The sequence below is a fragment of the Phoca vitulina genome, unplaced genomic scaffold, assembly GCF_004348235.1.
Source record: "Phoca vitulina isolate PV1807 unplaced genomic scaffold, GSC_HSeal_1.0 scaffold4, whole genome shotgun sequence".
Classification (NCBI taxonomy): domain Eukaryota; kingdom Metazoa; phylum Chordata; class Mammalia; order Carnivora; family Phocidae; genus Phoca; species Phoca vitulina.
In genome coordinates, this window is record NW_022589707.1 from 34,297,229 (window position 1) to 34,585,586 (window position 288,358).

A 288,358-nucleotide genomic window follows, 5' to 3' on the forward strand; every position below is an offset into this window, starting at 1 on the left:
ATTAAGTCGTTACTGCCCACTGCCCCTCTCTCTATGCCCTGGTAACCATTAATCTTTCTTGTCCCTATGGGTTTGTCTATTCTGGATATATCTTAACAAAGGTATCACACAATATGTGGCCTTTTGGGTCTGGCTTCTTTCACTTAGTGTAATGTTTTTGAGGTTATCCAAATTGTAGCAGGTATCAGGCTGCGTCCTTTTTTTTTTTTTTTTTTGAGATATAATTGATACATAACATTATAATAGTTTCAGATGTAGGATATACTCATTCAATATATGTGTATTTTGCAAAATGATCCCTATGATTTCTGGGTAACATCCATTATCACACATAGTTACCAAGTCTTTTTCTTGTGATTAGAACTTTTAAGATCTACTTTCTTAGCAATTCCAAACATACAATATATATATGTATGTATCAAGTATTATTAACTATGCTTACCATGCCTACATTCCTTTTTTATGGCTGAATAATATTCCAGTGTATGGATGTACCCTATTTGCTTATCCATTCATCCACTGATGGCCCATATATTATTAAGTCATTTAATCTTCTTTACAATCCTATGAGGACTTTTTTCCTGTTGTTTTTTAATTGAAGTATGGTTGACACAATGTTACATTAATTTCAGGTGTACAACTAGTGATTCACTAAGTCTATGCTTTATGCTCTATAAGGACTTTTTTGTTTTTTACAGAACAGGAAATTGAGGCACAGAGAGCTGAAGTGACGTATCCAGAGTCATACATGTAGGGCAAAGTGGTAGAAGGATTGGAACCCAAACAATTCAGCTCCCTTCAGTGCTGTGCTTCCCCACAGAAAAGCTGTCTCTGTTTGGCGTTAGAAAGTGAGACTCTAAAGACACATGTAGGAAGCTTAAAGAGAAAAAAAATGAATGAAACTATTGTAAATGTTGGTTATTTGTCCACAAGGATGCGCACTGGGTAATTATTTATATTAGTGAAAAAGTGAAGACCACCCTCATATCCTCTTATAAAGGGCTGATTAAATTATACATATAGTTTATATACACAATCATACTGTAATAATTGCTAAGGTATATTGAGTTCTTACCATGTGTCACTCTTCATTTTAAGGGCTTTACTTGTATTAACTCGTTTAATCCATGTGATGGATTACAGTGTGACCCTTAAAATAAAATTGCATAGGAATATTTATGACTTGAGAAAATGTTCATGATCTATTGTTGAATAAAGAAAGCATATTATAAAATTCTGTTTAAAAACTGTATGTTTGGGACGCCTGGGTGGCTCAGTCTGTTAAGTGTCTGCCTTTGGCTCAGGTCATGATCCCAGGGTCCTGGGATTGAACCCCACATCTGGCTCCCTGCTCAGCGGGAAGCCTGCTTCTCCCTCTCCCACTCCCCCTGCTTGTGCGCGCTCTCTCTCTCTCTGACAAATAAATAAATAAAAATCTTTAAAATAAAAAAAACTATATGTTTATTGCATCTTTATTCGTAGTTGCTCAAACTTGGAAGCAACCAAGATTCAGGAGGATAAATAGATAAATAAACTAAAACATCAAGATAATGGACTATATTCAGTGCCAACAAGTCATGAGCTATCAAGTCATGAAAAGACATGGAAGAATTTAAATGCATGTTACTAAGTGAAAGAAGCCAATCTGAAAAGACTGCATACTGTGTGATTCCAACTCTATGACCTTCTGGGAAAGGCAAAACTATGAAAACAGTAAAAAGAGCAGTGATTGCCAGGATTTGGGGGGTTGGGGAAGGAAGAAATAGGCAGAGCCCAGAGGATTTTTAGGGCAGTGAAAATACTCTAAATGGTCTCATAATGATGGCTACATGTTACTCTACATTTGTCCAAACTCACAGAAGGAATAACACCAACAGGGAACTGTAATGTGAGCTATGGACTTTGGGTGATAATGATGTGTCAGTTGTAACAAATGTCCCCCTCTCAGGAGGCTGTGCATGTGTGGGGACGGGGGTAGGGGGTATAGGGGAAATCTGGACCTTCCCCTCAATTTTGCTGTTAACCTCAAACTACTCAAAAAATGTGGTCTTAATAATAATAGAAAAAACCTATACAGATGTAAAAAGACCGTAATTAGTTCTAAAAAATGGAATTACTGTTTTTATTTTCTTCTTTGTAATTTGAGGACTATTCCACAATAATAATCATTGATTTATAAAATGGTTTTAGAGGTGCCTGTGTGGCTCAGTCGGTTAAGTGTCTGCTTTCAGTTCAGGTCATGACCCCAGGGTCCTGGGATAGAGCCCCTCATTGGCCTCCTTGCTCAGCGGGAAGTCTGCTTCTCCCTCTCCCTCTGCCCCTCTGCCCACTTGTGTTCCCTCTCTCTCTCTCTCAAGTAAATAAATATAATCTTTAAAAAAAAATAGCTGTTTTAAAAACAAATACATAGGGGTGCCTGGGGGGCTCAGTCAGTTAAGTGTCTGCCTTCGGCTCAGGTCATGATCCCAGGGTCCTGGGATCGAGCCCCGTATTGGGCTCCTTGCTCAGCGGGGAGCCTGCTTCTCCTCCCTCTGCCTCTCCCCCTGCTTATGCCTCTCTCTCTTTCTAAAATAAATTTTTTAAAAATTAAAAAGAAGAAGGGGAGGCTGAAGTTACTTAAAAAATAAATAAATAAAATAAACAAATGCATGCATAGTCAAGGCGTTAGACCACGTGTGAGGGCCTGATGCCCAGAGCAGCCCTCCACAAGAGGCGGGGTCACTGACTAACTAATGGGAGAGGGAGCCCAGATGGCACCACAGACAGGAAGTCAATGACCCCTGGGGCTGACCACAGGAACCTTAATCTGAATTCAGATCCATCTGGAATTCAGAAGTTCATTTGTTCTCTAGAGTACACTTCTGAATTCATCGGTACCCAGCAGAGGCCCTGATGGAAAAGTCACCCTGTGGATGGAATAGCAGTTATGTGTGCTACGTGTGAATATATAAAACAGTCTGGTGAAAAAGCATCGGCCAATGAGCCAGGATTAAAGAAGAGATTTAAAGTTAAATTTAAGGGCGCCTGGGTGGCTCAGTCGTTAGGCGTCTGCCTTCGGCTCAGGTCATGATCCCAGGATCCTGGGATCGAGTCCCCACATCCGGCTCCTTGCTCGGCGGGAAGCCTGCTTCTCCCTCTCCCACTCCCCCTGCTTGTGTTCCCTCTCTTGCTGTGTCTCTGTCAAATAAATAAATAAAATCTTTTATTTATTTTTTTTTTTAAAGATTTTATTTATTTATTTGAGAGAGAGAGAATGAGAGACAGAGAGCACGAGAGGGAAGAGGGCAGAGGGAGAAGCAGACCCCCTGCTGAGCAGGGAGCCCGATGTGGGACTCGATCCCGGGACTACAGGATCATGACCTGAGCCGAAGGCAGTCGCTTAACCAACTGAGCCACCCAGGCGCCCAATAAATAAAATCTTTTAAAAAAAAATAAAATAAAGTTAAATTTAAGGAGATATGAGCAATTATGTTCCTTTTCCTAAAATACAAACAAATACACAAAACCCACTCAGGTCCTATGGGGGGTCCCAGCAAGTCTCCCCATAGTAAAGGTATGCCCTTTGACCCCTGTTATTTGGAACTAGAACTACATCCAGGAGGAACCCTGTGTTCCAGAGCGGATATGCTGATAAGCTGGGGAACAGTGATTACTTACAGGTTTGAATGGCTTATCTGTCCCCCCCTCCCCCTGCCCTGCCACTCGGGACCATCAAACACAATATCTGATCTACTTCTTCCTTACAAAACACTCTCAGGCCATGAATTTGTTGTGTTGGACGCGCAGGCAGGCCCAGCCCCATGCTTCACCTCTTCCCTACATTTCTGTACAAATAGATTTGGTTCATTGTTTACTTAGACCTAGCAACTGCCAGTCAACCTCTAGGGGAGACATCAGGTGGCCCGGGAGGGGAACGAATGTTCGGGGAACCCTCAGGCCAGGTCCTTTGTCTAATGTCACCTGTCCCCAGGCCTGGGTTCCCAGTCCACTCTCCGTGCCCTGTGGCCGCTCAGGGTTGGCAGAGTGGAAGTGTGCCCCAAGCTATGGCTCCCCCTGGAGGAGCCACACTGAAGAAGTCACTAGAAATAGGTTTCTTTACATACGTACTGACCCCTGCAAGCCTCTTCCTAGAGGACGTGGCATTCTTCTTGGAGATGACATTTATGACAGAATATATGACTACACCTTTTTTGCCTTGTTTTCATACATGGGAGTTGACTAAATTCAAGAATCAACCCCTTTTCACGCGTGCTATGAATACAGACGAGTGACTTTAATCTACACGTGCATCTCTTGCTTCTTAGAGCAATTCATGCCTTACATATGCGGGAATTGAACCATATTTTTAAATGCACCTATTAGAAATTCTGTGGTGAACTATTCTTTTTTTTTTTTTTAAAGATTTTATTTATTTATTTGAGAGAGAGAGAGAGTGAGAGAGAGAGTGCAAGAGGGGGTAGGGTTAGAGGGAGAAGCAGACTCCCCGCCGAGCAGGGAGCCCGATGTGGGACTCGATCCCGGGACTCTGGGATCATGACCTGAGCTGAAGGCAGACGCTTAACCAACTGAGCCACCCAGGCGCCCAGGTGAACTATTCTTTTAAGTAAAGACTCTTTAATCAGTCCCTAAGATTTTTTCGGTAACAACTTTAATGAGATATAATTCACACACCTTGCCACTCACCCATTTAAAATGTATAATACAGTGGTTCGTATTATCTTCAGAGTTGGGCTACCATCACTACAATTCATTTTAGAACATTTTCATCACTTCAAAAAGAAACCTGTACACTTTGGGGTGCCTGGGTGGCTCAGTTGTTAAGCGTCTGCCTTCAGCTCAGGTCATGATCCCGGGGTCCTGGGATCGAGCCCCGCATCGGGCTCCCTGCTCAGCGGGAAGCCTGCTTCTCCCTCTCACACTCCCCCTGCTTGTGTTCCCTCTCTCGCTGTCTCTCTCTGTCAAATAAATAAATAAAATCTTAAAAAAAAAAAAAAAAGAAACCTGTACACTTTAGTTATCATCCCCACCCCCATCCGTCACCCCATTCCCCATTCACCTCCCAGTCCTGGGCAACCCCAACCCCCCACCTATCTACTTTCTGTCTCTATAGATTCGCCTCTTCTGGGCACTTCATGTGAATAGAATCATACAATATGTGGTCTCTTGTGACTGGCTTCATTTAGCATAATGTTTTCAAGGTTCATCCCTGAGATAGCACCTTATCAGTACTCCATTCCTTTTTTATGTCAAGTAATATTTCATTGTATGGATATAGCACAATTTGTTATCTGCCAGTTGGTGGACATTTGGCTATTATGAATAATGCTGCTATGAACATTCATGGTCAGGTTTTTGTGTCACATATGTTTTCAGTTCTTTCAGGGATATACCTGGGAATGGGTTCACTGGCTCAAATGGTAATTCTATGTTGAACTTTTGGAGGGACCGCCAGACTGTTTTTCAAGTGAATGCACCATTTTCCATTCCCATGGCAGTGTGTGAGGCTTTTACCTTTTCCATCTCCTCACCAACACTTGTTATTATCTGATTTTTAATAATAGCCATCCTACTGGGTGTGAATTGGTATCTGGTTGTGGTTTTGATTTGCATTCCCCTGATGGCTTGTGATGTTGAACATCTTTTCCTGTGACTTCGTATATCTTCTTTGGACAAGGGTCTATTAAGATACTTTGCCTGTTTTTTAAATTGCGTTGTCTTTTTATTATTAAGTTGTAAGAGTTCTTTATATATTCTAGGTACAAGTCCCTCACCAGATACATGATTTGCCAATATTTCCTCCCATTCTATGGGTTGTCTTTTTTCTCTCTGGATAGTGTCCTTTGAGGCAGAAAAGTTTTAAATTTTGACAGTCTAATTTATTTATTTTTTGTTATTGTTGCTCATGCTTTGGCATCATATCTAAGAAATCACTGCCAAATAAAAGGTCATGGAGATTTATCCCTATGTTTTCTTCTAAGGGTTTTCTAGTTCTAGCTCTCAAATTTAGGTGCTTAATCCATTTTGTGTTAGAGGTTCAAGCTCTTCCTTTTGTGTGTGGATATCCTTGCTGCAGCACCATTGTTTGAGAAGACTATCCCTTCCCCTGTGAATTGCTTTATCACTCTTGAAATTCAATTGACTGTAAATGTGAGGGTTTATTTCTGGATTCTCAGTTCTACCTCAGTGATCTATCAGGCCATCCTCATGCCCCTACCACTCTGCCCCCCCACCCCTGCCCCACACACCACCGCTTCTCTCTCTCTCTCTCCTTTTTTGTTACCACCTTCCTTTATTTCTGCGGGACACTTGCTGCGGGAGGATCCTCCTGGCTGAATCTCAAGGAGTTTAGAAAGCTTCTTCTTGCACTTGCTCAGTAACGTCACCAGCAACACCTCTTTCAGGTTCTATGCGGCGATGCCTCCCACTTGGAGTTCGAGTTGCTGAGATCGACAGGGGAGACCTTCAGAGGGGACAAGAACAGAGGAGCCCTCCGCCTAAGGAAGCCTGCAGGGTCCTGGGGCCCAAGCTTCCCGATGCCCTTCTCCCCAGGGTAGAAATGGGGGTCGCAGGGGCCGCCTCGTTTTCTTGGGCTTTTTCAGATTCCAAATATCCCTAAATGTCTAGTTTTCCCGGAACTCTTTAACCTGTAGGCCAGGGTCCAGAGACTGTGCTTGGGGCATGACTGTAGGACCTGCTGTGAGAAGGGGGAAGGCACGGCCCTCATGTGCAGCTTGGCCTGGAACCACCGGGCCCCCAGCCCCTGAACCCCGACCCTGAGCCCTGACTGCGACCTTGCCCCCCCACCCCCAGTAGGAATGAGCCAAGGCTTGTGGAGCCAAGCCTTTCCTGCTGTCCCGGGATCTGCTGAGCTCCGGGAATTGCAAAGTCTGTGATCCTGGGGCCATTTCTTCTGGCTCACAAGGTCTGAAAAGCAGACCAATTAGCTATAGGATGGAAACCAGCCAAAGAGTAATTTCCAGTAGATTCGGGTGTGGCCTGTTTGTGCTTCTGCTCTTCTCTCATCAGCTGGTGTCGTGGGGAAGAGGCACTGGTAAGGGTTATCAGAATGGATGTAATATGAACCTTTCCCCAAGTCCATAATGATGCTTCAAAAGTAGGATTTTTCATGGGTGCAAAATATTAAATTATCTGCCTATATCATAATTGACTTAGTCATTTCTTCCAAAAAGATTGGGATCTCTTTGGAGGACAGAGCACTAAGTTTCTAATGTATCTCTTTGGATAAAGATATGTGTCACCAGCATCAGTGACCAGGACGACAGTCACCCCCATCTTCCCAAGAAGGACAATCCACAGAAATCCCGTCACTGAAGGGTCAGCAGCCGGGACATGGCCCCAGGGGGCAGCCTGGCCCTCAGTTCTGGTTCTTCTGGAAAATCCACAAAGCCTGATGGTGAAGGAGAATTCTGGCAGCACAGAGAAAGAGAGTTTTTCCAGTGGGATGTATTAGGATCCAACACTTTAAGTAGAACAATTTACTTTCAATGTCATTCCTGAAAGAAATCAAAGAAGAAATCCCCATCAGACACAAGCCATTTGTGCTTATCGGAACCCGAGAAATTGCCAGGGGAGCACATATGAATCCTCCCAAGTGCCAGGGTCCGAACGAGTCAACACTGGACACTCAAAATGAACAGAAGGGCAGACAGCCTGGAAAGCTCTCTATGCATCCAGCCAATTCCTTGGAGCCTCATGCATGGCCTGAAGATTTGATGGCATCTGTGACGGAGCCTTCATGGTTAATGCCCAGCATTTTTCCTGCCTCTCACCTCTTTGAGCAGCCTCTGCAGAGAGCTGCTCTGGTCATCCTTCCGGCCTCAGGACCCAGGCATCCCTGCCAGGCCAGGCGGCCCTCTCCTGACACTCTCTTTACCCATGGACTCCCTCTGTCCCCACACCCATCTCCTTCACCAGTGTGAGACCACATCCTTGAATGGGTGAGTGTCCTTATAAATATGTATCGTGGGTTCACATGTATTTTCATTAATATGAATGGTATTGGGTTCTTCTTCTTCCTTGCTACCCCTCAGTCCTGTGTTGTTGCTGGGTGGGTATGGTTTGTTGATCCTCAGGCCTCTATCAGTTTATGTCAAGAGAACCCAAACCACCAGGTGAAAAAAACACCTGGGCAGTTTTGTCTGGCACTGGTTTGCTGAGATCCCAAGCACATGTTACCCACGATATCTTTGTGTCTCATTCACAAGGAATTATTCACCTCAAGATGCAAATAATGTTAGATGTTTCCCCTCTGATTTATTAGGAACCACCCACTAAGACCGGGAGGTGTTTAACATCTGACTCCCGTCCTTTTAGGACTCCTCCTTTGGATCCCACAACATCTGGGGGTGGGGGTCCCATCGCCCTGCAAAGGTCCTCCAGGTGTGCAGGTCACGGTGGTTCCCCCCACCTGGACAATGCTGTGGTCTCACCCCACAGCACACATTCACTGGCCTCCTCCCTCTGTCTGGCAGGGCCCTGCCGAGGAGGATGCCGTCACCCTCCCCACTGGGCCTGCCCAGGGCTCTCCACGCAGGATCCCTGCAGCCCTCTCCCCTCCCACAGGTGAGCTCATAGATTGTTCTTCCCAGTCCCCGGGGGCTAAATGGCAGCCTCAGCCTACTGTACCCTTTCCAAGCCTCCAAAACGCAACACGTTCATTCTGCTTCTTTGTGCCATGACAGGGCATCAGCCTTAAAACTACAAAGTTTTTCCAGATGTAAAGGAGGTCAAGATCCTAAGAATAGTAAAGTTGGTTCTCTTCCTGGAAGGAGAAAAATACCTTTCATTGTCTCCTCACCAGCCATGGGCCCACTCTGCCCCCACCCCTCAAGGACGAACAGAATTACTTAAATAGAACACCCACAAAACTAAACAACCCAAATTTCTCAATCTTTCAGCTAGCAGCCCGCCACACTGATATCTATTGAGCACTTACGGTGCCCTAGATGCTTAGCCAGGCACTTGATAGGAGCATTTGATCTCCACAAGGATGCTGCAAGGGACGGCCAGGAGTCTCCATTCTCCACAGAAGGTATGCAGGACTGCAGAAGGGAACTTGCTCAGGGCCGAGCAGCGGAGCCAGAACCGGCCCCCGCCTGATGCACGGGGTTGACATCGGTGTAAATACTCTGGGCTGAATGGACTTTTATAACCTGATGCCTTTTGGAAAACTGCATCCCATCTGCAAAGCCTTCCTCTCGTTAAAGCTAAGGACGACTCTGTATGCAAGCTAGGCCTTGCTGGATTCTTCTAGCACCTTCTGCCTGCCCCTCCTAAGGGATGCGTTCCAAACCTGGCTCTGCCAAAACTCCAGAAATTCATCCTGTCGTGTCTTGTGCGGCGCTGGCCTCACTGCTTTCCTGGGGATGAACAGGGCTGTGCTCTTTCACAAAAGGCTGACGAAAGTTCAGCCACAAGAAAATCCGTCTCCTACTTCTTCTTCCTTTCCTTTCAGGGGGTCCTTTCTCTTTAGTGATAGAACCAGTAGTGACGCGAAGTGTATCACAAACTGCCCCCTTACACACATGTGCGTGCACACACACACACACCCAGAGAGACTCCCAGATGCCCTGAGGTCGTCCACTGGCCAGGTTTGACTGGCTCCGGGTTCTCACTTCTTTTGAGGCCATACTAGTTGGCTGCTCTGCCGTCCGGGGCCCCTTGGCTGTGTTGACTTGCAAAAGCAGGAAGCATCGCTCATCTGCTGCACGTTTCCATCTACAGGAGATTAATTCCAAAGGACAGACTTATGAATCCACTTGTCAAGAGGCAACGTGGGCATGTTTCTTCACCGTGGGAATGCCCATGACTGTGGGCCAGCAGCCTCAGACCCAGGGAAAGCGTTTCGCATCCACTGCCCCTTTCGGCACGAGAGTTCCTTAAGCCGCAGGTCAGAAAGCAACGGCTGTGGTCTGACACAGGAAGAAACTAAGGCCCTTTTACTTCTTAAAATCCAAAAGTGTCAATATAGTCCCAGGAACTTGGTGCGGCTGCAGCTGCTGAAGCCAGAGGTTAGTCTGCAGGGGGGGCCTGCTGCTGGGCCAGCGCCTCCCCCGTGCCCTCTGGGAGTGGTGTTCCCAATTCTCCCAAGGTGGGGGGGGCACAGACTTGCCCCCTCTCCTACCTTCTTCAGAGAAGCGGGCAGGGCACAGGTAGGGGCCGCCACCGATGTACCTGTTCCCATAACCGGGCCACCTGCCAGGCAATGCCAACAGGCTTCTCAAGTGTCCAACACAAAGTAACCCTGTAACAGGCCCACTGTGTGCTGTCACAACTCCAGAAGGAGCACGTGAGTGTCCATCAAACGCTTTTTCCAGAGAGGTCCCCTCATCCACTGAGGACATGGTGAGGTCACTGGGGATTCCTAATCCCAGTGCCCTGCTTCCTCCTGGCCAAGCTGATACTCCCAGGAGACCCCGGGTGGTGTCTGCCCCTCCCCAGCCATCCGGAAGCAGATGCCCTCTTGTCCTTGGTCAGAGCCCCAAATGGGCACCACGAGGGTGCTTGTCCTCCTCTGTATGCTGGCCTCAACCCCAGCTCCTCCCTCACTCCCTCCTTCAGTCTCATCTCTCCTAAGCATTTCCACCGGGCAGCTGGACCACCCCACACCACACTGCACGGACAGCAAACTCCCCTGGGGCAGGCTGAAGGCTCCTTCCACCTCCTATTCTCCCCGCTCTTCCTTGGCCTGGCCTCCCCTGCGATGTGATGGCAGGCCTCCATGAGGGTAAGCGAGAAGCCGGAGGGAGAAGACCCACCTCCGGGGCAGGCTGGGCAGGGCCAGCTCAAGATGCCCGACAGGATATAAACCCTCAAAGACTAGCGCCTCCTACCACCCACCCATGCAGCTCAAAATAAAAGCAACTTAAAACCGCAAACAGGTACAACAAAATCCAGGGTTCCAACAAATCCTGGTTTCCCATAATAAGTAATTTGATGTCCTTTTTTAAAATTTCAAATTTCAAACTCTTCCCTCCCCAGTTTTTGGAGACATAAGCAGAAGTTTGATGTGCCTGTTGGGCAATGTACACCGGACTGGGGAGGCAGGGAGGTGAGGCAGAGCACTGGGGCCCAGGGGTCCCGGAGCCTCTGAGGAAAGAACGGGCCTGGGTGGAGACAGACACGGGAGGGGGAGAGGGAGATTGAGCTCGCAGAGGGGCAGGGCAAGGGAGGGGCTGCCGCAGGGGTGAAGGTCCATGGAGATGAGGTGGCCACCGCGGCCCTGGCCATACCTCAGTAGGAGAGAGGGGCCCCTGCAAAGCCACCAGAGCCTCCTCCCCATTGTGCTAACCTGGGCTGTGAGCCGGCCACGCTGGGTTCAACACCAGTCGCTGTCACTCTCTGTCCTGGGAAAGCTTGGGGCCAGCGTACTAAAGCCCGGAGCAGGCCCAGGCCAAGGCCAGCTCCCCAGAGGAAAGCAAACAATGCGGACTCACCTAGTGGCACTCCCGGGAGATGTGAGGCTAGGAGAGAGCTTCTCCACCGCTGCGGGCCGCTTGCACGGGGGCTGCCCACACCGATCGTGCGTGCTTGGCAGCCCGCCCCTTCCACTTACATGACTCCAGGCTCTGGCTCAGTCACTGCGCTGGCCCTGGCCGCGGGGAGGAGGGGAGGCAAACCCAAAGCTGTACTAGTCGGTGACATTAACGACACCCCCCATGTTGTGCAGCCATCACCGCTATTTTCAAAAAATTTCAACACCCCAAACAGAAACTCTGTACTCGTTAAGCAATAACTCCCCAGTGCCCCCACGCAGAACCTAGTGGCCTCTCGTCTACTTTCCGTCCCTCTGCATTTGCCTATGCTAGATGGTTCATCGAAGTGTAATCATACATTTGTCCTTTGGTGTCTGCTGTCTGGCTTTTTTCACTTGGCATAATGTCCCTCAGTGTTAATTCACTCGTGTTGTAGCATGTGTCAGAATTTCCTCTCTCTTTAAGGCTGGGTAATATTGCCACATTTTGTTTATCCACGCGGGTGTCCATGACTGCTTGGGAAGCTTCCACTTTGGGTGGTTGTGAATAACTCTGCTGTGAACATGGGTGTGCGAGTATCTGCTTGAGACTTGCTTTCACTTCTTTTGAGTATATGCCCAGAAGTGGAAGTCTTTTAGGTATATGACCCAGAGGCTGGGTCGCATAGTAATTTTATGCTTAACTTTTTGAAGAATGGCTACGCCATTAACGTTTTCGTTTGGTTGTCATGTTCTGTTTCAAGAGTTAAGTTACTTTGGCGACGTTCTTAAAACCCTTCCCCAAATACATAAAAGTAACAGAAGGTCCTGAAGTATTTCTGAAGCAAAACAAAATCCGACTGTGGAGCGGTGCGGCGTCTAGGGGCGGCCCTCACTCAGGCAGGCCCCTGGGAAAGTCTCCTTCCGGCGCCGGTGCCAGCCTGCGTGGCGATGCTAACTCCTTCTGTCCCAGCGGCCCCCACCTGCCGCTGACGCTGGAATGGCGGCCCGTGGGAGCAAAGCAGGGGCTGTCCGCACAGACCCCAGCCCCGCTTCACCCCAAGAGACAGAGGCCGGAAGGGACCGGGACTGGACGCGCGCGGAGGGTGGAGGCTCCGGGGCACGCGCGGTGGGAAGCCCGGCCCTGCGCAGGCGTCCACGACCGCCAGGGGGCGCAGGGGGCCGCCTTCGGCAAGCGCGCAGCCGCTCCTCTAATCCTCCGATGGACCTCCCACCACCCCCACCCTGCCCCGCCGGAGGTGGCGGCGGGATTCCGGGTCCCCCAGCCGCAAGCAGAGGTCTCAGCGCGGGTCTGGGGACACCTGCGGCCAAGGCCGGGCCCAGCGCCGCCTGAGGCCTGGGGAAGGGAGCCGGAGGGTCTCGGCCATTAGCGGACCCTCAGACAGGAACAAATGTTGACCACACCCAGCTGTCCCTGTGGCCCTACGCTAAGAGCGTCCCCCCATCGTGCTTCGTACCTGTTTCTATCAGAGGCCACGTGTTCCTAGAGGACAGGAGCATCAGGCGCCTCAGTCCCGCGCAGAGCCAGCACATGCACCCCGTGTCCCCCAGCTGTCCCACGCATAGGACTTGGCGCTCAGAGAAGGTTGGATGGAATGAATGATGGAATGAATGAATGGGAAAGAATGAATCTGTCCCCACATGGTGTAGAGAGAAATGAACTGGGAGCCTGGCCCCTGGACTCTGATGTCAACACTGCCACTGATTTCATGAGATCAACCCACGGGGTTTACTGGTGCCCAAGGGGTCCAGTCCCATGGATGCTGAAGTGATCCCCTTTAAATTTATTTTAAGGAAAATGCAAACACAATAGCCAGAATTGGGGGCGTTGGGCCATAATGCAAAATGCAGTGTGTGTAAATATGAATACATAAATATATATTGGAAGATGAGGTAGCAAAAAGGATATTTAAATGTTTTTCATCTTATTAAAAGCTCATTAAATTTCACCAAATTTTTATTATTGTACTGTTACTATAAGGGAATTTCCTTGTTTCTAAAAATACACACCTAAGTATTTAATATAAGGGGCATGGAGCTACAAATGACTCAGAAATAGTTCAGAAAAAAGTACTTTTGCAAAAATTATAAATTAGAAGAAAAAAGTTCATGAAAAAAAATAAATCAATAGGGAGGGGCTATTTGACAGTCAGTTGGGGGTACCAGTAGGAATCCAGCCCTGGTTGGGGGACTGGGGGAGCATGAGGGGGATGGGGTTGCTGTGAGATGGGGTTTGGGTGCATCCATGACCCATGGAGTAGAGGCTAGTGGAAACCTACATCCAGGACAGGCTGCCAGGGGGAAGGGAGAGAGGTGCAGTCTCATGAGGGCCAGGTTTAGAGGCTGCCTGGGTGTGGGAAAGAAGGTTGTAGGGTAGGCAAAGCCCCAGATGGGCCCAGAGCTGGAGTGTGGGGTGGGGGTGAATTGAACTGGTTCAAAGGCCCAGGCTGGCTGCAGACTTGGCACCTCATTTACCCATAATCCCTAGGGGGAGACAAGGTGTGGAGGGAGCAGAGGTGCTCTCTGGCTCACAGTGGTCCTCTCAGGGACCACATCTGTAGCAGTCACCATATTGGGCCTGTTGCAGTTCTCTGAGGTTTGAAAAACTCTAAGGCAGGGGGAGAGATTCTCCTCTCTTCTCTGGTCAAGAAGAGACTGTAAAGAGTTAAGCCTGGACTTACCGAAGGCTATGGGTTGGGCCCGCGGGGACATCTGGTCTGAGTGAGAAGGGGGCAGGGGATAAACCATTCTACATGATGCCTTCCAGAAACCTTGACAGAGGCTTAGGAAGCTCAAAGCCACAGATGTGCTGGCTTTATTCATATTGATACACAAGCCTGTAGAAACTCTTGCATATTTAGGCAAGAAGATGTATACAAAATGTTCACTGCAGCATTATTTGTAAAAATCATCTGTTAACCAGAAAATGGATAAAATGTGGTAGCAGCCTCCTCATAATCTAGCTCTTGTACAGCTGCCTCCCACATTGAACAGGGCTGAGCTGCAAAAATATATTGTGGAAATGACATTATGTGACTTCCAAGGCCAGGTGATAAAAGACATTGGGGGCCTGTACCTTGCTCTCTCTTGGATCACTTGTTCTGGGAGAAAGCCAGCCACCATGTCACAAGGACACTCAGGCAGCCCCCTGGAGACGTCCATGGAGCAAGGGACTGAGGCCTCCTGACATCAGCTTGCCAATGATCTGAGTGAGCCATCTTGGAAGTAGGCCCTCCAGCCCCAGGCAAGCCCTCAGATGACTATAGCCCAAAGTCAACATCTTTAATGCTACTCTCCAGCCAGAACCACCCTGCTAATTTCTGGCCTACAAAAACTAAGATAATAAATGTTATTACAATTTAAATATAGTTGTTACTAAGGCATTTATTAGGGGGCATTTGTTGCTTCACATGTAGCAATAGCTAATACAAATGTTATATAATCATACATTGAAATTCTAATCTGCTTTTTTTTATTTTATTATTAAATATTTGAGAGACAGCGAGCGGGGGGGGGGGGCAAAGGGTGGGGGAGGGCGAGAACCTCAAGCCGACTCCCCACTGAGCGCGAAGCTTGATCCCACTACCCCGAGATCATGACCTGAGCCAAAACACAGAGTCACTCAACCAACTGCACCACTCAGGCGCCCCATATTTTTTAAACATTTTATTTTTTTATAAGTAATCTCTACACGCAACATGGAGCTCCAACTCACAACACTGAGATCCAGAGTTGCATGCTCTACTGACTGATCCAGCCAGGCACCCCTAGTCTGCTTGTTTTTAAAAAAGGGGTTCAATAGGCACATCATAGAATTCTGAGCTTTAACTGAGACTCTGTGTGAACTTGATGTGTTTGGCACATAGTAGGCACTCAGTGTGCTGTTGCTGCACTCTCCTCTGGTTTTGTTTCCTTCCCTCGGATTCCCAGCTGAATTTCCCCTCATTTGATAAACAGGTATTCTTCCTAGTTTGAATATTGTCACAATATTCTCATTATTTGGTAGGATGAGTCCATCTGTTCTCACAGTACAAGCTGGAGAAAAAGCCCATCTCCTCTTCAGGACATGAGGTATATATATATAATTGGGCCAACCCCATCTGAATGCAGAGATCACAGAAGGTAAGCTTGCCTCGGTGACTTCTACCCCATCTTCCAAGCACCTCACTCTGAAGGGTGGGGTCTAACTAGGCACTAATGAAGTGGAACTTAGGGAAAGGAAATGCCAACCAGAGTTCCTGGCACTTCTACCCAGCAACCCTAAGGTCTCAGGAAGATTTTATTTTGGTGTCTGGGTGAAAGAACTTTTTTTTTAAGTAACCATGCTAAGCCATAGATTTATTTAATCACATGAGATTTATCCCTAGAAATAAAATGGACAGCTCCCTCCACTACTACTGGACAAAATATAGATTCCTTGACTTCTGAAAAGCAGGGGGGAAAGTTCACATTAACACCAAGGACTGCCAGGGCACCCATCACTTCACCCACCACTTGCCAAGTTGCTTAAATTACTGGTTTATCCAAAATACAGGGAACTTTTCTGTGCCTGCAAATCTAGTGGAGCGTATATTTAAATATGAAAGAGACCAGCGAAATTCAAAGACACTGGAATTAAATGAGGAAAAGAAAAGTTGTAAACCCTTGCTAGACCAAGTCAGTTCAGTACTCCACACTTTGGTGAGTACCAGCCCCTCGTCCCACCCCCCACCCCGGGGGGATTCTGGGGTCCGTTTCCTTGTTAATATCCAGGGTGAACTGTTGTGCCTTGCAACACACCTAAAAGCTAGGAAGCTAAGCAGGACTACTTTGAAGAGAGTGAGAACAAATAGACATTTCTTGGCAGTGTCTTACTATCCCCACATTAACTCCCCATCTTATGCCACGTCTTCACAGACCTATTCTCAAGTGTCCACTACTGCCTTTCTCCATCCCAAAGGATTTCAGAAAACCTAAATGGCTTTAGATTTCGGCAGGTCCAAATACTGCACCTTGAACAGTGGCTCTGTGTGGCCAAGGGTGTTTCAGCCTATCCTTTGAGAGCCTGGCACAGAACAAGGTCCCCTTTCACTTGACCCTCTTTTGCTAACACAAAGCTCTTTGGCCGGGCCCAGCACTCCATGGGGCAAATGTTCAGGCCAAGAATAGTCTTCATTCTTCCTGTGAAGCTTTGAAAGGCTTCTAAAGAACACAGGAAATTGTCAACCCTTATTTTCTGTTGAAAACGGCTGACACTAAACTTTGAATATTCTATGGATTAATCCGAAATCATGGAGACCAATTTGCTTGAAAAGAAGCAATTTTTTTTTAACCATGTCAGAGATTAGATACTCCGATAAACAATCTCAGCATTACTTGCAAAGAATGATGTATTTTATAACCCCCATTACTGGCACTATAAAAAACCCACTTTTCACCAAAATAACCTTATTTCCATGGTGTGCCCTACTGTCAAAACATACTTCACTTAGTAACTCCAAAAGGCTTTGTCTACAAAGAAGCAGGTCTAGAGACTTATCAAAGCACCATGCAAACTTACTAAAAATGCACCATCACTTAAAGTTGGGGAAAAACAATACTCTTTGTCATGGGCCCAGCATCACTGCTTCCATCAACATCCAAGGATAATCTCTCAGGGTCCAGATACCCTCACATGAGCAGTCAGAATGTAATCTTTACTCTGAACCAGCAAGGGAAATATGGGCCCTACTTTATAGCTGGAGAAACAAATGTTCAGAAAGTAACATGCCCAGTTCACACAGAGATGGGATTTGAACATAGATGATTAGTGTCTAGCACACACCAGGTGGTCGCATGGCCTAAGACTGAAGCACATAGGCCCTGATGTCATCACCAAGACTGGCTCAAACTCCAGCTCTGCCAGTCACCACTTGTCTCCTAGGTAAGTCACTGAACATCTCCAAGCCTGATTCCAGTCTGTGAAAGGATGATACTGGTATCTATTAAGGTTTAAATGAAGAAAATGCACAAAAACTAGTTAACTTACCATCTGGAACATAGTAAGTGTTCAATACATGGATAATTGTCATTATTACACAGGGATAGGGAAAATATCCTGAATGAAACACAGGGACTTTTGTTTACATTTGCGAGCTTTTTATTAGAAAAGACTTCAATTTGCTGGAGTGGGAGACAATAATTTTTCCTTTCACATCAAATAGGATACCACAGCAGTCTTCACTAGGACATCCTTGGGGAGTCAACAAAATTATTAATGATGTACATACTACCTAGATCAATGGCTTCCAAAGTGGAATGAGCTAGATGATTCACTGGGGCTTGAGTACTAAACTTTTTTCCCCCACTTTAAAATTCTGTTTCATAATGTTCACAGTAACATAGTAGTACATGCATACAATTTATTATACAATTGTAATTATGGATACATGCTGAAAAATATTTAATAAGGAAACAGGATAATGTTTGGAGATAGTGATCTAGATGATTTGCTAAGTCAACATTCTCCTCTTGCTGCATTATCAGGCCATCTTATATGCTTTCTTCTTGCTTTTTCCTCACCTACTATACACCTACCTCCACATCACTAGGTCAGTTTCTCCAAGAGGGTAAAAGGCACGAAAGGTGGTGGCGGGGAAGGGAGGGTCCTCAGAATGTGCAGGTGGTAGAGCGACACCAAACTGATGAATCTGAGAGGCAGGAGCCTGTATGTATCTCTTCAGCTTTCAAGAGTATGACCTAAGCTACACAGAAATAAGCCATATGTCCAATCAATTCATTTATCAACTTCCCTGGTTACTTGTGAACGTGATAACGAGACAAGTAGAATTCATCCCACTAGGTGGCAGTAAAACCCTATCATTGCGGTGCCCAAATCAAGCCACTGGGACTAGGATTGACTAATCCTGCATACTTAGAAAGACTGTGGTTACCAAGTTAGTTCAATCATATGTCTCTAGACAATGGAGAGTAGGCATTATTGTTTTGTTGTTTACAAGCTGGCCTTTCCTTATGCCTTCCTCAATGTTACACATATTATGAGTGATCATATAGCAGTTCTCAGAAATCCAGAGGCCATATAGCAAAAATAGCCCTCAATATGCTTGAAAAGCCTGGAGTCAACAATCAAAAGACCCAGTAAGGTTGTACAGGTCCCATATCAGACTCAGGTAAAACTTTAGGTATGACAAGGATAAGGATTTGTGCAAATTTTTACTAGGGTAGTAGAATAAAGGTAACTTACAAATTTAACACAATATACAGAATTTTTAAATGGTAACTATGAGGACCTGTTTCTAGGAGTAATACTTCACTAGTTAGGCAGGTGGTCTACACAAAGTTTTCCATTTTGCAGTCTCCAAATTCAATAGTTTGTTAACTCCCTAAAACCAAAACTTTCTGGTTACAGGTGTTAACCCAATCTCTCTTAACACAGGAACCAAAACAAATAAAAAACTCCTATTATTCTGGAACACCTGATTCTAGTCTTGGACTAATAGGCAATTTATTTTTAAAAAGCCACTCATACCATGTTATGTTCTCCCAACAGCAGAAGGCATTTTAGGATTAACAAAACTTTTCCAAGACAATTTTTAACTAGTGATAGCCATCAAATAAAAATAAATATTTACTATGGTATTCCTAAATCATGTTTTTAATGCCTCATGAGATCTACTTTAAATATAGCAACTCTGGGGTGAACTTACATGTAAAGTCAAGATACTGTAACATGAATAATCTATGTTTTACATTTTGGATTTATGTATCTTTGAAAAGCAGTAAGAATCTTTCAAGCATACTGACTTATTTAAATCCTTCAGCCTGTGAAGCCAACAAAAATAAGTATTAGCAGTTACTTCCTTCTGCTTGGATCATCAATTTTAAAAAGTAACAAACATGGTGAAACTTTTTAAGGTAATGAACTGGGTTGCATTAATTATACTTAAAATGCCATAAAGCATTATGTTAAAATCTATATCATTTGACCTAGTGAAATTATACCACTTTCTTTCCAGTTAAAAAGTTTGTTTCCAGGGACATGAGAGTTTACCTAACGTGAATGAGTTGGGATTTTTCTGAGAAGAATAACATATTAATGAGATAGTAATGAGTAGAGATACTGTATATCTCATAAATTAGAAAACCAATACATAACCATTCCAAATGAAATAAACATGCAAAAGATGAGATACAATTGTGGAGGAAGCAAATTCAAGTTGAAAAGTTTCTTCCCAAACATATTCTAGTCTTGTCTATCAGCTGTAGAGTATTTATGAGCCCACACTCTATTACATCACAACATTGTTTATTATGTGAATTTTTTTACAATACAAACAAAAAAAAATACAGAAATGCAATATATGAATACAGCTAAATGCAGAACGGTGACTTTTTTTCTTTTCAAGAGGCCATGATTCCCATTTCTAATAAAATAAAGAGACGGCACATAGGTAGAAATAGGTTGGTCGTTAGCTTCACAATTTTGCCTAGAAATGATCTATAAATGCATTTTTCCCCCTGCTACTTACCATAAAGTGTAAAAAGGGAATTAAAGGAAAGTTTCCTTGTTGGTTCCTACCATATGAAAGATGCTATATTCTATTTTAGCAGGACCAATATATGGAAAATACCTAAATAAAATGTTATTACAAAAATGAAGCAGTAATGAGATTCCGGCTAAAGAGGGCACTAAATGAGAATAACATATATTTAAAGAATCCAAAACAAACAAATAAACAAAAGAAGGTTGTTATAAAAAAGCTCTAGGTGCATTGTAAGCATATAGGATTTTTTTTTCCATGTGTATTTTTAAACAATGGAAGTGTCAAAAAATAGGGTCAACTGTGTTAGACTAAATTACATTATTGTATACGCTGCACTGAATGGAACCTTTGTATTATAATTATCATAGAGAAGCATAGTTTGCATCATATTATGGCAATTTATCCTCAATGAAAACCTTCCAGAGTCCTTTTATTTTGGAATATCCTGTAAACAATCAAACCACCAGAACATGATTGTACAACAGTAAAATGTTTTCTTGCATTAAATTGAAGACATCTGTTTAATAAAAAAAAAGTAGGAAAGGTACTTAGAGCTGTTAGTTTCTAAGTACACACACCCTAGACAATTCAAGGCATCTTAATCTCCATCAAGAACAAAAAAATAATAATAATTTTTGTCATGCTGTTAAATCCATCATTAAGGATAAAACTGGTGCAAATTGGTCAAACGGATCCAACAAACACTGATGTCCAAGCTGGCATATTGGCAACTAATATGTAACTGGTGGTCAATAGAGGGTTTAAAAGATCTTCCCTTTCTTCTTGTTCTTTTCCAAGGTTCTAAATGGTTAAAGGAAAATAGTCAAAATGAGTAGCCATGTTATAAACATTACAGCCAATACATGATAGTAGTACTGGCTAATCCAGCTACAACTGTGTTAGATTTTCCAACACTACTTTTTTATTTAAAAAAATAAAAGGGGTGCCTGGGTGGCTCAGTCAGTTAAGCGTCATCGGACTCTTGATTTCGGCGCAGGTCATGATCTCAGGGTTGTGAGATCGAGCCCCGTGTCGGGCTCTGTGCTGGCTGTGGAGCCTGCTTAGGATTCCCTCTCTCCCTCTCCCTCTGTCCACCCCCCCACCCCTGCTTTCTCAAAAGTAAATAAATAAATTTAAAAAAATAAGGTTTAGAAGTGGATAATGAGGACAATGCAAATCTGTAATAGACAACTGAATATTTGACCAAATTTCAGGATAAATAATAAAAATAGAACAAAAACCCATTTTTAATGTATGAGAACAATTCTTTCCAAATGAAATAGTGCAAACTGAAAAATATCAACTGACATAAATACAGTATCCTTTTACGGTCATTTGAATTCTGAATTACATTTGCTTTTACCAATAGATTTTCCTCTTTGCTAAGGAAAAGTTAATAGAAGGACAGTGTTATAGAACAAACATCTAACCTTGAAAATATTTAGCAGTGAGGGTAGACTGTAGAATTTTTACAGGGATATAACTTTTCAGTTTTTAATGGGACTAAAAAGAAAAAGAACAAAGTCAAGGTACAAATATTACTGAGTTTTGTGTAAACTAAGAACAAGTAACTGATCAGTTGTATTTGGAATCAGATATCCAAAATTTTATCTTAAGAAATAATTTTTTTTTTTTAAGATTTTATTTATTTGACAGAGAGAGACATAGCGAGAGAGGGAACACAAGCAGGGGAAGTGGGAGAGGGAGAAGCAGGCTTCCCGCCGAGCAGAGAGCCTGATGTGGGGCTCGATCCCAGGACCCTGGGACCATGACCCGAGCCGAAGGCAGATGCTTAACGACTGAGCCACCCAGGCACCCCAAGAAATAATTTTTATTCTAAAGAAATAATTCAACACAACTAAAACATACCCCTAAATGTATAAAAGATCTTTGTAGCAGTGTTTTCTAAGTTTGCCAATGATTGAACACAACTATTCTGTCCAACAATTGAAGGGAGGAGATAAGAGATTGATTATGGTAAGTCAACTAGGGAGAATGCTATGAAGCTATGAAATTATAATTAGGAAGACTGTTAAGTCATGGAAAATGTTTGTAATGAAAAGAAATACTGTTAGAGTAGACAGATTGCATCCATCTATATAAAAATATTCATCCATGAAATTAACTGTGCTTGGGTGATAATGGGTAAGGTCTTTTATTTATTTTTTTTAAAGATTTTATTTATTTATATGAGAAAGCGCAAGTGCTCAGGAGCCAGGGGAGGGGAAGAGGGAGAGGGAGAAGCAGACTCCTCACTGAGCAGGGAGTACCAATGCAGGACTGGATCCCAGGACCCTGGGATCATGACCTGAGCTGAAGGCAGATGCTTAACCGACTGAATCACCCAGGCACCCTGGGTAAGGTCTTTTAAAATAAGTAAGACGATAATTCCTTAAAACATTAATACACACATTTCTTAGGAATCTGATATTAATTACCTGGAAGAGTTCTGTTGTTCTAAAATACGTTGTTGGGCTTCCCAGTTTGCTTTCTCATCTTCAAACTGACGACGTTTTTCCTCTAATTCTTTGTGCTGTGCTTCCAAATTCTTTTTCATTTGCTCATGGCGCCTTTGGAGCTAAATCACAGCACGATACATAAAATAAAACTGTTTAATAAATCAGGAGCAGAAGTATGTTTCACCCAGACATCCTAATGTTATAAGTATAAGCACTGAGTTCTTGTGCTGTAAATTCAGAATACCACCTGAAAAGCACTGTCTAGGATTTCTCCTTCTGTAGGACTTGCCACCCAAAAGGCCAGTGACCCAAGAGAATAATTTTGGGAAATGGGGAAAAAAAGTGCAACAAGTTTATAGTTGTGTTGCACTTACAATGGACATACCCTATCTTATTTATCATCTCATTTTGCATTACTCATAAGCATGCAGAAACAAGGCAAAGAAGACATCACTGTCCTCATTGTATAGATGAGCAAACAGCTGCAGAGTTTAAGTCACTTGCCCAAGATCATTAGCCAGAAAATTGGAAGAACCAGGATTGAACCGGTCTCCTAATTCCAAGTTCAGAAAGCTGAGACAAGTGGAAAGAAAGCAGGTAGATAAGGACTTAAAGAGCTTCAAGATCACAGTAAGCTTCCCTGATTCCTATAAAGCAGTGGTTTCTCAAATGTTAGCTTCGTGCAAATCACCAAGAGTGCTTGCTCAAAATATAGAATACTGGATCTCACCCAGACATATTGAATTAGAATCTTTGAGTGTTAAGACTAGAAATCTGCATTTTTCAACAAGCCCTAGTGATTTCAATGCAGGTATTTTTCCTACATTGCGAATTAATGCTGTAAAGAATGCTGGCTGAGAAGTAGAAACACTCTTGCAAAGTAATTGCAGAAACAAAGAGCTTATCTAATGGTTCTTTAAATAATTTCATTTAGGCGCTAGTCAATCTATTCCTGAAGAAAACAGTCACACCAATAAAAAAAATCAGGTTGAATCTAAATACACTTAATATCTAAAAAGTATTCAAAACCTTCAGACGTCCAAAAATCATGTTCTATTAATGATCATATTACATCAGTGAGTTAACATCTTGAATTTGGATTATAGTAAAATTTTGTATATAACTTGTTTTCTCAATTATTTTGTAAACCACAAAGTATGACTTCATATTTATTCCTACTGCAAATATTTCATGCAATTCCTACAAAACAAAACCATCTAAGATAAACTTAAGCAAACATGAGTCAATTTGAGATGTCATCTTCCTGAGTGTAGCAAACAAGTTACTAAGAAAGTATCAGAAAATAGGAACACAGGAAAATGCCTCTAATTATTAAAAAAAAAAAAATGCAAGGGAATCATAAACACAATTCACAATAGTTACTTCAGAGAAGTTGAGAAAGAGAACTACCATAGGGAGGTACACAGGGGCTTAAATGAACTAATGAGGTCTTAGTTTTTAAGCTGGGTAGGAGTTTGCAGGTATTCATCATTCTTTATCTGTACATTTCTGTTACATATAATATCTTTTGTGTTAATTGCATGTAGGTAAAAAGTACTGGTTACAAGCCCTCTCAAGGGACCGTTGGGGTTAGATGTCTTCCAAAATTCTGACTTTTTCAGATTTTAGAAAGACAGTATTACTTAGAAAGGTGTATATATTACATTTACAAAACACCTCCTGGGCTGTCTAGGGTAGCACCTACCTTAGCATCAAACACATTACTATTTTTTGCAGTAAATTTTATAAATATTCACATCAAGTGGAATAAAACAATTAGTTCTATGTCTGGTTTTGCAGTTTTCAGAGCTTGTTAGGATTTAGGATTTGAATCTGTGGATACATGATTGTGGACTTGCCTAGTGATTAAGAGCAAACTTAAAGAGCTAATGGTTTCAACTTACAACAATATGCAGTACTGACCAAGCTAATTTATCCTTCCTCTCATGTAAAAAAGGGAGATGGACAATAATATCTACCTCATAGGGTTATGGTGTGGATTTAATGACACAATAAGGATGCTTAGTACTGTGCCTGATGCACTGTGCTGCTGGATATTAGCAGCTGTGCCCTAAACAAACATTTCTAGCACTAATGAACTTGAGAAAAAACTGTATTAAACAAGGTTAAGTAGGTCTCTTCACCTATATATTTATATACTTATATGGCTTACAGTATCAGGAGAAACTTGGCAGATCTTTTTATAGGTTCTTCCAATGCTAAGAAAGATTTCATCCTTCAAAGAGTACAGTTTCTCAAAACTCTGTTTTCACCACTCATAGAAATCATAAAAACTCTTGAAGGGTTTTTCAGCTACAGTTTCATTATTATTTGTTTATAACATTTACTCCTAGGAGCAGTTACTAAAATATGTCTATAGCAAATGTAAATTCAACTACTTTTAGATTTTCAATGAAATCTAAGTGGAGAGGTAATACAGACTCTTGATTATTCTTGTTTTTATTCCCCTCTGTTACAGATTTTTCAGATTATTCACTAGTTAGTGAAAGGGTAAAAACTCAAATGGACAGTTAATAAAAGGCTGATAAAAAAAGACTAAACTTAATCTCCAAAATGTCGTCTTATTAATGACAGATGCTAGAGATGCTATTCCTGCAGTGCTTTGCAGTCTCAAAACAGAAGGAACTATTCCATATCTTTGCTGCATTAAGTTTATGACAAATGTAACAATGGTCAAAGTGGTTTTTTTTTTTTTTTAAAGATTTTATTTATTTATTTGACAGAGAGAGAGTTAGCGAGAGCAGGAACAGAAGCAGGGGGAGTGGGAGAGGGAGAAGCAGGCTTCCCGCCGAGCAGGGAGCCCGATATGGGGCTCGATCCCAGGACCCTGGGATCATGACCTGAGCCGAAGGCAAATGCTCAACGGCTGAGCCACCAAGGCGCCCCTGGTTTTTTTTTTTTTTTTTAAAGTAAGAGATCACATGTAAAGCCTAGTAATTTAAGAGTAATCTAATGTGGAATATAAACATTTCCTCGAAATTACTCAATATTTTACTTATTCCATGCATTCTATTTAGTGGATTAAAATACTTTTGATTATTTAGTCAAAGAGGGTTTCAGTATTTTATGCAGTAATTACAAAAGCAATGAGATCTACCATAAGAATGTAAACAAAATAGATCTGAATCCCCTTTTATTTATTAAAGATTTTATTTATTTGACAGAGAGAGACAGACAGAGAGAGAGGGAACACAAGCAGGGGGAGTGGGAGAGGGAGGAGCAGGCTTCCCACCAAGTGGGGAGCCTGATGCAGGGCTTGATCCCAGGACCCTGGGATTATGACCTGAGCCAAAGGCAGAGGCTTAACAAATGAGCCATCCAGGCACCCCGTGAATCCCCTTTTAATATATTTAGATACAAATATTAGTGGAGCCACATATAAACACAGGGGTCTCACTGAATTTTAACATTAAAGTCATTTTAAAAATATTTCATATTAATATCTATCAAACCAACTATTACTTGATTCTCATGTTAATGTTTTTTTCCTCCATCTTTCACCTCTTGAAGGAAATGTAAGGAAATGTCTTCAAGGTCTTTTTGATTTATAGAAACTAAATGTATGCCTCAACATCCAAGGTAGTAGATAAGCTTGCTGGGATGCTTTGTCACTACTTTACCAATTTGCTAACACTGGCAATTACTCTGACACTATATTACAAATATGCCCAACTTATTTACAACAAAATCACATTCCTTTTGTTTTCTTCCCTTTGGCTGTCTGTAATTTATCCTGGCAAACCCTTAGTTCAGTTAAAGTTCTTTCTTTTGTTCTCTCATTCATACGCAAATAACTCTGGTTTATTATTATTATTCTAATACTAGTTTTTATTCTTACATCCACCCAAAACTCTTGATCTTTACTCTTCTTACCTTGAATATATGAAATAGCTTATAATTTCATTTCTCACAGTTTGCTCATTAAAACTGATTAATTCATTATAAGTATTCTATTATATCTTCCTCCCAAGTACATGTATGGCCAAACACTTACATATTGAGGTATATAATATTATTATAAACAAAATGCTTCCTTTTATTTCTCCATTTTATTACCTTAGGGCATTATATTAAATTTGAAAAAATATGTGTAGAAAGGTTTTATTATCTATACTATTAGAGATATTATTATTTTAAAAAGAAATGATGTGTCTTTAGGATGTGAAAATGTTAGGCTGACTACCTCAGCTTCTGAATCCTTCAGTTTTTGAACTTTTTCTTTGACCTTCATCTCAAACACCTGCTCCATCTCCATCTCCATCTTCTTCATCTTAGCTACATGCTCCCTTCTTTCTTCTTCCATTTGTGCAAGAGGGCTCCTGTTGTGAACATTAAGGATAAACATCAAAAGTCTAAATATGAATTCAAGACAAAACCTTGAAACAGTGATGAAAACAAATGATAAGCTGAATCCAATTACTAAATTGTTTCTTGAAAATAAGTTTGAAAATAATTTTTCAATTCTTCTGACACCATCTTCAATGACACAGAACACAGATTTAAAGTTTTATGTATAAATGCATTAAAAATTCTTTAGAAGCTTTACAATTCATAAATATTTATAATAGAATTTCCTTCCATAAAGTTTTATATTTAAACCTGAATCTCTAACGAATAATTACTATGAAAATAGATATAAAAAACAAACTGTTAGGAGGATGTTTCTCTTAACCTAGTGCATATCAAATCTAAAGATGACACATAAAATAAACTGTAGGAGGAAAATGGAAAGGAAACATTCCCAAATTATACTAACAGAATGGAAAATGAGAAGAAATTTAATTTTGTACTTCAAACAAAATTTTAATGTGAAAAAAGGAACAGACCTAATGAAGTTAATATGTGTAGAATATTTTTAGCTCTACAAATTTCTAAGTGTTACAATCTCTTCTATGACAACTACTGACATCACAATTATAAGTTAATTAACATTAATTCAAATTTATTTTAGTAACTGAATTACCATGTTCGAAATTACTACCAGTGAATCCCTAGAAAGTTTTTCATTTAGGTTTGCAGAATATTTCTAGGCCATTTACGGTAATTTCACTACTCATGAAATACATTCCACCTAACTCAAATATTTAACTGTCTTAATTTTTTGTCTTATTTTAGAAAGATGTTTGGTGATAAAACACATACACAGATGATACATGGGAGAATCAGAAGCAAATAAATATCCTGATAATTATTTTTGAAATGCCAGAAAACAGACACAAGCATAGTTAAATGCAAGTATTTTACTCTACTGACATTAAAGTCCACAGGCTCAAATCTCTGCACAATTTTGATCAAAATTTTCATGTTAAAAATACTGCAAACAAGCTTTATCTTAAGGCTAGTATACTTAAAGAGACACAAGTGAATGCCAAAGTATCAGTAACTCACTACAGTCCCAGGGAGGAAAGAACCCTTTGCTTCGTGACTGACAAACCTTTGCAATTAGTGTAAATGTTACACAACCCATATTTTGAGTATAACAGAAGACAACCACATTTCATTTAAATTACCATTTCCACCTCTGAAAACTATCCAGTACACAGGACAACTTAAGAGAGACATGTCCTCTTCTGACTTTGTTGATAAAACATGTTTATTTTGCCTCCATATCAGCAGGCTTTGACCACTGAATGGCACATTTTAAATTGGTGAATTTTATCTCAGTAATGCACTTTAAGAAATTAAATCATGGCTTACAAACAAAAACAAAATCAGGTCTTGGATTTCACCTATAACTTCTAGGGTTAGTCACTTTAATCCTGATGTGACACACTTTGATTATGGGAGACTTCTCTCCTTATGAGTCCGAGTAGTTTTTTTTTTTTAAATTGTGGCTAAGTATTTTTACAGCACTCTTCTTCCCTGTCAAGGAGGAGGACTAGAGAGCCAGATGGACTATATTAAATAAGAGCAACAGGACAGAACATTGACTACTGATTTTTCTTAGCAAAAAGGGAGGACGAAGACATGAAGTATTGCTGTGATCAAGATCTGTTTTTGCAATTAGTGTAAATTCGAAAAAAATGTTAACTAAAGGATATTTCTTCACCAAAAGTAAACTTACAAACCTGCAGTATATTTTAACAATTAAGCAATTAATCAGAAGTTCTGAAAATGAAACTAAACCAAACATTAACTTAGAACAAAAACCTGCATTCAAAAAGTGAGGTCAACTGAAATAAGCTTTTAAATATAAATACCATGGGCGCCTGGGTGGCTCAGTTGGTTAAGCGACTGCCTTCGGCTCAGGTCATGATCCTGGAGTCCCGGGATCGAGTCCTGCATCAGGCTCCCTGCTCAGCAGGGAGTGCGCTTCTCCCTCTGACCCTCCCCCCTCTCATGTGCTCTCTCTCTCATTCTCTCAAATAAATAAAATCTTTAAAAAAAAAAAAAAAAATATATATATATATAAATATCATTATTTCATTAAAAGTTAAGGCCCTTCCTGATAACATAGGTCTCATCTTTATGGCAGGTGTTTTTTTTTTTTCCCACTGAGATTTTTTATTGTTATGTTAATCACCATACATTACATCATTAGTTTTTGATGTAGTGTTCCATGATTCATTGTTTGTGTGTAACACCCAGTGCTCCATGCAGAACGTGCCCTTTAATACCCATCACCAGGCTAACCCATCCTCCCACCCCCTCCCCTCTAGAACCCTCAGTTTGTTTTTCAGAGTCCATCGTCTCTCATTGTTCGTCTCCCCCTCCGATATCCCCCCCTTCATTCTTCCCCTCCTGCTATCTTTTTTTTTTCTTTTCTTAACATACATTGCATTATTTGTTTCAGAAGTACAGATCTGTGATTCAACAGTCTTGCACAATTCACAGCACTCACCATAGCACATACCCTCCCCAGTGTCTATCACCCAGCCACCCCATCCCTCCCACCCCAACCCCCACTCCAGCAACCCTCAGTTTGTTTCCAGAGATTAAGAATTCCTCGTATCAGTGAGGTCATATGATACATGTCTTTCTCTGATTGACTTACTTCGCTCAGCATAATACCCTCCAGTTCCATCTACGTCGTTGCAAATGGCAAGATCTCATTCCTTTTGATGGCTGCATAATAATCCATTATATATATATATATATATATATACCACATCTTCTTTATCCATTCATCTGTTGATGGACATCTTGGCTCTTTCCATAGTTTGGCTATTGTGGACATTGCTGCTATAAACATTGGGGTGCATGTACCCCTTCGGATCCCTACATTTGTATCTTTGGGGTAAATACCCAGTAGTGCAATTGCTGGGTCGTATGGTAGCTCTATTTTCCACTTTTTGAGGAACCTCCATACTGTTTTCCAGAGTGGCTGCACCAGCTTGCATTCCCACCAACAGTGTAGGAGGGTTACCCTTTCTCCGCATCCCCACCAACATCTGTCGTTTCCTGACTTGTTAATTTTAGACATTCTGACTGGTGTGAGGTGGTATCTCATTGAGGTTTTGATTTGGAGTTCCCTGATATGGCAGGTGTTTTTAATAAAGGGGCTTCAGATCTCCTGGGCTGATGCCAATGAATCCCCTGAAATGACATACCAAATCTGTGTGTCCATGTAAGCATTTTTCTGGTGAGAAGGTCCAAAGCTTTTGTTAGATTTTGAAAGGGTCTATAAACCTCACTTCTCCCACCCCCCAACATGTCTTAAGACTCTAGAAAAGAAATAATCTAATAACTATTTTTTTAGTTGACAGTGTTAACTGAATATGTATGTTTAAGCAAGAGAGATTATCCAACAATATTGTTGCAATTTGAAAACATAGCTCGAAACTCTAAATATATTAAATAAATTAGAAACTAAGAGTAATTTTAAAATTTAATATATATTCTTTCTTACAATAACCTATCTATAAAATGCTCATTTAATTTTATCCTTGGGAGGAAGAAGGCAATTCATGTAAATTTAAAGAATTTATCATATAATTTGCACATGAACAGGCTACCAACTAACCAAAAGTAAACACTGTCATCTCAATTTTTATTTGAATAACTCGAGGGGGAAAATAGAAGACTCCAGACCAACAGGCTATGTTTTGAAATTTGCTTTTAAATTCAAATTTTAAATATTAAAAATCTCTACATCCTAAAACTGCTTGTCTTTGGAAAAACAAATAACCACTTACATGCCTTCAACTGTGTCATATCTAAAAGAACAAAAAACAGAGATTTGAACACTTAGAGTAAACCATACTAAAAGCAACAATTAAAGGCAAATTCAAAGATTTCACAATTAAGTAATTAAGGTATGTGCCCTAAAACATAAGTTTATGGCAAAATTTGTTAAAGCTAGTTAATTTCTTTCCAAAAATTCCGTTAGTAATTACTATACCAAATTATGAAAATAAACACACTGTGCAATTATCTTCTGACAGCCTGCTCAAATTTCTAGACCTATTTAAGTATGTGTACTTTCAAAAAAAATTTTTGCAGTATTTCATATTGAGATACTTTTAAGTTTTTCAGTCTTGTCAAAATACTGGACTCCTGACCAAATGAAATGATACTCCAGTGTTTAACAAAAATGGTCATAAATGGATTTTCTGAAGCCTCTTACCAGTAAAAATGATCTTTCAAATCTCTTTTATTTTTAAATTAGCACCTCATTGCTAGTCATCTTTATTAAAGTGATATTTAAAAATCTGTAATACAAAATTATCTTACAATGTAGAAAACGCAGGAAGAAGGGTCATTTTTTCATCACATTAAACATTTTTTTCCAAATAAAACCTTTTTACTAGATGGCTGGAAAAAGCATTTAATTATAGCCTTTTAATGCTTTTTAATGGAAACTCTTCTTTACACACATAGATATGCTAAAGCTTATACACTTAAACTTCTCAGAGAAATTTAAAGCAACTCAGCCAAAGAAATGAAAAGGCCTGGTGAAAGAATAAAAAGAAATGAAAAGGTATAACATAACCTGCATATATGCTAAATACACAAAGATTTAACGTAACTCCTTCTAGGCATCTCTTTAAAGGGTTATAGTTCCTGAAAACCACCAGATGACTCACCCTTTCATGTGACAAACAGCAAAATCACAGCAAGGACCACACAAGGCTGACCTAGTAAGTTCTAACTGTGGTTGTGTTACACAACCCGTATTTTGAGTATAACAGAAGACAACCACATTTCATTTAAATTACCATTTCCTGAAGAACACATTAAACAAATACATTCACATACTTTTGCTCCAATGGTCAGTAGGCCACTATGTACACAGACATGTAGCAACTTTCATACAAAAATTTTCAAAGGAATTTCATTTAGATGGATTTCAAAGAGCAATAAAAATTTCCAAAATTTCAGGAAACAATACCAACATTTCATTTTGCCAAGTGACAGCATCATAGCCAAATATAAAACAATACTCATTATCATTATATTTTCAGGAAAGGACATTTTAACAAAGAGTAAAAGATACAACTGAATAAATAATTTTTTTTAAAAACTTCGGAAGATTTCAGAAAATTGTCTTTATTTCTCGTTCAATGAAAACTTTTATGTACCAAAAGAATGCTGAGAATCAGCTTTTGGAAACCTGTATTTTTAGTCATTTCTAGGCATTTGTTATCCATAAAGTTTTCCCAAGCTTACAGATGGAGAAAGCTGTTCAAAACAGAAAAATAACATATGGGAAAGAGGTAACAGGGTATGCCCAACTTGGAACAAGATACCAACTGTCATAACTGGTGCCAATGATAGACAACAGTTCATAAAAGAGTCACCAATCAAATGTGATTTTAAGTAAAACATACAAAAGACAACCAAGGAAGAACTTGAAAAAGCAGGTTTATCAAAAATAGTAATAGGGGCGCCTGGGTGGCTCAGTTGTTAAGCGTCTGCCTTTGGCTCAGGTCATGATCCCGGGGTCCTGGGATCGAGCCCCGTATTGGGCTTCCTGCTCAGCCAGGAGCCTGCTTCTCCCTCTCCCACTCCCCCTGCTTGTGTTCCCTCTCTCGCTCTCTCTCTGTCAAATAAATAAATAAAATCTTTAAAAATAATAATAATAATAAATAGGAAGCAAGAAAGTTAACCTTCCCCTTATTGGGAATCACCTTTCTTTAAGAGATCTACCATTTGGATATTGCTAATTCTTCTTCCTTTTCCTTTACAACCCCTTGTTGAATCTTCTTTGATCTGGAACTTGACCTCCCTTTCTGTTACTTTCAATTGCCTACCACCCTCCACACTCTCCAGTCAGGGGTGAACAAGATACACACTCCCTAAGGATTTAGGAAGTATTTAAACTGGTGACTTGATATGTTCTTTGCCAGATACAGGCAATACCTGAATAGCTGCTAGGAATAGTGCCCACTTTCCCAGACTTTGGCCTTGAAGCAAATTAGTATTTGATGAGATAAGCTCAGCTCCTTTTCAGATTTTAACCACATAATCTAAACCTTGGTTTCTTCCCAGCTTTACTGAGATATAACTGACATATAATACTGTATAAATTTAAGATGTACAATGTGATGTCTAAATCTTGTTTTAGGATCTTTCCAAAATATAATTATTCTAGGACTACTAACCTAACAGAAAGGCACATTTTCAGATATACAAATAACTGAAATACAAAACCAAATATTTTTAACTACTATTCAGTATATTCTACAGTCCATCCAAAACTGCCTCAGAAAATTAAATGTAACAATCATTAATGGGGTGCCTGGGTGGCTCAGTTGTTTAAGTGTCTGACTTCAGCTCAGGTCATGATCCCAGGGTCCTGGGATCGAGTCCTGCATCAGGCTCCCTGCTCTGCAGGGAGTCTGCTTCTCCCTCTTCACCTCCTCCCACTAGTTCTCTCAATCTCTCTAATAAATAAATAAAATCTTAAAAAAAAAAGATTCGTTAACCTAGTTTACTACCTAATGCTTAAAAAAATAGCTTATATTCTAGAACTGTGATTAGCACTTTGTGGAGTATACACTGCCATACAAAGGTTAATATAACTGTATATTTTTAATAATTTGTGTATGTATAAATACTGTATGAGGGCAATGAAAAAAAACATAGGTCCATTAGCAATCAGTAGATAAATAAATGACCTTATTATCAATTTTATTTCTTCCTCAAATTGCCTGCAGATGCTATTTAGAGACCATGCAAAGTGATAAAGTGATAAAATGACCACCTTTCTTTTTTTAAGGACCAAAGAGATTGTCCAGTTCAGTGGCCTTAAACTATTTATATCAAGTCTTCCAAGAGTTACTTGAGCCTGTATAGTTTTAAAAGAATCAATTTCCAGATACTCAACTTCCACACAAAGTCTTGCCTAAAGTGATCTGACTGAAAATTTCCAAGTTATAGATAGCCCATTTCTCACTTTACAGAAGAAAGACCTACTCCCTCTTAACCAGACCTTACCTGAAGTACACTGTGCCAGGTGTATCTGGAAGTCTGAAAACCCCCAGGTGACAGGAGAGCAATCTCTTTCAGTGATTAATCAAAGTACTATAACATAATCCCACAGATTATGTATCTGTATCTCCCAGTATTAAACATGCTTCTATTAAGGGCTAACTGTGATGTTAGGTGTTAGAAATGCAATATTTGGGTCCATGCAGGGATGCTGAGTTCAGATTCATAGTAGAGGGAGGTGGCTGGAGAAGTGGCAATTTTTGTTTAATGACTCTGCCTCTTCCATTCCAAACCCCCACAACCTTAACCTCTCCCTGTCAATATCATCAAAGGATACACTGCTATGGAGGGAAGAGTCCCTTGAGAGCAATACAACTAGAACATCACTAAGAAGCCTAAACTCATATTTGCTTGTATCACATATTTAAATAATTGCCATTCTTTTCAGTTACTCAGGGATGAATCCTTAGCTTATAGCACTTAACATCAGCTAAAGCACCATAAGTTATTGATACTGATTTAAACAACAACAAAAAATTCAGCTGAAATGCTTTCTGAAATTGCTAACATTTTCAAGATAATATAATATATAATCAATGGATAAAACTTCCAAGTGACTTCTTTCAGATTCAGTATATTATTCAATAAAGTAGTAAAAACCTAATGTAATAAATTATACCAATATCTATTCTAATCATGCCACTCTCCATTTGGTTCAATCTTTAAAAAGATACTTTTCTACTTACTACTAATATAAAATAATATACTAACTCCTAGGGCAATTTGCTTTTTAGCAGTACATTTTTATCATTTTCATAGATAAAAGTCTGGACATGATTCATTTCATTAAGAAACAGATTTCCAGCAGTATTCTACTTTTTATGTTTTTGCCTGGGTTATACAGTTTAACTCAAGTAATCCACACTGAATTCTATTTATGCAAAAGAATTTTTAACAGCACTAGAAGGTTTACGATTTTTCTCTGAATTGTCTTACCTGAATCCAACAGGAGAAATATCACAATAGCACTATTTTAAAAGCCTTATATTTGAAATGTGGAAACAATTCTTTATTTGTAGGACATGAAAAAATGTGTAGAAGAAAAAAATCAAACATTAACTGCATATATTTAATGAATAATAGGTACTGACAGTACATTTTCTTTTCACATATAAAATTATCAGTGGCTTTAACTACTCACATTTTTCTTTTAAACAGTTAAAAAGTCCATAAGCTAGTGAAATGCATTTAAAATGGATTAGGAAATTATCAACAATATTTACTATGATGGATCCTTATGTTTTTCCGCTAAAGTTGCCCGATACAAATTTTGCTTTTAAAAAGAAATAGATAAAAGTCTTTTTCTCATGCACTGAACCTTACCTCAAATAGAATCTTGTACATTAAATATAAACACATTGTTGAAATATTAACCAAATCAATTTTTAAAACAGCAGTAATAAATTCCTAAAAGTCAGTGTTTTGCAAAGCAGACACTGAATAAGGACCCTGTATCAAAACCATACAAGGTGCTTATTAAAAATACAAGCTCTCAGGTCCATCCCACATCTACTGAATCAGAATCTCTTGCCAATGATTAAACCTAGAAATTTACCTTTTTAACAATCACTCTCAGCAGACCACTAAAACCAGAAAACCTAGGAATTGATCAGTAAAGTTCCTCAAATACAAACATGTTAACAGCATACGGAGAAGTTCAAAGTTAAGTAACAATATAAGAAGAAATCTAATTCAAAGGGTCTATGACTCCAACATCATTAGAAAAACATAGAAGGAAATAAACATAGAATTAGATCTAAGATCAGTTTTAAAAGAGAGCTGCCAGTGACTGTTAATGCTTTGCTTCCTTCTGGAATTTAGGGCCATTATGGAGACATAACTAAAAAAGAAAAAAGGAACACTCTTCTTTTCCATTATAAGGAATGCTGACCACTATAAAACACAGTACTATACTGCTACTTTGCAAAACTTGCCTTTTTCATTATTTGTACAGATGATCCTTCAGGATTATCCTCTAACAGTAGATAACATCTGGCTACAAATGTACACACATTGTTAAAATGGTTTGTAAAATACTTATGATTTTCAACAGTCCCAAATAAAGGAAAAATGGGGCACAGGTACTGCTACCAAGAATTATACCAGCTAACTCACAGCCCTCCTTACACATCTCATTTTCCTACCCCATCATAAACCACCACAGCTTGAGATATATACTAGCTTAGTAGTATATAAGCTACACGCTTGTCAGTCACTCACACTACTTTAACAACCAAGAGAAGAAACCCAAACTCAAGCTAATTTACTCCCTAGAAATACAGAATAGGGATGGAGAAGGTAACCAAGACTACGCTCACCTAAATATTCCTTTTGTTTGGTCCTTTCCCTTGTTTCTGTACAATGTTAGTGAAAACTCTGCTACTAAAATGGTTTATTCAAAACAGACATAATAAAAGGTAGAAGCTCTGTATTTAGTCTCCTTAAAGAGAGTACAGAATGTTTATCTTAAAAGTAAAATGGGTTAAGAGATCTTGGTCGTAACTGTCCTCTTCCCTTAAAAGAATGTATTCAGTTTCATGCACCCCTACATTTATACCAGCATTATTTACAATAGCCAAGATATGGAAGCAGCCCAAGTGTCCATCCACAGATGAATGGATAAAAAAGATACAGGAGTATATTATTCGGCCATAAAAAAAGAATGAAATTTTTGCCATTTGCAACAATAGAGATGGAGCTAGAGAGTGTAATGCTAAGCAAAATAAGTCAGTCAGAGAAAGACAAATACCACATGATGTCACTCACATGTGGAATTTAAGAAACAAATGAGAAAAGGGAAAAAGAGAAAGAGAGAGATTGAGGGAGACAAACCAAGAAACAAACTCTTAACTACAGAGAACAAACTGATGGTTACCAGAGGGGAGGTGAGTGGGGGGATGGGTGAAATTGGTGATGGGGATTAAGGAGTGCACTTGTCATGATAAGCACCGGATGATGTATGGAATTGTTGAATCACTATATTGTACACCTGACATGAATATAACACTGTATGTTAACTAACTGGAATTAAAATAAAAACTTTTAAAACTGTATTTGCAAAAGGAGCCATGTGATTTCTAATTGGGGATCTATTAAGTGAGTGGTGTATGGACTACAAACACGACGGCAAATGACCAGAAGAGAATGTATGGCTCTTTCACTTAAGGAACAAGGTAATAAAATACTTCCTGTGACAAACAGTAAAATATAAAACTGCCAAAACAAAGCTTAACAATAATAAATTTCTGCTATTGTGCATAAAGAATATTATCCCAATTTTCTATTGAGTAGCCATGAAGAATTTGATGAAGATGAAACAATATGATTATTTACTACATAAATAATACCCTTTCTGGAGGAAACAAGGTATACTTACTTGGTAAGCTGCCCTTTATTCTTGTTATTATCAACTCCATTATAAGTCACAGCTGCCAGTTTTCTGCTTCGGTAGTTCTCATAGTGTACATTATTAGTGACATCTTTCAAGTCCTGCATGTGTGTTCTGTCATAAATAAATATCATATCAACAGTTTGCTTCTATGAAGAAAGCTTTGATGTAAATTCAAAATTTTACCAAAACAAAAATTTCTAGACTTAAAACAAGCAAAAGACTATTCTTAAGGAAGAGCATTCCTCTGTCTTCATTTACACTCAAGGCAGAGCAAGATACAACATACTAAACTTGAAACCAGTGGATATTTAGGTTCCAAATGAGTTTAAGAGTTATAAATCTTCTCAAAGCAGTTACTAAATGATGGCATTTCCTCAGAAAAGTATTCATAGTACATAGTATATATTTTATTTTATTAGAGAAAGGAGATTAGCTCTTGCTGAAACTCATAAAACCTAAAAGAAACTGGTTGTTTTTATTATTTGAGTTTTTACTAAAGTAATACATATGAACACTTTAGATCACATATCAAGTTGGATTCAAACTGAGGAAAATAATTTACAGTAAATTTCTGTTTCTTCAAACTGTTCAGTGAATGTGGTATTTTGGTTAAATGAATTTTGCTCATAGTATTTCTATCATATATAAAATCAATACATATATGAAATAAACTATACATGAGACAATTTCCTCACTCCTTGATGACTCTAGAAGCTAAGGACACTCTGAGCGGCTCAATGATATCCTTTACCAAATCAGGGAAAGGACACACCTGGAGGGGCAGTACTCTGTATCGTCTGATTCTCCCTTTCCTCATATCATCCATGCCTGCCTCTGCCATCCTCCACCTCCCTTCCAGGAAACAAACAAGAAGGTGTACTGTCGGTGTTTTTTGGTTTTTGGTTTTTTTTAAGTAGGCTGTACGCCCAATGTGGAGCCCAACACAGGGCTTGAACTCATGACCCTGAGATCAAGACCTGAGCTAAGATCAAGTCCAACACTTACCTGACTGAGCCACCCAGGCGCCCCGAGGTGTACTGTGTTTTCACTCTTCCTGATATCCAGAAAACGTTTACTATTACTTTCCCTTTGTGAACATAATGTGATTTTCAATTACTCTAATTTATCTCCTACTAACGGACATTTTCATGCAGTTCTCTGATAGTTTACTCATCCTAAGGAGTACTTTAAGTCTGGGTTTTCCCCAAGTCTCATGGTTCCTTTATGCTCTATTCCTTGATGCATTTATCTTCTCCGTGGCCATCACCATCCCTTTCCACTTCAGTCAAGTCAGGCAGCTCCTTATTCCTAACATATCCTAACTGGCTGAGACTGAATAGCTCATGCTAATTTGTCACTGACTCTTCAAACTTAAGAGTCCCACTGCTCTGAAAGCTCTCTTTCCAGCCTTGAAATCAAGTCACTCTAACCCGTGACAATTTTCTCCTTGCTTGTCATTCATTTTTTGGTACCAGTGTATGTTATGGATAACACCATACAACCTCTTCAGTTCTACTGTAAGCTCCCCTTTGTAAGAAACACTTCTGCCATCACTTCTTGTACTCTTGATACAGACAGCAACGTAACAGGCCCTTAAGGGGCGCCTGGGGGGCTCAGTCGTTAAGCGTCTGCCTTCAGCTCAAGTCATGATCCCAGGGTCCTGGGATGGAGCCCCACATCGGGCTCCCTGCTCAGTGGGGAGCCTGCTTCTCCCTCTCCCTGCCGCTCTGCCTACTTGTGCCCTGTCAAATAAATTTTTTAAAAATCTTAAAAAAAAAAAAATAGGCCCTTAATGAGTAACTAAATATTAAAGCTGAGGTAAGGTAAACACTTGATTTTCTGGAATAAACTACTGTTACCACTTTCTCTAAGTAGAGAATAAAAACAAGTAACTGTGCCAATGTAAAGTAAGTGTTTTATAATTTTACATATAGATGACCTCAACACTGAATCACTGAAAAATCACTAAAGGACCTGAGGTGGATGGAGCACTTAATAGTTGAAATAAAAGATGCATGAAATAAAAATAAGCCAGACTTACTCATTGTTTAAGCAACTTTTGTTAATGCCATCTAACATTTCAGACAATGAAAGATTTTTTCCTTTTACTAAAATGACCTTCTTTATAATTACCTATTTCTGATTTTTTTTTTTCCAGGATATAAAAGGCTCTATTTCCACTTATTTAAACATGTTCACTTTATTTTTTTTAAGATTTGACTCAATCCTCCACTCTTAAAATCAATAATTAGCAACAATTTTCTCCAGGTTCAGGAACTTACTCATCTTTTCCACTTCCCCCTGTTGATATCACAGCCCTCTCTTCTCTCCTTTTGTTTTCTTTCTCTATTTGATTTCTACACTGTCCATCACCACACCTTGAAAATATCTGTATCAAGTTTTCTTCCTTTCCATTGTCTTCCTTGGTTTGTCTGCAACAGCCAGTTCTCTTAATGAGCAAAATGACACTTCTTTGAACTTGGGTCTTTCATAGAAGCAACAATATTCCTAACTTTAATCTGCAAGATTTCAATTACTTAGAATTTATAGACATCTGGAATATTGGTGTTGCTATTTCCTTCCTTTCAGTATTTATTAAATATCTACTAGGTGCCTTTAAAGACATGAACTACATTAAATATGTATCTTTCTTACCTCTACTCCAAAGTTACAAGGAAAAGTAATAAAATATTCTTAAGCTTTTCATTTTTTTTAAGATTTTATTTATTTATCTGAGAGAGAGTGAGAGATAGAGAGAAAGGGGGAGGAGGGGGAGAGGGAGAAGCAGACTCCCCACCGAGCAGGGAGCCCGATGTGGGACTATATCCCAGGACCCTGGGATCATAACCTGAGCCAAAGGCGGACGCCCAACCAACTGAGCCACCTAGGTGCCCCAAGCTTTTCATTTTCAGACTATAATACTCTTCAAGGATGTTTTACACACTTAAATGTAAAAACTGTAAATGAAAACTTGTGAGAAGAAGCAAAGTAAAACCATCTCGCAAAAGTGAACATTTATGCTTTAGGAAAGAAAAACAAATGTGCTGCAGCAAATTGAACAAATAAATTTCTCATTAAGTAAAATCACCTAACCATCTACCTTCAGGAGCTGAAAAGCAAGGTCTTCATCCTACTCATTGATAAAAATATTAAACAGGACCACTCCCAATCTCACAATCATCACTGAATGACTGTATTTATCCTAATCTATGTTAAGACATCTATTTCTATGAATCCTTTCTTACCTGACCCACTCCATGAAATATACCACTTACTCTGAATTCCTTTAATACATCTACGTATTCGTTTCGTGGCACATATCTGCTTTATATTATGTAACTTCAGAATTTTTTTTGTATTTTCATACATGTATGACTGTCTTGCAGCTTTCCTATGCTTAATCTTCCTGCAGGAATGGTCCATTTGTTCTGTAATCCTTTTATACTAGTGAGTCCTACTCACCAGCTGCCAGGCTATGCACCTTCAAATGTTCAAAGTCTAGCTTCTGGCTCAGTAACTAGCCTTCCCTTCTACAGTATTTTAGCTATGCAGGCAGTTATTGATTGCATATTTAAAAAATACACAAGATGAAGTTATAGAATACCACTGTGTCAAGCACTGGGCAAGTTGCATAGGGGATTTAAAATTGAGGAAAAAAATAAAATCAGAGAGAATGCACTGACAATATTTATAAAAACATTCCTTACATATATACTGTTGTAAGCAATTATTAGTTCTTTTGAAGTCACATCTCAAGAATGGAAGAGAAAGGGAACAGTTCATAAGAGAAACTGAAATGCTATATTCTCAAAGCTGAGACAAATGACCCCCCACTCTCGTATGCATCTGTTCTCTCATGGTGTGAGGCCTGGCAACCCCAACTGCTGAATCAACCCTATCATCTCCTTCCTACCAAAAACACCCAGTTATAAGCTTCTCTAAGAAAGACTAATAACACGGCAATCTCTTTGATTTCAAAATTTACTCTGATATTTAGTGTACTTCTTGATGTAGCAGTCTGACTCACTTAAATTTCCCCCCTCACTCGTAAGAATAATCTTATTGTTCCATGACTTCCAATTATCATCAATATGCATGTTAATAGTTCTATGTAGATAAAGATACTCCTGTGTATTGGGAAACTGGAGGTTGAAGGGAATATGTGGTGAGGGCCTGGAGAAGCAAGCAAGATGGAGGTGGAGAGAAGTGGGGAAAGGGTTATGAGGTGGCAAGAGGACGGAATTTATCTCAACATGAAAACACTGAAGCTCATTTTGATGCCCTGTTTCCTGCCCAGTAATGTCTCTGGCTTCCTCTTTGCTGTTTCTTTTTTAATTCAAGTCCCAGTCCTCTAATCAGGATTAGCTCAATGTCCTACTCTCACAGGCTTTCCTTCTCTTTCATCAGCTGCACAAGGTACAATTTAGGAGTAATGTTTTCTCACCTAGGAGGAAGATCAGTTTTGTTCACTGTGTTCCAGTACAAAAAATGCCCCACTCACCAGCTGCCAGGCTGTGTACCTTTTAACATTCAAAGTCTAGCTTTTGACTCAAAACCTAGCCTTCCCTTCCACAGTTTTCCCAAGTTTTTCACATGAAAGAGCAAAAGCCTCTTCCTTTCCTTATCTCGTTTACTATTAACAATAAAGAGACTCATTTTCCCATACATGTCTAGCAACACAGCTTATTTTGTATTTTTGCTAACAAGTTTAAAACCTTGGCAAAATAATCCAAGTTGTTTCCAAGCAGTGCTTACTTAGTGCTAGAATGAAAATATCAATTTAAATTAGCTATATTTATAGAAGTCAAAAACTAAATCTAATTCTAACTTTATTCTGAGAAAGAAAAACACTTATTTTCATCATTGCTCAAACTTACCTTATCAACATATTTCTTAGAATTGTAAAATCACAATGTTCACCATTTTCAACTATTTAAAAAAAAACACACACACATACATTATTTCTACTAAGCCAAGTCTTTTCAAAGGAAATTTCATGGAATATTGGGGGGGGGGGTAACAATGAGAGAATATGCAAAATTTCATTAACTTTTCACTACTTTTCATTAGATCAAAACTTTTCATTACAGTTTAAACACTAACACAGTACTTAATTTAAGGGCATGCCAAACAAGTGTACTATAGTATTATTTATTGTAGTATAATCCTCAATGATAAAATATATAAACCTAATAAATGAGCTCTCCAGAAACAAACAATTTTGAAATTCTGAAAGGGGAGACTGTGTATTCATTTGTAAGACACTATATTTATTCCCTAATAAAATGTATTTTAAAAGCTTAGTGTTGGGGTGAGGGGGAATCACTTCAGAAAAGCCTCCTTAAGGTGGCCAAAATAAAAACATGAGTCAAGAACTTTAAAGGTTCTTTATTTTTAAAAAATGAATCACTAATAAGAACATTCTGGTTTGGGGGGGGGTACTAAAACTAGAGAAACAAAGCAATTTCATCACATATTTCCAAGGAATGTAAAAGTTCTAAAGCCTCAGCTCAGCAACTGAAGGTTACCAGGGGATGACAGAGAGCTGGGAACGAGTACAGTCTCTCACTGATAGGGAAAACTGCTGATAAGGACAGTAACTTGGAACAATCTGCTAAAAATTATAGAATTTTTCAAACTAATAACAAGTAGATAAAACAATCATGATTCAATCTTGATTCCAAGTTACCATAACACAGAAGATTAAATATTAGGTCAAACCCAATACAATAAACACAAATTTGGGGAAACATGTCTATTGCCAAGAAGACTTCTGAGGTTTGGTGCTATAAACTAAGATTTTACTGGTATTTGAAACTCTTTAAAAAATTAGTACAGTATCTCTTAACAGTGATTTTTTTTTTTTTTTTACTCTAAAGATGTGATGCCAAGAAAAGATGACTTTTATCCCAAGGAAAGGATATTATGAATGTTTTAATTCAGCTTAAAATGAAAGTTGTTCTCAATCATTCTTGAGGGTCCCAGACCCATCTGAGACTCAGATAAAAGTGAGAGTCCTTTTCTCCGAAAGTATTTTCAACTTTAGAAGATTTATTTTCAACTTTAGAAGATTTATTAGATCCCTTGGCAGCAACCTTTGGGCCCCAGCTAAAGAATTCTTGCACTGTAAGTATGTTTTCAAACAAGAAAACAGGAGTAGATTTAATGATGGGACGGAGGATACTGACAAGTAACTTGGAAAGTATTACAAAATTAACACATACTTACTTGCCTGACTTGGTAGAACACAAGGTCTGAAAAATGGAATGTACTTAGGAGCATATGAGGCTAAATGAAACTGAATTCAGAACTATCTGAAAATCTAGAATATATCAAGGTGAAATACAAATTTTTGATCACATTTGTGAGATCTTACAGAAAGCCATTCACTGAAGAAAACCTTACCTTCAGCAACACCCCAAGGATACTGCCTTCCTCTGACCCTTTTGCCATTAACTTCAATGATAGTATTACTACCTACCACAGCGAGAGGTAAACGGTCCTATAAAACAAAGTATTCTTGTTCAAATATATCTCTGTAGTCCTCACAAATTCAAGAATAAAAAAGTTTACATTACTCAACACATTACCAAAAAAAGAAATTACTTTGACAGTTACTGTATTTACTTTTATAGGCCATTCACAATTACTATTTATTATTAAAACTGTCATTACATGGTATTCTCATCAATGTAAACAATGAATAAAATTATATTTTCTCTGAAAATTTAAGAATACTAAGGCATATATACTTCACTCATCAAAGTACCTGTTAAAAAAATAATCTCCAAATGAAACTGTTCCATATTGAAAAATTTAAAAAGGGTAAAAAACAAATTGGCAGTTGGAAAAAATGAGGCTTGTGACTAGCCTGCCTATTTGATCACAAACTAACCCTAAAAGCCCTGGAAGCAGGGAATATTACATGTGCTAAACTCAATCTGTGGAATGCCGGCTCTGGGGGACTGGATCTGTATTCATCCAGACTAACTCACACTACAATCTTTCAAAATTCTTGTAGCTTCCAGAAATATTTAACAATATATAAAATACATGACTATTTTATAAAACCGCAGAAATTTTTCATTGGTCAGGTATATGTATTTCCTTATTCCAAGATAATTATTTGCTTAGATAATGCCATTAACTAATACATCATTTTAAGGTTCAGGGTACTTAGGAATGACTATAAATTAAAAAACAGAAAATTATGTTGGTATAGGTTTTGGGTTTTTTTTTATAAAAAGACAAAAGAAAACATTTTTGTCTGGCTCTTAAAGACTATGCATAGCAGTACTTAGGAACAAATCCTCTCCCTTCTCATTACCTGTTTTTTAAGGAGGAAAATTACATAATATAAAACCAGTTAACTGAAAATCGAAGACAAAGATTATAAAACAGAGATTATGCCATTCATCTCTCTATTCCACACAATGTCTTATTACATATAACAGCCACTCAACAAAGTTAATTGCAAAGTTGAATTCAACAGTGAATAATCTCCCTATTCATTTTGTAAGCCAACTACTTAAATAAAACAACTGGTACTTTTTATCTTTTCAGTGGATATTTCAGTGGTTTTAAGGCCCTAAAACATTTTAGTGTATATATGGGAATAAACCTACCTTTATCTTTTTAACAAGCTTATTTTCTTCTTCATCATCTGTCTCTGGAAATTCATATATTTTAATTTTATGTTCTTGGATTTCTTTCATTATCTAAAATGAAAGAGGAAGTTAGCAAAAGTGCACCACACATAATTAGTAGATTAGCTTTATTTGTATTATACTCTTCTTAAATTCCTGATTCCTCAGCTCCAATTCCTTTACTATTTTTCAGTGATGCAAAACTATAATCTAAAAGCAAAGAACTATGCTGATCTTTTTTTAAACTATGAAGTTGATATATAAATACTATTCCCCAAATCTGATTTCTTCAGAAGTATTAAAGTTATATGGTTATAATACCAAAAGAGTTCTAAAAATGATGTAAGATTCCAGAAAGGGCTTTCTCTAGTTGATTTCTACTATAATGGTTTTACATCATTCATTTATAATTTGACTGACCTTATTTCTCTAGATAGAACCCTCAAACTGTTTTATTCAGCTGAATCAACACAGCTTCAACTCACCTAAATTTTTAGTAAAATTTGGTAAAGGTAAGTGAAACTAAGTACAGCCCTGGCTCCAGGAGAAAAATCTGCATGCTGACCAGAAAATATCCTTGCATGTACATATGTGTACACACAAATCAAGGAGCAACAGATATAAGATCAGGCAAGTACACAGAGAAAAAACACACCCTGGAAATTAAGAAGCTAAGGAGTTAATAAGGAAAATGCAGGGGGGATAAAAGGCTACTTATTAATAACATCAGAAATTACCTACTTCAAACTAATTCCAAATCACTCCAAATTCTAAACAGAACATAGACACCCAAATAATGTTCAACTACCTACCCTACTCAAACTCACAATAACCAATGGCCAATATACCCAGAACTAAGTCCTTGCCTATATGGGTATTTCAGCCAACCATCACTGTAGGGGGCCCCAGCAGCATAAAGGGGCCCTAAACAAAGTAGGTAGAGGTAAAACTGCCACAGAGAAGGACCACATATCTTTTACAATTGGGGTATGTATCTATATAGAGAAAAACATGAGAATAAATGATGAAATGTCAAATATATGACTAGGAGAAAAAAAAGAAACACTAGTGGCTTGCTCTAAGAGCAGTGGTTCTTAGAGGTTGTACATTAAAAATGCCAAAGCTCTACCTTAATCTATAAAACCAATTGGTAAGGATACAGTCCAAACCTCATTTTCTTTCTCTGTTGTTTTCTTTTTTAGAGAGAGCAAGCAAGTGGGGGGGGGGGGGGGGGGGGAGGGTTGTGTGTGGAAATCCTAAGTAGGCTCCATCTTCCAACCCTGAGATCATGGCCTGAGTCAAAATTAAGAGTTGGGCACTCAACCAACCGAACCACCCAGGCGCCCCCCAATAGCTCATTCTAAAAAAGTTCTCCAGATGATTTTGATAGGCACCCTGTAGTTAAAACCACTTTTAAAGAATATTAAAAAAAATATATTGTACAACTACTACAAAGTGACAAATTTGGAAGCAGACTTTATTGTTTATTCATCTTTTTTATCCCTAAGTTCTTAGTACAATTCCATATCAAGATACACACAAACCAAGAGGAGTTATGTTGGTATAGGTTTTGGTTGTATTTTATAAAAAGACAAAAGAAAACATATTTTTGTCTGGCTCTTAAAGATTATGCATAGCAGTACTTAGGAAAAAATCCTCTCCCTTCTCATTATCTGAAGTAATTGGATTTGGGAAACAATTAGTATTTGAACTTAGAAAAAAAGCACATTACAAAATAAAAATGGGAGTGAATAAATGTAAAATAAATAAATATATACTCCTAGTAGAAATACAAATACAATAAAAATGATGAATTAAAACATTCCCAAAATATACAGATATAGCATAATCTCAAAGCAAATCTCAACAGATTTGGGTTTTTTTTTTTTAAAGATTTATTTATTTGAGAGAGAGACAGCATGAGCAAGCAGGGGAAGGGGCAGAGGGAGAGGGAGAGAATCCTCAAGTAGACTCCTTGCCAAGTGCAGAACCCGATGCGAGGCTTGATCCCAGGACCCCAGGATCATGACCTGAGCCGTAATCAAGAGTCAACTGCTTAACCAACTGAGCCACCCAGGTGCCCCCAGATTTTTGTTTTTGTAGTAGGTTTCAAGGTATTCTAAAATTCATACTGAAAAAAGTGGAAAAACAAAGTATCTTGTTACAAAGGGGACTTATAAAGACAGTAAGAGATAACTAACTCTAAGACCTATTTTTAAGTATTATACAAGGTAGCTACAGTATGGGGCACCTGGGTGTCTCAGTTGGTTAAACACTGGACTCCTGATCTTGTTTCAGGTCTTGATCTCAGGATCCTGAGTTCAAGTCCTGCACACAGGGCTCCAGGCTGTGAGTGGAGTCTACTTAAAGTAGCTGCAGTTTAAAAACTGTAACTGGCATAAAATAAAAAATAGACTACTGGTATAGAAGCATAGCTCCAGAAATTCACACTACATTTCAAAAAATGTTATATATAACAAATCAAACACAATGAGGAAAAAGTAAACCCCTGCTTTAAAAAGTGTTCAGCCTTTCTGGGAAATTAAAAGTTAAAGAAATAATTAAGTGCCACTTAATTCCAAAAAGAGTTTTAAAAATAAAATGACAATGTTGGCAAGGCATTGAAAAAATATACTCATTATAAAAAAATCTGTTTTAGTGCGAAAGCACCATGACAACATGGGGGAAAAAAAAGAACTATAAAATAATCATACCCTTTCAAAAAGTAATCCTCTTCCTGGGAATTCAGTCTAAAAAAATAATTCTAGGGACACCTGGGTGGCTCAGTTGGTTGGGCGTCTGCCTTCGGCTCAGGTCATGAACCCAGGGTCCTGGGATCAAGCCCCTTGTCATGCTCCCTGCTCAGCGGGGAGTCGGCTTGTCCCTCTGCCCCTCCCCCCACCCCCACCCACGTGTGCGCTCTCTCTCTCTCAAGTAAATAAAATATTTAAAAAAATATAATTCTAAAGGGTGTGGAGAGGAGTGATGTAACAGTAACATCTAAAAGAGTCATTTAAATTGACAAAGGATAAGGGCACTACTGATAATGGATAAGAGCTCTGAGGAGAAAATAGGCAGATGATTTTCAAGAGTTATTTTTAATACAGTATAAATGACCATATAGTAAAGTAGCAGGAGAAATACATTGTAACACATTAAACTGAAAATACAAAAACTGCAAATTACATGAGTGGTATAAGAAACCCAAGAATTCAAGCTCCTTTTCTCACCTGTTTTTTAAACTGTTGGCACTCCTCTGGAGTGAGTGTGTCTGCTTTGGCAATAAGTGGAATGATATTCACTTTTTCATGCAAACGCTTCATAAACTCAATATCCAATGGTTTAAGTCTGAAATACACAATATTTAATATGATTGAATGATCAATTTGGTGGAATAGATCATTCACATCCCCAGTGCTCAATTAAATACACTGGGACTACTTACTTATCAGAACCACTCTCTGAAGATGTATTGGGCCAGCAACAGTTAGGTAGAACAGGACCTCAATAAGCATTGGAGTGGCTAAGAAGGCTTTGACTCCTCCCCGAACACCCTGGTCATAGGGTTTTGGCCCTAAAGAGGAATTAGAAAAACCAGAGAAGCTCCTAATAGGCTTTCCTAGAACAGCCTCTGTACTTACTACTCAAAATTTGGGAAATCTGTTTTGTTTTTAAATAAAAAATGATAGTCCTCTTTTGAACCCCACATTCCATTCTTGATGTCAGATAAAAGACTCAAAAGAAAATTTTCTTCACTATCCCTCTTACCCATTACAATCTGGCTGCTGCCTTCACTTTGTTGTTATACTTTCAAGAAGGTCACCATATACTGCCATGCTCCTAATATAATTAGCATCAGTAACTCATAGAGATTGTGGTGTTTACCATTACTTTTTATATTTACCCATTATGCAGCACTTGACATTACTCTCTCATAAGCTGTTTCCTTAGGATACTTATTAGGATCGTCTCTGTAAGTTAGTCCCTTAAGAGTTACCTTCCTCAGAGTACTCTACACTACATTCTCTCTTTACTCTGCATTCTGTAGTCTTAGCATTGACCACAGTGACCTCTATCATCCTCTAGGAGTCTCAATCTTCACATCCTGCCCAGATCTCATTCTTAGGCTGCAGACCTGTATTCACCCAGTAGAAATACCACTTAGACATCCAATTTTAGCTCAAAATCAAAAGCTCATCTGAACCCCCAAATTTTCCCTCCTCTTCTGTGCTATTTTTGAGAATGGTACTACAATCCACCCAACTACTCAAGGCTGAAACCGAGGGTTCCTCCCTCCTGATTCTCACTCCTAAAGATTTCCCAAAACCTGTTGAACAAATAAATATATTACTTCGGTTCAGGCCACTAAGACCTTTTAGTATGGACAATTGTTAGAATGCACCCAGTTTCCCTCCAAACCATACACACTACAATCAGAAAGGTCTTTCTAAAATCCAATCTGAATGAGTCATTTCCCTGACTAAAAACCTTACCAAAGGCCAGATTCCTTGGATAGTGTGGCCTACAAAGCCTGTGAAGACACAGCTTTCTGGCTGTCTTCATCTCCTAACATCCCTTACCATCTTTTGCCATCTCCTACTTGTAATGTGCCAGCCTTTTTGAACTTATGATTCCTTGAAAGCACCATACTTTGACCACTGGTCATGGGCTAATGCCTCTACCTAAAACACACTCCATTCCCATCCCCCTTCTACTTGGCTTGCCTAATTCCTTTTTGTCCTTTAGGACTTGGCTTATAATTCTCATTTCCTCTGGGAATATTTCTCCAACCTAACGCTAGGCATCTTCTAAGCGGTCACAACACTTAATTTGTCATATATTGTGTATCTGTTTTCCCCATCTTCTCACTAGAAGATCCTTAAGAGCAAGGCTTTGTCTCATATCTATATCTCCAACACCTATTACAGTTCGACACCTGAGGTATCCAAATATTTGCTGACCAAAAAAGTAAGGTGCTGTGATTTTCCTTATGTTCTTGAATAACTCTAAATGAAAACCAAAGAAATTCTTCACATCTAGAATATATTATAGGCTAAAAATTAATATTCCACAAAAATAAATGAAGATGGGAATATTTTTCATAGAAATACCATTCTAAATTGTTATTCCTTAACTTACAAACCTTAAAAACAACTGGAAAAAAGATCTAGTTTAATTATGAATTTTATTAATATAAAATAAAGAGAAAGCCCTTGTTAGAGTTCTTTTAGAGTACTATAGTTAAATAAACATATTGTGTGTGGGAGTATATACATATATGTATAAGTAGCGGGGAGGTCGGGGACCCAGAGACTAAAGAGGTATTCCTTTTTACTAACAAATCATAAATAATACTATACCTCTTAGTGGTAGTGATGCTGACTGGCAGAAAGATAGGGATATGGAGTAGGAAGGCAGGTATGGAGAAGACACCTACCTCCTATTCTAATTCTCCTTATCCTGAATCCTTTGAAATGTGATATTGGCATTCAGAGAATAGGGAACACTATAGAAAAGAGATTGTCGCTGGAATAACACTGTATTATCTATAAACAGCACCCTTATTTCGTAAGTGCTAACTGAAAGAACATAACCAACTTTGAAAAAATTTAAGTTTTGCTTTTTTTCATCAGTCATTACATACAACATTAAATATAAAAGCCATGGCCTGGTCAATCAGTCTCAGATCTGTAAATTTTTATAGTTCATTTTCCAGATTATACTCATGACAAATTTAAGTTACCACCAGTACCACCTCATTACACCAGTAACAGACAAGAATTCAGTTAATCTAATATTTTAATACATCTTAAGATCACTTAATATAAAATATTAAAATCAAAATCTAAGTTAACAAGGTTTTACACTTAAAAGTAAAACAGCACTTGCTGAATATTTATTATCTCAACTTTTAAAGAAAAAGACACTAAAAAACAACAATGAGAAGGAAATGGGTAAAGTCAACTTCTTAAATATAAAACAACAAGGCCGAAGAACATTTAAATCAGTTTAAAAATTAAACTTTAGGGGAAAAAAGGTAAAACCTTTATAAAAGCCCCGATAAAACCCTTCTGTCCTTTTAAATTAGAATACAAATTTCAGAAGCTTACAAAATGTCAACAGCAGAAAACATTAATTCACATGTAGATTACATTCTGGTTGAAATTTTTCCTCTGTCCATTTAGTTTTATTTCAGGTCATCTTTTCCAAGAAATTTAGTTTTAAACAATGGAAAGTCCTTTATAGAATTTCTAGAAGATAAACCCACATTAGAGGGAAAAGACTATTTATTTAACCTCAAAGCCTACAACAAAATAAAATGACTACAGGGCAAATGACAAATATTTATAATATATACACATACATATATTTCTAAGGGGAAAAAATCTTCTGTATAAAACTCACTGAATGACACTGATTTTTTTTAAATGGCAATCAATATTCAAAAGGGTAAAAATACCATTTTAAAATTCAAGTTCCAAGTCAGTTTTTAATTTTAACAGCTTTACCAATCACTGAACAGAAAATGAAGCAACAATTCCTGAAATCATAAATCAGTCTTGCGTTTAGTGATGACACTAGGTGGGCTGAGGTGGGGGACACTGAAAATACAATGTTGGACCAATTTATAATTACTCCAAAACAGGACCCCTCAAAAAAGGGAATCTAGGGACTACCCAGATAAGACAGAAAGGCCCTGATTCATCTATTAGACTGCCTAGAATTTCAGTCTGTAGTGAACAGGAGATCAAGAACTCTCTACATAAATTCAGTGTTTTATTCTTTTATTTAATCCACAGTAACACATACCAATGGGCAAAACTTTGTTCCATGCCTAGAAGTAGTTAAGATGAGAAACTATTCAAAAGCACATTTTTATGCCTAGAAAATAAAAATTTTGAACTCCCATCTCTCATGACAAATAAGAAATGGCCCAAAGCTACTACACATTGTTTGAATCATTAAAAAAAAAAAAATTTTTAATCTTATTTCCCATGCAATTTTAAGAAATATACTTTCCCCCAGGGATGGAAGGAATGTGATTTCATAAGAATTACTAAATCTTGGAGAGGGTCCAAAAGATCTAAAATAATAAAACTGGATAAAAACTGACCAATTTCTAGTGACTACAGTGTAGTTAAGATTTTACTTGTTGGCTTCCAAGAAAAAGCCCTAACAAGTTAATGATATGATAAAAATAGATAGATACAATAGATAAAATAGAATGATTAAAAAAAAGTACATAAATTCAGGAAGAAGCTAGCAAGTACTCATAAAAGGCTATATATAGTGTGTTGTGTTTTTGAGATTATTTTTTTGAGCCTTTTAAGTAGATGAGTCAATTTTGCACATTAAATATGTAAACTTCTAAGAACACTGTAGAAGAATATTAGAAACAAAAGAAGAAACATTTGCACCACTACAATCTGACAGTGCAAAAATGGTAAACTACATAATTAAGACTTTTTGCTCAACCACGATAATGATAATGAGCATTAGCTTATCTAGGGAAACGGTGGAGAAAGCAGCAGAAAATAGAAGAGAAAGGTACTGTTATGAAGGAACTGGTTTATACTACTGTAATCTGAGGTGGTGTAATGCTATTTAGTGTGATGCTATATAATATTCCGGTTCTTTTTGGTAGAGAGATAGCAGCTCTAATCATCAGGTGGCTGAGCTATGCAGAGTCATCTACCCAAAGAAAAAGACTGAAGGAGAGTAAATACAAACATCTGCAGTTGACAGTGACACATATCTACTCAAATGACAGAGGAAGTACAAACTATAAAAAAAGGAATAGAGGCTGGCCATACTAACAAAAAGAATAATCAGATCATATGAATGTCCAGATACTTACATTTAAACTCCTAATAAGTAGAAGGTTAGCACGGATGATATGAAAAATAATATGATTGTGATAGCTAAGACGAAACAAAGTCAAAGAAACTTAGTGAAGAAATAAACGGCACATAAGAACTTAGGTACTTAATTTTTTTTATAACCTTTTCCACCAGATCCATAGTAAAAACATCTTTGGAGTTTCTTAGAATATGTCTAAGCTAATTGTTATAGCTGTTCCTCATTATTTGGTAATTCAATTTGTGGCAAGAGGTCAAAAGGGGAAGCTAAACTAGCCACACTGAGACATTAAACCATGATGGAAACACTGTTTCTTATAGTGAAGCAGGTAAAAAAGCCTTATGTGTGAACTAAGAAGTAAAATTAGCTCATCTAGGACTTAAAAAGTGTTTTTTATAAGCCATTTTTATATAGAATTTGGGATTTCACAACTGGTGTAGTTAAATGTACTCCACAGAGATCTGGATTACTAAAACATGCACCCAAAGTTCAGTAATAATAAGCAAAAGCAAGTTATCAGAAGTATCAAAGTACTGACCCATGTCCTGAAGGAGCAATGAAGTATAAACAACACTGCACCCTGTTATCGGGCATCTGACGTCTGTTCACTCGAGATTCTGCATTTAGGTAGTCCTCAAATTTACTATCAATGTAGTCAATAACAGGCTGCCAGCTATAGAAAGCAGATAAATAAAATAATTAAGTTTCAATTTACATATGAATGTGAACTGATGACTGTTCAAGTAGAGTAATCAATATTTTTAAATGGGCAAAACCAATCAAACCAGTGGAAGAGATCTCAAATTTTTCTACCTATACTGATTCAAAAACAAGTATTAATTACATTGAATAAATCTTGATTCCATTATTTCTAAACTTTCCAAATCAAAGAAAATTAATTATATAGAGTCAAAGCACAACCAAATTATCATATTATTTGCACTGGTAAGTATAAGATTAAATGATACAAAAACCTCATGATGAACTTAGATTTTTTTTTTTTTATTATGTTATGTTAGTCACCATACAGTACATCATTAGTTTTTGATGTAGTGTTCCATGATTATTTAGGTGTTTTAAAAGTTGACACAGAAATTTACTTCAAAAACAATGTGGTACTCAAAGAAAAATTTAAATATTGTTTATAAGATACTAAGGTATTATTTCCAAATAGAATGTCATGAATGTTTTCTTAACTTATGACTTGGAAAAACTGAACATTTAAATTAGGTTTAAATTAGGATGTGATAGAAAATAATATATACAATAAATGGATAAAATTATAGTAGACAATGGAAAGTTTTAACTTCCTTATAATAATGAGAATTCTTGTATCTATACTGTTTTGGAATTTGTCTTCAAAATAATTCTATGACAGGTATTATCTCCATTTTATAGAAATCAGTTCCGAGAAGTTAAGCAACATTTTCAAGTAAGTGGCAAAGTTGGTAAAAGAACTCGAGTCATATCACTTAAAAGTTCAGTGACGTTTGCTAAAATGAGTAGTTTAAAAATCTTAAGCAGAAAAAGTCTAACCACCGATACTCCAAATGCAATATAAAGCAGTGACAACAACCCTTCTTACCAATTACTATTATCCACCGCATCTCCAAATCCTGGGGTATCAACTATTGTGAGCAGCAACTGAACACCACCTTCTTTGATTAAAACTTTGGATTGTTCCACCTGTAAGAGTCATTGGTACAGATATTAATACCACACATTACACCTGTGGTTTCCTACAAGGTAAGAGGCAGGGGATGAGCATTAATCAAAACCAACTGGGAAATTTTTACAAACAAAATACCCACCCCCACATTTTCTTTAGAATCAATTACTGTGAATACTAGAAGTCCTGGTTACTTGAAAGAAAAGCACATATATAAATATTGGGATTATGGCTTATAATTGACATAAAGAAGGAAAACAGGAACTGGGAAAAAGTAATAGTCACTAAAGCCATATAATATTCATATAATCTAAATGCGTATCTAATAATATAAATAATGTGCTTGAATGATTTGGTAATTCATAGAAATCAAATGCAATTAACCAGACAAGTATATCTAATGTACCATTTACAGTAAATGTTTTCCTGGACTATCTCCTTCTAGTTTGGTCCAAATCAATTACTCAAGTTAACTTATTACCATTCCCAAATCTCTCTCAGCATGGCCATAATTATTTACACTTGTGTTTATGATATGGCTAAGATCCAATTCTCTTCTCAAATATTATACTGCACATTTAGACCAAAGCAATCAGCAAAGGTGCAGGCACTGAAAAAAAAAAAAAAATCCTACTAACTCTGATTAAAATCTTTGGTTCTCTTTACAATTTGTAAAAATATTCTATTTGAGAAAGGGTATTGGACTTAAACAATGCCAACCGTTCCTCCTACAATCTAAGATTTTCTGTAACCCCAAGCTGTGTATCAGAACATATAAATCATTCATCTTGGGCACATGCTCCTGCTAGATAAAGTAAACACTGATTCAAACAGAAAAGGGGAATGCTGCCCCAGAAAAACACAAGTTTTCATTCAATGTACATTTATATCAAGGGCTAATTAAGACTACAGGCTCTACGTATACTGACAGGCTAATTTAAGAGAGAAGAATTAGACTCAAATTTTGAGTGTTAACTGCCATAAGATGGTATGAATTAAGGAATTAAGTACTATAAGACTTAAGGGAAAAATCAACATGTGAAAAGCAACTTCAACTATTTACGTTTTGGAAAGGAAAAGTGACTAATTTCTAGGTAGAAAAAGTTAGGTGTATCTTTTGGGATTACAGATATGATGTCTTTCCATTTTCCTTTGGCAATTTTTACAGAGGCTAGCATGAAGAGACTGAGGAACTAAGACTGAGATTGCTGAGCAAGAAAGTCTGTGGTAGCACTGTCCAACAGAACTTTCTGAGATGATGCAAATGTTCTGTATCTGCACTGTCCAATATAGTAGATGCTTGCCATGGTGGCTACTTAGCCCTTGAAATGTGACTACAGCAACAGAGGAGCTGAATTAACTATTTAATTTGAATCAACTTTAATTTAAATAGATACATGTGGCTTGGTGACACTGAATTGGACAGTACAGGTCTATGGCAACCGAAAGTTTTCGTTTTTTTTTTTTTAAGATTTTATTTATTTGACAGAGAGAGACACAGCGAGAGAGGGAACACAAGCAGGGGGAGTGGGAGAGGGAGAAGCAGGCTCCCCGCAGAGCGGGGAGCCCGATGCGGGGCTCGATCCCAGGACCCTGGGATCATGACCTGAGCCGAAGGCAGACACTTAACGACTGAGCCACCCAGGCGCCCCAAAAGTTATTTTGTTAAAAAAAAAAAAAAAATCTTGTTAAAATTGAAAACACTGCCTGAGATTTGGACATGTATGTCCATGGAGGGGCTTCTAATCTTTTAGACAAATAAGAGGCAAAGGTCTTATCTTTTAGACCAAAGGTCTTTATACTGCTTTAATCCTAGTGTGAACCACCAGTGGAAATTCTGAACATCCCAAATATATTTATTTATATCTACCAAATATATACAATTGGAAATCTGTTAATAAGTATTAACACAGTATTAATTCTCTGTAGATTAAAAAAGTAAATATCAATAAATAGGGTTCTTAATATTTTCTGGCCATTTTCAGTATCAATAATGGATGTGCATTGCTTAGAAGACCACTGTTTCACACCACATAGCTAAGATAATACATCTAGTCTGATACGAGGTTACTCTCATAATATGAGAAAGCAAAATGAGGAAATAATCAGACTTACCAGTGTTAGATTTTCAAAACTTAAAAATATTATGTTAAGTAAAAATTATTTAAGAAAATTTTAAAATTATATTATGTCATGTGACTTACAAAGTTTGTATTTTATAAAAATGGTTGTCCTCTAGTCAAAAGACAATCAAGTTGTCATTATATATCAACTAAAAAAATGGTCAATCTCCAACATCTCAATATATTTTGAATTTGCTTCCATTCCTTCATAAAAACAGCTTATTCATTTATGGTAACTGTCACTGAAGCAGAAATATCCAAAGTAATCATTCCATCCCTGTACCTAATAATGCTTTTAAATGACACAGCACTATATATTAGAAACTGATGCAAAATACAATTGTTCTACATGAATCATCTCCCAATTTTACTCTAAACCATTTCTGGTTCCTTATTACTAAGCAAAGCCCATTTCTATCTTCAATAATAGGTTGTATACTAATCACACCATACCATCTTAAATTTTAATATCCTTGTTTCCTTGTTTTTGTTTTTATCATCAGTTTAACAACGTAATTGTTTACGGACATAAAAAAATTAAGATATGTATTTTAAATACTTTAAAGAGTCTGTTTATAAAAGGACTTTTCTGGCCTATGAAATTCTATGTATCCATACATGGTCAAATACAAAGAAGAAGGCAACATATGGAAGAGATCCAGAAAACTTAACTGTAAACTAGTGCCATTCACAGTATCTGACTGTATCCTGTCATCTGGTTTTGCAAGTATCCTCATGGGATCCATGGAAAACAAATTAGTTCAAGTCCAGGAATTTCAAACTTTTCTTAAGAAATCTATTCCAAATGGCCACTTTCCCATGCACTTTACTTAAGCAGGTCACATCAGCATATTTTATGGCATCACTCAAAGTTCTCTAAGATTAAATGCATAATTTAATACTGAAGGAATGAATCAAGGATATTTTCAATTACGTGTTTCTCTCTGAAAAATAAAACTAAAGCCCATTATATTGTTTATGTATAATTAATTTACTGAGGCCTCTTTTGGACTCCTAGTTCCCAGAAATCCAAGACACTCTTTTTTCTAATGTTGTTCCGTTTTTCAATCTAAGAAAAAAATTAAACCTTCAGTGTTTCCATAGCTTCATTTCTTTCATTTTCAAAAGACCGTTAGAAGTTTTATAACCTAATGTTTAAGAGCTACTTGTTAAGTAGAAAGTGTTACTTAATTAACTATATTAAATTTCAAGGAGAGGGTTAAAGTTTTCTGTCAGGAGCTTACCCCTCTATCCAAACTTGTTCAGGAGGTGGCATTACAGCCAAAGCTCTGCAGGGACTTGGGACAACAGAGACTTAAACAGCCTGAGATATTCCACTTAGCTCAAAGACAAAAACTATTTTGATTATTTAATGCCTGATAATTAAATAAGTTAGATAGATATTTAAATAAATATAAGATATATAATATCTATCTTAAATACTTAAATACTTCATTATGTTCCACAAGAAACTAAGAAGCAATGACCAATAGTAGAATCGTTATGCCTAAAGATTATTTCCTTCTAATCAAGACTCTGACCTTGTTTATTAAGAAAGCTGATCCAGGGATGCCTGGGTGGTTCAGCCAGTTAAGCGTCTGCCTTTGGCTCAGGTCATGATCCAAGGGTCTGGGATCGAGTCCCGAATCGGGCTCCTTGCTCATAGGGAGCCTGCTTCTCCTTCTGCCCCTCCCCCGCTACAAATCACTACACCTCATTTCCCCTGACTCCTTACACTGAGATCGTAAGTTCCTTGTCCCTTTCATGTTCTATTAGCAACCCCCCTCCTAAACCCTTTACTTCTTTTTCCTTTCCAGCTCAGATATCTTTCTGTTCCACAAAATTCATGAACTTCAATTTGACAGGAATTTCCCTGCTATCCAATAATCCTTCTATGTGCTCACTAGTCTCATGCCTCTCTCATGCCTCTCTCATGGCTCTTCTCTACCCTACTGTCACCATGCTCAGCAAAGTACCTCATCTCTATATGAAGACAAGAGCATCCCCAATTTGTTTGAAGCAACAGTCTTTCCTTCTATTCAGTGGAATAGATCCCTTTCTTCCTAAGGATAATTTCTCAATCTATACCAGGAATCTGATTACTCCATATTAGAGTCATATTGACAACTGTTTAGACTATTTACCCTTTATTTTCAACTTCTCATCTCTTAGGGATTAACTCCCCATAGGATATAAACATTCTCAGGTCTTTTCTGGAAACAAAAACCAACCGACTCTCTCAGTACCCTACATTCAACCTCTAGGTATTCACTTTCATCACCTCCTTCATAGCCATCCCATCATCAGTGCCTCATTTACTACTCACTTCTCAAACCAGTACCATCTTGCCCTCCATTCCTACTACTTCACTATAAACTACCTTGCCAAGTAATCTATAGCACCTTACAGCAGCATACTCTCACTAAATCATATTTGCTATATCCTTCTTGTGATTGGCTTAAGAACTTTGATCATGTCTATCATCACTGTAGCCCCAAAACCTGGTGTAAGATAAACATTCAAATGTCTGTTCTATGAATGGTTCAAAAAACAATCAATATTGGACCAATATCAACAAGAGAGTTTCCTAACCGGGGTTTATATAAAGGTCTCAAGGAGTCTATAAAACATTACCTTAGGGATAGGATTCACTGCTTTCACCCTTTCTCACTTCCAAAATTTCTACACCCACTTAATCTGCAAAAGTGATTTGCAGGACTTCATAAACCAAGAAAAAAAGTTTTAAAGGGGACAATATAAGGTTGCCAACTAAGAACTTAAAAAAAAACAAAACAAAACTAACACTCTTGGGGTGCCTGGGTGGCTCAGTTGGTTGAGTGTCTGACTTGATTTCAGCTCAGGTCATGATCTCGGGGTCGTGAGATCAAGCCCTGCACTGGGCTCTGTGCTCAGCGGGGAGTCTGCTGGAGATTCTTTCTCTCCCTCTCTCTTTGTCCCTCCCCCGCTCTCACACACACTCTCTCTCAGATGAATAAATAAATCTTTAAAAAAAAATCTAACACTCTCATTTCACAAAAGAAACTGAAACGATTTAGTCTCAGAATAAAGGACAGTCTTTCCCTTGGAGATAGCTGGCAACCTTTCACGGACTTGAAATATGATTCAAAAATTTTCAAATATAACAAAATTATAAAATTTGCTCCTATACATACAACACTGTATGTAATATTTTTCTTAAAACTGTTAATCTGAGGCTCTATTTTTGAGAATGGAACATGAAGTACAACAAGTGTTCAATTCTTTCTATCACTTCATTTTTGTCAGTCTATTAACAAAAAAAATATATGAATAAAAACAGAAGTTACAGGTACTATTTCATTCACTGTGAAATATTCTGAAAGAATGAAGGATAAACAGTATCCTCTCTAAGCTTCTTTCCAGAGAGACAGGATAAAACCAGTTTTTATCAGGCTAGAAACACTGCAGAGCAGTCGTTCTCAAAGTATAGTATCCTAACTGGCAGATGCATAGTCTGGGAACTTATTAGAAACATAAATTCTCTGGGCCCTGCCTCAAGCCTATTAAATAGCAAACTCTGAGGGGAGGGGGACTCAGCAATCTGTTTTAGCAAGCGTTCCAAGTGACTGTGGTATACACTCAAGTTTGAGAAACACCTATATAAAGAACTCTAGGACTACAGTGTTGGCTCACATTTGGAGTTGTAGCACTCAGTCCTGAGGCCCAAGACAGGACATTGGGTATTAATCACAAAGGACTTCTATTTAATACTGAAAATTTCATTCAAATCAGAACCACTGATATACAGGAACCTCAGAACCATCTCCCTGTTCAGTGTAGACACCTTCCCTTTCCTTCCAAGACTGCAAATGTGAAGGAATTTCTTATGATACCAGTCTCTCTCTTTTTTTTTTATTTGACAGACACAGCAAGAGAGGGAACACAAGCAGGAGCAGTGGAAGAGGAAGCCGGCTCAATCCCAGGGCCCTGGGATCATGACCTGAACCAAAGGCAGATGCTTAACGACTGAGCCACCCAGGCGCCCCATGATACCAGTCTCTTATAAATAAATAATGCTCAGGGAGATTATGAGATCAATGAGATCACGGTCTTTATTAAAATCTCACTCCCTACCTTGCTACATCACAGGATTTTTCTTTTTGTCTTTTTTTTTTTTTCCAACAGTTTGGAAGGGTTTCAGAAAGCCTTCAGGTCAGGGAAATTGCACTTGCCTTTTGAAACTCAGGATTTTATGTTTCTCCTGGTCTGATATGTCTGGGATGAGATGTAATACTTCTGACCACCCTCCACTGAAAGAATTTATGAGCTTCCAAGAGGAGATTATCTGCTAGATTACTGAGCTTGGTGAAGAGCCAGTCAACTGTAAAAGAAAACTACCTTCTATTCTCTAAATAAACAGAATGACTCAGAACATGTTATGTTTTCTCCTAGATAAGTGAGGAAGAGAGTACACAGGATTCTTCAACTTGTTTCAAGTATATGAAGGAATACCTCTATGGTACAGTCAGGAAAGAGTACTTCTCTGCGATTCTAGTCAGAATGAATCCGGTTCTCAGATGTTATAGGTCTTAACTTTTGGTAAAAAGAGGAGATTTAAGAGTGATAACTCAGGCCTTTGTCTTAAAAATCTTACTAGAGATACTATCAAGCCCTAATTAATTACTCCTTTGTTTAAAAAAAAAAAGGGGGAGAGTTGGGAAGATACTCACAATTGAAGAGAACACTATTGAAATGTTACCTTAAAAGAAGGTTGAGTTTAAACAGGATTATTTGGGAGACAAGCAAATGTAAAAACAATTCTAACAAACTGAGAGCCTCTCCCATCGTCTTTAACAGATGCTAGCCTGAGAGAAATTATCTTCAATGTCTGAAATGTAAGGGGCAATTATCTAGATAAGGAATTCCTCCAAATCAAGGAGAAAAAGATAAGAAATATTAAGATGATCAAAATACTTCAATGAAATCTGAATAGTTAATGTGTATGAAAGACATGTTCAACCTCATAAGAAATCAAAGAAAATTAATTGAAACAATAAAATACCTTTATACTTAATTTACACAGACATACAACAGAAACGAGTGTCCAGGTCCACTAAAAGAATGTATAAAAATATTCATAGTGGTAAAAAAATGAAAACCCAAATGCTTATCTACAACAGAATATAATTTATGATATAATCATACCATGGAATATTATACAACAATGAAGAAGAACTATAGCTACATAGCACAAATACCACATAATATTCAGTGAAAGAAATCAGACACAAAAAAGTATGTATCTAAATGAAGTTCAAGAAAGGCAAAATTAATCTATAGAGACAGAAGTCAGAAAGCTATTTATATTTGGAGTTCGGTGTAATATTGACTGAGAGGAGGCACAAAGAAACCTTCCAGGGTGCTAGAAATGTACTACAGTATCTGAATCTGTGTGATAATTACCTGGATATATGAATATATATACAAAAGTTCATCAAGCTTTATGCTAAAATTTGTGCCCTTTTAGTATAAAACTACAAAATAATTTAAAAATTTTGCTCAAGAAAAAATAGAATAAAACTTATTTTAAAAAAGCTGTCAAAGTTAAAACTTCAAAAAATCTCAAATTTAAAATTATTTCACTTATTCTAAACAGTGATTTACAAAACTTCACAAAGAAAATAAAAACCTTCAAAGATCATCAAATTTTAAAATATCCCAACTAAATGCTAAGTCTTACATATTTTTAGAACTGTTTGTTCAATCATTCAACAAATACTGGATGCTAATATGTAACAGATGCACTTCTAAGAACTGAATTTAAGCAGTGAATAAAATGAAGTTCCTGCCTTCACAGAGCTTACAAATTTAGAGCCAGGGTAGGGACTGGAAGGAGATTATAAGGTGGCCAGGCAAGGCCTCACTGAGAAATTAACTTTTAAGCGGAGAATTAATGAAAATTAGGGAGCAAGCCATGAGGAAATCTCAGGGAAGAACACTGCAGGTAGAAAAACAAGAAGTGGAAAGGCCCTGAAGTAGGACTGGCCTATTCAAAGAACAGCAAGGAAGTTGGTTTAGTCAGAGGAGAATAAGCCAAAATCGGAAAAGTGTAGGAAACACGTTATAGAGAGGGATGGGGGCAAGTCTTATAGGGTCTCCTAGATATTATAAGGACTTTGGCCTTGCTCTGAGACTGTAAAAGAAGACTCTCACTGCTTTGTTAAAAAGATTGGGATGGTGGCCAAGGATCATGTCAGAGAGACGAATTAGGAGGTTATTGTAATAATCTAGGCAGAGAGATGATGGAGTCCTGCATATGAGCAGTACAAGAAAGGAGGATTCTGGATATATTGTGAAAGTAGAGGTAACAGGATTTGTTGATGGACTGCCTGTGGATTTAGAAAAAGGGAGTTAAGGATGGCTCCAAGTTTTTTGGTCTGAGCAACTGGTTTAGGGTAGACAGTACCATATAGTCTATCAGTGTTTTTAATAAATTTGTTTGGCAAATTTATTTTTGGCATAAGGACTTCTGGGGGACAGATTTTTGTTGAACTGACCTAGAACCAATTCTTAATATAAATCTTATTCCTCATAAATACTTTTTATCTTTTGGTATTTATATTTTCTTTTCTGAAAGGCATTAAAAAAATTATAAAAGTATGTTCACTGTATAAAATTGAGAAGATAAAAGGAAAAATATTCAGTCTCACAATATGGAGAATCACTGATGATAATATGATAATGAATCCTATTTAATATCCTTTTTACAACATGTGGACCCTGACAGAACACACACTGTTGTAACTACATTACAAGCAATCTCTCATTATTTAAGCAAATACTTTGCTACAGAGTATGACAGGTTAGATTTCTATATGTTGAATTCCTAAAATTGCAAGTGTTGATACTTTCATGTGTTCAGGCAATGATAAAAATCACTGCATGGATGAATTAAGAAAGCTAGAATATTGTTTTTTTGTCTTTATTAAGCAAAGTAAAATTAAACATGGTAAGGTACAAAATTTTCATGAGTTAATTTGCTTCCTTCCATCATCCACCCAGCAGTAGTTTATTGGAATTTCAGGTTTAATATTTAAAGGGAAGTCCTTACCCTTGAGTCCAGACTGCAAATTCAAACCTAACAAGCAATAGCAAACACCATGTATGTACTATTTGAGATTTAAAAAGTAAAACAAAAAAAATCCCTTCCTGTAAGTATCCCTTACTAGTCAGCATTAGCTGAATCAGCCCCTTATTGCTTATAGAGGGATTTTTTATGTTATTTTAACTATTTTCACATATTAATAACTATGATGAAGAGATGACTTCACTGATCAAATCATTTTGTCCTCATTTTGTCTAAATTGCCTAGGTGGGAAACTATCTCCGTTTGTAGGATTTTTAAAGGAAAAGGTTAAAAAAAAAAAAAAGAAAACCAAAAACCTGTTGGATGAAACATTATTAAAAAGGGACATGCAGTAAAGGAAAGCTAATCCACCTATTAAGAACTGGTTAACCTATGAAACTAGCTTATATTAAATATCAACAGTATAGAGACAGCATAATTTGATAGAATATACACTAAACCAGACCACTTAGATTTGTATCCAGTTCTGTCACTCTAACTACGTGATCTCAGGGATATGACCGTGTCCGTACCTCAATTTCCACATATGTAAAATGGCGGTAATAGTACCACTTACCTCATAAAGTTGTTCTAAGAATTAAATAAGTTAATGCACGTAAACTGCTTGGAATAGTACCTGGAAGATGCTAATGACTTACTAATGCAAGCCTGGAGTTACACTATATGCCAGAACTACAAAGAGGACTCAGAAAATTTTCTCACCAGCAGTAATTACCAAGAACACTACTGGCAGGTACATGACCATTAAGATCTAACATATTTTAGACTAAATATTCTTTTTTTTTTTTAGATTTTATTTATTTGAGAGAGAGAGCATGAGTAGGGTAAAGGGCAGAGGGAGAAGCAGACTCCCCGCTGAGCAGGGAGCCCAACACAGGGCTCGATCCTGGGACTCCAGGATCGTGGCCTGACCTAAAGGCAGATGCTTAACCAACTGAGTCACCCAGGTGCCCCTAGACTAAATATTCTTGAACTTGGGAATCTATACTGTGGGATTTCTTTAACATTTCTACATACATAGTTTACTTATCTTGAATTTAAATACCTAAATTAAAAAATTAAAAGTTCCTCTTCTTGCTTAGGGTTAAAATATCCAACACTGATCACGAAATAAATAAGCAATGTAGTGTCAAGGTTTTAGAATACATTTTTGCAAGTAATTTGAAATTTCAAGCTCTATGAAGGATACAAAAAAATTCCTAAAACAGAGAAAACTTTAAAAAAAAGAAAAAATACTCACTTGACAAAATTACTTCTTTAAGAATTTAATTACTAAACTGCACCTTGCAGTTTGATATGAGTTTCTGCCCAGAATTTCCAGACTTTCCTTCCACCTTGTACACTAGAATAATCACTACCAATCCTTCAAATCCACCTCCAGCCTGAATAAAGCCTGCTCCAGCGAGAACTATTCACTCCCTTCCTCTCTGCTTATGTGCTATGTATTACTACTGCACCAATCTACTAACAATTTTTCAATTAATAGTTTAGAGGAGTGCTGTCTAACAAAAATGTAATGTGAGCCACATAAGTAATTTAAAACTTTTCAGTAGCCACTTTAAAAAGTAATAAAAGGTGAAATTAATGTATTTTATTTAATACAATATAACCAAAATATTATCACTGCGAAGTGTAATCAATATAAAAAATTAGTAATAAGATCTTTTATATTCTTTTTTACATACTAAATTGTCAAAATCTGGGATGTATTTTATATTTGCATAACATCTCCATTTGGACCACCCACATTTTAAGAGCTTAACAGACACATGTGGCTACTGGCTACTGTATTAAACAGTGCAGATCTGGAGCCTAGAGCATTCTAGGCTCATATGAAGTGTGGTCTATGGGTCAGCAGCATCAGCATCACCTAAAATTTTTCAGGAATGCAGAATCTCAGCCCATCTCAGATTAAACTAACTAAAACAGGAACTAAATTTAACAAGCTGATCTGAACACACATTAAAGACTGAAAAGTACTAAATTAGACTACACATAGCTTGGGAGCCTTAACGAATTCCAACTGCCATTCATCTATCATATGGGACTATGCCACTGAGTATATAGAACACTGTATTTAAATTAATTAATAAATTAAATTAATGGCTTTTCTGCAAATCATGTTTTCTCTACACTGTCCATTACTGCATTCTCCAACAGTGGAAATACATCTGTACTACCCAAAATGGTAGCCATTGGCCACATATGTCTATTGAGCACTTGAAATGTGACTGGTGTAACTGAGAAACTAAATTTTAAATTTTATTTGCTTTTAACTTATTCAAACTTAATAGCTAAATATGGCAAGTAGCTACCATGTTGGACAGTATAACTCTAGGGGTATTATTTATTACATATAATCTCTAAGAGGGTCCTAGGGACAAATTTAGAAGGTTCTAGTCAAGATAATTCCTCTAATTACCTGTGCTCACCCTCTCTCTTTTTAACATCAATCAGGTTTACCATTTTATATCGGATGAGACCAAATACAAAACCTATCTCCAGGGAAGCATAATAAAAGTATTAGCATGTGTTTTGTGTGAACATTACCCCAGCTTATCATCAATTAACAATACTAATGTACATACCTGTACAGTCTTTTTTATTCTATGGGATGGACCTGGATACTCTGGAGAATACAAATCTGTGAGGAATAAGGAGTTGATTAATGTTGACTTCCCGAGTCCAGATTCACCTAAAAGAAATGGGGGAGGAAAAATGTGTTAAACTCGGCCACTTTATCAATCTTAAATATTCAACCAATACCATAATCAAACTTGCTTTATACAAGTAATTCTTGATGGAACAAAGAAGTGACATTAGAAAACATACTATAAAGACTCCCTATTAGAAGAAGTTCTTTGGGGCGCCTGGGTGGCTCAGTTGGTTAAGCGACTGCCTTCGGCTCAGGTCAGGATCCTGGAGTCCTGGGATCGAGTCCCATGGGGCTCCCTGCTCAGCTGGGGGTCTGCTTCTCCCTCTGACCCTCTTCCCTCTCGTGCTGTCTCTCATTCTCTCTCTCTCAAATAAATAAATAAAATCTTTAAAAAAAAAAAAAAAGAGTAAGTTCTTTGTCCTCATTTTCTTATAAAATTAGACTTATGCTTCCAAGGAATCTTTTTAGCTTTTTAACTCTACAATCTGTGCTCTTTAAAAGTAATGTATCTAATTCTAGATACATCTAGATAAAAGTATTGTATCTAAAATCTAATACAATAGTCTCCATTTTTAACAGTAATGTATTCCTAGAGACCAAAGTTAGTTATGAAAGAAAACACCCAAGTTTGGATTATATATTGCTACTTCAGTGAAATAAAACATAGAAGTTAGGTGTAAACATTTATTATAGTCAATAATTAATGAATGACCAAAAAAAAGAAATCATACAACTATAAAAAGCAGAAATCTGCTGATAAAAGAAGAAAAATTAATCACAATGCATCTCAGTATAAAAGTGAACCACAAACAAAGTACTTCCAATTTATTCACCCACGTATCAATCAGCTTAAGTATAAAGGGTACCTTTCCATAAACCAAATTCCAAAAACATCAGAGGTAATTACTTTTTATGGTGCTTCTGATTAAGGTAAGAGGTAGGAATGGAAGAAGGTAGAACACAATTTCCACTAAGATGCACATACTCTTCTTTAACCCTCTATGTCAAGTTTAGTACAACATACCAAATATATAATTTTTACCAAAATATAAATAGCCTCAAGATATACATAATATAAAGCTAAATAAATTAAAAATCTTAACTATAATTATCAATTAATATAGCACAGGATTAAAGAATCTAGTTATTGTTAATAGTTCAGTTGGTTTAATAGGTACCTCTAGCCTAAATAACTGATGTCACAATATTAACATTACCATTTCTGTCTAGGTTGAGTTCTTTCTCTTTATATTGGCTCTCAAGAAAGTTAAGATCCATACTAGGTCGTCATGGCTTACCCCTTTGAATGAGGGGCTGTCACTTTTTTCTAGATGTAAAAATTCCAGAAATTTCTAGGACAAAGGAAAATAAATTATAGGTTCTTCATACCTACTTCTTTCTTAACTCTTATGTACTGAATAAAGGAGTAAAGACTGGAATAAAACCCAAGCCTGTGGGGATAATCAGAAATACCTAGGCCTTGCAGACACTGCTGCCCTAGACCCACCCTGCTATCTAGCCACGGTCAACCCCACCATGTTCTTCGACATTGTTGTGGGCTGCATCTCCTCCAGGCTGTTTGCAGACAAAGTTCCAAAGACAGCAGAGAACTTTCATGGCCTGAGCACTGGGAAGAAAGGATTTGGTTCTAAAGGTCCCTGCTTTCACAGGATTATTTCAGGATTTATGTGCCAGGGTGGTGACTTCATATGCCATATAGCACTGGCAGGAAGTCCATTTACAGGGAGATATCTGATGATGAGAATTTCATCCTGAAGCACAGGGTCTGGCGTCTTGTCCATGGCAAATGCTGGAACCAACACAAATGCTTCCCAGTTTTTCATCCACACTGCCAACACTGAGTGGCTGAATAGCATGCGTGTGGTCTTTGGCCAGGTAAAAGAGGGCATGAATACTATGGAAGCCATGGAGTGCTTTGGGTCCAGGAATGGCAAGACCAGCAAGATCACCATTGCTGACTGTGGACAAATCTAATAAATTTGACTTGTGTTTTATTTAAAAAAAAAAAGAGAGAGAGAGAGAGAAGAAAAAGATCTACAATATTTTCATTTAGAAGCATAAATGAAAAATTTGAGTATCTGTAAAAGTATTTTGGGATGTCAAATGTAAAAGTACACTAAATTCAAAAATTAACACTGTACTGACTAAAAGTATGTTTAGAGACCTTATTTTATTTAACTTTTTTTTTTTTTTTTTTTTTGTGGTATAGGGTAGAAGAACAAGAGAAAGCAGGACAAAATGAAAGGTATGACAAAGGGGAAAAAAGCCTGAAAGGCAACACATCAAAATGTTAATAGTGGTTACTACAGAGTAGAATTGTAGGTAAGATTTTTTTTTTCCTTAGCTTTCTACATTTATGTGTGCTCTGAATTTCCTTCACTAACTTTATTTTATTTTTATAATTTAAAAAGCATTCTTGAGTGACATCAGCAAAATGACTAAGAAGTTCCAAGCCCTCACAGAAACATCAAAAACGACTAGAAACTGGCTGAATTAACCTTATAGGAGCTCTGGAAAAAGTCAAAGATTTACAGCACCAAACAAATGCCCAGTCAAGAAAATGCCATGAACAACAAAGTTCAGGTCATTTTCATTCGTTCTTGCCCTATTCTCTATATGGTATGTCTGGGACTCAAGGAGACAGCAACCCAGTTCCATATTCTTCCCTCAAACCAGACAGAATAGGGCTGACTTTACTTAAAACATTCTAACTTCTCTAGGATCTGCCAGAAGGACTGGTCTGTCTTGTCTAACTGGGATTTTTTTTTTTTTTTTTTAAGATTTTATTTATTTGACAGGAGAAACACAGCGAGAAAGGGAACACAAGCAGGGAGAGTGGGAGAGGGAGAAGCAGGCTTCCCGCCGAGCAGAGAGCCCAATGTGGGGCTTGATCCCAGGACCCTGAGACCACGACCTGAGCCAAAGGCAGATGCTTAACGACTGAGCCAACCAGGCGCCCCTTGTCTAACTGGGATTTTAGGTGGAAGAAGCACTGAACAGCAATGGTGAAAGCTGAAGGGGAACTAGAAACCCACAGATGCCTGGAGAAGAAAATTATGAGTGGATAGATATACCGTAGACACCTGAGGCCCTAAGGAGAAGCTCAAGTGAGACCCTTTGGAGAATTAAGACATTCAAAACCAGCCATGTACACAGGGGGAACTGAGAAATTCACACACAGACCCAGGCCAAACTTTCACTGCAGGCTGATCTCTAGGCTCATAACATACCCAGCTAATCATCAGATGACTGCCCTGACATTTGGCAGTCTGCAAAGATGGGAAAGGTGACTGTTTTTCCAAATGCACATTTTTCAACAAAAAAATCACAAAGCATGCCAAGAAACAGGAAAACAAAGCCCATAGAAAGGAACAAAACAAATTCCCAAAAACCATCCCTGAAGCAGTACAAATATTGGATTTACCTAGATGAGGACTTTAAAATACCTGTCTTAAATATATTCAAAGAGCTAAAGGAAAAAAAGGACAAAGAAGTACTGGAAATCAGGAAAACAATGTAACACAAGAATATCAAGAAATTGTAAAAAGGAATGAAACAAAATTCTGGAGATGAAAAATACAATTGAATTGAGAAATTTGCCAAAGAGGTTCAACAGCAGAACTGAGCAAGCTGAAGAAAGAATCCATAAACTTGAGGACAGGACCTTTAAAATTATTGAGTCTACGGATCAGAAAGAAAAAAGAATATAAACACAGCCTAAGGGATTTGTGGGACACCAGCAACTGGACCAGTATATACATTATGGGAGTTTCAGAAAAAGAAGAATGAGAAAGGATCAAAGAGATTAAAGAGAAAAAAATTTTTCCAAATTTGATGAAAAGACATAAAACTAAAATCCAAGAATCTCAACAAACTCCTAGCAGGATAAACCCATGGTGACCCACACCAAGACACAAACTGAAGAAAGACAAAGAAAAGAGAGAATTCTGAAAGTAGCAAGAGAAAAGCAACATAACACATAGAAGGAATCCTCAATAAGATTTCAACCAATTTCTCAGCAGAAAACTTGGAGGCCTGATGGCAGTGTGATGATACAACTGTCAAATGAGAATTCTGTATCTGGCAAAACTGTGCTTAGAAACTGAAGTAGAAATTAAAATACTCCCAGATAAACAAAAACTAAGAAGATTCATTATCACTACACATGCTCTATAAGAAATGCTGAAGGGGCACCTGGGTGGCTCAGTTGGTTGAGCGACTGCCTTCGGCTCAGGTCATGATCCTGGAGTCCCTGGATCGAGTCCCGCATCGGGCTCCCTGCCGAGCAGGGAGCCTGCTTCTCCCTCTGACCCTCCCCCCTCTCACGTGCTCTCTCTCTCTCATTCTCTCTGTCTCAAATAAATAAATAAAATCTATAAAAAAAAAAAAAAAAAAAAAGAAATGCTGAAGGGATTACTTCAGGTAGAAAGGAAAGGACCCTAGACAGTAACTCAAAGCCATGTGAAAATATAAAGATCTCCAGTAAAGGTAAATACATGAACAAATATACAAATCAGTATTATTTTAATTTTGGTTTGTTAACTCCATTTTATATTTTCTGTAAGATTTAAAAAAACAAATGAATAACAAATAGTTATAAATCTGTTAATGAGTACAAAATGTTTAAAGACAGTTTGTGACATCAATAATAAAAAGTGGGGGAGGGGCTATCTATGAATAGTTTATGTATGCAATTAAAGTTAGGTTGGTATAAATTCAAATTAGATTACTATAACTTAGGATGTTATATGTAATCTCTATAACCACAAAGAAAATATCTAAATAATATACAGAAAAAGAAAAGGAGAAAGGGAATCAAAATGTGACACTACAAAAAAATCAACTGAACACAAAAGAAGGTAGTAAAGGAGGAAATGGATATACAAAAGCTTAAGACATACAGAAAATAATAAAATGACTAAAGTAAGTTCTTCATTATCAGTAATTACATGTAGGTAGATTAAACTCCCCAAAGGCAGACTGCCAGAACTACTAAAAAAAAACATGATCAAATTGTATGCTACCTAGAAGACACACACACAGGTTGAAAGTAAAAGGATAAAAAATATTTTCCGTGCAAGTAGTAACCAAAAAAAGGTGAGATGGCTATACTATTATCAGACAAAACAGACTTAAGTCAAAAACTGCTACAAAAAAAAGATATTCTATATAGATAAAAAGGTATTCATGAAGTAAACATTAGAATTATATACATATATACACCAAACACCAAAGCTCCAAAATATATGAAGCAAACTGACAGAATTGAGGGGGAAAATAGACGGTTTACAATAATAGTTGGAGACTTCAATACTCCACTTTCAATAATGGATAGAAGAACCAGACAGAAGGTAAACAAGAGAACTTGAACAACACTATAAAACAGACAAAACACTACATCCAACATCAGAACACATTTTTCTCAAGTGCACATGAAGCACGTTCTAAAACTGACCATAAAACAAACAAGTCATAATCAAAAACCTCCTCAAAAAAGAAAAGTCCTTAGACCAGATGGCATTATCAGTGAACCATACCATACATTTATATCATAATTAACACCAATCTTCCTTAAATGCTTCTAAGAAACTGAAGAGAGAACATTTACGAACTCATTCTATTAGGTCAGCATTACCCTGATACCAAAGCCAGACAAAAACACAAGAAAATTATAATCTAACATCCCTGATGAATACTGATGCAAATATCCTCAAAAAGTATTAACAAACATAATTCAGGCACCTGGGTGGCTCAGTCGGTTAAGTGTCTGCCTTCAGCTCAGGTCATAGTCCCAGGGTTCTGGGATCAAGCCCCATGTTGGGCTCCCTGCTCAGCGGGAAGCCTCTCCCTTTGCCTGCCACTCCCCCTGCTTGTGCTCTTCCCCCTCCACCATCAAATAAATAAATAAAATCTTTAAAAAAAACACAAAACATAATTCAATAGCAAACATTATTAGAAGAATTATACACCATGACAAAGTCGGACTTATTCCTGGAATGCAAGGATAGTTCAACATTCAAAAATCAATATAATATACCACATTAATCTAATGAAGGGGGAAAAAAGCACATGATCATCTCAAGTGATGCAGAAATACCTCTGACAAAATTCAACACCCTATCATAATAAAAAAAAATTCTATAAACTACAGTAAGAAGGAAACAACCTCACTATAATAAAGACCATATTTAAAAAAACCACAGCTAACACCATAGTCAATAGTAAAAGACTGAAGGTTTTTCCTCTAAGATCAGGAACAAGACAAAGACGTCCATCTTCAACTCTTCCATTCAACACAGTTGTCAGAGCAATTTGGCAAGAAAAAAAAAAACACCCAAATTGGAAAGGAAGAAGTAAAACTATCTCTGTTCACAGATGATACAATCTTATAGGTAGAAAACCCTAAAGATTCCACAAAAATACTGTTAGAGCTAATAAATGAATTGAGCAAAGCTGCAGGATACAAAATCAATACACAAAAACCATTTGCATTTCTATACATAAACAATGAACAATACCAAAAGGAAATTAAGAAGACAATTCTATTTACAACAGTATGAAAAAGAATAAAGTACTTATTAATAAACCTAACCAAGGAGGCTAATGACTTGTACACTGAAACTATAAAACATCACTACAAGAAATTTTAAAAGACCCAAATAAATGGAAACACAACCAGTTTTCATGGGGTGGAAGGCTTAATACTGCTATAATGTCAATACTACCTAAAGCGATCTACAGATTCAACTCACTCCTTACCAAAATCCCAAAAAACTTTTTTTTTTTTGGTAGTAATAGAAAAAAACCATCCTAAAGATCATATAGAACCTTAAGGGACCCCAAATAGCCAAAACAATCTTGAAAAAGAAAGTTGGAGAACTCACTTGCTGATTTCAAAACTTACTAAAAAGATACAAAAACAGTGTGGTGGTAGTATAAAGACAGACATATAAAACAGTGAAATAGAATAGTCCAGAAATAAAACCTTTATATAAATGCTGAAATGATTTTTGACAAGGGTGGCAAAACCATTCAGTGGGGAGAGGACAGTCTTTGCAAGAAGTGATGCTGGTTAAAGTGAATATCCACATGCAGAAGAATCAAGTTGGATCCATCCCTTACATCATAACAAAATTTAACTCAAACTGGATCAAAGGTAAAACTATAAAACTCTGAAAACACAGGGGGAAAGCTTTTATGACACTGGATTTGGCAATGATTTCTTGAACCTTTCCTTGAATCATGATGGCAGCAAAAGGAAATTAAACAAATGGACCATCAAAATTAAAACCTCTGTGCATCAAAGGGCACCATCAGACACACCACAGAAGGTATCTGCGTATCATAAATATAAGGGATTAACAGTCACAGTATGTAAAAGACTGCTACAATTCAAAAACAAAAAAAACCAAACAACCCAATTTAAATATGGGCAAAGGTCTTGGCTAGACATTTCTTCAAAGAAAACACACAAACAGCTAATAAACACATTAAAAGACACTGAAGAGGCTGGGTGGCTCAGTTGGTTAAGTGTCTGCCTTTGGCTCAGGTCATGATCTCAGAGTCCTGGGATCAAGCCCCACGTTGGGCTCCCTGCTCAATGGGGAGTCTCCTTGTCCCTCTCCCACTGCCCCTGCCCCTTGCTCATTCTCTGTCAAATAAATAAAATCTTTAAAAAAAAAAGATGCTCAGCATTACTAGTCATCAGGAAAATGCAAATCAAAACCACAATGATATCACTTCACATCCATTAGTATGGCTATTAGCAAAAAAACAACCAAAACAAAAACAGAAAAAAACATTGGTGAGGATGTACAAATCGAAACCCTACGGCATTCTGGTGGGAATGTTAAATGGTACAGCCAATGTGAAAAATGGTATGACAACCCCTCAATATTTAAACATAGGATTACCATATGATCCAACAATTCTATTTCTGGCATATATCCAGAAGAACTGGAAGCAGAGAACTGAACAGACATTTGCATACCAATGTGCACAGTAGGATTATTCACAATTAAAAGGTGGAACCCCAAATGCTCATCAACAGATGCAAGGGACAAAACAAAAGGTGTAAACAACCCACATGACCATCAACAGACAAGTAGATAAACAAAGTATAGTATATATATACACTGAAATATTATTTGCCCTTAAAAAAGAAATTCTGATATATACTACAACAGGGATGAACCCTGAACACATCACAGTAAGTGAAATTAAAGAGACACAGTAGGATAACTATCGTATGACTCCACTTATATGAGGTACCTGGAAGAGTCAAATTCATAGAAACAGAAAGTAGAATAGTGGTTACCAGGGACTAGGGAGAATGGAGAGTTATTATTTAAAGGGTGTGGAGTTTCAGTTTGGGCTGATGAAAAAGTTCTAGAGATCAATAGTGGTGACAGCTGCACAACAGTGTGAAAGAACTTAATGCCGCTAACAGTAACAAGAATGGGGTAAATGGCATGAGTTAATTGCTGAAGCTCTACTTCCATGTTTGAAGTTTTTAATATCAAAAGTAATACATATGTGTATATATATTTTTTATCTATTTTATAGTTCAACTATTAAATTTTATAAGCCCTGATGTTTGTATAATTCAGTAATAAAAAGTAAAGGTAATTTTTCCTTAAATATCTTCCAAATAATTCCTTCAATTCTCAAAATAATCTGTTACCAGTTCAATATGTGTATTTCCATGCTTTCTCTTTCACATATAAAAATATAAATATATATATGAAGGGATTAAATATATACATAAATAAAAATTGACTCATTACATGCATTTTATACTGTAACTTCCTTTTTTCAAAAGGTAACATATCATGGCCATCCTTTTCAATCAAAACACATTGCGCTACCTTATTCTTAAATAGGTATCGAATACTCTACACTATAGACATAATTTATTCATCCCTTCCTTTTAATGCACATACATTTTCTATTTTTTGTTCCTACAAATAATGCTATAAAAAAAACCAAGATGTATATATCTTTATGTACTCTTAACTTGGATATTGTATCTTTGTATACTGTTATTTCCATTTGCCACATTAAACTCTCAGAAATTAGATTCTGGATTCAAAGAATATGTATACTTTCAATTTTGATAAACAGATACTTTCTCCAAAAAGTTATAGCAATTAACTCGATGAAAAATGTATACATGAGAAACTCATATATGAAATCCATGAAGAATTGCATGATACTGAATATGAGATCCTTTGGGTGCACTGAATTTAAATTATGAACACAGAGGAAGAAAATTACAGAGGATTGAAAAAATTTTTTTGGAGAAATGAGTAGAGATGTGGGACATGTTTTGGAAAAAGAGAAAGAATGTAGGATAAACATAAAGAAGAATAGCAAGGCTCCAAGGATTCTGGCAATATTGTGTCCAGTACCCAGGAGTCTAAAAATTTTTGAAAGCCTAAGAAAGCATAAGAATGAGTCCTCTGACCCTCAGAGAAAAAAAGGGGTACGTTTTTTCTGAATGTGTAGTAAATGAGTTAACATCCCAATTTCCCCCTACTCAGTTTACATTACCTTTCCTTAGGACAGACTTTGTCACTGTACCTGCCAAACAATCTTTTGAGATAGTTACTTACCATTGAGGAAAAAGACCTCAGAGATGTTAAATGACTTGCGTAAGGTAATGTAGCACTTTAGTATTATAACTTACACTAAAGTCCACCCAACCTTCTTTCTTCCAAGTTCAAGTAATAAAGCTGGCTTAAGTATTTGGGAAAGAAATTCAACAACAGATATTCACAGAAAAGTGGTATTAAATTCCAAACATTTTTACCTACCGATTACGGTTCAGAAAGTTCCCTAGAGTTTAAATTAGGGTAAACTTCAAAAAACTTTAGAAATGTACAGCTTAAAAAATCCTAACTTTTCCACTTAATGGATGTGCAACCTTTACCATTAAATTGTATGCAATCTCTTGGCTCAGTATGCTTACCAGCAAAATGAAGAGAACACTACTTATTGAGTGGTGAGCACTAAAAGAAATAAAAATTAGCATCTAGTATACATTTTCTTCGTATAGTAATACTCAGGTTTTAAATTCAGAAAACTTCCTGTCCAATTAGTCCAAATCAAGGTAACCTCTCTGTCACAAACGTGATTTGTCAATAAAACTAATTCCCTCAAAAATGGCTATCTTTAAAACATGATCACACACCAAAAAAATCAAATTTGAAACTGTTTTATAAACACCAACTAAAACCAACTTTTAAGTTTCCATAATTGTTAGCATTTCTATTTTAGGCTCCTTACTTCCCACTTTGATCTTACTACCATAATGACCTTGGAAAGGAATTTGATCAATTTCTTCATCTAAGTTTAAAAGGAGGTGGCCGTAAATTATGAAATTTGGAAATTGTATTGTCATAGCTGAATTAATACCTATAAGTTTCTTTCCTCTTTTAGTATCATAAGGAAAAAAACGGAATGAAAAGTAATTATATCTCTACGTTTATAGGCTTGCCTTCAACCCTTCAACAAATGCTCACAGGAAGTTATTTTATAGTTGGTAAATAAAATATATAAAGAAAACATATAATAAAGTTAAGTATGTACCTGATTCTAGAGATCTTAGGCTCATGATTTTCCTATTAAAGAATAAGACTATTGGCTTTTTGTTTTTGAGCAATTCTCGTTTTGGGAACAATGATCAAGACTGCTCCTTTAATTCTATTTTTTTTTTTTTTTTTTAAAGATTTTATTTATTTATTTGAGAGAGAGAGAATGAGAGAGAGAGCACATGAGAGGGGGGAGGGTCAGAGGGAGGAGCAGACTCCCTGCAGAGCAGGGAGCCCGATGCGGGACTCGATCCCGGGACTCCAGGATCATGACCTGAGCCGAAGGCAGTCGCTTAACCAACTGAGCCACCCAGGCGCCCGAGACTGCTCCTTTAATTCTAAATAGCATGTATCTTGGGGCGCCTGGGTGGCTCAGTCATTAAGCGTCTGCCTTCAGCTCAGGTCATGATCCTAGGGTCCTGGGATCGAGCCCGGCATCGGGCTCCCTGCTCCACGGGAAGCCTGCTTCTCCTTCTCCTACTCCCCTGCTTGTGTTCCCTCTCTCGCTATCTCTGTCAAATAAATAAATCTTTAAAAAATAAATAAATAGCATGTATCTTATACTATTATAAAACTTCAAAATGCTGTCTGCTTTTTTATACTCACTAAAAATTCAGAAAATACCTAACTATACTTTCACTTACAATTTTTTTTTCCCAGTGAATTTTTTTCTCTATCTTCATTGAAACTCCCATGATTCACTACATGAAGTAGTAGCTTGCATACGCTGAACTAAAACTTAGCTCTGGTCAATTTTTGACATGTCAGGCAGGAGGTATCTAAATAAGTTAACTTCCATCCATTCCTAGACAACTCACATTGAAATTAAAGCTTTAAGATTCAATTCATATGTAATGTCCCTGAAGGTTGGGTATAACAACAAAAGATGGCTTATTTTGCTTACAATCAAGATGAACATTTCAGGAAACTACCAACAGTTACAGAGGTTTAGAAAATGTCAGAGTAAATTATTAGTCAGTATATGGACAAAAGCAGCTGACCTTCAATTTAAAAGGAAGTAAATTTCCTATTTGACAACTTATTCTGTATATTTTATATTCTTTTAGACTGATTTACAATGTAAACAGTAACTATAGTAACTGGGTGATCTCTGTCAAAGTAAACACAACAAATAATATAGAGTATCATTTGGCCAAGGAAAAGAATTTCAGAATCCAGTTTAACATTGCTCACATATAACTGGTTTTTCTCTACCTCCCATCTTCCACATTTATGCCTGTAGTCATTTCTAAGTTTAGACTTATTTCTAAACTGTTCTAGGCAAAGTAAAATTTTTTTCATGAACTGCTCAATTTCTTTAATTCAGAGATACACATTCCCCCATCAACATTTCTAAAAATGAACATTTCTTGTAGTCAAAATGTGTATTTACTGTACTATTTTTTTCAGCATCTTTTTATTTTTTAATAATTTTTATTTTTTCATCATGATATGTGTATTCTTTAATCCCCATCCCATATTTCCCCCATCCCCCCACCCACCTCCTCTCTGGTACCATCAGTTTGTTCTCTATAGTTAACAGTCTATTTCTTGATTTGTCTTTTTTTCCCTTTACTCATTTGTTTTTTAAATCCCACATGTGAGTGAGATCATATGGTATTTGTTTTTCTCTGACTGACTTATTTCACTTAGCATTACACTTTCTAGCTCTAGCCATTATTGTTGCAAATGGCAGGGTTTCATTCTTTTTTATGGCTGAATAATAACATTCCATTATATATAAATATATAATTGTATAATAATATATTTAATGGAATATTAGAATATAAAGAAGTATGGTATATAAATAAAAGTATATATATATATATATATATATACACATACACACATATACTTTTATATATATATATATACACACACACACTTTATCCATTCTTCTCTATCCATTCATCTATTGATGGATACTTGGGCTGCTTTCATAGTTAATAATGCCACTATAAACATAAGGATGAATCTATCCCTTTGAATTAGTGGTTTTGTATGTTTTGGGTAAAAACCCAATGTGCGATTACTGGATCGTAAAGTAGTTCTATTTTAAACTTTTTGAGGAACCTCCATACTGTTCCCACAGTGGCGGCACCAATCTGCATGAGGATTCATGCAACAGTGCATGAGGATTCCTTTTTCTCCACATCTTCACCAACAGTTGTTGTTTCTTATGTTTTTGATTTTCCCATTGTTTTTGATTTTTACCCATGTTTTTGATTTCACCCATTTTGATTTTACCCATTATGTTTTTTATTTTTACCCATGTTTTTGATTTTACCCATTTTGATTTTACCCAGTGATGATATCTCATTGTGGTTTTGCCTTTTATTTCCCTGATGATGAGTGATGAGTATCTTTTCATGTGCCTGTTGGCCATCTGGATGTCTGTCTTCTTTGGAGAAATATCTGTTCATGTCTTCTGCCCATTTTTAATTAGATTATTTGTTTTTTGGTATTGAGTTCTATCAGTTCTTTAAATATTTTAGATACTAATAATATTTTAGAAAAAAACCTGTTATTTTCAAATATCTTCTCCCATTCAGCAGGTTTGCCCTTTAGTTTTATTGGTAGTTTCCATCGTTGTTCAGAAACCTTATTTTGATGTAGTCCCAATAGTTTATTTTTGCTTTTGCTTCCCTTGCCTTGGGAGACACACCTAGGAAAATGTTGCTACGACCAATGTCAGAGATTCTTGCCTGTGCTCTCCTCAAGGATTTTTATGGCTTCAGGTCTCACATTTAGGTCTTTAATTCATTTCTTCAATTCTAAATTCAAATTCATTTGAATTTATTTTTGTGTATGGAGAAAGAAAATGATCTAGTTTCATTCTTTTGCATGTTGCTGTCCAGTTTTCCCAACACCATTTGTTGAAGAGATGCTTTCCCATTGTATATTCATTCCTCCTTTGTTGAAAATCGATTGACCATATAATTGTGGGCTTATTTCTGGGCTTTCTGTTCTATTCCATTGATCTATGTGTCTACTTTTATGCCAGTACCATACAGTTTTAATTACTACCACTTTGTAATATAACTTGAAATCTGGGTTTGTGATACCTCCAGTTTTGTTTTTCTTTTTCAAGACTGCTTTCACTATTCGAGGTCTTTTGTGGTTCCATACAAATTTTAGGATTCTTTGTTCTAGTTCTATGAAAAATGCTGTTGGTATTTTGATAGGGATTGCATTAAATTTGTAGACTGCTTTGGGCAGTACAGACGTTTTAACCATATTTGTTCTTCCAACCCACGAGCATGGAATGTTTCCATTTCTTTGCGTTGTCTTGAATTTTTTCTTTGTATTTTTTTATTATGTTATGTTAATCACCATATACTACATCATTAATTTTTGATGTAGTGTTCCATGGTTCATTGTTTGCGTATAACACCCAGTGTTCCATTCAATACGTGTCCTTTTTAATACCCATCACCAGGCTAACCCATCCCCCACCCCCTCCCCTCTAAAACCCTCAGTTTGTTTCTCAGACTCCATAGTCTCTCATGGTTCATCTCCCCCTCCAAATTCCCCCCCTTCATTTTTCCCTTCCTACTATCTTCTTTTTTTTTTTAACATATAACGTATTATTTGTTTCAGAGGTATAGGTCTGTGATTCAACAGTCTTACACAATTCACAGTGCTCACCATAGCACACACCCTCCCCAATGTCTATCACCCAGCCACCCCATCCCTCCCACGCCCACCACTCCAGCAACCCTCAGTTTGTTTCCTGAGATTAAGAATTCCTCATATCAGTGAGATCATATGATACATGTCTTTCTCTGACTGACTTATTTCGCTCAGCATAATACCCTCCAGTTCCATCCACATCGTTGCAAACGGCAAGATTTCATTCCTTCTGATGGCTGCATAATATTCCATTGTATATATATACCACTTCTTCTTTATCCATTCATCTGTCAATGGACATCTTGGCTCTTTCCATAGTTTGGCTATTGTGGACATTGCTGTTATAAACATCGGAGTGCACGTACCCCTTCGGATCCCTACATTTGTATCTTTGGGGTAAATACCCAGTAGTGCAACTGCTGGGTCGTATGGTAGCTCTATTTTCAACTTTTTGAGGAACCTCCATACTGTTTTCCAGAGTGGCTGCACCAGCTTGCATTCCCACCAACAGTGTAGGAGGGTTCCCCTTTCTCCGCATCCCCGCCAACATCTGTCGTTTCCTGACTTGTTAATTTTAGCCATTCTGACTGGTGTGAGGTGGTATCTCATTGAGGTCTTGATTTGGATTTCCCTGATGCCGAGCGATGCTGAGCACTTTTTCACATGTCTGTTGGCCATTTGGATGTCTTCTTTGGAAAAATGTCTGTTCATGTCTTCTGCCCATTTCTTGATTGGATTCTTTGTTCTTTGGGTGTTGAGTTTGATAAGTTCTTTATAGATTTTGGATACTAGCCCTTTATCTGATATGTCATTTGCAAATATCTTCTCCCATTCTGTCGGCTGTCTTTTGGTTTTGTTGACTATTTCTTTTGCTGTGCAAAAGCTTTTTATCTTGATGAAGTCCCAATAGTTCATTTTTGCCCTTGCTTCCCTTGCCTTTGGCGATGTTTCTAGGAAGAAGCTGCTGCGGTTGAGGTTGAAGACGTTGCTGCCTGTGTTCTCCTTTAGGATGTTGATGGACTCCTGTCTCACATTGAGGTCTTTCAACCATTTTGAGTCTATTTTTGTGTGTGGTGTAAGAAAATGGTCCAGTTTCATTCTTCTGCATGTGGCTGTCCAATACTCCCAACACCATTTGTTGAAGAGACTGTCTTTTTTCCATTGGACATTCTTTCCTGCTTTGTCGAAGATTAGCTGACCACAGAGTTGAGGGTCCATTTCTGGGCTCTCTATTCTGTTCCACTGATCTATGTGTCTGTTTTTGTGCCAGTACCATACTGTCTTGATAATTACAGCTTTGTAATAGAACTTGAAGTCCAGAATTGTGATGTCACCAGCTTTGCTTTTCTTTTTCAATATTCCTCTGGCTATTCGGGGTCTTTTCTGGTTCCATACAAATTTTAGGATTATTTGTTCCATTTCTTTGAAAAAAGTGGATGGTATTTTGATGGGGATTGCATTGAATGTGTAGACTGCTCTAGGTAGCATTGACATCTTCACAATATTTGTTCTTCCAATCCATGAGCATGGAACGTTTTTCCATTTCTTAACTGCTAGAACTCATATAGGAATTCAGTAAAGTGGCAGGATATAAAATCAATGCACAGAAATCAGTGGCATTCCTATACACCAACAATAAGACAGAAGAAAGAGAAATTAAAGAGTCGATCCCATTTACAACTGCACCCAAAACCGTAAGACACCTAGGAATAAATCTAACCAAAGAGGCAAAGAATCTGTACTCAGAAAACTATAAAATACTCAAGAAAGTCTTGAATTTCGTTCATCAGTGTTTTCTAGTTTCCAGAGTACAAGTCTTTCACTTCTTTGGTTAAGTTTTTTCCTAGATATTTTATTACTTTTGCTGCTATTATAAATGGGACTATTTTCTTAATTTCACTTTCTGCTGCTTCATTATTAGTGTATAGCAATGCAAAAGATTTCTGTACATTGATTTTGTATCCTATGACATAACTGAATTCATTTATCAGTTCTAGTTTTGGGGGTTTTACTGTACTATTTCTTACCTCCCCCAAATCAAATCTTCTTTAAACATCTTCATCATGCAAAAGATCACAATCAGTAATTAACAAGTAGGGTCCCATGTAGACAAGAAATCCATAACCAATTGATAATGATGATTTCTCCTTATAGTAATTTTTCTTTTACTTGCCCTGATAAAGACTTTAAGATCAAACTGAAAACTGAAAACAGTATCAAATCTTTTTTTACGATTTTATTTACTTATTTATTTATTTGAGAGAGAGATCATGCAAGAGCGAGAGAGAGTGCAGCAGAGGGAGAGGGAGAAGCAGACTCCCTGCTGAGCAGGGAACTAGGGCCCAGGACCCTGAGATCATGACCCAAGCCAAAGGTAGATGCTTAACCAACTGAGCTGCCCAGGTGCCCCAACAGTGTCAGATTCTGACTATAAAATATCCTCAGAAAGCAATGTGAAATATTACATGCTGCTTTGCATGAAATAGAATTCTGTAAATACTTATTAACGACCTACTATGTACCAGGCACAAGGGATTAAAAAGGCAAAATAAGACAGAACTCCAATTCCCACTGAACTTACAGACTAGTAGGGGAGAGAAACAAGTAAGTAGATGCTATGAGCTCTATATTTAGCTATATTTAAAATGGTAGAAAACACAGAAGACTTTTAAATCAGATGGGAGTTAAAGAAGGTTTCCAGAAAGAGGTGACGACAAAGCTAGACCTTGAAGGATAAATAAAAACGAGCAAAATAAAGGTACAGAAAAGGAAGAACTCACAGACAGAAAACAGAAGTCTGAATCAATGTAATTTATTTGGATAAAATACTATGTCTGGGTTTCAGCCTCACAGCTACTAAATCAGTCTCCAGGGCCAAGGCTTGGGAACCACAGTGATTCTGCTCTGCAGCCAATGGTGGAGAACCAATGGCCGGCATACTAAGAGAGGAAGGCTTTAAAAAAAGAATTTAAAATATATTTAGGGCTTAACGGGGGGTAGGGGGGGGGGAGGGAGGGAAAAGTGAGATGGAAAACTCTTAAGATAACTTAAAGAATTTGGTTTGGACAACTAACAGAAGCAATATTATAGTGGTTATTAGCACAGCATTTAACTTTAGGCTTTCTGGATAAGAATCTTACCTTTATAGCATGATTACAGCAAGCAAGATACTTGAATTTTTATGTTTCTTCGCATATCAAATTAAACATAATAGATGAACTGTGAGAAATAAACTAAATAATACATGTGAAACCTAAGCATAGTGCCTGGTACACAGTAAATACTCAATAAAAAGTACTTTTTCTTTTTTTCTTTGAAGAAACAAAACAGATGAACATAGAAAAGGGAAGGAAAAATAAGATAAAAACAGAGAGGAGGGTGCCTGGGTGGCTCAGTTGTTAAGCATCTGCCTTCGGCTCAGGTCGTGATCCCAGGGTCCTGGGATCAAGCCCCACATCGGGCTCCCTGCTCGGTGGGAAGCCTGCTTCTCCCTCTCCCACTCCCCCTGCTTGTGTTCCCTCTCTCGCTGGCTCTCTCTGTCAAATAAATAAAATTAAAAAAAAAAATTAAAAAAGAAAAAGAATACAGGAAAACGTGAGAAGAAACAGGATGAATTAAGATAATGACATTTTAAATTTAACACCCCTTTCAAATTAAAAGTCAAAGATTTTACATCAATACAGAATTAGAAGAATTAAAAGTCACTTAACTTCAATCTATATTTTATCGGCTTAAAGATGGGTATAAATCTTAGAACAGGCATGGATGAATTAACAAAAATAGATGCAAATTTATATACAAGTGTACACAATTTGTTCTTATGTACAATGCACTGTAGTAGAGGCTTAGGTTATGAAGATTTAAAAACAAGTAATTCATTCTTACCCCTCCCCCACCATACACACTCCCATACAAATCTGTACACATACCCATATACACACCCTCTATTTGGGTGGGAGAAAGCTACAATTTACCATTTCATTCAAACATGGTATAATGAAGATACGCACAAGGCACTACAGCACATAGGAGAGGCAAGAAACACAAGACTGTTTTGGATCAATGAAAAGTTTCCTAGTGAAATAAAAGCTAAATTTTGAAGGGTGAGTAGGATTTAGGCAGTACTCCCAATATTCCCAAAATGAAACAAAATTTGACCTAAAAACCTAGACAACTTCAACTTTCTTAAATATGGCACCCTGCTTCACCTACCCTAACATAGGTACAGTTCTTAGCTGCACACCACCATACCAACTGTCTGTTGTAAATGGTTGCTGCCACAAGGGCCCTGAGCAGAATATCCAAATAGGCAAGACTGGTATCTAGACTTGTAACCTTCTCATGCTAATGTAGTTGCTCAAAGCCACCACTGCAGTATTTTCCCTAAAGCAAGGAGGATTTGAATTTAAGACAGTTTTGAACCTGACTCCAGAGTCCAAGTCATGTGTAGCTTCTTGAACAGCTCTCTTAAGGGTAGTGCACTCCTCTTTTTCTTTCCTTGTTCCTGCTGACTGAAATGTAACCACGATGCTCAGAGCTGAATTAACCATCTTAGACTATGAAGTATCTTGGGAAGAGAGAACATGCTCAGTGAAGCAACAAACAAGGAAGTACCTGGGACACTGAGAACTTAAAGCACAGCTATCACTTCAATCCAGAACTATTCAACTCTGGATTTTGAAATAGAGGAAGAATAAATTTCTATCTTGTCATTCACTGTTATTTTAAGATTCCATTATTTATAGTCAAATTTAATCCAAGTAATATTAACAAACAAGACAAGCAAATGTAACAACAACAAAAACCTAAAAGTCTCATTTCAGTAAGACAAAAAATTAAAAACTACACAAGATTTAAATTTTTAAGAATATTAATGCAATAAACAACATGTCATTGAAATACATATTATTATGTATTAATTAATCCAAGGAGAGAACGGGAAATTCAGTATTAAGTTTTTGCTGTGTTTCCTTAGATTCTACTAATTCTCTCATTTACAAACTTTACTTTGATTTATTTGAAAGTTTCATATGATAGAAGCAAGAATAAAAACAGCAACAAAACTTAAAAATGCACAAGGCATAAACTTAGAAACAATGATAAGTTAACAGAGCATCCACAGTGAAAGACTGCCTCTCAGATACAGATAAACTAAGTGGTTAAAAAATGGAAATGCTCTGAAAAATTAATATGCTTGTCAAAAATAAATTCAAAATCCCTACCCAGAGAATGAACATATTGTCCAATTACCTATGGATTACTGATATAATCTGATCATATATCTGGCTACAAAGAAAATCAATCAATACTGAAAAATACAGAAATCTACAGGTCACATTCTCTGACTACAATGCAGTGAAATTAGAAATTAACAACAAAATAACACAATCCACCTGCCCATATAGACATAAAACAGTGTCTCCCCTCAACTCCTCTTAATCTGAAAAACTACTCAAATACAAACAAAATGAGTACTACATATGAAAACCTAAGCACTATGATTAAAGCAGTATTCAGAGAAAAACTTGTGCTTAAATAAGCCTAAAGAAAATAGATTAACCTTCAGAGTGACTTGGTGAAACTAAACTGGTACAGTTTTTCTGACAAATACATACTATAGAATACCACTTAATTCCAAAGAATGAGGTAGCTCCTTATGTACTGATATGGATGTATGTACAATATATTAAGTGACAGGAAAAAAAAAACATTCACAGAACAGTATTTATAATATGGTACCATTTATATAAAAAAGAAATCTACATGGGAATGACCGACATACATAAAATTACAGAAAAATGCCAGAAGACTTGTAACAACTTAATGATGCCACTAGAACAGGGAATGGTACTGAAGGAGAAAGAAAAAGGAACTTCACTTTTTTGCTAAATGTCTTCAGAATTTATATTTTTAGAAAAATAATGTTTATTTTTTTTTAATTTTTTTATTGTTATGTTAATCCCCATACATTACATCATTAGTTTTAGATATAGTGTTCCATGATTCATTGTTTGAAAAATAATGTTTATTTTTATAAACTTTTCTTTTTTGAGGAGGAATAAACATGTGAGACATCAAAGAATGGAGTAGAAGGGTAAGGCTGGCATCGCAATGACTTTAAAGGGTCCTAGCCTCAAAATAAATAAAAAGGAATGCTGAATGTAGTGAAGCGGTGTCTTGAGTTTGGACATTAAATTATTAATTCCTACTTATATTTATTAGAGTAATATTTACTTCCATACCTAGATGTCAGATATCCTAATCATAAGTCAAAATATAGCAGTCTTGTCCTAATGCTCTCAAGGTGACCTAAAACTACAATCAACTCCTGGGGCACCTAGATGGCTCAATTGGTGCAGCATGTGACTCTTAATCTCAGGGTTGTGAGTTCGAGCCCCATGCTAGGTGTAGAGATTATTTAAAAATAAGATCTTAAAAAAAAAAAACTACAATCAGTTCTTGATCATTGTGCTTTACTAAAGGGAAAGCTACTACTGTCACTAATGCAAAATAATACAGAGCTAAAATTAGTTCCATCAACTCAAACTCTAACACAGAATTTGTGGAAACAACTTCAAGTTTACCACTGTATTATTTAGGAAACATTTAAGAATAACACAATTCAGAATTCTACATACTAGCTTAAGAAAACAAAATTATTCAATAAACTATAAACAGAATGCCTATTTGCAACATTTTATATTTCTTTATAACTAATATTTTATTTCTTACATGAATAAAATATGTAATATTTTATTTCTTTATCACTAATATTTTAAGATCTGTTAAGTGATCCAAATTAACAACTATTTTACATTTATTTGACTATGAAATGCACTATATATGTTCAGGAACAAAGTCATTATCTTTCCCTCATTTTACTGGACTTTAAGAAATAATTGGATTTAATATTTTTTCTGTCCTTGTTAAAACAAAGTATTGTAATACTTAGATGTTAAATACTTTAAGAAAATTCTAAAATAAGAGTAACTGAGTTTGTAATATTGCACTCATACTTTAACATTAGATACAAGTTAAAATAACCCATGTCCTCTTTGAAGCCTAACGCATGAAAGCCATGCATATCCTATCATCATTCAAGATTATTACATTTCAAGTCTAAGAATAAAACATTCATGAAATGTTTGTTCACAAGGTTTTGAAGCAAGTCATATCAATAATTATTTATAATAGTTAGGGTCAGGTTCCTTTAGGTCCTTGGGATTATAAAGGCTCTCAGAAGTCCTACAATTAAAGAGACTGTTTATCTTTGTTTTACCCAACAGCTCCTCAACTTTGCAGCCTTAGACTGTTTCCCCCAACCCCCTAAAATATCTAGTAACATATGAAACACACTTTGAGAAATACTGTGTAGTTCTTATAAATTATTTTTCCTTAATCATACATAGTTATAGAATACACAGACAGCTTAAACTTGAGGATTTTTCATTTGTATATATCACATAAACACTAAAGCACAGATGCTCCTCAGTTTTATCAATTAGTGGCTTGGAAAAACCCACCTCATTACACAAACTGTGTAATGAACACACATAATGTGGTTTTATTACCAACATCAATTTGCTAATTACGTAAAGTCTCAGAACATTAGAACAGTCCTTAGAGATACAAATCAAACCACTTAAACATTAGAAAATGAAGCCAAAGAGAAGTTAACTGACTATGCCAAGAGCACACCAAGGTAAGTGGCAGAGCAAGAACCAGAACATCCCTGTTCCAATCCGCAAGCCCTGGGGTTCTGCTCTTCATGTAAATCTGCTTCTAAATGAAGTCTCTGAGATTCTCCACGGGACTCTCCCATTGAGTAGCTGTTTTCAAACTCACATTACCACAATTTACAGAAAATAGAGAAGACTCCTCTACACACACATTTCGTATCAAAACCCAGTATACACATACATACTAGTATATTTATCTGTACTGTATAAATATATGTGCATATAAATTTAAAAGTTTAATGAAACAATACTTATGTTAAGCAAAATACACTCTATTTTCAAATCATTTCTATTTTTCATTTTTTAAAATGACTCACTAAATTGATATAATGATCCAGTTTGAAAAAGCTTGCCAAGGAGGATTCAAAGTTTCATTCAGATAAATAATCTCACTCCCAACATCCTATAGCTTCTCCATCCCAATAGCTATCCTCTGATGGACTATTATAACTGACAGAAAATACAGATATAAATAATTTCATTTTATGATTATTTATTAACAGCTGCTAAATGTTAGAACTGGGGACATTTTACCCTCAAAAGTTTAATTTTGTTGAGAAACAAGCCAAAGTTAAACAAAAAGTACAGTGGGTATACATACATAAAGAACACTTCAATATAGCTTGAAGAATCAAGGAAGACTTCACAGAGCAAGCAGCATTTCACTGAGACATGCACAGGAACTAACCAAGCAAACCAGTGAACATCTAAATAATGCTTAGATGTGGAGTGGCTTTTTAGAAAGGTGGAATCTCCAAACTCTGGTTTAGCATTTAGATAAAGAGAAAAGCAAGCATAGGAGGACAAATAAGTTTAGGAGTAAGGAGGATAAAATTATTTTTAGACAAATAAAAAGCATCTACTAAGAGCAATCAGGCAACTTGTGAATACAGTTTTAACTGGAGACAAAACTAAAAAAAAAAAAAATCAAGGAGCCTACAAAAACTATCACAAAGTATCAAGGCTTTTTGCTTTTCTTAAAAAAATGACACTGGAAGTCACCAGCAATAAATATTATAGGTATAGCTTTATTAAAGAGTGAGGACATGGAATGCCACTGAGCAAACACACAATCAAAGAAAAGGCCTTACATGAAAGGACTGGCTAATGTTTTGTTAAAATAAAATGGTTATGGTATTATTTTTGATTCGCTGCTCTGACAGGTTTCATTAACAAGTACACTTGCTGTGGGGTAAGAGTGGTTTATTATTCTGCATTATGCTGTAATAAACACAAACAAACCTGGATCCTAATTCCTTCTCTGTCACTAGGAGCTTAATGACATGGACCATGTTTTATCCATTTCCAGACTTTCAGGGACTAGAAAAGCACCTGGCACTTTGTAAGTGGTCATTAAATTGTACTGAATAAATGAATGGGGAATACAAAGAGAAGAAGATGTCCTACAAGGTAGAATTTGATCAAGACCATGAATGAGATATCCAAGAGTAAAAGGATTTCAGAAAACTGAGGACCTCAGCAGCCTAGAAAAGAGGTCATATTTCAATGAGGTTTTGAAGGCTGAAGGAGCATTTCAACTATCTGGAATATCTGTAGATATAAGAGGCCACTTTTAACCATCTTACAGCAACAGTGTGGGAAAGAAAGCAAAGGATTTTTAAAAAACAGGATCTTTAACTCCTTTCAGGAGGTCTAACCGTGTTGGAATTTAAACAAGAGGAAAGCCTGGTGCTTGAGAGATGCTGTAGACCACCTTGTAGAGCTTTTCTATCTTGTCCATTGCTTGCCTACTCTTCTTTATCCCGAGGTTTGAAATCAGTTTTAAACAAATTCAAATCCTAAGTCAACCACAATACAGTAATGACCTTGAAATTCAAATCCTAAGTCGACCACAATACAGTAGTGGCCTTGATCAAAATAATAAGCTAATTATTTTAATAAAATTTATTAGCACATTACCTGACATTAAAAAATCATCTCAAATGTTATGTATTAAGGCACAGGTGTTAATTTCAGCTGAGGTAGAGATGAGACAGTGTCAAACTGTATGCAGTTCTTAACCAGAATGCACCAGTGTTACTTAAAGAGCTATTTCAAAACAGATGACTATACTCTTCCCCAGAACTAAAGACCAGAATATCCAGGCAAGGATTTCCATATATGTTTTGGAGATGCTTCCCAAAATGATTTGAAAGGTAGATGAAATTAAAAAATTCTAATAAGTAAATGATGACAGGGCAAAATGCCAGATTCACCAACATTTAAAGATGGCCAGTGAAAGGGATGCTAAACAACCAGATAAATCAGGAGGCAGGAACACAAAAAATGAGAAAGAATTGCAAGGAAAAAGTAGTCAACAATACCAAATAACAGGTTAAAAAAAGTGGCCCAGGGACAATGAGAAGTCCTCTTACTGACCTTTAAAAAAAGCAGTTTTGTATTAAGAAACCAAATGGTAAGGAGTTAAGTAATGGATGGAAAATTAAACAGTACAGATTTATTCTTTCTTTATATCTGGCTGAAAAATAAAGAGAAGGTGCTATTCTTTGTTTTGCTTTTTAGTATGCTTATCTCTGAAGATTTAATCTATCAAGAACAGTCTAGACTACACTAGATATGGATTACTTCTTCCAAGGTATTCCATTAACATGTGATCTGAGATTTGCTATAAGACTATTTCATCTCCTCGAAATGTATTAGGACTGATGTACATGCTAATACTAAAATGCAAGCTGAACAGGTTCCCTGCGACCTGGCTCTTCAATTATCTAAACAAGGTTTACTCATTTTAATTACAGTAACTGACCGCCAGTCAGTCTAAGTAATAATTCTGCTATGTAGCCAGTAGCAAACATTCCAACCAGCCATCCAATAATTACCTTCATCTACTGAATCAAAAAACTTTCACGTGCTATGTGTCTAAAGCTGGGAGGCCTTAAGGAGGATGTTTATGATATTTCTTGCTATACTCAGAGATAAAAGTACTCTTTATACAGCTCAGTTTAAGCAATTCACTACCTTTTTCTTTATCCTCGTGTTAGAAAAAAAATCTAAACGTCTACTTGGAAATTCTTTTCATGACTATTTCAAAAATGGATTACCAAAACTTTTTGGTAAAAATGCACTGCCTTTACTTAGGCTAGGGTCTGCAGCCTTACCTAGACTGTACATCAAGCTTTTGTCAGTTCTTCCGCTAAACTGAAAAAGAGCTGAAACTGACAGATATTATTTACAAACTCTCCCCTCATGTTCCTCCAAAATCTTCACATTACTGCCTAAAATTCTAATGATCATTCAATAAATATTCCCTCTTAAAAATCAAGTACTCTTGTGAATACTATTAGTCCTTCATAACTTGGTGGGGAAAAATCAGACATTTCCTCTAATTTCTAATTAGTAATGTCACATAAGTAACTTGAACAAAACATTACACTTCATATTTTTATTGAAATGCACAGAACAGGCATGTACAAAAATCGTATTTTGTTAGCAAGAATGCAAGCTACCTTGTTTAAAATGGGAAATAAGAGCAAATTCTCAACCATCTTTCAAATTAGCTAAGTCTGACTCTCACCAGGAAAGAGCTTTGCTGTTATACTGAATTGCAAAGTAAAAGGAAAACATGCGTGCCCTAAATGTTTATAATCAAAGGAGTTCAACCAAAGCAAAGTTCAAAGTAAGAATTAATCAAGTACTTAACCTCCTAGCTGCCATATCATTCTTAACCACTCCTGACCTTTCTTTTCTCTTCATCACAGATATTTGGATCTTAAAACTAAATTAAGACATAAAAATGCACTAATAAATATATGCTTAAAATTAATATTTTAAGTAAAAATATTGTTAGGTAAAAATTTGATTTTAATATTTTACTTATTTACAGATTTAGTAAATAGATTATATATACAAAGTATATTCATATATACAATTATCTCAAGCCCTCTGTGAGACAGGAGTAGTTACACATAGCAGACAGCATTATTGTCCAATTGTCTCCACTCTAACACCATCCTAAATCCTCAGATTCTTAGGTGGTATGTCTCTCTCTTTTTTAATCTTAGCCCTATGCCTGACTTAGAAAAACTAGGTAAATGTTTGTTGTGATAAGAAACTGAGATTCAAAGTGATCTATCCAAGGTCAGAAAGCTCATTTGTGGCAGAAATTAGAGTTTAAAACTAGGCTAAGTACATGTTCTTTTTTAGTATAATAGCTGTTGTACTAAGTATTATAAGGTAGATTTATGTCAAATATAGAAACCTGATTTTTATTATATGCTAAAAACATAAATAAAAAGCAAATCTATAAGCAGCTCTTTTACAAAACTGCCAAAATAAATTATACATTTGAAATTTAAGCAAAACAGAGAGTTACTGGTTTCAGAACTCTATCGCATCAGGCAAATAAGATATTATCCCCATTAAGCCCAAATAATAACTCCCCTGACTCTGTACATAGCACTTTAAATGTGTACTACCAAAGCATTTATTAAATTGTTATCAGTAGCATGCACTTCCCTGGAAATTCCTTTGAGGGTTGAAGTGGTCATTTTCATTTTTATATTATCAGCTTAATCCATAATTCCTTTTTTTTTTTTTTTTTAAGATTTTTTATTTATTTATTTGAGAGAGAGAGAATGAGAGAGAGCACATGAGAGGGGGGAGGGTCAGAGGGAGAAGCAGACTCCCCGCCGAGTAGGGAGCCCGATGCGGGACTCGATCCAGGGACTCCAGGATCATGACCTGAGCCGAAGGCAGTCGCTTAACCAACTGAGCCACCCAGGCGCCCTTAATCCATAATTCCTAGTACTTTATTGCTGATCAGTTGTATCAGATGAATTACTACTGATCATTCAATTAAAATCTATTCTCAGGACCATGACAAGGTACTATAGAAATCTCACCATTATGTTTTACTGTAATTATTACCACTTGTAACATAATAAACAATTCATAGTCCCCTATAAAAACTTTAGTTAAGAATGAACCACAAATCATGCTTCACATTTGATTCCTTGACATGCACTATCATCTGTTTACTTGAGGGTTCTCGGTGCAAGAACAGAAGCCCTAAAGTCTAAAGCTTTCTTCCTTCTAGATATTAACCTATTTGTCTCAACTGTTAATAAATTTGGAGGCCAACCAAAAGTTCTCCAAACTCAGTTTGCCAAAATGTATGTAAATGGAACCAATGGTACCTCTACAACACTACACATCCCTGCAAATAATTTTCACTTCCAAGCTAAATTTTTCCAGGGTTTTATCCCCATTAGTCATTTTTATGGCAGTCCCAAATTGTAATTTTACTACCTTTCTTTTAAGCATCAAAAAAAGGTCAAATTATTTCTTCTACTCATATGCCAGTTAATTCTATAATTAAATATTAGTTTTTAAACCTTTCAAAATTATTTCACCTACTTCTCTTCCACTTTCCTCCCTGAAAATTCAGTCCAAAAATCATTATCTGGGTCTGAGAAAGGAAGGTGACCATGTTGGAGGGAGAGCTACAGTGGCCCAAGAGCAGTGTGTTAGAGACTGCAAAATGAAGATGGCTTCCAAAGGTGCCCTGGGAGAAGGCCTGAACTGAAAAAGGATGAGGAGGGCATCTGTGTGAGAAGACTAGCGTGGCATGGAGTGTCACAGCACTTGAGAGGGGTGAGCAGGGCCACTGCATCAGAGAGTAGAGGGGAGAGTAGAGGGCAATATAGCTGATTAGTTATCTAGAGGGGGAACTGATCAAGTAAGTAAACATATTAGGATAATGGTTTCTTACCCTAGAAGCACAAAGAAAAGATGAAAGGTAGAAGGACCCCTGTGGTAACAAACTGAAATTGGAAATATCGGTGTTAACAGTTTTCAATACATATGTTGAGAGAGATAGATACAGATTAATATAAATGTAAATGTATACGTGTCTATATGTAAGCATATACATATGTATAGAAACATACATTTGTTATTTTCTGATTTTGATAGTGGATTATGGTTATGTAAGAGAATATACCAAGGTAGGGAAACACACAAGTATCATGCATCTCAAATGTTTGGGGGGAGGGAGAAGAAAGTTATATACTCTACCTGTAACTTTTGTGCTTAGGAACTGTTTCAAAATTAATTAAAACATTATTTCAGCACAAGAATCACTATAAATCAATGCCACAGGTTTCTAATTACATTAAATACTTTGTACCTATAGTTCCCAATTTTTTAGATAAATAGATTCTCTTTAGAGAATCTATATATCACAAACTATCCCCAGAAAAAAATACATGATGAAAATCTCAGTTATATTTCAGGAAGTTTAGTCAGTGAACTCATTTTGTGCTCCTGTTTCCCTAAAAAACCTGATCCAGAATCTTCAGTAACTTAGCTACTGCCTTAAATTATCACTCCTACATAGTAAAATGTATTTAAAAAAAAAAAAAAAGACTCAAATGTAAATGCATGAAAATTACATACTTAAATGTGTTTCTGTTCATTCAAGAAGAAAATTTAAATAAAATTAACAAGGTTGACTTTCCCAACTTTAACCACCTTTGTAAGGTCTTTCATGGCAGACAGGTTATACCTTTCCAACCTTTAAAATAATTCTGAGGTTCTGAAGCTCAATGGTGAACAAGTATGGTTTGTTGGCATAAAACTATCTTTCCAACAAATCTACCTGTTGTATACCAAAGCATGAAATGATAGAGAACTTCCTGCTTTGGAACAGAGTAAACCTGGTTCCTAACACAAAAACCACTCAATCTATAAATGCTCTGGAGAGAAAAATGTACTAAGAGTATGAAGGGGAAATTCTGACCTCCTGTCTATAGTTATAGCTAGAAAGAAGAGACATTAATACTATTTCATATTTAAAACAATTTCAGAGACATGTGACACATTACCTAGGAAAAGGATGGACCCACCTGACCAACAAATAGTACCTGATCTCCATGCCCTAGATTATGGATGATTTCAAAATTGCCCCTTAGGGATCAAGAAACAGCAGCCTGCCATGCCAAAAGAAAAACCACACACTAAAAGAATCTCTCCTGGGGCACCTGGGTGGCTCAGTCAGTTAAGCGTCTGCCTTCAGCTCAGGTCATGATCCCAGGGTCCTGGGATGGAGTCCCACATGGGGCTCCCTGCTCAGTGGGGAGTCTGCTTGTCCCTCTGCCTGCAGCTCTATCTACTTGTACACTCTCTCTGTCAAATAAATAAAATCTTTAAAAAAAAAAAAAATTTCTCCTGTGTGGAAAGTGAAAATTCCACAAAGAAGTTACACTGACAAAGGTTTCCTTCATTACCTTGTCTTCAAAGTCCTAAGTACCTTTCTTTGCATATAGTACCATCTTTTTAAAATTTAATATTGTTAGTGGCTCAGTCAGTTGGGCATCTGACTCTTGATTTTGGCTCAAGTCATGATCTCAGGGTTGTGGCATCAAGCCCCATGTAGGGCTCCAAATTCAACAAGAGTCTGCTTCTCTCCCTCTCCCACTGCCCCTCTGCCCTCAAATAAATAAATCTTTAAAACAAAATTAATATTGACAGACATGTAAACTTCTCCTTTCTGTCCCAAAGTCTAATTAAAATTAAAATCAAAAAAGTTTCATAACTTTTATTTCAGTCCATCTATCCAGTGAATCTTGAGTATATTCAATATCAAGAAAACAATTTCCCTATGGCTGGAAAACATCAGCATTCTCACCTCTCTTCTCTAATTTAGCCCATTTACTATAAAGTTTATTTTAGGGCTCTCAGAAAGGCTGTTAAAAGGGTGACTATGTTTTCCAACATAAAGTATCTTAAATGATCTTTTATTTTTCTTATAATTTTTTTATTCATAAATGTACTCTTTTATCCCCATCCCCCCACCCACCTCCCTGTTTTCAAAAGACTATGATCTATTTTCAAAGACTGTATTACAATAGAACATGTATGAGAAGCCAAAATAGATTAAGAATTATAATTCAAGGATTAACCTATATATATTTTAAAAATCCCCGACTTTTTTTTTTTTAAGCCTACTAAATGAAACGGGGATATTATCCAGACTACATTTCTTATATATGTCAATCCAGGCATTACCCCTGTTACAAAATTGAAAAACTCCCAATCTATAAAACTGTTTTGTGTTTTTCTGAATTATACTGTTCCACAATTAAAATACTGAAAGTAAATCAGATAAAGAATTAAGTGTATAAAACGTGAATATATTAACTACTAAAAATATCATGTACCGTTTTCCCAGGAATTAGTAGTGTATGATTTAAGACAGTGGTGTGTGGTTTTTAGCTATAGTCTTATTCCTCTAACTCCCACCAGCATGTGGTTTGTATATTTCTTACGCCAGTTATCATTTAATGATGTAGTTAACTTGTATACTTTTATCCTCCTCTACTATTCCCTTACAGTGTCTTCATCTACATTTACATTCTTCCCTTCAGAAGCATCCATGGAATGAATAGCCCCAACTTCAATTATACTATACATCTCAAATTCAGGCAGAAAATATTTTCTCTTTTTTTTTTAAAGTATATATTTAGTAGAACAAAGTTTCAAGAAAATAATTTGCCAATATGTGTCAAGAGCCACAGAATGTTGAAACATTTTGCTACAGTAATCCTACTTCAGGGACTATCAACAAATCAATAAAGATACTGCCCTCTGTTTCCCAACACACATACACAGACCCTGTGTGTTTAAGGATCTTCACTGCCATGTTATTTGTAATGGTATAGGGGTAAAAACAAACTTAATGTCCATTAGTGGAGAAATAAATTACAAAAATTATGGTATATTCAATCATAGATTAGAATATTATGCAGTCATTAAACATCATAGTTAAAATGTGACCAAATTTTCCATTCCATAAATTTTTACTGTAGCATTATTATGAGGTAAAAGAGAGAAAATCATTCAAATATCAAATGAAAAAGCAATGGCTAAAATTTGAGATAGCCACCTTTGGAAATATTATACAACTGTCAAAAGTAAAATATTGAGGATAAATACAGCAAAATGTTAATGATAATTATCTCTTGTCATTTTTACTTTTCTTTATTTCTTTTTAGTATTTCCTAATTTTCAGGTATTTCAGGTATTGTTATGGAAAAGTCTCCTTTTCAGAGAGGCAGATCTTCCCTGGATAACTCTAAACAGATCCCATCATGCTTATTTTCTTCCTAGAAAATAACACAATCTGTAATTATTTTACATATTGTTTGCCTACCTCCCTAAATTAACATACTCTAGTAATCTTCCTACACAAGTCACAACATAATTACTGTAATTTATAACTCTAATAATGTGGTATTTATATAGGAAAAACTATAGAATGACCTAAACCAAAGGTTGGAAAGAGAAGCAACCGTGCACATATATTTTTAAAATTCAAGCTTGTAATAAATGGTTTGGGGAGAACTTTCAAACTTTCAGAGTTTTATCCTAAGGAATTAATTAAAAATGCAAGGACAGACAGAACTATAACCGTGTTTATTTGTAATCATCCTGATGTTGAACAACCTGGCAAATTATGGTATATCCAACCTATACAAGCCATTAAAATTTATGACTCAAGCATAGCTAGGTTATCAAAGAATACCTAACATCAAAAGATGATCACAATTTACTGCTAATTTTAGAGGGCAATCACAGAACATCACAGATACATAAACAAGAATACTGTATGATTCTATCATTCAGTTATCATTGAGTGACAGATTTTGGTGATATTTATTTTCATTTTACTTTTCTGCATTTCTTAATTTCTATGAATGAAACATATTAACTTTATTACAAAAGCACCTTTTAAAATACACGGATGAAAACTTAGAATTAATTAAAAAATTAAAATAGTGGATATGTGAAATTATGTGATTTCTTTTTTCCCAAAACTTCCTCTGCTTTAAATTACTTCTTTTAAGATAAAATTCACATACCATAAATTTCACCATTTTAAAGTATACAATTCAGTGGTTCTTCTATATTCACAACATTTTGCAATCATCGATTACTTTTATTACTAAAAGTAAAATAAAAATAGAGCTCAAGGAAGAAATTTTTGAAATACTACTCAAAGCATTTCAAGTCTCCAACATATCTTAACTTCAGAATTAAACATAATACCACTGAATGCTGAATAACCTAAAAACAAAATGAGTCAATATTACCTTTCAATTTCTTCAAATAACTCTGGAGGTTATTACAATTCAAACACCAACAAGAAGGTGAGAGAAAATGACAATTATGACAGACAATGTATATCCTATTACCGACTAAACATGTCCTAAACTTCAGCTTGTAAGTCATATACAAGAAACACATTATGATAAACTTGAATCCCCAAGATGGCCAAAGCAGCGTAAGTTCCCTCCCACTGAAAAAAATAGAAATGCCAATCCTGCTACTAAAGACATCTGGTGGGGCGCCTGGGTGGCTCAGTCGTTAAGCGTCTGGGTCCTGGGTCCTGCTCGGCGGGAAGCCTGCTTCTCCCTTTCCCACTCCCCCTGCTTGTGTTCCCTCTCTCGCTGTGTCTCTCTCTGTCAGATAAATAAATAAAATCTTTAAAAAAATAAAATAAAGACATTTGGTATAGGTCAAATACATCATTACAAACACTAAATAAAGAACACCTCTACCATAAAAATTGTATGAAATTCAAGATTACAGAAATGATAGAACTGTGGATTTTATCCTCTTAAGAATTAAAAGTACAAACTTCCATTATAAGTCACGGGAATGTAAAGTACAGCATAGGAAATACAGTCAGTAATACTGTCATAACTTCGTATGGTAACAGACGGTAAGGTCATTTATTCATGGTAATGCACAGAACTGTCAATTCACTGTATAGTATGCCTGAAACTAATAATACTAGAGGTCAATTATACTTCAATTTTAAAAAAGAATTCAAAATAATAGATTTTTTTAATTTTATTGTTATGTTAATCACCATACATGATTAGTTTTTTTATTTTATTATGTTATGTTAATCACCATACATCATTAGTTTGTGATATAGCGTTCCATGATTCATTGTTTGTGTATAACACCCAGTGCTCCATTTAATATGTGCCCTCTTTAATACCCATCACCAGGCTAACCCATCCCCCCACCCACTCCCCTCTAGAACCCTCAGTTTGTTTCTCAGAGTCCACAGTCTCTCATGGTTCGTCTCCCCCTTCAATTTCCCCCCCCCTTCATTTTTCCCTTCCTACTATCTTTTTTTTTTTTGTTTAAACATATAATGTGTTACTTGTTTCAGAGGTACAGGTCTGTGATTCATCAGTCTTACACAATTCACAGCGCTCACCATAGCACATACCCTCCCCAATGTCTATCACCCAGCCACCCCATCCCTCCCACCCCCAACCACTCCAGCAACCCTCAGTTTGTTTCCTGAGATTAAGAATTCCTCATATCAGTGAGATCATATGATACATGTCTTTCTCTGACTAACTTATTTCGCTTAGTATAATACCCTCCAGTTCCAACCACGTCGTGGCAAATGGCGAGATTTCAGGGTTTTTTGATGGCTGCAAAATAATAGATTTAATATCACTTGTTTTCAAAACTATTTTCTGGTAAGATAAAGCAATCTATAGTCTGAGTTCTACCTCCTTGGAGAATTCTAGTAAAATCAGGATTTTACAATTAACTTTTTACTTCTCAGCATAGTCAAGTATAATTAAGAAGCACACAAGAGACAGTCAAATTTCAAGCCCAAATATGGTTGACACTTTGCTGAATTAGAGACCTAAGTGTCTTCATTATTTAATATGCCTGATATTGAGTTTTAAACTAAATTTTCAAATAAAGATTCAAAATCAAGAATTCCAATCTGTTTATCCTGGTGGCAATCAAGTTCTTCAAAATCTAGGCTAGCCTACGTTTCCAACCTAATTTTCAACTATTATAACGTCCTGTCTTGGGAGTCAGATCCTAAAGTCAATGTTCAGTGCAGATTAATCTTGAAAACCCCCTATATCACCCATAAACTGCAATTACATACAAAACTGACAACCTGTTTTTCTTCCTACACCAAAACAGATACTTGTGTCTGAAAATATAAAAAGTAACTAGTTTATATTAATGCACCATATTGTCACTATGCTAACATTCAGCAACGTAAAATATTCACCATATGAAAGTATGTGGAAGCTGAAAATGACTGGGGAAAGAGAAAATTTACCTCTCCTACTTCATGCCTGCCCTAGGCTACACAACTCATTTCAGTGGAATGGCAGAAAAAACCGCTCACACAAGTATTTAAGTTCTCTAATTCTCAATCATTCCTGCCCCGCTATCCCCTCTCACTTCTTTGTCTCTTCCATTTTTTTAGGAAAAACAGAACATCCAGATGAAATCATATAAGTTCAAGGCATATTGGACTCACTCTACTGAGCTCCGCACCCTATCCAATACCCCCAAATGAGCCTCTGCATAGTACTTAAGAACACACCAGACTGAGAAGTAGACTGGGTTTGGTTTTACCATCTGCTTAGCAATGTGACCATGGGCAAGTAACCTAATCTCTCCATGCCTCAGTTTCTCTCTCTCTAAAATGGGGATAACAATAATACCGACTTCACAGGGTTGTTGTTAAGGTTTGTATGAGTTAGGTACGTACTCAGAACACTGCCTGATACATAATAGGTTATGCAGGTATTAGCGATTATTTTCCCAACTGGACCTTCCACTCAATGTCTATCCCAATTCTATTCTTCAAAAATCTGTCCTACTACCTCTCCTCCTCAAATAAGGCAAAAATAATCTCCAACTAGGGACAAGTTTTCCAAAGCCTTCAACTTCTATGGCCCTTAATTTTTGTATGCCTCCACTGATTCATATGTACTTCCTAGAAATGTTACTTACCTTTTTATGTATACTTTATGTTGTCACATAAATTATAAACTCCTTTACGATATGGGAATATACACTATGCCTCCCTGATACAAGGCACTTAAGTACTCAATAAATTTTGCTTTTGAGGCAAGGTTACTAAATAAAGGTCTCCCAACAAAGGACAGAGTTTCATAAAGAAATCAACTGTTAAATATAGATTTTTCAGTTTGTAAAAATATATTAAGTCTTAAACCAAGAATCGTGGGGCGCCTGGGTAGCTCAGTCGTTAGGCGTCTGCCTTTGGCTCAGGTCACGATCCCAGGGTCCTGGGATCGAGCCCCGCATCGGGCTCCCTGCTCCTCGGGAGGCTGGCTTCTCCCTCTCCTGCTCCCCCTGCTTGTGTTCCCTCTCTCGCTCTGTCTCTCTCTGTCAAATAAATAAATAAAATCTTTAAAGAAAAAAAAAAATAAGAATCGTTATTATACTAAAACTACTCTGAGTTTATATCTCAAAAATGAAGACTTACAGAATGGCTAAAACTAACAACACAAGGTGCTGCTGAGGATGCAGAGAAAGGGGAACCCTCTTGTACTGTTGGTGGGAATGCAAACTGGTGCAGCCACTCTGGAGAACAGTTTAGAGGTTCTTCAAAATGTTAAAAATAGAACTACCCTATGACCCAGCAATTGCACTACTAGGTATTTATCCAAACAATACAAAAATACAGATTCGAAGGGCTACATGCACTCCGATGTTTATAGTAGCATTATCAACAATAGCCAAACTATGGATGGAGTCCAAATGTCCATCCACTGATGAATGGATAAAGAAGATGTGAGATATGTGGGGGTGTGTATGTACGTACACACACACACACACACACACACACACACACACACACAGGAATATTACTCAGCCATCAAAAAGAATGAAATCTTGCCATTTGCAATGATGTGGATGGAGCTACAGTGTATTATACTAAGTAAAATAAGCCAATAAATACCATATGATCTCACTCATATGCAGAATTTAAGAAAGAAAACAGATGTACATATGGGAAGGGAGAAAAGAAAAAAGGAGAGAGGAAAACAAGCCATAAGAGACTCTTAGTGATAGAGAACAAACTGAAGGTTGATGGGTGATGGGTATGAAGGAGGGCACTAGTGATGAGCACTGGGTGTTGTATATGATAAGTCACTGAATTCTCAGAAACCATTATTGCACTGTATGTTAACTAAGTAAAATTTAAATTAAAAAAAATGAGGACTTAGCTTATAAGGAGTAAGTAAAGAATAATAAAGTAAGGTTAGCTTTAGCTTTCTGTGATTTGCAAACAAAGCTGTTAGATTTGGCCTAAAGTCAGAAAAACCAACCATGTATTAGACACTTAAAAGATGACTATGTGGGGCGCCTGGGTGGCTCAGTTGGTTAAGCGACTGCCTTCAGCTCAGGTCATGATCCTGGAGTCCCGGGATCGAGTCCCGCATCGGGCTCCCTGCTCGGCAGGGAGTCTGCTTCTCCTTCTGACCCTCCCCCCTCTCATGCTCTCTCTCTATCTCATTCTCTCTCAAATGAATAAATAAAATCTTTAAAAAAAAAAAAAAAAAAGATGACTATGTGTTAGACACTCCCAACTATGTAGATGAAAAGACTTAACTCCTTGCTTTCAACAAGTCTATACACAGACAGCTAATTAAACAATAACGTTCAAGGTGAAGTGGGTCAGGATATTAACACCCATTCTCCCCCCCTCAGCTGAAGTCGTATCGAGGAAAAGAAAAAACAAAAGTTTTAGTTCACAAAAGGACTGACCAGAAACTAATAAACAATATACTTTCTGAGATTGCATATTTCCTCTAAAAATCATTTCAGCTGACTTAAATCTTTTTCACCTGGAAAAATGTCAGAGATTTTGAACCAAATATCTGGCCTTGATCCCCAGATATTATTCTACTAAGTATATGTTCAAGAAGTTATCCTTCAAACTAAAATTTTAATATCGAAAATTTTTTTTAATTGTTATGGTGCTCCTAACAGACCTAGAAACTTTTCTTACAAATTACAAAATGATCTTATATCTGTTTACAGTTTGTCATTTAAGATCATAAATGTTATATATGTAAAGGTAAGATTTAGTATTTCTTCACATATAATGATGTTAACTGCCCTACAAAAGGAAAAGTATGTTCTGAATGTTTTATCCATCTATCTATTTAGACCCACCTCTGCTTCACAGCAGCAATTTGCAAGCTGGGTATACTACGCTTCTACTCAACCAGAGACGGGCAAATTAACCAACTCTACCAAACATCAAGTTTGCAGACTTTGTACCATGTTTTAACTATTTAAACTATCGTAACACAGATATTTCCAAACAACCACAAAGTGACCATCAGGTAAAATATTCTGGTCAATTGATAAAATATTCTTCCCTTCAATGAAGGAGTATTTCAGAGTTAATTCAATTAATCTAATTCAACACCCAAATAAAAACAACAGGAGCTGAATGTAATTAGCAAAAATTAATGAACACTACAAAAAAGACCCAGCATCAACTCAATTGTCCTTGTCAAGGACAGTGAATCCATTATCCTTTCACCTTCTTAAAACATATAGAGAAACACAGTTTCATCATCCTCAGGATTTACATTCTAAAGTCAGCCTATATGAGGTGAAAATATTATACATTTAAAATTACTACTCTTATATATGATACACTGTTTCTTCAACTATAACAACGATGGTACCAACATACAGTCAAAATAACCTTCGACAATCTCTTAAAATGGACTTCACGCAGGGTATGGTGTTCACGGGATAAAACACATAAGAAAAATGAGACTGAATTAGAGAACAAAGCCATATTTCACTCACTACAGAGCTTATACTCATTGAATGAATTTCCAGGGTAATCACTTGCATGATTATGAACCTCTACCCCACCCTTCTTTCTCAAATTCAGAGCATGTATGTTTAAGTTAAATGCTCATGTGATATGACTCCACTACAGTATATAAGCCAGAGAACAAAATTATCCTGTAATAAGTAACCACCAGACACTATTTCCTTTTGTAGCATTACCAACTGAAGAGAATTTCTTTATAGTGTTCTATTCCTCTACCACCCCCACTGCTTTTCAACTTTTACTTAGTTTCTAAAATTGTGCCACCTTAAAAAAAAAGAGGCAAGAAAATATATAATTCCTATCATGCCACCAAGTTAAACTTTAAGATGTATTCACATAAGGGGTACCTGGGTGGCTCAGTCGGTTAAATATCTGATTTCGGCTCAGGTGATGATCTCAGGGTCCTGGGATGGATCCCTGTGTGGAGCTCCCCACTCAGTGAGGGGTCTACTTGTCCCTCTGCCCCTCCCCCCTGCTCATGTGCTTGCATGCGTGCTCTCGCTCTCTCTCTCTAATAAATAAAATCTTTTAAAAAAATGTACTCACATAATAAAACACGATTCCTACAGTCATTCAGGCTATTGTCTTCTTAAATTCATTGAGCTGATTAATAACTTAAAACTCAGATCAAAATCCAATTTTAGTAAGAAAACATATCTTACCCACAACCATAAGTGTGAATTCAAACCCTCTCTTCACTGATTTTCTGTATACTTGATTTGGGAGATTTGCAAATCCCACATAGCCTTCAAGGTTCTTCTGTTGCTGAGAAAAGCAAAAAGGGCCAAGTTATTCATGTATCAACAAAAGTCTTCTGTCACACATTTCAAATTCCCGTCAATAACCTATTTTAGAAAACTATACAAACTATTATTCAAAGCAAATCAAATTGATTTTATAGTGTTACCAATAAAAGTATTAATTGCAGCAATAAACAAAATGAATTAGGAATATGAGTGATTTGACAATATAATGGTCAATTATAAAAACACATGGGCAAAAAGTAAAAACTAAAGAAACGTGCCTCAGAGCAAAGATTTCAACTTACAATGAGTCAATAACAAGACTCTGACCAATCAGCTAAAAAAAAAATAACAATAAAAAATAAAGGGTTTTTCATAATAAAAAAATTCAAATCCCCTTATAGTAAGAACTCTTTTAATTATCCCTTTGCTCATACTAATTACCACAGGTATGAATTCCTTGAAATTTGTCTACTTATTCATGAAATGAAATCAAATGTTGAGTTTAAAACAATTTTCTCATAAATTCTTAAAACTCTCATGGTCAAGGCCAATCAGTAAACAATATCTTTCAAGCTATTAATACCAGGTCCAATTATGCCATTTCAGCATTTCAGTTGATCCCGTTGCCTCCCTCATCAGGGACATCAGATTTATCCATATTTTAAAGAAAATCAGAATTCAGTTTTCTGCATGGTTTTTGATTCTTTGATGACCTCAACAATAATTTCATGAGTAATTCAAAGAAGCCTACTTTTAAATTGGTGTAGTAATTAAATCTGACTTTTAACTTACCCAATGGTGAGAAAAACTGTCCATAGTTCAGACCATCTGAGTGAGTAGTCTTACTGGTTAATTTTACTTAGAGGTAGGTCTTAGTCATCATTAAAATACAATGGCAAAATATTCCTAAGAGGTACATATTTCTCTTAAAAGTTTTTGACACATTTAATGTCTCATTAAAAAAAAAATACTCATGAGATCAAAGCATTAACTCAACACACTTGGATTTAACAAATAGCAATCTGCATTCCTCACTAGTATCACATGTAACAAAATATTCCATCCACCACCTTTTAGCCTTATTTTTTGGATTCATATAAACTAATCTTTAAGCCAAATGCTGACAGGATAACCAAGCCAATTAAATGGAAAAGCTAGTTTTAAATACTAACTAGAATACTGATCAGAGTATAGTATTTTAAAACCAAATATTTGAAAGCCTACTATGTATAAACTAAAAATATGTATTAAATTTAAGGCTTCCTTAGCTCATATTTCATTCAACTGTAAGTTAAATTTAAGTTAATTTAGACTGAAAACATCTCTGTAAAAATTATCTCATATACTCACAGCTACTTTGTAAAGAACACATTTCCATCATTCCAGTGTTCCAGATTCCAACAGAACAGATCCACAGAGGAACAGTAAATGAGGAATTCCAAGAATTGTATATGACACATTCAGTCCAAACAGGAAAGGCAAATCCATTGGAACATAGCAAAAAATAGAGGGAAAAATGAAAGTTACTTGCATGTAACTCAACAAATTAGAAATAAATTACAATAAAATAAGGACAGACTTTATACATGTCAAAGTAATACTTTTTTTGTGGGATGTAAGTCCCAGTGAGTTTTAATTAATGTGCAGCAGCTCTCCTGAAGACGTCTTATCTTTTTTTTTTTTTTTTTTAAGATTATTTATTCATTTTTTTGAGAGAGAGAGAGAGAGAGAGAGCATGAGCAGGGAGAGAGGCAGAGGGAGAAGCAGGCTCCCCGCCGAGCCAGGAGCCCGATGTGGGGCTCGATCCCAGGACCCCGGGATGATGACCTGAGCCGAAGGCAGACGCTTAACCATCTGAGCCACCCAGGCGCCCCGTGAAGACGTCTTATCTTTTTATAAAAACCAATTACTATGCCCTGCACTTAAAGTTTTTTAAAAAAAATGGTAGAAAAGCTGTCAAGTGTGAAGTTTCAGCAAGGTATATAGGGACTGAGTTTAAAACCCAAGGAAAAAAATGTAACTTTCATACAATTTTGCTTTGTCAATCCCTGAATTAAGACAGCCCATATCAGATAAATGCAAATGTTTTAGTTAAAAATCTTTATACATTGCTATATTTCAAGTTCTACTGATTAAAGTTCAGAATTGGAAGAAATACAGACTTGTGGATACAGGAAAGGGAAGGAAGCTAAAGATAGCAAGCAACAAATGGGAAGATGAAGTTAATGCGAGCTGTGAAAACTGAAAGGCAACCAACGAAGCACAGAGAAGAAAGTAGACTAACTTTGGACACAATGTCTGTGAAAAGTGTACATCTATATTTTATATTGACACAAATCTATGAGTTATATCACAACCTGGAGCAGATGATGATATTCAAATGTCAACTTCACAGAGGCCTGCCCTGACCACCCTATCTAAAATTACAACTCCATTCTCCTCCGCACTTTGCTGCAGCTTTATGTTTTTCTCCTTAGAACTTTTTTTTACCATCTAACATATATTTTACTCATCATATTTATTGCAATCTCCACCCTACTCCACCTCCAACTACAATGTGAGCCATCAAGGTAGAAATTAAATAAATTACATAAATTGTGGCATCAAAAAAGAAGCCACCATCTGGGAGAGTTGAAAAAGTATCAGGGAGAGTATTTTAGGTTGCATATTCAAGGACCGCTCCAAACAAAAGGTAGAAAAATGCCCGAGAGTATGTCCCTGTGTCTTATTCATTGCTTTACCCTCAAGTCCTTGAACAGTCTTTGGCATATAGTACAATATTGGGAATGAATTAAGAAAAGGGGGGAAAGATGTCTAGGCAAAAGGCTGGGACCTAAAGCGGAGATGAACTTAGTACTTCTAGACCAAAAAGAAGGTACATGAACTACAATGAAGTAAGGCGGTGGATCAGGCAGAAAAGTGATAGAAAACGAGGTCAGGGAGGCAGGCAGAGGCCAGATCATGTGGGACCCAGCCAAAGTAAGAAATTTGGATGTTATTTTAGGCATGATGGGAAGCCACTAGAGGGTTATACACAGGCAAGTGACCTGACCTGATTTGTGTTTTAAAGATAGCTCTCACGGCTAAGAGAAGAAGTGGAGATAAGAAAACTAGTAAGGAGCCTACTGCAATAGTCCAAGAAAGAAAGGGTATACTGAATTTAGATGGTGTGGATGCAAGAAGAGATAAGAAGGATTCAGAATATATTTTGAAGGTAAAACTGCCAGGACATTGCTGATGCACTGGATGTGACTGGTGAAGGAAAAACAGACCAAGATAACTCCTACGTTTTTGGCTTAAACAACTCAATGGAGTGGTATCTCTAAGGAAAAACAGGAACAATGGGGGGAATAAAAGATTAGGTGGTGAGGGCCCAAATCGTCAAAATCATAAACAAGTTTGAACATGTGAAGTGTGATGTGTCCATTATACATTCAAGAAGGCCAGTAGTCAGTTAAATACGTAAGTCCACAAAATGCAGGGTTGGTTGGTGCTGAAAACATAGATTTAGGAATCATAAGCATATAAGTAGTATTGGCAGAGGGTTGGATTCTCGGGGAGAAACTACAGATTATGGGGTCTAGCCAGACTCCTGGAGCACTCCAACACTGAGCTGTCAGGCAGAGTGAGAAAGATCAGTCAGCAAGAAGGAACACCAGGAATGGCTCAAGGTCACTCAACTGTGTTAAATGCCACTGAAAGGTCAAATGAAATACCAAAGACATAACCATAAAAATAATGTTACTGGTAACTTTGGATAAGAGCAGTCTCAGTAACATAGTCTGCTATGAGTGAGTAGGTTGAGAGTACAAAATTCTTTGCACATAAATTTTATAACATTTTAAATAATTCTATATTTTAAATTATTTTTAAAATTAAACACATTACTTATCAGCCCCCTATAATTATTTCCCAGAGGGAGAAAAACATGTCCTACTCATCTCTATATTCCTAGCAAAGTGCTGATACATGAGAGCTATTTTAAAAAGCTAAATGGCTAAAATATATACTTTCAGGAAAATTCCTTCTAAGGAAAAAAACTGTGTCCAAAGACCAAAAAAAAAAAAAGACTTCGGGAATATACCAATAATATAACATTGGTTGACTAAAACATATAGACTTTTCACATTTCATAAGAATCATTCCTTACCCCAAATTCTAAAATCAACCATAGTCTGTAATTCAGAAGACTTAACCACCCACTGATTCTTTTCCTGGCCAAATAAAATGTTCACAGTACCAGTGTGAAATGTAATCTCTGGATAAGAAACATTATTTATAGATGTGAATGATATAACTGTGACACTTATAAGCATGTGAATATAGATAAAAGTATATTCTCACGCAGGCTTTTACCAAAATACCTTAGGGTCTTAAAAGTATTACTTGATTTGAAATATGAGTTACATAAGAAAGAACAGTTATCAAATCATCTTTTTTTTTATAAAAAGAGTTTATTTATTTATTTGAGAGACAGAGTACAAGTGAGACAGTACAAGCAGGGAGAGCAGCAGAGGGAGAAGCAGACCTCCCACTGAGCAGGATGCCCAATATGGGACTCCATCCCAGGACCCCGGGATCATGACCTGAGCCTACGGCAGCCGCTTAACCAACTGAGCCACCCAAGCGCCCCCAAATCATCTTCTCTAAAGGCATATATTTACAAAAATCTTTTAGTTACTATGCCAAATCTCTATGGCAAAATTCTTATTTAAGAAAATCAAATCACAACAATTCACTGCTTGTTATTTCACTGTCTGTGGAAAAATCAACTTAAATACAATATCCAGTAATCTCAGTGTTTAACTTACTTAACCTTATTTCTAGAAATCAATTATATTTGAAGAACAAGATGCTTCAAGTAAGTTCCGACTGATAGATTACTGGAACCCTTAAGAATACTTCACCTTCTCTTGCCATTTGTTCCGATTCCAAAGAATAAAGTTATGAAAATCTTGGCATCTGAAATTCATTATCGTTTTTAAAGGTCTGAACATTAATGTGTTTCAACAAATTTTCCAGAAGAGAAAAGCAGCAATTTATTTTGAAAAATGCCAAAAATACATTTCCATAACAACAACAAAATTGAGCAAGGGGAACTGTAACAGAAAGGAAACCTGACAAAAACCAGAATTTGAGGAAAATTAAAACATACCCATGCTACATGTACTACAAACCTTCAACTTCCCTCATCTTTACAAAATGAGACATTCAGCCCCAAATTACCTTAATGTCACCAGAATTCTATTCCTCCCCTTAATAACTGCAATTTAAAAAAAAATCAGGCTATAAAGATCCAAGCTTTTTATCCATAACTTTAAATTTCAAAGATAAACATTTGGTCTTTTCCTAATTAACTTCAAGTTCAATTTGTGCCCTTTGGAATTTAAAACATACATATATTGTACATTGTTTTATACATGGACAAAAATAATTTTCTTTCTTGTAAAATTTAACCAATTCTAAGTACAAAAAACTACGCACTACAAAAGGAAAGGTTATTGATACATAATTTTATCTGTCTACTCCTTAGTATTCTTAAAAGCCTTACATCGTATACATAGATATAACTCTCCAGCACTTGCTTAGTCTTACATAACCCAATGGAAAAATTAAAGAATGTCACCATTTAAATGTTTTAAATATTTTAAGTATAACTGGTATAAAAATACCTACATTCCAGATTTAATAACAAGAACACTAAAATGTTACAAGATTACAAGGGTATGTCCTAAATGTTGGCTTTAATGTCCCCTCACCCTAATTTTTTTGAAGAGTTCATGTCTTAGTTTGCCTGCCCTCAGCTCCTCCCTTTTCACTGAGATGAGCAATTATGTACTGATGAAACCAACTTTTATTTTCTCTATTCTGGATTCCTAGTTAATCTGCTTAAGATATTTTAATATTTAAATCTATGAATATATGTAAGAATAAGATGACTTATAATTTAAAGCTTTTTTTTTCTTTACTCTGAACCTGGAATCTAGATCTCTACGTATATAGAATTACTCTCTCACTCAATCAACAAAGTTACTGGACCTTCACAATGTATGTACTAGCAATTAGGTACACAAAGATTAATAAAAACAAGATCCCTGCTTATGAAACTAAGAACCTAAGGTCAGGTAAGTTAGAAGGCAATTATAATAACAGTGATAAAATACTATGATCTAGGCAAACATGAAGAATGGCTATGAGAACAAAAAAGGCAGGGGGAGGGGGAGGAGCTTGGTTCTATTCCTAGGTCAGATGCTTCAGATCCTGAAAGACTAGCAGGTCTTAGTCTGATGAGAAATGTGGGTAGGTGCTGGAAAATACGGGTCTCAAGCAAACTAGTTGGTAACTGCAAAGGCTCAAAAGCAAAAGGAGAGCATGATTCTCTATGGGAACTACAAATTTAATACATCTTAGTTTCAGTGTCTGGGAGCTACAGCATAGGAAACTTAAGCAAAAGCCAGATCATGAAGAAAAGATTTTGTTAGCCACACTAAGGATCTTTTTTTTTTTTAATTTTTTTATTGTTATGTTAATCCCCATACATTACATCATTAGTTTTAGATATAGTGTTCCATGATTCATTGTTTGTGCATAACACCCAGTGCTCCATGCAGAACGTGCCCTCCTCAATACCCATCACCAGGCTAACCCATCCTCCCACTCCCCTCCCCTCTAGAACCCTCAGTTTGTTTTTCAGAGTCCGTCGTCTCTCATGGTTCTTCTCCCCCTCCGATTTCCCCCCCTTCATTCTTCCCCTCCTGCTACATTCTTCTTCTTCTTTTTTTCTTTCTTAACATATATTGCATTATTTGTTTCAGAGGTACAGATCTGAGATTCAACAGTCTTGCACAATTCACAGCGCTTACCAGAGCACATACCCTCCCCAGTGTCCATCACCCAGTCACCCCATCCCTCCCACCCCACCCCCCACTCCAGCAACCCTCAGTTTGTTTCCTGAGATTAAGAATTCCTCATATCAGTGAGATCATATGATACATGTCTTTCTCTGTTTGACTTATTTCGCTCAGCATAATACCCTCCAGTTCCATCCATGTCGTTGCAAATGGCAAGATCTCATTCCTTTTGATGGCTGCATAATATTCCATTGTATATATATACCACATCTTCTTTATCCATTCATCTGTTGATGGACATCTTGGCTCTTTCCACAGTTTGGCCACTGTGGACATTGCTGCTATAAACATCGGGGTGCACGTACCCTTTCGGGTCCCTACTTTTGTATCTTTGGGGTAGATACCCAGTAGTGCAATTGCTGGGTCGTATGGTAGCTCTATTTTCAACTTTTTGAGGAACCTCCATACTGTTTTACAGACTGGCTGCACCAGCTTGCATTCCCACCAACAGTGTAGGAGGGTTCCCCTTTCTCCGCATCCCCGCCAACATCTGTCATTTCCTGACTTGTTAATTTTAGCCATTCTGACTGGTGTGAGGTGGTATCTCATTGAGGTTTTGATTTGGATTTCCCTGATGCCGAGCGATATTGAACACTTTTTCATGTGTCTGTTGGCCATTTGGATGTCTTCTTTGGAAAAATGTCTGTTCATGTCTTCTGCCCATTTCTTGATTGGATTCTTTGTTCTTTTGGTGTTGAGTTTGATGAGTTCTTTATAGATTTTGGATACTAGCCCTTTATCTGATATGTCATTTGCAAATATCTTCTCCCATTCTGTCAGTTGTCTTTTGGTTTTGTTGACTGTTTCCTTTGCTTTGCAAAAGCTTTTTATCTTGATGAAGTCCCAATAGCTCATTTTTGCCCTTGCTTCCCTTGCCTTTGGCGATGTTTCTCGGAAGAAGTTGCTGTAGCTGAGGTCGAAGAGGTTGCTGCCTGTGTTCTCCTCTAGGATTTTGATGGACTCCTGTCTCACATTGAGGTCTTTCAACCATTTGGAGTCTATTTTTGTGTAGCCACACTAAGGATCTTAGATTAGACTTCATCTTGAAAGCTTATGGAGATCATTAAAGGACTTTAAGCATAAGAATGCACAATCACATTAATTCACAGGCAGAATCACATTCTTATTTTAGAAAATTACCACTAACAAGAATATTGAAGATGAACTATAAGTGTTCTCAGAATGATAGCAATCCCAAAAGCTGGTGCAGTAACCCAGGGAAAAAATTAAGACTTGAGCCAAGAAAGAAGTGAGGATGAAGAGAAACAGAAGCTAAAATTCAACTGTCTATTAAGGTAGCCACTAGCTACACGTGGCTATCAAAAACTGTGAAATTTAGCTAGCCTGAAATGAGATGGGATGTAAATGCAAAATACATGCCAGATTTTGAAAACTTAGTATGAAAAAAATTTTGAAAAATATCTTAATTTTTATAGTGACTGCATGCTGAAATGAAATTTTAGTCATATTGAGTGACATAAAATATGAACTAAAGTTAATTGCACCTGTTTTTTTTTTACTTTTTAAATGTGGCTATTAGAAAAGCTTAAATTACAGGGCGCCTGGGTGGCTCAGTTGGTTAGGCGACTGTCTTCGGCTCAGGTCATGATCCTGGAGTCCCGGGATCGAGTCCCACATCGGGCTCCCTGCTCGGCGGGGAGTCTGCTTCTCCCTCTGACCCTCCCCCCTCTCATGCTCTCTCTCTCTATCTCATTCTCTCTCTCAAATAAATAAATAAAAAATCATAAAAAAATAAAATATTAAAAAAAAAAAAAAGAAAAGCTTAAATTACATATATGACTTACATTAATTTCTACTGGACAGTGCTAGGTTAGATATTAATGAGATGAATTTACAGGTCTCTATAACTAACCCGGGGGGTGTTAAGATTGAGATTTCTGAATTTAGGTTTGAACAACTGGATTACGGTGGTACCAATCATTAAAAGCAGGAATCACTTGAGTTTAAGGTGTTAACTGGACTTTAGAGAGACAAATGTCTAGTACACAGCTTGCATATATAAAAGTTAGAAGTTCTAGAAATGTCTGGGTGAAACAGATAAAACATTTTAAACCAACACTTAAATGGTAAGAAGGCCATGGGTATGAATCCAAATACAGTACACGAAGTAGGAAGCAGGCCAGAACCAACACTAACATCCCACCACCTACACAAATCTAGAAAAAGATGAGCGAGAAAAAGAATGAGGAAAAAAGAGGTTCCTAGATGCAGTTTAAGGAGATCAATTATAGTGGCCTTTTCCAAGAAGTGGTCAACTGTACCAAAAGCTCTGGAGTGATCAATATAGATATAGAAGAATCTACTTACTATTAGGGACCTTTGTCAGAACAGGGGAAAGATAGAAGAAAAATGCATATTGGAAGTAAATAAACAGTGAATAAATGCAGGGAATGAGTATAAACAATTCTTTCTGAATGCTCATCTGTGCAGAGCAATAAGGTAGAACCTGGAGAATAACAATGGATCAAGGGAGGGTTTTAAGGGAAAAAAAAAAAAGATAGTTGCATCCATTTAAATGCTAATAGAAAAGATCAAGTAGACAAATGGCTGAAAAAAGGGTAAGTCAGGATACAATGTTCTAGAGTGAGGGACGAGGTTTTCTCCAAGGGCCGAAGACAAAATCATGTACTAATTCTAAGGAGAGGAGGACCAGGGAATATTAAGAGGTAACATTTGAATGAGCAACCACAAGAATAGAGAGAAAGACTAGGAGTCCATAGGAGACAGCCAAGCAACTCTATATGCATGTTAAGGCTGAAGACCACAAATCTGTGTGAATGCATCCCAGAAGCCATAGAATCTTTTTGTCCAGTACCAATCTGCAACTTCAGTACAAGCAAACAGGCTGTAGGAGTCATATGAAACTCTTATTTTGCAGAAAGTGTGCACAAAAGTACAAGGGATTACAGGAGCTGACAAGTATAGCTGAAGTGATTCAGTGAACAAAAATGAAAAGGGTCAAGGATGAAAGGTAGGAAACAAGGAAATGAGAAAGCTAAAAGAATGTGAACTTGTGGTTAGAATAGGCCATACAATTAAAATTTTAGAGGTGGAACAGAAGTTCTAGATGATAACTACATGGGACCGTTAAAATGATGGCCCAAGCACAACCCAGAAATTGTGAGGCTAAATTACTGAATTAGTTGTACACATGGGCACTAAAAATGCCCCAGAATGATGACAGAGCTTGGGGAGGAAAGGAAAACTAAGTGTTTTGTGCCATCTTGAATGAATAAATACAAACTGGCAAATTTAAAAAGTGTGAGAACATGCTGCTATTAAACAGCATAAGCTTTAAAGAAGCAGGGCTTTTTTTTAAAGGAAGAATGGTCTAGAGTCTAATCAGCACTGCCGAATACAAGTATAAAATAAATCACATATGCAATTGTAATTACTCCACTAAACACATTAAAAAACTAAGAGTAAAAAGAATTTAACTTTAATAATGTTTTATTTAACCAATGTATATACAACACTATTTCAACATACAATCAATATAAAAATTATTATGATTCATTTCACATATTCATTGCATCCTTTTCTTTTGTAGTAATCTTTGAAATACAGCACACTTCATTTAGGACTAGTCACATTTCAAGTGCTGAGGATCCATGTGGTTAGTGGCTACTGTACTAGATATAGATATAGAACATTTCAAGGATATAAAACATTTCCATCATGCCAAAAGATCTCCTGGAACACAAAATGAAATGAATAATAGTACCCAGTACTTAGGATGCTGGCAAATAAGCATCTCCTACATGACTGATGGAATATAAATTTAAACGATTTCCCTGAAGAGCAATCTGGTTTTGCAGACCAAAAGCATAAACTTTCATGCTCCCAGCCTCAACACATTCCACTTCCACACATTCATAATTTTGAGAATATATTTAAGATTTAGCTATAAGAACATCTAACAAAACACAGTTAATAAAAGTAAAAGACTGTAAAAACCATGTTCCAAAAACAAGTGAAAGAAACAATATATCATGGTATTCCCATATGTAAAAATACCACACATTATAAGTTTTAGAAGAATAAGCATGACAGATAACATTATATTAAGTGGAAAAACTGTTTTAGACAGCTGACACAGTATTATGTACCTTTAAACATTCTCTTGTGTGCACACGGAAAACAAAAGGATACAGACTGGAGTGACAGTAAAGAAACTGACAGGGTAAAGATCTCAGAAAATTCTCTCCTTCAAAAGCAATGAGAAAACTGTCAAAATCAACTTCTTAAAAACTCTGGAAGTTAACAAAAGGCTTGCAGCCATCCACAGAGCACTTATCCAAAATAAAGGGGCTGAATCTGGGTAACTTGCCCATTCTCATCTCCCCTCCCAGCTCCACAGGAGCCTTGAAAACCAACAGCACACAATAATGGCAAAAATCAGCATCTTGACAGCAACTGGAGGAGGCAGGACAGGCTCTTTTGAAGCCCCATTCCCAGACAACTATCATTATTTGGCCTGTCTGGTGTTGCCCTAGAAGACTCCATAAATAACCACAAAGATAACCAGAGATTTCAGTGACAACACATAGCACAGAAAGCAGAATTTACAGAAAGTCACCAAACAAACAACAAACAGCAATAAGAAACCCTGGAAGGAGATCTGAGCAAAGTTGCCATGTTGTATTATTTAAAAGAGCCAGTTTTTAACAAAAAATTATGAGATATGCAAAAAACACAAGAAAGAATGTCCCATATACAGGGGGGAAGCAATCAATAAAGACTATTTCCTAAGAACACCAAGACATTAAGCAAAGGCATAGCTTTCTTAAATATGTTCAAAGAACTAAGGGAAACCATGTCTAAAAAACTGAAGGGAAGTATGAGAACAATGTTCACCAAACAGAGAATGTCAATAAAAAGACAAGAAAGCATTAGGGGCGCCTGGGTGGCTCAGTCGTTAAGCATCTGCCTTCGGCTCAGGTCATGGTCCCAGGGTCCTGCGATCGAGCCCCACACCGAGCCCATCGGGCTCCCTACTCGGCAGGAAGCCTGCTTCTCCCTCTCCCACTCCCCCTGCTTGTGTTCCCTCTCTCACTATGTCTCATCTGTATCTGTCAAATAAATATATAAAATCTTTAAAAAAAAGGATTAAAAAGAACTAAATATTCTCAAGTTAGAAAGTACAACTGAAATGAAACTTCAGTAGAGAGGCTCAATAACATATCTGAGCTAGCAGAAGCAGCAGCAAATCTGAAGACAGATCAAAATAACATTAGCCAGTCTAAGGATTAAATATTCAATAAAAAGGCACATATTGGCTGAGTAGATTAAAAACCATGATCCAATTATATGGTGCCCACAAGAAACTCTTTTTAGAATCACAGACACAACTACCTTGAAATAAAAAGGATTTAAAAAATAAAAAGAGAGCTGGAGTGGCTCCAACACAGACGTTAAGACAAAATTGTTACCACAGACAAGGATACTTAATACTGATTAAAACATCAATTTATCAAGAAGGTATAACAATTATAAACACATATGCCCCTAAAAACAGAGTCCCAAAATACACAAAAACTAAGAGAATGAAAGGGAGAAATAAGACAATTCAACAATAATAGCCTGACTTCAATACTTTACTTTCAAAAATGGGTTAAACAACTACAAAGAAGATAAATAAGGAAACAGAAGACTTGAACATAGCAACTAGACTTAACATATGTAGAACACTGCACCTGAAACCAGCAAAATACATTCTTCTCAAGTGCACATGAAATGTTCTCCAGGACAGACCATATATTAAACATCTTAGTCTCAATTTTAAAGGGTTGAAATCAGCTATTGTGGATACTCTTCATATACAAAAGAATGAAATTATAAATAACAAAAGGAAATTTGAAAAAGTGACAGCTGTGGAAGTTAAACATTACACTCTGACCAATGGGTCAAAGAAATCACAAAGGAAACTATAAAATTTGAGATTAATAATAATACTATTTTAAAAAAGCACAACATACCAAAACTTGTTGAATGCAGCTAATTCAGGGCCTAGAGGAAAAGTTATAGCTATAAATGCCTATGCTAAAGAGAGAAGATCTCAAATCAATTACCAAACACTTAACCTCAAGAAACTAAAAAAAGAGCAAACTAGATGCAAACCAAACAGAAATGAAGACTAGGGCAGCAATAAATAAAATATGTAACAAACATAATACAGAAAAAATGAACCAAACCATAAGTTGGTTCATTGAAAAGACGAAAATTTAACAAACCTTAGCAAAGACTAATCAAGAAAACAAGAGAAAACACTCAATAATGAAATTCAGAATGAAAGAGGGCAAATCACTACTAACCTTACAGGAACAAAAAAGATTACAAAGATAAACCTCTGAACAAGTGCATGCCAACAAAGTGAATAACCTATAGAGAAATGAAAAAATTCCTACAAAGATACGAACTACCCTAAACTGGCTCAAGAAGAAAAAATCTTACGTCCTATAAAAAAATAAAGATGGGGCGCCTGGGTGGCTCAGTCGTTAAGCGTCTGCCTTCAGCTCAGGTCATGATCCCGGAGTCCCAGGACCAAGCCCCGCATCGGGCTCCCTGCTCAGCGAGGAGTCTGCTTCTCCCCCACCCCCTCTCAAATAAATAAAATCTTAATTAAATAAATAAATAAATTACATTAGTGATCAAAAACCTCCCCACAAAGAAAAGCCCAAGTCCAAATGGTTCCACTAGTGAATTCTACCAAGTGTTTAAAGACTGCTCAATCCTTCACAAACTAATCCAAGAAACAGAAGAGGACAGAACATTGCCCTGTTTTACCCCGATACCAAATCAGACAAACACATCAAAAAACAACAACAGACAAATGCCTTTTATATACATGCAAAAACCATCAACAAAATACTGGCATACCAAAACCAGCAATATAAAAAAAGAGTATACACCATGACCAGTGGAATTCATCCACTGATTGGTTCTACATATGAAAATTAACCAATGTAATACACCATATTAAGTAAATAAAGCAATAAGAATAACAACAATAAAAAAAAACCACATGATCATCTCCACTAGACACAGAAAAAGCACTTGACAAAAAATCTAACACCCTTTCATGATAAACACACTTACCAAACAAGGCATAAAAGGGAACTTCCTCAACCTCATAAAGCATGTCTAAGAAAAACCCACAGCTAACATCATACTCAGTGGTGAAAGACTAAATGCTTTCACTCTTCAGGAACAAGACAATGAAGTCTAGTGCCACTTCTACTTAACACTGTTCTGGAGGTTCAAGCCAAGGTACTTGGCAAGAAAAAGAAAAGGCAATCAAGTTGGAAAGAAGAAGTAAAACTATCTCTATTCACAGATGACATGATCTTATAAATAAAATACCTTAGCAAATCCACTAAAACACACACACACACACACACACACCATGAACTAATAAAGTTGCAGGAAACAAGATTAACAAAAACTTACATTTCTGTATGCTAGCAAAAAACCTAAAATGAAACTAAAAAAAAAAAATTCATTTGTAATATCATCAAAATATAAAATACTTAGAAATAAATCTAATAAAAGAGCAAATATTACACACTGAAAACTATAAAACACATCAAAAAACTAAAGATCTAAGTAAATGAAAGCTCTTCTGCATTCATGGATTAGAAGACAATTTTGTTCAGATGGCAATACTCCCCACACTGAAAGTCCCAGTTGGCTTCTTTGCACAAACTAGCAAACTAACTCTCTAATTCATGTGGAAATTCAAGAGACAAATAGCCAAACAATCTTGAAACCATTCAAAGCTAGAGGAGTCACACTTCCTAGTTTCAAAACTCATTTACAAAGTTATAGTCATCAAAACAGTGTGGTACAATTGTAAGGAGAGACGTACAAATCAACGGTGGAAATACACCCTTACATTTTATGGTCAACTATTCTACAAGGTTGCCAAGACAACTTAATAGGAAAGTTTTTTTTTCAATAAAAGATGCTAGGACTACTGGATATTCATATACAAAAGAAAGAAAATAGTTACCCACCTCACACCATGTACGAAAGTTAATTCAAAATGGATCAAAGACCTAAATATTTGTAAGATCTAGATCTATAAAACTCTTAGAAGAAAACAGTTGAAAATCTTCATGACCTTGAATTAGGAATGGTTTCTTAAATATGACACCAAAAATAATACATCAATAAAAAAAGGTAAACTGGATTTTCTCAAAATTAAAAACATTGTGCTTCACAGAATACTGTCAAGAAAGTGAAGACAACCCATGGGAATAGCCGAAAATATTTGCAAATCATCTATCCAGTCTGTTCTGGACTTATATCCAGAATATGTAAAGAATTCTTACAACTAAATAAAAAGGCAAATAACCTGATTAAAAATTAGGTAAAGCATTCAAATAGACATTCTTCCAAAGAAGATTTATAGAAGTTGCCAATAAGCACACAAGAAGATGCTTAACATCATTAGTCATCAGAGAAATATAAAATAAAACCACAATGACAGCACCTCACAGCTACTAAGATAATTTAAAAAGACAATGTCAGGTGTAGACAGATGTGGAGAAACTGAAAACCTCATACATTGCTGGTGGGGATGTAATATACCACAGATACTTTGGCAAAGAGTCTGGTAGTTCTTCAGAAAGTTAACATACAGAAACCCTTTGATCCAGCAATTCCACTCCTAGATATATATCCAAGAGAACCAAAAGAATAAGTCCACACAAAAACTTGTATTTAAATGTGTACAACAGCATTATTCACAATAGCCAAAAAGTAGAAAGAACACAAATACCCACCAATGGGTGAATGGATAAACAAAATGTAGTATTATCAATATAATGAAATACTGCTCAACAACAAAAAAGGAACAAAGTACTAATACATACTACAGCATGGATGCATCTTGAAAACATCATGCTAAGTGAAAGAAGCTAGTCACAAAACACCAAATACTGTATGATTCCATTTATATGAAATGCTCACAACAGGCAAATCTATAGAGATGGAAAATGGATTCGTGGTTGCCAAAACCTGGGAAGCGGAGGGAATGGAGTAGTAATTACTAATAGGTACAGGGTTTCTTTCTCTGATGAAAATGTCCTAAAATTAGACAGTGGGATGGCTGCACGACTCTATGAATATACCAGAAACAACAGAACTGTACAATTTAAAGGGGTGAATTTTATGGCACATGTGAATTACATCTCAATAAAGCTGTTATAGCAGGTATGCAGTATCTACAATACACTACCTTTCACATATAGCTTGTGTATTTCCTTTCTTACATGTACCTCCTTCATGCAAAAAGATAGGAAGAAACTAATAACATTGGTTACCCATACAGAAGGATGGAAAAGTGATAGCGGGGAAGGAGAATAGGGTAAAAGAGATGAGAGGAGGGATGGATACTTCTGGACATACTGTTTTACAGAGTTGACTATTAACACCATAGTAATGTTTCAAATATCCCAATAAAAAATAACCCAAATCAGGGTGCCTGGGTGGCTCACATGGTTAAGCGTCTGCCTTCGGCTCAGGTCATGATCCCAGAGTCCTGGATCAAGCCCCACATCAGGCTCCTGGGTCAGAGGGGAGCCTGCTTCTCCCTCTCCCTCTGCCTCTCCCCCTGCTCATGCTCTCTCTGTATCTCTGTGTCTCAAATGAATAAATAAAATCTTAAAAAAAAAAAAAATCAGCCAAGATGTGAGAAGAGCTCAAAATGGACTTGAAACAGTAACAAATGAAACAAACTGTATTTCAAACGAGTAACTCCACTGAACATGGTAAGGAAGGAAGAACACAAGTATCTTTGGAAAACAGTATTTTGACTGCAGAGTTTAAAGACAAAAAGAAGTATACACAAATACTAGTCTACTAAGTAAGTATATCTATAACAGCAATTCTGAAACTACAGTTATATATATACCAGATATGTACAAATATGTAATAAAATGTGGATGAGGGCCAGGTTGTTCGATGTTGGAGAAAGGACTCACAAATAAGGGGGGAAAAAGGCTAGACTGAACCTTATGTTAGTGCAGGGTTTCTGGAATCTGAAGACAAAGTATCAGATTAGTTCAGAATTATAAAAGAATTGGTTTATCGGTATGAATTCATGGTTTTTAATATACATACACACATATATTTATATATACACATATGTGTAAATATGGGTGCGTAAATGTATATAAATATACAATTTCCTAGATCTATCTGCTCCAAACACCTAGAAGCAATGACAGCCTAATAGCAATGAACACTTCCAGTGCTCAAATCTTGGTTTCTAAATACTATTCTCAAATAAAAGTAACTTGGTACTCTTTGGAAAAATGACTGATTCCAGGACTTAGGCAGGAAAAATACAAGATGAACCAAAAAGTAAGGAAGTGCTCCCAAAAACTGATAAGGCATGTTGAGATGAATAGGAGCCAACTTGAAAGAGCTACCAATGGTCAAATCCAGGACGATTTGAGCAACAAAAGTGATAAAGTTAATTTCATATGTCCATACCAATATAAATAAATAACTGAATAAATGAACATGAGACACAATAGCTCTTTCTTACAAAAGAATTCCAATTCAAAAATGTAGCATAATGGAAACAGAAAATTATATTAAAGCTAACAGCACAGTAATAACTGTGACAGGCAAAAATTGACAGTGGATAAAAAGTATAATGAGAAATAAGTTATCTGAATAGTTCAACAGAAGACTAGTATCTAGGGCGCCTGGGTGGCTCAGATGGTTAAACATCTGCCTTCGGCTCAGGTCATGATCTCAGGGTCCTGGGATCGAGTCCCGCATCGGGTTCCCTGCTCAGTGCAGAGCCTGCTTCTCCCTCTCCCTCTGCCACTCCCTCTGCTTGTGCTCTTCTGTCTATCTCTCTGTCAAATAAATAAATAAAATCTTAAAAAAAAAAAAAAAAGAAGACTAGTATCTAAAATATACAACTCAGTAAGAGTTGTATAAAAAATATACAACAGACCAAAGATTGTAACAGACCTCCAAAGACCTATGGATGGCAAATAAGCACATAAGACCCTCAATGAGTCAGTAGGAAAATGCAAATTAAAATCACAATGAAGTATTTCCAATTCTACTAGAATGACTAAAATTAATGAGTGACCATCCCAAGTGTTGCTGAGTATGTAAAGCAACTATTCTTATACACTGTTGATGGGAACGTAAAATGTTACAACTATGTTGGGAAACAGTTTGGCAATTTCTTTAAAAGTTAAGCACGGATCTACCAATGACTTAGCTTAAGTATTTACCCAAAACACATGTAATCATGTGCCACCATCATTACAGCTTTTTCAAAAGTTTACAAAGAAAAAAGCCAAAAGAAAATATATCCAAATTTTAACATAGGTTGTATTTTGCTAATTGGACTCGGAAGTAATTTGGTTTTATACTATCTTCTATTTTCCAAGTTACTATTAAAGAACTTGAAGCATTTCCATTAAAACAAAAAACAAAAGGATCACATAGAAAGAAAATGAAATGTTAACCACAAGTCAGTATGGATTTTTATTTTTAATAGGTAAATCAAATGTTTTTTATTTTCCATTTCTGACAAGTTCATTAGACTGCAAAAGAAGAAATTACAGGAGATAATTCTCGCAAGATTTCAATCACGATGTGAGCTTGAGCAAGGCGGAGAAACAAAGGCTGGAATACTAATAAAATACAATGGATTAATAGCTGACCAGAAGTATGTCAACTTCCATAATTATACACCACAAGGATCCATCCTTAAGCCCAGATAACATTATTCTACCCCTTGATGAAAACATAATGCTAACACTTGTCAAACCTGCATATGATAAAAGCTGAAAAAGATAACAAATACTTTATATGACACATTCAAAATCCAAATGAAATTTAATATGGAAATATATGGATACAAACCATGTCCTTTTTGACCACCCTGAACTGGAATCTGAAGACAAAGTCTCAGATTAGTTCAGAACTATAAAATGGAACTGCAAAAATAAGAAGCCAGTGGTGGAACACATTTCACCTATCAACAAGCTCCTCTTAAAAAAAAAAAAAAAAGTGTTGAAGAAGCAAGATAAAACAGTAGTGCAGGAGGAAAAGGTAGAAAAATCTTAGTTGACATTATGCTCCATAGGTCAATAAGAAACTAAAAGTCACCCTAAAACGTAGTTTAACTCATTAACAGGTTTATACAGCATGTACAAGACAAAGGATTTATTCTGATTTGTAATTTTTTTTTTTTTAAGATTTATTTATTTTTTTATTTGAGAGAGAGAGACTGAGAGAGAGAGCACATGAGAGAGGGGAGGGTCGGGAGGGTCAGAGGGAGAAGCAGACTCCCTGCTAAGCAGGGAGCCCGATGTGGGACTCGATCCAGGGACTCCAGGATCATGACCTGAGCCGAAGGCAGTCGCTTAACCAACTGAGCCACCCAGGCGCCCCTCTGATCTGTAATTTTAAGATCAAAAGATACTCGGGGCGCCTGGGTGGCTCAGTCGTTAAGCGTCTGCCTTCGGCTCAGGTCATGATCCCAGGGTCCTGGGATCGAGTCCCACATCGGGCTCCCTGCTCAGCGGGAAGCCTGCTCCTCCCTCTCCCACTCCCCCTGCTTGTGTTCCCTCTCTCGCTGTGTCTCTCTCTGTCAAATAAATAAAATCTTAAAAAAAAAAAAAAAAAAAAAAAATCAAAAGATACTCAGTTCCTTATCAAAAGGTAAGTCAGCAGGGATATGTACCAAATGAAGACAGTTCAGAGGGGAGTAACAACAATGGTTGGAGGTATATAACCCTGTCATAAAGAAAATGTAAAGACTAAAAGTCTCTACAAAAGACTCAGAGAAAGTTGTATTCAGACTATTAAATAATAATATTAAAAAGAGAAGTTAGACTTACTTTTTAGTCTCAAGGAGTAAAAGAGAACTTCTGAATACAAATATAAAAGACAGATTTCAGATATATACAAAAATAGGAAGAAAAAATTAATGGTGACAGCTATTCAAAGATAAAATGTGCTTCCTCAGAAGGTAGTGAGTTTCTAACACAGGCTAAGCCAGCTCCATCCGTTAGAAATACAACACAAACCACGCATGCAATTTTAAATTTTCCAGTAGCCACATTTAAAAAAAGAAAAAAAAAAGTAAAATTAATTGTAATAATATATTTTAACTCAGTATATTCAAAACATTTCAAAATATAATCAATATAAAAATAAATCATGTTATATTCTTTTTTCAAAGTAAGTATTTTCAAAATCCTTTGTGTATTCTACCTTTATACCAAATCTCAATTCAGACTAGACACAATTCAAGTGCTCAACAGCCATGTATGTTCATGGTTACAGTATTGGACAGGGCAGGGTTAGACAGCCACTTGACAGGTATGCTGCAGAGGAGGAAATTAGAGCACTTTCTGCATAATTAGATTAAATAACTTGATCCATCTTCCAGTCCTGAGATCTTGTAAAAATATCAAAAAAATAACAAAAGTAGTATCAAAAACATACTCAAAATTTTCAAAAGATTAACTTTATTCCATTTTAATCCGTCACTGTTGTGCTTTTTACACTCATGACAGACACACATATACACACACACAAAATCTGCATTTTACTAGAATTCATTCTGAACACAACATAGCAATTTCATCAAAGAATTCAAATTATTTCAGTATATATCTCCCAAACTAGCTTCTTAAAAGACATCAAAGCCATTTCTTGTCAGAATACCAAATCCCATGACTCATAAAATGTTTAACTGATATTCATCCTAGTATTGCTTACCTAATAAAAAGAAATCAATAAAAATATTATCCATTTTTTTAAAAAACTTTCTATAGCTTATCTACATTACAAGCCATATAGGAAAATAGAAATTCGATTCCTCTTATGGACTGAATTGTGTCAATATGTTGAAGCTCTAACTACAATGTGACTATTATATTTGAAGACAGGGCATTTAAAGAGGTAATCGAAGTTAAAGGAGGTCTTTACAGTGGAGCCCCAAACACATTCAACTGGTGCCCTTATAAAAAGAGGAAGAGATACCTAAGGCATCTCACTCTCTCTTCACGAACAAAGGAAAGGCCATATGAGGACACACTGAGAAAGCAGCTGTCTGCAAGCCAGGAAGAACCTTCACAAGAAACCAAACCTGCTCACACCTTGGACTTCCAGCCTCCAGAACTGTGAGAAAATAAAAGTCTGTTGTTTAAGCCACCCAATCTGTGATATTCACCCAATCTGTGGTATGATAGCCATAGCAGAGTAATACAGTTCCTAAGAAAGTACTTTAAAAAAAATTGTATTGCAGGGGTGCCTAGGTGGCTCGGCTGGTTGAGCATCAGACTCCTGATTTCAGCTCAGGTCATGATCTCAGCGTTGTGGGATCAAGCCTTGAGTCTGCTGGCTCCATGCTCAGTGGGGAGTCTGACTGAGATTCTCTCTCTCCCTCTCCCTCTGCCCTTCCCCCACCACGGTCTCTCTCTCTCTCTCTCTCTCTCTCTCTCAAATAAATAAATCTTTTAAAAAATTGTATTGCAAACCAAATTGTATTACTGTTGAAATTACTCATAAATTATAAATATATCTGTTAAATTTACTCTACAACCAAAGATTTTAAAAGCCTGCCTTAGTGAGCTACCGAAGTAACCAAAATAATTTGATATCTCAAAATTGTAAGTTCTATTTTAACCCATAACCAAGGCCTTCAACTTATACTTCATTATAAAAAAGAATTCTATTCAAGATCAGTACTATATACACAATAAAGCTAGAGAGTGGTAGGGAGCTCAAAAAAGCATGCCACACATCACAATACTGCAAACACTACTCCACCAACAATAATTAAACATGAACAATAACTGATAATACATTAGAAATTGTGCTATTACCTACTAAAAACATATCTTCTAGGAGTTCAATGAAAGGGAAGGATCATCAAAGACTCAGATAACTGGGAAAAATCTCCCTGAATGAGTAGTTTTGAGCTGGACCTTCCTTAATGGATGGATGGGGCTTCAAGGTAGATAAGAACAGCATAAGCAGAGGCAAAAATACAAAGAATATTACTCAATCTGGGTAGAAGAAAAAGTCCAACCAAGGAAATCCTAAAATGACTGCCTAAGTTTTTAATGACAGAACACATAAGAGAATAATAAGGCAGTATAAATATAGCTAGAAATCTGATTTCCAATATCTGCTGTAACTTAGAACTACACTCTGAAGGGTAAATTACATAATCTTTCTGAGGCTTAGACCAGGATAACATCTTTATGAGGTTACTGCAAGGTATATATGAAATATTTGGTACTTCACATATAATGAGTATAATAAATGATGGTCATTGTAGTGGTTGTGCAATAGATGACAGCTATTATTAAGGTCTCTGGACTTTTATCTTGCAGATAAGTGATTCCCAAACTTGGCTGTAACCTGAAGCATCTGGGAAGCTTGATAAAAACAGATACCTGGGCCTCAGCCTAGAAGTAGGGGATAAGAATCATGCTGATAATTTGTTACATGGACTCCACTAATGATGAACTATACTTAGAACACCCATCCTTCAATCAAAAAACAATGGAATCTCCCAGCCCTACCCAAAAACTTTGAACAAAGATTCCAATTAAAGATGTTTCCATCAAGCATAAAACTCCTCTCTTAACTCCCTTAGTCCTGGCCAGCACTAATGTTGATGGTGTGTTTACCTCATATAACATGCTGTATCTGCATGTCTGTGGTATTATTTCTGCATTTCCTCCACGTTGACCAAATATTTAACTTTCAATAAGTTAGGGGCTGCAACTTTTCAAAAAGTCTAAAATTATTCCAAAATTTCAAAAAAAAAAAAAATTACATCTGTGTAATTATCATTTTAACAGCACAGCACAGCACCATGGTCAAACACAAACTTAAGTATTTTTGATGGGTCTGCTTGCCAGTTAAGTCATTCCAGTTATCTTTCTGGCTCACAGCTGAATTTAGCATCTCATAAAGTAACTCCCAGTTGTACTGTATTAGACCAACTTTAACATTCTAACACAAATTCCAAGACAGGACATACTACAGTTCTATCTAGGATCACTAATTTCATCCCTTCATGCCAAGTTCTCATGTCTCCAAACTTACACTAGAGAAATGTTACTCAATTCACCCTTCTCAGCAACAAGAAAAGTAAGACTATAAGCCATCCATTGAGAACTAAGGTCTTTGCAAATTATACAGTGACTATATAAAGAACTTTTGCAGTTCTTTTCTATTTGCACATTTTATACATCCATGGAACAGGAATCATTTCCACTTAAATTTCTTTCCTTTTCACTCAGCATATTAATTCTACAGATTATAGCTAGGAACCAGAAATGGAAATCTAACTTCATGCTTAACAGATAGCAGACCTTCAATAAAGAAATGAACCAAGAAATAAAAACAGAGCAACTAAAACACAGAGATTTGTAACAGTAAACTAGATAGCTACAGACTCAAGGACAGAAGAAGGTAGGTACATCATGAAAGGAGAAATATGTGAAAAGCTATACATTGTTAAAAAACAAAAACTACTCCCATATTGCATTATTTAATAGCCCCATAACTCAGAGCATAAAATCAAATGTTCCTGATGGTGACTTTAACAAATTCAGTATATTCCACTGAAAGTAGGAAAGCTAATCAGTTTATACGTAACAAATCTCTCTCTCCAAAATATAAGAAATGTAAATTGAAACAAGTTTAAGGAACTAAACTAACAAATACCCTAGGAAAATAATGGGAAGGCAGAAGAGGTTTGTTTAAAGATACTCTTTCAAACACTACTTACAATTCTAAAATACTGAAACTACAAAATGTCTCAAAATAATAAAATGGCTACACAAATCATGATACCAACATTGTAACACTATATACATATTAAAATTACCTGCATATAGATTAATATACCAAAAACTATATTAAATATTAAGTGAATAATATCCTGGTTTTGTGTAAAAATTTAAGAGTTTACAGAGTACTTTTACTTATATTACCTCATAATATATAATTCACACCAGAGTTTATGAACTCTGGTTGTTCATCAAAATTATCTAAAATACTTAAAATGCAAATTTCTGAGCCCCACCTCACAGCTAGTGAACTAATAAGCTTCCAAGGGTGTTAAGCATTGGAAGTGTTTTCAATGTCTGACCACAGTGAAGAACCACTAACCACTAATACACCACTAATTACAACCATGGAAAAAATATGTAATTAAGAAAGAACACAAATTAACCTTCAGCAATTGAAATAACTTAATGGCTTTTTTCCTCCTGGTAAATTTGTTTGAATTCATCATAAAAGCAACTAAGCATATCTATTAAAACTTTTTAAAATTAAAAACGGTTCATTCATTACTGAAAAAAATTTCCTTGTATAGATCACCTCACATCCCAGAATGCTACACGTAACAAATTTTTACAATGCTACATGTATTACCCTGGTTACTTTAATAACAGCATAAACAGAAAGCACTAAGATAAAATTACGATGAAGATTCTGCCTCCTTTGCTGTGCAGAAGCTTTTTATCTTGATGAAGTCCCAAAAGTTCATTTTTGCTTTTGTTTCACTAGCTTTTGGAGATGTATCTTGAAAGAAGTTGCTGTGGGCGATGTCAAAGAGATTACTGCCTATGTTGTCCTCTAGGATTTTGATGGATTCCTGTCTCACATTGAGGTCTTTCATCCACTTTAAGTTTATCTTTGTGAATGATGTTAGAGAATGGTCGAGTTTCATTCTTCTGCATGTGGCTGTACAATTTTCCCAGCACCATTTATTGAAGAGACTGTCTTTTTTCCATTGCATGTTTTTTCCTGCTTTGTCAAAGATTATTTGACCATAGAGTTGAGAGTCCATATCTGGGTTCTCTATTCTGTTCCATTGGTCTATATGTCTGTTTTTGTGCCAGTACCATGCTGTCTTGGTGATCACAGCTTTGTAATATAGCTTGAAATCGGGCAACGTGATGCCCCCAGCTTTGTTTTTCTTTTTCAACATTTCCTTGGCGATTCGGGGTCTTTTCTGATTGCATACAAATTTTAGGATTGTTTGTTCCAGCACTTTGAAAAATGTCATTGGAATTTTGCCTGGGATGGCACTGAAGGTACAGTGCTCTGGGTAGCATAGATATTTTAACAATGTTTATTCTTCCGATCCATGAGCATGGAATATTCTTCCATCTTTTTGTGTCTTCTTCAATTTCTTTCATGAGTGTTTGGGATCATCAAGATAAAAAGCTTCTGCACAGCAAAGGAAACAGTCAACAAAACTAAGAGGCAACCCACAGAATGGGAGAAGATATTTGCAAATGACACTACAGATAAAGGGCTGGTATCCAAGATCTATAAAGAACTTCTCAAACTCAACACCCAAAAAAATAATCAAGTCAAAAAGTGGGCAGAAGATATGAAAAGACACTTCTCTGAAGAAGACATACAAATGGCTAACAGACACATGAAAAATGTTCATCATCATTAGCCATCAGGGAAATCCAAATCAAAACCACATTGAGATACCACCTTACACCAGTTAGAATGGCAAAAATGGACAGGGAAAGAAACAACAAATGTCGGAGAGGTTGTGGAGAAAGGGGAGCCCTCTTACACTGTTGGTGGGAATGCAAGTTGGTACAGCCACTTTGGAAAACAGTGTGGAGGTTCCTCAAAAATATAAAAATAGAGCTACCCTATGACCCAGCAATTGCACTACTGGGTATTTACCCCAAAGACACAGATGTAGTGAAAAGAAGGGCCACATGCACCCCAATGTTCATAGCAGCAATGTCCGCAATAGCCAAACTGTGGAAAGAGCCGAGATGCCCTTCAACAGATGAATGGATAAAGAAGATGTGGTCCATATATACAATGGAATATTACTCAGCCATCAGAAAGGATGAATACCCAACTTTTACATCAACATGGATGGGACTGGAGGAGATTATGCTAAGTGAAATAAGCCAAGCAGATAAAGTCAATTATCATATGGTTTCACTTATTTGTGGAACATAAAGAATAGCATGGAGGACATAGGAGAAGTAAGGGAAAAATGGGGGGAGGGGGAATTGGAGGGAGAGATGAACCATGAGAGACTATGGACTCTGAGAAACAAACAGGGTTTTAGAGGGGAGGGGGGAAGGGGGATTGGTTAGCCCGGTGATGGGTATTAAGGAGGGCACGTACTGCATGGAGCACTGGGTGTTATACGAAAACAATGGATCGTGGATCACCACATCAAAAACCAATGATGTATTGTATGGTGACTAACATAACATAATAAAATTTAAAAAAATAAAAAAAATTAAAATAAGATTCTGCCTCCTCTTACACAGATAATGATCTCACGCAAAGTATTTATAGTATTCGCTATAATTAACAATACATACCAAAATCTTCCTCAAAAAGAAAAGAACTCTAATTACAATCTGTATTTGAACATTAAGGATACAAAATGTTATTCATGTAAAGAAACACTAGTGTGACCCTTGGTGTGAAAGAGCTATTGCTATGAAATATATCAGTATAAATTTTAAATAAGTAAACATCTTAGTACTACTTAGGAAATTGGAGACCCCAGTCTGTCTAACTTTGAAGGACACTGAAGTTTCACACAAATCATTTTATTCCAATTTCCTTCAACTCTTCTCACCAAACCACAAATACAAAGTCTTAAAAAAAACAGTATCAACAGGAGCGCCTGGGTAGCTCAGTCGGTTAAGCGTCCAACTCTTGATTTAGGCTCAGGTCATGACCTCAGGGTTTTAAGATCCAGCCTTGCAATAGCTCTCCACTGGCCGCGGAGCCTGCTTAAGATTCTCTCTCTCCCTTTCCCTCTGCCCCTCTCCCCAACTCTAAAAAAAAAGGTACCAACAAATTTACTGACCCAACTACAGTATAGCTTTTGATCAATATGGTGGATTCAGTTAGTAAATGTAAAAATTCAAAGCAGAAATGAATAAATTCACAATAATCTTAAATTTTTATTTTCCATCCTAAAGGTCTCTCCTAGTATTAAGACTACCAGACTTGCATACTTAGATGTTCTCCAGGCCTCTCAATATGTTTTAAATTACCTATTTCAATATATGATACCTACTAATCACCCATTTACTCAGGTTCAGATATTCTGGGTTCGTTACTCCCCACCTACATCCCCTCACAACCATCCCCTTCACTTCATGTCCCTTGCCACTACCCTAGTTCTGTCCTTCATCTTTTTTATATATTTTTTAAAGATTTTATTTATCCATTTGAGAGTGAGCATGAGTGGGGAGGGGGAGTAGAGGGAGAAGCAGATTCCCCACTGAGCAGGGAGCCCAACACGCCAACATGGGGCTTGATCCCAGGACCCTGGGATCATGACCCAAGCCAAAGGCAGACGCTTAACCGACTGAGTCACCCAGGCACCCTTGTCCTTCATCTTTTAGTCCTAGGACTGCTATGTTAACCGCCCTCAATTCGCTGGCCCCACCCTGGTGTTCTAGCTATCCCTACTGGAATTATCATCATGATGTTCATGGTTACTATTCTTCTCCTTTTAAAATCCTTCAATAAAGATTTTTTTTTTTTAAATCCTCAGCACAGGACACCAGATCTCTACTTACCTGTCTAGCCTCATAAATTACCATGACTTCTCAGCCTAGAGTAAGTATCCTTCCTCCTCCTCTGCCTAATCACTCTTATCTACCCTTAAAGATTTACCTTTTCCAGTTCAGAAAAGGTATCCTGCTCTGTATTTCCACTGTATACTCTATATACCTTAAAATCATATCACAAATGATTTACTAAGTAAATGCCAGGTAGGGAAGAGTGAACAAAACACAGTCCTTGACTTTAAGAAACTTAAAAATGAAGGCAGAAAAGTAAATAGTCACTTGCCATATAGTCTGATAACTTTTTTTTTTTTTTAAAGATTTATTCATTTCTTTTAGAGAAGGAGAGAGAGGAGGAGCACAAGCAGGAGGGGCAGGGAGAGGGAGAGAGAATCTCAAGTAGACTTGGAGATCAGCACAGAGCCCAATGCGGGGCCCAATCCCATGACCCTAAGACCACAACCCGAGTGGAAACCAAGAGACAGATGCTCAGCTGACTAGGCCACCCAGGTGCCCCATGATAACTTTTTTTTTTAAAGCTAACATCTGCTCTTGGGGCACCTGGGTGGCTCAGTCGTTAGGCGTCTGCCTTCGGCTCAGGTCATGATCCAGGGTCCTGGGATCAAGCCCCGCATCGGGCTCCCTGCTCCGTGGGAGGCCTGCTTCTCCTTCTCCCACTCCCCCTGCTTGTGTTCCCTCTCTCGCTGTGTCTCTTTCTGTCAAATAAATAAATAAAATCTAAAAAAAAAGCTAACATCTGCTCGATATGTGAAGCTAAGAACTTGCCACATTATCATCTCATTTAATTCTCATTTAATTATCCAGTAACTTTATGATTCCCACTTTACAGAGAAGGAAACAAAATTCTGTTATTTGCCCAAGATTCAGTTAAGATTTAGACATGTGAATCCAGGTCTAACTCCAGAACCTAAGCTCTTAATCACCTTCTATTTCGACCGTCATGGCATTTAACTCAGTATCCCCAGTGCCCACCACACAGCACAAGGCACAAGACATGTTTGTTAAATGAATGAACTTGAGTGCTGAAGTCCTAAGCTGGTAATGACTTAACATCAATACTACAACTTTAGTTAATAATGTCTTGTGTCAAAGGGTTCAAGAGTTCTAATATACTAACACATGGGAAATAATCAATGTCCCAAGTTACTCACCACATTATGGTTTATAATAGCAAAATATTGAAAATGAATGTCTTATCAGAAAGGGACATGTTAAATCACAGCCTACCTATAATGGAATTATACAGCTGTATCAAAGAATAAGAATGCTCTTCATATACTGATATGGAATATCCTAAGATACACTAGGTGGAAAAAATTAAAAGGTGAGGAAGAATGTGTGTCTGATGCTACCATGGGTGGGGAAAGGAGGAATGTATGTTTTTTGCTTGTATATGTAAAAATCACCTCCAGAGAAACATAAAAGAAACTATTAAAAAAGGTTGCCTGAGGAGGAAACTGGGTTACTTGATAGGAGTAGAAAGATTTTCACTACATATCTCTTTTTAACCTTCTCAATTCTGAACAAAGTGATTGTATTACTTACTTGACAAATATAAACTCCCCCATAGAATAAAAAGCATTTTCAGAAATGAAAACACAAACACTATGTTAACATCCATACAGCCATGGGCCATAGCTTTCTTGATTACTACTATTTTGCAGTGTCTGACACTTTGTTGGCAGTCAAGTATTTGTTACATTTACAAAAATCTCAAATTGCCACTGCAGGAATATTTCAAATATATTTTACAAAGTAATACTGGAAAAAATGGTTTTAATCATTCTGAAAAACAATCAGGGCCTTATCCCAAGCCTACTGTTTATGAAACTCTGGAAGACTACTACAATCTGTATGCTTTTAAAAGTACCAAGATGATAATTTTACTATTGTTTCATGTTTTCTTCATATTTCAAATCTGTCACAATAAAGAAATTAGGGGGAAAAAACTTTAAAAAGCTACCCAGAAAAACCACTTTAAATGAGTCGACTGCATGTGAATTATATCTCAATGAAGCTGCTTCTTTTTTAAAAAATTTTTAAAAAATTCATCTATGGACATTAGAAATGAGACCAGTGGTTACCTGGAGCAGTAGAGGGAAAACGGCACAGGGGCACAAGAAACTCTAGGGTGATGGAAATGTTATTTATCTTTAAAATATATATATATATATATATATTTATTTGAGAGAGAGAGCGAGCACATGGGGTGGGGGGGGTGGGGGCAGAGGCAGAGAATCTCAAGTAGACTCCCTGCTGAGCACAGAGCCCTAGGCAGGGCTTGATCTCACAATCCCAAGATCATGACCGGAACTGAAACCAAGAGTCGGACACTTAAAGGACTAAGGCACCCAGGTTCTCCAAAAATGTTCTTTATCTTGACTGGAATAAAAGCTACAAGGCATATATATTTGTCAAAATTCACTGAACTGAACACTTAAACTCTGTGCCTTTTATTGTATGAAAGCTATACCTCAATAAAGTTACTTAATTTGGAAAGCATTTAAAAGTGCAGATTCCTAGGCCCCTCTCAGAGACTGAATCACTGCATGTGTGGTGGGAACTAATTAATCTGCATTTTTAACAAGAGGCTGTGGCTGTCCCTCATGCATGAGGTTTATCAATTATATTTTGGAAAATACTGACCTAGCATAATGTTATGTATCCAGTTAACTGCTGATCACATTTTACAAAAATTCATTAATTAAATGATAAACTTACATACATACATGCACACACACATATACACACACATAAGCTACCTAGGTGATTCTGATTCCCAATTTTGGGAAATATGGTGAGAGCACTAAGAGGAAGAATTATGGACTAGATAGTAAAGAAAGACTTCTTTCTTCTCCATCTCCTATGATCCTTCAAAGGCTTCTCCATCACCTGGCACAGTGGTTCTCAATCCGGGGTGATTCTCTCCTCTCCCTCTCACCCCATGACATTTGGCAAGGTCTGCAAACGTTTTTTTGTCACAACTGGGGTAGTGATACTGGCATCCAGTGGGTAGAGGCCAGGGATGCTGGTAACCATTGTACAATGCAAAGGACAGCCCCCCAAACAATTATAAAACTCCAAATTACAATAGTGCCAAGTTTGAGAAATTCTGACCTGGAGCCTTGCTTCTCAAATGAAGCTACCACAAGTACTCAGTTGTGGCCCCAGAGGTAAACAGAACAGAATTAATGTGTCACCTCTTCAGGAGAGTCAATTTTTACTTCCACATTGGTGAGGAAGGAGGAGGAAGAAAGCCTCTTTATACTACATATAAGGCAAACAAATAAAATGCAAATGTCACATGAATAACTTAAGATTTTTTTAAAAATTCAAAATAATGTGAACAGGAACAACTTCAGGCTTTACTCCGCAACCTCTGGGGATACTTATTTACTCTCCTCAGCCTACAAACAAGTACTTTTGAAGTTAAGAAACACTTGCCTAAATAAAGTACATAAACTTTAGAATGACAGGCAAAACCTCATCTTTAGCTATCTTCACTTAGATTTTTTTAGGGCTATTTCTTACTGCAGCATAGTCTAACACAGTGCTATTTAAAGTGTGGTGTGTGGACCAGTGAGCCAGTCTGAACTGTTTATCGGTTTACTTCACTGAAGTATAGAAACTGAGAGCACAGAAATGAAAATTTTTATAGCAAAAATAAGTTTATATCTGTTGGACTGAATAAAAAATTGGGGCTGTATTTCCCCTTTTTTTAATGCATCTTCATTTTTTAAAATTTTGCAGTACTTTTTGCAACAGTATCAGTCAACAGTGGATTGGAAATTTTAAAAGAAAAAGGAAGGAAAGAAAAGGTCCTTCATCAGTTGGAAAAGCAGTAACCTAATTGTATCCTGATACATCTAGTAAGTGGGCAATGCCAGGATTTAAACCCATGTCTGCCTAACACCAAAGCCCATATTCTTAATCATTATACTATATTTGTTATCACTTTGAACTCAAATCCGTATATATAATCCTACCTCTGGAGAGCTGGACTGCACCAGGCACAAATCAAAAGATCTTCTGTATGTCTGGCCTAAAGCCTTCAACACTGAAAGCAAATCAAGCTGCCTCCTTGGCCCCCTTCCCCCCAGACTCATGCTCATCCACTCTTGGCTCTCTTGATTTCTGATGATGCATATGGACAAGACCAAAAAAAAAAAAAAAAAATTAATTTAATTTAAAAAATAAAATATATATGTATATATACACACATATATATACATACATATATATATACATATATACATATATATGTATATATAAATTTTTAAAAGATATATATATATCTTTTAAGATATATATGATATATAAGATATATACAAAAAAGATATATATATATATATATATCTCCTCAAGGCCTGGAGCAGAGTCACTAAACAATACTATCTTCTTTTGGGACCCATCCTGGTTTCTCTGGCTCTTAGAGATGATGACCTCCTCTCAAGGAGCAGGTCCCAGATCTCTCTAACCACACTCCATGTATGGAGTACAGAATAAATGAATCCAAGATAAGAAAAAGCCACATGGACTTAATTGCATTTAAAGTCCTCCCTTCTCCCCCAGGTGGCTCAGTCGGTTAAGCCTCTGCTTTCAGCTCAGGTCATGATCCCGGGGTCCCCAGACCAAGATCTCCACACTATACCATTATGTTTAAAGACCTTTGATTTGACCCATCCACACTGCACATCCCCCACGTGTTTTCCTATTTTTGACCACAATTCCTAATAAAAATGTTATAACCCAACCCAATACACAATACATAAAAAACAAAATTTAACCCCTCTAAAATTCATGCTAAGTGCAATGTACTGCTATCTTCTTTCTTTCCTACTTTTTAAAAATTATTACAAGTCCACGAAATTGATTTCAAGACCCACTAATAGGCCTCAACCTGAAGTCTGCAAAGCACTGCTGTAGAGACCAACAGTCTGCATTTAACACTATGCTCTCATCTGGCAAGCCTAACCCATAATCATGGTACCTTAAAATTCTACTCCTCAAAAACACATTTTTTTCTACATCAGTTTCATGGCACAATAAACCTAGTGTCATTTACAGTCCAAATTTAGTTACAGGGAAAACACACACACACACACACACACTAAAAAAGTTTTGCCTCAAAATTCAGTAAAATACATAAATGTTAGTTAAAATCTTTCAACCTCTAATAAAAAATTGAAGAGAGCTCATTAGCTCAAAATGTAAGACATGGTTCTCAGCTGGTAATTTAGTCATAGAACAGTACTCTACTGGCAATTCCCAGAATAGAATCTATAGTGAGTATGTGTATCATCAAATTATAAGAAGTCTGAAACCAACCTACTCTACCACTATTTTCACTCTGACTGGTCTATGTCATCTGACCACCCCCCATTATTGAGACCTTGGAAACCACAGATCTAACTCTTCCTCCTACCCATGCTTGCATGTATGTGTGTGTCTGTCTGTGTTGTTGACATTAACCCTCTACAATTGCTCTAACATCTGTCAGGAGTCCTACCTTGTGTTAGACTAGCTCAGAAGTTCTAGCATAGACTTATTTAAGATTATTTCTATGGGAAAACGCACAAATGCAAACAACCAATTTTACAACAAACTTCTGAAACAATCTACTGATAACACTACCTTTCATGTAGTTAATGTACTGAAAACCTTATCTCCAAATCAAAACTGGAAACCAAAAATTCTTAACTAAATTACAAAAATATCCTTTCTGTAAATTAAAATCTACTTGACATAAACACAAAATAAATTTCTATTATCAGTTATGATCTTCAATTCTGTAAGCCTAAGAGGGTGTGTGATATTTTTAATAACTGTATTTTTTTTTAAAGATTTTATTCATTTTGACAGAGACACAGCAAGAGGGGGAACACAAGTAGGGGGAGTGGGAGAGGGAGAAGCAGGCTTCCCGCTGAGCAGGGAGCCCGACGCGGGGCTCGATCCCAGGACCCTGGGACCATGACCTGAGCCAAAGGCAGACGCTTAACGACTGAGCCACCCAGGCGTCCCTTTAATAACTGTATTAAGAGGACTTGGCTCCACCATGTTGTCCCATCACAGAATGACACAATGCTACCATACAAACCATCTATGTAGCTTCCACATTTATTTCATAGCTCCACTCAACCCTATCTCCTCTAGCCCCACCCACTGAACAGCTGGGTGGGATGAAAGATTGTTTCCTGCCCTCCCCCCGCCCCTTCACTTGCTATTTGGAGGAATAAGGGATCCAGGCAGCAGTAAGTAGCTTAGTAATTGTTTTTATCCTGCTAGGGCACCATCCTTCAGTCTATCAGGATTCCACAAATTTCATCCGTACCTGTACACTTAATGCCTAAAAAGTTTCCTCCTCAAGTTGCTTTTATATTACTTGGGGAGAGGGAGACGAAGACGACTGACTATACTCATCACATAAATATGTAAAACAAGTAAAATGCTTTTCAATCTAGATTATCTGTTCATTTAGATTCTCAAGGGCACTCAGGAAGATATTCTTCCATTCCATCAGAATAACAAAGCCAAAAGAAATCTTAAAGTTTAACTATAACCATAAACTCAAGTTATTTCAGTAACTAAGCAAACACCTGGACGTCACAAATTCTTTCCCTACACTATATTAAAAAAAAAAAAAATTGAAACAGTGCACTCTCAGAATTTAACGTAGCAAATGAAAATGTGTTAGAAAAATCTCAGTTGCTTATTTCCTACTATACAAACAGTATGAAATGGAACTCAGGAGTGGAAAATGTGAATGAAATGGCCTTGTTCTTTTTCCAATACGTGGGGGAGGAAAGGAAATGAAAAGGTTTCTGAAGAGAATAACTGAGAATACTGAAATATTTTCAAAAAAATTAATTTCCTTAAACATCACCAGTATTTCCAACTCCCTCCCTTTTCCAGCGACCCTTCCCACCCTTTCCACTTCTCGGGGAGGGGTGGGGGCGCCCTTCCCAGGCGTTCTCTTTCCCCTTTTTCCTAAATATTAAGCCCAAACCAGCTCCTTAGCCTCCGCACTCAAGCCTCGCCCGCCATCCACCGGCCTTCGGGGCCGCGCCTGGGGAAAGGAAACCCCGAGAGGCCGGGAGGCGGTGCGAGGAGGCGACGCGGCTGCTGGAGCCTCTGCAGCCGCCGCCGCCGCCGCCTCCACCGCAGCTTCAGCCTGGTGCATCCTTTTCCTCCCTCCTCGCCGCCGCCCTCCCGGGCCGGCCCACACAGCACCCTCACCCGGGCGCGCACAAACGTCCCCACCCTCCTCGCCAGGCCCACTCCCCACGAGGGGAGCTCCGCCGTGGATACAGCGGCCGCCGACCAGAGGAAACAGGGCCGCGGGAGCCTACGGGCCGGGCGAAGACGACCCCGCTCGGGCCGCTTCGGCGGGGCGGGTGAGGCCGCGGCTCACGGCTCCCCGCTCCCCCGGCCCGCCCGCCGCGGCACAGGAAATACCGCCGCCTCGGCTCTCCTCACATTCAATTCAAACTGTCACCGCCGCTTTCTCCCCTCCCCCCGGGCCCGCCGCCACCGCGCCCCGGGCCCGCCGCCGGCCCACCCCACCTCCTTCGGCCGCAGCTCCCCGCATCGCCTCAGGGCGTACCCCCAGCTCGGTCTGGCGGCCGCAGAGCCCCCCCCCCCAAGTCCGGAGCCGCCAACCTGAGTCGCGGCGGCCCAAAGCTGAGACTCACCCATGGTGCTGCTGTTGACGATCCTCTCCTCAGCAGCAGCGGATCTCGCACTGACCGACATCCCCTCCCCCCTCCGCGACCAGCCCGAGCGCAGCGCAGCGCGCCGATTCTCCAAAGCCGCCTACGCCGGTTCCGCGGCGTAGCCGCCCGGCGTCGCTGCCCCGCTTACGCAGGCGACAACAGGCGGACTCCTCCACTGGCTCTCGCCCGAGTCCCGCTCCCTCCTCCGCCCCCGCCCCCTCAGACGAAGCTTCCGGGCCTAGCCGACGCCAGCTTCGATCTCGCGAGATTACTTCCTCTGCCCCGCCGCCTCTCTCCATTTCGAACATGACTTCATTGGCATCAGCGCTCTTTTGCTACTCAGGTTTAGCCGCCATGTTTAAATTGGCAGGATTTGGCGCCTCCGGGATCATGGATAGTCAGGCCTCTATGCGTGTTTCTTCAACACTGCCTATAAGGTTAAGCCGCGTTACGTTTGTCCGTGAAAAGCCTGGGGACGATGAGAGGGAGTGGCCGCTGGGCTATGAGGGTGGGGTTTTGCCCGAATTAAAGATGGCCTCTGTCAGTGCCGCCCCGCGCAATTTCACGTCAGGTTTTGGAGCTGCGGAAGCCGCCTGGTTGGCCTTAACGCCTCCCTACGGATTTGACGTAAAGCAAAGAGGCGCCGTTAGCAGAGGCCAGACTGGGAAGCTGCGCTCTGGGCGGGGGCCGCGTCCAAGCCTCTGTTCCCAGCTACTGACCTGTGGGTGCGAGTGGAGAGACGTTTCAAGCAGATGTCTATGCCTCCATCCAGCCTCGTGTCCTCAGCTTCCAGGACTCTCGGGGTGGAAAGTGAGATTAGGTCCTGGTTGCCCCGACATTCGCCTGGCGCTGTCACTTTCTGGTGGCCTGGCACAGCCAAGAGGTCGCCTGCTGCAGCTTCCACTGCAGGCTCTTCACGGTCACACTCGTGTTAACTCACTTTGTTGGTCCCCGGTTCCGTCCTGGTGGAACTATACTCTAGTTGAGAAAATGAATGAACACAAGTGAAACTATTGGACAACAGTGAAAGAGTAATTAAGGACTGAAATTTTGTGGTGTCATACTGTAGCAGTGAATGTCGCTTGATCCTTGAGCCTCCCCCCCAAATGCTTAGTAGTCAAAGTAGCCTCACTTTGCTCAGAACAACTCATGGTCTGTTGTACCTTTCTTGAAAACTAATGCCTGTCTTTGCTGTATAGTTCATGCACGTTATTATCTTTATTACATAATATATGTAATATATAAATAATTATCGTGAGTCCGTGCAAGAATATTCATAGCAGCGTTACTTATATTAGTGAAACAATTTTAATGTCCACTTACAGGAGAATGGATGAATAAGTTACACTATTGGACAAACTGACATACATGGGATACTAAACAAGGGAAATTAATGAACTAAATCTACTAGTATTGATTTAGATAAAGTTCATTAACATAATGTTGAGCAAAAAAAAAAGCAAGTTGCAGAAAGATGTATATGGTATATCATAAATAAAGGTTTAACAACAAAAAACTGAGAGCAAATTGGGAAAATCATGTAAGGAAATGATAGATAAATTCAGAATAGTGGTTACTTCCTGAGAAGAGAAGGGAATGTAATAGGAAGGGTTCACGCCTATCTATAATACTTTATTTTCTGCCAAAAGTGATCTGTTGAAAATGTGGCAAACCTTAAAGGTTAGGTGGAGGATACTTGGGTACTAAATTGTAATTATTTTCTATACTCTCATATACTTGAAATGTTTCCAAGTATTTTTTTTTACAAAGGAAATTTTATCTAAGGAAACAGCTTATTTTGTGTCTTGGTATCTCCTGTTTCCTTAGTCTTCACTTGTACTGAATTGCTCATAACGTCTTTTAGCAACTCATCTGTCCAAACAATCATTGTGTTAATCTTCCAAACTTCAAAAGGGCATTTTACTTTAGGAAATTTCATTAAATTTCTACCTTGAAGAGGCAGTATAGGTGGAATTTAAACATGTGACCTCTGAAGTCAGACTGCCTGGGTTCTAATCCCAGCTCTGCCATTTATTATGGATATACCTAAGGTCAAGTTACTCAACCTTTCTGTAATCCAGTTCCCTCAGCTATAAATGGGAATAATACTTACCTAATGGAGTTTTTGTGAAAGTTAAATGTGCCCAGTCCATAATAAATATTTAATGAATGTTACCTATATACAGCACATTTTAAAATATAAAATTATCCTGAATACTATTATTGTTTTATGTAATCTAATAGTCTATAATGAAAATCTTTGCCTCTCATCTCTACTGATATATCTCTCTGAGGGGGATCTTTCAATGGATATGAAAGAGGTGAATTTTGTTATTTTGCTCTCTGAAAATGGATAAATTCTTTATATAAAAAATAAGTTGTTTGCCTCAGGTTTGTTCATGCTCTCCAACAAACTACACCCGACACAATAATAGCTTCACTACTTTCCATTGAAAATTATGTGGAGGGCGCCTGGGTGGCTCAGTTGGTTAAGCGACTGCCTTTGGCTCAGGTCATGATCCTGGAGTCCCGGGATCGAGTCCCGCATCGGGCTTCCTGCTCGGCGGGGAGTCTGCTTCTCCCTCTCCCGCTCCCCCCTCTTGTGCTCTCTCTCTCTCTCACTCTCTCTCTCAAATAAATAAATAAAATCTTTAAAAAAAAAAAAAAGAAAGAAAATTATGTGGAAGGTTACAGGCAACATGATGATGACAACCTATAGAACTTTCTCCATAAGGAGTTCTAATAGTGTTATATAATTGTGTGTGTGTGTGTGCGTGCACATGCACATATGTGTATCATAAATTTTATGTTGGGGTGGAGAGAGTAAGAGAATTATTGTATTAGTTTTATGATCTCTACTGCTCTATCTGCAGTATTATATTTGCTAATAAAATATAGTCTAGACCTTAACCTTCTGATTCAAAAACAGATTTTTTTAAAAATGACCTGAAATCCTGGATAGACAGTATAGATTGTTTTCACCACATATTTACAGTGTCCAACCTCCAATGAACCTTCAACCTTGCCAAATAATACTTGCCTCTCCCTAGTTAGCTCTCTTTTTCACAACAGCCACTTCAGATTTTCTCCATTGTTTTTAAACCATCTCCCTCATTTATTATCAGCAAAAAATAAAACCAGTCAGAGAGGAATTCCAACAACTTCCTGCTTCCATATTCATAAGCCTACCTGCATCCACATTTATCCTTTCAAACATCACAATGAATCAGGTATCCCCCCAAATCTGAGGCACACATTTCTACATGTATCCCCTCTCTTTGTGCCTAGTCTCTGGATTCTGTCTCCTGCCTTCCCAGGAACTTCACTCAATGGATTATTTATTCAATAAATAAATGGATATTTATTCAATTTATCCCTACCACTCCACTGAAATTCTCAACAGGGTCACTAACAATCACTCTGTTCAATTTAGTGGCCCCTTTTTCTTTTTTTTCGCACAATTTTTAAAAATTTTAGTTCCAGTATAGTTAATGTACAGTGTTATATTAGTTTCATGTATACAATATAGTGATCCAATATTGTGATCCAATAATTCTATACATTATTCAGTGCTGATCATGATAAGTGTACTCTTAATCCCTTTCACCTATTTCAACCATCTCCCCACTCACCACCCCTCTGGTAACCATCAGTTTGTTAAGAGTCTGTTTTTTGTTTTGTCTCTTTTTTCTTCGTTTGTTTTATTTCTTTAATTCCACATGTGAGTGAGATCATATGGTGCTTGTCTTTCTCCGACTAACTTGTTTCACTTTGCATTATGCTCCATAGATCCATCCATGTTGCTGCAAATGGCAAGATCTCATTCTTTTTACGGCTGAGTAATATTCCATTGTGTATATATACCACAACTCTTTGTCCATTCATCTGTTGATGGACACTTGGGCTGCTTCCATAACTTGGCTATTGTAAATAGTGGTGCAGTAAACATACAGGTGCATAATTCTTTTTGAGTTAGTGTTTTCATATTCTTTGGGCAAATACCCAGTAGTGGAATTATTGGGTCATATCGTAGTTCTATTTTTAATATTTTGAGGAACCTCCATACTGTCTATCACAGTGGCTGCACCAATTTGCATACCCACCAACAATGCATGAGGGTTCCTTTTTCCAGTGGACCCTTTTTCTTATTTTACTTGACATCTCTGTAGCATTTGATCCTTGTGCCCACTGCCTGCCACATTTCCATCCTTTGATTTCTGAAACCCACTTACCTAGTGTTCCTTCTAGATCTCTGTCTTCTTTATTTTACCTTCCAGGACTTCCATCTTCTTCCTGTCACTTAAATGTTCATGTACCTCATCATTGTGTCCCGGTCAGTTTATTCCTATTCTCACTTTTTATACTATGGTGATCTCATTCACTTCCAAGGTTTCAGTGACCATATATATGCTAATAACTCCTAAATATAAATTTCTAGTCCAGTTCTCTCTCCTTATTAGAAACCTGCATACCTGACTGCCTTCAAAATACATGTCCTGATAGACATTGGATTGTATTTGGCATGTAACAAATGTCCTTCTAAATTCACTAAGTCTACATAGTTGTCTTATGTCTCCACTGAGAGAAGGGAAAATATATGTGTCCTTGAAATGTGTATCCTTAAAATTTCTTTATAAATATGATTTTGTATTTAAAAAAATACATGTCCTGATATCCGAAGATATCTCAAAACAATATATCCCAAATTAAACTCTTCATTTTTATTATACTTACTTTTATGTTCCCTATCTCTAAATGGTACCATCATCAACTCAATTGCCTAACCCAGAAATATGAGTATTATACTCAGCCCCACAGTGTCTCTCTCTCTCTCATCTCCTACAGCCATCAGAAAGTCCTGTCCATTTTTCCTTCTCATATACCTCCAATCTCGCCATTTCTCTCCATCTCCACTACTACTGTTCTAGGTAGGCCAACATCATCTCCTGCATCAAATCTCGGCAATAGCCTTTCTGCCCAGTGCCTTGTTCAACTCCAGTTCATTCTTCATATTGTACCCGAAGTAACCTTTCTAAACTTTAACTATGTCAGTCCCCTGTTGAAAGTCTTCAAACTTTCCCTCAGAAAACTTAAGTGATACAGTTCCCCTCATTTCTGGCCAACTTACCATCCCTTGCTCTCTAAACTCTAGCAAGCCTTGCTGTTTTCTCTGTGTGAAACACTTCATTCTCATTTTACACTCACTTTCCTCACCTGGCTTCTCCTTAAAGTCTCGGCATAGCCATCATTTTCTCTAAAAGGCTTTCCTGATCTCCCAAAATTGGGCAAGGTACCCCCTCCTCCCCCATAGTATCTTGTATCTATCCCTAGGGTGGTACTAATAGCAAAGTACTATAAATATGTGCCTCTTCTTTTTTTTTTAAATTTTTTGTTATGTTAATCACCATACATTACATCATTAGTTTTTGATGTAGTGTTCCATGATTCATCGTTTGCATATAACACCCAGTGCTCCATGCAGAACGTGCCCTCTTTAATACCCATCACCAGGCTAACCCATCCTCCCACCGCCCTCCCCTCTAGAACCCTCAGTTTGTTTTTCACAGTCCATCATCTCTCATGGTTCGTCTCTTCTACTGGAGTCTAAGCTAAGTCCCAATAAGGGACTCTTGTCTTGGTTCGTCCGTGTATCCCCAGCACCTGCCACAGGGTATGGTATTACTTCCTTCAGCAAATATTTCTTGAGTCAAAACTGGGTGCAAGGCACTTGCACAGTGGTTGATACATGGAATGGGAAGCCCTTGGGGAGGTCTCTGAGATGAAAGGGTATCCATGAGGTCAAAATTATTTTAATTATAATACTAAGAATTTTTTTTATCTCTTTCATTCTCATTCTCTCACAAGCATATAGTGGAGTTTTCCAGGGACTATGTGAAGTGTAATAATTGCCACGGAGCGAATGCAAAAACACATAAATAATCCAGTACCGTCTAATATTAAGCCAGACATCAAAGAGATTTGCAAAAATGTAAAACAATGACACTCTTCAAATTAATTTTTTGAAGGATACAGCTATTTTTCATAAAAATAATTTATGTTAACTTGTAATTGTCATTTTTTAACGAATAAGTAAATAATATTTTTAAACTTTCTGAGTTTTAATTTCTAGTAGAGTAAGTATCAATAGATATGTTCCACATAAACAAAAACTTTCTGGCATCCTCAATAATTTGTAAGAATGTAATGAGGTCCTTCTTAGGAGTCCTTAAAGTTTGGGAATTGCTGCACTAGCACATAGTATATGTGTTCAATGTAGATGTGTTAAATAATTAATGAATGTCAGTTTGCCAAAATTCTGGTACACAGCTGCTTAATATTTCTTAATCAAAGCTTCCCCCAAATGCCCAGAATTAATGTATAAATAGGCACACACACACACACACACACACACACACAATTAGGCTTAATATCTGAATATCTATAAATGAAAGTATTCTTTAAGTGATTGTGCTTTGTAAACTAGGGAAATATCATTGTTTTGGTAACTGTCTATGATAAATATAGGCCAATTTTCTAGCTTTAGTAGTAGAACCAGGACTACTTAGAACATTCTGATGGTTGACTGGAAGATGAGAATTTTTATAGCCTGTCATTTCACATCAATCTAATTTAATCTTTGTGAAATAGATACTACCCTCATTTCTTAAACAAGGAAACCAATGTTTAGAGAAGTGAAGTGATTTACTCAAGGCCTCAGAATTTGTGAGAGCCTGCTTCTCCTTCTCCCTCTGTTGCTCCCCCTGCTTGTGCTCTCTCTCTCTGTCAAATGAATAAATAAAATCTTCTAAAAAAATAATTTGTGGGGGCGCCTGGGTGGCTCAGTCAGTTGGGCATCTGCCTTCAGCTCAGGTCATGAACCCAGGGTCCTAGGAGTGAGCCCCACACAGGGCTTCCTGCTCGGCTGCCTCTGCCCCTCTCCCCAGGTCACGCGCTTGTGCACACTCTCTCTCTCTCTCTCATTCTCTCAAATAAATTAATAAATAAATAATCTTAAAAAAAAAAAGAATTTGTGAGAGCCTGAGACATGGTTCAAAGGCTCATGCTTTTCCAGTACACAAGACCTCAGGTGAAGAGATTTGTTCCTCTGTTGTCCTGAATCCTATCTTCATTTGCTAGACATTTGGTCTGGTGAAAGGGTTAGACAATTTCTTACAATTTTCAGGTACTTCTACCTTTAATGCAAGAAGAAGGAGACGTCAATAGTATTAGGTCTATATATGAAGGTTTTTCTTGAGGGCCGACTCAGAACATGACAGTAAAAATGAGATAGCACTTCTCATTATTGCCAAAACTTAGCAAACATGTCAGTTTAGGTGGTAGGGGTGGAGCTTGAGATTTCAGTTGTGTGTTTTGTGAAGTGGTTTAGGCAATTTGCAATATTCCCCATTAACAGTAATGTTCAAATATCCAAAAACCCGTGAGTGCTTTTTATTCCTCCCTTGAAGTCTAGTACAAGAGGATTGAGAAATGATTTGGAAAATAAAGAGCCTTGACTAACTAAAACTTTATTTCTTGTGAAAATTAAAGACATACAACCTATTCATAAAAGTTGAAACTATGAAATCATATGAATGATTATGGGAATATATTTTGTTCAAATCAAGCTTAAAATATGAAACCTCATAATTCAAGATATTCCTCACAAGAAATATCCTGCCATCCACAAAACCTCACTTAAGTATCATGAAATACAAACACAGGGAATCAAGGTAAGTACGGTTTAAAATTTTGTACTTAACTTTTAAATATTTGAAAACTAATATCCCAGTGTATTCTAGTGTTAAATTCTTGATTAAATAGCATAGATATTAGAGAAAACTTCTATTGAGATCAATCTAACTAAAATAATTGACAATGTTAATGTTCTGCAAATGAAAGGGAATAGATATTGACAAGCCCTTCTCTAGACTTAAGAATCCATATTGTACAGGAAGTCAAGTGACACTTGCAAGGTTATACAACTAATGAACAAAAATTAGAGAACATCAAGCCTCATACTTCCTCTTCCTTTGTGAAGATCAAACTTCACCCCACAGAGGAAGAGAAGCCAAAAGACACAGTAGTAATAACAAAACAAAAGAAGATAAAATGAAAGAACCATGCAACTTGAAGACCAGAGATTTAAACAAGCAGCAAAATAGCTGTTTAAACAGCAAATAGCTCCCATTCTTAAATTCTTTACCTTAGAAGGAGGAGTTTTTCTTTTTCCCACCAGCCAAGGAGGGAGTGGAGGAGAAAGCACAGAAATAGGATGTCTGAATCCAGACTGCCCCGGGAGGCCTAATTTATCTCAACTTATCAGTGGAGGCTCAAGGAATTTTCAAATTCCAGGGCCCTCCTGGAAGCTTCATTCCAATGCAGATGAGATCCCCAGTTCCCTCTGGGGAAATCCCTGGTAATAGACCGGCAGCACAGTTGCTTCTGGGTCTGCGGGAAGAGAGGAAGCCATTTACCTGGAGGTTTTCTTGCCAATCAGCACCTCGTAGAGCCATCCGATCTGATTACATGGCAGAAATACCATTGAGCACAATACTGGAGAAAAATCCAAAGTGCATAAAAGAAAATCTATTGTAAGTGGAAAAGGCCATTGTTGCCACCTCCCTTTGGCATTTCCTACCACTGAATCATAACCTGACTGATACAGGAAGTAGGGAAACATGGTTCTATGAGAAACCAGCTGCCCTCAACAACTAGACTTAATATACTGACTTTGGCAACGACTGAATGCCTCCTGCTGTGTAAGAGGTTAGTGAAAGTGAATTGAATTGAACTTAAGTTTATGTAGATGGAACAGGGTAAGTTAGAACAAAGCTATCTTTTTAGCAAACAGTAGAAACCTACCCTCTCCAAATCACTCTTCCTAGCAGACCGCTGAGTGAGTGACTATTTCCTGAAGGCACACCTCAGAGACCTCATATCTAGGAAAACAGGAAATTCAGAGAGGAAGCAAATGCCTGTACCAGACTAATGTGCTTACTTTATGTGGAGCAATTGCACTGGATTACCATGGAGACCGGGAGGACAAATGCTTAGTAATAGTTAAAATGGTATGTCATTACTTCCTTCCTTTCTGAGACGCCCGACAACTGAGACTCTTTCTACACTATACCTCTAATCATTTGACATTGTTTGGATCTTATTTTAGGGAAATACTTAAGCATCTAATAAAAAATAGCATCTCTCTGTGATTGGTGCCCATGTTGCCCATCCATTTCATCGGAGGAATCATGATTGAGACTGATTTATGGTTTTCAGTTAATACTCTTTTTTCCCTGATTTACTTCCAGAAATTTGGCAGTAAATGATAACATTTTGCCAGTCAACCACAATAAACAGATAAACAGATTTTATGAAACCAAAATAATGGCCAACTTTAACATCCAAAATGATAGTAATACAGCATTAAATAGTGTTGAACTACAGATATTTCCATGTGGAGTTCTATTCTAAAGGCTACATTTGTGTCCTAATAGAATCTAGTATCTTAAGAGTTGGAAGAGACATTGTAACCCTAAGCAGCTACCCACCAAATTCAAGAACTTGTTCAAATATTATTTTTTCCATGTCATGTATAAGACCATAGTACCAACTACTGAAATTATAAATGTTAGAATTTGAATTAAATGAGGCAGATGTATTACAGATGATAAATTACTTTATAGCCCCATGGTTCACATATGGCATGGGTGTAACTCTTTGTTTCCCTTTTACAATTTATAACACATTAGTAAGCCAACTCTTCTGAAATCCTTGTTTGTGATAAGAGTGTTCATTTAATTGCTTATTATTTCAAGTTATGTTTTCAGTTTGAGTTAAATGTCAATGACATTTAAATGCTATCGATGAATGCAAGACAATTAAAGTGGTTTCTCTTGTAAAAGTTAGCTGTTTTTGCAAATCTGTAAGCAAACATGATTATAAATTACTTTTGCTGTGAAACTGCAGAGCTTGAGCATAGACTAAATCTTAGCCATCTTTTCATCTTGAGCAAACCTAGCATAGTGTCTTGCCCATAGTAGGCACCCAAATATTTTTTGGAAATAATTGCACATACCTTCAGGGATCATATGTGGCTTAGGAAACCGAATGGAATAGAAAAAAAAAACAGCCCCCAAAAAAGGGCAAAAATAAAATACAACTTGAGTGTTGCAATTACGAAGCGATTATTATATCATCTTCATATTTGCTCCTTAATTTATCCCCAACTTCCACTGCACACACATACAAACACATTGGCGGGGGGTAGGACCCTTTTTTACACAATTTCCCTCCAGATGTCAAATGGCAGAGATTTCTGTGTTTGTTGGGGTTGGGTTTTGTGTGTGTGTGTGTTTCGTTTTTATCGTCACCATGAGGCTTTTGTGTTGGCTCAGCTTGGTTTAGTTTTTTTGGCATCTCCTTGTCAATCAAATGAGAGCAACTTTGACAGTACCATTGGCAAGGTTGGACAAAGAGGGGAGGCCCACCTTTACTTCCCCCAGCCCAGCTCCTTCTTGCCCTTCTCTTTCCCTCTTCATCAGCGGGCAGGCCTGACTTGTAGCTTCCCAAGATATACTAAACGGTTAGCCAAACATAAGCACAAGCTTCCCAGACTTACGGTGCTTAGGCAACCAACGTGAACATTGGCAAGAAACCAGGCGAGGAAGAGTTCACCAAAGAAAGCCCTCTTTTTCAATCACGGGCAGATCCTCTCCCTCTTCCTTTCCTCTGGTCACCAACACGCGGCTGTCTCCAGCAAGACGATCGTTCACTTTACAAGTAAAGAGAATTGCTGACGGAAGAAAGAAATATTAGGAGACCCAGAGACCAATTATTCCATCTGCTGTGGCTATGTGATTCTGGGTGAGTCATTCTTCTTCAGGAAATCAAAGGAATGTCAAGTATGTGGAGGTTACTGAGGATGGCCTTGGAGCAGAATGTAGATCTTCCAGTAACTTCAAGTTGCCTTCCTGCCTCCTTCTTGCAGAAGCACACACCCCAGATATAATGAGTTTGAGGGAGGACGGTTGGTCAGGGAGAGGGAATGTGTTTCAAGGGGTGCGTTAGCTCTACTTGACCACTAAGTTGATGTAGGGAGATTTCATTATCTTAATTTAAAGACTTGACTAATAAATTTGAATTAATCTACAAAGGCTGAGCTGTTTGCTCTCATCAGTCAGAGGAAGAAATGTGAAGAAAATGATATGGGAAAAATTTTCTTCTCAATGTTTCCTAGTTCATATAATAAAAATAGAGGATAATTCAGTGGGAAAATACCTCAGTCAGTACTTCCTGTTATCTTAATGCCATGCCAGAATGAGGCATATCAAAAAGCAAATTATTCAAAAACATCCAAAAATCCTTGAGATTCCCCAAGGTTCATATTAAGTGCCCCCTTATTAAATAAACTGCAATGAGCAAGGAGGGTGAGGACAATGAAGGAAGAGACAGCAAGAGCATGGGATCAAGAAAGTAAGGAGCAGTGGCCAGAACAGCTTGCTCACACTACGGGGACTTCAGCTCAAGGCAGAAGGGCCACCACCGCTTTGAGAATAACCCTGCTGTATTAGTTTGCTAGGGCTGCCATAACAAAATAGCACGGATGGGGTAGCTTAAACAACAGGAATTTAGTTTCTCTCGGTTCTCTGGCTAGAAGTCCGAGATCAAGGTGCCAGCAGGCTTGGGTTCTCCTGAGATCTCTCTCCTCGGATTGCAGATAATTGCCTTCTCTCTGTGTCTTCACGTGGTCCTTCCCCTGTGCGTTCAGATCCTTGGTGTCTTTTTGTGTGTCCAAACTCCCTCTTCCTATGAGGACACCAATCAGATCAGATTAGGGCCCACCCTAATGGCCTCATAAACTTCAGCACCCCCTTTAAGGGCCTTATCTCCAGAGACAGTCACATGCTGAGCTACTAGGGGTTAGGGCTTCAACATAGGAATTTTGTGCGGACAAAATTGGGCTGTTATGTCAGCCCATAACACTCTCCCTGCAACATGGCAGAGTCTAGTTAATATATGTACCCTTTAACGTGGCTATTCCTCAAGAAGTTTATCCTAGAAAAATAACTAGTATATACGCCAAGATGGTATTTACATAAGGATGTTTGTTGCAACACAGTTGAAACCGCAAAAAATAGTAAATAACCTAATTTTCCATTAATAGGATGTTTGTATCATAAAGGCTGACTATACAAATAGAATCCTAGGTCTGGCAAGATGTCCACGATATTACATCAAAAACTCAAGTCATAGAACACCATGTATAGTGCAAACTCGTGTTTAGAAATTATATCATGTATTTGCACAGGCCTAGAAAAAGGTCTGAAAGGATATATATTGAACTGTTAACAGTGGTTACCTCTAAGGTATCGGCTCTGGAGTAGGACCTTTCGCTTTTTATTTATATACTTATGTAATTTCAATTTTTGCAGCAGATGTGTTTGCTCTTGAAATTAAGAATGAAACCATTAATTTTTTTCATTATTCCTGAGGAACATGGGATAGACAAGTTTAAAGCCTATAAAGTTTGATGAGCATTCTAATAAATAATAAAAACTACCTACCTTTATTGAGCATCTATTATTTATGCATTCAAGTATTTCTGAGCCCCTATGTCCCAGGCATTGTTAGGTACTTTGCATATATTACACCTAATCCTCACAAAAACTTTTCAAGGCAAGTTTTACTATTTTGATCTTATCAGTGCAGAAAACAAGGCTCAAAGATGTCAAGTAATTTGTAAAAGCTGCACCGCTGATAAGTAACAAAGCTTTATCATGCTGCCTTGTAAAATTACTTACTTCACTTGTATACACAGGATACAGAAAACCACAATCCAGCTTGATGTTATCTTAGAATCACATTTACAGGTCATCACTGTATTCTCTTAGCAAATAAATTACCACCTCTAAATCTAAGTCTAAATCAATATCTATCTATCTATCCATATTTCATAACCACTAATCTCAAGTATTTGCCAGAACAATTTTGAACTTACAAGTGATTTGGTAAGTAGAGAAAATTCCATGATTTGAGCCCTCATTGTATGATGATCAGGTGATGTGGAAGGGGGTGACCAGGAGAACCTCTCTTGTTTATTTTGTTTATTGTAGGGTAGGGCAGTACTGGTGTTCGGAATGCTAATAAAGCCGTGTCTAGGTCTATAACTTCAGTTATCAAAAGAAAGAGGCTCTGATGGATTATGTCCATTGATTACCATCTCTGGGAGAAGCACACACATATGTACTGTTCCCTGTGAAAATGAGAACTTTGTACAGATAGGCTGGTAGAGTGGTGTGAAAAGTACTTCAAGAGAATCTCTGAAGCGGCGGGACTCTTGATGACCTCATCTCCTGAAATTCCCATCATTTCTCTTCAGATAGCTGTAGGATCAATTCCAGATAGCAATAGGATCAATTTGAATTGATCCTTTGCTATCTACAACCTACCTACAAGTGTGATTAAGGAGAATTCGGCATGTCTTCCAAATTCTTCCTAGCTCCTGCCTCTGATACTAACTTCATTCCTCTAAACACCTGCTCTTTGTTTAAAAGCAGTAGGTCCCCAAAAACACCGTGCTTTCATCTATCAGACGTGTATTACTTGGTGTGAATGAAGGTGAAGAGCATGAGGACAATAAGCCCCTCCTCAGGGATCGGGGAAGAAACAGGTAAAACTGGGGAGGCTGGGGGCACAAAGACAAACCTGCCAATTTCCCTTTGTTGCCTGAGACGTAACGCTGGGACTAACCAGAACCCTGTCAGTCAAGAGTCACTGGAAGTTGAGTGGAGCGTAGAGAGAGCTGCCTGATGCCTTCTGTGAGCAGAGCCCCTTATACTCACGTGGTCTTCTGAGCTATCGCCCTCAGTGAGCCTGACAAGCCTTTGCCCCAGTCCCTGTAAGTACCGTGGAGGGACAGAAAGGCTGTAGGCTTTCAGTCAGAATAGAGTTAGGTTCAAATACAACTCATCCACTTACAGGTCATCTGACCGTAGGCAAATTGCCCTATCTCACAGGGCTGTCATGAGGATGAAATGAGATTATATAAATAAAGAGCTTTGCACAGTGCCAGCTACACAAAAGGGATCCACTATCCAATCCGTCCTTTCTAGGCCCCTGTCAAGAACTCCACAGGACCAAAGTCCAGGCTTGAACCTAAGCCCAGTGAGCCAAGTACTTCGGGCTTTCCCAAATTCTGCTGAATCCTTTCTCTAGGCTTGCATCCTGTTTTCACGTCCTTTCTAGCATCGGGATGCAACTTCAAACACATAGCTTGCCTTCCTTACACTCACCAACTACACCCCATGGATGGCAGGGCCAGCTTCAGTCAGACTAGAGTCTGCTTTGGTCCCCCTGAGACCTGGTGATGTAGACCAGGGCTTCTCACTCCTTCCTGAGACCTCCCCAGACCTGAACTCCTTTGTATGCAGAGCCTGGAGATCTGCATTTTTTTTAAAGTTCCCCTCCCCTCATTGCAAGAGCCACATCACAAGTCTTCAGCCATTCTTGCTTACGTGCAGGAGTTCGCGGGATGCTGTGTTACCGAGACCTTGGCATCTACTCTGCAGATAGTGGGTGCTTAATAAATGTTTATTGAGCAAATGAAGGCTTTCTTTTGAGTGTTACTTTTTTCCTTACAAAGATAGTTAGCCATGGAGTTTTAAAATAACTTTAAAGTAATGGCACATGCTAGTTGTTCAATACAGATTGGCTCCTGAATGATTAAAGCCTGTTTTCTTTTGGGATGGATTTTGGGAGGGCAGTTATTTGGGAGAATGTCCGTGAGTACAGAAATTCCACGGAAGTAAATGAAATGACAGCACATGAAAGAGTTTTATGAAGTGTGAAGGACTATGTGGAATAATAATGATGGTATATCATCCAAATCTCAGTGGCAGTATTTTCTGATTTGTTCTGGAGTAAAAGAAACTAGGGTAAGCCACTACTCAAAGGTTATAGTGTTTGTCAGCTGGAAGGAGAAAAGCAAGAAAGGCATCTCATTACTCCCAACTATATATGCACACTAAAGACACTTATCTCCTTTTTTCTTGTTTTCCTTTTACTTTTTTATTATGAAAAATTTCAAACATACCAAGTAGAGAGAAGCGTATAATAAATTCTCATTTCTGTCACACAGCTTCAACAACGATTAACATTTTGTCTATATTGGACTAACCTATGTGCTACAACATAGTACTTCCGAATTTACTTTGAAGATTATTTGAAAAGAATGTGTAAGTAAATGCTTTAGGACTAGGTCAACATTCTTTGGGGAGATGTAGAGATAGCATGTACTCCCGGAGCCCATTTACATATATTTTTCAACATCTGGCTAACAATTCCTCTTTGAGTTAGAGGATTACAACATCCCAAACTCCGCATAATCTCCTGGTGAGTGTATATAATAGAGTCACTGTACTTGTCTCTAAAAAAACAACTTATTTATTTTTAGAACTTTAGAAAACTGTGGCTATGTCCCCATCTGGGGTACAAAGGCCCAGTGAGCCCAGTTTGCTGTGGTTCTTGCATTCGTTGGCTCCAAATGTGCCACCACCAAGCTAGTCTAATGACAATCCGGAGGGAGATGCGGTGAGAAGGGCGGCAGGTCTGGAGTCACCGACGGTAGAAAGCATTTCTGGAGAAGGATGATGACCAGGTGGACTGGATGCTCTAAACTGTATTCCTTCCACCTGGGGAATTCAACAACACTGGAGATTCTTCTTCTCGCCTCTCATCAATTCACTCTTAAATACACAGAGCTGTTGTTCCAGACTTCGGCACTCCTGTTGGCTTTCTACACCTACCTCTGCCCTCTTTTGCTACCTGCTTACGAGGAGCTGGAGGTCATCTGCTATGAATCCTATATAAATTCCATGTTGTCCAAATTATTACCCATTCCCTTTATCTTCTCTCTAGTCTCTGAAGAATTTTCCTGATTTCCTTCTAAAGCCAGGGTTTCCATCTGTCCTTTTCTTTCCTCCCTCTCCCATGTCCTTCTTGACTTTACTCCCCTTCATCTATTCCTCTTCCATTTTCTGGGTCTCCCTCCCTGCTCATCTCTCCCCCTAACCCCCTTGATACCTAACACAACTTTTCTCTCCTGGCCGACTACTCTCCCTTGATTCTAATTTTCTAATTTCTGTTAATGGTGTTTCTGTCTCTCTCCTGCTTTTTCATCTATAGACTTTATCCACGTTGGTTTCTTCTCCTTCTTGATCCTCAGCAGCATCAGCCTATCCGAAGTTCTAAAGCCGAAACCTCTTTATAGACCTTCTGCTCAAACTGTTTTCAGCAGAATTTGATATTACTACACCTTCCTTACTAGAACTTTCATTTCCACCAGAGCCCATGGGACATTCTTCTGGCTTTCCTCCCTCCTGGAATGCTTCTGTTCGGTTTCCTTCCAGGATTTTTTACCCTTTCCCCTTTCTCTTGAAACAAACCCTTTAAATATAAGCTTTCGGAAGATTCAGTCTCCAGCCCTCTGTTTTAACTCTTGACAATCTCTTGGTAATCTCATCTATCTTACAGCTCTGTCTACCCAGCTCTCCTTGTTATGAGAATGACTCCCAGCCCTACACCTTAACCCTCATCCATCTTCCCCTAATCAGACCCTGTCCCTCACTATACTCTGAGCATCCCACACCGATGTGTTGCAGACATCTTAAACTCTGATCTAAATTAAACTCATCACTTTTCACTCCTATGTCTTTGTTCTTGGCTAATCAATTCAATGGTCTCCTTCCACCATTATCTTTCAAATCAGTCTTCTGTTCACTATCCTTCTTCAGAACTCATTAACTCTTGCTTGGACCACTGCATATTTTCCTAAATGGTCTCCCTGCTTTCAGTTTGTTTTCCCTCTGTTTAGTGGAAAAATAGCAAATCAAATTTGTTACTTCACATCTTAAAGCTTTTGCATTTTGAAAGACTCTGTCCCATTCTTTGGCTCATTTAATGGTTTTTCCCACCAATATCTTTAATGTTGGCTTTTTTGGACACTGCCAGAGTCATCTTCCAAAGATTTAGATCTGGGTATGTCCCTTTGAGCTCAAAGACTTTCCTTTCCTAACATTGTCTTCTATAGTCAAAGCCCTCCATGATTTGGTCCAAATCCATTACTGTAGGCTTATCTCCCACTTAACTCTTGCAGCCTGGTCTGTGACAAGTTCTTCTGTGCTCAGTTCCTTTTTCTTAAACTATGTATTACCTCTGTCAGGTGCCCTTCCTTCCAGATCAGCTCTTGTAAATTATCTGTTCTTCAAAGCTCACTTCAAATCATTCTCCAAAATGCTCTCTCCCCACAACGAAAGTCAGAATAAGAGCCTCCCCACATTATTAAATACTTGGATGATATCTGTAACACAGAATTTTCCACGATCTTTCTTGGCATCCAACAGTTTGTTGCTCCTCTCCATTAGACCATACACTTAGAGGAGAGGGACAGTCTAATTCATTTTTGTATCCAACCCAACGACCGAGGAGCACTCCCATAGTAGGTGATTTCTCATTTATTGAATTGTCGAATTCGATAGCAAGAGTTGCCTTGATTTAATCTGTAGAATTAAGAACAAAATTCAGGGGATGCCTGGGTGGCTCAGTCGGTTGGGCATCTGCCTTGGGCTCAGGTCATGATCCCAGGACCCAGGGATCGGGTCGAACATTGGGCTCCTTGCTCTGCCCCTCCCCCTCTTGTAGTCTCTCTCTCTCTCTCTCTCTCTCTCTCTCTATCTCTCTGACATTAAATAAATAAAATCTTTTTTTTAAAAAAAAAGAATAAAATTCAGCTTATTTGGGAAACAAGACTTTGATTTTGTTTTCCTCAATGATTTGGTCTTTATTATAATATAATTTTTTCCATTTATATAGAACTTCTATAGTAGGAATTATTCAATGGACAAAAAATTCATGATTTTCATCATATAAAAGCAAGTCACTGACTAATAAAAGAAATAATAACATGTTGTAGGAAGGTACAGTGCAGATGAAAGAATATATGCGAATATCAGGGGAGTTTCTGATTGTAGTTAAAAGAAAAAATGTATGTGCAGTGTTTACTCTTTTTCTGGGACAGAGTAAGCACTTGGTAAATGTTACTTAATATTATTATACAGCAAATAAAGTAGCTGGAAAAAAATAATTTCCTTTATGCCATGTAGTCCACAGTTTTGTGTGACAGCTGATATTAACTTTGAAATGCATTCAGTTTTAAGTCTGTCAGAGATGTGTTTTTAGGATAATTTCAAAAGCAAGTAGCAAAGAATAAGGCATGTGAGGAGATAGCGTGATGTAATTAACCACGTGCACTATTGATGAGGACTTGGCTTCCCTCTGTACCACTTGATATTCAGTGAAATAAATAATGGTGATAATTGTCACATTCCTAACAAAGACATCTGCTAGACCAGGCAACCCAAGCAAAGCTGTTTGCTACTGACAGCTTGCTTCAAATGTGAATGTTGCCATTAAGAAAAAATAGAGTTTCTGTATTTATCGCATTACCTAATATGTTGTGTTGGCAATGCTTCATCTGGGGACCAAAAGATTTAGGCCTGATAATTAAATTCAACATTCAAACTTCTATATTTGCTTAGGAGACCATTAGAAGATCTTTATTTTTGTTGCTGTTGTTCAAATGTAAATGCAATATATCTACATGATAAAAACGAAAAATCCAACAGTTAAGAATGGTATCAACTGAAGAGTAAGTCTACCCCATTCTCCCTATCCCCCATTCGACCTCTCTAGAGAGAGTCTTTTGAATCACATACTATGTAAAAACTGTACTAAATCATACAAATCAACCAACTCCACTTTATTGTATACACGACCTTGAATTTCAGAAAATCCCAGTGTTGCACAATGCCCAAAAACAAATCATTATATCTTTTGATTTTTTTCTATTGGTCAGTATCATCATAACAAAAATCTCCATTTCAAGGTGATGTTCTGAAGGACCCAGAAGACTGAAAGCTTTACTCTTTATTCCCTCATCTGATGATTAATCACTAAGAAATATCTGAAACAGTTTCACCCTTAGACCAGGATGAGAAAAGTCCCTGACTCTGGACCTCAAACTTTTGAGGGCCCTATTCTTGCTTTCCTTTGGCCATGCCTCTCCCCATGAGGTGAGGGGTCTGTGTTGCCAGGGGGACATGCCTACTCAGAGCTGCATGCCCTCTACCAGACCCATATTTGGGGTAGCCTGGACAGAGGAATTCCAAGCTCACATGGTCCAAAGAACATCTGTGGCTTCTTCCCGACCTCTAGCCTCACAAGGCTGGGTAAGCCATGGGTTGGGACTATAAACTAGCTCTCCTCTTCCTTCCTGCTGGTTTCTGGCATGAAACTCTGAACATCAGTTTGAGAAATCTAAATTCAGACCTAATCATTTAGGTTGTTATGAAGATGCCAAGGTAGGAGGATTTAAATATTTATTTAGCAATTTGCTAGCTTGATCTATAACTTTAAAATATTTAGATATATACATGTTCAATTTAATATGTACTTTTGCCCTGGACCCCCTCATATGTTAGAAGGCAGACCTGATTTAAGGATAATGTCATTGTGAACCTCATATAATTAAATGCCTTTCCATTTGGATTGGGTTTCTAACAGCTCTTTGAAATAAATGCAAAATGAATCTTACTCTTTAAATCACTTTTTTTAAATGAATAATTTCCAATTTCAAATTATTCTGTCCCTCATATATCTGTTGTTGGAATATTTAGTGAAGAACTTCCTTTGTTAATCTCTTACTAGAGGTAGAACTTCACTTTGTTAGTCTCTTTAGAAAATAACAAACTTCCATAGCTTGCTCTTCATTTCAAGTAGTTTTTTATGGATCTGCCATTCTGCACTCGCACTGCTTTTTTTTTTTTTTCCCTATCCATAAATTACCTCTCTTTCAATCAATCACACAAGTTTCTCAAAACAGAAACTTTGACTTAAACTTACCCTCACTTTGCAGAAAAAGAAACTGAGGATACTGCAGAAGAGGGTAGCCTGATCTTTTAGGCAAAACCATTCAGGGGCTTGGGTCCATACAAGTTTGGCAGGCTCAGATCAGTTGGGTTTCCATTATGTACTTATTTTTTAAAATGAATCCACAGAAATGCAGGGTGTAAAAAGATTCATCATTCAGGAAGGGAGGTGGCTTCTCAACAATAATCATAGTTTACTCAGGAGTCCATCTCATTGTTTATTCATAGAAAGTCCTATAGGCAGCAGCTGATAAATTAGTTAAATTGGGTATTCCAATTCACATCATTAATGTCTCTGTGTGTGTGTGTGTGTGTCTGTATTTTTTCTTTCCACCTTATTCTCCATCCACTCTGTATTTCCCATTCTACCCCTGACAGATGACCACTGTTACTAGGTACCTGTATGTGCATGCAGTGTTTCTCTAGAAAAATGCAAGTTCTTATATAACTGATTTTTTTCCTTTAACAACCTTGGAGATCTTTCCTTATCAGTTCAGACAGAGCTTCTTTATTCTTTCTTGAATGTTGCATAGAAAGCCAAACATTGTATGGCTATCTTATAATTTATTTTTATTAATAACTTTCATTTCTTAACAACAGTCTTATATATTTTTTAAAAATTGTGAAGATGGTACAGAGAATTCCCATAGGCCGGTCTATTATTAACATTCTGCTTTAGCTTGGTGTACTTGTTACAATTATTGAACCAATACTGATACATTATTAACTAAAGTCTATACTTTGTTTGGATTTCTTTAGTTTTACTGTTTCTCTTTCAGAGGGTCATATTACATTTAGTCCGTCTTGTCTCCTGAGGCTCCTTTTGGCTGTGACAGTTTCTTAGACTTTCCTTGGTTTTGTTGCCCTTGACAGTTTTGAGGAGCACTGGTTAGGTATTTTGCAGAATGTTTTTCAACTGAGATTTATATAATGTAGTTTTGTACAAATACATTTTTTACCAAAAATCTTTTGATGAATGCTTGATTCCTTCCCCCCACCCCCAAACGGCCACTATAATGCTGCAGTGAGTGACAGTGCACATCAGCCTCTTCCCATGGCTAGAATAAATTCCTAGAAGTGGCATTGGCAAGTTAAAGAGTAAATGTATTTGTAATTTTGACACTGTTGGCAAATTGCTTTCCACAAGGACGGTGTCAGTTTATACTGCATATATGAGAGTACCTGTTTCCGGACAGCTTTGCCAACATAGAGTGTTCTAAAACTTTTGGATTTTTTTACCTGTCTGATAGAAGAAAATTAGTACCAGCGTGGTATAAAAGTTTTAATAACATTCATTATGACTGAGGGTGGAGAATTTTATGTATGTTATTGCTTATTAAAAATAGCCTTTGCTTTCATTGTATTTCCTAAGCATTTTTTCATGTATATGAAAGCTATTGATTTCTGCATAATAATTTGATAAGGTAGAGATAATTTCAGCTCAGTATCTCAGGGATGCTTGCCATGTACTTCCATGTTAGATCTATGTATATATTGACTCCTGTTCTCAAATGCAATAGTTGACAGCAAGTTGGTTTCTATTTAGACATACTCACATAACTCACATACTCCAAAGAAACTGCTGCTAACCATCTCAAGGGTTGTCCAAAGAAGGTTCATTTCTGACTTCTTGTAAGAATGTTGTTCTGTAGTGTGTTTCCTTTGCATCCCGTACTTTCTTTTCTTTTTTTTTAATGTAGGTTCCACCCCTAGTGTGGAGCCCAACATGGGTCTTGAACTCACAACCCCCGAGATCAAGACCTGAGCCGAAATCAAGAGTCAGACGCCCAACTGACTGAGCCACCCAGATGCCTCTGGCATCCTGTAATTTTTTTTTTTTTTTAAGATTTTATTTATTTATTTGAGAGAGAGAGAATGAGAGAGAGCACATGAGAAGGGGGAGGGTCAGACAGAGAAGCAGACTCCCTGCCGAGCAGGGAGCCCGATGCGGGACTTGATCCAGGGACTCCAGGATCATGACCTGAGCCGAAGGCAGTCGCTTAACCAACTGAGCCACCCAGGTGCCCCTGGCATCCTGTAATTTTAAAACTTATTGTCAGCTAGGAGCTGTATTGGCCCATCATCCTTTCTGGAGAGCAGAGATCATCACCCAGGTATAGAAAACTGACCTCAGCGCTACCTCCGTCTTTATCAGCAAGCCACAAAAATGCAGCTGTAATGTCTACAATGGAGGTATCCTCCAGGTTTTGCATTTACTCTGCAAACAAAGAATGACACATTATAATTGCTCTAGGAAGCAAATTAATTCTGAAAGATTTTGAAAGAAAGGATTGCTATCTACTTTTTCATCTCTGTAGAGAACCCTCATGTGTGTTTGGGAAGATCTTATAAATGATCTCAAGAAGAAGCTTTTCAAGCACAGGTGATGACAAAATCACAGCTTCAAGGATCAGAGAAAAATCACACAGGTCTTTCTTTTCCTCTAACTTCTGTAATTTCCTTAATTTCATAATTCAGCCATTTATTATAGGCCTGCCATGCTGTTAGGTCCTGGTAAGAGCTCTGGGGATATAAACAGGCCATGACACAGTCCCTGCTGTCCTCTAGGTTTATAATTTAAATGAGGGAGATAGATTTGAAGAAAAATAATCATGAATTTATGTGGTAAGTGCTAAAAGAGGTATGCACAATGCAGTGTTACAGAGACTACAAATAATTCTATAGGGCAATGAGAAGTAAGCAAGGAGGTAGGAGATTCCAGGAGAGAAGAGATGACACCTAAGAAGTGAGAAGATTGAGAGAGACTGAGCTATCTCATCCTACATAAGCCCTGATTCAGTTGATTCTTTTAGGAGAGAGCCGTCTTCCCCAGAGAATGGCACCTTGCCTTGGTCAGTTGTGGGATGTTTTTAGGTGGCACACTGATATGCCTTTAAATTGATTTACTCAGAAAATTATTCTCTTTGAATCCTTCTGATTAAATTAAGGAACAGTTCTGTTTGTAACTGGTATCCTCTTTTATATCTTTTAACACTTGCATTACTTTTAAAATACAAAGATAGGGACGCCTCGGTGGCTCAGTTGGTTGGGCATCTGCCTTCGGCTCAGGTCATGATCCCGGAGTCCTGGGATCGAGTCCCGCATCAGGCTTTCCTGCTCAGTGGGGAGTCTGCTTCTCCCTCTCCCTCTGCCTGCCACTCCCCCTGCTCATGATCTCTCTCTCTCTCTGTCAAGTGGATAAATAAAATCTTAAAAAAATAGAGAGAGATATTAGGCCTCAGGTTCAAAGCATTCAGGAAGCAACAGCATTTAATAATACTGTGTTATTTGTATTGTATTTATTTTGAAGATTACTTTCTATTCCTGGCAAATGATGCTGGCTTTCCATTTACAGTTGTGTTGTAAAGGTTTTAATTTATTCCTTCAACAAGTGCTTATTGAGTACCTTCTGTGCGCCAGCCACTAGTCAATGAACTTGTGGTACATCAGTGGATAAAACAAAAATCCCTGTCCTGAGGACCCTGTAGAAGAGCTTATTATTTTGTTTAATTATTGTTTTTTAAGTTTAAAATAAATGGGGTCAATTTTAAAGAAATAGTAAGTAAATAATGATACAAGTGATAGCAGCGTTAGGTACAGGGGGAAGGTAGTATGGAGGAGAGAGAGAGCGTTTGTGTAGGGGGAGGGAGAATGGGAGAGCCAGAGGGAGAATCTTAAGCTCAGCACAGAGCCCCACGCAGGGCTCGATCTCATGACCCCGACATCATGACCTGAGCCAAAATCAAGAGACAGACGCTTCGCTGACATAGCCACCCAGGCACCCCAACATTAACGTTTTATATGACCATGGTACAATGATCAAAACTAAGAAATGAACACCGGCGTAAAGCCATTACTAACTAATCTACAGACTTTATTTGGATTACCCTGTTTTCCCTAACACCCTTTTCTATGGTCCCCATCCAGGGTTTCACATTGCATTTAACTGTCCGGTCTCCTTATTCTCCAACAATGTGGACCGTTCCCCAGTCTCTCCTTGTCTTTTGCTACTTCAGTACTTTTGAAGAGTTACTAGTTAGCTTTTTGCAGAATGTGCTTCAATTTTGCTATGTCTGCTGTTTTCTCATGATTAAATTAAGTTTATGGCATTTTTTTTTTACCAGAATACACAGAAAAGACGTGGCCTTTGCAAGACATCATAATCCAGGAGTTCACGATGCTGACATTTTATTACTAGTGATGTTCACTCCCATCACATGTTTAGGGGGCTATTTGCCAGGTTTCTCTACTGTAAAGTTAATGTTTTTACCTTTGTAATTAAATATTTGGGGAGACACTTTGAGATTATGAAAATATTGTTTTTCTATTCCATTGATTTTAGCATCCATTGATGATCTTGCTTGCAACAAATACTACTATGGTGTTCTGTTTTTGGTTTTCTATTTTTCTCATTTCTTCCATATTTATTAATTGGGATTTTTATGTGAGATAGACTGTCTCTTCTTTCCCATCTATTTTTAAATTTAATTATTTGTTCATATCAGTATGATTCATGGATATTTATTTAATTCTATGGATTATAATCCAACGCTATTGTTATTTATTTTTTTTGCTCAGATTATTTCAGCTTTGGCCACTGGGAGCTCTTTCTGGTTGGCGCCTATGTCCTTTTGATATGCTACCTTTGTTTTTTGAGCACTCCCTTACCTTTTTGGTATCACAAGATGCTCCAGATTCACCTTGTATTTTTCCTGCCCCAGTGCTGGAGTTAACCATTTCTCCAAAAAAACCTTAAATAAAATAAAATAAAATAAAATAAAATAAAATAAAATAAAATAAAATCCTATGGTATGACTATTAAACATAGAAAAAATAAAACATAAAATTTTAATTTAAAAGTACGAAATTGTGTATATGTGAATTTTTTTTTCTGGAAAAGTGTCCACATGTTTCATCAGCTACTCATGAACTTTGTAAACTTGAAGAGGTTAAGAACTTTGACTGGACTTCTTGAATTCTCTGACAACCTGTTTATGTGGAGTGATTATTATTTGGATGTTTATTTGAAGAGCTCTATTGGGGCAATTCTTACCTTGATGGGAAGAGAGCGAAAATTTGTTTTCTTATCATTTTCCAACCATTCACAAAAGTGCAACGCCCATATGCCTATCACTCAGCTTTGAAAATGTTCGACATAAAGCCAATCTCATTTCATTAATAATCCCCCAAAACACACATTCCCCTTTCAATTATTTTAACAAAACCCAGCATCATTTCATTTCATCTGAAAATACTCGAGATTGTCATGTAACTAAATCTTAGTGTAATCCCAATGTACCCTAGAGAACCAATTGTAAAGTCTGTTATTCATTCAATTGCCTATTTATTCATCAAAATTTTATGACGTGCCAAATACATGTGTATTATAAGGCACTATAAATAAGATTTTTAGTAACCTTAAGAAATTAAAGTTTCACATCACTTGGTACCTTTTAAAGTGCCAAGATTTGGGCCACTAGGTGCCTTGAAAATTGCTGAGGACCCAAAGTCAGGAGTCATCCTCAATTTCTCACCTTTTCTCAGCAACCCCTCCTCCCTGTCAAAGCCATCTGCAAGTCTAATCAGTCACATCTTCAAAACATATACCAAATTTCTCCATTTCTCCTCACCTCATCCTATAGCTAGTCACCACTGGTGTGCTACCAATGAGTCTTCCAAATGGGTTTTGGGTTTCCACTCTTGTCTCTCTATATTCTATTGCCTGCCCAGGGAGATGTGAAGAGAAACATTGAACAGAAACAGAAACATTGAAAACAACAGAAATGCCCATTAACCAAAGAATGGATAAATTGTGGTTTTTTAATATAAGAAAACACTAAATAGTCATTAAAAATTAATGAATAAGAACTCTCCATATCAGCCTGGATAAATCTCAAAAAAATATTTAGAGGGGAAAAAAAGCAAACTGTAGAAGAATGTGTACAGTTTGGTACCATTCATATCAAGTTTTAAAATATGCAATGTCAATTACATCTCAATAAAAAATGTAAGGCAGTGTCACATATATTATTTATGGATATGTGTGTGTGTATGTGTTAAAAGCACAAAAATATGTGTGGGAATTATGAACATAAAATTCAGAATAAGGTTATCTTTTTTTTTTTTTTTTCAGAGAGAGAGAGAACATGCAAGTACGTGGTGGGGCGTAAGGGGGAGGACCAGAGGGAGAGGGAGAGGGAGAATCTCAAGCAGGCTCCACTCCCAACACAGAGCCCAATGGAGGGCTCCATTTCCCGACCCTGAGATCATGACCTGAACCGAAATCAAGAATCAGTGGCTTAACCGACGGAGCCACCCACATGCCCCAGAAAGGGGTGTGAATAAGGTAGAGAGGAAAGGGAAGGGAATAAGGTAGAAAGGGTAACATGGGGATTTCAAGAACACAATTTCTCAAGGTATTCATTTTATTGTTATCTATACATTCTTGGATGCCTGAAATATTTTATAATTAAAAAAACATAAAAATCAGATCAAAGTCACATAAAATTCTCCAATGACTTCTTATTGTTCTTTAAAAGAAATCCAAACCTCTTACCAAGATACAACAGGTCCTATATAACCTAGCCCTCACTACCTCCCTAGCCTCATCTCTTCCCCTCTCTCCATCAATCATCATGTTCTGACCTCATTGGCTTTTTTTCTCTTCCTTGAAGAAGTCAAGCTTGTTCCAACCACAGAACCTTTGCACCAGCTTTCACTTCTACCCTTAGTACATTCTCCTCTATATCCATCAATTTGGCTTCTTCTCATTATTCAGGCCTCAGCTGAAGCAAACTTTTCCTTGACCATCTTAAAGAGGTTCCCACCTATTCTGTTTTTCTCTACACATCACCCTTTCATTCCCTTAATAGCATTAATTACCCTCAAAGTTCTCTTCTTTATGTATTTATTGACTGACATTCCTACTAGAACATAAGCTCCTTGTCTGTCTTTCCCACTGTCATATCCCTGGCAATCACAACAGTGCCTCACGCATAGGAGACACTTAACAAATACTTGTTGAATGAGTGAACTTATTCTTATTCTGAATAACAAGGAAAATCTCCCTTGCTTTCTGTTTGTAAAGGAAGAGAGCCTAGAAACTAAACTACTTTTTTGATTTCTTTTCCAGATGTTACAAGTTTTCCTTACAATCATCTGTGTCAAGGGATAATAAATCCAATTTGTATTTTGATGATAGGCACGGATATCAACTCCTTTTCATTGTCCCTGATGTGGACTATAAAATTGGGAGATGTGATGAGTCCGTCTGGATTTTTATGTATTGTCATGCATCCAATACTGAGCCGTGTTGCACTATATGATCCTTACTCTAAAACACTAATCTGGAACCACCTAAACCACCAATTCCTTCCTAGAATATAAAAGTAATCTCAAGGGCATTTTGCCACATTCCTACTTGTCATAAGAATTAGGAATAATTATTAATATTGTAGAATGGTCTTAAGACATATAGTGCTTAGTGAATTCAACTTTGACCTTTCATAGCCCATGGAGATTCTTTTATCAGGAATGTTCCCTGGATTAACAGTGACTTCTCTGAGGAGTGGTTCTGCTTGGCAGAGGCCGCCCTGAGACAGTAGCTCACTCAGTTAATTTTCCTCTGGAAGTTACTTCAAATTTTAATTTTTCTAATAATGGTATTTTTTTTCTCATTTGAACCCACGCTGCACATTTCTTGACTTCATCACTTAATTCAATAGGAATTAAAAAAAAAAATTTTTCCAAGGTTGATAAGTTTGATCTTTGGGTTCATATATGAACCCAAAACATGTACGCTTTTCTTCTTTCTGCCTTGGCCTAGCTCTCCAGCTAAGAAACAGAGCATATGTTTTACATTAGAGAACCTTATCAGGCTCAGAAGATGTACTCCCATTTCCTGTTCATACCACGCTTATGTGCTGCGGAGCTAAATTATAATCATCACTGCTGTGCTATTTTTAAAATGCAGTTACAGTTTGAGTTCCTGGCTCCCTTTTAGAACCAGGACCATACTGCCACTTTCTTCTCATCGGCGCTATTTTGCAGTATTTACGTGGCTGAAAGAAGAAACATCTTTATGTTAACATCCTTCTGGAAACCAATAAACCTTGCTACCTTGCTGGGAAGTTTATTTGGTAAACGAGATGTACAAGACGTTTCTTTGAAAGCTGAATAAAGTGATTTGATGTCTAAGTTACATTCGTTTGTTTATCCTCAAGACGAGGGTGGTGGTGGGAATTAACCTTTCGAGCTAATCAAGAAACAACCTTGTTTTGGAATTGAACCACCCTGATATATCCTTCAAACCAAGTAAAGAGGGATTCGGCCTTTATCTGTTACCTATTTACTCTGGGGAAAAAAGTAGCTTGTAAAGTGCAGTTTGCTTATTTATTGTCAGTGGGAGTTGGTATTGGTTGGTTCTTGTTTGCTTGCTCGAAATACCTGATTTGGCTGCTTACAAGGACGACATTAGCTAGATAATTCTGTGCTGTGTAGGTTCAACCGGAACGTGTTATTGGTTTTCATATGTGAAAGTTTAGGGATAAGTAATGTTCAGAAGGGTCCTCCTCCTGGTTTCATAATTCAGTTTAGAGGCAGAGTGCTCAAAGGAGAAAGGAGATCCAAGTCAGACCTAGAAAAGAGGCTTGCATTTCAGTTATTAATATTTCCATTTGACAGAAATTTTTCTCGCTGAGAATATAAATGGGCACAGATAAAAGGGTAGGGTCAGCAAGCCACAGAATAAATCTCTTTCAACTGTTGCCTGGAGAAGAGTTACTGACGTGATTCTTCATATGTTACAATTCTAAGTTGCTCTTCAGAGCCCTAATTTTGGCATCATGAAGTTGGATCATTTGGGTTCAAACATCTGTTGTTTCTGGATGGCTTTAAAATTCCATTGCAAGCTCAAAAATGCTCAAATTGCAAAGCATGTCCTTATGGGAAGCATCTACTTGGTGTATGTTTGTCCTTCTCCCTCAGAATCTTCCACAAACACTTCCTCTGGGCCTACAATTTCTGCTCTGTTTCTCTACATGTAGCAGTAACATAAAGTGTTTCTTTGACTAAGACTCAATTTGGGGCATGGAATGCCTTTCCCTGTTCAGTTTATCCTTTATGTGCTTGGAATGTGCTGGAATGTATGTAAATACTTTTCAAAGTCCGGACTCGCTGTTTTTCTTCCCCTCCTGGACTTGCCATTGCCTGGCTGCTTCATTCCAATTTCTGTTAGAACTTTGCAAGTTCCAGCAAGATTTTTTTTTTTTTTTAGAAAGATAATTGCAATCAGATAACCCTTAAAGGGCGAATGTAGTAGAAACAAACTGATTTTTTTCCTGAGGAATGGCTGCATTACAGCTTTTTTACCATTCCATGCAGCACCCCAACTAAGAGAGAGGACTGAGGGCCAAAATGAGTTAGTAGAATAAATGCTTTTGTATTGAAAAAACAGAGTCCCTGACAAACATGTGTTGAAGAGGGTCACATTGTTGTGATTCTCCCACCAAACTACTGAACTCCTTACCTCTGCAATCTTTCAAAAATGTTTAAATATGTTTTAAAGTCAAAATGGATAGACCTTATGAAAAGTAGAATTTCAGTGGGGGAGACCACTCCCTTGCCAATGTGACTGGGGTTTGGAATCATTTTAAAACTTTTGGAGTTTAGACAACGCTTCAAAAATGAATCTTGGCATTGATTCTCCCCCACACAGCCATGCATCTAAAGAAAACAATTTGGGGAATTCTTCTTTTTCTCTTGTATACAAACTCTGGGTTTTCTCTCAACTCGATAATGGTCACAAATTAATACAGGGTGTCCTACCCTAAGAACTACAGTATGAAGTAAATGATTTATAGCAAAGTAAAATAAACAAGAAAAAGTCTTGGCCTTCAAAGGCCTTCCAGTGTTAGTGGCTAATTCTTAAATGCTCAGTGTCTGCGCTATTCTGATGGTAAGAGCCACCGAGCCAGTATCGGGGGTGACTGCCATGTGGGTCATTAACTCTCATCTTTCCTGGCCCTTCTGCCTCCTTTATCTCCAGATGCACAGAAGTTTTAAACCCACTCCAGGCCACTGGCTCTCTGGACTTTAACCCCCGCCCCCCCCAACCCCCGGTCTTAGCTCTGCTTTTCCACAGAAGTAATTGTGATGTTTGGAAGGCAGCCTGTCTCAGAGCATGATCTGTGGTTTCCTCTTTTCTCCAAGCTCTTTAAAAAAGCATTGCACGCAAAGGAAAGGTTTGTTCTTTTTCAGAAATCCTTACTACTCCGTACCTGTTGGGCCCAGAAGACGATAGTAGACTGCGTTCTGCTCTTTATTATTATACTTGTGAAGCTTTAAAAATCTTTGCTACTGGATTCCAAGTGCCTTGCTAGGCTGTTTTCATCTTTGTCTTCTGCAGAGATGGCCCAGGGCTTGTCACTGGGGCAGAAGTGCTGAGAGCTCAGGCCCTGACAGGCGGCCCACCTCTGTTGGAGAGCTGGCTCAGCCACATACTCTGGAGTGACAACTGGGCTATTGTTTAACCCTTAAAAGCCCTGGTGAAATAAGATCATGTATGTAAAATCTTAGCATGTGGGGTTTTTTTGGTACAGAGGCACTACTCAAAATGTGAGCTAATAGAAGTACGGATGTATGTGCTGCATCCAAGGAAGAAGTTTAACCGGTGCTTGGCTAATCTTTTGATCTTCATGATTTCTGGAGCATGAAGAGTGTTCCTAAAGAACCTAAGCAAACCTCTGATGCAACTTATTTATATTGATAGCACATGTTTATACAAATTAGTTGACAAAATTTAAGTGACAGCCACTTCTAAACACTGCTTCTAAAATTAATAATTGCCTTTTTCCAATCCAAGTATAAAATGCGTGGACAGCCCCAGCCCAGGCAGTCTCTGAGTCTAGGCTGTGCCCAGCAGCTGGGTAGTGACCTTAGGCAGTGGCCTGGTGGATGGAATATCAGACATCCTCCTTGGTCTTTTAATCCGGGACTGGCAAGGCATGCTGACGATGACACTTCTCTAAATTCCGGGTCTCTTGGAGAGTGTGAGGAAAGCTATGCATAGATAAATATATGTGGTAGAAAAGGGAGAGAGAGACAGAGAGAGACACAGATGGAGAGAAGGAGGGGGAGAGAGGAAGAGAGAGAGAAAGAGAAGAAAGAGAAGGCAGAAAGGAGTAAAGAAGCCAAAGTGGGAGCAAGAACCAGAGGGAGGGAGTGAGATGTCAGGCTCTGGATCCAAACTGAATAGGTTTTAAATCCTCCTTTGCAAGCTGGGTGATTCTGGGTAAGTTACCCAACTTCTCTCAGTTTCCTTATCTAACAAAAGGAACAACAACAAAAAAAAGATCACTCATCTCGAAAAGCTTCTGTGAAGATCAAACCAGATAATGCATTTAAAAGCAGGTAGTCTAGTGGATGCACTGTCTTAGAGCTTCCTCACTTTATAACATAATGAAGACCCTTCCTCATACATGGTATTTGTGTTTATTAATTTACTTAGGTATTTGTTTAATTAGAAAAAGGCATCACTAGAACCAAATGCATAGGGTCCCTTATCAACCTGGAGCATGATATTTTTTTCATTAAGCGTCTGCAATCTTCAATTGCAGATAAGTGATGTGGTGGTGGTGGTGGTGGGGGCTTTTTTTTCCTCTTCTGAAGGGGCCGACCATACCATTTTAAGAAATACTGAATTAATGGTTCCAACACCAAAATGGGAGTCGCAAGTTATCATTCATTCTTTCATTCGGCCAGCGTTCACTAGGGGCCAAGCTGAGCGCTGAGTTAGGTAGGCACTGGAGTGTGCGAGTGGAGGGGGACACACAGTGGAGGGACTAAGCAGAGTGCCTGTCCTGACCGACTCCAGGGATCTGCCTCCTTGTTCTGCCCCTCTGATGGGTAGGGGGATGTTTCTCCTGTTGTACCAGAGTGCAATGCCAGGGCTTCCTAAGTTGCTATATAGCCAGAGGGGGCAAGGAGATAGAAAAGGAGCCCCAAAGTAGATTCTGGGCTGCATTTCTGCCTCTTCTGTTCCAGTTTCACATCATTGTATGCTGACTCTGACTCACCGACTCATGCCTTGTTCTTCAGTTCTCACGTCTGTAAAATGGAAGGATACTGATCGTGACTCCTTTCCTCCAGGGACTATTGGGACTGGTAAAAATTAACAAGTTAGACTTGGTAAGCATTTTAATCTCACAACTGAAAAGCAGAGAAGGGGTTCAAAGTATAATTCATATATTCATTACATTTGGTAATTTGCTTTCAGATTGTGTTCTTCAAAATGGGTATAGATGTTTTTAACTTAATGATTCAACTCAACTATATTTATTGATCACCTATTACAAAAAAGATAAAAGACAATGAAGACTTCACCTTTGCCCCTCAGTTGGTAAACTGAACTACTTTCAGATTGTATTTGTGTACTCCCAAAGGGACCTGTTTGTCTGATTGAATATATAAATGAACATTTGTATCACGAATTGGATCCTTACCTCTTCTCCCATGTATACCCCAAAGAGGGGTTAGAAAGAAATTCAATTCTTAGTATCCAATTTTAGTCTAGTAAAGACTTCTGAATACAGGGTATATCCGACAGAAAGGGGGATCTTCATTTATCCTATTTGCTAGCCAATAACTGGAGTAAAATGGGAGAGAGAGAAAGGAGCGTGTAGACAGGATGGTCTGTTGAGTCTTGGAGAGCTAATATTACCAGCAAGAACTAAATAATATCTCACATTCTTCCTTCTCTTTTGCTATAGGCTCACCTAAGCTTTTGCTGGGATTTGAAGCCTATCCTATTATTTATTATTTTTTTTTATTTTTAAAGATTTTATTTGAGAGAGAGAGAGAGCACGAATGTGAGGGGAGGGATAGAGGGAGAGGGACAAGCAGACGTCCCGCTGAGCCAGGAGCCCGACACGGGAGGCTGGATCTCAGGACCCTGGGATCATGACCAGAACTGAGAGCAGACGCTGAACTGACTGAGCCACCCAGGCACCCCGGCCTATCCTATTATTTAAAGATTGAAATCAGGATATGAGGATGGGGCATTGTGTTAACTTTTAGCTTCAGTCTCTAATAAGGTTTAAACTGTTTAGCTAGAGATAGTCTCCAATGGGATACTTTCCCAACATTTCACTAGTGTGCTCCAAATCTCCATGCAGGGTTGCACACCTCGTTTAGCTGGCTCCATTTTCCTCTGGGGCAACATCACAAGCAGTTCAACCAATCATTATGTATAAACCTCAGCCCATTTATATAATGCAACCCTTCTGGTAGTAATGACACGGAAGATGCAAATAGGGAAGATCACAAGGCTGCCAGTGTCCCGAATCATCTGTGGCAACAGGGCCGCAGAACCTCTCTCTCCTTGGAAGTAAAATAGTTGCCCTCTAATAGTAACCAAATACCCTCCTTCGGGAGAGTAGTTCAAGAAGGTGGAGTGTACATGTACTGTACAAACATATAGCAGCCCTTTAGAAGACAATTATCAATAGCATGGTGGGAAGCTGGAACACAGAAGATTTGAGTACCGTCTAGAAGACGACCGTGACAAATCTCAGGAGAAACAGTCAGCGTCCAGGCCTGGGATCCCTTATCCTGGCCATGAGATAGCACAGCCTATGTGAAGAGAGGACTGGTGAGTTTTCCAGCATAACATGGTATTTTATTTCACCATAGTAGACTGCTGGGAAATCTCTGGAGTCCCTGGCAGCTGCATCTCGTCTTTAATATGAAGCCTGGGGGGAATAGAAAGAGAGAGACTCATAATTCACAAAAAGCACAGCCGTAAGAAAGCCATTCTGAGTAACTGAATCAGACACAGAGGGGGAGCTGCTATTCCATTCCTAAGTCAAGAATGCTTTTTGTCTTTCCTTTTCTCCTTATCGGTCATGTCCTCATGAAAAGATCATTTATGGGTGGTGGAATGAGTACATGAGAGCCAGCTTCTCTTTCTCTCCTGTTCTTCCCCCATTGCTGCTGTCCCGTAAAAAAGACACTTTGTTAAAGACTGAAACAGCAGATGCAGCTCAGATATTATCTGAAATAATTTGGGTGGGGGCGGAGGGAGTATTTTATCTTGAATTGGTCCAACACCGTTTTAGTGTTGGAAATAGCTCTACTGTGATGCAAGTATCCCAGAAAGTGAAGAGACCCATACCAAAGAAGTACTTTAAAATAATGTATCTTTAAAATAATGTAAGGCATGCAGATAATGTCAATGAAATGATTCATGGAAAAAATGGACATAAAATGGCATCATGGGGGGCGCCTGGGTGGCTCATCCGGTTAAGCATCTGCCTTCGGCTCAGGTCACGACCCCAGGGTCCTGGGATGGAGCCCTGCTCAGTGGAGAGTCTGCTTCTCCCTCTCCATCTGCCCCTCCCTGCTGCTGGTGCTCTCTCTCTCTCACTCTTGAGCGCTCTCTCTCTCTCAAATAAATAAATAAAAATCTTTTTTAAAAATGGCATCATGGGCTGGAGGGAATAGGGGAGGCCTACTGGAAGTGGTAGGATTAATAAAAAGCGCCGAGTAAGGTATGAGTGAAGGCACAGAGCTAGGGATGGACTCAGTAGGGGCAAAAGTTAAGACTTGTTTCTTAAGTATGTAGAGTTAAAAGTCGGTAGAAGACAAAGGTGGTGAGGTCCGGCAGAGACTAAAAACCAGGCTTAAGATTTTAGACTGTTTCCATAACAATTAGCTGCTATCCATGTTCACATTTGTGGAAAATGTTCTAAATATAGATAATAAACAGGAAAATCATTTACAGTCCCGCCAATCATAGAATAGTGATGGTGAACATTCTAGTGCATTTTCCTCCACTTTTTTTTTTTGCAAATTTATTGTCTTAGTTTAGGTTCCCTAGAGGTAGGTCCTGAGACAAGGATTCAAGTGTAAGCAGTTTATTTAGGAGATGATTCCAGGAAACACTGACAAGGGAGCAGAAGTAGTAAGACAGGGAAGGAAAGGAAGCCAAAAAAAGGGCATGTTCTCAAATGAGTCTGCTGGAATGTAGTCATGCTGGGGAACTCAGAGCTGCCCTACTGAGGGATAAGGAAGCTCACGCATTTGGCCGCTAACTCCTGTTGGTTGAGAGTTGATTTGGGGGCCTTAATTCTCTGCATGGGTCTCCCTGGGCCTAAGCAGAGAGTTGCAGGTATTTGCAGTAAAAAGCCTTCAGTATGTAGTAGGAATATGGGTGCTACCGGAATATATACAAATTATATTTTTATTTATAAAATAGATTTCTGTGCATCGGGCTTTGTACTACATGTTTTGCTTTCATTAACTCATATAATTCTCACAGAAGCCCTGTAAGGTAGGTGATATTTTTATCCCCTGAGGGTTAGAGACTGGAATTAGGGGCTGGTAGAAGTAGACACGAGAGTCACCCTCCTAGAGATCAAATACTTGAAATCACAAAGAGATGATGCACTCTTCCAACGATTTTTTGGGGTTTGTTTGTTTGCTTGTTTTGAGAGAGAGAGAGAAAGCACACACGCGAGCTGGGGTTGGGGGAGAGGAAGAATCTTAAGCAGACTCCATCTCACAACCCTGAGTTGACCTGAGTTGAAATCAAGAGTTGGACGCTTAACCAACTGAGCCACCCCAGCGCCCCTGTTCCAAAGAATTTTAATGTCAGCCTTATTTACCCATCTCCTGTCTTGTGCATATTTTCTCCTCTTTCTGTCAACAAAATTTTTTCTTTGCAATTATAAAAGTCTCTGTTTTCAGAGACATTTGTTGGAAAACAAAGCAAGACCTTGAGGCATAAAGGATCTGTAATGGACACCTGTCAGCTGTGCTTGTCAGCATCCCCTCCCCCATCTTCTTTTGACACAATGCCTTATCTCGTTTGGGGTAAGATGATCCCACACCTTCTCCTTGTAGTTTTAATGGGCTGCCAAACCAGTTCAGAGGTTTGAGATCCAGACGTGGCCAACCATAGCCTTCCTCTACCTGGCCACAGTGATTGGCTAGAAACGTGCTTAGGCCTTGGGCTGAGCCAATTTGTCTTTCCCTGGGACTTTATATCCAGCTTTGGAGAAGGAAGTTGGTGTCACTAGACTGAGATGATATAACCAAGAACCGTCTGAACCATGCTCCATTTCCTCTCTGCAGAAGGTAGAGCAAGCCCATCTGCAGAGCAGAGAGATGAAAAGAAAAGGAGAGAGATCTTCCTGTATTGCTAAATGCCTGTAATCCTCTGAGGTCGGCTTCTCCTGGACTTCCCATTGCAAGAAGCAAATAAATAATAAACCAATAAATAATAAGCCCACTCCATCTTTCCACCCTTCCTTCTTTTTTCTTTCTTTTTTCAAGATTTTATTTATTTATTTGACAGAGGGAGACACAGCGAGAGAGGGAACACAAGCAGGGGGAGCGGGAGAGGGAGAAGCAGGCTTCCTGCTAAGCAGGGAGCCTGATGTGGGGCTCGATGTGGGGCTCGATCCCAGGACCCTGGGATCATGACCCGAGCCGAAGGCAGACGCTTAATGACTGAGCCACCCAGGCGCCCCTTCTTTTTTCTTTCATCTGTGTTTACTTGTTTGTTTGTTTATAGCTAGTTTGATTCAGATTTTAGTTTCTTGCAACCACAGAGTCTTGACTAATTCAGGATCAAGTACATTTTGACCAGGAAGTATGTTTTTGACCCTTTATTCATATATTGGTGTAAGAGAGCAGTGGGGTGGAGAGAATCAAATTATGACTGGACAGAGTGACCTTTTTCCATCCTTCACAACTTTACTTGCCTCCATGAATCCCAGGTTGATTCCAACTATCTGAGGCATGAAGGCGGCCTCTGCCTTCAGGAAATATTGAACTGCAACAGCAACATGGAACACGGTTTCCTATTGACTCCTGCCTTTGCCTGCAGCTGTTGATGGAATTCATCAATAGGCATCTAACTGACAGGGATGAGCTGGTTTTCCCCTCCTACTCTTGCAACTCAAGGACATGGAGAACTCTGGTTTTAGGGGAACTAAACTGACGGTTCTGTGAATTCTAACCCTGGTTCGAGCAGATTTGGCTTGTATGATCCCCCAGAGACTCAACAGATCTAAAATCTCAACACGCTATTATTAAACTGGAAGCTATAAGACATCCTTGAAATCACAGCTGCCATTTATAAAACACCAAATGCTGGCTCCATACACCTGGGCTTTGTGTAGTCTATTGTAATATAATCCACACAGAATCCTGCAAAGTAGGTATGAAGCCAGTTTGGTTCTCCAGGAAGAGGATGTTGAGAGTTATGAGTGCAAGCAAATGTTTTATTGGGGAGTGACATTTGTGAAAGAGAAAGGGAGAGAGCAGGTTTGGGCTGCTGGAATTGCCAGGTGATGCAGATCCCGCAATGTCTCTGTCAGATCAATGGGGGAGCTTCCGAGCCAAGATGGCCTCTTAGAAGTTCTTGTATTGGGTGAAAATGGCCAAGCTTTGTACACCAGCTTTGCTCATTCACTGGCCGGGGCATTTCTGGAGAAGAGTGTGACCTCCACTGGAAAGCTGAGGGAGATTCTGAGGAGTCTCAGCCAGCCACATTCCTCTCATCTGGACAGATGGGGTCCTTTCTTGAAGGTGATATCCAAGCAGGACATTTCCATGTCTGCCACATCATATATCCCAAATCTCACAATGGGGTATTGCCCTGGGCTATAAAAACCTCCCCTGTGAACCAATCAGGTAGTACCCTGAAATACTGGTTTGGGGATCTCATCCATCTGTCAGTGCCATGAAATAGGGAATGCTCTAGATCAGCGTTTCTCAACCTTTTTTTATTTCTATTATTGTTCATCTCTTGTCCCCCTCCCCCGCTTTTTAGACATTTTTTCCTAATTGTCCCCTCCACCATGAAAGTTTAATATCACAGGTATACTGTGTATATGTTTATGTATTATATGTATATCTTTACTTTGTACACAAAAAAAGTAAGATTTTTTTTTTCATCCCCCAAGAATTAATTTTCACTCCCTTGGGAACCATATCACTCCTACTAAAATGCATGTTCTATTAGAAGAGACAAGGGATGTGTAACAACCAGCTGGAATACATGGTCCAGGATTGAATCTTGGGTTGGATAAATTAGTCATAAAGGGTATTTGGGAGGCATGTGAGAAATTTTAATATGGACTAAATGCTTTTGTTAGGGGTAATGGTGCAGGAAAAAGGTCTTATTTTTTTGTAGACGTGTATAGAGGTAAAAAACAAGAAAGAAATATTGGTTTGGTGAAGACATCTTTATTTATTATGTGCATAGGGCTTCCTTTCTTGGCCCATCTCATACATATTTCTGTTCAGAGTGAAGTTTGGCATTAGAAATAGAATAATTGGCCTCTGTGGGGAAGCTCTGGGTTTGGAGCAGCCGAACAGTGTACATTAGCGATGCTGATTCTCCTAAAGTTAACTAAAATATCCTTATAAGACAAGCAGATTTTTTTGAGAAACATTGGATGAAACTGGTTTATAAAATTTTTATATGATTTCTTTAAGATGTGGGGTGTTTCATTCATTGGGGAGTTAAAACCTATTTTGTCAAATAGTGTCGTGAAATATTTCTCCCCGTTACAATCTACCATCATCTTATGATGAAAAATTTTAGATGACAACTGAAAATATGCAGGGAGTTACACAGTTTTTAAACAATTCTTTTGGGGGTTATGTAAGCAATATATTTACCGATTCCTGGGCTAAGAGAATACATTTCAAGGAGGGGAACCTGGGTGCCTCAGCCGGTTAGGCATCTGCCTTCGGCTCAGGTCATGGTCCCAGGGTCCTGGGATCGAGCCCTGTGGCAGGCTCCCTGCTCAGCTGGGAGTCTGCTTGTCCCTCTGCCCCTCCCGCTGCTTGTGCTCTCTCTCTCTCTCAAATAAATAAAATCTTTAAAAAATATATATTTCAAGGAAAGGAGGCCCTCTCTTTTGCATCTCTTTGGTCTCTCCTGGAAGCCAATGGCTAATTATAGGCCCACGGTACACGCACCAGGATTCCAGGCAAGATGGCAGTCCTTTGCTTTTCTCAGTGAGAACCAAGCTTATTTTGATAATGTTTTCTTTTCTTTTTTCTCAGCGGTAGATTTCCACTGTCACACAGCCATGAGCACATCGATAGGACTCAAGAATCTTAAAGAATCTTATATAAAGCTGCAACTGCTTCCTGCAAATTTTCTCCCTGCGGTTTACAAACCCCACTCCCCGGGTTCCACAGACTCTCTTCCTGCTGGTTGGTGGGTGAATGAGAAATCACTCCAAATGGCAAAGAGATGGCTTTAGTTATTTCCAATCAGTGTTTGACTGAAAAGTCCAACGTGAGGGTCTGTACGCTTTTTCAGACACGATGAATCATTGGCCTGTTGCTTTTTTGAAAGGTGTCTAAATCACTTCACGTAGCACGCCTTTAAACAAAAGGCCTCCCATAAGGCCGAAGCATCTGGCATGATATATGTTCTTCCAGATTTCTCGAGAGTCTCAGCTTCCCAAGGCATGTTGTGCCCCACCTTTCAGGGCTTTTTTTTTTCCTACTTAATTTGCTGGCATGTCTCCCCGTCAGGTCCTGCATATCATTCTCATTACTGCTGACTCTGATTGTCTAGTCTTGGCCTAAGCTTGGAAAATTCCAAAGAGGAATGTTCTACTCGTTTTCGGGCCAGAAGTAAAATTCTAACAAGATCTGTTTGTTGCTCGCAGATGGAGTCTGGGAGGCTCGGGAGATGATGACAATCAGCTGTTGGGATTTAGATGGCTCTGTGCTTCAAATCTCAAATCTCACTCTTAACTCCAAGCCTACATTTCCAACCATTCACTGAGCGTGTTCTTTTTGAAAGCCCCCCATAAAGTCAACCTTAAGATGTCTGGGCTAGAACTGTCATCTCTTCCCTTTAATACTCCCTGCATGGGTTGCTCTACCCGAGTAAGCGTCCTCTAGTGCTATTTTGATCCTTTCACACCCACTTGCTCAAAAGCCTTCGGTGGTTCACCATTGTCCCTAACATAAAATACAAATTCTTTTCCTGATACTCCAGTTAGATTGGTCCATTTAGTACTGCCCAAGGGAGCCTGTTACTTGATTCTATCGGGTTTTTGGTCAAATGTTCCCACATTCTGGAATGTTTTGTCTACTTCTTTTCATTTATTTTTCCTACTGATATTTCTATTGCTCTTAAAATTTACACCAGAGGTCTGCATGATTTTCCCCTCGTTTCCTTCCAGTCTCTGTTCCAATGTCACCGTAAGGCTTTTCTTTAACACTCAAAGTAATATTACGAGTCACTCCCCCACCCCCACCCCAACTTCCAATCCCCATTCCCTGCTTTATTTTTCTGGATAACACTTAACACCATGCATTATTTATTCATGTATTATCCATCTGCCTCCACAGGGACAGGGATTTTGGTTTTGTTCATTGTTGTATCGTCAGCAACTAGAACAGGGACTGGCACACGATAAATATTTATAGATTCAATACGCGAATGAAGGAACTCTGAAAATATCTGAGGGTACTTAGCATGTGTCTGTCACCCTCCAGGGCTCTGAAAATGGGGGTATGAACAAAATGGGGTTCTTTTAGAAACCCACAATCTTGGGGGGGAAATGTGAAGTGCAAAAATGGAAGTGCTTACCAAGTTCAAATGGAGCATGTTTTAGGAAAGAGAATTAATATTATTGAGCCCCTGTTCTGTGTGAGTTGTATTCACATATCTGGTTTCATTGAAGCCTCACAGTGAGGCAATCTGTAAAGTTCTATTATTCCCAATTTTGCAGATAAGAACACTGAAGCTCTGGAAAGTTAAGTAATTTCTCCCCAAATTTTATGCTAATAGGTGGTTAAAAATCAGAAGAAATTTAAACCCAGATCTTCTCATGTGAGAATCAGTACACTTTGCCCAATACTGGATTGCTTCTCAGGTTATTAGGGAGCAAATATATTTAGCTTAATCTGATTTAGGCATCATGAAGTAGGTACTGTTTGAGTGATTAATGAGAAGTACATCAAAGCGGAGAGAAGATGGCAGGATAGTGACCCTCCGTATAAACTGCCCAGCCCACTACAGCCCACAGACTCTTTCCCTTGTGACCACTCATTCCCTTCTGTAATATTAATTTACTCAAAAAACACTTGTTAAATATCTGCTATGTGCCAAGCAATGTTTTGTACTCTGATGCTATGGTAGTGAATAAAACAGATTCCCTGTTTCCAAGGAGCTTTCATTCCCTAAATATTTTGTGTGATATTGGGAGAAAACAGGGTATTTCAAATTTAGACAGTTCAGATTAGAGTTATGGCTTCATCATAGTCTAGCTGAGGACCTCGGAAAGGTCGTTTAAACTTTCTGAATCTCAATTTCTGTATTTGGAATAGAAATAACTACCTATCTCACCAAAATATGATGTTGTGAGACTCAAATAAGATGAAAATATTTTGAACCACGAAGTAGTAGATGTGTTTTGTTAAATCTAACATGCACCACTGAATGAAGAAACACTATTATTTTGTGTACCATTAAGAAAGAAAAAAAATCAAGCACCTGGGTGGCTCAATCGGTTAAGCGTCTGCCTTGGGCTCAGGTCAGGATTCCAGGGTCCTGGCATTGAGTCCTGCATCGGGCTCCCTGCTCAGTGGGGAGCGTGCTTCCCCCTGCTCGTGCTCTCTCTATCTCTCATGCTCACACACTCTCTCTCTCAAATAAATAAATAAAATCTTAAAAAAAAGAAAGGAAAAAATCCCAATTACAACATGCCATTGATTTTAAGACCCATCCTGATTTCAGAGGTGCCAAAATGTGGGGAAAAAATTATACATCTTAGAATTGTTGAAATATGGCACAAAAAGTTATTATTATCATTCTCTATGGTACGTAGTGTATGGTACATGTTCAGAGAGAAATGGATTTAGCAAGATACATTGGAGTAGATCAATGAGACAAGTGTTAGAATATTTCCTAGAGATTTTCAAGGGTATTTACATTTTTGGATACAATTTTTTTTTTTCCTGGATAAAATCATCACAGCCATTTCCTAAGTTACTGAATTGTGGAGCCCCAATCACTTATTTTCCCTTGAATAGAGCCACCATACTAGTCCCAGAACACTACCTATAGATTATTATATATGAGAGAGAAATGAATTTCTTGCTTGTTTAAGAAATAAAGTCACTACCTAATAGAACCACATTGCATAGTGCCCTCTTGATGAAAACTTGTATCAGGAAAAGTGGTGCTCTACTAGAACAATTTTTTAAAAATCAGGGGTGCCTGGGTGGTTCAGTCTGTTAAGCGTCCGACTCTTGATCTCAGCTCAGGTCTGGGTTTCAGGGTCATGATTTCAAGCCCCACATTGGGCTCCACGCTGGGCATGGAGCCTACTTAAAAAAAAAATCTTATGGGCATTGCTAATTATGTAACTGAGCCTGTGCTCTCTCTCTCTCTCTCTTCCCTCCCTCCTCCTCCCTCTTCCTCTTTCTCTTCTGCCTTCACCCTCTTTCTTTTGCTTTGGCTCTTAGGAAGCTCAAAGACAGATCTGTAGTTCTTTATGATGTTCTAACTTCAGTTTCATCCTTTTTGTCTGACCTGCATTTTTCCTTTCTCTTAAATCCTAACCTATTTTTTTCCCAAAATTTTATTACAAAGATTTTCAAATATCTAGAAAAGATGACAGAATTTTATAGTTAACATCCATGTTCCCACCATCTGGATTCACTAATTAAGTTTTTAATTGTCCTTGTTTTATCACATATTATCTAGGTATCCATCCCTCTTTCAATTATTTTTTCAAAGTAAATAGCAAACATCTATACACTTAACCCCTAAACATTTTAGTATGCATATCATTAACTAAAGCTCAATATTTGGTTATGGTTTTTCTTTGTTTTTTTTTAATTAAGTTAAAATTTACATCCAACAAAATGCACTCACCTCAAGTATACCATCCAGTGATTTTTGACAAAGGAACACACTTGCCTAACAAATCCTTATCAAGATATAGAATATTCCCATCAGGCTGGCAAGATTACTTATGTCCTTCTTTCATCCCCACAAGCTCAGAGGCAACTACTGTTCTGAGATTTTTCCGTTTTACAACTTCAAATAAATGGAATCACCCAGCAAGTACTCTTATATAATAAGCCTTCTTTCACTCAGCACAATGTTTTAAGGACTCATCCGCACTGTTAGGCTATCAGACTTTGTTTCTTTATATTGCTGATTAGTATTCCATTGTGTGAATATACCTCAGTTTGCTTAGCAATTAAAGCTGCTAGGAATGTTTTTGTACAAGTCTCTTTGTGGAAATGCTTTCCTAACTCTTGGCTGCATACCTAGGAGTGCAATTGCCGGGTCATTGGGTAGGTGCATGTTTAGTTTCGTAAGAAACTGTCAGACTTTTTCCCCAAAGTGGTTGTGTCACCAGCAGCGTTTGACAGTTCAGGTTGTTCTATGATCTCCCAGCGTTTAGTGTCGGCAGTCATTTTTATTTTAGCTATTCATGTGAATAGTAGTTTTTCACTGTCTTTAATTTGTATTTCTCTGATGAATAATGATACTGAGAATCTTTTAAAGTTGCTTTTGAGCCATTAATGTCTCTTCCCTTGTGAAGTTTCTATTCAAATCAATCCAAATTGAGTTGTTTGGTTTTTTAAATTTTTTTATTTTTGAGGTATAGGAGTTCTTTACATATTCCAGTACTAATTCTTTGTCAGATATATGTTTTTAGAAATATTTTATGTCAGCCTCTGGATTGCTTCTGTAGTTAACACTATCTGTTTAGGAGGCAAATGTTTTAAATTTTGGTATAATCTGATTTATCACTTTTTAAATGGTTCTTGCTTTTTGCCTCTTATCTAAGAAATCTTTGCTTATCCCTATTTGTGAAGATATTCTCCTCTTTTCTCTTCTAGAATTTTTAGTTTTTACTTTTACATTTAGGTCTGTGAACCTTCTTGAATTAATTGTGTATGATGTAAGGTAGGAGTCAAGGTTCATTGTCTTTCTATTTGGGTATGCAGTTCTAGTACCTAAATTATTTTTTCCTTGTTTTTTTATTTTATTTTAATTTAATTTCAGTATAGTTAACATAAAATTTTTTGTATTATGTACATCTTTGTAAGACCCATCAAATATTTTTTGGAACAAGCAATCAATAGATTCTGCCTAAAGATCAGAGAATGCCCTCACGAATCCCTTGCAGCACCATGATGGGTAATGTTCCCCCAACATAGTCTTATTTAAATACGATCCCCTATCCCTCCAATAAAAGGTGCCCTGTGTTCCTTTAGCCCTGGTCTTGGGATTCACCTTCCTGCCTCTCCAAGAGTGGTGAAAAGGCTGCTGTACCCTCACTTGCCTGTGATGGTTAGCTTGTTCCTACCTGGTCTTTGGAGACGAGGCAGGAAGATGCACAGGATTGTCTGCTGAGTCTGGAGCGGTCTCCGTGGGATTTTACTGGCCTCCAGGGCTCATGTTCACCACTTTGGAAGGACACTTGTGTTAGGGAACTTTTTGAAGCTGAAGATGTTCGACAGTGGTGAGATCTAGAGACAGAGCAAAGCTGTGCTCTGGTCTTTTTGGTAGAGTTGATTCTGGTTCCTTACTTCTGAACGGGTGCCTGTGGCCAAGAGGAGCCTTTCCTTTCTTCCCTTCTAAATTATTTTCCCTGTCTTCCCCCCCCCGCCCCCTTTGCTCAGCAAAGAGGATAGGCTTTGGAATCAGACCTTGTATATAGTATATATTTATATATTTATAAAAGTATTTTTTTCTGGTTACAAAAATAGCATAAACTCATTGTTAAAAAACTTTGATAATGCAAACAACGTTTAAGAAAGCAAGTACTAACCAGCTCTAACCTAACACCCAGAGATAGACCATGGTGACATTCCTGGTCAACTCTGATTTGGAATCTCCGCTCTCTTACCAGCTTGACACTTCTTGAGTGTCATCTTCCACCTGGGAAATGGGGAGAATGAACTTCCTTCCCTGACAAGCTGTAAAACTGAAAGATGATGTACTTAAAATCTTTAGCAAATAATAGATCCTCAATAAACCTAAGTTCACTAAATGATGCTATTAATGGGTATAGGAAGTGATTGGATGGTAGGGAAAAGAACTCTCAGTTCCTTTTCTCCCCCATTTTAAGGTCTGTTACTAAATTCCTTTAAAGCAGGCAAAACTAGAGTGACAGAAGAACAGAACAGTGGCTCCCGGTAGCTAAGGTTGAGGGAGGGATTGATTACCAAGGGGCAAGTGGGAATTTAGAGATGATGAAATTATTCTATCTCTTGATTGTGGTGGTAACTACACACCCTATGTGATGTTTAAGACTCATAGAACTTTACACTAAGAAGGTAAATTTTAGGGGCGCGTAGGTAGCTCAGTCGTTAAGCATCTGCCTTTGGCTCAAGTCATGATCCCAGAGTCCTGGGATCGAGCCCCTCATCATCATCATCATCATCATCATCATCATCATCATCATCATCATCGGGCTCCCTGCTCAGCGGGAAGCCTGCTTCTCTCTCTCTCCCACTCCCCCTGCTTGTGTTCCCTTCTCTTGCTGTCTCTTTCTCTGTCAAATAAATAAATAAAATCTTAAAAAAAAGAAGGCAAATTTTATAGCATGTAAATTATACTTCAATAAACCCAACTTGTAAAAATATTCCTTTAGAACAAAGTCTTAAATTTCTTCATTGATTTTAAATCGGTCCTTCCAGCTCCTCTCAGCCTTGTCCCTCCAGTTTATCTTTTTTTCTAGACTCTTGAGGCTTTTTACCTTCCTGATGGTACTCTGAATGCTTGTTTAACCCTCCTTTCAATTGTCATACTGGATTCTTTGTTCCCTGTCTCCAACTTTGCTGCGTATTTTATTTCCCTCTTTTGAATCGACACTCTGTTGGGCTAGGCTCAGCTGCGCTTCACAAACAAAATGTATGGCTGTTTCACTTGTTCTTTTTGTGCCAGGAGAGGTCTCATCAGGGCAGCTAATTAATTACAATGAGTGAGATAAGAGAAAAGCAGATCCTGAGTCCTTGTGTCAACAGTTAAACAGAAATCCCTTAAATCTTCTAGATTGTTCCTTCCCCTGTGAACAAAGGACTTGCAACAATTTTTCTGCTGCAAAATAAGTATAACACAAGCTCACAGTGGAACTGGCTATAGTTCTTTTCAAACCGAGTCAGCTGTTTGAGGTGTATGCCGATCGTATATCCTGAATTCTCCAGGACAGTGTGGAGTTCAAACGTGCCATGCCACGTTCTCTCCAAGACATTCATGTTCTGTGGAAGAGACGATGTGTCTTGATTTTGGTTCATAAACTACAGTTTTCAGACTCATACATTAAATTTTTTTCTTTTGTTTTTTGCCTATTTTTCCATTCTGCAAGTATTTACCACACACCTACCACTGAGTGCCCGGATCTCCAGCAGGCTCTGCAGAAACAGAAACAAATAACATCATTCTTGAGAAAGTAACGTTGTTCAGTCTGGGGGATGCACCGGCTAACAAATGAGTTCAGTTTCTCCTTTGTCATCACAGGACAACTGCAAACAGGAAAAGGCCAGAGATAACGCAAGTCTTGCACAATGTAATTTATTGAGAAAACTTTTCAACTTTATTGTATATGTGTATATATTTTAATTGCGTAGATAACATAGACTTGTTTCCCAACACTGCTGGTAGGAAGATTTCATTAGACGGCTCTCTATAAAAATGTACTCTTCACATAAATATATATGATATTGTGTATATTTCTTTTTTTTTTTAAATAGGAGAGATTGCACTATATTCCCCGTGCTTATGCTAGCATTACTTCTGGTTGGAAATCTTCTCTCGACTAGCTTGCCTACACTGCAGTCACTTCCAATAGTAGCTGGTGTGTCCCGAGTTCTGCCAAGTGCCAGGTAATTTGCGCACCCCTTTCTGTCGCTCATTAACTCGGCGTGGGAGGCATTGTTCTCCCCATGTTACGGAGTGGGTGGAGAGTGGGTTGTAGATAGGGCGAGTGACTCGCAAGTGGGTTGGAGAGAGGGTGAGTGACTCGCCGGGGCCACCAGTTGAGTGGAGGTGGAGGGAAGATCTAATTTGCGTCTGCCTGACTGAAGGCAGTGTGTTCTTCTCCAAGCCACATAGCCCTTCATTGTCGGGTGCTTTGAACTGAGTATCTGGCAGGCATTTATTTAAATCTCTGTGGCTACCGGAAAGGAAAGTGAGAAAGGGGGACGTAATTAGGATGCAGCTACTGTCAAAGCAACCCTCGTAATCCAACATTCGCGCTGCAGCCAGAGCTGTCCATTTAATGCCAACCGAGCAATGTCTCTCCACTCCTCAGAAACTTCCGGGGCTCCCATTGGTTTTAGGCACACCAGTGCATTGCTGTTTTTCCAGCCCCATGTATCCATACTCTCTCCTGTCCTCCGCTGGAGCTGCTCAGCCATGCTGGCTTCTTTTTGTCTTTTTCTCCCTCCTACATTCCTCCCGCCCCCAAGGTCTTTTTTCCTGCAGCTCCTTTTGTCTAGGAGACTCCCACAAGCCCTGCCACCTCCCCACTCATGGGTTAATTCGCCTCTGGTTCTCAGTGCACTGTGGCCCCTCCTGAAAGTCTGTCCTGCTGCACCAACCCCCTTCAAATATGCTCACTGGTGCACCTGCTGCACTCCTTCAGAGAGGCCATCGCTGGGTTGTCAGTAAGGATAGATGCAATCTGATTCTGTGATAATGTTTCATCCAGGGGACGGTTCTAGAAAGGCAGGGATGCCGCAGCTTTTTTGCTCGCCCTTATCCTGGCCTTTAGCATTGTGTGGGCACAGAGTAGGCAGCCCCCCAAAATTGTTGAAAGAATGAATCCTTCAGTCTTTCTAGTTATAGAACACTAGATTAGGATCACTTGTCCATATTCTCAGTGGGACGCCCTCTAGTCCTTGACTTGACTGATTATTTGATTACTGGTCTCCTCCCCTGAAGGCCCCTTACAACCAGAGTTCATGGTTGTACCCGCATGGCGTATGCCCTCAATAATTTTTTGTTGAATAGACAAGTTTGGGTCCTACTGACTTAAAGGGGGGTGATTCAGAAGTCTGAGAGTAAAGGCTACACACAGTGGCTCATTTTCTACTAATTCAAATTTGTATCAACTTAATAAATCATCTAGTAGTGCTATTAGCAGTTTCCAAGCTGAGTAAAAAACATTACTGCTGCAAACAATTCCTAAGGAAACCTCACACTGGCCCGAAGCCCCTTCCTATGATGGAATCAGCTCTCTGGCCAGTGAAGGTAAATTGCTTCGGTTCCAGGCAGAGACAGATTTTCCATGAGAAGCTAAAGCTTCAGGAGCCCTCACTCATAGCACACCCTTGAGGGCCCTGGGAGGGGTCCGAGCAATGTGCATATGCACAGGGCCAGATGTTTTTGTAAAATTAGCAAAAGTAAGATATTTTAAATCACAGTTAGTTAAGGTCCTGTGTCTCTCCACTCTGACTTCCCTTCTGTCACCTTGTCAGGGGGATGAGAGTGGCCCTGGGTATCTTAAGCTCCGGATGAGGGAAAGTTGAGCCAGGGACATGATGAATTTGGCTTTAGTGGCACATGTTCCTGTGATTTGCAGACATTTCTGTGTTACGTCGCGTCGAGTTGGGTCACGATGCTTAGTTACGTCATGGCTGGTGGTCCTGCTGTCAGAATGCCTTCTGGGAATCCCCCTGTTGCCTGCTGTGACCATTTACCTGGTACTGCGACACTAAGGTGGTGGCTGGTATCAGGGAAGTTCCTTCTGAGAAGCACTCGCTTTGGTGCTGAAGGCTTTGGGGTTATTTGTGATGGTTTCCCTACAGTCCCTACACTTCTTGATCTCCTGAGAACGGCCTTTTGATCTCTGCTCTCCTGGTCTAGCTGCGGTGGTGTCAGCCTCTTAACCCCCTGCACCGGCGTCCTTTACGGAATTGCCTAAAACTCCGAGAGGGGCTTCTCTTGTCGTGGCGGAATGCTGACCAGGCTACAAAACTCTGCCTATGGCCCCAGTACAACCTGCATGGCAGAGCCACCTCTCTGGGCACCTTCTGTGCCTGTCACCCCACGTCTGGTCCCACTGTGGAACTCACAGGCCAGGAGGTGCACCGCTCTCTCCCCAAGATGCAAAACCACCCCCCCAAAACTCGGCCCTGGAGGACAGACCATTCATAAGAGAAGGTAAAGGCAGACAGCAGAGTGAAGAGGAAGCAGAGAGAGAAGAAAAGGGGAAGAAGATGACAAGCAGGGTGATTGAGGAAGACGACGTGGGCAGTAGATGGATGGCTGAGAGAGGGGCAGAAAGGAGAACAAAGCTGAGGTCTTCCCTCGCCAGCTATGCACGCGCGGCTTCAGGTCAGTGGGCACTCTTATCCAGAGCCGGTTTGTGCCAGGCGCCGAGGTTAGGACGTGGTGTGCTTTCTCTCTCACCTGGATCACTACAGTAGCTTCCCAACCGGTTTCCCAGGAGTGATGCTATTCGAATGCAAGTCGGAGCCTGCCACTCTTCTGCCCTCCTGAGCTCTGACCTCATTTCCCTCCTGTCTCTTCCCACCCTCAGTCGGTTTCAGCCAGATTCACTCACTGTTCTTCAGACCTACTAGACTTGCTTCTACCTCAGGGCCTCCGCTCAGGCTGTTCCTTCTCCCTGGAAGGTGGGCCCCCGGATGTCCTCTTGCTGCTTAGCTTGCATCTACCAAGTCACCTGCTCGCTCAGGCCCTTCTGGTCATTCCACCTAAAATGGCATCTCTCCCAACGCTCCCTAGCCCCTTTCCTTTCTAACACGATAAATATTCTTTTTATTTTTGTTGTCTATCTTCTTAGCCTAGAAGGTAAGCTCTAGGGCTGGGATTTTTGTTTGTTCACCGTTGTATCTCTTTCTTCAAGAACGGTGCCTGGCACACAGTAGGGACATTTGAAGTATGTGTTGAAAGAATGACCTCACAAGGTAGGTGCTCTTTTGAAGCACATTTATAGAAGATAAAACTTGGGCTCGCCAGGGTGAAATCACTGGCCCGAGATCCCACGGTGAAGTGAAAGAGCAAGTGCTACACTCAGACCTGTTTCAGACGCCTGCCTGCGCTCACAAATACTTCACTGTCATACGGTCTTCCTCTGACCACCCGCTGCCGAGCTCATGTAAGGAAACAGTTTCTCACGTCAGCCCCTTTCTTCATGTCTAGCCAGACCGCAAGGCTGCAGGTGGCTTTCCTGAGTTGTAAGGTTATTGACAGAAGGGGTAAAGCACAAAGTCATAATGCATGGGCTGTGTGGGGAAGTGAAAGCCCGCTCTCCGTCCATTTGCTTAAGAACAGGAACATGAGCTTGTCGAGGCCAGCCTTGTCTGGGGTGTCTTGGAGTGGAAAGGGGCTGCCTGGTCAGAGCAGGATCACCCGCGGACAGGCCAAACACGTGCTTGGGGCGCTAGCAAAGCAGGAGCACAACAATAAGGAGAAAAGCATCATCCGAGTCTCGGTTGGCTATCTGATATTTTCAAAAACATTCGAAAGGTGTTATTGTGGGGCAAAACAGAACTGTGCAGGGCTTCCTTAGAAGCACGTGGTTGCAATATTAAATTATATGTGAAGAGCCTCCTTCACTTTCTGGTGCACTGTCTCTGAAGGTCAGCCTGGCCCTGCTGATCCTGACTGACGGGGCCCGTGGGCTCATTTTATCCATCATTTACTTTTAAACATGTTACATGTATGCGCAGTTTCCATTACATAATGAGAAGTAAATGGGGGCAAGAACAGCTGCTTTGTCAATCCTTGAGGGATCATAGTGGTGTTTCAGGGAAGTTTGGTTGAATGCTGTTATTTTAGAGTTGGACTTGGAGGTCTGAGGTGCTCCTGTCGTACCTTCTTCACCTTCCATCATGTCACTTTCGTGAGGCCTTTTCAGTCCACTTTCCCAAGCTCCCCACCCCCCCAGCAGTTACTCCCTCCCTCGTCTGTGCCACAGATATTATTATATTTATCCCGTTGTATCATAATCCTTTGATTCACTTCTGACCCCGTGAGAGTTAGGACTCCTAGAAGTACAAGGCTTACTCTTTATTGTATCTTGTGCATCTTTGTATCCAGCTCAGCTCCCGGAGTGCACTGAAGGTTCTGAAATTTTGCCAAAGGCAATTAAAACCAGACTCTGGAGGCTAGAAGAGTTTCTAAGGAAAAGATCTTCTTGGGTGAATTCCTTCATAAGACACGCCAGGTGCCAAGCATTGTTTATGAAACAGGTCCTCTTGTTTATGAAACAGGTCCTATTGGAACAAGTGCTTCTAGACTTCCCCGTGTCTCGTTAGACCTCTGTTTGGCTGCTCCGTGACTCAGCAGCAGTCCCAATGCCCGCAGGAAGGGGAGGCATTGGTCCTAAGCTGTCTCCCCGACACCTCCGTACCATGCCCCCCAAAACAAAAAAATGACAAAAAATAGGCTTGAGGTCCTTTGGCTGCGGAGCCCATCAGTTCACTTCTTTGTATTTCGGTTCCTTATTCTGTAAGAGCCAGGAGTTGAAATGAGAGACTTCTGTGCCCTTTTGATTCTAAAATCTCTGAGTCGTTGAGCCTACTCCTGGGTGAGAATCAGCCCATACGGCTCTCTTCCCACCTGTCTGCAGAGCAGGTCAGCCTGGTTACCTGAGAACAGACCTGTACCCAAACCAGTCCTCTGACCTGCCACTCTGTGATGTGCCTCCCCTTTGGACGGGAGTGCATTTCTCCTGGAACACCTCTGCCTTCTGCTGCTTTCCTCTGTGCTCTACTGCTGTAACCTTGATTCTGTGGATCAAGCCTGCTCTCAATGGCCATTTTAAGCAGATTTTATCCCTGCAAAAATGACAGGACGAATTTAGAACACTGCATATACCACGATGCTATTTTATGTGCTTTATTTTAAACCACATATGCTGGTCTTTTGTCTGTTTGCTCAGATCTATTCTCTACCATCCTCTATCCTGGGCTTAATATCCCTGGGAACTGCTTTCTCCAGGCTCCCTTCCAGACCCAGCCAAAGAGAGCCAGTGGTGGAACCCTGGAGAACGAGAGGAAGGGAGAAGCCAGGTTATTTCTCCCCTTCTCTCTGTGTCAGATGGTGTCTGGCAGCATCCTGTCGATTCTCCAGCCCCTGCTCTACAACCCTTTCTCTGTGATTCCAGCCTTAGCCTGGAAGTGCTGCAGTGGTTCCAGATCCTTCCAGGTGGGCCCCACACCCACCAGAATAACACTGCCTTCTCCCTTGTCCCTCTAGCCCCACGGTTGAGGGTGGCTCCCTGCTCTTCTCTGGTCTCTTCACTCTTCTCTGACCTGCGTTAAACAACCTCTGTAGTTTCTAGCATAGCTTCTGCCTTCTGATTGGACTCTGGATGTTTGTGTACACCACATATATGCAGGAAAATGTGAATATGTATATGAATATACGTGTATGAAGACACATATATGTATGAAAGCACACCGAAGAGGATTTGGAAGTTGACATGTTAACAGTAGTTCTAGGACTGGGAAAAGGAATGGGACTGGGATGGTGTGGAATTGTGATGGAGAATTGTAGCTTTTTAAAAGTAGGTTTATTGTGGCCTAATTCACATATATAAGACCATGACTTTCATATGTATGTGTATGTGTTCTTTGATTTTTTTTTTACAATGAACACGTATTCACATATTGCTTATATAATATTAAAAACAACTTAAAAATATTCAGAGCACGAGGAAAAACACCCATTGCCTTAGCTGAAGCCTTAAGCCATGTAGGGAGAGCTCTCAGATGACACCAGCATTTGCTCATGCAACAGATATTTTGTATTTACTATGTGCCAGGAACTGAGGGTTCATCAATGAACAATATGGGCCTGATCCTTGCCCACATTTTCTGCAGTAATTAAATACACAATTCTGTCAGTATTAGTTAATTATGAAGAAGTAAACACGGTGATGAAAGGCCTAACCTAGTCAGGGGAGGTTTCCTTGAGAAAGTGACATACCAGCTGAAAGGTGAAGGATGAGTAGAGAAAGCTTCCTTGCTAGAGGGAAATGGACAGACAGAATGGGATGGTAATAAACAGAGAGGGAGGCTGCCACTGAGGGCTTCCCTGGTTCCTGTTCTTAGGGAAACTGATCTAACAATAGAGTTTGCTAGAAGGTGTTTCTCACTGGAATCCACAGTGGGATGTCGGTCAACTGGAAGTGGGCAGAGATTGTGTGGGAGTGTCTTCAGAGCCATGGCCATGCCTCCCCCAGCCCAGGACCCATTGTCTGCACCCCAGGTGGCTCTCATTGGGAGGAAAGGAAGCCAATACCATGTGTCCTGTGGTAGTTGACAAGGCTGGTTTGGAAGTGGTTCAAAACCTAAGGATACCCTGGGGTCAGCAGTGGTACCAAAGGTACTCATGTCCATTAACACCCCATCCTCTGATGAAAACAACTGACATTTTTTCAGTCTTAAGTAGAGTGGCATGCAATGTCCACAATAGCAAAAATATGGAAAGAGCCCAGATGTCCATCAACAGATGAATGGATAAAGAAGGTGTGGCGTGTATATATAATAGAATATTACTCAGCCATCAAAAACAATAAAATCTTGCCATTTGCAAGATGTGGATGGAACTAGAGGGTATTGTGCTAAGTGAAATAAGTCAGTCAGAGAAAAACAAATACCATATGTTTTCACTCATATGTGGAATTGAAGAAATAAAACAGATGAACATAAAAAAGGGAAGGAAAAATAAAATAAGATAAAAACAGAGAGGAAGGGCACCTGGGTGGCTCAGTTGTTAAGTGTCTGCCTTTGGCTCAAGTCAATGTCCCAGGGTCCTGGGATTGAGCCCGGCATCGGGCTCCCTGCTCAGCGGGAAGCCTGCTTCTCCCTCTCTCACTCCCCCTGCTTGTGTTCCCTCTCTCGCTCTCTCTGTCAAATAAATAATTAAAATCTTAAAAACAAAACAAAACAATAAACAGAGAGGGAGGCAAACCACAGGAGACTCTGAACTATAGGAAACAATCTGAGGGCTGCTGGAGGGGAGGTGAGTGGGGGGATGGGGTAACTGGGTGATGGGCATTAAGGAAGGCATGTGATGTAATGAGCACTGGGTGTTATATGCAACTGACAAATCATTAAATTCTATCCCTGAAGCTAATAATATACTATATGTTAACTAAATTGAATTTAAATTAAAAAATTTTTAAAAAAGAAAAATATATCTAAAAAAAAGTAGAGTGACATGCCAATGCCAAGGCAGTCCTCCATCCATCTTCCATCCACATTTCTACTCTTACGCTCTTCTTGAAAAGAAATGCTGGAACTCCTGATAATAAACTATCCATGAAGCAAGTCTCATTCTTTCTAAGCTCTGTGTTTTTCTCTTTTTGCATAACTGAATTCATAATTTTTGCTTGTATATTAATCTTTCCAATTCATAGGCGTTTTTGGCAATGGCTATAATCTCCTTATTTTATTGTAAGTCACCAATCTCATTTTATTGTAAGCCACCAATTATTCTGTGAAATTAGGTTACTTATAAAGCAGCCCATTAACTGCAATTATAGTTTAGTTACAGCATGTCCAGTTCTCCCAGACTATGTAAAATCAGGCTACGTGTCCTTTTGATGTCCAAATTACAAAGGTAACAACAGGATCTTAGCTTGACCTCAGTGTCCTCCAGCTATTTCAGGGCGTCCCCAACAGGATGTGTCATTCGTGCTTACACACCAGTGGCTGCAACCATGCAGATCCACCTGGTCCTCTCCCTCCGGCTCTGGCTCCTCCTGGTCTGCTTCCCGCAGGGTCACTTGGAAAGAGTCAGCGCTGGGGCTGCCCATCATGAAAGCGATGCTGCTAGTGCCAAGTCCACGGCCTCTCCCAGCGCTGCCAAGCCCAGCAGCCTTAGCTCGTCAGAGCAGAGCGATGGTCCGCCAACAAGCGGAGAACACGGCTTCTTGCCTCCCAGCTCTGTGCTCGATACTTTATCCCCTGGGATCTGAAGCGATGATATTTGGGACTGAGAATCATAAAGCTTTCTTCTGAATAGTTCCCCCACTTCCTGGCCCTCACCTCTAACCGCTGCTGCCTCCAACCAAGTCCAAAAAACTAGGCGGGAAGAGAATCCATACCATCCCTCATACCTTTTTGGTTCTTAGCCATCCCAGCAGCTGCACTTGGGTCTCCTCTCCAAGTCACAGAACAAAAGTTCCCAATCACATCAATAGAGGCAAGCAGATGCTACAGTGTCTGTGGGGGTGGTAGTTGTGCTGATGGGTATCTGTGTTCACAGTCTACAATTAGGCTCAGCTGACCAAAATATATTTTATGTAGTACTTAATAATTTTAATTTGCTCCAACAGCTGAAATACCTAGTTTTAAATAGATTCTGAAGAGAAATACTCCATGTCATAATGCCATCACCAAGAAAGACTGGACATACGTGCACATTTATATAAAAAAAAAGTCATAAGAACTGCAAAGGTGAGAACCTGTTGATCAAGAGAATGAAGCAAGAGCTCCGCCCCAATCTCATGTGTGGCTGGGGTGTGGAGCTGTGGTTTAAGAACAAGGCCTGTGGTCTAGCAATGCTCTTGCCTGTGCGAGGCCCTGTTTAGCTTCAAGACAGAGCTCCCCCCGTTTCCTGGTGAAACTAATAATACTGAGAATGGGCTGGGGTGGGACATTGACCTCTTAAGACATTTAGCATTCTTTCATTTAACACTCATTGCGTCCCTTCCTGTTGGGGACTTTTGGAAAAAAAATTTTTTTTAACGATTTTATTTATTTTGAGAAGGAGAGAGGGAGAGAGAGCATGAGGTGGGGGGAGGTCAGAGGCAGAGGGAGAAGGAGAAGCAGACTTCCGGCTGAGCAGGGAGCCCGACGTGGGGCTTGATCCCAGGACCCTGAGATCATGACCTGAGCCGAAGGCAGCCGCTTAACCGACTGAGCCACCCAGGCACCCCTGGAAAATTTTTTAGAAGTATAAAACATGCTCTTTAGAAGTTTACAATTTTAAAAGATTAAGTTTTTGAGGGTATTATGCAACGTGAAATAAGTCAGACCGGGAAAGACAGATACCGTACAAACTCACTTTTATGTGGGGTCTAAAAAACAAACTCAGAAACTGGGGTGCCTGGGTGGCTCAGTCTTTAAGCATCTGCGTTCGGCTCAGGTCGTGATCCCAGGGTCCTGGGATCGAGCCCCACATCGGGCTCCCTGCTCAGCGGGAAGCCTGCTTCTCCCTCTCCCACTCCCCCTGCTTGTGTTCCCTCTCTCGCTGTGTCTCTCTCTGTCAAATAAATAAAATATTTAAAAGAATAAATAAATAAAAATAAAAAACAAACTCAGAAACAAAGAATAGATTGGTGGTTGCCAGGGATGGGGCGGTGGGAGGGGTGGGGGAAACGGAGGAAAGTCGTCAAAGGGTATAAAATTCCAGTTTTAAGATGAATAAGTTCTGGGAATGTATTGTATAGCATGGTGACTATGGTTAACAATACTGTATTGGCTATTTGATAGTCGCTAAGAGAGTAGATTTTAAATGTTCTCACATACAAAATTGTAACTATTTCGGGGATATGTTAACTAACCTTGTGGTGATCATTTTTATATATATATATATACACATATATATATAATAATGTTGTATACTTTAAACTTACACAATGGTATATGTCAATTATGTTTCTATAAAGCAGGAAAAAAACTTTAATTTTTAGTGAGCCAGGCACTATTTAATTTACACTTAAGGATTCCCTCACGTAATCCTTACATAATGTAAAAGCTACTACTGGCTTCATTTTACTAGTAAGAAAACTGAAACTTGGAGCTGTCAGTGACTTGCTCCAGGACACAGCAGAGCCGGGATTCAGACCTGGATAGCCAGATTCCAGCATCTTTGCTCTTATCCAACACATCATTCCTCCCCACCTTCCCTACCCCTGAATACTTCCACTAAAAAACCTAGAACTGTTGCCAATCCGGTCATCACATTCCCCTCAGTACATATTTGATCTGAACATCGTAAAGTCTGTAAGGTGGTATAAATATTTTCTTCATTGATTGGTAAGAATTCTACGAGCAGCCTCACCAAATTACAATGCCCCAGTTTTCTGAGTAGAAATTTGGATTAAAAAGCTTTGTATCCTTAAAAAAGCAATAGAGCCTTTAAAATATCACTACTGGCTATATTTATAACCATTAGAATATAAATGCAGACACTTAGAGGAAGTTTTCACTAGGTGATTAAGATGTATAAGCATTTTAAGAGTAGTAACTATACGGGCGCCTGGGTGGCTCAGTTGGTTAAGCGACTGCCTTCGGCTCAGGTCATGATCCTGGAGTCCCGGGATCGAGTCCCGCATCGGGCTCCCTGTTCAGCAGGGAGTCTGCTTCTCCCTCCGACCCTCCTCCCTCTCATGCTCTCTGTCTCTCAGTCTCTCTCTCTCAAATAAATAAATAAAATCTTTAAAAAAAAAAAAAAAAAAAAGAGTAGTAACTATACATTATTTCTCTAAATTTGATAATATAAAAATCTGTTTCTAATAAAATAATAGTAATAGTGACAGATTATGTCCCTGCAGGAAAGGCAATTTAAAAAAGGCACGGCAACGCTCTGATAATATTAGGACCGGTGTAAATTGTCTGCCAGGGATTGGGGCTGTTAGATGTGATATTAGGATTCCTGCCAGCTGGGGCGCCTGGGTGGCTCAGTCGTTAAGCGTCTGCCTTCGGCTCAGGTCATGGTCCCAGGGTCCTGGGATGGAGCCCTGCATGGGGTTCCCTGCTCCACGGGAAGCCTGCTTCTCCCTCTCCCACTCCCCCTGCTTGTGTTCCTTCTCTCGCTGTGGCTCTGTCAAATAAATAAATAAAATCTTAAAAAAAAAAAAAAAAAGGATTCCTGCCATCTGAAGAGACACACACAGCAGGGTGCTGAAGAGCATGATGCTGGAGTTCAGATCCCAGTGTTGCCATTTACTAGCTCTGTGATGTTGGGCAAATTCCTCAATCCAGCTAGATCTCTGCATCCTAGTCTGAAAAATGAGGAGAACAACATTACCCGCTGTCATGGATTGAATATGTTCTCCCCAAATTCATGTTGAAGTCCTAATCTCCAGTGTGGCTGTATTCAGGCACAAGGCCTCTAGAGAAGTAATGAAGGTTAAATGAGGTCCTAAGGGTGGGGCCCTGATCCAATAAGATTGGTGTCCTTTTAAGAAGAGACACCAGAGTGCTTGCTCACTTTCTCCCTCCGCAGGAGCACAGGGGACAGGCCATGTGAGTATCCAGCAAGCAGGTGGCCCCATCTGCCCAACACGAGAGCCCTTCCCAGATCCCAACCCTGCTGCTGGCTCCTTGATCTCTGGACTTCTAGTCTCTACAACTGTGAGAAAATAAATGTCTATTGTTTAAGCCACTAGTTTACAGTATTCTGTGGCGGCAGTCTGAGCGGACTAAGACTCTTCCCTTGTAAGGTTGTTGAAGGATTAGATGAGCCAATACGTGTGAAGAGATTTGCACAGTGCCCGGCACTTGGGAGGCTCTGTATGAGGGTTAGCGGGCCTCGCTGACCCCAGATCTGTGGACTTGGGTTTGAGAACTTTTGATGTTGTGCACAAATGTGGCATACACAATTGTACGTGGGCACACTGGAGAACACGTTCAAGAAATGAATTTTAAATTAATTAAGTGGGAAGACATTTTTATTCTCAAGTAAACTCGGTCAGGCAAAAGTAAACATGCCAGCCTAGGTGAGGGCTGACATCTCATGCTGTCCTCTGCCTCCCCTCAAGTTTGTCTAAAATGGCTTCTCTCCCCTTACCCTCCCAAACAGAACCTGAAATCAACAGTACATAAGTTGTTATGGGTCTCTGGGGAAAGAGAAAATGGGACAGGAAATTTCTGTGTAGATAAAAGAAGCCTGCAAACCACAGATGATGGTTGTAGTTTCAGGAATTCTAACATGAATCGCATTAAGTCAAACTTATAATTTTAAAATAATAGAGGCCAGAATGCTTAAATGTTAGTATTTAAATGTTTTTTTCCCTTTTAATGTACTAAATTTACATATAATTCTTTAGTCTTCAGGGAATTATTATGAAAGTCACCTTGGGATAGAAGAATCATTTTCTATGAAAGGCCAGAGAATCCTATGAAGAAGAGATAATTGCTTTCAATAAATCTTGAGGTATACTTTCAGTTCCAAAGTGTCCCCTTTACTGGGGAGGAGGAAGAAGAGTTGGGGAAATGGGAGAGAAAGAGGGGATGACAAGAATAAACAGAGAAAGGGAAAGGAAGACAAGAAATGTAGAAGGAAGAAAAAGGAGGAAAAAGAAAACAGAAGCAGAGGAATAAAGAGGATTGTGAAAAATTTGGTTCTGTAGGTTTTCAGGGGCTATTTGTCAAGGTCATTTGTAAAGTTCCTCCAGGGGGAGAGGAACAACAGTCTTCCCCATCTTTTCGAAGTTTAGATGAGCTCACTATTCAGCTCACACAGCTTCCACTGCCCAGAACTTGGGAAGAACAGCTTTTGGCCTGTGGGACGCCAGGCCCTCCAGGTCTGCAGACCTAGCACTGAGGTCTAATTCCAGCACCAAGATTTAGACCCTGTAAGTAATAGTCCCCCACCCCCACTCCTTACTCAAGTGCATCATTGGAGAAGGTCTTCCTGAGCTGGGCAATTCCATCTTGCCCACCATTTCCTGCTCTAGGACTGGGGTTTTGCAAGTGGATGTCCTGATAGAGGACCACAAATGCGGGGGGTATGACGGAGAATGAAACAGCTATCTTCTGCTCCCTTCCTTTCTTCTTGAGGCCATGGTTCAGAAAGAACATACCCCTCTAGCCTTTTATAATTTGAAAGTTCACAAGGAAATTTTTAGTTAATTAAATGAATATTTACATGTATTATGTGATAGGCATTGGGAATACAGATAGGCACTGGGGAAGATGTCTGGTCTCTGGCTCCTTGAGACTGACATTGCAGGCAGAGAGGCAGTAAAAGTCTGTCATTTGCCCCATATTTTGTACCCCTTCAACCCTACCAAATATGGGCATATCTTCAGATACACACGCTGACTCCTTGTTCCCTCCCTGAATCTCCTGGTACCAACTCCAGCAGTAAGAGTCTTTCCTTATCTCTGGTTGGTCTTCATGTCCCTCAAACCCCGCCTCTAGTTCCAAGGAGTTTTATCCTACACAACGATTAAGCAAGGACTCAGTGACAAATACTGCATTGGGTGCTATACTTGTAGGTCAGAAATTTGGGGTAAATAAAAAAGGAAATCTCTGATGACCAAGAAATCAACCATCTGAAAGGTAGCTGTTGCATTTCCTCACTTTTAAAATAGTTTTATTTAAAAAAAAAATAACCCTTATATATTATCTTACTTTAACTCAACCCTCACTCAAGCAAAATAAAACAAAGCAAAAAAATTGCTCACCTTTAAACCCAGGACAGGATCTTTAATGACAAGGACAGCCCTGCCAGCTCCTGGGAGGAGGTTCATTCTCTGGGTTTCTGCTATGGCAGCCTCTTTCCCTTGTTCTCCTCCTAGTTTTGAGTTCCCCAGGCTTGTGCATGATGAGCTGGACTCATCATTCTCCTTGGTGTAGAATCAGGAATTGGCTGTAAAAGTATGTTCTTTCCAGTTGCTCTGGGTGCTAGAAAGTGCCTGCTCCATCTTCATCACTTTCTGAGCTTGCCTCAAAATCTTCTAGGAGATTCAATGGCTGTACTATTGAAAAATGCCTGGAATCTTCTCGGATAACTCTCACTCCACATTGTTGTGGCTCCTTGGTAATGGGTTGCCTATCCATCGCCCATCCACCCCTGGCTCTTACTCATTGGCGGAGTGCTGATTTTTTTCAGATGTAACCATCTCCCACCACCAGGGACTATATCTAGGTAAAATTATCCCCCTGGTCAGTGATTCATGTAGGGAAGTGCTTGTGACTTGATCCTGGTCAATAAAAATAAGTGAGTGAAGCAAGTGGTAGAAAGATCCACAAATGTTTCCTTAGCATGAAACTTAAGAAAATGATATGGTATGGTATGATAGCAGCTATTTGCTAACGAAGCTCATCTAAGGACAAAATTAACATGTGGCAGATGGTAGGGTAGAAAGATGGAAAGAATGTGGGTCCTTGATTGATGATGGTGAGCTACTGAATCCAACTGACCATGGGACTACCCTACTCTAGACTTTTTATTATATAACACACCACGTTTTTTTTTTTTTTAATATTTTATTTATTTTATTTGACAGAAAGACACAGAGAGAGAGGGAACACAAGCAGGGGGAGTGGGAGAGGGAGAAGCAGGCTTCCCGCCGAGCAGGGAGCCCGATGTGGGGCTCGATCCCAGGACCCTGAGATCATGACCTGAGCCGAAGGCAGATGCTTAACGACTGAGCCACCCAGGTGCCCACACCACGTTTTTCTTATTACTTAAGTCAGTTGGGTCAGCATTATCTATTACTTATACCTGAAGGCTTCCTGATACACCTGCCTATGTCCATTAATATGAACACCAAAGAACCTCAGCTGGTAGTCATAGGTAAGTTTGACCATTCTGTGATTTCAGGAGGAAAAGGACAGGATGAGAAATTCATGCCAGGGACTTATTTATTTAATTATGATAAAATTTTTAAAGATAACTGTAGAGCCACATGCAGTAGGAAAAACCAGGGAGACCTGGTATACCTTTCCGCCAGTTTTCCCCAGTTGCAACATCTTACAGAGCTATAACACAATATCACAACCAGAAAGTTGACATTGATACAATCCACTGATCTTCAGATTTCACAAGTTTTATATGTCCTTGTTTGTGTATGAGCCTATTTTGTTCTATGCAATTTTATTCCATGTGTAGGTTTGTGTATTCACCATCATAGTCAAGCTACAGAACAGCTGGGCTTTATTTTTTCAAGAAACTTCTAAACTCTTTTACCCTTTTGGTATTTCTCACAGTGCTTTTCAAACAGTGTTCCTTGGGATCCTTGAGTCCTACCCCTCTGTCTCACTTCAGTTGGAGCAGGTCCACATACATGTATTTTATATTCTGAGCTTCATTATAAGCCTTCAGATATCTGGGGAGTAAGTTCTTAGCTTAAAAACAAACAACAAAAAAATGGAACTGATAATCTATGTTAAATACACCTTTGATATCCAAATAATATTACTTGGAGAGAGCATTATGCTTTTTCAAGGCCCTTGATTATGTGACAGCTCTAATTATGTGACTAAACCAATGAACTCATGAAACAAACATGTATGTGATCAATGGTTGTGGGAGGCTTAATGCAGGCATGGTCCACAGGAGCTGAGCAGTTAGAGAAGGAACACTGGAGTTCCATGGCACAAACTCCTCACTCCTCTGCTAGGAAGTTAGCACTGACCCCCTGAAGTGTTTCCCAACTCCCTCCCTTGACCAGGTCCCACCAGAACTGAACATTAAATCCTTTGTGTCAAAGGACAGGATTTGTTCTGGAACAGGTGATTTCAGCATGGTGCTGAGTAGTATTACAGAAGCTGGGAAGCATTGTTCTGTAAGATGGATGCTTTCAGGCTCATCACCTGTCATGCAACAAGGTTCGTGATGAATTCCATGAGATCTCATAGGCTTTACTGGGGAAATTTACAAAGCAAGAATGAATGAGAGAACAGAAGAGATGGACCACGATTCTCTGCTGGACACACCATTGGTGGACATTCCAGGGAAGGGAACTTGTTCCCTCGCTGCTCTCTTTATCTGGCAAGAGTGAGAATGACCTAGATGGTGGGGGGATAATCAAACTTCTTGGATATCATCCAGTCTGGGGTTAGATACTATGTCTTTATGGGAGTTGCCTGGGAAAACCAGTTGTCCAACACTTGAGGACCTTGGTTCTATGGAAGGGAGAAACTGGTTCCGTTATAAGTTTGGGTGCAATCCCTTCTGTGGGAAGTGAGGAGCCCAGGTCCCAGCTGGCTTGTCCAAGCAACCCAGAATGAGGTCAGTTTTTGACAACCCTGCTTGTGGCACTGTGAGTCTTATTCATCTTTCTCCAGCACTTAGCACGGAGCCTGGCAAAGGATGGGTACATGAGCAACGCGCGGTGGGTTAATGAATAAATACACTTTTGTGCCAACTGAAAACAATGGATTTTGTTCTCACTGATGAAATGAGAGGAGATCAAATAAGAAACGTTGTTGCCCCCATTTCTTGAATCTGGGTAAGTCCATATGCATGCTCTGCCTCTGCTTTGGTAAAACCTCTTTGAAGAATCCCTAACGTTATGAGAAGGCTGCCTGGCAGCAAGGTCTACTTCTACTGAATTTCTATCATTTCCTTGCAGCTCTGGCAAATCAGACCGTGGGATCTGGATCTGAGTGTCTGGGATCTGAGACACTGAGTAAAGGAAGTCTCCACAGGCGGCAGCAGCTCTGGAATTTCCCACAGCCACGCCTCCAACAAGCTTTGTAAATCTTCAGTACTTTGATTGAATGAGAGGCAAGCATAATGGGAAATAAGCCACTGTTTGCGAAATGTTTATGAAAACAACGTGAAAATTTACATCCCTAAAACAGTTTTCTGTAGGACAGTGTTTTCTAATCCCTTCCCCACTGAAACTGCCCCCCCCCTTTTTTAAAGATTTTATTTATTTATTTGACAGAGAGACAGAGTGAGAGAGGGAACACAGCAGGGGGAGTGGGAGAGGGAGAAGCAGGCTTCCCGCAGGGCAGGGAGCCCGATGTGGGGCTCGATCCCAGGACCCTGGGACCATGACCTGAGCTGAAGGCAGATGCTTACCGACTGAGCCACCCAGGCGCCCTGAAAACCCCTTTTAATATGATTTCCCCCACAGAATCCCTGCTTTGACAAGAAGCAAACACATTTGTTAAGTAACAATGAATTTATCTTCCCAAAAGGAAATCAAGGAATCAAGAGTTTTTTGTTGTTGTTGTTTCCCTAACTAAAAGTCATCCTTGAGGCTTTAAGTAAACAATTACTTTCAAGCTTCCTGAAAAACTAAAAGTAGCTGGAGGAATTCTCCCCTGCCCCCTCGGACTGCAGTTATTACTTTCTGAAACTGCTAAGCTTCTAGGTTTGACATTAGAATTCCGGATGGCACCAGGCAGATAGCTCAAAATTAACACAAGCCTGTGACTTGTAGGTTTTTTGTTATCAGTTTATTCTCATGCTCCACTGTGGGAGTTATTCCTGCCCCAAGTTCTCCCTGTCTAGGTGTCCTGCTGGGTGGTGAGATTTTTGTCTGCCAAGCAGGCAGAGGCCAGACTTTGCCCCAGCTTTCTGTTAATGTGATACCTCGATGTTCAAAAAGCAAACTGGAATATCCAACGCCTTTTACCTAAGGAGCTGTCCCTTTGAGACGCAGAATAAGTCACGTGTCTCCCTAGATGAATCTCTTTTGTGGTACAAAGTTGTTCCTTTAGGATGGGGAAAAAATTCTCAAGTTAAGAGCATAATAAAGCGGTAAGCAATACCATTTTCTCAAAGAAAAAAATAATTTTTATTATCTTCATAAATTGTCATAGCACTTTTTTGGGGGAAAAATTAGAATAAATAGGAACTTGGAAATCTGATCTTGGCTGGTGTAAGGATAGAGAGAATCTGGTAGTTCTTAATTTCCCATTTAGGTTCTCAGTGTTCCAGGAAGCAGTTTGCTCAAGTTTCTTTTCTCCATTTAGCTTTCCTGAATGCCCAGCTTCAGTGCCTGGGCATTGCTGCCAAGGATCCTGCTGGTGCATTCAGCTGCCATTCAAGGAAACAGCCCTCCACACCGCCTCGCACTTGGAAGTCTGTCTTACAGCGTAAAACAGGTGGAAGGACATTCTGCCTTTGGAGTTCTACTGGCATGTCTTGCTACTTCTATTGCTCAATGCCAAGAATGACAAAAATCTTTTGTGTATGTTTGGGGTGGGAAAGACCAGATAGTACTGTGAATAACAGTTAACTTGCTGTTTGGGCAAGATTCCCAGGGCAGCTGTTGCAACTCAGGCGGCAATAACTCTAACACTTGGCTCTGTTGCTAGGATGGATTGATAGAAACTTTGGACAAATCATTTTAAAAATTATGCTCCTGTGATATGTTGAATATACCACTGATCAACTCAAAAGCTGAATATTTGTTAGTATCATATTAAGGATGTACAATGAGCATGTTCATCAACTAGGGTTGTGTTTACACTTCCATTTCTATTCTAATTTTCTGCTTTCAGTAAAGTCACTGGCATCTGTTGGTCAAAATTTGAACTGACCCAAGATTTGCAATCTGTAGTTACAACTGAGACAGGATCACCTTTTTGATACGCTGACGATCTTATTTACATAACAAGTTAGTTAACTTCACAATGGAATTATAAGTTCTAACTTGTGAATTTGCCAATCGTTTTTCTTAGCTAAAGACTTTAACCTACGTTTAATTTTTAGTCTTAATGCATATATGTGCACATACATAAATGTTCTTTTATTTTTTGTGTAAGGAAAAAGATTATGTTAGTATTCAAATGGTAGATATTTACACTAAATTAAATTTAATTAAATTCACACTTTAGTGTAAGATAAAAATGTGACCAATTGAAATAAATTACTTCTGGAAAATGTATTCTCAACATAAAGTTACATGAATCTCAACATTGTCAAGTTAAATCTCCTCAAGAGATTTATTAATGAGCATCAGTTTTAAAAATAGTTGCATGGTGGGGTGCCTGGGTGGCTCAGTAGGTTGAATGTCTGACTCTTGGTTTTGGCTCAGGTCATGACCTCAGGGTCGTGAGATTGAGCCAGGTCTCAGGCAAATTCTCTCTCTGCCTCTTCCTTTGCCCCTCCCCCGCTGCTTGTGCGTGTGTGCACTCTCTCTCTAAAAATAAATAAAATAAGTTGCACGGTTTTGCCTTCATCATTTCCTTTTTGTTGAACACATCCAGACCAACAATAAAGGATACAATTGCCCCTATTTCAGAATGGGTTTAGCATGGGCATTATTGATGCAGTTAATGATCCTGTATCACCAGCAAAGCATAGAATTCAAATTGACCTTGACCTAAAGTGACTTACATTTTAATTGGTTATTTGATCACAGCTGGAAAATTGGACACATAGTGACAGCCATCCGGCCTGCCCTGTGTCTGTTCATGCTGGCCACTCACTACCTTGGCTTACCTATTTGGTCTCTTCTACTTTCTCATATTTGCCTCAACCTCCCTGATCCAAGCCCAGCATGGCCTCAGCTGTGGCACTGGCCAAGCTGGTTTGTCCTGCCCGGCAGCTGCCGTTCACCTGTGCCAGCCTCTCTGTCATTCCTGGTGCCTGATCGGCCCAGCAGCCTCTGCCGGTTTTGCCGGCTGCTTCCTAAGCTGGGCCTCAACAGCTCCTGGGGTGGGCTCCTCCGCCCTCACGTTTTCCCTGACCTGCTCCATCAGGGAGCTATCAGCTCAGCTGCTGGTACTGCGTGCGCGTGCGCCTGCCTACTGATAAAGCCAAAGCACTAGGTAAACTCTTGGCTCTCCCACACCGACTTTGGTCCTTCCCCCAACCTGCAGGACGTGGCACTGGTACTTGATCTTCCTGGGATTCTAATCTTGGTTTTCCACTTTTTCTTCGAGAATTCCTTCCCTCTTGCTGCCCCCTCCTTCCTGCTCTCAGCAATTACAGTAACGGTGAGGCCTCCTTCGTGTTGCCATCTCGTTAATGCCTGCAAGTGGGCCAGACCGGCGGGTCCCCAGGCCTGGCTGATTCACTTGGATGCTCTTGCTACCACCTGCGTATCTACCCTCCATAATCGCAGCGCTTCTTGGACAGGTTGATAGTGTTGCCTCTGTTCACCTGCCTAGGGTTTAAGGCAAAATATGCCTACAGATCAGAGCAGATGTGGCTAAATGTAGGTGGGAAAAGTGAAACTTACTGAGAGGAAGGAGTTATGGGAAAGGAGGTGGGATGCGAGAATCTAAGTGGAGGTATTGGTAGGAGCAAGAACGAAGAGCAGTGACATGGAAGACTGTGGGAGTGAGGAGGCACGAGAAGGAGATTGTGAGTATTAAGAGAGCTATACTTGACCATGAAATCTTACCCATTCAGAGCCCTGGCATTTGATGAGTAGCATGCCCTACACACTTAATGGACACACTTTAGTAGACCAATCCTCTTTAATTAATCAATGTCCTAGAAGATTTAATGAGAATAAAATGAAGAAAGGAAGTTCCCTATTCCTTAAATGTAATTTGTGAATTCTCTGGGAGTAAGGCTGTTATGTAGAGCAGTAAAGGAAATCTGCAGCTTTAACATGAGTTTTTAACATAATTTTATCATATCCCCAAGAGATGATGTAATTGGTATTCGAGTGCAAAAATCCTGGTTAGCTAAAGACTTTAACCTACGTTTAGGTTAGGTTGGATCAGGGAGGTTGAGGCAAATATGAGAAAGTAGAAGAGACCAAATAGGTAAGCCAAGGTAGTGAGTGGCCAGCATGAACAGACACAGGGCAGGCTGGATGGCTGTCACTATGTGTCCAATTTTCCAGCTGTGATCAAATAACCAGGAAAAAAATGGACCGAAACATTAGGTGATGAGGATGGTTTCCCACAAAATGAGATGGTTTCTTTCTGAAACAAGACAAAATAGGGCAATTCCCCATAGCAATAAGTGAGGGATACTTCCATGCTAAAAAGGAGTGGGAAACAGGTTTTTCAAAGGCCAATCATCATTATAATCTGTTATTCATGAAAATTTATATTTTTTAAACACAGTATTGGTGAACAAGTTATTAGATACTTGGGCAATCATCAAGATTTATTTTCACACTCTTAGCACCTATGTTGTTTCTATCCCTGATCATACTTTTTAAAATTTACTTCAAGGTAAATGGTGGTTTAAAAGGATTTTCTTTTTTAAAGATTTTATTTATTTATATGACAGAAAGAGACACAATGAGAGAGGGAACACAAGCATGGGGAGTGGGAGAGGGTGAAGCAGATTCCCCACTGAGCAGGGAGCTTGATGCGGGGCTCAATCCCAGGACCCTGGGATCATGACCTGAGCTGAAGGCAGACACGTAACGACTGAGCCACCCAGGCGCCCCCTAAAAGGATTTTCTCATGTCTCTTTTGAAATTGTGGACAGGAGTTGGTAGGAGTGGGAGGATGAGGGAGATAGAAGAGTGGCATTTTTGTGTTACTATAAAGCTTCCAGTGTTATAAGATTATATTTTTTATTATGCTCGGCCATTTTCCAGACTGATAGTTATTGATATCTACAATCAGAAATTCAAAAATCCTCTAACACGACTTATTTTATTTTTCTGGTAAAGCATTGAGGGAGGATTCTACAGGTTGCAGCTTTAATAAAAGACCTTACTCTTGTATTTGAAGGGTCCAGGAAGAGTAACTGAAACTGCCAAATATCTGCAGGTGATTCTAATACTATACACTCCCATCTGCAGTCCTTACAATTTGCCTACATATAGATTACAGATGTGAACAAAGTGTCATGAAGTCACAAATGTACCTATACACCTACATAGTAATTTAAATAGTTAAATACACTCTATGTCCTAAAAAAAAATGGGTATTCATACATTATGCAGTTTCCTTATCAAAGGACTGTAATAAAATTTTATTTCAGACAGAAAATGAAATTCTACTAAAGCATAGGACTTAAAATAAATTTTAAGCCTTTATAATTTTTATTTAACTATTTCACAGATCATTGAAATTAGCACCAAGAGGATCTGGTCCAACTGATTCATTTTATAGATGAGAAAACTGAGAGCCCAGAGGAGTTAGATAAAGTGCCGAAGACAGTACAGTCAGGACAAGACTGTAAGACCACTCACTCCTGGGACAAGAACTCTCCGCTTTACCGTACGGCCCAACAGCTCCATAACGCATTTATTGGTGTTCATTACAACATAGAGAAACTTTTGGGGTATTAATTACTTGAATAGCTCAGGTCATCTTTAGAAACTACATGAAAAAGACTGAAAACAGACCCTTTTTCTTAATCTGTTTTTCCATGGTAAACAGATAAGATTAAAATCATGGCTGTTTCAAAAATTGTTTGCAATTCCTCCACTAAATGGTAAACTTCTGTAAGGCCAAACTGCCTAATGAATAAGCAAAATCAGAGAGAACTGAGCTGCAGGTTTAAATTAAAACAAATGAAGACTGATGGTAAATGTAGCAAAATGGATATATCATTTATCTATCTCTATTTTTTTAATTTTTAAGATTTTTACAATTTATTTATTTGAACGAGAGAGCGCGAGGGAGCGCGCATGCGGGAGCATAAGCAGGGGGGAGAGGGAGAAGCAGGCTCCCCGCTAAGCTGGGAGCCCAGCATGGGGCTCAATCCCAGGACCCCAAGATCATGACCTGAGCCGAAGGCAGACGCTTAACCGACTGAGCCCCCCAGGCACCCCTATCTATTTTTAATTCCAGCATAATTAACAGAGTGTTATATTAGTTTCAGGTGTACAATATAGTGATTTGACAATTCTCTACATTACTCAGTGTTCATCACGGTAAGTGTGCTCTTAATCCTCATCACCTATTTCACCCATCTTCTCACCTACCTCCCCTCTAGTAACCATCAGTTTATTCTCTGTAGTTAAGAGTTTTTTTGGTTTGTCTCTTTTTCTGTTTGCTTGTTTTGTTTCTGAAATTCCACACATGAACGAAATCATATGGCATTTGTCTTTCTCTGACTTATTTCACTTAGCATTATACCCTCTCAATCCATCCATGTTGTTGCAAATGGCAAGATTTCATTTTTTTTATGGCTGAGTAATATTCTCAAAATGGGTAAATCTTAAAAATACAATGTTAAGTAAAAAAAAGAAAATTGCAGAAGGCTATATACAATATGGTGCTATTTTTTAGAAAAGGTTAAAATGTTCATTTATATATATTTTATTTAGGAATACATACATATGTTGTCAAACTATAAAAACATGCATGGGATGAAAAACACCAAATTCTTGGTAGTGGTTACTTGAAGGGAAGGATGATGAGCAGTGGGGTTAGAAGAGATGGTACCAGGGATTTCTTCTGTATCTAAAATATTTTAGTTGTATTAAAAAATTCTTAGGAAAATGCTCAGGCAAATTAGGAAAATGTTAAAAATTGTCTTGGCTGTATAATGGGCACCTGGAAGTTCATCCTATGATTCTTTATAATTTTCTATATCCTGGAAACATCTCATTATTAAAAAGGAGTAACAATGGACTCAAGTTGCAGCAAGAGGAAATTGAATATTTGCACAAATGAGACATTTAGAAATATTTAAATACATTTTTGATCTAAAACTTTGTTGACACAAGTCTATTTATGGATGAAAAATGTTATAGATTTAGCTCCACTGGTGTCCCATGAGATTCAGCCACTGCAGAGTTTCATTCAAAAAATATAAGTCTAATCCCAGAAGACATGGGAAATAATGAAGCCTCTAGGGTGGGTGTGGTTGCTGCCATTTGGCTCCCACACTATGCAAACAGGCTTGTTTTTGACTGGGGAGATAGTACTATTGACATACGTGACAGCCAGCATAGGGATTTGACATGACTGGGCTTCTAGGGTTTTGTGTGCATTTATCTCCTCTGGGTAGGATGATAGCTGTGATTTATTCTCTCCCTGATCACCAATCAGATTCCTTATTCCTCTCCCCTTCTGCAGAGAACTCTATGAATTATACAAGATTAAATCATTCCCAAACCTGGGATCCAAGATCCTACATTACTTCTTCTTCCTTATCTATTTGAACATGTTTAAAACGGTGTATTCTCCAAGTCATTACTGTATTTTTTTCCTGATAAGGTGAACTTGTTGTTTAATTTCTATTTCCTCACTTGGAGTTCTGTAGTCTACACCAAGTTCTGTTTTTAGCTACTCTATAGCGTGTAGAATCAAAAATATGTTCTCTTTCTAATTTCGCTGCTGTTTGAGTTCAAAAATTTTTTTTATCTGATCCCATCATTCATTAGTTTTCCCAAGCAGATTAGTAAATCAGTTATACAGCTAATTTATTAAATAGCAGTGATTACTAACTCAAGTATTCACGTAATTGTGTTCACATTTAGGGACATCTGAAACTCTGAACCATTTATGTTAGATTTCTAGAATTCCTTTCCTCTGAAGGAATGATTCAGGGCTAAAGTAGAATTTTTAAAACAATGACTCTCATTCAAAAATTATATGCTCGACCTAGCAAATGAAAAGGGACAGCAAAAAAGAAAAAGATGGGGATAGGAAATTGAAAAGGAACCAAGAACACAGAAGAAAGTGATAGGTTTAGGGTTGAAAAATTAGACTAAAAGAGAGGACGGAGAAAAAGCTTATCATAAATGCATGAAATGCAAACGTAATGGCATCAAGAAATAAAAATTGAGGTCAGGTTTCTAAATTATGATTAGACCCAAGGTGTAGATCTGTGATTCCAGGGAGATTTAACCTTAAGGATCCCTTATTCAGAGGCTAACACTGCATCTCTGGGGTTTATTTCTGTCTTCTATTCACGAGTCCTTACCAGAACACAATGACATTTTTTCAGAGGCAGAAGTTACCTTTCCAAAAGAGGTAGCTTTCTACCTTTCCAAAAGAAGATATTAAGTTCCTGTCTAGTGGTAACTTTCTTTGTTTTTACTGGTATTATTTTATTATAGGACTCTGAAAATGATAGCTATGAAAATAGCTAAGATGTCACAAATGAAGAATTTTTGGTTCTGATTAAAAAATTGGAATAGGATATGATGAAATGTTAAGGAAAAAAAGAAAAAAAAAGCTTTTCCCTTCCTTTCCTCGGCAAATCAAATGCCCAGTTATCAAAGAACACAAGAAAATACTGCATACATGAGCAGAACTGTTTCTAAATAAAATGTTGAGACTGTAAATGCTGCATCAGTTCCTAATTAAGCATTCTGTGAATAAAGCCTTACTCTTCATCTTCGGTTTTATTGGAAACTTCCACGGGCAGAGATAGTGAATGGAGTGAGACAGTAGGGCCACCCAGTGGCTAATGTGGTTAACCGCAGCAATAGTGCATTTCATGGTTCATTCTGTTTCCTGTTCTACAAATGAGTATATTTCCTCATGAAAATACCACACTAAGTACCTCTAAGAAGAAATTTAATAATGTGATAGTAAATATGAAATCCGTAACTTGAATATAACTCTCAAATTAGGTCTTCATCTAAAATTCTGAAGAATGTGTGAGCAAGCAAATTTTTAAAATAAAAATACCATTCAATCCTGCCTACTTTCTAAAAAAAAAAGTGTTTTTTTTTTTTTTTAAAGATTTTATTTATTTATTTGACAGAGAGAGAGACAGTTAGCAAGAGCCGGAACACAAGCGGGGGGAGTGGGAGAGGGAGAAAGAAGCAGGCTTCCCGCGGAGCAGGGAGCCCTATGCGGGGCTCGATCCCAGGACTCCGGGATCATGACCCGAGCTGAAGGCAGACGCTCAACGACTGAGCCACCCAGGCGCCCCCAAAAACGTGTTTTTTTAAACCACCGAAGTAGGTTCCTTTTTTAGTACCAGTTTTGATTTTAGAAAATGTTCCTTATGGAGATTAGAACTTAAAACATGAAATTAACTTACAGCCTCATGTCTGACTCCATCCAGATTGTCAATAAACAAAATACATTAGTATTTTAAAATATAAGCGTTTATTTTTTTAAGATTTTATTTATCTATTTGACAGAGAGAGAGAGTGCACACAGGCAGGGGGAGCGGCAGGCAGAGAGGGAGGGAGAAGCAGGCTCCCCGCGGACCAAGGAGCCCAACGTGTGCCTCGATCCCAGGACTCTGGGATTACGACCCCAGTTGAAGGCAGATGCTTAACCAACTGAGCCATCCAGGCACACCAAAATATAAGGGTTTATGAAAAGAACTGGTTGTCCCTGTAAAATGTATATTTTATTTAAAAATAAGAAAGGCCAAAACTGAGAATAATGCCAACAAGGCTTGCTGCTGAATCAAGGGATAAGTGAGCTTTTACAAGTTAAAAATTACTTTTTTCTTATCAAAATAGTAAAACAAATTTATTTAGAAAAATTAGAAAACATGGATAGGCAGAAAGAAGTATGGGTAGTAGAAAACATGGATAGAAAACATGGATATGCAGAATTCACCACAATTCCACTATTGATATTTTGGTTAACGTATTTCCAGAAATTGTTTGTCATACATGGATTATATAATTTTCAAGTGAAAAGGGATTTTGCCAAACATAATCTTTGCAGTTTTTCACCTTATGCCATGAACCACTTCTATCTCAGTACATATTTATCTGTACGTAATTTTAAAAGAGCTGTATAGTATTGCAGTATATGGTTATGCTATGCTTTATTTAACCAAACCCTCAGTACTGGATTTTTAGTTTTCATTTTTTGCTATTTTAAACAATGATCTAGAATATTCCTACATCCTTTTTAAACTATGGAAGCATTATTTAAAGTGAATAGCCAAATAGGGGGCACCTGGGTGGCTCAGTGGTTAAGCCTCTGCCTTCAGCTCAGGTCGTCTCTCTCTCTCTGTCAAATAAATAAATAAAATCTTTTTTTTTTTTTTTAAAGATTTTATTTATTTGACAGAGAGAGACACAGCGAGAGAGGGAACACAAGCAGGGGGAGTGGGAGAGGGAGAAGCAGGCTTCCTGCCGAGCAGGGAGCCTGATGTGGGGCTCGATCCCAGGACCCTGGGATCACGACCTGAGCCGAAGGCAGACGCTTAACGACTGAGCCACCCAGGCGCCCCAATAAATAAAATCTTAAAAAAAAAAAAAAAAAGTGAATAGCCAAATAGGTATATTTTGCGACAATTTTTAAAAATTTTTATTTATTTTTAAAAATATTTTATTTATTTATTTGAGAGAGAGAGAATGAGAGAGAGAGAGCACATGAGAGGGGGGAGGGTCAGAGGGAGAAGCAGACACCCCGTTGAGCAGGGAGCCCGATGTGGGACTTGATCCTGGGACTCCAGGATCATGACCTGAGCCAAAGGCAGTCGCTTAACCAAGTGAGCCACCCAGGCACCCCTGGACAATTTTTAAATTGTGAAATATAACATAGAGAAAAAATACAATCGACTGACATACTTCAACCAACAGTTATAAAGTAAACAAGTGTATCTACCACCCAAGTCAAGAAATTGAATATTACTGGCCCTCAGAATACATCCCTACCCCTTCCTGATTACAGTCCTCTTTTAAAATTTTGATATGCATTACCAAATTGTGCCCCCAGAAATGTGGAATTCATTTACACTCCTGCAAGCAGTACATCAGGTGTCCACCTGAGAGAACAGTCATGAAGTAACTGCAATCTGTGGTCTATGAACCCAACAGTAAAAACTCAGATGGAATTATATCACATGTCACATTGGCAATGCTTATATTGTATGTTTGATTCCTGTACAGTATTTGCAAATATAACTCAGGTTTGAATTTCAGCTCACTTCTACTGTGATATTTCATACACACATCTTGGGCCTTTACTGACCTCTGAGGGAAGCCCCACCCACCCAAGTAGGAGTCTAATACAAGTGCAACACAGTTTGGGTACAGGAATGGGCTGTAGTTCAAAACATTTTCTCAGTTTCGTGTCCTTTCCCTTGGGTTGATCACTCCTCAGTGTCAGACTGATACAGCACTGGACTTTGAAGTGGTTTTAAGATGAAAAGGGCCCATGAGAGGAAGACAGCCTATTTTTATTGGTATGGGGCCTGGATCTCCAAACCATACGTGTGAATGTATGTAGATATATAGTGTGTATGTACGTGTGTGTGTGTATGTACATACCTCATACACTTAGAATTCACTACCCTTTGTCAATCTGTATATATCAACTGAATAGGAAGTTAATCTTTTCCTATAGAAAAAAACAGTCTGATACCTGTTTGGGTTGGCTTTGGTAATTAAAGTATAATAATAAATAATGCCATGAAATAAATGAGTGAAATCTGTAGCTCCAAGATTTTTATGAAAATATATTTTAAGCATATGGTAATGACAAAAGTCTATTGAAATTAACACATTTTCAATTTCCCTTTCTGAATCTGGTAGATTAACAAGTTGCTTCCAAGAGAAATAAAAATGGGTATAATTAATTATTTGATGTCTTGGTATAGGCTTCTTTTGTGATTACCCTGTGATAATGATAAGTGAATGACTCTAGCAACTGAGTAGCTAAAAATGACATAACAGTTTTATTTGAAAATAAAACTATTTATAAAATGCTAGGAATAATATCTTTTTGTAACTATTTAAACTCATGATGAAAAACTTTAGATGTCAACTTAAAAATGCATGAGGGGTTTCACAGTTTAAAAAAATTATTTTGGAGCTGTAAGAACAAAAATTTTTGAAGATTACTATTTTAGGCCCTAAGACCCACCTGCAGCCAAGTGAAAAGGAGGTTTCTTTATAATTTGGCCTTTTGGGTCAGAAGATGATGCCCTCTTTCTTCTCCTTCTTTCTCTTTCCTTCCTCTTTTCCTTTCCTCTCCTTCCCCTCTTTCTTCTTCCTGTCTTTCTCCTCCTCCCCCTTCTTCTTCCTCCCCCTCTTCCTCCCTCCTCCTTCTTCTTCCTCCCCCTCCTCCTCGCCCCTCCTCCTTCTTCATCATCAACATCAAGCAATTCTCATTTATTGAGGTCTTACTATGTGCCAGGCACTGAACTAAGCAGTCTGCATGCCTTAGCTCTTTTAATCCTCACAGCACCCATGAGGTAGAAATTATTATCCCTGTTTTATATTCAAAAGTACTAACACCCCCAGAGGTTAACTCACTTGCCCGAGATCATATAGATAAGTGATAGAGCCACATTTGAGCACAGGTTGGTCTGACTCCAGAGCCTAAGCTCTTAATTACTTCTACTTTGTTGCACAATAGTGTCATGGGAATAGAGAGCATGTATTGGCTAGCCTTTCCTTCTACATGTGTATTTTCTCTGGGGACTAGCTGAATGGACAGAATTCAAGGGTGAGATCCTGGGTCCCAGGCAGCTCTTACATCCTTTTCACCAAAGATATGACTAGTTATCTAAATGGGGAAAAAAGGGGCACCTGGGTGGCTCAGTAAGTTAAGCATCTGCCTTCAGTTCAGGTCATGATCCCAGGGTCCTGGGCTCGAGCCCCGCATTAGGCTCCTTGCCCAGCGGGGAGTCTGCTTCTCCCTCTGCACCCCCTCCCCCGGCTCGTGCTTACTTTCTCTCTCTCTTTCAAATAAAATATTTAAAAAAATAAAGGGGGGAAAAATGAATTCCTAGAATAAGGGGAGTATCTAAAGGTGCTCAGATGTCCCTCCTCTCCTGAAAATTCTGCCTTTCTTACTCCTTTCTGATTGTCCTCAATTAAAAACAAACCAACTTTTGGGGCACCTGGGTGGCTCAATCGTTAAGCGTCTGCCTTCAGCTCAGGTCACGATCCCAGGATCCTGGGATCGAGCCCCACATCGGGCTCCCTGCTCCGCGGGAAGCTGCTTCTCCCTCTCCCACTTCCCCTGTTTGTGTTCCCTCTCTCTGTCAAATAAATAAATAAAATCTTAAAAAATCTCTCTGTCTGTGTCTCTCTCTGTCAAATAAATAAATAAAATCTTAAAAAAAAAATAAAAACAAACCAACTTTAAAGAAGATAGGAATTTGAATCCTGGGTCTTAATTTCATTTTTCAGTTTGTTTTCAACTCTGCTAACTGAAAGTAGGTTTTAACAGGAAACAGGTTAGAAAGAACATTAGGTCACTGGACAGTGGAGGGTAGGTCTGAGAGAAAGGAGAAAGAAGGATGCAGTAAAGGGGAGATAAGAGAGAAAGTAAAAATTCTTACTTCACAATCTTAAATAGGGTCAAATTTACATTTACATTTATAAATTTAAAGAAGTTTAAATACAATATAAGTCATACATATGATGGATATGTTGTTTTTGTCTACCAATAGCCCCTCTGAGAAAATCACCTCTCCAAATCCGTGGCTCCTAGGAGGGCTGTCAGTCACGGTGCCTTGTTCCCACCCCCCCATCAACATGAGACCAAGATGGACCAATAAGAGTACTACATCTTCATGGATATAATGATTGGTCCAGGGTAGGCATCAGAGCCAAGCAAGGATAATCAGAATCTTTAATGAGATCTGATATATGGAAGTCATAAGTCTTAAAGACGTAGGCCATCTTTTCTACTGTGAGAATGCCCACTAAGGAATGATACCAATATATCATTGGGTAAGCAAAGAATGGGAATGAGAACTGAATCCACCATGCCTTTTTGATAGTTAGCTAGTATCACTTGCAACAAAATAGACAAAACGGCATATTTTCAGAGAATTTCAAAATGTTGATGACTATACATTTTATACTACAGCTGAATTAAAGCAAGTTAAAAATAAAATAATGCCAAATTCTTACTTTCATTTCAAGCTTTACTTCAACTGATTTAAAAATATAATGGTCAATGAATATCAAGAGTGACAAAATGCTCAGCTCCTTTGACTTAGTAATCATTCTCCTAGCAATATGTTTCAAGAATAAGGGCTAAGCTTACCAACATATTTATAGGAGTATTATTTTTATTAATGAAAAATTGTGAACTCACCTATCATTTGAGAAACAACTAACTAAAATTATGGCATGTTAATACAGCATTATATTTTGAAACTCCAGCACTGATAATATGACTTTGTAAAATAAAAAAGTAATCAAATAGAAATAAAAAGAATTTACAAAAACACCTTTAAGTGAAAAAAGTCATTTCTAAAATAGTGGATGTAGTGTTATGCACAAACAATGAATCATGGAACACTATATCTAAAACTAATGATGTAATGTATGGGGATTAACATAACAATAAAAAAAATTAAAAAAAAATAAAATAGTGGATGTATACTATTATTACAACCTTATAAAACTATACATATTCATGGATTCATTATAAATATGCATACATACATAATGAAAATTGGAACATAAAAGATAATGATAGTTGCTAACAGTGAGATTATAAAAATCAGACTAAAATTTCTTATAAAGTTAAAAAATAAGTTTTTAATAAAAAAATCATAGCTGATATGTTTTTTTTCTATGATATTTCTATAAAATAGCAATCTAAAAATGGTTTCTGTTAATAATAAGTCAAAATGAAACCATGTACCCCAATGGAGGCTTCTAAAGGAATTTTGAAAAAACTGGAGAACCAATACATAACTGGTGGGGAGCAAAGATCATGTCTCACATGAATCTGAGACAAAGTACTAAACTATGCAGAACACTCTCTTCCTTCTTTAAGTTTATTTATTTTCATTAATTCCTTGGCATCCTCACAAATGTGGGTGGTTTTTAGGGAGTGCCTCAAACTTTTCCCTTCCTGAAGCGTTACTCTATAAGCTGTACTTTGGGGTAAGAGTGAATAGAAGATTGTTGTGTTAACCAAGGAATGGCTTTCATAGACACAAAATAAAAAGGCTACAAGCATATAATAACTATAGGAGATTCCAGTTACATGTAAAATAAGAAATAACAAATTAAAATATTGAGTTTGGCAAGGGAGTTATCAGAAAAATGCCTGTGGTCTGGTCAATCATTAAATGACAGAATGAAGTGTATAAGAGATAAGAATTAGGTATAATGCTGAAATTCCTATGGTTGTTTTCTCTGTTTTTCTGGGTAGATAACAAACAAGTTTATAGTTAATCAGGGATGCTGCTTTTAGCTACCTCAGATTCTCAGCAGATGTATGAAGAGTCATGTCCCCGCATCACTTCTGAACTTTGTCTCTGTGACAATTCTGTAGTCTTTTTGCTAATCTCATGGTATAGCTCCTTACTGACCCAGATATCTATCCTGTAGTTCTACCAGACACTCTACTGTCTATAATCAGACACATGAAAGAGCATATGGATAGTTACACAAAAATCCTACAGAATCAGAAGCTAGAAGTGCTATTAAATAGGAACAAATAGGAAGTGCCATATAATTAATGGACTTTTTTATCAACGGCTCTATCAATTATTAACTGGGTGACTTTGGGCAAATTACTTAGCTTCTCTACAGCTCTTCTCCCTTCTCTGTAAAATGAGTTTTATCATTTACTTGATAATATTTATTGTTGTTATGCAATAGGAATTGTGCTGGGCAACAGTGATAAAAAATGGTTACAGCAGAATATCTAGCCTCAGGGAGCTCACAGTCAAGGGAAAGAACACACTTATCAAGAGATAATTGTCACATGGTAAATGTGATAGATTTCACATGGAAGCACAAAAAAAGCATCTAAGAATGGGGCAAGTTTGAAAATGGGGGCTCAGCGTTTATCTTGAGGGGATTCAAAGAGATCACTGTACAAAAGCACCTGGCACACTCCACATTTGTAATAAACACTCTACCAAAGGTAAGTTGCCTTATTCCATTCTTAAGTGATTTTAGTTACAAAGTCTTGCAACAGAACTGAGCATTTTGCACTGGGCAACATCAAAGTTGTGAAACATAAATCCCATCAGGGAGATAAAATCCTGCATTCTTTAAGAATGAGTGTTACATAGACTATACTCAAGAAGCTGTCCTATACTCTGTAAAGCCTGGAATTTAACAAATTTTCTTAAAGCTAGCTTGCTGTTTCAAAGACTCCACCTAGTTGACAAACCACAGGGAGTCATGAAGAGAAATGCACAAAGAAACTAAGAAGGGTAAAAAATATGAATTCAGCCAAGATTTTTCTCAAGAACTATGGCCTTTCCCCTGACCACCTTTTTTTTTTTTAAGATTTATTTTAGAGAGAAAGTGTGCGTGTGAGCCGGGGGAGGGGCAGAGGGAGACAAGCAGACTCCCTGATGACCCTGAAATCAGGACCTGAGCTGAAATCAAGAGTCAGATGCTAAACTGACTGAGCCACCCAAGCACCCCACCCCTGACCACTTTTATAACCATTTAAAAACTGTTATACATGTTTTTGGAACTACTTCTCAAGATAAGAAGTACAAAATCTTTGGAGTGTGAAAATGCATAGAATGAATGAATGAATGAGTGAATGAAATGGGTTTCTAGTGTATAGTGTTTGAAATACTTGACTTAGCTGCCATACCCTCTTTCCCTTAGTCAGTCAAACCAATCAATTATTCTGCTGATCCTAGATCTGGCCTCAGAATCTTAACACAATTAACTAGGAAGCCACTACCAACAGAATGAAATTGCCATACTTATTGGAAGTGAAATGGGAGAGATGGTAGAGTGTGAAGAAAGGGATTGAGGTCATCCTTAAGAGTGGCACAGTGAAAAAGAGGCATTAATAAGAGGGAGGTAGGCATGCATGCCTGGTAGTGTGGGGTCCATCTTCTCAGCTCCCTAGTGGCTGAACTGAAAGAGTCTCAGTTGGGCCTGGGGAAAGGCAGTGGACGGGGTTTTAATGAACTCATAATCTAGGGGAAATGGGAGGAAAAGTTGGAAAAGGCGGAGGAAAGGAAAAAATCATGTCAAATTACTGTTTGCCTTTTGCAAATTGCCCCCAGCCCACTTTGATATGACAGATCACATATGTTCCCTTCCTTTCCTCTTCCGCTTTTGGCTGAGGCATGAACTGGCTGGGGTGCAGAAGGGCCTGGGGCACCCCCTTACCTATTGTGTCTTATAGACATTTGTGTGCTTCTTATTTTTTCCTACTAAGTTGCAAACTCCTCGAAGACGAGTACATCTTACTATTCTTCGAGTCCTCTGCAATAGTGACTAGCACAATTATTATTATGTAAATGGTGGACATTAAGTATCTTTGCAGTTGAGCTAAGAATCCACGTGCCTCTCTGCATATAATGGTCTCTGATTCAAACCATACCGTGTCCTAGAAAACTTTCCCATCCTTTCAGGGTGCTGTCTCCCATTTGGCACCATAATTAGGGAGTTCATCTCAGTAGCAGCACCCCTTTCAGCCATACTTGCTCTACAAACAAGAGCAACCACAGAGCTTTACAAGCATGTGGGTGCTCCTCTCACTAATGTGTTTCTCAATACCTTAGTGAAGTGGGTGCCTTCTGGGTCTTCTCATGGAACGTCGGAGGGGGTGGGTGGGTGTGAAGGTAACACAGGATAGAGTTTAACATTCCTATCTTCCCTAGGTCCTTGGATTCCTTTATCTACATCATGCCAGGAAAGCTCTGGTATCTCAGCTGTATTAAATGTAGGTCATGGTTGAGTCCAACTTTCAGTCAGTCAATCAATAAATTGTGAGAGCCACCTTCAGTTTTATGAACTAGCACATTAACTCTGGGATCTCTAGTAAGTACACTCATATTGAATAATTTGTCCCAATCTCGTGTTATATTTCACCCTTCTCAGTCTAACACTCTTAGAATATACTGCCATGCATGTTCCCAATTTCTGCTGATACAGGTTACCAAAGGCTTGCCATTATTTTGGTGTGTAAGCTATTTCTTCCTGGGTCATGGTGTGTACCTGTTCCCATGAAACATGCTGAGATTTAACCCTAGCTGTAAGTCTAGAGGATACAATAGGCAATAGGGGATGGTTATGGTGGGCCTTGAGGAGAATAAACATCCTCTTTTAGGAATTTGCCCCAGATGAGATTATCATAGAGTTTTTAAGCAATGAGGCTAGTCTCCTGAGGGCAGGCTACTTTCACTAACTGAGGAGCCTAGAATGACTTGTAGTTTCAAGACTGTCAGTTTCATCTGGGTCTAAGCAGATGTCCCCGTTCCAACGGCAGGGTCCCGTTCTTTCCCATTCGATACACTAACTTTAAAGTGAAAAATCTGATGTGAATTCAATTATTGCTATAATTTAGCAACTCTTAAAATTTTGTGCTTGATTTTCATCAGTATCATCCCTGTGTCTGCAAGAACTAAAAGATTCTTCTATAGCTATCATGGAAGCATTCTGGTCTTCTACTGTGACTGGAACTGGGAGTTCAAAGATGAGCTTGTCATTTTCTTTTGATAAGTGCTAAAGTGCACTCAGAAGAATCATACCACTGTCCTGATGGTCATCTTAACTGCCATAATGATCAAGTGCATCAACACTTGAGCAATCCCTTGCTATAGTCGGCATGTCATCACAATCAACCACAAGGGATAGTTTAATTGTAATGCCCTTATCTCTTTTCCCACTGGGAGGAGCTCAGCCAAAGGGCATGACCAAAGCAATTCTTAAATTCTTTGTATGTTTATCTCCTGGGACCACTACTGATGCCAATTCTGTATATCAGGGTCCAATCAAGAGAGAAATCAAACAATATTTTGAACATGGAGGTTAAATATAAAGAATTATTCCTTGTAACAGGGAATTGGAATGATAAAAAGTTGGTTAGGAGGAGCAAACAGAATTCTAAAGAATATAGGAAGACCAGATATAGGGATCGTCTAACTGCTTAGGCCTGAGATTGACCCTTGTTAAAGAAGTCCAGCGACTATGGCTCATTTGAGTTCAGAGGGGTTTGCTGAAGGTGCAAGGCTGCCTAAGGGGTGTGAGGGGCAGTTGTTTCTGGAGGGTGTTGTATTGGTGGTCTCCATTGTGAGGCTGCTTGTGAAGCTGTTCATGAGGGTTGCCTGCAAAGTTGTCGGAGAGGGCTTGTGGGGATTGCTACACAGAGCAGGCCTCTGGGCACTGCGGGAACCCGGAGCTGCAGAAGTCAGGTGTGCTGCGAGAGCCTACCTAAAGGAGCATATGACACTACACAGGTAGATAGCTCTTCTTCCTCCAGTGTCCCTCCAGTGCCCCCTACTGACAAAGCTTAGTTTCCTGACAGCTAGAGAAGGAGAACTATTTAGGGTTTATCTCTATTATCACAAAGCAGGCAGTGAAGAGTATTTTTGGATTTTTGAGGCAAAAACTTGATAATTGGTTCAATAACCCATTTCCTTTAACTGGAAAAACCTTACAATGAGGACTGGATTTTATTGGGGGCTCTGAAAGGCACTATAAATGGCCCCTTCGAGGAGCTGATAAAAACCATGGACTCTTCCTCTGGATAAATGCACACGTGTACATAAGTGCACAGTTCTATAGACGATTCAAGGTATATCTCCGAACCCAGATTAAGAGATTAGGCCACGGGTAAGGCCTAATGACTATTCTCCAGTTCAATTTAGTGATTATTCTTAACTTTGTTTGAATGTAGAATAGCAAATGTAATATCCCCAAATTCAACTATGTTTGCTTTTAGTAACAAAGATACACATTTATAAACATTTGAGAAATAGAGCCGATAGTGTTAAGGATGGTTCTAATTTGGGAGTGAGGAAATTGGTCAAAGATCTCTGGGGAGAGAGAGAATGTCAGAGGAAAGGCAAGCAGTTGTGAAACAACAAGACTATGATTGGGATTTGGACTTGGATGGCTGTATATAGAACGAATGGGGTGTCTATTATGACCTGTTATGCTTTGGTAAGGTACATTACAGTAGCTGGCTTCTAATATGAGACTGACGGTCCTTACCTCCTGGTATTCATGCTTGTATGTACTCTCCTCCCACGCTGACTCAGGGCTGGTTTCGGTGACTAAGAGAGCACCATGGAGGTGAAAAGGTGTGATGTCCGAGATGAAAGGCATTCCTGCTTCTGCTTTTGTCTCTTGGACCTCTCATTCTGGGGGAATCCTGCTGCCATGTTGTGAGGACACTCAAGCAGTGACGTGAAGAGACCTACATGGGTAGGAAGTGAGATTTCACACTAAGAACCAGTCCAGCTTGTCAGCCTTACAAGTGAACCACTTTGGAAGAAGGACCTCCAGTCAGTCCCAATAATGCCTTCAGATAACTGAATGCCAGCTGAAATCTTGGCTACAATTTCATGAGAGACTCAAACTAAAACCACTAGCTAACCTGTTCCCAAAATTCTGACCCACAGTTTTGGGTGTATATTGTTTTGCAGCAATAGACAATCCATACATTTAGGTCAAAATTCTCTAAAGGGTGAAAAGTATAAGGGATTTGCCCCTCCCTGCTTCTCTGGTCACCGAAGGAAGTCAGTGAGATGTTATTTGGCTACAATTTTCTCCAAGGACTGTCATAAGTAAGTCACTAGATTGAATTATAAGACTTCAGTCTTAGCCAAATGGTCACTCTAAGTATTGACTAAATATACAGTTTCTGAAAAGCAGAAATCCAACTGCTAAACCAGCTTATGAAGATTTCTACTAATACACAAATTAATAGAAATACAGATGTGTCCTTATGAAGACTGTTCTAGGGAAATCATGTGTCTAAATGCTTATTGCAGTCACCCTAATTGATGAGGGGTATACAAACTACTGTGTCCAAAGTGAGTCAGTATTCTGGGTGATCTGGAAACTATTCTTGAGGATGATTGAAGGATCTGGGATTTTTTAGTCTGGAGAAATCATAGAGAGCATTTATTCATTTGAAGGGCTGGCACGTGATATAAGAGTAAACATATTTTAGATTCATCAAGAGGAGAAAAGTTGCCTAATGACAAATAATAGGAAGGCAGATTTTAATTCACTTATAATAACCATGGCTGTTTCACAACAGGTCATGCTGTAGTGAAAACAACAGTGTTCCTTCTCCTTGGAATGGTTCAAGCCAAAGTTGGCTGACTACCCTTCAGAGATATGGTGATTCTGGCAGTAGTTGGAAAACTGATCTAGATAACTTCTAAGATGTTCCTGAAAGCCTTCTCCTCCTGAATGTGTCTTGGTATACATGAATATATTTAAATAGGAAAGTTCAGTGTAGTGGGAAGAGTCTGCATTATAGAGGAATCAGAACTAGCTGTGTGACTTTGGGCAAGACATTTAGCATTTCTGCACTTCACTGTCCTCACTACCTCTCAGGGCTGTTCTGAGAACTCATTAGATGACACATCCCTCAAATCACCCATTTGGCATTTAATGCATGTGTGGTTTTCTTCCTTCCATTTCCACAATATGGTTTATAATCAAACATCTGGGACCCATTAAGATTTTGAAAGTGTAGTGTTGAAATGAGCTAATTTTCCTAGGCTTTAAGTGTAGGATTTCATTGTTTTTAAACAATGAACTTGATTAAGATTTGATTAGATACTTTGTGGCACAGTGTTTAAAAAAAAAAGACAAGTTTGGTGTAAGTAGAAATAGAAGGAATCAGAAACCAGATGGCCAACATCATCTTTGAAATTTGCAAATGCAAGATCATCACTTGACTAAAGTCTTTCCTCTCAAGATTATTAAAAAAAAAAAAACAACAAAATATCAAAACACCACAAACTGTATTATTCAACATCATAAAGTATTTTACCTTCCTGGAAGATATTCCAAATTTCAGTTAAGAAAAGTTCAGTAACAAGCACTTTATTTTCTTTAGATTTTTAGAAGAAACTGGAATCTCACAGAACGAATCAATATATGCTTTTCTAGCTATCCTCCTTCCCACCCCAAAGATGAAAAGAATTGGAAAAAGTCCCACAAATACTGGAAATCAACTCATATGATTTACAAATAATTTTCTTTTAGATTTGCTTTACTTTGTTAACAAAGCTACCTCATGGGCAGAAGTCACCCTGAACTACCGAATTAGCTACTAAGATTATGTGTACTGAATAGTTAATATTGTTCAAGTAGATTTAGTCTTAACCACCACAAATCCTTTATTATCTATTAGCATCACACCCTTAAGTATTCTCATTGGAGGCTGCCTTTAAGCAATAATGGTAACTGAAATATGCAATTGTTCTTTCACATTTCCATTTATCTGTAACATGTACAATGATCTAAATAGGCAGCTCAATGCTCATAGAAGCCTTTAAGTAACTGCAATGTTGCTTCTCCTCAATACTAACAATTTTTTCTACCCCAAATTCCAAGGTAAACACTATCCATATTTTGGGGACCACCCTTTCATACGATGTTCTATACACACATACTTAACAAAAATGGGATCACATTCTAGTATCATTTATTATGGCCAAATTCAACAGCATCAAAAGCATTTCTAGGGGTGCCTGGGTGGCTCAGTCGGTTTAGCGCCTGCCTTCGGCTTGGGTCATGATCCCAGGGTCCTGGGATGGAGCCCCGCGTTGGGCTCCCTGCTCCGCGGGAAGCCTGCTTCTCCCTCTCCCACTCCCCCTGCTTGTGTTCCCTCTCTTGCTGTGTCTCTCTCTGTCAAATAAATAAATTAAATCTTTAAAAAAAAAAAAGCATTTCTAGGCACTTAAATCAGGTGGCTGCGAAATTAAAAAAAATCATTTTTGTCTATATCATCCTTATAACCATATATTTCAGTCTCTTGAATGTTCATTACATTTTTAAATGTTTTTGTCCATACTAGTGAACCTCTGCTTTAAATAGTGAAATGCACATTCTGCCTTAATATTAGTAATTATTAATGTATATCTCACTAAAAATGTACATTTCACAGTACCAAGGGAGATGACCACATTACTCAGTCTGAGTCATGAGCATAAGTGACAAGAGTTGTAGGGTTAGGTGGTGATGGTTGTGGAAACTTCCTGGCTCAAACAGGAAATGGACAAAAAAGAAGTCTTAGGGCAGACAGCTTAGGACTTACATGGTCGCACAATGATGCCATAAAGGATCTAGCCTCTTTCAATTGTTCTGCTCTGCCAGCCTTGGAATGCAGGCCTCTGTTCTGTTTGTTGCTTCATGACTGAACTATGGCTGCTGCACCTCTGGCATATTCCTCAAGCAAGAACAACAGGTGTAGGACAGGATGAGCTCTGGCCTGCAGAACATGTGCATGTCCTTCCCTGAAAGGGCCAGTAGCAACTTCAACTTTTGTCTTATTGGCTGGAACTGGGTCAAATGGGCTACCCCTAGATGTACAGGAGTCTGAAAAAGTATTTTCAGCTAGAATTAAGTTAAAGTTCCATTAGGATGACTAAATACTAGGTAGAAAGAGACCAGGGTCTGCTACAGAAAACCCGAGTCATAGCAAGCTGTCCTCAGTACAAGACAAAAAAATAAAGGGGGCCTCACTCTTATTTCTGAAGAGCATTTAGAGGGTATGGCTCAGATATAGATGTCCTACCACAAAGAAGGAGGTGAAAGAAGTCAGGGTGTAAGGGATCCTGCTGCATTACCTATAGAGAGGAAGAACTTCCCTTGGTCACCAACTCAATGGTAGCTAACCTTCACTAACCCTTCTGAAGGCGAGAGGGAAAAAGACTAGCTCTCTATATTACCTGCTTGCCTTCTCCCGTAAGTGGAAGCCCGTGAAAATGCACGTCTAATTTGCTGTACTGACCCCCAAACCCGTGCAGAAAATGGAGAATAAGTCAGTTTTGGGCAGTGAACATAACCTTTGTGTTCTACGCCTAAGCCGTAAAACAGAAAAATAACACTACCATCCCTCTTCATCTCCCACTGAACTAAACACACAGTAGGGGCTCAGTAAGCACTTGCCGACTTCTGTGAAGACGAAGAGGAAAGAGATGGAAATTAACATTTGAGAGACTGTCATATGCCTGAACTGTACCAGATGGCTTACATAGGTGGCTCATTTGCTCATCAACACGCAGTTAGCCATTACCGTTTGGAGAACTAAACTGAGGCTCAGAAAGGATAGCCAGGGTGACACGGAAAGTAGAGGCAGACCTCAGGTCTCACTGAAAGCCTTTGCTCCTTACGCAGTGTAGCCCATGGTCTCTCCGCCAAAGCTCCTGGTACCGTGCTTTGCAGACACTCGACACAAGACATTTGGAGCGGAAGTTTGATTCAGCATCTGGAAGGACACTAACTTTTGCAGAGAAACTCTTAGGATGAAGGAACACTTCTCAAATCTTCAGGGTGTGGTCAAAACAGGATGTGCTAGCGCCAGCTCAGCTAGTGGTGAGGCCTGAGCGCGGCTGGGGGACGGGACCGAGCGAGCGGTCAGGCCAGGTGGGCTCCAGCACAGCCCAGCGGCTTCGCGGCGACCCGGAACTCAGCCGGCGGTCCCCTGGGCGGTCGGGGCGCGGCGGTCGGCTCCTGCTGGACCGCCTGAGCCCGGCGCCGGGGCGGGCCGCGCGTGACGCACTTCCGTCCTGCGCCTTCCGGCTTAAAGGGGACCCAGACCTCCCTCATAACAACAACAAAACGAGCGCGCTCGCGCCGGGAGCCTGGGCTTCTAGTCCCCGCCCTCCTGCCACCTGCCGCCGCCTCTGCCGCGCCCTGTCCTGCGCCGCGCTGCCGTGTCCTGCCCGAGGGGTCAGGCGGAGAGCGGGCCGCGCCCTTTGGCCAACTTCTCCGGCGGCCACCGCGCCGCCTCGCGAGACCCGGGGCCGGGCCGTGGCCGCCGCCGAGCAGCAGGAAGGGAGCGGCCGCCGCGGAGGACGCCCGGCAGGACTGTGCGGCCGGCGGCCCTACCCGGGCGCGGAGGGCGGCGGTGGCGGGCTCCGCGGCCCTCTTTCAGGTACCCCTGCCCCGGCGGGTCGCCCTGAACGGCTCGGCCCCTTCTCTGGCCCGCTTGGCAGGGCCGTCGCGTAGGGGCCTTGTTGCGTTTCAGCTTGGGGGTCGCGGCGGGGGCGGGGCGGTGACTCCCTCCCTTATCATTGCTTTCTCTCTTTTCCTCCCGGCCTCTCTCCGCAGTCCAGAGCCCGGCGGAGTCCGGACCTGGCGGGGAAAGCTGCACCCACGGCCGGGTCCCCGGACCCCGCCGCCGCCACTGTCCATCATCCTTGGTACCGGCAATGGCCCTTGTATCGCCCGATGCACTTGTGACTGACTTGGACACGGAATATTAAGAACCTACTTGCTGCCGTCCCTGTACCAGTCGCGCCGGCAGTTACCACCTCGGCTCATTTGGGGCTGCTCCTCTTGACTCTGTTCAACTCGGGGGCACCATGGACCAAAATGGGATGGAGATTCCTGTGACCCTCATCATTAAAGCACCGAATCAGAAATACAGTGACCAGACTATTAGCTGCTTCTTGAACTGGACCGTGGGGAAACTAAAAACACATCTATCTAACGTGTACCCTAGCAAACCAGTAAGTGTCTAAAAGCTGGGCGCAGCTGCTCTGGTCAGCAACTTTTCGTGCCATGCACTCCCGTCTCTCTGTTCATCCCCTCCCCTCTTGAATCAAATAGGTCTCTTGCTAGACTGCGAAGTATTTTGAGTTCCGAGGTGTGTGTGTGTCTCTTGAGGGTCTCAACCATCATTAATATCTTCCTCATGAGGTTCAGTTAATTAGTAAGAGTACTGTCTACAAAAATATCAAGGGACATAAGAATTGATAGGCATAAAAAAGGACCATTTTCATTGGACTTAAGTCATCGGCTTAATATGGGAGAGACAGATGGATCCTTAAAAAAAAAAAAAGATAAACCCTGCAACCTATATTAAAGCTTTTATTGCTTTAGTTAGGCATTGAGACTTCTAGAAGAACTACAGAAATAGGGCAGTTATTGCAAAAACAGGAGGTTTAGAAAAACAACTCTTAGTTGGCCTTATTTGTTTGTCAGTACTTTTGATACAAATATTTTTAGTAGAGGAACTAAAAACCCTGAGGTATTTAAGTACTTGGAACAAACTAGATGGAACCCTCATTTTTTTTAGATCTTTGGTTTGAAAGTTAAGATTTACACAAGGGGTAACAAATTTGTTTTAAAGTTTTCTCCTTTACGGAAGATTTCCTATTGCATATGATTCATTTTACATATTTTCAAGGTGGAAAATAGCTTTTTGGAATAATCAATTGAAAGTCATAGACTTACATAGTACTATTTATAACATAACCTGAATACCATTCCTAAGTATGTAAGTATATACTTGAGCATATATGTAAGTGTGTGTGTGTCTCTCTCTCTCTCTCTATAATGTGTGTTTATACATTTACATTTAGATATATGCTCAAGTATGTGCTTATGTGAGATCTTTATATTGTATGATTAAACTAAAAGGGACTTGGTTTGCAGTATGTTAGACCAAGAGTTACCACTTCTCTAAAACTTTTTCTTTTTCAAAAAGTATCTAAGAGAAGAGTGTTGTGAAACCCATTTGCCTTACCTGCACCCAGAAGAAGCCAGTTTTTGGCAGGAGTTCTGCCCTCCTAGTACTAATCTCTAGTACCCATATGGATCAGTTGGCTGCTGGAGGACAGATCAGTTGCAAACTTTGCTGCACTGTGTCTCCCTAACCCACCTGCTGCTTGTACACACACTTCCAGGTTTAACTGTGGCAAACCTGACTTTTCTCTTCTCTTCCAGCAAGTCATTTCCAAGTGAATTGTATTTTTTTTTTAAGATTTTATTTATTTATTTGACAGAGAGAGTGTGTGCACAAGCAGGGGGTGCTGCAGAGGGAGAGGGAGAAGCAGATTCCCCACTGAGCAGGGAGCCCAATGAGGGGCTCGATCCCAGGACCCTGGGATCATGACCCGAGCTGAAGGCAGATACTTAACCCACTGAGCCACCCAGGCGCCCCTCCAAGTGAATTGTAATATTGAAGTTCATTTCTAGTTAATGAGAGTGTGTGGAACTGGGGGTGAGGACCATGTGTTTGTTGTCTTAGAACTTCACTGAAAACTTCCTGTGGTTATTAGATTTGACAGGCTTACATTCTAACTTACTTATCACATGAGAACTGATTTAAAGTGTTTTAGTTGTTGAACACACCGACTGTTTCATGATACCCCATAGGTAGTCTTCAGTATAGGAATTGGAGTACTAAAAGTTAGATGGTTATTTAGAACAGAGAACATTTTGTAATATAGGCAATATTATATTAATATATTATGAGGGAAGTTTGGGTTCTTATGAGCACCCACAAAGACTGCTTAACACTAATTCTGTGTTTAGGTGTCTTAAGTGCTATTTGGTGTTTAACAGAGATTATTTCTTATGCCTGATTCTTGGCACATCTGCCTGGTGGAGGTGGATGATTTGGAAGCAGAGTACGGTTCCAGTGCCTTGTAGAAGCAAGTGTTCCCCAGTAAGGAGTAGAAAAGTGATGGCTCTGGTCGATACTGCTCTAACTGGGTCTGATGGGCCAAGGGCGGGTGGAGGGCCTTGGTCCCTGTGGGCAGTGGCTTCTAGGAAAGTAAATAGGAGCTGCTGGAGGGAAATAATGGAGATTTGAAGTTGTCCTTTTAGGATCTCTAAAATAGGTCACATGTCTACTGCTGTTAACAGAATTCTGGCTAAACTCTGCAAGAGTGTGTATAGTCTTAAGATTTTAGCTTTATGGTCAGGTACTGATTTGACTTAATACAGATAATCTCCACATGAATATTTTAAATTCAATTTTCCATCTGTCAATAAACCCACAGCAAATATACCCTTTCCCACCAAAGCATATTTTCTTGGGCTTCATTTATTTATTTAATTAGGATTTTATTGACCTGGCATTTGGGTGTCTATATGTTATGCATGAAGGTGATGATGATTCCTTGGCTCTTCTGAAGCTCAGGTCTAGTGGGGCATACAGATATGTAAGTAAAAAGCTGTAATATTATGTGACTGGTGTTACACAAGAGGGGTGTACTGAATGCTGTACGAGCATAGGGAGGGAATGGTCATCTCAGAAGGGAAGGTAAAGGAATATGTAGCTGTTTTAAGAAAAGGTTCACAGTGACAATGACATTTTTCTTTCTTTCTTTCTTTTTTTTTTTTTAAAGATTTTGTTATTTGAGAGAGAGAGAATGAGAGAGAGCAGGAGAGGGGGAGGGTCAGAGGGAGAAGCAGACTTCCTGCTGAGCACGATGCGGGACTCCTGATGATGACCTGAGCCGAAGGTGCTTAACCAACTGAGCCACCCAGGCGCCTCTGGGGACATTTTTCTTAAAGAGTTGATAACAGTTTTAAGCAGACAAGATGATAGCTGTTTTTTTTTTTTTAAACCTATTATTTCAGAGGTAATGTTGCTTTGATGATTCTCAATGTAATATAGTACTTTTAAAAAGATTACAGATCCATAATGGGCTACGGAGGGGAAGGTGTCTTCCAGTTAGGAAATAGGGCAGTTGCCATATTTATGCAAAACTTTACAGTGCCATCACTAAAAACCTCAGATGTGGAATTGAACTCTTTTGGAGTTTTGTTTAACTTTGAATGGTATTGATAATTGGTTTAGGACTTGGTGTAGGAACTGGAAAGTGCATCAGTTCATGTTGATAGTGTATATAGATAATTGTGAATTATGTTCTGATATGCCATTTGTCATCACTTCATGACTTTACATTTTCAGATCCTGAAATTGGCCTGTAGTGTGAAATAATTATTCTGTAATTTGGGTAATAGCCCTGGAGGCGTGAAGATACCTCTCAAGAAGGCCACTTTTACTTGAGTAGTTTCAGACTTTGATCTAGTTTAGGTTTATTTGCTAGAGATGTAAATATCAAAATAGTTGAACTTTTTTTTTTTTTTTAAAGATTTTATTTATTTATTTGACAGAGACAGCAAGAGAAGGAACACAGGCAGGGGGAGTGGGAGAGGGAGAAGCAGGCTTCCCCCGGAGCAGGGAGCCCGATGCGGGGCTCGATCCCAGGACCCCGAGATCATGACCTGAGCCAAAGGCAGATGCTTAACGACTGAGCCACCCAGGCACCTCTCAAAATAGTTGAACATAATGTTATTCAGTAGAATGGACTATCCTAGAGAAAACTTAAAAAGTAAGGATCTCTAAGTCTGATTAGGCGTCTTTCTCATTATTGCTTCTTTCTTACTCTCTGTTCTCATACACAAACAATAACTAAGATGGACCTGACTCACCCTGAATTCAGTTTTGAGGATAAACCTTTCTGGGGCTTGCCTTGGCTCCTCATTTTACAGTCTTGAGGTCAAAATGCCTGTTGAACATGTCCCTCGGCTGTGGGTGGATTTCCTTTGTCTGGGTGCTTTCTATTGTTAAACTAAAGCAGTCAATATCATTACTTAACGTCTTCTAGCTCTCCTGCTCAGCTAGGAGGTTTGTTCTGCTTTTTCAAATTGCTCTGCGATTCCGTTAGAATTAAAGAAATAAAAATAGAGCCAGTTGTATAGGTTCTGTTCTGAGAATATAACATTCCATAACCAAATTGCCTACAGTTCAGATGGAAGTCTTAATTTCATTAGCAGTGGAAGTAGCTTGAATAATATAATTTGAGGTTTATATCTGCCTCATTTTTGTAATTCCCTATTACCTTACTCAGGCAGGTCATTTTTAAAACTTACTTAACTATCTCAGAACTGTTGACTTCAAGGGGCTTATAATCCATATATATAAATAATTTTTGTTTTATAAGACTTGTCTTTACAATTTTAGTGCATATGTTTAAGAGGGTTTCATGTCACGTAGCAATATAGTTCATATTTTTAAAACTCTTCGAACAAAGGATATTATTAAATTGAATGTGAAGATTGATGAAAAGTTAAGTTTTGAATGAGTGCTGACTAAATTTGTTTTATTTTTAATTTTAATTTTTTTATTTTTTAAAAAAGATTTTATTTATTTCTCAGAGAGCGGGAGAGGGAGAGAGGGAATACACAAGCAGGGTGAGCTAGGGAAAAGCAGGATCCCTGCTGAGCAAGGAGCCTGATGCGGTACTCGATCCCAGGACCCCAGGACCCTGGGATCATGACCTGAGCTGAAGGCAAACGCTTAACCAGCTGAGCCACCCAGGCGTCCCTAAATTTGATTTAACTCCTTTGTAGCTTTTCCTAATGTATTCTTTTGGAAAATAACAGTACTATGTTTTGTTTAATCATGTATCAGTTTTTAAAATAGGATTTATCTAGAACTTTTAGTTTAAGTTTCTCACCTCTGCATTACAAATCGTGATTTCATGGTCTCAGATGCTGTTATTTAACTGTCATAGTTGGTGCTCAAATTTTAAACTTCCATTTACTCTAAGTGGTTGCCATGTATATTAGGCATTCTACTAAGTACTTTATATGTTTTATCACATTTATTCCTCATAGACACCTTATGATGTAAGTTTTATTTATTAGCTCTATTTTATAGATAGGAAACTGAGGCTTGGTGATAAAACTCCTTAAGTAGTAGAATTGGAATTTGAACCCAGGTTGGTCGGACTTTCAAGCCTCGGTGCTTAAACCATTAATTCACATTGTATATGATGGTTATATGTAATAAGATGAAGAAAGGCATTTAGGGACCTGGCCATCTTAGCTATATGCTTGCAAACTGAAAAGAAGTGAACTATAAAAAGAGGTGTATGTGTTTAGGTGGTTTGTCATTTAAAGGCTGTAGATGAATGGATAACATAGCTTTAATAGTGTTCTAATGCATGTCATGTTAGTGTGTGCTATTTCTGTTTATTTTGATATATTTTAGGGAAGATATGGGAACCTAGTATCTTAAGACCTCAAAGCACATTGCTTTGCTTGCTTTATCGTTTTACATTCTTGCTTGTTTTTATGAACCATAGCAGTCACGTATTTTGGCATTCTCTGTTGTATGTGTACCTGATTGCAAATGGCCTGTGAGTGGAAACAGCTAAGCTGGGGATGTCGCTTTGGAGTTCTAGAGAAAATTATTTTTTAAGCTCCTGTTTGCTGCTTTTGTTTACTGTTGTTGCAAGGAGATAAGGGGTAGAGGCAGTTTGGGTAAACCATGCTTCCATTTACAGTGCTTCTGAATTCTTTGGGGTTTGAAATTGGGTGAATTTAGTGGGAGTGGGAGGAAGATATGTTGCAGTACAAATTCATAGAATTCATTTCCTACAGAAACGATATGTTGTGCACCTTCTGGGAACCACCTCTTTAAAGCTATTTGGCACTTGTGACTGAGCTATATATAAGTACTGAAATACTAATAATTACCACTTTCAAAGGACTTGGGTTCTAGTTCTTTGAACTAACATGTAAGTTGAAGATTTTTTACTAAGCTATTTGATTGTGTTGATGTCAGATATACTAAGAACATGATTTTTTTAAGCCATCCATAATGAGAGATTGTATTTAGTTCCTCATATACAAAATTTAATCTTTTGATACCAGCGAGGTGACTTTCTAGAAATATGAAACTGTTGTTGGCTTTGTAAACTCATCTATCAGACTCTTGTGAATATTTTAAATGCACTAGGGATGCATAGTATTTTGTCTGTTTTTGATATCTGATTAAATAGTAAAAAGTCAGATACTTTAGATAGTATATGTAAACCTTTTAGGAAGAAAAAAATCTCCCCACTTTATGATTTATTTTTGCATGTTATACTAGCCGATGAGCTTTCCTCACCTTGGTTTTTAGCAATGTCTGTTAAGTGAGTGGCAGAATTTTTGGGGCCAGCTAGTTAAGCAGGTATTTATTTGGAGTGGCCTAGTTTTGTCTCTCGGAGTACCATCCTTGGAGTACCATTGGGATGTTTCTAACTTGGTAATTTAGCTGCCTCTACTCTACCATATAATACCAGGTACTGTGTATCACTAGGCTCTGTCTAGTGGTAAGCAGTGGAGGCAGTGAAAGTAGCATTATCTGATAGGATTTGCTGGCTATTCCATGTAGGGTGTGAGCAACAGGAAGAATGGTGGTGTTAACATAGATGGTCAAGTATATATGTATCTGTGTAGGCAGTATCTTAACAGTAGACTTTTAATTGACAATTTAATTAGTACTTTGTTTTAGATTTACCAATCCTGAGTCTTCTGGATTTTTATATTGAAAGGGTACCACGTGATTTTTTATTTTTTTTAATTGAGAGAGAAACGAACTTTTATTATGTTAAGCTACTGAGATTATGGAGTTTGTTATAGCAGGTAGCATTACTTAATTTAATACAGAAATGGATTTTTCAGTCAAGATAAATGATGCTGTTATTAGCAGGTCTGGATAAATAAAATTGTGTCACTTTTATTAGTGAAATTGAATTTGAATTGAGATCTCAAAATCTGTGTTTTTCCTAATACTCTAGTTTATGATACAAAATGGCTAGTTGGAAGTTCAGTCAGTTGATTACTGTGCTGTTTGTTATCATATCTAACTACTGGTTTTCCAGATATTTAAATTAATTTATTGATATTTAAAGTGAAGAGGCAATTTAGTGACATAGAAGAATTTTCAGATCTTCTCACCTAAGTTAGGCACATGAAAATTCCTTTTTCTCTGTTTTTCAGTCACAGTAAAATTAAAGAATTCCTTTCTCCTTTTAAAATTTCTGATTATTTGAAGGCATTTGAATATTTAATTTCAAGAAACAATTTTACTGAGATATAATTCACACACTGTAAAACTTGCTCTTTAACATGTACAACTCAGTGGTTCTTAGTTAATTCCCAAAGTTGTGTAGTTATTATAACTGTCTAATTTCAGAACATTTTTGTTACCTCAAAAAAGAAAACTTATACTCACTAGTAGTCATTCTCCATTCTTGGTAACTACTGATCTACTTTCTGTCTATAGATTTGCCTATTCTGGAAATTTCATATAAATGAAATCATAGTATATGTGGTCTTTTTTGTCTGGCTCCTTTCATTTAGCACAATGTTTACAAGGTTCACCCACATTATAGCATGTATCAGTTCTTCATTACTTTTTATGGGCGAGTAGTATTTATTATATGTATTTATCATGTTTTGTTTATTCATTCATCAGTTGATGGACATTGGGGTTGTTTCTACTTTTTAGCTATTATGACTAATGTTGTTATGGACATTCTTATACAAGTTATTATGTGCACATATGTTTTCAGTTTTCTTTGGTATCTAGGAGTGGAATTGGGCATATCCTGAGTCATTGGGTAACTTTTTTTTTTTAAGATTTATTTTATTTTATTTATTTATTTTTAAAGATTTTATTTATTTGACAGAGAGAGACACAGCGAGAGGGGGAACACAAGCAGGGAGAGTAGGAGAGGGAGAAGCAGGCTTCCCGCCAAGCAGGGAGCCCGATGCAGGGCTCGATCCCAGCACCCTGGGATCATGACCTGAGCCAAAGGCAGACGCTTGATGACTGAGCCACCCAGGTGCCCCAAGATTTATTTATTTTAGAGAGAGAGCATGAGCAGGGGGAAAGGCAGAGGGAGAGGGAGAGAATCTCAAGCGGACTCAGCTGAGCGTGGAGGCCCCTGCGGGGCTTGATCTCACGACCCTGAGATTGTGATCTGAGCCGAAACCGAGAGTCAGCCGCTTAACTGACCGAGCCACATAGGTGCCCCCTGTCGGGTAACTCTTTGTTTAACTCTCTGAGGAACTGCCAAACTTTTTCATAGAGGCTGTTCCATTTTGTCTTCCTACCAGCAGTGTGTGAGGGTTCCAATTTCTCCACATCCTCATCCATACTTGTTTTTGCTTCATGTACTTTGTGGGGGGTGTGCCATGTAATTTTGTTATTCTATTGTATTCTGCCTTTTTGAAAATTGATGTTCCCTTGTTGTGGAAAGATAAAAGTTTATTCAAAGTTGACCCAATTGAAATTTATTTTGTTGACTGTGGTAACATTGCAGTTATTTGAAACAAAAACAAAAACAACAAACCAACCCAAAAACCTGTTCCAGATACATACTGTTTTTACAGGTGAGAAGAAATGATGTGTGATATTTGTTTTAAAATTCTCTTTCCCCTCAAAAAGGCAATGGGGGATAGATGAAACAAGAATAGCAAAATACTGATAATGTTTGGAGTTGAGTATTTGGGAGTTCTTGAAGATGGTACCTTGGGGTTCGTTTTGTTCTCTCCACCTTGTGTATGTTTGAGAATTTTCATAGTAAAGTAAAAAAAAAATTCATAAGACTGATGTCCTTTATGCAGAATGTTATGACATAGAAGTATCTATTAAATGTTTGGACTGATGGAAAAATAATAGTTTATGATGACTGTAGTATTTATCAAAGAAACTTTTTTAGTTTCCAGCTAAATTAGTAAGTATATTATGGAAACTTTTAATTTTGTCCAAGGGTTAAATCAATTATTATCTACTTAGCTTTTAACTTATGTTATATAATTCACTATTCATTCCCCACTCAATATTTATGTGTATTGATTGAAATTTCAAGATTTGTGATATGTATTTTAAAAAAAATACGCCTCTTATGTTAATTTGGTTGTTTATATACAGGAATTTGAACTTGTGCATTTTAGGAATGGCACACTCAAAAATACTTCCAGGGAAAGCTAGATTATGCCTAACAGCTAAGTATCTTGGAAAGACAGCTGTACCTTTCCCTTCATCTTGGGTACCTAAGAAACCCTGAACCACAGATCTTACTCAGTATGACAGTTTTAGAGAGAGAGCATGGTTATTTTTAATGTAAGACCCTTTTTAGTAGCCATGCTGAATACATATATTCTGTTTGAAAATTGTTACAGTTATTGCTTAGATTTGGCATATTTAACAGTTGTTGATATAGCTAATATTTAATTGTTTTAATAGAATTCGTGGAACATCTGCTTATTTAGGAAGTCTTATGGGGACCATACATAAATACTTTGATTTTAAATACTTTAATTCTAGCAGTGTGAGCACTTAGCAGATTTATCATACGTACAAAATAGGGCAGAAGTAACCAGAATGTATTTCCTATTCTCAGTTTCATATAAAGATGGCAGCTGAATCTCTATGCACTTGAGTTGATTTTTCTTTAGTCTTGTGTTTTTGAAAAACGTATAGAGGTATTTGTGAGAATGGTAGGAATAATAAAAACTAGAATAGTTACATAAAACGGCTCTTGAATTAAAACCAGTAAATCGTTCTGTATGATGTTAGTAAAGAAGAAAATAAATCTTGTATATTCTTTTAGATTATAAATACTGAGAAAACAATTTGAAATAACTGTGGTGACCTTGAAATTTTATCCCATTGTTGACTATTACTATTAGAAGGCCAGCCATCTTCTCATTTATAGTCTTAAAGGTTTTTAATGATAGTCACACATGCATTGCATTATGGCTGAAAAGGCAAACTTCCAGTTTACCTTTTTTTCCTGTTTTTTAAAAAAATGGTAATTATCTGTATTTTATTATATCTACAGTAGATAGACTACCATTTGCTGAGTTCTTAATGTCTTAAGTAGAATTTGGAAAAAAAGGTCTTAAATTATGTCAATTTTCTGCTTATCTGTGCCTAAAGGGAGTTTTACTTTACTCATTTTTAGGCATATTATTCCCAACTTCCAATTTGTATAATTAGAAAAAGTTGAATTCTTTTCTTTGTCCCATTTCTTAGTTGACGAAGGATCAGAGATTGGTGTATTCGGGCAGACTGCTTCCCGATCATCTGCAGCTGAAAGACATTCTCAGAAAAGTAAGCTTTTCTAACCACTGTTTGTTAACAGATACATTTAGAGTGTGAGAAGAGATATGTTCTGAAGTTTTATCGATATCCAACTAGTTCAGTTTTTAGATCCTTAAGATCAACCCTTTTGGGTAGCGTAACAGGTAAACATGAATTAGAAAGTAAAGAACATAATGATAGACTCTAGTTAGTTTAGGTAATAGTTTTGTATATCCATCTGGTAGCTAAATATGAACTAGGAGTCTATGTTTCTGTTCAGTTGTCACCTTATATAAGAAAGCAGTATTGACTTAGTGGTAGTGCAGGAGTGGAGTGTTCAAGTAGTGGTGAGGGCTTTTCATTGATAATCTCTTCTCTCTTAAATCCCCTTTTGACTGAACTGCGTGATGTTTTAATACAAGTTGCTTGAGGTAGGAGTTTAATTTCAGGACAGGAAATGAAAAGGAAGTCCAATTACTTGATCAGTTGGCAAACTTTGAATGTTGGTGCTACGAGCTAAAATATATTTCAATGTAGTTTTTGACAATCAGCTTGAATGCTAGTTATTGTAATGGCAGCTCTTAGCTCATGTTCATTTGTGGAATTAAACTTGTAGAACTTTTCTGCATTTGAGATGCTGCTTTTTGTTTGTGAATGTAGCAGAATCAAATACATAGCTTTTATGTTTCTCCTTAACTCTTTGACTTAACTCTTAATGTTCTTTTGGATATCCCTAATCTCATTTAGAAGATCTGTGTCCTCTCCTGTATGTTTATGGTCACCTGTGGGAAACTTCAAAAAATCTTATACTGGTATATTTCTTTTGTTTAGATAGTTGAAATTTTAGCTTTGCCAGTGTGACTTCTTGCTGTCATTTTCATTTTAATCAGGTAGTTTCAGGTTGCCAAAGTGGTTTAACAGCCTCTCTTCCCTGACCCCCCCTCAAAAATAGTGGCATTACAGCAGATTTTTTCCCTCTCTCTTTGATAGACGACTTTTTTTTTTTTTTTTTAATGTAAGCCCTTACGCACCGCCCGATGCGGGACTTGAATTCATGACCCCGAGATCAAAAGTCACATGCTCTACCTACTGACCCAGCCAGGTGCCCTGATAGACTTGAGTTTTTGGAGCAGTTTTATGTTCACAGCACAACAGAGCAGAAGGTACAGAGATTCTTCATATACCCCATGTCTCTACATGTGCCTAGGCTACCCCACCAACAAAATTCCACATCAGAGTGGTACCACATCAGAGTGGTATATTTGTTGCAACTGACATTGTACACAGTGTACTACGTTGATGCAGCTTTATCAAAGGTCCATAGTTTACATTAGGGTTCACCCTTGGTGTGGTACAGTTTATGGGTTTTCACAAATAAATAATGACATGTATCCACCATGTCATCCACTGAAGAATAGTTTCACTAGCCTAGAAATCCTCTGTGCTCCACCTGTTCATCTTTCCCCTTGTGTTTATGCTTAAAAACGTTTCTGCTATATGCTCTTTGAAATACAGAATTTATTATTTTAATCCAAGGATGGCTAGAGTATGCATATGAATACTTTTTAAAAGGTTTTTCCTTCTATAAATGATTTCTGACCAGAAGAGTTAAAATAAAAATGCTTTAAAGGACTGTTGTGCCCCTTATATAAAACATTTTGAACAATATTTTTATATTTTGAATAGATCTTTAAAGCGTTTTTGTTAAAGTCAGTTACCCCTTTACTTTTTTTCAGGTAGATGCTGCCATTAGCTTTACCTGTTAGTTATAAAATGTTTTGCAGAAACAGTCTCCAAAGGTGAATGAAAACTATTAGTTAATTGTGATTAATATGACCTTTGAAACTAGGTTTCTAAGGATAAACATCTTATACTTGAATGCTTTTTAGTATTCTGAAGCTAAGAGGACATTAAATCAGGTGTGCTTTCTACCTACCTTGCTAGGCACAGCTTATGTCATGCTGTCTCTGGGAATGCCTTTTCCCTAGCGTTCTAACCCTATTAACTCCTTAAGCAATTGTAATTTGTGCTTCTCAGTTTTGTGCAAAGACTGTTTTATATATTCCCTAATTGTGCTCTAATGTTGTATTCTGATCTTTTAATGATATCATGAGCCTCTTTGGGCGAGGGGCTGACTCTTACCCTTTTTTTGGATTCACCTCAGAATTAAGCACAATTCTAGGTTTATGGGAGGCAGTTGATAAATTCTCAGTTTCTGGTAGCTTTGTTTCTCTTTCTCACAACTGGGAATCTTTCTTTCTTCCTTCCCCCTTTTCTTTATCCTTCTCTTGTTTTCTTTTCTTTTCTTTCTTTTTTTAAGTTGCTGAGCCATCCTTTATTCTTCTCTGCTCTCCTTTATTTTCTCTCCTTTCTCCATCTTATATACTAGCTTTATGCCTGACTATAAATATACTCATGAAATCACTGAGCTTAAATGCCAATCCTAATCCTTATTAGAATATTTTCCTTTAAGCATAGTTGTAAGTTTATGGAAACACATGGAATATGTACGGAATGTAGTTCAAATATACACTTTAAATCTGTGTATGATTGTTATAGGTAAAACTAGTTTTTGAATTAAAAAAATTAAAACTATACATCACCTTGCTAAAATTAAGGCAAATGAGAGTAGGTGCAGTTGAGTTTCTTTATTATGGCTGCGAAGTCTCAAGTAATGGAAGTATTTTCACTACTCAAAGTTTGTAGGCCTAAGCTTCAATGTGACTGTTACATAGTTTTGATATTAAGGTGCTAGATGTCTCTATGTTGAAATAATAGATTGCATTGATGCAACTTCACAGCACTGATTGCTTCAAGACTCCTTGATATACAAAGTAATCATTTTTTCATATAGTAGGGACTGAGTATTTAGACAGTTTTCTAAGCGTGGAGAGTATATTGAATTCAGAAGGGCCCCAGATACTAAAAGGGTATATTACGGTACCTTCAAATGGCAACAATTTACTAATAAAATGTCTATGCCAGAAAGGAACTTAAAATTTGAGTTAAATATTTCAGCTTAGGTACTGACTTTTGAACTATATATTTTCCAGTACTACCCTTTCAATGTAATCTTCTTTAATTTTAGCAAGATGAGTATCATATGGTTCATCTAGTATGTACTTCTCGGACTCCTCCCAGTTCTCCAAAATCCAGCACCACTAGAGAAAGTCATGAAGCATTGGCATCCAACAGCAATTCTGTGAGTTGTTTGTGGAGGAGTAAATGTTGAAATTTTCTGATTATCCTTTTAAGTGAAAAACAGAACAATTGGAGCTTGTGGGTTGTGAGATTGTGTTTTGAACAGCTTGAGTTAGGCATTTAAACTTGGTTTTAAGAGATCCAGTGCATAGTGTTATCCCTGGAAACTTGAGTTATTTGTTATTGAAGATCCAATCTTCAGGGGTTAAATACTAAAATACTCAGAAAACAAAGTGAAGATATGATTACATAATTTAAAATCTAGGACCAGTAAAGTTTCAGAAATATTAAAGATACTTGATATACTGTATTTTATTCAAGGTGGATTAAATTATTTAAATTTTGAGTATGCTAAATCTTCTTAAAGTAGATTGCTTGGTCAAGAATTTTATTTTTTAAAATGACTGGACTTGGGCATACATTTCAACTTCAGGAAGAAAAATTATTTCACCTAGTCAGTTCTTTCAGACTTCATTTTTCCCTTCTTATTTTTCCGTCTGCCTAAACTTGGGAATTTTTAAAATGTTGAACTTTTCAATTTAGATATACAAGTTTTAAAGACAAATTCTTTATGCTAAATTATTTTCAGTTTCCCATTAAAGTTTTATATGACACCTTTGGAGGTGAGAGAAAAGGATTGGATGAGTGGAAGGTTGCTTTAAAACTCTTGGGCAAAGAACTTACTTACTGCTAAGTATACTTCTTGTCAAGAATCTAGCCAAAACTTGAAGGAGGGGATGGATGGCAGAGGTGATAACTAGTTGAAGGATCTTTCAGTAATTATTAGTTAACTGCTTCTTTAAGAAACTAGACCCTTTGGTTGCTATATTTAATTAGTATGGCCTCCGTGGTAAGTATTTTCCAGCACTAGCTATGGGAATTTAGCTTTCATTAAATTGAAGTTTGGTTTATCAGTAATCCAAGGGTCTTTCTATGTTTCCTACCTCTCCTAAGAAGGGACAAAACATTGGCATTCAGGATATACTCTTTGGACACAGTTGTGTTGCTTCAGTTTTTGTTAAGAAAGACCCCTCCTGACTTGTCTCGTGGTTCCTCAGCCATGATTTCATGTCATTAGTATGTATATTAAGTTTTTTCAAGCTGTGTTACCAAAATCTGAAAAGTATCAAGGGAAAATTAAGTTGAATTACCCTTCATTTTTTATGGCTGAGAAATTTCAGTGGGATTTGAGAAGGTCTTAAAAATCTAGTCATGAAAGAGTTATCTAATAAGGTCAGAAAAAATTAGTTCTAACAAAATTAGGCTGTGCTGCCAAGTGGCTATGCCTTTTTTCTGTTAATTTTTTTAAAAAATGAATACCATATTGTGCTGGTCCATTTAATGAGAAATCCTGACAAAAAGGAAGCCTTTTCCAGTTTATGTCCCTAAGAATCAAACTCCCTAGTCTGATTAGGTAGATACCTACTTGGTGTCTACTTTATGTGGAATAACCTCTTAAAGAAAGCTTTGTGAGTTTGTGAAAGACCAGTGTTCTTGGCAGGCACCTTTTACCTGGCATGACTTAGGAAGATAGACATACAAAAAGACATCCAGTCAATAGGAAGGCAGTGCAGGTAAAATATAATTTTAATGAAGTTGGAAGGATGTTAAAATTGTTGAGGTGGTCTTCAAGTGGTTATATTATTTAAAGTTATTGAATCTGTGAGTTAATGACATCATCAGAACGTGAGAATTTTAAAATCCTGATTGATATCTTGTTAATTTTGTAAAATGTATTTGTTGATTTTCTGAACTCTTACTCTCATCAGAATGAAAATATCAGCCTATTATGCTGGGCACAAGATTCAAATCAGTATATTTCTAAAATTCACTTTTTGCAGAGGGATTTCATAAATACATTTTTAACAATGTGTCTCTAATCTCATGATTGCAATGAATTAAATCTCCTTGAAGAAATAATTACATTTTTGTTTGTAGAGTTCAGATCAGTCAGGATCAACAACGCCATCATCCAGTCAAGAAACCTTGTCTTTAGCTGCCAGTTCTTCCTCAGAAGGATTGAGGCAACGTACCCTTCCACAAGCACAAACCGACCCAGCACAGAGTCATCAGTTCCCCTATGTAATGCAAGGGTGAGTGAAGTCGTAGTTGTGGGCCTCTTAAAAATCTGTTACTCCCGACTTTCAGGGTAGCCCCTCTGCAATGATGAAAGTACATTGGAAATTTATTCATATTCTTCCTTATACATTTTGAGAATTAGAGGGTTAAGGAGAGCAGTGCTTTTGAAAGCTGGCCATACCTCAGAATCATCTAGGGCAGTGCTTTTCAGTCTTTAATGTTTGTGCTAATCACCTGGGGATCTTGTTAAGCTGCAATATGATTCAGTAAGTCTGATGGGCCCGAGATTCTGCATTTCCAGCAAGCTCCTAGGTGATGCTGATGCTTCTGATGCTTTGACCACACTTCGAATAGCAAGGATCTAGGTAGCTAAAAAAATTCTTTTAGTTTCACCATGGATCTACTCAAATTAGCTTTCTGGGAAGCTGATGGGTGAGTGAGGGTGTTCTTGGAAGAGTATAAGGCCCAGTAATCTGTTTTTAAAAAGTTCCACAGGTGTTTCTGATCAGCCAGACTCGGTAATAACTGAGGTAGGATAAAACTGTGATGTATTATAAAAGATAGGTTAACCGTTGCTATGGTCTTTGTTAGAGGAGTTTACTCAAGAGGCTTGCAATGGCTACGTTATATTTAGCAATTATAGCAGGCCTTTTGGATTAGGCAGTCCTAGGGGGAAATACAGCCAACAGCCACAGCACATCTTTCAGACAGCTCAAAGAGTAGGATCCTGGAGAATACGATTTGGACCTGGGTTATGTATGAAACCAAGGTATTTAACTGGGGTACTATTATTTGTTACTTTTGAAGTAAAGGAAACATGAGTAATAGGTAGTGAGATCGTTTTGTATTGCATAGCATGCTATGGTCCTGCAGTGTGTGACAGTGCTCCAGATCTATGCTTGTGAGGCTAGAAATAAGGAAATAGCTAGGACCTCACAATGGTAGAAGTGACATACCCAAGGAGTAGCCGTTGACGGCTATGTCAAACAGGATCGAGTAAACATTCAGATACTTTTTACTTAGAACTTTAAACTTAATTCAGTACTTTTTCTTTTATATTGAATTATATTTGACGTAAAACATTATGTAATTAAGGTGTACAGCAAAACTCAATTCTTTTTTTTTATGTTATGTTAATCACCATACATCATTAGTTTTTGATGTAGTGTTCCAGGATTCATTGTTTGCATATAACACCCATTCAGTCATAGATTCTTTTTTTTTTATGTTATGTTAATCACCATACATTACATCATTAGTTTTTGATGTAGTGTTCCAGGATTCATTGTTTGCGTATAACACCCAGTGCTCCATGCAGAACGTGTCCTCTTTAATACCCATCACCAGGCTAACCCATCCTCCCGTCCCCCTCCCCTCTAGAACCCTCAGTTTGCAAAACTCAATTCTTAATGTTGAAAAACAAAGCTGAGTATATAGCTTAAAATATTTTCTATCTTATGACAGTAATTCATTTCCTCTTTTTTTGCAGAATAAGACAGTTTCAGTTCCTCTCAATTTGTACAGTGATTTTACTTATTTGGTGGTAGTGCTGGAAAGTGAGAGTATAATGCGTATAATAAACCTGGAAGAATATATAATGACATGTTAATAATGATAATAAGATTTTTAACTCTTTCTCATACTTATAGTGAATATATTTTGTAATAAAACAAAACTTATAAGTTACAGGTCTTCAGAATAAGACCATAGATACCTTGAGAAAAGATTAATAATTTCTCTAAGATTAATTATTTCTCTAATAATTTCTGTTGAGGAAATCAACATGAAAGCATTCAGCTCTTAGCAATGTATTGAACAGATCAGAAAATTCTGAAATAGTGTTTATTTTGCCAAACGTAAGTATTAAAATGATGAACAATAAAATCTTTAAAGATATTACAGCTTTACTTAGGGAATCTATTACTAGATGAATAATGTTTGGTTTCAAATCAGGAAGCGGTATAGCTTAGTGACTGTACAGATTCTGGAGCCAGCTTGCCTTGGTTTGAATCTGTCTACTGACTACTAGCTTGGGCAAGGCTTTTCCCTGCTTTGCTTCAGTTAGCTCATTATCTGGAGATAGTAGTACTTATCATACAGGATTCCATTGTGGGTTAAAAGAGTTCATGTATGTAAAGCGTTTAGTGATGTGTTAGCAATTACTTACAAATTCATTCATACTTACAAGAGAATGTTGTACATTTATTCAGCAAACGGATTTGAATGAATGAATGCCAGTACTAGGTGCTGGAAAATAAATATATTTGGGAAGAGCACTTTGTGATATACAAAGCAATTTACTGAAAGTTTAATAGATTATTCAGTTTAATAATGAATATAATTCAACTTAATCTCATAGGTGTAAGTTTTTACTAATGAAGACTTTAAATCTATCTTTAAGTAGATTTTGTTTAACATAGGCCTTAGCCTTAAATGTGCAAGAGCAGTGATTTAGTGACCTTGATGAACTCACCAACAAAATATAAGCTGTGCATTCCTTTTTCAAAATTCAGTACAGCTTACATTTAACTAGTCACATGCTTTTCACCATGTAGGTTAGTGTTCTCAGTCTTTAGTGAGCTTGTTAAAATGCCTAAATCCTGGTCCCTACTCCCTGAGATTTTGAATCACTAGGTCTGGGGTGGTGTTCAGGAATTTGCCAACTTAATACTCTGGGAACCTCATGTTGAGAAATCCTAATACAGGTGATTATTTGCCCCTATCTAGGTCTTGAGGAAATATGGGAAGACCAAAGCAGTATGTGCACATCATCACATTGGCTGTCCATTTATAATGTCACATTTATAAATCCTGACTGACTGCTTTGGACTTAGTCTGTTGTGCTGTCACATTTATTTACTCTAACTCTGAAAATTACCAGTTGGGTTATAGAATACCCACTGTTTTGTACATCAGTTTTTTCTCCCTGAAATATTAACAGCTTTGTTTTATAATTAACAAAAACAAAACCTACTCATTGTACCCTTCCATATTGTCTGGTTTTTTTAGAAGTAAAAATTGCTGGGGCGCTTGGATGGCTTAGTTGGTTAAGCGTCTGATTCTTGATTTTGGCTCAGGTCATGATCTTAGGGTTGTGAGATGCAGCCCTTTGTCGGCCTCTGTGCTGGGCATGGAGCCTGCTTAAGATTCTCTCTCCCTCTGCACCCCCCCCAAAAAGTAAAAATTGCTTATAGCTCATCACCTAGAAATAACTATTATTAATATTTTTGTAATATCTTTTCACTTTTCTAAGTAAACTTTTTATTTTTTTATTTTTTTTTAAAGATTTTATTTATTTATTCATGAGAGAGAGAGAGAGGCAGAGGCAGAGGGAGAAGCAGGCTCCCTGGAAAGCAGGAAGGCAGGGAGCCCGATGCGGGTCTCGATCCCAGGACCTTGGGATCATGACCTGAGCCGAAGGCAGACGCTTAACTGACTGAGCCACTCAGGTGCCCTAAGTAAACTTTTTAAATAAAAAATAATACTATTACATTTTGTAAACCTTTTTTAAAAATATAATTTAGCCAGGACATATTTCCAGTTCAAATATAAATCTACCACATTTAAAGTCTTGAGACACATGGCGTTCTGGATGAGTTCTTATATTCACACCAGTGTTTTTTAGACTTTGGTTCAGCATTCATTTAGGGTGATTTAGCTCTGGAGGAGAGTTGGGGGTGGGGATAAAGAGCAGGGACAAAGACCATTAGAGCCAGTGCCCAAACAGCAAAATAAAAGCCCTGCAGCTAACCAGGAAGTTCAAAGACCAACTATTGTTATTTGAACATGAACACGCTTACAAGGCCCTTAATCCCCTTCCCGCCACCCCAAGCAGCTTATCGAAATACTCCCTGCGCATGTGTGTAGTTCTCCTGAGAGAAGATCCAAGAAGTACAAGTTTCTCTAGTTGTTTATGTTCCGGTAGTGCCTTAGTTTAACATCCTGGTTGGCTACCCCTTAGTCGTCTTCTGTACCCACTTCTTGTTTGAAACAGCCTTTGTTCAGCACTTTGCCAATCGTATTCTTATTATGCACCACCCAGTTCAAAGCCCATTCTTTCCAGGGAGACTACTTTGATGCACACAGGACATTTTCTTTTCCCAGCATTACCTCTGTATGTCTCAGCATCTGGTGTCCCTTTATTTAAGAAAGTTTAAGATTTTTCATTATGTGGATATGCCAGTTTGCTCACTCCTCTATCGATGAGGAATGTCATTAGTTGGTTTTACTACATAATGACCTCAAAATCTCAGTGGCTTACAACAACACACTTCATTTTTCTTGTTCACGAATCTTGTTAGTCACTCGGGACAGCTCTGCCTCAGGCTGTAGGTTGAGTTCTGGTCTGTTTCATGTTTCTCATTCTTTGGACTAGAAACTCCCTAGGACAGGTTCTTCTTATGACAAATGACAGGAACACAAGAGGGGAAGCTAACCCCTGAGCACACTTACAACCTCTGCATGTGTCACATTCACTAACGTTCCGTTAGCCAAAACAAGTCACATGGCCGTGCTCAATAGCATTGAGGTATTGCCAGGTTACCAGTGGTGTGCTGGTAAATGCTTACCAACTGGCTGTTCCCGCGGGGAGGGGGCATAAAGCTGATTTGTAGCATTTGCTGATTTGTCTGGTGTTAAGTACTTTCACCACGGCTGATTTCAAGATATCAAGGGTTGGCTCACAAAATTCCTGAACTTGAGCTTTGTGAGTCAATATTAGCTGGCATAAGCCAGCTTTGCCCCTGTATGCCAGACAGTATGCATGTATAATCCTGTTATAGAAGAGTGAAGAATTGGGGCAATATTCTATCATAAGTGTTTGGGTTGTTTAATTTCTTCCCACTAAACCTCACTACAATCAGTATTCTTAAATAGTATTTATTTATATGTTAGCAGTTATTCTTTTAGGATAAGTTGTAAGAAGGGGAATTCCTGGGTCAAAGTGTTTCTTAAGACTTTTTGAGGCCCTTAGGGACGCCTGGGTGGCTCAGTTGGTTAAGCAACTGCCTTCGGCTCAGGTCATGATCCTGGAGTCCCGGGATCGAGTCCCACATCGGGCTCCCTGCTCGGCAGGGAGTCTGCTTCTCCCTCTGACCCTCCCCCCTCTCGTGCTCTCTCTCTCTCTCTCATTCTCTCTCAAATAAATAAATAAAAATATTTAAAAAAAAAAAAAAAGACTTTTTGAGGCCCTTAAAGACCATTGCAAAATTGCAGTGAAGAAAAGTTGTACCAGTTTATTCTCCCAGTAACAGTTGTTAAAGAGTCTGATACCCCATACAAATATGTACTTGCCAATGTGATAAATTGGAATGTTCCTGTTTTAATTTGAGTCACGATAAAGAGACATTCTTTTTGTTTTGTTTTGTGAAATACTTATTTGTTGGTGTGTTGCTGTTTTCCGAAATTCATTTGTGACAGTTCTTTATCTAAAAGAATATTAATAGTACTTATAGAGCACTTAGCACAAGCTCGGCATTGTGTTAAACACTTACACATGCTATAATTCAGTGCTGTACATTGACTTTTACATCAACTCTGTGGTCTTGGTACTTTTTTCTCCCATTTTATAGACGAGAAGGAGGCTTAAAGGCTCTGAGCTTGCCTAAGTTCACAGAAGTAGTCAGCAGCAGAACTAGAACTCAAATCCATATCTCACTTGAAAGTCTGTGTTCTTAACAGTCTTGTTGAAGTGACTATTTTGTCGTTTATTTTAGTAGGTTGCCATTTGTATTTTGACTTCATTTATAATGGTGTTTCTCTCCTCTCTGCCCTCCCATTTAAAACTTTATTCTAGTCAGATCTACTGATCAGATTTTAAGTATTGGTGACTGAGTAAGCAAATCTGTTTCTTTGAGGACACTGTGACTTTCTTCAGTAAAAGTTTACCTTATAATTTGTTATATGCTGGACACTGAAGACAGGAAGATGAATTATGTACTTGCCCTCAATGGAAGTAGGTTAGATAGACAGATTACCATCTGCTGATGTGTTATCATGGTCTTGAAAAAAGTTTTGCAGGAGCCTGGAGAAGGAAGTGACTGTCTCTGCTTAGAGGAGTGGGGAGGGCTTTGTAGATGGTAGTGTTTGAGCTGATTTTAAGGGAAGTTCAGCAGGTAGAACAAAGCAAGTGTGGAGAGTCTTGAGAAGGCATATTCTGGGAGTAAGGTGGGGATTCCCTGCAGTTGGTACATCTTGGTGTGGAGTGGTAAGGGAAATGGGGCTGATTTCACAGGTTTTTTTTGAAAGAATTTGTTCCTGAATTTTGAAGTTTCCAGTTCCTTTTATCTTCTCTCCTTTGTAATTCCTAACTTTAAAAAACGTACTAATGAGTGTTTCTTGGTATAGCTCTCAAGTATTTGTTTGTGAATGACAGTCTTTCAAGTTCTTGGTTTTTGTCATGATCTCTGTTGTACTCAACCATTTCCATGTGTTCCTGTGAATGTCCCTCACCCCTTTTTTCTGTTGTTTAGTTTTTATCAAATAGTACTAACTGGTATAGTCTGTCTGAAAAGGAAAACAAAAACTGTTAGAACTTGTGCCATCAAATGATTTCCTCCTGCAGGTATATAACCGCAGTTTCCTCACCAAATTGGTTATACTTTTTAAACATTCACAAGTACAGAAAATATTATAATGAACCCCCATTTACCTAACACCCAGCTTCAACAACTGTTAACCATTCTTTCTCTATTCCCTCTTGTTCCTCCTTTTTTTTCTTGGGCTCGAGTATTTTCAAAGCAAAACCTAGATACCCTCTCATTTCATCTGTAAATACTGGGTATCTGTCACAGATAGGACAGATACGGACTATAAGAAAATGTTAATCAAAATACCAGTAGAATACTCAGAAATTCTTTAATATCATCAAATACCCTATTCATATTCAGTTTTTCCTGATTATCTCAAATGTCTCTTCTAGTTGTCTTGATTGAATCAGTATTCAGAGGGTGACAGATTACATTTAGTTGATGTTTCTTAAAGCTCTTCTAATCCTTTACTCCCACCTCCCCCTCTCTTTTTAAAATTTTAATAATGTTTATTTTTTATTTTATAGCTAATAGTTGCTATGTTTTTAACAATATTGCTAATATAAAATATCATTTGTGTAGGACAGAGATGTGAAATTTTTCCCCATATTTTGTATTTCTTTAAGTTAATTCTCAGAAGCTGAATTACTTGGGCGGTTGGGTAAAAGTGAACATTTTTAAAGATATTTAATTTTGTAAAATTGTTTTGTAAAGCCTTATTCCAGTTCATCCTGTTAGCAGTGAAATCAATTATTGCCAATTGTACATTAACAGTCTTTTGAATATCATATTAAAAATTCATGAATTTGTTATTGAGTCTTGTCTCATTCTGGTTAGACCCAGCTTATATCAGCTAAAGATAAAATTCAAGTAATATGAAGAAAAGGAAAGTTAGCAAGTACACAAATTCTGCATTTACTCATATGTTTATCCCTATAGTTGTCTTGATATATGTGAATTTCTACAAATCTCATATCGCACACTTTGGAGTTGTATTCAGATTTAGGGATAAAGGACAGTAAAAATAAAAATAGCTAACATTTATTGAGTATAGACTAACAATCTTATGAGGAAGAGTCTATTATTAGCTCCATTTTAGAGGCAAGGAAACTGAGGCATAGAGAACTTAAGTATGACCTTCCACAAATTTTATTGAGTTAATAGACATTTAACCTACTTTAAGAATGCATGTATAAATATGTTCTGCCAGTCTTGGTTTTTTAACTAAAAAAAAAATTTTACAGATTTTTATAATGTTTTTTATTTTATAGCTAATAGATGCTATGTTTTTAATAATATTACTAATATAAAATATCATTTCGGTAGGCTCCCCATTCCTCAAAATATTTTGTCGTGAAGTATATTTTAGGGCTTTTGGTTCTTAAGGAGAATGTACTTAAAATGTAATTAAAAGTATTTTTGGCCTTTTCTGCTGAAATGGGAAGATAGCAAAATGTTCAGGCTTGCCACACATTTTGTGGGTGACTTGCTTTATTTTCTTATTAAGATTGGGCTGAAATGTTAGTTGTTCTATAATTTGGGGCCTGGGTCATCCTGTATAAACCATAATATCTTATTTGAAGAATGTTGAAAAATAAGTATTTTTCTTTTCAGTATGATTTAGTGTATTTTGTCAACGGTGGCTTATACTTAAGAAATGAAAATTCCAAGAAATGCTTTCAACTTCTAGAGCATGAAAAGACATTTCTTTTATCTGTGTATTGCAGAAATGTGGACAACCAGCTTCCTGGGCAAGCTATTCCAGCTGGATTCCCAGTGTACCCCGCTTTCAGCCCCCTGCAGATGCTGTGGTGGCAACAGATGTATGCTCATCAGTATTACATGCAATAGTAAGTTAATTTGAGTTCGTTTTTTTTTTTTCTTTTTGCTTAGTGTGCTACTTGCTTTATTTTCTTTTTCATCCTAGGTAAGTTGATATGGGATTCCATTTACTGATGTGTTTTATTGGTTTTTAAAAAATTACTATGAGAATGAATTTGCCAACATTTCAGCAGATAACTTTCTTTTAAATGATTTGGCTAAAGAGAAAAGGGTTCACATCCAGTTCACATCAGCTAAACCTATTCTCTGTTTCTCCCTCTCTCTCCTAATTACATTTAGCAGTATTGAGATGCTTTCTTTAATGTAACATTTTATCTACTTAAGAGGAGAAAACTTAGGAAAGTTTCACTGGAAGGCAGCAAATCTACATGAAGAGATAGGATGCTAAATGAAAGGGAATCCTATGTCAGGAAGATTCATGTTGACATAAGGCTAATAATATGCTTTCTGGACTGTCAGCATTTTAGTAAGTCTTGCTTCTGGTCAGCATGGATCGTAGCACCGAGCATAGCTTCTCAGCCTTCATTCTTCTGGACTTCTATGTATTCATTTAACATTTCTAGCTTCTCTTTAATGTTCTCTTGTTTCTGTGATTTTGTTATCCTCTTCATTCTTTCTGTTTTTCTGATCACTCATTTTGTGTCCTTGATGGCTCATTTTCCCCCTTCTTCTAAATGGTAACATTGCTTGTTTAGTTAGACAGAAATTTGTGTACTTGCCATGTACCTTATGACAATCTGGTAATGAAGACAGGATTCAGTCCTAGGCCAGTCCTCTTGAATTTTTTTCTTCTGTGGCCTTAGTCATTAGCTCTCTGTGGATGACCCCTTTTCTTTATCTCCTGTGCTTCATCCTGGTTGCTGGAAGATTTCCCTAGGGAAATTTGCCTTTCCTTTAAATTCAGGATGTCTCAAATTTGACACCACTGTCCTCTTAAATGTGTTCTCCTTCCTGACTTGTCAGTGACACAGTCTCCTCTTATTCATCCTCCAGGCTCTTAACCTTAATCAGCTTTGACTCTGCCTTCAGTTGTCCCTGAACACAACAGTTTACCAAGATGAGTTAATAGGTTGTTTCTAACTTTTGTTCTTCCCCTATGTCTTCCTTTCAATATTTTGCCCAGATCTTTTCGCATTTTGGACCTACTTTACTGCAATTGTTCTTTCTCCTTTTGGATTCTTTACTATATTTCATCCTGCTGCTGCCAGGTTAACGTGCTTAACACAGAATTGAGCCAGTCATTCCCCATCCTCCCAAATACCTCATGGTTCCCTTGCCTACAGTGTGAAGTCTGTATCCTTATCCTTACTCCAGACCTTACCCCATAAAGCTGATGTGCTTTATGAACCTCATACCCTAATGTTCTCTTGCATGATCCCTTGGCTGCAGACAGGCTATTTGTACCTTACCTATTGCTGTGGTCATAGTTACCATCTGAGTGACTGCTTTGTGCTTAGTACTGTGCTAGATGCTAGATGCTTTACACCCCTTGTCTCATTTATAACTCCTGAGAACTGTGTAAGATAAGTGGGGCTTATTGTAGCTTGTTATAAATTATACGCTATTATGTACATTATTTAACTTCTGAGCCTCAAGTTCTCTCCTTTAATGAAATATAACTCACCTATGAATCAGAATACCCGTGAGGTAGGATGTGTTTTGGAAACTAAAAAGCCCCCTACAGATACAAGGTATTAGCATACTGAATTAAATGGGCTTTTGTAGCCTGGGAAACTTCTGTTTTGCTATCCTGATTTATAAACATTTTATTGTAAAAAAATTTCAGCATGCAAAAAGATAGAATAGTGAAATGAATCCCTGTGTACTCATCACCCAGCCTCAACATTTATCAAATCATGGCATTCTTGTTCTAGAACTTGCCCCTCCTGTGCGGGATCATTTAAAGCAAATCCCAGATATATTATCTTTTTACTGGAAGCCTCATATAGGAAAATTTATTCTTTCAAGCAATCAAATTATAAGCAAACTTCAGGAACACAATTCTTCATAGGTTTACGAGTACCTATTCCAGTGGTTCCCAGATGGAGTTCCCAAAAGTCAGGATTGGGGTTGGGGGGTTGTTATCTGGGATCTAGTTAATATCTTAAAACACAAATACAAATCATTTATCACTAACAATGGACACACAGGGTAATGATCAATTTACATTTTTAGACATATTTTTCAAAAAATGGCTCTAAGGGAGAGGTGGTGGGTGCGGTGGTAGTCATCCCACGTAGAAAAACAAAAGGGGCCATTAGTGAAAAGATTTGGAAAAAGATTTGGTCATTACGTTATAAAGTAATTTAATGAAAGAGAGAAAGATAATGATTACCATGGCCTTCTTATGTCTTCCACCTCTCCCCTACCATCTTAGACTGTGAGGCTAAGGGAGCATCCTTTCCTGAGCTACTCTCTCCTACTGTCAGTCTTGACCTCACTTTTCCACTGGGATTCATGCTTACCTAAGAAATGTGGTACCAGAGTTGTGATATTCCATGTTGGGTTTATGAAAAATACATATGGCTCCCCAAGGAAGTTCTACAAAATACAAGAGTATGATAAAGTTTTTTTTTCTTCTTAATATTTATTTTGGTGAATATTTCAGTCAAGCTGCAGTTTCAGCTCAGGCCACATCAAATGCCAACCCAGCTCAGCCTGCCGCTTCACAGCCTCTAAATCTGGCACGTGTTCCTGGAGAAGAACCCCCACCAGCTCCAAACCTAGTGGCCCAAGAAAATCGACCCATGAATGAGAATGTTCAGATGAATGCACAGGGAGGTCCAGTGCTAAATGAAGAAGACTTCAATCGAGACTGGCTAGACTGGATGTACACGTTCTCACGAGCTGCAATTCTCCTTAGCATTGTATACTTCTATTCTTCTTTTAGTCGGTTTATCATGGTAATGGGAGCCATGCTACTGGTTTATTTGTGAGTGATGCTTGTTAACTTTTTGTGGTTTCTTTTAATTACTTTCTAAAAATGTTCACGGAATTTGGCATGTAGTAGTCTGTCATGACTGTTGAGTGAAGGAATAGGAGTTTTGGACTCCAGATATCTAGCACCAAAAGCAAAGTAGGTTATGTTGAGTAAATATGTTTATCAGAATGGTCTACAAGCAGATTTTTCTTTTACCGTCTTTCATAATAAAAAATTATTAATTCATTTAGACATGCTCTGTCAATTATTTAGAACTTGAAGTGTCTGATGCACTATTGCATAAGGATATTCTTTTTAGTTATAGTTATCATTAGTAAGACCTATAGGAATAGGTCAGACTTCTTTTCCTAAGTAGACTTTTTCTTGCCCACCTTTACCCCAAGAGGCAAAGAAATACATAGTTGAATTTCATTTTGAAAAATAGTGGAAAAGATGTTATGACTCTCAATATGTTAGGACATTAAGATAGCTAAGTTAGATCTTAAGATATCTAGCATAGAACCAGCAAAGCCCATGATAGATTTTTTAGACTTAAGTCAATTCCTGTTTTGCTGTCATTGCTTTGAGAGGGGCAGTTCTTGGTCCTAAGTAGGAAATTTGGTCTTTTTATTTATTATAGTTGAAATAATTATTCTGTTGTAGGACACTGTTTTAAAGCGTTACAAATAAAAACAGTTGAGACTTCTTTTCTTTTCTCTTTATTTTACTGCACAGACACCAAGCTGGATGGTTTCCTTTTAGGCAAGAAGGTCGTCAGCAACAGGCTCCCAACAATAATGCCGAAGTTAACAATGATGGGCAAAATGCAAACAACCTAGAACTTGAAGAAATGGTATGCTAATGAGGCTTTTGTATATTTCAAATATAGATGTTCCTCAGCAGTGTAAGAAACCAACATGATAAAAGAATCTTGGGGCGTTCCACAAGTTTTTGTGGAATGGCACGTGAAGAAAAGTTAACATATAAATTGTGTGATTTTATCTGGGAGAACTTAGAATATAATACTGAATCAGTCATATATTTGAATTAAGTAGGGGGCACGTGGGTGGCTTCGTCAGTTAAGTGTCTGACTCTTGATTTTGGCTCATGTCATGATCTCAGGGTCGTGAGATAGAGCCCTGTGTTGGGCTGTGCACTCAGGGGGGAGCCTGCCTAAGATTCTCTCTCTCTCTCTCCCTCTCCCTCCCCCCCACGCCCCCCCTCTCTCCCCCTCTCCCCTTCTCTCCCTCTCTCCCTCTGCTCCTCCCCCATGCTCGTGCTCTCTCTCTCTCTCAAAAAAAAAAAAAAAAACCAAAAAACAACCACAAAAAGAATTAAGCAGGAAGAATTAACATTATTCTTCCTGAAAATAGCCTAGAAAGAAAGTTATGCACATGGTGAGAATTTATTGTATTAAATTGGCAGTTATCCCTTTGAACTTGAACACTGAGGAATTTATCAATTTTGGATTTAACAAAGATTTCTGATGACCAGATATGTACCACTTCCTTATTACATGCTCATATTCCTTTTCTGTAGGGAAGAATTTAATTCTGTCTTTTTCTGTCATGAGTTAATGCTAACTTCAAATCCCTTAGGAGTATGTTTCTTGTTTTGTTTGAAAGGAGCGTCTTATGGATGATGGGCTTGAAGATGAGAGTGGAGAAGACGCAGGTGAAGACGCCGGTGCAGTTCAAAGGCCTGGATTAATGGCGTCAGCTTGGTCTTTTATCACCACCTTCTTTACTTCACTGATACCAGAGGGGCCTCCCCAGGTTGCCAATTAGACCTGAAAAACTGTGCCAGCTACAAAGGAGGGTCTGACTTTAGGAAAGTGTTTTTAAATAACAGTGCAATTTCAAAAAAATTTATTACTTTCTTTTCATCATCATGTACAGAGGTGTTTTTTTCTTTAAGCTTCTCATGCATATGAATATTTTAAGCACAAATGGACTACTAAATGTGTGATTTCTTTTTTAAGATCCTAACAGAACATAGTATAACAATATTGGTCTTCCAGGTTTTGTTAATTTCAATTATGTATATTACATCAAGGCAGATCTATTTGTGTGTCTTATTTCTTTAAAGAGCTGCTTCCCATATAAATGTCTATAGCCAACAGCCCAGCCCTTCAGTGTATAATTTGAATAAATATATCTATTTTCTGTGAATTATCCTGAAAGTTTTAAACAGAATGACCTCATAGTTTTTAATAAAGAATATTATTTACCTAAAATGTGCTAGCAGCATCTTGCCCAGCCATAAAGCAATAAACTTCTCAATAATCTTAATTTTAACATTTGGATAAATAATGGAAACTTTCTATTTTAAGGGCATGTATCCCATCAATTGGAATTAGTACCTTCAAAAAAAGGCAGCTCTTCAATGGAATTAATAGTGATATAAATGTTTGAGACAGGCAGGACTTTTATAAAATACGCTGGAAATTGCTCCCTGTAATTTTTTTAAATAAAAGGTCAATTATGGTAAACTGTCTTACGGGGTATTTGTTCAGACCTTTCAGTAATGTACCCATTACATGTAAAAATCTATGTAAATTTCAATAGTTGTTGGAAAATCTTGCTGAAGTCTTCCAGGTCATTTTCACCTCTTTGTGTTCCAGATGGGTATCTCTTAGTTCTCAGTCTGAAACCTTGATAGTCTATTTAAAAATCCCTGTGAAAGCCAATTCAGTATTTTATAAGAAAAGAGTAAGTTTCTCAGGGGGTAGCTAAAAATTAAAATTGGACAAATGAGGATAGGAGAACTCAGTGTGCAAGAACTTGATCTCACATGAAATGTATTATAAAGTTATATGTGGTACTGGTCTGGTAATATATGATTAGATAATAGAACAAAATAGAAGATTAAGAAAACAAATGATTTTCTAAGTTGTTTACTTATAATGATAAAAGTGACATTTCAAGGGATAACTGGTTAACTCTTTGAAAAGTAAAGTTAGGTTTGTTTATAGATGTCAGTCAAGATATCATGATTCAGTATGAGCAGTTGAACATGCAACTACTAACAGAAAATGTAGATGAATACTTCTATAATAATTGGGGTTACAAAATGCCTTTATGGCAGAATCCCTAAAAGAAAAGGTTGCTATGTATATAATATTTTGACATACATAATTAAAAGGCAAACAATTAGGGGAAAAAAGATTAAAACGATAATAATAAGTCCTAAATTTTGTTAAAAGAAGACAATATCCCAGTAGGAAATGGGCAGGATAATCTCTAGTCAGGTTGGGCTGGGTGGCTTACACAACAAACATTTATTTCTCCCAGTTTTTGAGGCTGAGAAGTCCAAGATCAAGGTGCTGGCAGATTCTGTGTCTGGTGAAGGCCCTTTTCTTGGGTAGATGGTCATCTTGCTGTATTCTCACACGGCAGAGAACAGAGCAGAAACACACTCTCTCTCATCTCTTCTTACAAGGGCACTGATCCTGTTCCTGAGAGCTCTGCCGTCATGCCCTAATTACCTCCCAAAGACCCCACCTCCTAATACTATCACATTGGGGGCTGGGATTTCAACATGAATTTGGGGTTGGAGAGACACACAAACATTATGTCTGTAACAGATACAAATATGGGCAATAAATATGAAAACAGATGCAATGAGTCCCAAGGTTAAAACTATCAAATTATTAAAATAATACTCAATGTAGGTGAAGCTGTAGGGGAATATAAAATAGTATATAGCCTTTCCAGCAAGTATCAAATTTTCAAAGTGTGTACAGAATCATTCAGGGTCATCTTATTGTTCCTGGAATAAAAATCAGGTTCCTTAACATGTTTACAAAGTTCTGAAAGGTTGCCTTGCACCCTCTCAATCTCTGCTCACCATTAATGCCTCTCTTTTAGCTAGGCTGGTCTTCTAATTCCAGTACTCTCTCCTTCCAGCCCCAGGACTTTTAAAATTGTTCTTTTTGCTTGGAACACAGAGACTCTTCCTTTTTTTCCTTTTTTTTTTTTTTTTTCCTTGTTAACATTTACTAATCATTCATGAGATCTCAGCTGATGGCCAGTTCTGTAGAGAAGCTTTTCCCTGGTAGCACTGTTCTTTGCAGATTACACCAGTGCAGTTTACATTTATTTCCTTTTGTCTCTCCCACAAGATACGAGGGCTATGAGGTTGGGAACATATTTATGCTCATTATAATATCCCTAGTCCTAGAAGAGTGCACAGCTATTAGTTCAATACTGAATGAGTGATTGAAAATGTACCTATCCTTTGAATCAGCAAAAGTTTGAAAGGGTATGGTGCATGTGTGAGATTTAGCTTTTAAGATATTGCACTGTTTTAACAGGAAAGAATTAGAACTGATAGATATCCAACTGGGTGAGCTTTGGTACATTTGTATACTGTTTGGATCACAATTAGGGATGGCTTGTTTCAGGGCTGATGGAGTGAGTGCATCCAGAGGGAGGGTCTGGATTTTAACCTGGGAGCTAAATAAATAAACTGTCAAAGCTGTAAGAAATGCTTCATGGGTCATATCCTAAACCAGAATGGTTGGGTAGGGTAAGAATGCAGAGATAATTATGAGACAGATTAATCTTTCTTCTTTTGGGAGCTAGAGATGGGAGAATTGGAGCCATAGAATTCATAGAGGGGAACAGCATTGTAGGGGACACCCATGTGGAAGAAATGAACAGGTCTCTGTATCCTAGCCGCAGATTGGGGCTAAGGAGAAAAATGTTAGTCACAGACGCCCCCTCTAAAGATTCTAAGAACAGTGGAATGTGTTGCTGGATTTTAATGATTTTCACTACATTATTAATTCCCTCATGTTAGGCTCACTTTTGGTAAGACTTTGTCAAAACCTACAGCCCAGTGTCAGCTGTGCTTTAGAGGATTAAGGGAGGAGCTGTGTCCATACTGGGGCCAGATGGTGCCTAGGGGGCTGTGGTAGCTTGGAGATGGTTTCCAGATGGCAAAAGAGCAGCACAGAAGCCCAGACACTGGTCTGTAGGCCAAATGCTGACTAGCAACAGCCAGGATGGATTTGTGGGATATAAACACTTCCTAGGACTTCTGTTCCTTACACGTCACAATAAAGACTAGAATTTGTACAGCCAAGCAGTATGGGCGAGAGGGTCGGATTATGTTAGGTGGGTAAAAGGAAAGGGTGATCCTCAGGACTGGAGAGTTGGAGACAGTTCTTGCCGTAGTTTGGTGGCATTGTTCAGTGCCACCATCCCTCATTATTCTAACTGGTTTTTCTGGCTCCATCATCACTATTGAAATTTGGCTTTTCAAATGAGGGGAGAAAAGACCATGTTTGGATCCTCATTTGTACAGTCCCAGTGGCTATTTTTGCTTCATTGTGGAAAGACTAAGGTGTGCTGATTTATAGATCAGCTTTCGATAAGTCTGGTATAAATCAGACCGTCAGGCCTGTCATATCTGGAATTGCGTTGCTGTGTCTGCAAAACTGCACCAAGCTCTGGAATGTGGTGTTCTCAATGACAGAGTATTTCCTGGAGTCCCAGCGTGGCTGGACTCACCACCCCACGTGGCATCATGTGCTCTAACTGTAACCGGGAAAGTGAAATAAACTGGCCGCGTGGTGAGTACAAAACATGCTTCTGGTATTTTATATCTTACATAAATATAGTTTGGATGTTTCAATATTTCAACAATTAAAAGCACTTTAAACATTTTTTTGAAAATTTTTTATGTGGTAGGAACGTCGAACGTGAGATCTCTATTAACAGATTTTTAAGTGTACAATACAGTAACACTTAAAAACATTTAAGACATTTAAAATGATGCTTCTTGAATTTAAGTGTTGCCTCTTATTAAAATACTATGGAATCTTTGAAATAAAGCCTTTTCTTACAAAGAGAGCCCAGAATAATTAGGGTTCTTGTTCCTTAGCACCTGGAGCTTCTCTGTGCCCAGGAGTCATAGTAAGCAGAAAGCTTTTCCCAGCACAATGAGGGCTCAGCCCTAATATCGGGAGGACAGCGAAAGATCTGTCTCCCTTTCCCAGAGCAAACCTTGGTGGTTACTGTCTCTCATTACACTTAGATACACCCTCGAGGCCATAGCCTAGGAGGGCTAATTTCATGAGTCTTCTTGCCAAAGCTTACTTCCTTGATCCTGCTGCTAAATTCTGACTCTCTCACTCCAATTGATCTACTTTCCAAAATGAACACACGAATGCCTGCGTAAACTATTTCATGCGGTGCAGTGAGCCATTCTATCCAAGGGTCCCAAAGCCATTGCTATGAAAGTTGGAAAAATTAAGATCTGTGTTGGGTCTTTAGCAGTTACAACCCTCACAGAGGGTGCTGTTTTGTGTTAATTTACATAATTAATGATAAAAATTATTATAGTACTTTGAAAACTGTTATCACTAACATTTGAGTAACATTTCAATATTTGCTACATTCCTGGCACTGTGCTCTACCTGCATCTAAAAAAAATCCTTAAAATAGCTCAAGGTAGGTGCTACTGTTACTTCTGTTTTTCCAGATAAGGACACTAAGACTCAAAGAAGTTAAATAGCTCACCTAAGTTCACATAGCTAGTAAGTGAGAGAGTAAAGATTTGAACTTGTCTATTTTACTTCAGAACTTGAACTCTTTACAATTAATTATTCAAGTAAGGCATGTGGAGAATTCAGCTTCCAGCAATGGGTGATTAGCTTGTTTTACACCAACCCTTCTGCTGAGAAAACTATAAAAGTCAGAACACGTGTATCTATTAAGACATCAGAGAGCAATCAAGAAAACAAAGGCCAGTATTCCAGACAGGTGCGACGTACATTTGGTGCCACTTTTTCCCACCTCAAAGCCTTGTTCATTCAAGCGTAGTGGCTGGGAAGCTGCGCAAAAATTTTTGGGAGACTCATAGGTAACAAAAATTAGAGTCCAGGATGCACCGAGTGGAAGCGCTTTTGAACACCCCCAGGCTTTCTACTGGGACCCAAAAGGGCCCCCTACCCCTCCAGTACACAAACTGGAAACGGGCCTGTTCTCACAGGGACCGAAGCCCACTCTCAAATCACCTCAGCCCCCAACTGAATGAGGCAATTTGTACCAAACCTAGTACCATCCAGAAGCAAAAATAAATCCCGACAGAAGGTAACACTATGCAGTTTCTCTAATTTCTCTATAGTTTTTTTTTTTGAATTCTGTTCATTAATAAAAGGTAACTAAGAATACAGAAACACAGGATTTGACCAAAATGAGAAAGTGAATAGAAACAGACCCTCAGAAAATTCAGATATTTAGCATTACATAGCAGACCTTAACAATAGCTAGGATTAAAAAGTTCAAGGAAGTAAAGGTTCTGGCCCAAGATGGCGACCTAGGAAGAGCCCGAACTCACCAGCACTCCTCCGGAGGCGCCGAAGTTCAAACTGAGGGCCCGCTGAACAGCTTCGGCACAACAAAAGACAGAAGGCAAAAGAGAACAGCGAGAGAGACGCAGACAAGGTAAGGAGGGAAGGCCGCGCCGACGGTGCTGCGAAGGGCCCTGGGGAGGGCTAGGACTGAGGGACTGGGGGCAGACCCCTCTGTCCTGGGGCACAGGGAAAAAGGAGTTTAAAAAGAGCGACTAGCATATGAAAGTCAGCTCTGGGACTCCGCCAACAGGCCGGGGAGCTGCTGGACTGCTTTGGGCTGGGAGGGGCTGTCCGCGGGTCCACATTCCCTCTCCACCCTGAAGGCGCAGACCAGTGCGCAGGCTGGGCACCCTAACCCGCCTGCCGCCTCCGTGAGCCCCGGGTCCCCAGCCTGCACCAGCCTCAGCCGTCCTCTAGGGCGGCCCAGGGCGCTGCACACTGGGACACCCCTGATTAGCGCTCGCTACAGCTCCAGCCTTCCTGCCAAGGTGACAGAGGCGCCAGGCACCCCGGAGCGCCCCAGCCCCACACCACTTCGGCTTCAGATGGCTTGCTAGAGCAACACCTGCCCAGAGCGCTCAAGAACCTTCCGGCTGACGTCTCCTTCAGATCTAGCTGCCCTGCCAGCATGCCCCCAGAGCCACGTGCTTGGGAACCCCCAGCCCATGCCTACATCAGTTCCAGCCCCCTTGCCAGGGCACCCCCTGTGCGGAGCATCCCGGAACACTCCCACCTGCACTGGCTTTGGCTCCAGTCGTCAGACCAGGGCCCTCCCTGAGCTGAGCACCCCGGGATACACTGGCTTGCACCCAGTTCAGCTTCAGCTGTCCCACCAGGTCGCCTTCAGTGTGGAGAGCCCCAGAACAGTCCCCTTGCAACCACTTCAGCTTCAGCTGTCTTCCTAGGGCACATTTTGCACAGAGCCCAGGGACCTGTGCCCTCCTTAGCCTTAGCTGTCCTGCCAGGGCTTCCCCTGAGCAGAGTGCCCAGTACCCTCTGGCCTGGGCCCTGCCTTGGCTCCAGTCACCCCTCCAGGGCAGTCTCTGTGTGAAGAGTCCTAGAATACCCCAGTTTACACTCATTTCAGCTTCAGCTATCTTGCCAAAGTGCCCTCTGTGCATAGAGCCCTGGATTCCCCTGGCTGATACCCACTTTAGTTTCAGCTATCCTGCCAGGGCACCCTCTGTGCAGAAGGTCCAGGGACCTCCCAGCCTACCCACTGCTTCAGCTCCAGCTGCCTCACCAGGGTACCCCCTGCAGAGAGTGCCCCACAGCCCCTGGCTTGCACCCATTTCAGCTTCAACTGTCCTGCCAGAGTGCCCTGAGTGCAGAGTGCCTTGGGATACCCTGGCTTGCACCCACTTCAGGTTTAGCTGTTTTGCCTGTACCCACTGTGCAGAAAGGCCCAGGACCTCCTGACCTGTACCTTGGCTCATTTCCAGCTAGCCTGCCAGGGCACCCTCTACATGGAGAGCCCCAGGACACCCCAGATAACACCCCCTTCAGCTTCAGCTATCGTGCCAAGGTGCTCTCTGTATGTAGAGCCTCACAACACCCCGGCTTGCACTCACTTTAGCCTTAGCTTCCCTATCAGGACACCTGCTGCATGGCGAGCCCTGGGACGCCAAGCCCATGCCAGCGGTAGCTCCAGCCAGCCAGGAAATTCACCGAGCACACACAGTCTACTCAGGAGATGACCACATACAAGACCATTCCTTCAGGTTTAGGAGAAGTAGCTCTTCTGTGTAATCCATAGAAACAAGCACAGAAAGTCAAGCAAAATGGGGAGACATAAGAATATGCTCCAAAAGAAAGAACAAGACACAACCTCAGAAAAAGAACTAAATGAAATGGAGATAAGCAATATGCCTGATAAAGAATTTAAAATAATGATTGTAAAGATACTCACTGGGCTAGAGAGAAGAGTGGAAGAACTCAATGAGACTTTCAGCAAAGAGATAGAAAATATAAAAATGAATCAGAATTGAAGACTACAAAACTGAAATAAAAAATATACTAGAGGGAATCAGCAGCAGATTAGCAGATGTAGAAGAATGGATTAGCAATCTGAAAGACAAGTAAATGAAAAGCACCCAAGCTAAACAACAAAAAGAGAAAAGAATAAAAAACATGAGGATAGGTGAAGGGATCTCTTGGACATCAGGTGAACAAACATTCACATTGTAGGGGTCCCAGAAAGAGAAGAAAGAGATAAGGGCAGAAAATTTATTTGAAGGAATAATACCTGAAAATTTCCCTAACCTAGGTAAGGAAACCATCAATAAAACAAAAGACAATCTACTGAATGAGAGAATATATTTGCAAATGATATATCTGATAAGGGGTTAATATTCTAAATATATAAAGAACTCATACAATGCAACACTAAAAAACAAACAATCCAGTTAAAAAATGGGCAGAGGGCTTGAATAGACATATTTGTAAAGAAGACATCCAGATGGCCAACAGACACATGAAAAGATGTTCAACATCACTAATCATCAGGGAAATGCAAATCAAAATCACATTGAGCTATCACATCCTACCTGTCAGAATGGCTAAAATAAAAAACACAAGAAACAACATCTGTTGGTGAGGATGTGGAGAGAAAGGAAACTTGGTACACTGCTGGTGGGAATGCAAATTGGTGTAACCACTGTGGAAGACAGTATGGAGCCTCCTCAAAAAATTAAAAATAGAAACACCAAATGATCCAATAATTGAGTATTTATCCAAAGAGAATGGAAACACTAATTTGAAAAGATACATGCACCCCTATGTTTATTGCAACATTATTTATAATAGGGAAGATATGGAAACAACCTAAGTGTCCACTGATAGACAAAAGGGTGTGGAAGATGTGCGCGCGCGCGCACACACACACACACACACACACACACAGGAATATTATGCAGCCATAAAAAGGATGAGATCTTGCCTTTTGTGACAACATGGTTGGACCTAGGGCTATTATGCTAAGTGAAATAAGTCAGACTGAGAAAGATATATGATTTCACTTATATGTAGAATCTAAAAAAAAACATGAATAAGCAAACAAAAAGCAGAATCGGACCTATAAATGCAGAGAACAAACTGATGGTTACCAAAGTGGAGGTGGTAAAGGCATGGGCAAAAGGAGTGGGAGTGGGAGATACAGGCTTCCAGTTATAGAATGGGTAAATCATGAGAATAAGAGGCACAGCATAGGGAATTTAGTCAATGGTTTTGTACTAATGTCATGTAACAATGGTAGCTACACTGTGGTGAGCAGAGCATAATGTATAGAGAAGTGGAATCACTATGCTGTACACCTGAAACTAATGTAACATTGCATGTCAACTCTACTCATACAAAAACATTTAAAAATAAAATAAAAAAAGTTCAAGGAATTGACAAGAAGGAGAAATTTCAGCAGAGACCTGGAAATCACATAAAAAAGAAATTCTAGAATTGAAGAATAATATAGCTAAAATTTAAAAATCAGTAGATGGCTTTGATGGTCACAGTTTAAGAGAGAGTTAGTGAACTGAAAGGTCAACAAATATCCAGATTGATGGAGAGGGAATGGGGGGAGATTAGAGCAGACACAAAATTTGAAAAGACAATGGCTAAGAATTTTCCAAAAGTGATGAAAGATATTGAGCTACAGATATAAGAAATGCTATTGACCTTCAAGCAAGATAAATACAAAGGAAATCACACCAATTACTTCCTAGTAAAACTGCTGAAAAAAAGACAAATTTTAAAAGTAGCCAGAGAAGAACTTTCAAAGAAGCAACAGTAAGTAAGCCTAATAGGTGATATTTTCAAAGAGCTTAAAGAAAACAACAGCCAACCTGGGAGAGGATATGCAACAAAAATATCCCTCAAAAGACATTTTCAGGCCAATGAAGATAGACTGTACCAAAAGAAAATACTAATGGGTGTTTGAGCATAAGGAGAACAGCTACTGATCACTTGGAGGTGCAGAAAGGAACAAAAAAGCAGTGGAAAAGTAAATATGTGTATAAATCTAAAAAGATAATGCCATAAAATAGGAATTTGATGCTTTATGGGGTCTTACACGTATAATGAACTACAAAAGTAGCCTATATGTCTGATGGGAGGTAAATGGAATTGAATATCCTGAGGACCTTAAATTGTCTTGGAAATGGAAATGTTGAAGGCACTAATTTATATTAGGAATTAATTAAGCAGGGTGCACATTTCAATTTCTATGGTATTTACTAAAAGAATAATTAAAATGTAAACCAAACAGATAATGGAAGGGGAATATGACATTTTAAAAATTCGAAAGAAGGCAAGAAAGGAGAAAAAAGGAGCATAGAACAGATGGGAACAAATGGAGCAAAGAGTAAGCCTGAATAATGCATCAATATTTACATCATCCATAAGTGGACTAAATATTACAATTTAAAGTCAACATTGTCAACCTGGATAAAGAACAAAACCTAGTTCTATGAGACTTAAAAACAACAAACCCGAGGTATAAGGATATGGGAAGGTTGAAAGTAAAAGTGTTTGAAAAAGGCTTCCCATGCAGTCATGAACCAACAGGAAGCTGGTGTATTTAGTATCCGAAGCAGACTTTAAGGTAAGAAGCATTACTGGAGTAAGAAGGATATTTCATAGTGATTGAAGAGTCACTTTACAAGGAAGGTGCAGCTCTCTGAGGGGTTTGGGCTGTTGATGAAGCCCAGATAGGCTGCCCAGGCCCCGCTGCATCGTGGTCTGGCCCAGGAAGCTAACCGTCAAGAAGCACCAGACTCAAAGTAACTCTTTGAAGATAGAGTGCAGGTGTGTGTGTGTGTGTGTGTGTGTGTGTGTGTGTGTTTTAGGGGAAAACACAAGGGATGGAGTAGCAGCATTCAAAAGGACAAGAAATGTAACATGTAACATTTTCTTCTTATAAATCAAATAAATGCTGTTTCTGAGCCTCCCCACTCCCAGCCCTGCATTTTTGGGTCAGCAACGTTAAGAAATATTATTAATACTAGATCACACTCATCAAATGTTGATTTTTCTAAGTGCCTTGCAGGTATTCATTTATTTAATTTTCACAACAACCCTAGGATGTAGGTATGTTTATTACCGTTTCTATTTTACAGATGGAAAAACCAGCATCCGGCAGAGCTGGTCTTCAAAACAAGGTCTTCAAAACCCTGTCACAGTCTCTGCTCTAAGCACTCTGCAGTATGGCTTCTGGGTTTTACAGCGTGTCTGGCTTTTTGGATAAATGTTATCATACCTCTCATGAACTGTCTTCCATTTCAATGACTCAAGGTTGTCATGGAAATTGTGCCCAAGGGGCTAGAGAGGAGCATGAGAGGGAATACATATTTATTGGGGGCCTACTATGAACCCAGTGCTCATCAAGGTATGTTATAACAACCTTAAATGTAACTATGATTAGCCTCACTTTAAATATGAGGAAAATAAGGGTCAGGGACACTCGGAGGCTGAATAAGCCACGTTGAATACGAACAGAGAAGGTCCATCTGACTCCAAACTCTCTATGCCCAATAAACCACATTGACTTGTCATGCTATGAAATTAGTCAACTGATCAAATCTTGACATGTTGCTTCTTCTAGGTTGTCAACCTATGCTAAATAAGTAGTTTTATGCCCCCACTAAACAGGGACCAGAGAGGCAGGGATAGCATTGTTGCACTTTCTTATTTCAGCACTAGATGGCGATGTCCCACTGCATATCTCTACTGCTGTGGGTCCTAGAGGAAGGTTGCTCAGAGCTCCGGGGCACTGCTGCGCAGGATGCTATGGTCACAGTAGCATGAGAAAGCAGGCAAGAGAGAAACCTCTCTCTTGGCCCTGACAGTCTGGTCTTTTATGCTAAACTTGGGGAAGGCTGGAGACCGTGGCCCCCATTCAGCTCCAAGATGCACGGTACTGACAGCCTGGTCCTCTCTCAGACAGTTTCGGGTTGAACTCCTCCACCAAGCCCTGGTGAGTGGACTTGGGCACACACTTACCCACAATGCCCCCCTCCCCCAGAAGTTTCTGCAAATGAGGTGAGGTTTCTGGGCTTCTAGGAGCTTGGCACTGTGGTAGAGGCTCAGGAGACCTTAGAGTTAAAAACTGAGTGCAGGGCAATCCTGCCCCTGCTAAGCCACTTCCTTATTCTCCTCTTGCTCCTTCTGGGGATTTGCTGGAGGTGACAGAGTCATCTCAGATATGAACTCATATCACAGCTCTTCCCTGATGTGCTGGCAACGATCTGAAGAACTGCCTTCAATAAAACTGTTTTGGGAGATTGCCATAAACTCCAGGGGTTTATTTTACTCTGTTCAAAAATGTTAAGGGTAAGAAAGACAAAGACAGAGGAACTGCCCCAGACTGGAGACGTGGCAACTAAATGCAGTGTGTGATTCTGGACCAGAAAAAAGGGCATTAGTGGTGCAGTTGGTGACATTTGAAGATAGTTTGTAGATTAATGAATAGTATTCCTTCCAAGTTAGTGTCTTGGTTTTGATCATTGTACTACGGCTATGTAAAATGTTAACATTTAGGGAAGCTGGGTGAAGGGTGTACTGTTTTTGCGGTTTGTTGCCTGGAATTACTTCAAAATTGAAGGTTCAATAGGAAAAAAAATCTAGAAAAACATGACCTTAATATTATTATGGAATATTTCAAACATTCGGAAAAAAATTCAGAGAATAATAACCACTTGTGCAGGTTCCTCAAGGGTGCTGTTGGGGGCGCCGGAGAGGCGAGTGGTTCCCAGAGGAACTAAGCATTGCTGTCTCACTATCTTCCTGTGTCCAGAGTTGACTCCTGGTGGTTGAATCAGACCATTATTTTTCAGGCGAGGGTCATTTAAATTTTTGACAGTCTCTACTTTGGACAAATTCACAGAAACCCCCCCCATTAAGACCACAGTTTTTGGTAGTGAGATAACACCCTCTGCTTCATGCCTTACATCACGGTTCCCTTGGGAGACACTTTTCTTCAGTCCTCAGCTCTTATTACAGGGGTTTAATTATTACTGTCTAAAACTCAAGCATATAGATAAAAGTGGCCGCGATTGTTTGATGTTTCTTTTGATCTTTTCCTTTAGCTTCTTTAACTTGAGAAAATGAATGTTTAATTTTAGAACAGTTTTAGATTTACAGAAAAAATTGCAAAGATAGTGCAGAGAGTTCCCATGTACCCTGTACCCCAGTTTCCCCTGTTATTAACAGCTGACGCTAGTATGGTACATTTATTGCAATTAACAAACCAATATTGATAGGTTGTTATTCATTAAAATCCATACTTTATTCAGATTTCCTTAATATTTACCTAATGTCCCTTTTCTATTCCAGAATCCTCTCTAGGATATCACATTACATTTAGTTGTCACATCTACTTAAACTAGGCTTTGACAGTTTCTCAAGACTTCACTTGTTTTTGATGACCTTGACAGCTGGAGGAGTACTGGTCAGGTGTTTTGTAGGATGTCCCTCATTTGGGATTTGTCTGATGTTTTTCTCATTAGACTAGGGTCATGAGTGTTTTTGGGGATGATCACAGAGGTAAATTGCCCTTTTCTTCACATCATATCAAGAGTACATACTATCAACATGACTTACCACTCTTGACGTTAACTGTGATCACCTGGTTGAGGTAGTGTTTGTCAGATTTCTTCACTGTAAAGTTACTCCCTTTCCATGCTCTGCTCTTCGTAAGAAGTCACCACGTACAGCTCACACTTAAGTAGTAGGGAGTCCTGCTCTACCACTTTGCAGATGGAGTATACTACAGAAATTACTTAGAATTCTTCCATATGGAAGATTTGTCTCTTCTCTCCCATTTATTTTTCCAATCATTTATTTATGTCGTTGGACTCATGGATCTTTACCTATTTTATACTTTGGGTTTTAATCCAGTACTAGTTTATTCAGTTGCTCAAATTGTTCCAGCTTTGGCCATTATGAGTGCTTTTAGTTGGCTCCTGTGTCCCTTTGAAATAACTCCCATCACTGGGATTTTTCTTTTGAACTGGGATTTTTCTTTTCTTTCTTCCCTTACTTCCTGGCATAACAGGGTGCTCCAGGCTCATCTTGTATATGTCCTGCCCCAGCGCTAGAATTAGCTATTTCTCCCAGGAGCTCTTGGGAGATATTTACTTCCTTGATTACAGTTAGAATTTTCTCATGAGGGAAGTTTGCTGATGGACTGATGGAGCCAAGGACTATGTGATATCATGAAAATTAATTGCAACTTTCCTTCTAGATTTTGCATACAGAAGGCAGTAATTTAAGAAAAATGATGAAAGAAGGAATGCATCTGAGAATTCAATCAACAATAGACTGTTTGTCTAGAATGAATATGATTTTGTGTTCTTCTCTCACACAATTAGGTTTGTGCTTCCTAGGCAATTTGTTTTTAACTATAAAGAAAAGCAAGGGAGTCATTAACACGAAAGTCAGGGAGGGGTTGTCTCTTGGAGAAGGGTGCTGTTGCGGAGGCTGTAAGCGATGGGCAGCACCATTTGGGTATAAAGAGGGGCTGCATCGGCCAACCTCCTTTACAATAAAGTTGAGGCCATGTGGCACTTCTCACAAAGAAAGCAGAGATGTGTCACTTCTTGAGAAACGCAGTTAAAAGCAGATGTGAGTTCTCCATGCTCTCTCTCTTCTTTGTCATACTTGACTAGAGGCAGAAAAAAAAGTCCAAGATGGCAAAATTGTAAGATGGAAATGCCCCAAAATTACATCAAGGAGAGTTCCTTAGGCTGCATGGGCTGTGATGTGAATGAAATATAAATGTATGTGTCTGTATATGAATTTTAAGCTAATGAGATTATGAGATCTGTCTGTCGGTGCCACAATATATGAAGGGGGCTTCTAACGTATTCATAATATTCTATTTCTTAAACTGGGTGATGGGTACATGAGTGTTAATTTTATTATTATTCTTTAAACTTCATGTATGTTATATATTTTTCTGTATGTAAGATACTTTTCACAATAAACATTTAAAGTCACCCTCTTTTGTACATTGTTGACCACCTTGAATTGAAAATTAATTGATCCTGTTAATTTGGATAGGATATGTAGGAGTATAACTTGGAGTAGTGTTTTGGGAAAGTTTTTCACAATATATCTCAGCAACCTAAATATTATCCTTTAATTCAGTAGTTACACTTCTAAGAGTTGAACCTATAGAAATAATACTCAACACTGGAAAAGTTTTATGCGAAAGATGTTGCTCATTGCAGTATTATTAATAATCATGAAAAATGGAAAGAAAAGAGCACGGTTTGTTAAAGTAGAGTGTGCCCACCTGAAGGAATGTCACTCAGCTTTTCTAAATGGTGGTTGTAAAGCCTATGAGTAACCTCAAAAATGCGTATAATATGCTAGATGAAAAAGGATAGAATACAAAATCTTGCCTATTGGCTGAATATAGTTATATTAAAAAACTGTTAAACAAAAAGCTCTGTGCCTAGTATCTGCCAAGTCCGTTTTATGCCTAAGTGTTTTTTAGACCATTACTGTGAAAACAACAATAATTTAGGCATCATCCAATGTGTATACCTTATGTTTAGGAGGAAAATAGAAATAGTATGTGTTTGAAGTTGGAGATGAGATCCTTTTCCTTTTCTTCTTCTAGAGTAGTTAGAAAAATTCAAACACAGATTTAATAAATCTGATTCAGTTCAGCAATACAGCTGGAAGAATTGAACCCATTTGTGTGTGAGGTTGGAGGAGGGAAGAGTGGAAAGGCAGGGTTGTGAAGGGGATAGGGACAAGGTTCATTATGGTCCAGTGGCTGGAACTATAACAGATGGCAGCATTCAGCTCTTTGTCAAATGAGTGGAAGATGACCTCTAAAGTTTTTCCCATTGTGTCTATGACCTTGCATTCCATCATCTGAAAAGAAATTACAAGACTTTATTATGTTTCTTTTTTCCCAAGGCTTTTCGACCATCAAGGCTTTCTCACGGAGACAGAAGACTCATGGATGAAAAAGTGAGTTTTTAAGAAGATGGCTAAGCATACCTACCCTACTCCCCTTGTTTCCCACTGAAAGAGCAAACTACCCTTCCTTACCATGGTAAGTTTAGTTCTTCACTATCTGTTGTTTACTCTCTCAGTTAAGCCATTATGTTCAAAAACAGTAAGACATTTGACCACTTCTCAAAGGTCTTTAAATGCCTTCCAACTCTTCCTCTTTGGAAGGCTGCCAGGGTGATGGAATCTCAGATCACAGACACAGATAAGATGGACAAAGAAAGAAAGATACAAGAAGGAGGTAAAAATGTCCATAATGAACTCACGCGTCTTGAGAAAACCTCTAATCTAATGAGAATGGATTTTGTTGAGAAGATTGTACATGAACAATTAATTATTCATGGCAGAGACGTCATTAGGATTTCATTTTGTTTAAAGGCCTCTAAGTGACTCATGCAATTGGGTTAAGCTGGAGAAGAATTTCAAGAATGAGACAAGGGAAAGCTTTTCATTATATTGACTTTTCATAATATTTTCGAGATAGTTATTATGACTTGGCACATAAATTATACTCCAACTAAAAACGTCCAATGGTTTGCCTGGGCAAGAGTGTCCGCATGGGTGGATTGTGGACCAGTATGGTGAGATGGAAACAGACTGACAGAGATTTTTGAAAGGATTAGGAGATTTATTCCAGAATTCCATAATAATTGAATTTGGCTTTTTGGTTACTTTGGGAGTGTGAGGAGTCTCCTTGAAGTGACAACGAGATTTGTATAACCTGTGATATTTACACTCAATGATTCTTTCCCCAAGGCCGTATGGGAGGTGAGCACCTGTTCATTTACAGTAAGTGTGAAGTAAGATATTTTAACAAAAATTTTAGAGATCTGGAGTATTATAGGCCCTATTGTCTGCTTATCTTAAAGGCAAACATCAGAAATTAGTGTCAGGTTGAGATTTTAATGTGGGATTGATTGTAAGCATAGAGTTAGACATATAGGGTAAATTTATAGAGAGGCATTGCATATAGGATCAACTTCAATGGGTTAAGAAATACTAGTTGAATTAATTCAAGAGTTTTTGTCTACTTTGTCTGTTTATATCCTAAGCACCCAGGACAGTACCTTGTACATAGGGGGTGCTCAATAAGTATTAGTTGTTGAAAAAGTTTGAGGTTGAAATAGTAAATCAGGGCATGTGGAGAACATCATGCCAACCCGGGATCATGGTTGCAGGGAGAGGTTGATAAAAGGGATAGCCTTCTCCCTGCTTGGGGACTAAATCGCCCTATAATTCCCTTAGGGTAATGAAGTGTTAGGATTAGCACCCTAGGCTTGCAGGGTGGAGTGGTAAAGAAAGACATGCAGATGTGGAGTAGGAAACCCTGGGGTTGAGGTTTTAGCTGGGTCCTGGGCCAACAACCACAGCAGTGGCCACAGCCACAATGGGCAAAGATCTGCATGTTGTAATAGGAGGGAAAGAATCAATAAACAATCAGTGCAACAAATAAGTGAATTATATACTAGAAGGTTGTAAGTGCTATAGAAAAAAATTTTTAAATAGTGGTATGCCTAGTGTGACTTCACTTACAAAATACTTTCCACATTTTCAGAAACCTGTCAAGTGGAAAAACAAGGTAATCCCTTATCTTTATATATTTCCAGTGACAAATTATTATAACCGTGGCTTAACTGATGATGATATCAAGCCAAAATGTCTATGGCTTTTATACAATGGTAGCTCTAATTTTTCAGCAGCAGAGAAGTTCTCCAAGTGGCTCCCTTATTTGAATATCACAATGAACAATGTTCTGTATGTGTTTATCTATCTCAGCCTCTCTGTACCTCTGTGTAACACAGAGTGGCAAGATGGCATGTTGCCTTCTTAGCTTGACACATACCACAGCTAGAATTCCATGGCACCGTTTACACATTTTACAGTTAAATGTTTAGGCCTTGAGAACAGGCCTTCCTCTTTGGAAATCAAATACTTTGCTTTCAACACTGCTTCCTTCATGCACGGTGAAGAGAAGTCTCACCCCTGAGATGGGCCCCAGGGCCCTGGCCCTGAGTGAATCATAAGCACTGGATAAAGCAGGGGCTGGGGTCAAAGGAAATGTTTCTTCTGTGAGCTTTGTTAGCAGTCAAACGGAAAGAATTTGTTTTCCTACCAACCAGTCACATCAGAGGGTATGGAAAGGGAGACCAGTGTTTGTGATGGGGTCTCAAGACTGTTCTACACTGGCCTGGTTTCTTTTAGCTTATTAGTAATGCCTCAAAAGTCCTAAGAATTTTAGGAGTCTGGCACCCAGTAGTTTATGGTAAAGATTTGGGCTTTTGTTTTCTTGATCCTTTGTTGGGAAAAATAGAATTAGTTGAGTTGCCTTTCTTCCTTTATCTCTATCCCATACAATCCTTCCCAACTTCCATGTTTTAGAATGAGGTTAGCTATAGTTTTTTTTTTTTTTTTTTCTCCTTTACTCATTCGAATCAGGGAAGCGCATTAGTCAGGGACCTGAACACTAAAGCTCTTTTCTCTGAACCACAGCGGAATAAGCTAGAGGTTTCATGCATTGTTTCTTTCACCAATGGCATTCCGTTATTCCTGGAAAGAAAATGTATGATAATAAACCTGGATGGAAGGGGGATCAGTGCAATATGGATTCTTTGGAAATGTGTGAGTGGTGTGCATTAGATGCTGGTTTCCATCTTGTGTCCCTTCTGCTTGAATGCAGTAAAAGTGAGTCACCTGCAGAGGTGCTGGGGGAGGAGACCCTGGCCAGTGACTCCAGATGCCGCTTCCTCATTTGGATTACTGTTAGGCATGGGGCCAAAGGTTCATCTTCTAACTACTGAGATTCTTCAATCTGTGGGAGAAAAAGAAAAGTTAGTCAAAACAATGGTGTAGTTTTAATTTCCCCTCTGAGAAAAATGATGTCAGTCAAACATACCTTTAAGCCAGGCTGACTAGTCCAAACACCGTGAGAGAAGTTGGCAAATAGGCACACAGTGGGTGTGTCAGCTGAATGGGCTCAATTTTTGAATGCTTAATTCCAGTTCCATCCCAGTTATACTTGGCTTTTGCCACTGGTTTGGTCTCACAGCGTCAGCCCTACTTTTGCTGCATGAATTTTGTGTTTGAACTTTGTTCCCTCAATTTTGACTCTCAGATGGCCTAAGAACCCAAGTTCTGGCCTTCTTCCCCTCCTGATTGCTTCAAGTAGACTGAACCTAGGGTCTGAGGATCAAATACCCACCAGGGCTCTGGTCAGACCACCTTATTTGCCTGAATATTTGGATTTCAAACAATAAGAGCAATGCTGATTCCCAACCACCATGACTATGGTCATCATTGAAGGTTTTTGGAGTATGCTGAGAGGTCTTGTTCATTATCTGCAGCCTGAGGCTGCAGATTCCAGCCTTCTTTTGAAGTTTGAAAACCAGCCTATAGGTTGGAAGGGTCATCATTTTCTTAGAAGTGAGATCAAATTTTTCTTACCCCCTGTGGTAGACAGAATAGTGGCTCTCCAAAAATGTCCACAGCTGAATTCCCAGAACCTCTGATTATCTTATGTTACATAGCAAGGGAGAATTAAGGTTATAGAAAGAGTTAAGTTGCCAGTCAGCTGACCTAAAAATTGGGACATTATTCTGGATTATGGAAATGAGCTTGATGCAAATATAAGGGTCCTTTAAAGTGGAAGAGGGAGGCAGAAGAAGAGGTCAGAATCACAGAGAGAGTTGAAATTAATGAGCTACTGGCTTTGAAGATGGGGGAAGAGGCTATGAGTCAAATGTAGAAATGTAGGCATCATACATGTAGGAGGCCTGTAGAAGCTAGAAAAGGCAAGGAAATGGATTTCCTCCTAGAGTGTCCAGACAGAGCACAGCCCTGCTGATATCTTGATTTTAGCCCAGTGAGATCCATTTCTTACTTCCATCCTCCATTTATTTAAAATAATAAGTTTTTGTTGTTTTAAGCCACAAGTTTGTGGTAAACAGTTATGGCAGCAGTAGGGAATGAATACACTGCTCAACAACAGAAAAGTGTCTTTTTATTTCATGATGAATTTTTGTAATCTAAAAAAAAAATTCATTTTTGAACATGTAAGGTTAAACAGCCAGTTAAAATGCCTGGACTACTATTGGGGCGCCTGGGTGGCTCAGCTCATTAAGTGACTGACTCTTGATTTCAGCTCAAGTCATGATCTCGTGGGTCATGAGATTGAGCCCCGAGTCGGGCTCCATGCTCAGTGTGGAGTCTGCTTGAGATTCTCTCCCTCTGCTCCTCCGCCAATTTGCACTCTCTCTAAAATAAACAAATACATCCTAAAAAAAAAAAAAAGAAAGAAAGAAAGAAAATGCCTTGACTACTGAATATACATACAGCTTTGTGCACATCCTTAATTAAATCCCTAAATCAAAAGTTTAAATATGAAAGTGCTTTCTCAAAGTGTATGGGCATTTCAGGCTTTTGAGACAAATGTTGTGATAAAATGCAGAATCTCTCCAGAAGTGCATGGAGTGCTGTTTCTGTGAGCCCTTGCCAATACTGTGAATTTCTATTTTTAAATCTTTGCCAATTGTTAGAAGAAAAATTGTTCTTCATGTATACAATAAATATTCATTGAGTAGTCACTTTGTGTAAGTACTACATTGAGCATCGTGTTACTTTAATTCAAAAACATTGAGGTGCTTGTTGACATTGAGCACTTTTTTGTAAACTCCGTATTACATATACATATATATTTCCTATTTGTAAAGTGCCCTCTGGCTGTGGTGGGACAAACAGGCCATGGGAGGGGCCTGGAGGCCACAGCTGAGGTCCAGAGGCTGTGGCAGTAGGGCAGGTGGTAGCTAAGGATGGCTGGGCTTGGCGTGTGCAGTGGAGGTGATGAGGCGTGGTCAGGTTTGGGACGTGCTCTGAGGTGGAGCTAAGGAGGCCTGCTGATGGATTGCTTGGAGGCTGCGAGGGAAGGAAGAAACTCATGGAGTTGGTATGTCAAACAAAGGCAACCGTGTGAAATTTCCTTCTGGCACACATCTAATTGCAATTAATAATTGCAATTTCTATTTCCAATTTCTTATGTTTCCCCTGTCATTGGATCATTTTGGGGTCAAAGGATTCAGTGTAGCTCTTGGTGTTAACACTGTCCGGAGTCAGAGTTCCTTAAGAACATACCTGTGGGGGAACAGATTTGCTTGTGTGACTTGCTACGACAGAGAACACCAGGAAACAACTCAGGATCGGAGCCTGTCTTAGGTGATTTCATGGCGTGTTCAAAGAAGCAGAGTACTTTTCCGGATTGGATACTGTAAGGAAGTCAAATTAAATCTACGCTTGGATAACTTAATACTTTTTATCTAGGAGGTGGGAGAAATGGAGTGGAGCTAAAGAGGAGATTGGCAAAAAGGCCGTGGTCACTCATGTTAGCTGAAAAGAGGGCGACATTTGATTATTTTCATGGTTTTCCCAGTATCCTTTTTCTTGTCTGTGCTCAGAAATAATTTCAAAGGAGTCTCACTTTTATCTCACTGACATGATCCCAGAGTGACCTCATCTGATGTTGGTGTTCTGTGAAATTGTTTATCTTTGGTAGGACCTCATGGTCTTGCTGTTAGTGCCGGCTGTTGGCTTTCAGAGATTTATTTGTCTAATTCTCATTCTGGTCAAAGGCGGATAAAATGAGGCCGCAGGACATTAGTTCACAATACTGAGATTTTCACCATTCCCGAGATTCTGTTTATCGGGAGGTTGTCCAGAAAACATTATTTGTACTTGGACAAATTAGTCCTTCTTGCTGCTTTTATTATTGCAGGATGCATTGTTGACTGATCTGATCTAACAGTGTTCGTGCATTTTTGACAGTACAGAATGCACCAGTCAAGTGGGATACAGGCAGTTATGAAAGAACATTAGTTTTTGTAATAAGCTGTAAAGTCAGGGCCAGACGACTAATCCCAGGCCAAGAAAACATGCCCCAAATCCAGGTGGGTCTGTTCCAGAGATCCAGGTCATGCTTCTTGTTTTTTAGTCTAATCATAGACTGTTCCATTTCTCCAACTGTATTCATGCTGGCAAAGTAAGAGGTATTTACCTTAGCATAAATTCCCCCTTAGCTAGTAAACTTAACTGGTTTCCTTGGGTTTTCAGAGTAGAGATAATATGTACATAAAAGTAATATTGTAAGGGGCACAGACCTTATTGAATAACAAAACCCTAGTTCTAGTTTTACTCATTTTATAAATTATCATGTAATAATTTACAGTGAAGGATTTATTAATAACCTTTCATGACTGTATTTAGATATATACAGATATACAAATATAAAAATAAATGATAAATATAAATATGTTAGCTATAGCTTTAAAATATAACTATTGGTATATTTTAAAACAATATTTATATTATATTGGGTTTATCTGAAATATTTTTTCTGTCATTCATACATATTTAAGTGATTATTTCATCAGTGAGTGAAATAGCATGAAACTTAAATGATTTATCTTAAATGATAATACATCTGCTTCTGACACTTAATCAAATTAGAAAACTTATTTCTTGCATGGTTGAGGGTAAGCCAGAAGTCATTATAATTTTGGATTTATCATCTGAATATACTCATTTTATTTATTTTTTATTTTTTATTTTTTAAAGATTTTATTTATTTATTTGAGAGAGAGAGAATGAGAGACAGAGAGCATGAGAGGGAGGAGGGTCAGAGGGAGAAGCAGACTCCCTGCTGAGCAGGGAGCCTGATGCGGGACTCGATCCCGGGACTCCAGGATCATGACCTGAGCCGAAGGCAGTTGCTTAACCAACTGAGCCACCCAGGCACCCTGAATATACTCATTTTAATAAGCAAATTATTAAGTCATATCCACTGAGGAGGCATCACAAGCTCCAAGTAAGTCAGGAAAGGACCCTAAACTAGGGTCCATAGTGGCCGACTGACACAGAGAGGTGGGTGTTGAAGCCTAATGTGAGCATGGAAGGGGGTGTGACACCATGCAACCCACCCGCAGAGGGGCTGTGGTTGGAAATGCAAACAGTTAGAAGAGGGAATGAACAAAGGAAAGGGTTTGGTTTGGTAAAAGTATGTAAATCCAAGTGTAATTATAGAGGGAACTTCTGGGGCAATGAGTCCTGTCCCCTTCTGATGCTGCTCAACTTACTGTAGGTGGAAAGTCATGTAGCTCTCACTCTGTCTTTCCACCATCACTGCAAGGAGGTGACCGTGAACCAGAAACAGGCTTAATCTCTAGTGCCCTGGGTGAGCTGACCTTGGGCAGCTGCCCCACTGAGGTCATTAATTCTCACAGCAACTGTGGAGTCGTAGATACTATTGTGATCTTGATATTTCATAGGAGAAACCTGAATGTTGGAGTAGTTAGTATCTTGCCCACATTCACAAAGCTCATGAGCTATCTACCCAACAGTGAACTCAGGTCATCCATACTCATAACCTCCATGCTATCAGGGTCCCTCCTGTTCTGGGTCTTCCCCCTAAATCTTTTTTTTTTTTTTTTTTTTTTTTTGCAAAGGGTTGCATGTTAGAGGGGAATCAAGGTTGATTCCAAGGTTTTCATGCTGAACAACTGAGTGGATAGTGGTGTCGTTTCCTAGGGTGAGGAAGACAGGTGGAGCTGGTCTGGGGTAGGAAATGATGAATCAAGACTTCTGTTACATTTGGGGTGCTTATGAGACAGCCAGTGGAGAGCTGAGTAAGCAGCTGGATTTACAAGACTAGAAAGATTAAAGACAGAGTTTTGCAAAACTTATTGTTCCCCCCAAAAAGCTCCTTTCTATTCCATCCATGAATTTCTAAAGACACACACACACACACATTCACATAGATTGAGAGAAAGAGAGACAGAGAGGGAGAGAGAGAGAGAAAAGAGAATGGCAAAATGGCAGAACAGTAACATTGAATATAAGAAATAGGTACATAGGTGTTCACTGTATTCTTTTACTTTGGTGATGTTTGAAATTTTTTTCTACAAGCATTACATGTGAACTCTTTATTGACTTAAACTATAGCTATCTTCACACATCAGCATGCTTTTGCAAATTATGACATTCTGTTCTCCAACTATATGCCATTGTGGTACTTTGTTATGCCCATTTTGCAGATGAGGTAACTGAAGCACAGAGAGATAAGAGAAGTTGTCCAAGTTACATGGGAAGTGGTGGGGCTGGGGTTTGTATCTAGGTCTCTCTGACTCCAAAATCTGTGCTCTTTCTGCTGTACTCATACCTGTCAAGCTTTAGGGTGTGTATATCTGATGGTATTCAAATAGACTGTATGTGGCATGTGGATACAATACTAAATTACATTTTCACAGAAAGTTATTCACTTTTCAATTATTTTTATTAATATGTCCATGAAGAAGTTTCAAGTTTGTCCCATATTGAATGCCATTCAGCTTTTTACCATGTTCTTTTTTATTTTAATTAATTAATTAATTTTTTATGTTTCAAGTTTTTATTTAAATTCTAGTTAGTTAACATATGGTCTCTATGGTGTTCTTATTTCACTTCTTAGTAAAGAAAGATCAGGCCTCAGGCTCAGAGCCTTCAGATAACAGTATCTCTAGTATATACATATATATTATCCAAGCCTGGGGAGCTTTGAAGGATGTGTGTGTGTGTGTGTGTGTGTGTGTGTATATGTGTGTGTGTTTATGCACATGTGTTTATTTAAATGTGTGCAGTTCCTTTTAAAATACATTTACTTAAATAGAGAAGGAAAAAGAGTAAATTTCCCAAAGTAAAACAACCAGTACACTAGTTGTATGATAATACAGGCAAAGATTGTAGCCCAAATTGTGAATTTGGTATGTGAATTACTAAAGTTTCGGAATGCTTTTCTCAACCATGGTGTTTTTCACTAGACAAATCACTCCCCATAAAAAAACATGTTTTATCCATAGCTTTAGTGAGTGAGGTCCACTAAAATATTAATTATCTGAGCATTCTTAAGCATAACTGAATCAGCTTCAATTTGCTTAGATAGATAGACATTTTAGTGGTTCATAGCAAAATGTAATAAACGGAATAACTGTAGGCTTTAATGTAATCTCACGCAATCCTATTACATCCCAATTACTTTTTTGACCTTTTTAGGGTATTCCTTCCCTTAAAAACACACACAATCTGTAGTTCTAAATGTCTCCTCCGTACTATGCCAAGCAAATCAATAGATCAGAAAGAATGACTATCTTGCCATCTCTTCCATTTGTTATAATGCTGTCCCAGGAAAGGCATAATGTATGCCTCCCAGGCATTATAAATGTAACATTATAAATATTTACTTGTTGTTTGTTAAAAGTTCCCCATTTTTCATTCTCATAAGTTTTAGGACCTTGATAACATCTTTTATTTCCCTTAAACTAATAAACAAATTTAGGATCAGTCTTATTGCTGCATCAGAAAAGGTGGGAGATTGGCTGAGTTAGACAGATTTGATGCTTGAAAGAAACTCCTCTTTTTTTTTTTTTTTTTAAGGATTTTATTTATTTATTTGACAGAGAGAGACACAGTGAGAGAGGGAACACAAGCAGGGGGAGTGGGAGAGGGAGAAGCAGGCTTCCCGCCGAAGCAGGGAGCCCGATGTGGGGCTCGATCCCAGGACCCTGGGATCATGACCCAAGCCGAAGGCAGACGCTTAACGACTGAGCCACCCAGGTGCCCCGAAACTCCTCTTGAAAGTAAGTTTGTAATGCATGTAGAGGTGAATGGCGGAATCAGTTATACAGCCTAGATAGAATATCCAATCTCTACGTAGAACAATCCACGTGAAGTCCAATTGTCTCCAGCCACTTCCACATAAACAATGAGTTTGCTGAATGATAATGATATTAATAAATTAATACACTTATTCAAAATTAAATAATTAAACTGTTATTTACTGAACATCTGCGTATGTCAGGTTCAAAGCTATCCTTGGAGTGAACAAAGCTGTGTGAGACATGCTGACTGCCCTCTGGAGACTCGTGGTTTGGTAAGGAGGAAAGCTAGACCAAGTAAATCCCAGTACAGTGAGATGGAGCAAAGACAGAGGAGAGTGCCAGGTATGGGGGTGGCACAGAGGAGGCTGTGATCGGCTTTACCTGGAAGAGTCTGAGAGCATTTCTACAGCAGGAGGGGGATGAGCAGGGTCTTGAATGCAGAGGAGGAGTCAGGGGAGCGCTAAACAAGGTGAGGGAAGTCATCTCAAAGTGGAAACTGATTCTAAGGAGGAGGATTAATTCTAAAGCGTACTGAAGTACATTCTACAATCATTACTATTTGGGAAAGATAATTTTTAAGGCTGATTAGGGCTGCATTCTTTTGCAGCACATAGAAAGCCCAATTAGTAGTGCTTTAATTGGGCAAGGATTTATTTGTTTCAAACAACAAGAGTGTAGTGTAGACCAGCTGGGTCTGGGATGATAGTTTGGGGATGCATTCGTAAATCAGGTTCCTTTCATATTTTGCTAGCATTAGCTTATGGCCTTAGTCTTCATGTTTGTGCCTCATGGTCACATGCTGTGGCTCCAGGCTCACAGCCACATCCAAGCAGGAAGGTAGAAGAGGGATGGAAGGATGAAGGGATATTATAGCCAAGTCTATTCTTTTTTTTTTTTTAATTTTTTTATTGTTATGTTAATCCCCATACATTACATCATTAGTTTTAGATATAGTGTTCCCTGATTCATTGTTTGTGCATAACACCCAGTGCTCCATGCAGAACGTGCCCTCCTCAATACCCATCACCAGGCTAACCCATCCTCCCACCCCCCTCCCCTCTAGAACCCTCAGTTTGTTTTTCAGAGTCCATCGTCTCTCATGGTTCTTCTCCCCCTCCGATTTCCCCCCCTTCATTCTTCCCCTCCTGCTACATTCTTCTTCTTTTTTTCTTTCTTAACATATATTGCATTATTTGTTTCAGAGGTACAGATCTGAGATTCAACAGTCTTGCACAATTCACAGTGCTTACCAGAACACATACCCTCCCCAGTGTCCATCACCCAGTCACCCCATCCCTCCCACCCCACCCCCCACTCCAGCAACCCTCAGTTTGTTTCCTGAGATTAAGAATTCCTCATATCAGTGAGGTCATATGATACATGTCTTTCTCTGTTTGACTTATTTCGCTCAGCATAATACCCTCCAGTTCCATCCACGTCGTTGCAAATGGCAAGATCTCATTCCTTTTGATGGCTGCATAATATTCCATTGTATATATATACCACATCTTCTTTATCCATTCATCTGTTGATGGACATCTTGGCTCTTTCCACAGTTTGGCTATTGTGGACATTGCTGCTATAAACATCGGGGTGCATGTACCCTTTCGGGTCCCTACTTTTGTATCTTTGGGGTAAATACCCAGGAGTGCAATTGCTGGATCATATGGTAGCTCTATTTTCAACTTTTTGAGGAACCTCCATACTGTTTTCCAGAGTGGCTGCACCAGCTTGCATTCCCACCAACAGTGTAGGAGGGTTCCCCTTTCTCCGCATCCCTGCCAACATCTGTCATTTCCTGACTTGTTAATTTTAGCCATTCTGCCAAGTCTATTCTTTTTAAAAAGCTAACTTGGAGGGTGCCTGGGTGGCTCAGTTGGTTAAGTGACTGCCTTCGGCTCAGGTCATGATCCTGGAGTCCCGGGATCGAGTCCCACATCGGGCTCCCTGCTCAGCAGGGAGTCTGCTTCTCCCTCTGACCCTCCTCCCTCTCATGCTCTCTGTCTCTCATTCTCTCTCGCAAATAAATAAAATCTTTAAAAAAAAAAAAAGCTAACTTGGAATTTCCTATTAGAGGTTTCAACTAACATCACTGGCCAGGGCTAGCTTACATGGCCATCCCATCTAAGTGCAAGGGAGTCTGGGAATCCAGAATGTTAGATTTCCAGCCCATGGCTGAGGAAGGCAAGTGAAAACGGGGGCTGTGGATAGCATGTGAATAGCCAATGCACAAAGTCTAAAGCAGAGGTCTTGCAGGTGAGACAGTTCTAAGCCCAAATTGTATAATTTTAGCACTAATGGAGGTTTAAACATCTAAAGGAGGAGAAAACATCTCCTCTAAGCTCTTTATTTTGTAGACGAGACAACTCAGGTCCAGAGAGGCCAAGGACTTGCTTGGGATCACACCAGTAGCATGACAGAGCTGAACTAGAACTCAGATCCCTTGGTTTCTAGCCTGTGGACACTGAGCCGACATGCTGAATGAGGACTATAGTTTACATTGATCTTGAATCGAACTATAATACAAAATATTATTGAAAATTTCTATAATTATTATAATCAGAACAGAAAAACAGTAGTTACAAGCAATAAAAACTCTAGAAGAAACTGAAAACAAGATACATGAGAAAATATTGATAAAATAGCCCAATGTGTACTTGGTATCTCAGTATCTTACTTTTCCCTGGAACGGAGATAAAAGCTGGAAGACCATGATTATACTGGGCAAGAATAAAACCTCCCGTCTTTTGAGGAACAAAACTCTAAAGCAAAGTTTTTTCTTCCAGGAAGAATTCAACAGCCTAGGCAGTGATTATCAAATCTTTCTCCTAACCCTTAATCAGATCTTTCAACGCAAGATGATATTCCTCCACAAGAAAGCTATTTTTCAGTGTTGCAGAGCCCGTTTCTGATTACAGCACTCCTTCTTATCACACTATGTCTAAGGGTTTGGCAAATGTTAGTTTGCAGAGAGGAGGATAATGGATGGGAAACACATTCTGTGAAGACAGTATTCTTCCCTTTGCAATGAGAAAAGCCTGTTGTCCAATTATTGCCTCTTACCTAAAGGAAGGCCAATAAACATCCACACTACAATTTAAACCATGTGGCACACAGGTTATTTTCTTATAACTCATGTGAAGATTGATTTGGAAAAGAAAGTATATGAAAATGTTGTAATGATTTGATAAGGAAGCAAGTATGGCCAATATTACCTTCCACTTGTAAACATTTTGAGAATGAAACATAATCGATGCAGACACACCTTATACATGTCTATAAATTCTATCCATCAATACATATTCATGGAAGTGGTTACCCAGATAACCTCGTCTGAAGTCCGTTGTCTTGATGTGAGTCCGGTATGTTGGTGGCTTATGAAATTTTATCTTCAGTGGTTTCTCACATTTTGTGACATTCTGTATTTTCAGTATTTTAAAATTTGTTCAAATACCTTAATGTCTGCTCCGAATTTCACCATTTTGTACCCATATAGCAATTAGTGGCCTCCTTTGACCTAGCACTAACTCAGGTAGAACTTTATTTGAATTCCATAGTATAAACAATCATATTTAATTTTCTTGTGCTTAGCATATGGTAGGCACCCAAATATTGATTAGTTGAATCATTTTATATGTATCTTCTCAGCAGTTAAACTGTGTGTGCGTTGTATTGAAATACGATGCTTCATTTTACTGAACCACTATGTAGATTTCCTGCAGACATTGAGTGTGGCCATATTCCCCTCATTTCAGTTAGTCCAAACCATAAATGGGTTGTATATACTATATGGATAACAGCAAGAATGAATGACCTCATTAATCACAATCAGGATCATAGGGATGCAGGTGTGGTGGACAGTTAGTGGCTATTAGTGAGTTATAAAGTGCCTGAGTATCACAGATTGTGTGTGAGTTTTAGTCGTGCAAATAACTAACATGCATTTAAAAAAATTAGGATATTAATCACTGTCATATATTTTTATGTTTGATTTTCCAAGGCTCCACCACTCTGTACACTCACACACACACACACACACACACACACACACACACAGAGACACTGAAACAAAGTTTCACTTAATTGAACTCACCCTTAAAATGTGGGAAGCATGCTACTCTCTGCCATTCTTTTCTAGTCTCTTCTGTTTTATACTGTCATTAACAAAAAGGTGGTCAGGCCACTGAGCTGATTCTATTACTGATTGTAAACTGCAAATTGAGTAACACAGCTATAGGGAACACAAAATTCTGATGGGCTAATATATCTCCGGACGCATAGCACATGCTTAATAACTATTAGTTGGTGTATATGATCTCTTCTCTTCTCTTACAACCATGTAAAGCACACACTGAATATAAAAATCCTGAACAAGAAGTAATGATACAAATCAGTTAAATAAATGAAGTTGCAAGGCTTTGGTATATGATTAAGAAATGAAAAAGTGGTGTGGATGATAAATTTCATGAGTTAAGCTAATAAGGTGTTATTCCTTACAATAGAAATATAAACTATTTTTGTGATTAAAAAACCTGATTCTTGATATCAGTTTTAATTTGGTCTTTGGTTTTGAGACATATATGACATAACTAGACAAATCTCAAGCCTTTTTCTTCTTAGAGAACTTTTGGGGTTTATTATTATAAACCCTGTTTTACAGAAGTTCAGGAGGTGATCCATAGATTAAGGAATCTACGATAGCCAACACCTACCATCCCTGTGAGGCTTTTCTACACAGCTATGATATAAGCAGCGATGGAAGACGTTTCTACTTGTGTACCAACTCCACATGACTGGTGGTGATTTCCTCAAGCACAGTGAGAGAGATTCTGAGGCCAAGTCTACCTTCAGCAGAATGAGTACTGGGCTGCTTATGATGTCCACTACAGATATGGAGGTGAAATGTGCAAATATTTATGCCACCTTTTTCCTACCTTGGCAATCAAAGACAGAGCTGGAGATGTAAAGTGAAAAAGGGATAAATGAGAATTCCAGTTCCGCTTCTGTGGTGATTTTAAAATATGTTGCAAATTGTTTGACACACTTGTCCTAAAAAAGTGGAGTCTATTTGCCCCTCTATTGAATATGGGCTGGTCTTAGTGATTTGCTCCTAACAAATAGAATGTGGTCGAAGTGATGCTATGGATAGCCAAGTGGATAATTTCCACTTGGCTATATTTTGGATTGCTCACTCTGAGGAAAGGTGGCCACCATGTCATAAGGACACTCAAGCAACCCGTTGAGGGGCCAGCTTGGGGAAGAACTGAGGACTCCCACCCACAATCAGCACCAGCCTACCAGCCATGTCCCAGTCAAGCATTCTGAAGACTGTAGTCCCAGTTGACAGCTTGACTGAAATCTGAAGCCAGAAGCACTCATCCTAACTCTCTCCAGCTCCTGACCCACAGAGACTGTGTGAGATAGTAGGTGTCTATTGTTTTAAGCTAAGTTCTGGGATAATTTATATTATGCAGCAACAAATATGGCTTTTTAGTAGCTTTATTCTCCCAGCTTTGGTTTCCTCATCTATAAGGTGGAGATAACAAATATTTCATAATGCTGTTTTGAAGTGAGTTAATAGTAAAATCCACATTAGTTGAATACATTTGAGTACTATTACATAATCTTGCACTGTACTAGCCTGTG

General features: G+C 38.5%; 2 protein-coding genes and 1 long non-coding RNA gene across 8 annotated transcripts; 1 reads left to right on the forward strand and 2 right to left on the reverse strand.

The window, feature by feature from the left end:
* Positions 1-19,761: 19,761 nt before the first annotated feature.
* SEPTIN7 (septin 7) lies at positions 19,762-140,238 on the reverse strand. Of its 6 annotated transcripts, none has more exons than XM_032401782.1 (14): positions 140,064-140,238; positions 120,254-120,258; positions 104,739-104,841; positions 66,333-66,439; positions 54,412-54,512; positions 53,365-53,499; positions 48,197-48,314; positions 44,946-45,038; positions 43,726-43,822; positions 42,198-42,249; positions 37,306-37,431; positions 26,680-26,815; positions 22,455-22,594; positions 19,762-20,817 (listed from the first exon to the last, which is right to left on the reverse strand). In XM_032401782.1, the coding sequence occupies exons 1-14, from the start codon at positions 140,122-140,124 to the stop codon at positions 20,778-20,780; spliced, it is 1,314 nt and encodes a 437-aa protein (XP_032257673.1). In that variant the 5' UTR covers positions 140,125-140,238; the 3' UTR covers positions 19,762-20,777. The 6 variants fall into 6 exon arrangements, with proteins under 6 accessions (XP_032257673.1, XP_032257674.1, XP_032257678.1 ...); XM_032401783.1 differs by lacking the exon at positions 120,254-120,258 and adding an exon at positions 138,541-138,542; XM_032401787.1 differs by lacking the exons at positions 120,254-120,258; positions 140,064-140,238 and adding an exon at positions 106,173-106,216.
* Positions 140,239-191,007: 50,769 nt separating this feature from the next.
* Positions 191,008-227,982, reverse strand: LOC116630877. Its single transcript, XR_004299040.1, has 3 exons — positions 227,560-227,982; positions 223,447-223,651; positions 191,008-191,881 (listed from the first exon to the last, which is right to left on the reverse strand). It is a non-coding gene; the product is annotated as an uncharacterized LOC116630877 (long non-coding RNA).
* Positions 227,983-228,017: 35 nt separating this feature from the next.
* On the forward strand, positions 228,018-261,243 carry HERPUD2 (HERPUD family member 2). The gene is made up of 9 exons (XM_032401788.1): positions 228,018-228,355; positions 228,532-228,932; positions 239,042-239,119; positions 242,178-242,291; positions 244,229-244,383; positions 252,624-252,746; positions 255,347-255,670; positions 256,394-256,511; positions 257,284-261,243. Exons 2-9 carry the CDS (start codon positions 228,786-228,788, stop codon positions 257,443-257,445), a joined length of 1,221 nt encoding a protein of 406 aa, XP_032257679.1. The 5' UTR covers positions 228,018-228,355; positions 228,532-228,785; the 3' UTR covers positions 257,446-261,243.
* Positions 261,244-288,358: the final 27,115 nt, after the last annotated feature.

Bases quoted from the DNA above. Each gene is read 5' to 3' on its own strand.
- SEPTIN7 (XM_032401782.1), bottom strand. From the start codon at position 140,124: ATGTCGGTCAGTGCGAGATCCGCTGCTGCTGAGGAGAGGATCGTCAAC. The intron at 54,513-66,332 runs GTATGTACATTA...TGACTCTTACAG, and splicing joins GAATAAAAAAGACTGTACAG to GTGGAACAATCCAAAGTTTT. The intron at 20,818-22,454 runs GTAATTAATATC...TTAACCATTTAG, and splicing joins GAACAACAGAACTCTTCCAG to AACCTTGGAAAAGAACAAGA.
- HERPUD2 (XM_032401788.1), top strand. From the start codon at position 228,786: ATGGACCAAAATGGGATGGAGATTCCTGTGACCCTCATCATTAAAGCA. The intron at 239,120-242,177 runs GTAAGCTTTTCT...CTTTAATTTTAG, and splicing joins TGAAAGACATTCTCAGAAAA to CAAGATGAGTATCATATGGT. The intron at 255,671-256,393 runs GTGAGTGATGCT...TTTACTGCACAG, and splicing joins GCCATGCTACTGGTTTATTT to ACACCAAGCTGGATGGTTTC.